General features: G+C 41.8%; 4 protein-coding genes across 6 annotated transcripts; 2 read left to right on the top strand and 2 right to left on the bottom strand.

Annotated features, from left to right (window-relative positions):
- Positions 1-68,202: 68,202 nt before the first annotated feature.
- Positions 68,203-106,526, bottom strand: TMTC3 (transmembrane O-mannosyltransferase targeting cadherins 3). Its single transcript, XM_035127794.3, has 15 exons — positions 106,366-106,526; positions 99,253-99,347; positions 98,085-98,300; positions 96,049-96,267; positions 91,962-92,061; positions 90,479-90,594; positions 87,909-88,081; positions 86,594-86,846; positions 84,659-84,807; positions 78,094-78,214; positions 76,895-77,006; positions 75,173-75,276; positions 74,061-74,230; positions 72,326-72,552; positions 68,203-71,148 (listed from the first exon to the last, which is right to left on the bottom strand). Exons 3-15 carry the CDS (start codon positions 98,271-98,273, stop codon positions 70,307-70,309), a joined length of 2,775 nt encoding a protein of 924 aa, XP_034983685.3. The 5' UTR covers positions 98,274-98,300; positions 99,253-99,347; positions 106,366-106,526; the 3' UTR covers positions 68,203-70,306.
- Positions 106,527-106,953: 427 nt separating this feature from the next.
- Positions 106,954-155,273, top strand: CEP290 (centrosomal protein 290). 3 transcript variants are annotated; one of them, XM_088651824.1, is made up of 56 exons: positions 106,954-107,308; positions 109,401-109,519; positions 109,626-109,703; positions 111,030-111,099; positions 111,606-111,652; positions 113,134-113,277; positions 113,922-113,975; positions 114,796-114,948; positions 115,627-115,809; positions 116,113-116,202; positions 116,281-116,403; positions 118,351-118,474; positions 119,339-119,511; positions 120,078-120,240; positions 121,057-121,157; positions 121,274-121,361; positions 121,928-122,040; positions 122,423-122,983; positions 123,467-123,559; positions 123,907-123,991; positions 124,301-124,443; positions 125,386-125,550; positions 125,943-126,092; positions 126,555-126,670; positions 127,203-127,305; positions 127,671-127,901; positions 128,289-128,462; positions 128,862-128,973; positions 129,564-129,769; positions 130,614-130,765; positions 132,364-132,475; positions 132,604-133,059; positions 133,692-133,856; positions 134,043-134,150; positions 134,234-134,368; positions 135,106-135,375; positions 135,805-135,912; positions 136,766-136,965; positions 138,872-139,085; positions 139,796-139,933; positions 140,937-141,158; positions 141,776-141,892; positions 142,365-142,510; positions 142,885-143,040; positions 144,428-144,551; positions 146,075-146,749; positions 147,838-147,972; positions 148,376-148,462; positions 149,142-149,306; positions 149,590-149,712; positions 150,239-150,411; positions 151,368-151,509; positions 151,912-151,985; positions 152,078-152,181; positions 153,313-153,401; positions 154,588-155,273. In XM_088651824.1, the coding sequence occupies exons 2-56, from the start codon at positions 109,418-109,420 to the stop codon at positions 154,774-154,776; spliced, it is 8,724 nt and encodes a 2,907-aa protein (XP_088507950.1). In that variant the 5' UTR covers positions 106,954-107,308; positions 109,401-109,417; the 3' UTR covers positions 154,777-155,273. The 3 variants fall into 3 exon arrangements, with proteins under 3 accessions (XP_088507950.1, XP_034983153.3, XP_088507949.1); XM_088651823.1 differs by lacking the exons at positions 122,423-122,983; positions 123,467-123,559; positions 146,075-146,749 and adding an exon at positions 107,511-107,592 and having other exon boundaries at positions 107,209-107,308; XM_035127262.3 differs by lacking the exons at positions 122,423-122,983; positions 123,467-123,559; positions 146,075-146,749.
- Positions 155,274-155,536: 263 nt separating this feature from the next.
- Positions 155,537-164,169, bottom strand: RLIG1 (RNA 5'-phosphate and 3'-OH ligase 1). Its single transcript, XM_035127266.3, has 7 exons — positions 163,935-164,169; positions 162,241-162,358; positions 161,336-161,431; positions 158,289-158,405; positions 157,562-157,759; positions 156,932-157,101; positions 155,537-156,324 (listed from the first exon to the last, which is right to left on the bottom strand). Exons 1-7 carry the CDS (start codon positions 164,022-164,024, stop codon positions 156,136-156,138), a joined length of 978 nt encoding a protein of 325 aa, XP_034983157.2. The 5' UTR covers positions 164,025-164,169; the 3' UTR covers positions 155,537-156,135.
- Positions 164,170-166,902: 2,733 nt separating this feature from the next.
- Positions 166,903-187,761, top strand: ZC3H11D (zinc finger CCCH-type containing 11D). Its single transcript, XM_088651822.1, has 12 exons — positions 166,903-166,974; positions 168,826-168,945; positions 170,001-170,124; positions 174,233-174,391; positions 175,350-175,427; positions 175,521-175,634; positions 178,530-178,640; positions 178,767-178,874; positions 183,242-183,349; positions 183,562-183,765; positions 185,406-185,495; positions 186,398-187,761. The coding sequence occupies exons 1-12, from the start codon at positions 166,903-166,905 to the stop codon at positions 186,580-186,582; spliced, it is 1,473 nt and encodes a 490-aa protein (XP_088507948.1). The 3' UTR covers positions 186,583-187,761.
- Positions 187,762-237,793: the final 50,032 nt, after the last annotated feature.

Below are 237,793 nucleotides of genomic sequence, written 5' to 3'. Positions count from 1 at the left end.
TTTGAATGTAAATAACCTCCATTAGCACAAAGTGGAATACCATCCCATCAAAACTAAAGCTGAATAATCATTTTGACAGTGAGTAGCATTTCCTTAGCATTTTATGCTTAAGACGTTTGACTGAGTGGTTTGGGCCATCTCAGTTGAATGTCAAAAAGATGAAATGTCTGGAGACTACTTCACTACTTAGGATTACTATTTGGCAACCTAATCTTGAAAACAGTAATGGGATGGATATCTCCATCTGAGGAAGACCAGTCTTTGGATCCAGTCCAGTTTGTTTATTTGGTACCTAAATTTGGTTGTGGACATAGCTCATTTCCCTTTTATTGTGATATTAAAATGATTCGTTGCCAGATTTTGAATTCTGGAATTGTCAAAGTGGCTACTATTGAGTTTAAGGGCATGACTCCACCAGAAAGGTAAAATTGGTGTCTTTGTGCCAGAATTGGGATCCAGCCCGGTCGCAGCCAGGACTCTGGGCAACAAGGCAAATAGTTCAGAGCAGCCACATTATCTGATTTTTATTTTCTTTTAGTAATGAGTTAACTGTTCTTCATGGGAAGTAGGGCATGACTGTCTAGCTTTCATGAGTCACAGAGCTCTGTTTTAGATTCGACAGTGCCAATCACAATGTGTGCTCCCAAGTGTTTCGTGAAGGGATCATTCACAACAGCATGAAGAAGGGGCAAACACTCTTTGAAAGAAATAAAGAGAGGTGGGAAGCTGGCTTAGCACATACTGAAGATCACTTAATGCAGATTAATCACCCCAATACCATTTAATAATTCAGTTATATTCAGAATCTGGATGGGTGAATTTCCTCTGTCTTCTCAAGGCATAGTTAGCAGTAGGCTGAGGATATGAATCAGTACCAGTTTTTGTGTGGGCGGAACCCCAAGGGGTTTTTCTTTTGTGCGTATGAGGTCTTTTGGATTGTTGATCACTGAGTGTAAGGGTAGGATCCACCATTATCATTCAGGGAAAAAAAAACCTTTTTAAACAACCTTTGGGTTGGATCAAGTGATGTCCTTCCACAAACAGAAGGGCTATTCCTAACAACAGCACAAGATCCTTCCATGGGAAAATCCAGTGGTGTGCTTCTGTTGCACAATGTCTCGAGATGTGTTGTGCAAAGTCTGTGCTGAGCAAAGACCTTCTTCCTGTGCAACAGTGTGCAAATCAGTGACACTGCCCATGTTTTCCCCCCAGTGACTTATCTCCAGATCAAAGATTTTCTCGTTGTGTAGTGTATGTAATGCTATTTTGGGGGGGGGAGGGGAGGTTTTGCAGCAAGGGGCCAATACAGTCATGCCTTGGAAGTTGAACGGAGTCTGTTCTGGAAGTCCTTTTGACTTCCAAAATGTTCGAAAATCAAATCACAGCTTCTGTTTGACTGCAGGAATCTCCTGCAGCCAATCAGAAGCTGTGGAAACCCCGTTGGACGTTCGGGTTCCAAATGAATGTTTGCAAACCAGAACAATCACTTCCGGGTTTGTGGAGTTCAGGAGCCAAAACGTCTGAGTTCCAGGGTATTCAGGATCCAATGTATGACTGTATATTCCTCCAAAAGAAAAAAAAGCTGTTTTTAAGAAAATTAATAGATCAATTAAGCCAACATCATTTTATTCCTTCTCGAGCTTGTGAAAGTGCATATAGTGAATTCATGGATAGCTTCTGTGGAAACAGAAAGCAGCTAGCTACATAGGGTAAATTTCAATATGCTATGTTACAAGAGATTTTACTTGAATAACTTAATGGTACTTATTTCACTGCAAACTCATTCTAGATCCATATTTAATACAAATGTGCCATGCTATTTCCTTTCTCTTTTGAATGTGGTTAGACTCTCCAGACGACACACTATTTGATTGTTAAATCAAAATGCTACATTTGTATTATTTCAGCTATTTGGAAAAAGAGTTTGAGAATTACATAATAGTTTCCCCTGTATCACTAGTAATTTCATTCACCTGTATTTTTAAAAGAAGCCATGTAAAAAAATATTATTATTAAATATATTTAAGTCCTAGGAACTCAGAAACTTCAGGCTCCTTCTTATCGGACTGATATATTCCTTTGCTGGCTCGGTCATGGATTGAGATTATGTATATTTTGATGTGTATTTGTAATCTGACTGAAGGTTAATTGACCAAGTTTATAAAATGTAATGTGTATCTTATGTGTCCTCTTAAAAATAGATGTATACCCCTGTCCTTTTTTATATTGGTTGAATCTGAAATTATATACATATGCTTTATTGTTCTAAACAATGAATTTTATGCACTGAGGTTTAATGAGTGCTTTACTTTCATTCACTCCATAAGGAGAGGCTTCCTGGGGAATATCAGAAGTCTTTTAAATATGGCATCCCTTTTCCACCAGCAGCAATATTATATACACTGATAATGTTTAATTGCACAGGGTGCTAACACAATATCACATCCCTAATTGATTCCTTCCATCGTCTGTGGAATTCATGGTATTATTACTGTTATATTCTTAATGAGCTTTGAAAGGTCTCTAGATCTTTAAGGAAATCCTCTTCCCAATGGTCCCGAAGCTGTTTCCTAATATCAGCACATTTGCTATTAGTCAAACCTTTTGCAACAGTCAATGTATGTATTTCTTATTTGTACTGCACTTTGCCAGACGTTTGGAATTGATGCCTTTAAGGACTGGGTGCATGTGACTCAGTTGTAGTTGAATCCAGACAATCATGAAACATTGGTGACAAATGAGACCTTGTGACTTAGAGGGGCTATATTCTAGTGAAACAACTAGCAGCCTTCAGATTTTGACCCTGGAGCCATTGTGCTTGTGGCTAGATTACTATAATGCTCGCCATAGGGACTGTGCCAGCTGTTCAGCTGGCATTGAATTAGTTTCTTATGTGTGCCCATGTTGGAGGAAAAAAAGAAGCCTGTAGGGAGCAAATTCGACAGTCTTACACCTGTGGAACTCAATTTCTTAGATACTTGCCCAAACTTGATAAACCCAATTAGCAAAGGCTTAAGCTTTATCTTAGTGCATGAATATAAGCAAGATGACGGGGTTTTAACATTTGCCACCTCTAGTGATGCTGTTTCTTACAGCATTCTCCCTCTGAAATTTGAAAATGGGAGTGGCTCTTGTGAAGATATGTATGTTGTGATAAGCCAGGCATCCCCAAACTTTGGCCCTCCAGATGTTTTGGACTTCAATTCCCATCTTCCCTGACCACTGGTCCTCTTAGCTAGGGATCATGGGAGTTGTAGGCCAAAACATCTGGAGGGCCGCAGTTTGGGGATGCCTGTGATAAGCAGTTGTGCACTCAACTGCAGCACATGTAGGAGTGTTAATGAGCTACTAGCTACTACCACCAGTCACTAGCAGAGGAGGGGGAGACCTGGTTTTTGCCAATGCCTCACAGCAAACAGAGGTGATGGCCATTGCACCTGGTAAGGAGAAAGAAAAAACCATTACTGGTGGGCATTGTTTCTGACTGGTGAAATCTTCAGTGGGTGCAGAACACTGGATGTTTCTATACCACGCCTTGCAGCACTGCACGAAGTTGGGCTGCCCTGCTCCCTTGCTTGGAGCAAATTGCTTCAGAGGTGAAAATTGCATGAACCGTCTAGATCAGGCATGTCAAACCTGCGGCCCTCCAGATGTTTTGGACTACAATTCCCATCTTCCCCAACCACTGGTCCTGCTAGCTAGGGATCATGGGAGTTGTAGGCCAAAACATCTGGAGGGCCGCAGCTTTGACATGCCTGGTCTAGATGGTCAAAGAATGCCAAGATGATGTGCTTAGTCACCAGGAGATCAGACTTCATCTTCAACAGATTCACTCCATGGCTCGCAAAAAAAAACCCCAACCCAACCCAAAACAGATTTACTCCATAGCGCACATCACAGCCCGTGAATTCATTCCAGAGAAAGAAGGCAGCACATCTGGACAACGTCTTTTTAGATGTTACATGGAGCATCACAAGTCATGCTGTGTTGAGTGAGGAACATGGTTTCCTGTAACCGCAGTGATGCTGCAATCCAGTCACACTTTCCAGAGGGGCAGTGCCAAATCCGCAACCCTTCTGAACACAGCAGCCAAGGCAGAAGGACAGCAGCCTAGAGCTGGTTCAGTGATCAGCCCTGATGGCAGTGAGGCGAGCCTGGGTTCAATAGATCCCCAGCTGCATCAGCCCCCTCAAACTTCTGGTAAGCTCTGCTCAGGGCCATTGTGCTGGCTGCTGTGGGCGGGTGTCCTCCCCACTGGCGGAGGAAGGTGGGTGCAGGGGGGGCACCGCTCCAGGTGTCATTCCTGAGCAGGGGTGACATTCAGTGCTCCACCCACCCGCAACTCGGACTCCCACGCCTACTGCGAACCGTTGGGGGAAGGGGAGAGCTGCTGCGCCACTTTGCCAGTTCCTTCCTCTCCCCTTCCCGCTCACCTGCCTCCTTCCTGTCCTCTCCCCTGCCTGCCTGCCTCCTCCAGTAGGCCAGTAGGCACAGGAGTCATGGGGGGCGGGCGGTGCACTGTTCCCCCGTGCTCCCAGCTGGAGGAGGCAGGCAGACAGGGAAGCGGACAGGAAGGAGACAGGTGAGCAGGAAGGGGAGAGGAAGGAAGTGGGATCAGGAGTGCGCCCCCGTGCCCCACGGGAATGCGCTGCCCTGGGCAGCATGGGCATATGCTCCACCACTGGTCCTCCATGGATGTTCTCACATGGGCAGTGACAGGTTGGCTTAGCTGGGAGAGCTTAGCTATGAGAGAACCGCTTGCAAGACAAGGGGGGTTGGGTTGTTCTGCCCATCAATGACTCCACAGGGAATGTGACACAAAATGCCCCAGTTGCTCCTGGACATGATCTTCTGGGGAAAGCAGGTATGAATACACCATAATAGTTCACAGGTCATTACATAGCCTACAAGCCTCTTGCTCCAATTTTACAAGCGAATGAGCTTCTGAAAATTAGATGGGAGGCTGACAGGCCAGTTTTCTAGGCCCCCTTGTCCAGAGTGATAGAAACCAAAATGTCCCCACAGTTAATATGAATGCTAATATTTTCACCTATAACGCTGACTCTTGGCTGCTGCAGAACTCCATAGCTGTATGCCTCTTCCTACTGCTACATCAGTTTACATTAGACGAAAAATCCAACCCAGTGACGCATATGTAATTCTAGCTGACATGTTAACATGGAGTGTTTCCATATGAGCTATCAAAAGCCATTTTTACAGGATGTTTGGGAAACCTGGGGACATTATCTTGTTTTACTGGGGCAAGCAGGTTCAGTAGTTCAAGTTCTACTATAGCTTAAGAAGTTGGAACTCTCCGTCTACTTCTACCATCAATTATTTACAAACTAATGGTTGAAATTCTTCTAAGGATCAGAATAAATTATAAAGGAACTGAAATGTGTACGCACACAAACACACACAGTCATGTACTAATATGGGTGGGTTTTTTTTACATTTTTTTAAAAAAACAGAATGTTTGCACTGGCCTGGGTCCAAAAGTCCCCTGCCTCATTTCCACATACAAATGGAACTTGGCTAATTTTATTTTGCTCCTAACTGTGTTCAATTGTGTCGCTTGAAGGACTTTCCAAGAGATTCCACATGGAAGAGACGCCTGATTCCTGATTCCTCAGATTCCAGACAGTGGCCAGTGTTGGCTCCATCATTTGGAGTCCCTTTGATAAGAGGTCATTAACTTCATACCTACTTCTTCTCTGGTCAAGCCTGGCATGCCCTCCAAGTGTCCCAATTTTCCAGGAACCGTCCAGGAATTACAGAAGCTATTGGCGGCGGCAGCAGCAGCAGCACCAGTGGGGGAAATGGGGACATTCTGGGATCAAATCTGAAGCTGGGACAGCTTTCATAATTCTGGGACTGTTCCTGGAAAATCTGGACACTTGGAGGGTATGCAATACTGAGCTAGATAGAAAGCTTCCTATGTTCCTTTCTGTTTATCTAAAATGCTTGAATAGAAAATAGCTTAGGCGGAGGGGAGCTTTAATGGTAACTGGTCCAAAATGTCAAATACTTACAAACAAAAGGATAGGCTATATTATTGTCAATCTAGGCACCGCAAAATGTTGGCAGGTATTGATTCAGCTTCTAGTTTCTAAATTGCTATTACTCCACCCACTTTAAGGGTCTTTTTAAATTCTTTTTAGTTCATCTTCAACAACTTGGGCATAATACAGGACTGACTCTATAAACAAGTATGGCCCTTTTGACCTCCAGCCCCTTCTGGTAAATTCCATGGAAAAAGAATAGAAACTCAGAGTACAGATTCATTTTTTCTAGACGTATGTGACATTTTGGGCTTCTGTCCAGGCCTGAACACAGGGGCAGTTTTCTGTCTCTTTTGGCAAAATGAGAGGTTTTCTTGAACTTGTGGAAAAAAAGATTCTTTGGAGACTACAAGTGCCTCTTTGTTTGTAAGCTATTGTGCCATGGTGAATGAAGTGTAATAGTAAAATAGGCCCAATTAAAGAAGCTGAAAGGCAGAATGTGTGGCTTGTATCAGTTTTAAGTGACCAAAGAGCACAAATGCCAAACGGCCTGCATGTTAGACATTCCTCCTCCTCCTAGCTTTCATTTTCCTTGTTGAGTATTATGACAATTCATCTGTCTTGCCCATGGAACTGAATGTCTTTTAACATTTATCCTTTCAGGACTACCAACAGAGGATGAGCCATATGTTTATTAATGGAAAACATGTGGTTTTATTTCTCTCTCTCTCTCCTAACAATTAAAAGGAAAAGGCAATTAATGTGTGTAGAAGCTAGCCTACTGCACAGAAGTAAAAAATCCAGTTTCTTGCTTTGCTCACCTTTGCCTCTGGCCCACCCACCAGTGACATGTGCTTCCCCTCAGAAAGTTGCCCAGAAGAGGGCATGACCTTCCTACTGAAAAATATTTCCCATTTCCAAGGTATTTTTGTGTCTTCTGCAACTTGATCATTGGGCAGTTACCTCTTTTACTGCTACCTGCTGGATGCTTGCCACAAACACACAAGGAAGCCTCATTTCCCTGACCCAGAATAAGTGAGAACTGTGCAGTAATAAGTGAGGACTGTGCACTATTGCATACTGCAATAAATATCTGCAGTATGCAAACAGTTCAGACCAGGGCGGTCTAACATGCATGTGGCCCTCTATGCCTTTTTTGGTGGCCCTCAGCAACATTTTACACCTTATGAGCCCTCACACTGTCTTCCCAAAGCCAAGTAAGGAGGTGCTGGGCTTTGAGAGAAAGGCATGAGGGCTCTGACAGGGTGCCAGAGTCCTCCTGGCTCTTTCCCAGTGCCTTGTTAGTGCTTTCCCAGTTTTTGGAAGGAGGGGGGGAGGGCTCTAGGCAGGCGCGTAGCAAGGGAGGGGCGACGAGGGTGGGCCGCCCCTAGCTCCACTCTGGCAGGGGCAGCGCCCCCGGCCCCTGGCCCGCCCCACGCCTCCTCCGCCTGAGCAGGAAGAAGCGGAGCACGCTACGGAGCGGATTGCCAGGCAGGAAACCGCCGCCCAGCAACCTACTCTGAAGCAGAGCACCGGCCAAACTCTGCTAGCAGAGCCTGCTACGGAGCGGGTAGATCAGAGCAGCAGCGCCGGTGCATCCTAGCTCGTCCTGGTGCGCGCATCGTCAGGATGCATGCGTGCTGCGGAGCGACACCTCCACCCCCAGGGGGTGCTGCCCCCGGTAGCCAAGCGGTACCGTTCGCCACTGGCTCTAGGAACCTATCAGAACTCTGCACCTCCTTCCCAAAGCCTGGCACCTCACTTAGCTGGCTTTGGGTAGGCTGCCCACACACACACACACACACACACACATCATGACAAGGCAGAGTGTGGCCCATGGGTTTCATGTTGAAGTACTCTTGTGGCCCACTTGGTATAAAAAGTTTGACCCCCTTTGGTCCAGACTATGGGTTGCATACAATGCAAGCCCTACTCATAGTAGATCCATTGAAATCATTGGACATGACTAACAACAATTTTATTATTTATATTCCGCCCATCTGACTGGGTTGCCCCTGCCATTCTGGGCAGCTCCCAACAAAATATTAAAAACACAATAAAACATCGAACATTTCAGAAAGTAAAAACCAGGACACCCCAAAGGTTTTGAGCTGTTTTTTTTAGGAAGACCCCAAAGTCGAACTTTTGTTTGTTTGAGGAAACCACTGAAACTGCTGAACTTTTTTAGGAAACTCCCAAAGTTGAGCTTTTCTTTTTACAGAAACACCAAAAAACAAACAAACAAATACCATGCAATTTTGCAATTGACTTACAAATGCGCCACATTTCGGAAATCCCCCCCAGACGTCAATTCCGCTCTAACAGAGCTGCCTTCAGATGTCTTCTAAAAGTCAAATAGTTGTTTGATAGGAGGGCATTCCACAGGGCAGGCGCCACCACCAGGAAGACTATCTTCCCGACAAACCTAGCCCCAGATCTATTCTGAGTAGGACTTAGGTGGGTAGAACCCTTTCATCTATACCACTATCATGACAACTGTCTTTTGAACATTGACATTGAAGAAACATCATAAAAAGTGAGTAATGAGTGGTTTACTTTTGCTGCATGCAAGAAAGAGATACCAAGAGATTGTAATCACTGAAGTACAGCTGTGTTTTTAATAACAAAAATAGGCAAGCAACTAGTAAGGAAGGAAAACCATATCGGCCAAATAAATAAATTCCATTAAAGTGTCAAAGCAGTTTTTTTAAAAAAGTGCTTCTTCAGCAACAAATCCAATCACCTAATTATTTTCTAATAAACTTAATGCATGCATTTGCATATGTTCCAAAGGGAAGGATAAGAAATCAGATTTTTATTCTGAGTCTTCCACAGAAAGGCTAACAGAACAAATCTAGCTACTTCTATTGCGTTCAAGGGCCCATTCTGGGATAAAGAAAATACTCTGCACTAGCACTGTTCAGAAGAGGGAAACAAGTCAGTAAAGTTATTGTTTGTTACAGATTTTAAAAAGAAAACATTTGAACAAAAGAAGGGTCTTGATGTTGAGCTTTGCTTGATCTGGATATACCATGCACATCAAGTGCATTAACAAGGTTAGTAGCTCTCAGTTAAGAGGAACCTCCTGATTAGTCAGTCCCAGAATTCGTCCCCTTGAAAAGTACATTGGGGGGGTGCACCAACCACAAGATTTGGTTTGGTGCTTCAGAACACAGCCTGCTTTTGGTCCAAAGCACTTTGGAAGCAGCCTGATTTGGTTCACATTCAAATCCCAAGTGAGATTAATAAAAAATTGTGTCTTCCCCATTCACTGGCCACGGGAAAATGTGAAAACAGAACACACACACCCTTTTGACAGAATTAGATGGCATTTTGAAACACAGTAATCCCTTCTGGGTAGAGGAACTACTGTACAGTATTCTGGGACTGCCAAATTATAAATGGTTGTGATTCTTTTCCCAAAATTATTTTTGAAAACTCTTTTTTATTGATTGGTAGAATTCAGAGAAATTGACATAGTTGTTAACATCTTTGAAGGGTGTGTGTGCATGGCTCCTACCAAATTTCAGAAGCTGCAGTATTGGGCTTTTTTGGGTGGTTAAATAGGGTTGCCATATGTCCGGAATTTCGTGGACACACACCCAGAATACTGATGGAAAACGGTAAAATGTCTGGGAAACTCTGACCAAATGGCAGCCCATACTCCACAATTTTGACAAAAAAAGCTTGGCAACTTTTCTGCTGGGTTCTTACTATTTGAAATATGGCAACCCCAGGTTAAAGAAAGATTCATTCATAGATTCTCCCCTTTGAGAACAGAATACAATCGAGAAATGACCTTGGATAAGAAACTTGCCAAATTACAGAGAAATCAGCCCATAGTGCTTTGGGTGGTTTGCATTAAATTTGATTTGTGGTGGGGACGACAACTAAAATGGACTCGCTTCCCTTCTGATGGTTTTGTGACAATGTTGTTACAAAGATGGGATTCATCGTAGGGGTGCCCCTATGAAAATAACCTGCAAAAATTGTGTTTTTCTTTGACCATAGGGTGCTAACATATTGCTCAACATTTGTTTTTAGTTTAAATGGGTGGGGATAAGAGGAAGGGGTATGGTTTGAGGTGGAAGAGGAGAGGCCAAGGGCCCATTGATACCCTGTGCCCCAGAAATCTGAAGCTGTGCCTGGACCAGGGAGTTAAAAGGAATGCAAAACAAAACAAAATTGCATTGGGGGGGGTTCTGTTCAAATGTCACAAAAAGTCACAGAAACTAGGTACAAAATCCTTCCTAGTTCAAAATATCCCCTAGCAATGTGTTTAGGATTGCATCCTTGGCTTCATTTGGTTTGATGGCATGCATTCAAACAATTAATTAAGAGATTTTTAGGGCTTATTAAAGAAAGAAAGAAACCCACAAAAAACAAATAGTCCTGCCAAACACCACAATCGACATCTCATAGAATTAAGCTTAAGGAAGTTGAGTTTGGAATGCTGCTAGTTGGCCATGATCCTGATAATACTCCTGTGAGCGATAATTATTGTACAGTAGTACTTTTTTCTTAATCATCATCATATATCAACAAATATGGGTTTGCTAATTAAAATGGGGGGTAGTTTACCTCCACAGCTTAAACGAATGCAAAGCAGTGCTCTGAGATTTGAGAATTAAAGAGGAATTAATTCATGGAAAGAGAAGGAAATAGCAATGAGTCTGAGATCTGTGGAATGGCAGAACCGTGACAGAGCATATTTTCCTTCTGGAGAAGGGGTTGGGATGGTCAATCCCAGAATTACTGGCAGGAAAATGACAGTATTAGTACTGTATTTGCCTTTCCATTATTCCCACCACGTAGAGTGTCCTCTACAACAAGGGTGGAGAAAGACTTCTGGCGTTATTGATATTGCTGGACTACAACTCTCATCATTCATGACCATTAGCAAAAATAGATATGAGTCTGAACATGTATTTAAAGCAACACATTGTTTCGACCAACTAAAGTCACAAAGAATGACAGCATTATGAATTTAAAAGAAAACAGTGGCTTAGGGCTCATCAACATACCCATTTGCCCCACCACTTTCCCCTGGGGAATCCCAATCTTTAGCGATTGATTGGAACAAATGGCAGTTGGGTTTTCTATGGATTTGGAGGGGGCAAGTGGCAGGGCAAAGGCAAATCCCCTCGAATCCATACGTTCTAGGCATGGGACAAGCAGAGGTGTGAACAAGCCCTTAGCCTAGTGTGACAGCTGCTCAACCTCTGTTATGCAAATGACACAAACTCCTTCATTTATTTTTCATTTAGTGGCTACCAGGTTTCCAGTTCTATGTGTTGCAGAAGCTGTTATATGTGTTGCAGTCAGCTCTTCAGAGGACAGAGGGATATAGGCAAACTATGTACCATATATATGGTAGTGTTTCTTTCGCACTCAGAAGCCTACATTTTAAATTTTCTGTGCTTGCTGTGATAACAAACCTTTTGAAAAGAACTCAGGAATGATACAGACAAGCACAGCCTAATAAAAATCCTAGCTTTGACAGCCAACAAGGACAGTTGCAAAGCTTCATTCTACAAACACTTAGAATCTGGATCTGGCCTTTAGGAACCAAACTGACTCTCTTGGCTGAGAATCTGGTGGTGCATATTCACCTTCTGCTGTTAACTGTAATAGAACATCAAAAGGTAAGCCAACAAGCATCTAGATGGGCATCCATGTGTAACCTGTTTGGACAATTGCTGCAAGGCGTGCCTACTTTCTTTTATATTTGTAGCTGTACTTTTAATCTGTTTATTATCTCCCTCGAATCATTTTATTGATGTTTGAATTGTATATTTCTCTTCCCTGCCTAGAAAAAATGGTTCCCAAACATTTCCCTCGTGGCCCATTTGAAAACTGCTGATGTTCTTTAAAAGGGACCCCTGACCATTAGGTCCAGTCGTGACCGACTCTGCGCTTGCGATGCTCATCTCGCTCTATAGGCCAAGGGAGCTAGTGTACAGCTTCCAGGTCATGTGGCCAGCATAACAAAGCCACTTCTGGCGAACCAGAGCAGCGCACGGAAACACCGTTTACCTTCCCGCTTGGAGTGGTACCTATTTGTCTACTTGCACTTTGATGTGCTTTCGAACTTAGAACACATAATGATTTTTCTGCCTGTTGTTGCAAATGTAATGTGCTATGGTAGGTGCCATGTAGTTTTTATTGTCTTTTATTGCTTCTTTTATTTCTTATTTTATATTTTATTGTATTGCCATTTGAATTCTATGGAATGCCAATTGTAAGGCAATACAATATTAAAAATAAAAGAAACAATAGAAAGACAATAAAAATAAATATGAATATTTAATGTGAACATGCTGTGAACCAGAATTTGGATACCCTTGCTCTGTACTGTAAGGTGAACCATAGGTTCTCTAAATAAATAAGCAAGCAAGGGATTCCTCTCCTACTTTTGCATCCAGTTCCTTTTCTGTTAAGTCAGAATGATTTGGTTGTCAATTGTTCTTTTATTCTTTGTAAAGGACCTCGTTCAGCCCCATGTGCACCCTGCCAATCAGCTCAGCCCTCCAGAGCTGATTGGCAGGGTGCACATGGGGCTGAACGAGGCAGTGGAGGAAGAGGGAGTTTCATTGCTTGCATGGAAATCCCTTGCTTCAACAGAGCTACAATGTTGGATATGGTTCGTTTTTGTCATTAACATTTTTAGGTCCTTTACAAAGAATAACAGAAAAGGATCTGGACAGTCACCACTGGACACGGCTCAATGTTGGATATGGTTCATTTTTCTCATTTAACATTTTAATTGTTTTATTTAAAACATGTGCACCAATCCTATGTGCTCCTGTTTTAAATAAAACAATTAAAATACCCCTTTAGATACTAGACATTAAAAGCATTGAGCCGTGTCCAGTGGTGACTGTCCACTGATGAAATTTAAAACAAAATAACACTGCATTTGGTCACTAGAAATCTGCTTTGAAGAAAAAAAGACTGGCTTTTCTAAAAGTCTATTAGGTCCGGATATAGAGGTTGGTAGTCGACTAAGTTTTTCTCAGAGCAGAACCACTGAAATGAATGGACCTAATTTAGTCATGTTCATTAATCTAAATGGATGTAACTCTGAGGAAAACGTAGTTGAAAATGGCCAGGAATATTTGGTTCAGGGTGGATTATGAAATTCACCATGTCCTTGCCCACTAATATGGACCTTGTGGCGTTTGAGGAGTGAAAGAACACCAACCTCATAAAGAGCTGAAATTTTCTATAAAAGGAAAGGAAGCTTTTGTTTATTTGCTTTTTAGTCTGCCTGGCAGTACAATGGTGGGAGATGATTTGTTACAACTTTTTCCCACAGACCAATCCCTGGGAGTACACTTCTATTAAAAATGTGTTCTTGTGGTTCTGCAAAAATAGTATCTTGTGCATTCTTTTCCATTTAAAATAATTAGACTGGAGGCCTTCCAGCAAGTCCCCTCCCCCCTTTCTTCATTTAATCTATTCTCACTTTGTTACATCCTGCTGTAACAGATGGTTTTAGGATACTAGCTTGAAGAGAAGGGGGGGAACTATTCTGCAAGTCCCCTAGCATGTCCTTTATTTTGAAAATAAAAACATTGGTCTCAAGAGACAACGCGATATATTCAATGACGATTAGGTTTTGGACATAGCCTTAGAGATGAAGGGTTTTCTTTTCTTCTCCTATGAAGTATTGCAGCTCAGTACAAAATGCCCTCCCTTCACCTATCATGTTTAATCTAATGCACAAAAAGTTGGGAAATATTTATACAGCTTCCCATGCCATCCATCAGCCAACTGGCACTAAGTGTATACAGTCCATGGAGCAAGCTGCAAAGAGCGCGAGGCCTTACTAAATCCCAGAGGCACTGATGTTGATGCCTCGAGATTCTGTAAATGGTCTCCTTAAAGCCACAAAGCTGTTGTTCCTTCTGCTCCTCTTGCACGATATAAGCAAGTTGACAGAATTTAAGAAGGTGGTGGCAGAGCGGGGTGGGATAGTCACAGAGAAGGTCAGGTCATTTTATCCAAAGCTACTTTCCTCAGGGTAACATTTTCAATTCTTTAGGCTAGTCATGTTAGAAAGTGAGGGCAGTTTTCCTGCCATTTCTGCTGCATAGCAGGAACATTGGCTTGCAGGCAACAAATCTGAATCAGGTCCCTTATCTGGGTAATGGACTGACTTATGATCTAGCGGATTCATGCCCAGCCCTCTCCAACCATAATGCTCCATTTTGAGGCAACACACTGGGCCGAAACCCTCAGAAACACAGCTGCCAGTGGTGTTCAGTTGGTCATGCATTAAAGTATCAGCAGCCTCCATATTGGCAAATGCTTCCCATGCTAGCAGTTATTCACACAATTATTTGCAAAATGATTATACATTATTTATCAATCTCAGGAGAAAAGGACAAAAGCTTACACAATGCTACAGAGACTTGTGAACTACCCAAGCTAAAATGAACTTATAACATCTGATTTCACTAGGTTTTTCCGAGTTCTTAACTCAGTCTTTTGTTTTCTTTATCTTTTTAGGTAAGTTCATGAGGATTCAGACAAAAGGTGAGTTTGACGTTGTTAGAGGCATGCCAATGAAGTTGTAGACAGGGTGCCGGCGTTTCGCCCTGGCAGTCCAAGCTATTAAGAGGCCGTTGTTCAACCCGTTTACTGGGGCTTGCAGATGGCACACTCCCAAGATAATTTTTCGGGCTTCTTCAGTAGTCTAATCTTGAAGCATTGATACGTATATTGATATTCAATATCACTGAAGACACAATTTCTTGGCTTAAGCTTAAGAGACTGATTTGCTTAGCTGGCAGAGCAGAGGTCAGGGGATGGGGACACTTGCAAAAACTTACCCCCTCCTTCCCATCAGCAAGTATCAGGAGGTTTGGAGTGTCCTTAGCATTTTCAAGAACAGGGAGGGAAATTGCCACAAGTTCTTAAGGAATTATGGCTCTCTTCTGAACAGTTCCACCCTGAACAAGCTGAGCGTACTGTCTCAGAAACCACAGACTGAAAGGTATACATTTTAAACCAGGGGGAAATGAGCCTGGTTTTTCTCCAAAACATAACTGGATTGAACCAAGACTCCTTCGTGATTCTAGATTAATTAAGCAAATACTGCCTAACACTTATGCATCTGACTAGAAGGTAGCAAGAGTCTGTTCACAGATAAATAATCACAACTATAAGTAATTAATGTTGCAGTGCCAGCTAGTATTTAAATCAGGTTTATGGATTTCATGTAAACTGCAGAGGAATCAAGGCAATAAAATCCAATTCCACTAGAGTAATCATCAATAACCAGTAAAACACTTTCTTTTTTACTTTAAAAAATGTCTTTTTTCCACCCCTTGTTTTTTGTAATGTAAAGATTGGTAAAGAGGTCTGGGGAACTGCAAAACATGTGCACTATTTTCTGACATTTTCATTGCATTTAATAAAGGTGTGGTGTGTATATAGATGAGTCAGAAAGACAGATTTCATCCAGACTTCTTTGGACATGTTCAAAAAATTTACAAGAAATCCAGATACCGGTATACTGTATATTGAAATCATCTGGAGAATCAGATGCTACTTCTCTCAGACATGTTGTGTTACTCTTGCCAAAATTGTCACATGAAACTTGTAGCATGTAACAGTGTCCATTTCAGCTCAGGGCGACTGTGGCCTTTTCTATCCCTGCCTCAAGAAAACATCTCAATGGTAAGGGATTACAGGAAATATAAGGGATCATCCAAACCTCCACTTGTGCTATGCCTTGAAAGTACAGTACAGGACAGAATGGTTTTCACTTGACCTGAACTTTCTAGGCATGGGTCTGAGTGGTTTCCCCTTGCCCCAGGCCTTTTCCAAGGGAAAACCTGCTCTTTATTGATAAATCAGAACAAATGGTAATTCAGAAGGGGGGGGGACCCAAATTGCTGTTTGCTCTGATTGAGTGTTAAAGAGTGTTTTCTTTCCCTCAGATACATGGGGAAGTGTGGATAAGTCCCAAGTGAGGATAAATTTAGGTCAATGGTGCTCAAAGCTACTGGAGATTCCTGCCCCCCCCCATGGTTAATTGGTTAATTGGCTTCTTCCAGCAAAGAAGGTAAGTGCAGCTTCCCCAACAAATCTGATTACAGCAAGGAGCTTATGGGAACAAAGCCACTTCCAATGTAGTTGGAAGTGTAAAAGTTACAGTTTTTGTGTGGAACTGTTAATGAGATTACTTCTGGTACTGCATAAGGAGTTGGAGAGCGGGGTGCTGCTTTGGAAACTATGGAGTCATTTGAATTCCGCATGAATTGTTTGGGCACCCACAAAGCTTGCAATTCTTTGCATACTCCAAAGAAGGTGGAAACCACACGGCATGTCATTTTAAAATTTAGCTTCAGAACTACAGATTTTGCAGTGTAAATAAACTTCAGTGGGACAGGGATGAATACTTCTTCCAGTTGAGAAGAAACAGGCAGGAGGAAAGCGTCAACAGCTAGCGAAGAAAAACTTATTTGGGGATTCCTTTGGCTGGTTTCCTTGACTGAGCTCCGGCTCAGATTAATAATGGCAGACATGTTAGCTGGGCTGTGTTGTGCATCTGCCAAGCCAGCATGGTATATTCTCAGAACCAAGGGCACCTTACAGTATAAATAAATGGGCTCTGAAAGCATACTTGTGCGGGGAAGGACGAGGTGCTCAGCAACTATAAAACAGATTTCCATGGAAATCAAAATAGCTCTGCCACTTTGCACCAGGAGAGACTCTTTGCCACATTCTGCCAAGTGTGCAAGCACCAGACACTCTTTGAAGAAACACAGGCTAGAGGCAACCCCCAGAAAATCCATTATCTTCATTAAATGAACTCTGGCACATGGAGACAAAGCCCTTAAAAAAAAAACAGAATATTTAAATGCAGAATCTTTATTTTAAATCCCACCTGAGACTTAAGAGAATCATCACAATCACTCACCAAAAGGGCTATGAGCAATGCTAAATGGAGAACAGTGATTTCCCAGACACTGCTATGTAGGCCACATTCCATCAACCCAATTTCTGTGACTTCATCCCTACCTATACCAGGTGGGAAGCAAGCAGCGCTGGCCCAGAATATTTTGCTGTTTGTGGCCAAAGAAAAACAGGCAGCAAACGGAAGCAAACCAGGCAGGCAGTTGAATTTTACTTTACCCTAAGGTAGAGAAGGGACGTGGGTGGCGCTGTGGTCTAAACCACTGATCCTCTTGGGTGTGCCAATCGGAAGGTCGGAGGTTCGAATCCCTGCAATGGACATTAACATGGTCTTGGCACACGAGAGGGCCATTTACACTGACATGACATTGGCATGATGCAGCATACACACTCCGCCTTGAAATCACACTTGAAGGACATTTTTCCTCTCGGAGAATTCTGGGCACTGCAGTTTATCCCTCACAGAGTTCCCAGCAGCCCTTGGGTGCTTCAAATGTGATTTCAAGGCAGAGTGTGTACACAGTCTTAGTATAACTTATACTCCCTCATCCTCCACAAAACAAAGGAGAAAACAAAGGTAACACAAGAGACAAAGAACAGAGCACCTTTACCAAGCACACCGCCAGCATTTGTGGTAAGACTGCCAATGCTCCCACCAACCATGGAGTTATGTCAACAGTTGCCAGGTGCAGATGGAGCCAATCCTCATTCAGTGATGGGACAATCCCTTCCTCCACATGCCACTCTATGCTGTCAGACACAAAAGTCACAAAATGTGAGACTGAACCTCCACAGCATAAGCCAGTGAGGCACAGCCAGTAACAATTCAGCAACTGTGAGCCAGGGTCCTACTCGCGAGTAGGAGATCCTAACACCAGTATCCTGGCATGTACACCGGGCAATGAATCCCTTTTGTACTACAGTCATACCTCGGTTTAAGTACGCCTCGGTTTGAGTATTTTCAGTTTAAGTACTCTGCGGACCTGTCTGGAATGGATTAATCCACTTTCCATTACTTTCAATGGGAAAGTTCGCTTCAGGTTAAGTACGCTTCAATTTAAGTACTCCATGGACCGTCTGGAATGGATTAATCCACTTTCCATTACTTTCAATGGGAAAGTTCGCTTCAGGTTAAGTACGCTTCAGGTTAAGTACAGACTTCCAGAACCAATTGTGTTTGTAAACCGAGGTACCACTGTACTCACAGACAGAAACTGTCCATTGATGGTGATGATTAAAGAACCAAAGTTCCCCATTCATCAAAACTGGAGTGTACAATGCATTCTCAGTAGGGTTAGCGTTCCAGTTTTCTGTATAACATTTTAGTCTTGACATTAATAATAAAAAAGAATACATTCCTCTCTCCAATCCCTGAATCAAACAACAAAAATAGAGAATGAAAAGGGGCATTGGAAACCAAGGAAGGAAGGAAGGAAGGAAGGAAGGAAGGAAGGAAGGAAGGAAGGAAGGAAGGAAAGCTAAGGAGGCTGTTGGAGAAGCCTGAGCATTCCACAAAGTAATACCACTTCCTGGACCTACAAAACAAACCCATTGAAAGCTTACACAAGACTGAACACTGAGACCTAATTGGAAATCCTCTTATGGGTCAAATTATACCAAGAGGTCTTTCCCCCTTTGCATGACAACAAAGAGAAGGAAAGGTCTTGATGAGCATCGAATAGTTGGATGTAGAGTTCCTGCACATACCTCCAGTGGAAGGTTTCTACCCTTAAACTATAGTACTAACAGCTATTAATGGGTTGACCAGCAGTGAAGATGTTTTAAGTGTGAAGCTTTACTGTGGCTGAGCTCGTGAGCTTATGGATGCCTTGAGTAAGTTATGATTTGCAAGGTGAGAAATGCATCTGCATGTTTTCACGCTGGTATGCATACCTAACAAGAGTACCTCATTGTCTGATATAAACCAAGCTAATCAAATACAAATTAGAACTTTCTAGCTGCCTGCATAGTCAGTGTGTGCCAAGGAAAATGGAAATAGCTGGAGTCAAGGTGCTTAGATGGAGACTGAAGAGCTCCTTGGAAACACCCCAGGCTTCAGAAGAAAAACATTCCAATCCAGCAATCAATTATTAAGGAAGGAACTCCTGATCCCAGCTGCAAAAGCCTCGTGTGGGTGATAATGTTCAGAGTGCCAATCAAATGTCTCGCCTACTCCTCCTAAGTTCTTGTAAAGTCAGCAAATTGGTGAGAAATGTTAGAGGTTTCCTTAATAGTCATTAATGGCCCATCTTTATTTAAAGCTCACTGCAGAAGATAAAGGAAGCCACATTTAACCCACAGGGTAGAGGCTGAATGGAGGAGGCTGTATAATACGAACTTGAGAAAGAAGTTCTAAGCTTTTTGAGTGGTTCAATGAAATGTTTTTCTTGGGGGGGGGCGCTCCTGAGATGCTGCAGCTGGGAGTGTTGGGGGCTACTGTTGTTTTAAGACTAGCACGCTTTTCTGTGCTTCCTTCTGCAAATTTCCTTACCATTTCTTGCTTGGGGGCAAACAAAAAGATTCCTCATTCTTTTTCAACATAGGGACCCAATCCACATTCATAAAAGCAATGTGCATAAGGGGTTAAGTTTCTGTATTCAATGAGCAGAGCACCCCTGCTATGCAGGAAGTCTGCATGCATAGCTAAGCACATCTGGATCTCTAGACCAGCACAGGAACAATTTTCTACTCTGAAAATAAAAAAAATGTAAAGGAGGATGACATTCTGCAACAGAACATCACATATGCAGCCACATTCAGAGATGCAGCTACTAAACTCTAGAGCAGGGTTCAGCAACCTTTTTCAGCCGTGGGCCGGTCCACTGTCCCTCAGACCATGTGGTGGGCTGGACTATATTGGGGTGGAGGAATGAACAAATCCCTATGCCCCACAAATAACCCAGAGATGCATTTTAAATAAAAGGACACATTCTACTCATGTAAAAACACGCTGATTCCCGGACCATCCACGGGCCGGATTGAGAAGGCCTTTGGGCTGCATCCGGCCCACGGGCCTTAGGTTGCCTACCCCTGCTCTAGAGCATCTTCTCCAAAGGAGGCAGGAACATAAGTGGGGAACTGTTGAGGAACAAAGCCATAAGATTTGATGCATGGGGTGGCACAACATCCAACAGTACCCACAGTCATACTGTATCTCTGCACTTGACAGGTTTGACCACTAGAAGGGAATGTAGCACAGTGACAGCTTTTTGCATGCAGAAGGTCCTAAATTCTATTTTTGTAGTTGTCAGTTAAAATGATCAGGTGATGGGGAACCCCGAGTTCTTGAAGACCTGCTGCTAGCTAGAGTGGAGAATAGATGTGAGCTAGACATTCAAACAATCTGACTTGATATAAAGTACAGTCATACCTTGGTTCTGGAATGTAATCCATTCCAGAAGTCCATTCTACTTCTGAAAACATTCAAAAACCAAGGCTCAGCTTCCAATTGGCAGCAGGAGCTTCCTGCAGCCAACCGGAAGCTGTGGAAGCTGCGTTGGATGTTCGGGTATCAAAGAACATTTGCAAACCAGAACACCCACTTCCGGGTTTGCGGCATTCAGGAGCCAAAACATACAAGTACCAAGGTGTTCAAAAACCAAGGTGCAATTGTAGCTGCCTCTTGTCCCCTGTACATGATAATTTGCACAACAGAGGAAGATTTACAGAGTTCAGTGCATGGGGAGCATCTATTCTTCCTGAACTATTTATTTGCACCAGACATTTATCTTATTCTCTTCCATCCATAGTCCACCTTCTTCACCTAAGGTGACACACATGTAGTCCTTAGGAGGTCTCCAATTCAGAAAGTGACTAGACTCAGATTTGGTTAGCTTCAGCAAGGAGGTGGCACTGTGTGGCTTCAGACCATCTAAAGATTTCACGTCACCTTGCTGCAGGATTGCAGTTAAATTCTGCAGCTTTCTCTCTCTCTCTCTCTACAGTGAAATGAGTTTTCCATAACTTTGAACACATTGCTTCTGGAGCAAGAAATAAGAAGTGCAAATGACACTGCTGAATAATTATATCAGACTATGGAATGATTAACGGAGAGAGAGAAAACAATCACCTGAATAAATACTAAGGGTAATTGCTTCCACTGGGGCTGCAGAGCAGTGAGCCTAATAATCTATATCCATTTTAACAGCCCCCCAGACTGTGGCTAAGTAGATATATAGCATCATACTTGCTTCCTAAGCAACATTTTATTACCTGCTAAGAACTTACAAGCAGTGAAACTGTAAAAGATGGTCACAAGATTTATGTATTTTGTTCTAGTAATAGTCTGGGCATGGTGTAATTTAATCATGAGCTCACAAGGGAAACTAGAGAGCCAAAGCGTATGGACTTGGAGAAAAGAAAACCTGAAAGATGGATGTGAAGAGCTATTAAGCTAACATGCAGGTGATAGAGAGATATAGTCAGCCTCAAAATAACGTGGCCCTGTGGAACTTTCAGATTTATCTGTTCTGTTCTGATGAAGACCCTGCACAATAAATGCTTCAGAACCATTTTGAGGGATGTGGAAAACATAAAGCACAAAAATAAAGATATTTATACAGTGGTACCTCGCTAGACGAACGCCTCGCGGCACGAAAAAATCGCAAGACGACAACGTTTTGCCATTTGTTGGCAGACTCGGAAGACGAAAGTCTTGGCCGCCTCATGCTTCCGCCGCCCTCTCGCCATCGCCCGGAGCCCGGCCGCCTCACGCTTCCACTGCCCGCCATTGCCCGGCTTCCACAGCAGCCGGATACCCCCTCACTCACCTTAAGCCGCCTGCGCGCAAACGGGCTGTCTGTCTGGTTGGCCGTGAGGGTCCGGCTGCTGGGGAAGGAGGGAGGGAGCCCTGGCCCTCCTCCTGCTCCCCCCCCCCGAAAAACTTCCGGCTGTGGGGGGTGAGTCGGCGCCTTTTTTGCGCTCCCCCCATAGGAATGCATGAATTAAATTTCAATGCATTCCTATGGGAAACCACACTTCACAGGACGAAATTATCACAACACGAAACGACCCGTGGAACGAATTAATTTCGTCTTGCGAGGTACCGCTTAAAGGTATACTCCTTGGGTGTATCTATACCACAGACATAACCTGCCCTTCCCCCAGAGAACTATTGGCTGAGTAGGGATCTCTACCAGGGAACTATCAGCAGTATCAGCAAGTGACAATCCCCTTTTGGTCAAAACCAGGGGTGAATAACAATGTTCAGTCCCAGAGCTGCATTCCAGGGTTCGCCTGCCAGTGCTAGGAGAGTCTAGAGCTCTAAAGTCAAAAGTAGGTGGGATAATAAATGCTCCAGGTGCTTATTGTAGATGGTTTCATATTTCAGCATGGAAGAGAGGGAACACAAGATAGAACTGAAAGGAAAGGAAACATAACACGGCAAACAAATTATGGAATATGAATATCCCTCCAAACTGTAATTCACCTATACCAGTTATTACATGCAACTTCAAGGTGCAGTTCATCTGGCTGTGAGGACTCTGCCAATGCTATATCAGCAACTCCTAAGGCTAGTAATGATACCATCCAAAAAATTCCCGTAACAATAATGCTGCTGGGAGGAAAAAAAAAAAACACACACACACACACACACACACACACCAATAATTATTTTTATTAGTTTTCAATTATGGTCCAATAGTAGCCTCATTATAACAATGCCAAATTATAATACAAATACAATTGTATTGTATTATAAATTGGGGAGAGAACATAATAAGCTGGACTGAACAATTTCTTGCAAAATATCTGACCAGTAGATACGAGGAAGGCACAATAATATTCTGCAAAATTTTGAACAGCTAACTTACATAACAAAATGGAATTGAAAGCACACATTGTCTTAGAGAAACTCCATGCTTTCGGCTTGTGTTTCAATAATGTTGTATATGGTGTGTTACAGTAGTGCTTCCCAGGGTGGATTTGATTTAAATCAAATTGATTTAAATCATGATTTAAATCACTAGTCAGTAAGGCTTGATTTAAATCATAGTTTTCTGCATAAAGACTAATTCTTGCTGGTATAACTTTAATATGCTAGTGGATGAAGATTTATAGAATAACAACTTTTCATATTAGTTTTTTTTATCCCCAGTTTAATAGGTTAATCATTCATATTTGGACAACTTTTCTGTTGTACTTAGGAAGGAGAAAAATAATCATTACCTTAATAATTACAATTTAAATACCAGTAGATTTATTCAACTGAAACAATAACATTACAGCATATGTTATTTGCTTAAACAAACATCCATGTTTGTTAACTAATTTGGCTAAACAAAAACAATATATATATATATATTTTAAGAAACTTAGACTGTCAGCCCAGCCTACACATGAAAAACTTAAATACTGTCCACTCCAAACAATCAGAAAAATATTGTTTCTATTCACTGAACTTCTTGAAACTTAGCACTGAAGGGGTTGATTCTGTATTCATAGGTTTGTAGAACAATAGGGTTAAGGTCTTTTTCTCAACTCTGTTCATGTGATCTCTGCTGAGTCAAATTCAGTTTTGAGAACTGCAAAAGTAAACCAAGCATCTGTGATAATATCTTGTAGGCAGAGAAACTGCCCAATAATCTTACAAAAACCTCTGGAAGAGCATGACACTGTGAATGGATTAATGCAATTTATTTACCAAAAAAATTAAACATATACAACCTTATTCTACATAATTAAAAAACTAATCTTTATTTCATGATGGAATAACCTTTGGATGGTAATATATTTTCCTCAAAAAGCATTTTATTTTTAAAAAAACTGATTTTAATTTTAAAAAAAATCTGATTTAAATAAAAAAAAATCCGATTTTTAATTTATTTATTTTTTAAAAAAATCATTGATTTTTATCCACCCTGGTGCTTCCTGTGAAGACTTAAAGCATGGGCATCTATCTGTAAACACCACAGTACAGTGGTACCTCTGGTTACAAACTTAATTCGTTCCGGAGAGCCGTTCTTAACCTGAAACCGTACTAAATCTGAGGTATCACTTTACCTCCTGCTGCCGCTGCATGATTTCTGTTCTCATCCTGAGATAAAGTTCTTAACCCGAAGTACTACTTCCAGGTTAGCGGAGTCTGTAACCTGAAGTGTCTGTAACCCAAGGTGTCTATAACCCAAGGTACCACTGTACACACATCTGGGCCAGGACCGTAGAAAGGGGTGGGGGTGGGGTATGGGGCACCCCGGGTGTCATCCTGAAGGGGGTGACATTCAGCACACTCCCCCTCCGGCGACTCGCCCAAGCCCAGTGAGCGGCAAGTGGCGAAACTGAGGCTCTCTGTAGGGGAGGATCACGGCACCGCATTGAGATTGGCCCCCAGGGAGGATCACACAGCTGTGCTGATTGGCCCTGTGGGCAGATTGCCCCGCCCTTTGGTCAGATTGTCCCCACCCCCGTGGGTGGATCGTCCCCAGCCCAGGTGCACAGCATGTGTGCTACTTCAGGTCCCAGAGCACCCAGCTCCGCCCCTGATCTGAGCACCCAAGGTTGGTTATGTTTTTGCTGCAGTAAATGCTGGTGTACCAGTAATGTGTACACACAGGAAACAGATTGCTCTGTAAAGTGTGAATCTGCTGTCAGAAGACTCAGAATGCCAGATAACTGGACTGCTGAAATACTAAGCTGGTTAGCATCTGAGAAAACCAGACATCTGTTACATTGGCTTAAAGACTGAATCTTGTTAACAATCTGGAAACAGAACTAAATTCACTTAGAAATGACGGAAGGAATTGTTTACCTTGATAAGGCATTGGGTTGGAACCTTAATTGAGTGAGTACCTGTGACAAATTGAAGCACTTTTAAAATGTTTATTTCTGCCCGGCTGGCAAAGAGTTAACCCACCTCCAGCCTGACTGGCATAGAACTCTGATGGGGGCGGGACTGTGCCCGGTTTTGAAAGGAGGGAGTGTCGGTTTTGGTCAGTTAGGAGGGAGAGGGAGGAAGGTGTGGTGTGATGTTATGTGGTGGCTTATATGAAGACAGTTAAGAGGCTAGGAAAACTTAAAGTTAAATGTTTGACTGAGTTTATTTTGTACAACTGGAACAAAGCTAATTAATAAATGACACGTTAAAGAATCACTTATGTTTTTAACACAATAAAACTTCATCTCTGTTTTTGCCAACAAGAGGTCCGTTTGTATTTTTCCAGCGAGGTACCAGGACTCACAGCCGTGGTGACTCAAGAGAGGGCCAAACTCACCTCAGGCAGGGAGGTGGTGGTTTGTGTCCTGAAGTTACACGGAGGAGGCTTAGAAGGGTAACCTGAGGTGCCAAGAAGTTGCCAGAGTGCCTAGGGCAAACTTCTACAGTGGGGGAATCCAACTGAGGGAGACCCTTTACAGGAGGCAAGAGGTTATTCCTGGGAGACAGCCTAGAGTTTCTTAAGGTACCAGGCCACGTAGGCTGGAAGGCTCTCCTTACTTAGAAACCCATTAGGAAAAGGGGTTTATTTTTGAGGCGGCAGGAGAAGAGGGTGGGTGTTTTCCCCTCTGGATTCCTGTGTCGCAGTGATAGTAAGGTAGAGTGGGACCCGGGTCGTCACATTTTTGGTGGCAGCGTCGTGATCGAAATTCAAAGCTCACACGCCTAGTTTGGTTTGAGTCTGTCAGGATTTTCCTGTGAGGAAAATGACTCATGTAAGAAAACCCAGAGAGGCAAAAGGAGATGAAAGAACGGAAGGGGCTGAGGGAAGCCCAGGTTCTGAGGTAGAAGTTATGAAACTACGAATTGAGATGGCCCGAATTGAAAGCGAGAGGGAAAAAGCCAGAATTGAAGCTGAGGAGAGAATGCAGTCCGAGAGGTTAAGGGTTCAATTAGAACAGGACAGAATGAAGCTTGAAGAGATACGTTTGCGATCAGAATTAACTAGTAGCCCAGTTAATAATGATAGTATCGCAATTAATTTAAAAAGGTTCCCCAAATTTGGAAAGGACGATAATGTCGAATTGTTTCTATTTACCTTCGAACGCGTTTGTGTGGAATTTCAAATACCTGAGGAGAACTGGATGCTTTATTTAAGACCTCAAATTTGTGGGATACTAAGCGAAATTTATGCTGACCTGAGGGAAGAAGAGCTGTCAAATTACCAAGTATTTAAGCAAAGGGTCAGGGTTCGATGTGGACTCACGGCTGAACAAAGCAGAAAGGCTTTTCGTGAGGCAAAAAAGGAACATAAAGAGACTTATGCCCAACTAGCTAGCCGCTTAGATAAATTACTTGACAGATGGATTCAAGGGAGTGGAGTGAAGGACTTTGATGAGTTAAAACAATTAATTTGTTTAGAACAATTTTTTAAGCAAATCCCTAGCAATTTACGTTGGTTCTTGAGGGATAAAAAACTGAAAACTGTGGCACGGGTTGCCGAGGTCTTAGACGAACTACAAGGAGATTTCAATGAAATAGCATTCCCAAAACACTCACAGAAGGGTAATCCATGGAGAAACAGAGAAAATAAAGACAGGCAAGAAAATTTTCCTGTCAGGGAATCAGTTTCTGACAAGACAGGGTCTAAGAAAATCACTTGTTTTTTCTGTAATCGTGAGGGCCATGTACGTGCCAGGTGCCCCCTGCTGGTTAAGTCGCAAACTACACCTACTGCAGCTAAACAAGTAAAACTGGTAATGCAGTCACAGGAAAATAGCTCGCCTCAGACAGAAGGCTCAGAGAAAGCAGACAGTTCAGCTGAGACTACTTCTAAGGTCTTACAGGTCTGGAGGGCTGAGCAGGAGTGCAACCAAGATTACATGGAGCCAATTGAATTAAATGGTCAGTCTTGTTTAGGTTTGAGGGACACAGGAGCAGAAGTCTCACTTGTTAAATCACAATTTGTTCCAAAGGAGCAGTACCTCAAGGGTCAGTCCTATAGTTTAAAAGGCATATGGGGCCCACATTTTGAAGTACCATTAGCTGAAGTGGATATTACCTACAAAGGATTTTGTGGCAAATGGAGAGTAGGAATCCTAAATGAATTGGAGGTACCCTTTTTAATAGGGAATGACCTAGCTAGTCAGAAGCACCGTATTCAAGTGATAACTAGGTCTCAGTCTCAAGTCACTGAGAGTAATCCTCCTGCAGTTATAGAGACACCCATAGAGCCTGGTGAGGATGAAGGGCTGATTAGCGTGCCAGTGGTCCAGGAGCACGGTGCCCAATTCTTGAGTGATCAAAAAGAGGATGAAACTATAAAAGAGCTGTGGGGTAAAGCACAAAGTCCTACTGCAGAAGTAACTGTGGAGAACCCCTGCTTATTTACCACCATTGAGGGAAGACTGTATAGAATTTCTAGGAGGAGGAAAACTGCTGCTGTTTGGGAAAGGAAGAAACAGTTAGTGTTGCCAAGAGCTTACCGGTTGCAAGTGCTACAAATGGCACACGACGCACCCTCAGCAGCACATCTAGGCATTAGGAAGACTAGTGATAGAATCCAAGCAAGATTTTACTGGCCTGGGATGGGCAAAGACATCAAAGAGTATTGCAAGTCCTGTGTGATCTGCCAAAAAGCAGGCAAAAGAGCGGACAAAACGCGAGGCTTGTTACAGTCTATTCCCGTAATTACTGAGCCCTTTTCCAGAGTAGGAGTGGACATCCTCGGGCCTATCTCCAGAGTTACAAAAAGGGGGAATAAATTTATTTTATGCCTCGTAGATTATGCTACGCGCTATCCAGAAGCAATACCTCTAAAGGACATTGACTCAAAGACTGTAGCAAAAGCCCTCATGTCGGTATTCTTAAGGCTGGGATTCCCCAAAGAAATTATAACAGATTTAGGGACATCCTTCACGTCCAAGACCATGGAAGAGCTTTTAACTCTTTGTGGGATTAAGCATGTTAAAACTACGGCTTATCATCCACAGTCGAATGGCTTGACGGAGAAATTTAATTCGACCCTGAGCCGGATGCTAAAAACCTATTCCATCAATCATCCTAACGACTGGGATGAGAGGCTGCAACACTTCCTATTTGGTTATCGCGAAGTGCCGCAGGAGAGCACAGGGTTCAGTCCTTTTGAACTCCTATTTGGACGACAGCCACGAGGACCCCTAGACTTGATGAAAGCAGCGTGGTCAGGGGAGGAGCAGATCGACAGCCCTGATGTTGTGACGTATCTACAGGAACTGCAGAGCGACCTTCAAGAGCTACGGGAGCAAGCTGCTCACAACTTGCAGCAGGCACAGCGTCGACAGAAGCAGTGGTATGATGCACACGCAAGAGACAGATCTTTCCAGCCCGGTGACAGTGTGCTCGTGTTAAGAACAAGACGTCGAAAGAAGTTGGAGATGTCGTGGGACGGTCCCTTCAAAGTGGTCGAGAGGATTTCTGCGGTGAACTATTTGGTAGAGTTAGATGGGGAAGGGAACCGATGTAAGAATTTTCATGTAAATTTACTTAAGCCTTATTTTGACAGAAATAAGTTGGTGTTGCAAGTAAAGGGGAAGGTGACCCAAGGAATTCATTTAACTGGATGGGGAGAGCTAAGTAAGGGCACAACTCTAGCAGAGGTGTCATTCGATGAAAGTCTGACCCCAGAGCAAAAGGAGCAGTTAAAATTAGTCCTTGCTCAGTTTGCTCAGATCTTCTCAAACATCCCAGGGAGGACCAGCCTAGCAACTCATAAAATAGATACGGGGGAAGCAAGACCCATAGCTACCCCTCCTTACAGAGTGACGGGGGAGCACGCCGACTTGGTCTCTTCAGAGATCAGGGAGATGCTTGCACTGGGATTGATTGAGCCCTCTTACAGCCCCTGGTCATCGCCCCTGCTCTTGGTCAGGAAGCCAGACAATACCTTTCGTCCCTGTGTAGACTTCAGAAAGTTGAACCAGGTGACCGTGCCGGACATTTACCCCATGCCACGGGTGGACGACTTGGTTGAGACCATAGGAAAAGCGAATTATATATCTACACTTGACTTAACAAAAGGGTACTGGCAAGTGGAAATGGATCCCTTAGACAAGCCCAAAACCGCTTTCATCACTAGAGATGGGTTGTTTGAATTTAAAGTGTTGCCTTTTGGGTTAAAGAACGCGGCAGCCACGTTCCAGCGACTCATCGATAGGATGCTAAGGGGTCTGAAAACGTTCGCCCTTGCGTACATTGACGACATAGCGGTATTTAGCCCATCGTGGAGAGATCACTTACAACACCTAAGTGTGGTCTTCCAGAGGATAAAAGCGGCAGGTTTAACAGTAAAAGCGGCTAAGTGTCAGATGGGGAAAAGACAGGTAAAATACTTAGGCCATGTTCTCGGAGGGGGAGTGATCAGGCCAGATACTAACAAAGTGGAAGCCATCAGAAGCTGGCCGGCTCCCAAAACTAAGAAGCAGGTGCGTGCCTTTATAGGAGCTATAGGTTATTATAGGCGTTTTATCCCCCAGTTCAGCACTCACGCGGCTGTGTTGAGTGACTGTACGAAGAAAAGCCGCCCGGACAAAATTATCTGGACATCACAGTGTCAACAAGCTTTTGAACTTTTAAAGGCTGCTCTGATGACAGAGCCCATTTTAAAAGCACCTGATTTCTTTTGCCCTTTTAATTTAATGACGGACGCTTCAGGTGTTGGTTTAGGTGCAGTGCTGGCACAGGAGGGAGAAGGAGGTTTTTTACACCCAGTGTTATATATCAGCCGGAAGCTGTTAGAGAGGGAAAAGCACCTCTCTACCATAGAACTCGAATGCCTAGCGATTTTGTGGTCCGTAGGTAAACTGAAGCCTTACCTGTGGGGCCGAAAGTTTACCCTATATACCGATCACTCACCACTGAAATGGTTAAACCAAATGAAGGGTAACAACAGTAAGTTAGTCAGGTGGAGCATGCAGTTACAGGATTACACTTTTGATGTCAAACACATAAGTGGGAAGGAAAACATCATAGCGGACGCCTTATCCAGGTATTTTTGAGAGGTATAGGATGTTGCAAATTATTATATGAAACGGTAATAACCCTAGCAGAACATTTGTGCTTAGGCGTTATAATCTGACACATGCCAAACAGGGTTTATCTGTGTACAAGTTTATGAGATGTTAATTTAGTTGACTTTGTAATATGAATGTTATAGAATGCATTGAAGTATTTTGGACCCCAAGCCCATTGCTTTGGCATTGCTCTAGTTAATTAAGAGCAAGCCGACGCAATGTCTTTGTGGTGGGGGAGATATGTGACAAATTGAAGCACTTTTAAAATGTTTATTTCTGCCCGGCTGGCAAAGAGTTAACCCACCTCCAGCCTGACTGGCATAGAACTCTGATGGGGGCGGGACTGTGCCCGGTTTTGAAAGGAGGGAGTGTCGGTTTTGGTCAGTTAGGAGGGAGAGGGAGGAAGGTGTGGTGTGATGTTATGTGGTGGCTTATATGAAGACAGTTAAGAGGCTAGGAAAACTTAAAGTTAAATGTTTGACTGAGTTTATTTTGTACAACTGGAACAAAGCTAATTAATAAATGACACGTTAAAGAATCACTTATGTTTTTAACACAATAAAACTTCATCTCTGTTTTTGCCAACAAGAGGTCCGTTTGTATTTTTCCAGCGAGGTACCAGGACTCACAGCCGTGGTGACTCAAGAGAGGGCCAAACTCACCTCAGGCAGGGAGGTGGTGGTTTGTGTCCTGAAGTTACACGGAGGAGGCTTAGAAGGGTAACCTGAGGTGCCAAGAAGTTGCCAGAGTGCCTAGGGCAAACTTCTACAGTGGGGGAATCCAACTGAGGGAGACCCTTTACAGGAGGCAAGAGGTTATTCCTGGGAGACAGCCTAGAGTTTCTTAAGGTACCAGGCCACGTAGGCTGGAAGGCTCTCCTTACTTAGAAACCCATTAGGAAAAGGGGTTTATTTTTGAGGCGGCAGGAGAAGAGGGTGGGTGTTTTCCCCTCTGGATTCCTGTGTCGCAGTGATAGTAAGGTAGAGTGGGACCCGGGTCGTCACAGTACCCCATTAAAGGGGTCTAGGAGGGGTGATTCTGTCTGGGAACCCAGGCGGGGGCTGATGGGCAAAACACCTCTCCCAATGTTGACCCTGGGCAGGGTCGTGTCACCTGGTTCATGTCAGGGGTGACTCTCCACTTCAGGACCAATCTCAATGCCTTTATCGACCAACAGGTGGTCTGCATGATATTAAATGCATACCCATTGCCTTGGCCTCACCTACTGACATCTGTAATCAATAAACTTGTGGCCTGTTTTAACCCAAGTACCAATCTTCTGGGTTTATTTATATCGCCTGTCCCAACCCATGTCGTGGCTATCATGCTCCTGCGGTGGCAAATGGTAGAAGGAATTGAACTTGAAAACACATCTTCAGAAGGCTCAAAATGCTTCTTCTGATAGAATCAGAGAATTGTAAAGTTGGAAGAGACCCCAAGGTTCATATCTTTTGCCTAACGTGGGGCTCAAACACATAACCCTGATATGAAGAGCGTCAGGTTCTATCAACCTATCCCATCAGGACTTTTATCTAGTATGGAAGCCTCCACATTCAGCCAGAGCTGGCTATGCTACAGTAGCTCAGCCCATTCTATGGACTCAGCTAGACTGGTAAAGAAAAAGTTATTTATATGCATTGTATATGCGATATAACATTGTGCCACCAGATGGCAATGTGGAGTCCTGTTTTTCTCTACCTGTTTTCCCTGTTTAAATTTACAGCGCTCTATATATATTCCTGCCAATCTAGCAGTTCGAAAGCATGTCAAAGTGCAAGTAATAAATAGGTACCACTACAGCAGGAAGGTAAACGGCGTTTCCGTGTGCTGCGCTGGTTCTCCAGAAGCGGCTTTGTCATGCTGGCCACATGACCTGGAAGCTGTACGCCGGCTCCCTTGGCCAATAACGCGAGATGATCACCGCAACCCCAGAGTCGGTCACGACTGGACCTAATGGTCAGGGGTTCCTTTACCTTTATATATATCATCCCTCATTCTTCTTGATTCTTGATCAGGGTGCTGCAAAGGTGCTTTCTGACTCACTATTTTCAGGTGGGATTCATTCACATCCTGGCAAATTCAGGTTGCACAATCATAGTGGATTTGGAACACTTGTGCAAGAAACCTGCTTCCACTCAAAACCAAACTTTTTAAGAAAAGGAAAGCAATGTTGAAATGTCCCGGAAAGCGGGGGAAGGCATTTCCTTGATGCAATGCTATCTAATTCATAAGAACCCTCAGTAAAGAACCAGTGTAAATAACCACTACAAATCAGAGTGAATGCTCAATGAACAGGTTTTCTGGAAGTAACCGTGTTGGAACTTTGTTTCTTCCATCCTAACTCTAGAAAGTTTTCCCTCTCTGGTACCTTCCTCTCTGGCACACTGTCTCAAGTTGAACGCAGTGGGACTTACATTTCAGAAAGCATGCACAGGACAAAGTTATAAGTTTGCAGTTACTAACAGGTGGAGGGCCTCAAGCTTTTGTATGCAAGATTGTGATCCCTGTTTACATAGTCTGAGATAAATATTCTGGAAAGCAAAAGAGGAGAGAGAAGTTTAAAATTGTACTTAGGAAGGGGACTGTATGCCTAAAAGACCATTAGCCACTGAGTGCAAGGCTCAGTGCGGCAATAAATCATTTCATTTTCTATTATTCATAACTTTAGCATCCTGTATGCATCTGAATAAGCATGCAAGCATATTTCAGCATAAAGACTGCTTGGTGAGCCAATCATTTGGAAAGCAACTTTTTTAGATTATGAGCAACTCGGCAAGGCATCACTTTTTAAAGATTATTTTAATGACACCTAAGCCAATAATTAAAGAGAAAATCCTCAATTTTACATTTCAAAGAAGCTAAATCTGTTTCAGGCCCCCAAAATGGAATCAGGTAGAACAAAAAAGGGGGGTGGTATTAAGTGTTATTTCAGATACTTTCTCATAGAAGGGTGCCATACCTCAGTGCCCCCAAAGGAGCCAATAAGGTGTTATTTTTAGGAAACCTCAAGGGCAGGCAGAAACAGGCTTGCTGCTTTGTTTGACTGAAACCTCACAATAACCTGTAACACTAAGCTCTTGGACACTAAGCATTGTCAAGTTGACATTTCCAGCTTACTATGAAAGAAAAGGAAAGGTTCCCAGATATTTAAAGGATCTCACTGGTTTGATTTGGATACTATCCAGTGAAAGTTTATGGGCATGATACCAACATGCAAAACTGATTATTTGTGATCTGTTGATTTTAAGTTTACATTAGTCCTCTTCACAGTCTTTGGGCCTCTAAGGTAAATGTCTCTTGGCTTAAAGAGGAGAGGACCCCAAGCCCCTCTGCTTGCAGGCTCCACTTTCACAAATCTTTGAGAGGAAACGTATGAATATCATATTGTCAACATACATGAGAAAGAGATCTGTATTCCAAATTTTCAGGGGACCAAATCTTTCATGTTACAACCATTTCAGTATGCCATTCACATAGAGCTTGAATAGTAAGGAAGTTATGAACTCAAAGATCCCTTTACAGGTAGGTAGCCGTGTTGGTCTGAGTTGAAACAAAATAAAAAAATTCCTTCAGTAGCACCTTAAAGACCAACTAAGTTTTTATTTTGGTATTAGCTTTCGTGTGCATGCACACTTCTTCAGATACACTGCCTGCCTTTCTTCTCACAAGAGTCTGATAGGACATCACCCGTATTCAAATTAGTAAAAGTAAATATCTATCCCAGCCTTGACCAACGTGGTGTACCTTCCAGATGGGAGTTGTATTCCAAAACATCTGGAGGACACTGGACTGGCCAAGGCTGATCTGTCCTAATCAATAAAATTAATTCCCCTTAATCATAAGGCCAACCTAATGATAAAGCTATGAATCCAACACACACACATTTCAACATTGAACATTTGAGTACATAAAAATGGAGGAAGACTGTTATAAGGCTGATCCTTAACTGTGATGGGGTTACCGTAGATATATCTGTGTTTGTTCTTAAGTGCTGTGGGTAGTTGGGATCAAAGTCACCTGTTGGGATGCGGGTGGCGCTGTGATCTAAACCACTGTGCCTCTTGGGCTGGCAGCTCAAAAGGTTGGTGGTTCAAATCCCCGCAATGGGGCAAGCTCCTGTTGCCTTGTCCCAGCTCCTGCCAACCTAGCAGTTCAAAAGCATGCCAGTGCAAGTAGATAAATAGGTACCGCTACAGTGGAAAGGTAGACGGCATTTCCGTGCACTCTGGTTTCTGTCACGGTGTTCCGTTGTGCCAGAAGCAGTTTAGTCATGCTGGCCACATGACCTGGAAAGCGGTCTGTGGACAAATGCCAGCTCCCTTGGCCTGAAAGTGAGATGAGCACCGCAATCCATAGTCACCTTGGACTGCACTTAACCGTCCAGGGGTTCTTTACCTTTACCTTTTACCACCTGTAAAGCAAAAGTATACAGACAAATAATAGTTTTGTTGGCTAAAACACAGAGGAATTATTTCAGAAGAACAACTCTTAATTGTACAAGCATTTCTTTTTCATATTTGTGGTCTTTCTGACAAGTTGAGACTCTTTCCAGAATTATATGCTTTGTTAGCCAAAGCTCCTTTTTACAATTCTGGTTAATCTCAAGCCAAACACAGCTACTTCCCCATACAAATGCTTTAAAAGTACCTTTAATTTATGACTACTTAGAGACTCTAGGTTTTAAGGGATTTATGAACATATGAATAAAAAGTACTCTGTCATACATGTGGATCAAAAATTCTTTTCCTAGCGGGATGTAAAGCAAGGCACATTGCCAAGTGAGTACACAGACTCTCAACGAATCCTGCAGAATTCTGAATGATGTACAAAGGATTAAATAACGTAACATTCAATGCTGGAACAATGACGCTCCAGGTTTAAGTGCTCAGTTTCTGTGACTAATGGGTACAAAACTTACACTGATCCAATGTTTACCTCAATCTCAGCGTAATTGCAAGTATTTCTGCTGCTATTGAAGGTTCCATGACGTGCACTAAAGTAGCATGGCTGCCAAGAGATCACATCAGGTATACCAGAGAATTTTTTAGGTTGTTTTCAGCAATGATATATTTGAATTATAGTGAACATACCCATCATTCAAAATTCAGACATCTCCAAATTTTGCAATGCAATTCTCCAGCCAAGTATTGTGTTCCAAAATGCATGGCCTAGGGGAAAGTATGTATAATAATGTATACATTAGTGAAAATAACATGCAACACTGTGTTATATTAGTCCATGTCAGTGGAGCACGTATAAGTATGTATAAGTGCACATCATGCCCTGCCCTATTCTGCCCTTGTTTTGCCCTCTTCTGGGTCAAAAAGGACCCACGTGTCAGCAATCGCATGTCAACTGGATATGCTTAAAATGGTTGTCACTTGTAGTAGGAAGCAAGACCAGAATGGCATCCTGTTAAGATCATTTGACTGTTCTGTTGAGAAGGCGGGCTCAAATTAGTGTAAATGCTCCATATGACCAGTTTATTGATCATTCATCCTGATTTGCTCGCACAAAGCTTACATGGAGGTTAGAATATGTGTGCACCCCCCCTTTTTTTGAGCAACAGTTCTGATCTGTTTGAGGGATGGCTATACAACCCACGGACATTCATACTGAGTTGCCTACAGAGTGTTTATATGTCTTCCCATTAGTAATTCATTAATTCCACACTTTTCAGTGCATTTCTTTGCCCTTACTGCAAAAAAATCTCTCCCCCCTCCCCAAGTAGATTTGTTGCACTAAGGTGACAAGAGTGCTTTGATCTGCTTTGACTGCACAAACCCCATTTCCGATATGTGCTTAAATTACTCCCACAAAACAGTAACAGTCTGGAGGCCCCTACACACATCTGTCTTTACCCCTAGAAAGCAATAGTGTCATCTAGCTTTAAGGAAGCAAAGCTGCTCTTATTCATGACAGTGCACATTCGGGTCACAGCTAATCCATCAATGTTTAAAAATACTAAAGAACCCAACTTGCATGTTTTCTACTATTTGGTTTTCTCACCTTAAAGAAATCCTTTAGGTTTTCATTCTGATTTTATGCTGGTTCTGCCATTCTAAAATAAATCTTGTTGTTGTTGTTGTTGTTGTTGTTGTTGTTGTTGTTGTTGTTATCAGTGTCCCTTTTATTCTGGGAGCCTTCAGGAGGAAGGGGTGGGTGGTTAAATTCCTTTAAAAAAAGAAAATATCTACAGATAGTGCAGCCTTTAAGAGAGAGTTGTAACTTTACGAAGGCCTCCCTGTCTATTTGGCAGTGGGAAATGGTTTCCTAGGAAACATGAGATAAAAACAAGCAAACAAACAACAGCGGTTCCAAATTTGTAATGTGGGACATTTGCAACAAGCTCTGGTCATTCTTCAGCTTCCTTCATCTGTCAAAGGACTTTGTTGCTGTCCATCCCCCTCATTTAGCAGTGCTGGCAAGGAACTGGAAGAACCAAGGTGTTTGTGCTTCTTCTCCAGCTCCTGAAAATTAAAGGATGATTACTTGTGTTCCCCTCAATGAACAGCTAAAGAAAAAAGCCTATATACCTCTTAGGCATGAGGAATAGATTTTAGTGATCATTAAGGTGATCCTTATTCATCACATTCAGTCACATTTTCAGCCTCTCCCGCCCACCCTGCTGTCTCTTTTGCTCGGCTTCTCCCATCTCCTCACCCAACCATAGAGCCTGCTCAGGTAAAACTAGCAAGCTCTAACTTACAGTTAACAGAATACAACTATAGGCTAATGTGTCTCTTTGTCAATCAGCACTTTTCTATGGGAATGTGTGCATCAGTGTTTTCATGTAAATGCTCGATTGCAATAGTGTTATGAATGAGCTGGTTTTCAATCACTGGGTTAAACTTGACACTCCATGAGCCTTCCCAAGCACATCTGATTTATTTTTATGATACAGAACCTTTAATGGTGCCTGAAATATTGCTTCACAGCACAACCCTACACATGTTTACTCCAAAGTAAGCCTTGCTGCCTTTTATTGGGACCTACTCCCTAGTACCGGTATGTGTAGTGCTGAACTATCTTGAACAGACATCCCGAAACTGCAGCCCTCCAGATGTTTTGGCCTACAACTCCCATGATCCCTAGCTAACAGTACCAGTAGTCGGGGAAGATGGGAATTGTAGTCCAAAACATCTGGAGGGCCGAAGTTTGGGGATGCCTGATGTTGAAGCTCAAATAAAAAGAAGGTTTATCCTAATTTGCAAAGAACTTCATTACCTTCAATTTTAAAAATGGAATGAATTGCTTTGTATTGTGGAGGGCCTTGAGAACCAAATCAATAACTTAAGCCCTTTCAGTTTTTGTTTTTGTTTTTTTGCTAAAAGCAGAGAACCAACTCAGAAACTTTTCTTCTGCATCGGCTTGCACCCAACGGTGCTGTGGCACAAGCGGAAAAGAATTTGGCTTGTGCAAAACCACCAGTTTGGGTTGATACCTGCTATAGCTTTCTGTGTGAGCATATTGGCCATGTATACTGTCTCTAAACTGAATGGCAGGAGAGGGTGAAGAAAGAGCTATGAGTGGAGGGGGGTTCCCATCCTCTGGACCTCCTGGAGAACTCAAGAAACCTACTGCGTCTGGAACTGGGTGCGGAGAGCACAGCTGAGTGGGATACAGCTACGGGCTAGCTGAGGGAATAGCATCCACCTTGGGCCTGCCCACAAAAAGCAAGTCTAGAGTGAAAGACTGGGGTGATGTCTGCTGTTTTCAGAACCATTCTAAGTTGTGAGACTTTTGTAGATGAGCTGAGAGGGATGGTGTATCAGAAGAAAAATGAATTGGTAATTGATTAGATAGATAGATATAGATTAGATATAGATATAGATATATATTAGTAACTTTGTATTGATGTACGGTAATTTTTTAAAGTTGTTCGTTGCTGCTGCAGTTTTTTGGACACCACTCAGACATATTTTAAATATGCTAAGTGGTGTGTAAATTAAATAATCAATCACTCTCCAGGACTGGAGACAGGATCTACTTGAATTAGGGGCTTCTGCCTTCAAAACATATGTTCTCCCACAGACCTATAGTCCTCTTCTTTAGCAGTTGAACCTCCTACTGAATCCAAGCTGAAGCTAAGGAGCCACTTCTGTCACCATTGTCAGAACTAATTACCCAGAGTCTTTCAACCTAGAAATGTAGCACCGGCTCATAAAATGATTACACAGAAAAATCCTGGCACCCAGTTTAATGCTAAGGCTGCATTTTGTGCTGTGGGCCACAGGTAACTGTAAGGTTACATATAGCCACCTAGAAAGCAAAATGGAGTCTGAATGTGAGATTAGAACTCAAATCATATTGAAACAATAACTGTGAAGCTATTCAACTTTGTTGGCAAAGTTGAATAAAATGCCATTTATTTAATGAATCTCGCTCACAAAGAAAATCCACAGGTGTTTAAGAGTTCTTTGTTCTCACATGTGAAAGGAGAGGCTAAGGGACACTTACCTTTGAGAGTGAATATTGCTGAATTCTAAGAAGTGTGGTGATTTATGAAAGCCAGCAGTTCTTCACCTGTATCCAAAAGAAATGAGGAAGAGCAATAGATCATTCTGCAGTAACATTTAAATTAAATGTAAAACCTGTGAGTTTTGAAAGATCCCATGATAAAAGACAGGGCTCTCTGAGGAATTGGAACCACAGCTTGAAACAACAATGTTAATAAATCTAGACTCTGTTGTAATGGAGAGCACAAAAGGGACATGGTTCTGGCAAAATGATGAGATAATAAGATAAAGCTCATAAGATGAGCGCTGTTGAATCACACCAAAGGTCCACCTAGTCCAGGATCCTGCTTCACAGAGGTGCTCACCAGAGGCCTCCATAAAGACCCCTACCATCGTTTCCCACTACCACCACTGCTCAGAAACCATTAGTATTTAGTAGCACACTGATGATTTGATGTAGGCAAATTTGTGCAACATCTTTTAAAGCCAGAGGCTATGTCCACACCCTGTGGCACTAAATGTCTTCAATGAACTATAAATAATGACTTCCTTTTATATTTCAGGTAAGGTAGACTCCTCAACATCTCTATGGGAAGGGATCATCTCATTCAGATAGGTCATGGAGCTGTAATCCTCGAAACGCCTCAGTGAGGCCCATGGTAAGAAGCCATTGTCCATACAGTAGTACCTTGGTTCTCAAACTTAATCCATTCTGGGAGTATGTTCAACTCCCGAAACCATTCGAAACCAAGGTGCGGCTTCCAATTGGCTGCAGGAACTTCCTGCACTCAAGCGGAAGCAGCGTTGGACGTTCGGCTTCTGAAAAACGTTTGCAAACCAGAACACTTACTTCAAGGTTTGCGGCTTTTGGGAGCCAATTTGTTTGACAACTAAGCCATTCGAGAACCAAGTACCACTGTATTAACTTTGCATGGTGAAATCCTTGATATTTGTGGGGTTTCTTGTACTTTTCACTTATATTCCCGTTGCATGGGGAATAATGGGAGGATGACAAAAATTGACTTTATGGGCCGTTATGGTCTCTAAGCACCTGGAATCAGCACCACTGATTATGCAAATGTCCAAAGACTTTAACACCCATAATACACTTAGACATGCTTTTGATAAACACCAACTTTGCCTAGATGCCTGTTCAAATGTTAGGATAGCTTATATCACTCTGTATGCAAACTAAGATGGATGAATTGATGTTTATTGTGTTATTAATTAGCTGGTGGTTGTGGGTTTTCCTCCTGTGTTTTTATTATTCTTTCTTTCTTTCTTCACCACCCCACTTTGGGTTTTTTTCCTGTATCATCAAAAACTTTGTATTAAAAACAGTTTTAAAAAGAACCAATTCCTTTGGCCTGTCTGCTGATAGTCTTTTTCAGAGTGACCCCAAGAAGCAGAAGCAACAAATTAGTCTCTTTGTGAAAGCCCACAACATGTTCCTATTTGAGGAAAGGTACAATAACTAAGAGGACCAGTGCCACGCCACCACTGGGAGGGCATCAAATTTCCAAGAGAAGATGTATAAGTGATATTCTCTCCCTCTGGTCCATCTGAAATATCATCATTCACAACTAGTTGGCAGGTCACATTAAACTATGGCTTACTGGACCTCAGCTTCAACTTGTGGTTGGTGAAGAGAGAATTTACCAGGAAGGGGCAAAGCAGCTGTGAGCTCCTCTCTGGGAGTTCACGTTTGCACAGTCCAGTCCGGGTAAATCACAGTTTGGCTTATCATGACTCATGAACCAGGCCATTGTAATCCCACATGATAAGGAACATTGAGAAAGTAACATATTTTGCTCATTTCAGTAATGCAGTTACTTAACATAATACTAGGGGAGGAGGAAATATATATTTTTTGCATTTTTTGCATTTTTTGCATTCAGTTTAATTTTATATTTTGCATTCAGTTTAATTTTATGTTTTGCTTTAGTGCCAGTTTCCCTTGCATTTCTTTCCCAGCAGCAAATTGGATTATAAACTCGAATGTGTTGGCTCTGTCTTCAGTCAGTCGCAATTATTTTCCACTCTTCATCTTCTTCTTCCTTATCGATGGTAGGTATCTCTTCTCACAAACAGCTGAAGCAGACTGTCCTGTCACAATCAATTCCTGAGATGGCTTCCCATTATTGAAGCAAAGCTGTTTCCATTATCTTCCCTAGTCTTCCCTGTTCTACGTTACTTAGTCTTTACTTACTATTTTCTTGTAAGAGGGAAATTGCTCATAGTGCACCTCAGAAACAACTGTGATTGATAGGAAATCTATCTGTCCGAAATGCCAGCCAGAAATACTGATTGCTGTTGGGAACATAACACTAATGCTGTATAATAGAGCAAAGAATTATCTGGTTTTTAGCACCACAAGGGACTAAAAAACTTCCTACTAGTGGTAACATCCATTAACATTTTGCTGCTGCCCCTCCATGGTGGACAGATACATATATAACTGTTATGGTCCAAACTGGAGTCATTGGGCCTCGATCCTAGGTTACTTTACCTGATTAAAAAGCTTTACACAAATAACACCTGTCGTATAAGAATAATCCCAGGGGACGAGGTGTCAGACCCTGTTGTTATAAATCGAGGTGTGAAACAGAGCTGTGTACTTGCTCCCTCTCTTTTTAAACTCTTCTTAAATGACCTTGCCCCATTATTAAAACTGGTGGATGCTCACAGCCCAAAACTCAATGCATCAAAAAATTCCCATTCTCCTATATGCAGATGATATGATTCTGCTCTCATGGACAAGAATTGACTTAAAGCATTTGCCTAATGCCTGCATCGACTGTCTAGAATGAAAATGAGCATGAACTTCGATAAAAGCAAAATAATGGTTTTGGGGAACTCTTGTAAGAGTTATAAGTTGGGTTTTTGGTGGCAAACACATCCAGCAGGTATGCGAATTCAACTATTTGGGGATCACTTTCCATCACAGGCTCCGGTGGTCTTCACACTGCGCAGTGGCGGTAAACGCCAGCAAGCTGTCTATGCAGGCCATAATGTGCTTCTTTGTAACAAGAGGTAACCAACACATCCCTTCTGCCCTTAAGGTTTTTAATGCCAAAGTTAGAGCTCAACTACTCTATGGAATTCCAATCTGGATGTTAGGGTTCACCCAGTCAGTGGAACGAGTGGAACGAGTGCAGGCAGCCTTTCTATTTAAGATTTTCACTGTCCCAGGACAACATAAGCTAGAGACAGTTGCCTGGACGAATTTTCTTTTATGCTAGCTAAACATTTGCTTTTCGGCAGACACTACTTTACTTAGTGAAGTTCTGTCCGACTCCTTCCCTTCCCCAGGGCTACAACTGTTTTGCACAAAGATACGACAACTTGGGCTTTCAGAGGATCTCATGGGTGCTGTGGCTTTTCCAATCGCCAAGGCCATGTTAAAAACTAGGCTGTGGGACATAGAGCGCCAGGAGCTAATTTCAGCTGCAGAAAAACCCATGTTCCCTTCTTGATTTTTGACTCTCTTGGGCGCAAGAATTTAACCTCAATTATCTACAATTTTTGTTTAACCCGCAAGAAAGAAGGGCTTTCTCACTGGCTAAGTTCAATTCTAATCCTTCTAACCTCACGGGTATGGCAGAAGGAGATAGGATCTGCCCATGTGATGACCACCTGGTGGAAACTCTAGCTCACATGGTCCTTAAATGTAAAATGTATGATGATCTCTGCCAACAATTCCTAGACCAACTATGTATCCCAATATGGAAACCAAAGACAGCGGTCATGCGCTTCCTATTACAGGGGAGAGACCAGGAGCTCACCAAGATAGTAGCTAAGTTCCTCTATTTGATTTTTTGCCACCACAGTACATTACAGGACCCTGACCTTGCTGGAGACCCACAGAGGTGAAATAGATTGCTTGCCTCTTCTTCCCTTCAGGGGCGTAGCGAGGTGCCGCGACACCCGGGGCGTGCTAGGTAGAGGGGGATCGCGCCCCCCACGACTTCTAAATGGAGCCTAAATGGAGCATCCAGGCTCCAGATAGATAGCCCACAGGCACGGCGCGCCCACCGCACCAGTGGGCTATCTGCCTGGAGCCTGGGCGCTTCATTTAGGCTCTGTTTTGAAGTCACGGGGGGGGGTGATCCCCTCTACATTGTATGCATGCGCAGCATCCCGCTGCACATGCGTGCTAGGTAGAGGGGGATCACGCCCTCGCGACTTCTAAATGGAGTGTTCAGGCTCAGGCACCCATCGCAGGGCGGGGGCGTGGCCCGGAATGCCACCCCCCTTCCAGCAGGCACCTGTGTGGTGCCCAATCGCTTGACCGCGCCTGCATCTTTTTCCCCCTTTTGTTTCCCGAGGCTGCCTTGCAGAGGCAGGGGGCAGGGGCGCGGCCCCGAGTGACACCCCATCCAGGGCGGTGCCCGGGGCGGAGTGCCCCCCGCCCCCGCTTGCTCCGCCCCGCTTCCCTTTGGCAAGTGACTGTACTGTTGAAATGGCGACGAGGTTGCACTGGCCTATTTATTTTGAATGTTTGTATGTGATGCCAATAAAGGTTTGATGATGATGACTTAACAAATCACTAAAATGATGATATTTTCATTGGAAAGAATGTCAATAATTACTTCAAAAAAGAATGAAGTCAGCTAGATGAGCAAATTGGAAGGCAGCTTATTTGTCTCCCCCTTTCCCCCCTTTCTACACGGAGGATCTTTCATTTAGGCTCCGATCCTAACCTCGCTTACCTGGGAGTAAGCCCCAATGAATTCAATAGGACTTCCTTCTGGGTACCTACCATTAAGATTGCACTGTAAATTATTTGCTGATCAGCCAAATGGCTTGCTGTAAATGAAGACAGAAAGAATTGTAAGAGATTAGTGGATTTATGAGATATGGAGCATCATCAAGATAACTTAACTGACATTTTATAAGAATCCAGATGGGCTGGAAATCTTCTGAAAATTCTCACATGAGGTGGGAATCTTAATTTAGGAGGTTGTCAGACTTAAGAGAGTGTACTAGACTCCAGAACACATCCTCCTAGAAGTCAGGAGCTTATTAAAGGCTAATTCCTCTTCAGGGAGAAGTAGGGTCAAGGAAAGGAGTCAAAAACCCAAACCCACTTGCCACTCTCATGCCCATTTATTAAAGAACATATTACAGCATTGAATAAACCTGTGGCTCTACTGATTCATAAATAAGAGTTCATAAGAGTGTTCAGTGTTCTCTCGCTTTGCTGGTTGTAACAACTTACATAAAACCCTTCACCATATTTGTACCAATAGAAACAGTGTATTTACTAAGATAGAGGCATATCTATACAAGGTTTCTCTCAAGAGATGGTTCAGTGCTATTTAAATCTGTGTTGTTACAGCTCTCTTCACTGCTGAGCTGCTAATAATCCAGGACAGTCAACAAACTCTTTCAGGAGGAGCTAATAGTTGGAAGATTTCCCTACCCCTCATCAATCTATCTGCAAGAGGTGGAATCTGTGGCCACAATGTGCTGCTGAGGTATGCATGTAGCAAAGGAAAGAGTTTGCGCTTTTAAATCTGGGGAGAGAGAGCCAAAAGTTTAGCCAGAGCTTTAGCTAAAGTGGGGGTGCTATAACGGTGAGCTCCCATTGCTCTGTTCCAGCTCCTGCCAACCTAGCATTTTGAAACCACGCCAGTGCAAGGAGATAAATAGGTACCGCTGCAGTGGGAAGGTAAACGGCGTTTCCGTCATGGTGTTCCGTTGCCCCAGAAGTGGTTTAGTCATGCTGGCCACCCAGAAAGCTGTCTGTGGACAAATGCTGGCTCCCTAGTAAGATGAGCGCCGCAACCCCATAGTCACCTTTGACTGGACTTAACCGTCCAGGGGTCCTTTACCTTTTTTTTTTAACCTTCTCTGGAATTGTTTGAGTCAAGCTGAACAGATACACTGCCTGCTATAGGACTGCCATCATTTGCGTGTCCACCTGTAAATCAAGCAAATATTGGCAAATAGTACAAAGGCAGTAAAAAAAATTCCAGGGAGTTCTCTGTCATCCAAAGGAAATAAAATCCTTGTGTTGCTTAACTTTTCCCCAGTAGGGGACTACTTTAATGTAGAGATGGCATTATAGTGTTTAGAATTGTATTAAAAGCAATTAACAATAAGCTCCCTAAAATCTGCAAGAAGGAACAGAAAACATAAAAGCGTTAAGGGAGCCTAATTCCATAAGCTTTCTTTTATGAGTAATGTGAAGGTCAAGCAATATTTCAAGGATTTCAAAGAGGTATCACTGGGATTTGGACTTGTTTGAAAGGAAGTCTTGAATCCTAAAATACTGTGTCCCCATAAAACAGAGGAACAAACTGCGTGTGAAAGGATCTAAACAGTCCTGCATGGAGAGATGCTTGCCAAGTTCTCCGTCACGTGCCCACCAGATGCAGCACTTCATTTCAAAACATATTTGCATTTTGTGTGCCTGTGTAAACAAAGGTTGACAAACTGCACAGTAAGTGCAAAATTCAAGGGATGTGCAAAATTCAAGGGATGTATGTGTTTCGGTTCTCATAATTGTTTCAGAAAGTGTGAATTCAATAGGTTCGGTTTCAAAGGAGACCTGAATTGAATTTCTCTCCAATCCCAACCCACAGATTTGTTTCATTTCTGAGCCTCAAGCAGACATAGACCACGTTTTCAAACTACTCCCTGTAGGTTTAGTTGCCAGAAGTCCTTGTGCCCCCTACTTTCCTTCCCCCTTCCCCAAACCTTCTCCCTTTAGACTTGACCATAGTCCTTTTGCTTAATTTCCAGCCAATATCTAGGCTGATGATAGCCGGAAATAAGTTACAAAGATGAGTCATGGTCCAGCTGAAGACAACCTTCCTGTCCCTTTCCCATGGGTTTCTGAACTCATTTGGGGACAGGGTTCATGCGACTTTAATAGTTGCCTTAAAGACAGAACTGTAACATCTGTAGCTCACCCAACCCCACCATAGCCTTGCAAGTAATCATCAGCAATGAGTTTTGTGGGAAACGATCTACGTAGTGTGGTATAGAGATTTTGGGAGCAATCCTGGTGTGATATCACATTTTATGACAATGCTGCACAGCACATACTGGTGTGTCTTGGGGTAACAGCATCATAGCCTGTGGAAGTACATTTCAGAATCCAAGTGATTTGGCTACATTTTGGTCTTATGCCATGATTTTTAAGTATTACACAAGTCTTTCTCCCTATGATTCATTACTCCACAGGAACGATATAGTTCTAAACACTTCAGCTTTACTGGTCAAGCTAGAATAAGGTTACCAGATTTTCCCCCCAAAAAAAAATAGAAAAAAGTTCCCCCAGTTGACACGCCGGGCATCCCTGGTTCCCCCTCGGCAGTGGCAGTGGCAGCGGCAGTCTCAGCAGCCCGGAGCCAGCCTGATAGTGCAGTTGGCTCTTGCTGGCTTCAAGAGCTGCTCACTGCCATGGCGCCTGCCTTTTTGCCTCACCGGAAGTCCCCATATGATGTGTCTTGTGCCATTGAACCAATCACGCAACATTCATTCCCTACTAATAAACCTACAACACTTAAAATATAAATCTGGGGACATTAAATGAAATCTGGGGACATTCCGGGGACAAATTTTGTCCAGGGACAGATTTGTGAATCCAGGGGCTGTCCCCGGGAAATGGGGACATCTGGTAACCTTCAGCTAGATGTAACATTAAATGACTCCTTCATGGCATGCACATTGATTTGTTTTTTTAAAAATGCAAATAGCAGTCACTGTGGATTGGGCTGATGATTACCAGGATCACAGTAGGTGGGGAAAGGGAGTTTAGCCATGTCCTTTCCTGCAAGTTGCTAAAGTTTCTGTTTGCATTAGGAGGAAAGCTCGTTCTGTGCATAGGAGCTATGAGGCTTCACCCACAGAGACTTGCGAATCCACTTGGTTTTTAGAATGATTTGGGGATGCCTTGGGAATTTGGGGTTATCACTACCTTGGAGAACCCAATGCCTTTCTTCTTGAGGCTTTCTTCTTAAGCATGAGGGATGAGTACACCTGCAGGTCACATCCTGATCTATGTATGCTCAGCCACACATACGAATACTGGAGGGATGCTCTGTGAGTGCAGCTCAATGCAGTTGCACACAACAGAATGCATGGAAGGAGCATGGCTGAACAGGACTAAGCTTTGGACATGACCACACACATATGGCTTCTCTGTTGACAAGAAAACAAAGGCAGCCACATTCACACCGCTTAAAGCACTACGATCCCATTTTGAACAGACAGTACTTTCCCCAAAGAATCCTGGGAACTGTACTTTGTTAAAGGTGCTGAGAAGTTTTAGGAGATCCCTCACACAGCTGCAATTCTCAGAGTGGTTTAAGAATCAATTACTCTTCATGGGGAACTCTGGGAATTTTAGCTCTGTGGGGGAAATTGGGGCTTCTTCACAACTCTCAGCACCTTTAACTAAGTACAGCTCCAATAATTCTTTGGGAGAAATGATGCTGCCTGCTCAAAATGGGATCATAGTGCTTTAATATATGGTGTGAATGTGGCTGATGCCTTTTGGGCTTGAACACAGGAGCTCCAAGATATAAAGTTGCAAGAGAGCTAGCCAGAGCATACACTGAGTTTAAATTAGGGGACATCCTAAAGTCTATGATGGCAAAAATCTATTTTTCTCTGGCACCATAGCATCTGATCAATATCCTCTTGTTGAGTTCTGCCAAATAGGAAAGGGTTTATTACATTCAGTTTTCCCGAAGGGTAAATAATTACCAATGGACTGCTGTGCCCAGCTTCCTAGATATTTTACAGATACAATTGTTCCTATTTCTCCCAACTCAGATTCTGGCATTTTTGCAGGACCAGGTGTGATTGTATTTGAAGTTTCTGCTTGTGCCATTTTGTTGGGCAAGATGGGGGTAAGATTTTTGGAAATTGTAAAAATGGTAGCCGACTTGCCCTTGATCATCATGGCTTGTAAAAACCAACCAGTTTTTGCTGAGTTCCTTTTTGACAGCTTTTAAATGGGAGTTTAGGGGACCAAGTAAAAGTAGCTGTAATTCTCTGATATAAACAATTCTAGACTGGTATCTAATTTTGTAGCTGCATAATGGAGTGGGCTGTTTGGGACTACTCCAGGTTCTCTTGGAGAATAAGGATTTTTCTGGACTCATACGAACCACAGCAGGATTCAGAACAGACAATGCTTTATCTTTTAGCAAGTATCTAAAAGCATGGCTGTTTTGGAGCACATTTTTGGTGGTCTGACATAAGATGAGATCATGGTATTAGTTAATTGTTGCTGGTTAGTTATTCATATGCCCTGTAGCATTTTATTGATAGGTCTTTGTTTTTCATTATGATTGCTTTTTCTGATTTTATTGTTGTTTTAAGATCATTAGCTGTTCATGCTTCAGTTGTTGTTCCCAACAGAGAATCATAGGATAGAATTAAGCAGTGATGTAATGCTTAGATTCACAGTTAAACTGAAAACAAAGAGGGGAGTGGGAGGATGGAAATCTTTGGACATGGACCTAGAGACCTTGGATCAAATCCCAACTCAGCCATGAAGCTAATTTGGTGACTTTGGGCCAGTCACCATTTTTTCAACCCAGTCTACCCCTCAAAACTGCTGTGAGGATAAAACAGAGGGGGCATGTACGTGATTTTGAACTCCTTTGTGAGATTAAAAAAAAAGTTATTTAAATAGTGAGTTTACCTGAGAAGACTCTTGCATAATTCTTTATGGCCTTTTTTATTTCTCCCTGTGGGGGAAAGAAAAACCTGTAGTGCTTCCTTTTTCCGTATTAAAATAATGCTGTTCAACCTTTTCTTGATGAAATGTCTATGAAATCACAGTATAGTAAATAAATGATTTCCCCACACTTCTTAAACAGAAGCTTCCTTCATTATTCATCTGTTCTTTTTACAAAAGAAATGAATTATTGACTGTGTTTACTTACTTTAACATAACATTGAAATGAAGGGTCTGCCAAAGATTTGACCTTTCAGAATGCGACATGGTCTGTTAAAAACTATAGAACTGTCTCCATAGTTTTATCTTAGGGCAGGGTTGTGAAGGTGCCAGATTCATCTTCTCACTACTACGATATGGGGCTGTCACATGACAATGTACGTTTTTGGCTTGGTTAAAAGTATAAATACTAGATATGGTATAATTAAAAAGGGGGAATTCCCTGGATGCCCAGATCTGGGTTTGGGGCAAATAATATTTGGTGAGAGAGTCCCAGGAGAGATTTAAAATCACAAAACATTCAGCTAAGCAAAGCATGGAAATATTAAGCTGCTAGGCCTTTAAAATACCCCCTACTAAGTTGCTTCCAAAGTTCCCCACTTCCCTTAGCATAGAAAGAGACTACATATTTAGTAAGTTAAAAATGTTTTACTCTTCAACTCTTCAAAGGTCAGATTCATGTGCTTTTCCATACAGCAGCAAGAAAAGATAGGCAGTATAATTTAGGTTCTGAAATGGTAAATGTTTCTAACTTTTTTGTATAGAAACACGAAAAAGCCACAAAATCTAAGATTGGAGCATCCCGCTTAAACCTCTTTACTGATATGGTTCACATGGTAGAAGAAAGAGAACAAAGAGTTGGGTAACCCTTCTTCCCAAGATGAGGGGGTGTGGCCTAGTTAAACCAGGGGGGGTAGCTTACACTATGCTCTTAACCCCTTCATGCATTCATTAAACATGTTGGTTATATGAAGCTGATGTTTTAGGACTCTCATAATCGCTGACCAGGGGGTCACATATTTTCCACTGTTTTTGTAGAATTTTTCACACACAGGAGGAAGGAGAAGTCAGGTAGACCATGGCAGGTCAACAGAGATGGATGGATGGATGGATGGATGGATGGATGGATGGATGGATGGATGGGATATTAGGCAGTCCGTTTCAGTCTTCAAATATGAAAACAAAATGTTCCTATCATCATGAACTAGTTTGTATAAAACCTGCATTTTTTTTTTTTTGAGCTTGTGCCAATTTGCACATTTTACAGAGTTCTGTGTAACTTTCATAAAATGAAACGTAGCCTCTGGAAGCTGAAATTGGGAGGGGGGGAAAGTGGGTGGTGAACAAATGCCTACTTTTCCCTCCAGCTGTTTCTCAAACACACCCTCCTCAAACTGGTTTGCTCCCTACAGGGGAGGGACTTTGTTGTGGATTGCAGATTTTCATTAAAATAAGAAACTTGGTAAAAGGTCCCCATAAATTATGTGTATTGGCTCTTACACACACACACACAAATAGATGAATGATGGCAGTGCAACTGTGTTATTAATTGCTTTCAATAGCTGTGGACTGTATGAATAGTTTACTTGCTCTTCCATTGTGGTGGTTGGCAAAAGTTACCATCATTCTTGCTTTTCCTTGTATACTGCTATTAGTAACATCCTGGAGTTCTATAACTTCCTCAATTACTGTAATGGCTTACTGGTGCATTGCAACATTGCATTGCAACATTGCATTGCAACACTGACTGTATTGCCTTGATGCTAGAGAAGCACTGGCAAAAAGGGGCTTTCCCACTGCTCCTTACCCTGTTAGCCCCATGGCTTCTCCTGACCAACAGGAATGGGATAAAAAGTGGTGCAGGAGGTTGAGCAGGCACTAGAAGCTAACCGAAGACTGAGCAAAGAACACTTTCCATGAGCAGAAACTCTGCTCACAAAAGGTGCCCCTGCCCAGATTTTCAAGAGTCCATTCCAAGTCTTCCTGAGCTGGGAGCTGGAGGCACTGTTATATAGTGGTTCCACTCCTTCCTCCTGGTTGTGTTCAGAAAGTGGTGGTGGGGGATGAGTGTCCAGACCCCTGGGCTCTCACTTGTGGGGTGCCTCAGGGTTCTGTCCTCTCCCCCATGCTTTTTAACATGAAGCCAGTGGGAGAGAGATCATCAGGGGTTTTTGGCTGGGTGTTTATCAGTATGCAGATGATACCCAGCTCTACCTCTCTTTTAAATCGGAATCAGTGAAGACAGTGAAGGTCCTGTGTGAGTGTCTGGAGGCAGTTGGAGGATGGATGGCAGCTAACGGATTGAGGTTGACTCCTGACAAGACAGAAGTACTGTTTTGGGGAGACGGGGCGGGTGGGTGTGGAGGACTCCCTGGTCCTGAATGGGGTAACTGTGCCTCTGAAGGACCAGGTGCGCAGCCTGGGAGAGATTTTGGACTTGCAGCTGTCCATGGAGGTGCAGGTCAATTCTGTGTCCAGGGCAGCTGTCTACCAGCTCCATCTGGTACGCAGGCTGAGACCCTACCTGCCCGTGGACTGTCTTGCCAGAGTGGTGCATGCTCTGGTTATCTCCCACTTGGACTACTGCAATGCGCTCTACGTGAGGCTACCTTTGAAGGTGACCCAGAAACTACAACTAGTAGTTGCTGAGACCACATAACACTGGTCCTGAAAGACCTACATTGGCTCCCAGTACGTTTCCGGGCACAATTCAAAGTGTTGGTACTGACCTTTAAAGCCCTAAACGGCCTCGGCCCAGTATACCTGAAGGAGAATTCCCCCCCCCCCCGCCATCATTCTGCCCCCACACTGAGGTCCAGCGCGGAGGGCTTTCTGGCAGTTCCCAGATGGGCAGGGTGTAAATAATAAATTGTTGTTGTTGTTTCAGCAAGGTTTATGCCTGGATCCTGGTCACAGAAGGTGCCTCTGGTTTTAGCCTCCTCCTGCACAGTATAGTTTAGGAGAGGCTTTTTGAGGGACTTGGGAAGCTGTTGCCTTCCTCCACCACCACCACCCTTCTGCTGATCCTTCCCTAGATCTAAGCCATAATCAAGGCTTACTGAAAACAAGTTCAGAAAATGATGGAGGTGACTCCTTTAGAGTCATTGCCTCTTGTATGCAATGTCGTGGACAGTTTGCACATAATCAGATTCTGTGTACATCATGAAAAGTGAAATGACTATATGGTCTGTATGGACAATGAAAAAGTCAGATCAATGGAAATGGAGAGTGGCAGCATCTAAATCAGACAATGAAACATTGACTTCCTGAGAACCTGAGCACATACTCAACATTGGCTTCAATGAAAACACAGAGCAGGGGTCCCCAAACTAAGGCCCGGGGGCCAGATGCGGCCCAATCGCCTTCTAAATCTGGCCCGCGGATGGCCCGGGAATCAGCATGTTTTTACATGAGTAGAATGTGTTCTTTTATTTAAAATGCATCTCTGGGTTATTTGTGGGGCCTGCCTGGTGTTTTTACATGAGTAGAATATGTGCTTTTATTTAAAATGCATCTCTGGGTTATTTGTGGGGCATAGGAATGCGTTCATATATTTTTTCAAAATATAGTCCGGCCCCCCACAAGGTCTGAGGGACACTGGACCGGCCTCCTGCTGAAAAAGTTTGCTGACCCCTGACACAGAGAGTTCCCTTGTCTCTTCTACAAAGCAAATTCCCCTTTTGTTCCCATTTCATGAATCCGTCTAGTCTAGGTACTAGGTTCATCCTTTTGAGGAACTTGTCTGAATGGCCCTGTCCTCAGATGTAAGGAGAGTGAGGACTAGAAATAGAGTCAACTCAGTTAAGGCTCCCTCTCCTTGGAATTCTCTCCTCAAGCACCATTCTTTTTCTTTTTCTTCTTTTCGCCCAACCTAAAGGGCCTATTTAATTTAAAGTTTATTAGGTTCATGTGATTTGTTTAAAAATGAAGTATAAAAAGGAAAGAAAAATGCCACATTGTCATATGCTAACAGTCTAGTCTTTGCTCTATTTAGTAGTCACAATAAATCAGGAGTAGTCAATGAGTAGTTTGTTTCACCAAAATTCAAGTAAACATTCAAGACCAGCTTTGTACAAAGTTATTGAATATCCAGCTTCTTTTGCTTATGCGGATGTAATGGGTAAGTTAGCTGCGTCAGGTTGTCATACATTCAGGGAAAAAGTGTTGGCCTTCTATAGAAAGTAATATTGGAAGATGTACTGTTTTATTATATTCTCTATTTTATTGTATTTTCATGTTTTGTTGAACACCACCAACATATGAGGAGGACAGTTCTGTTCAGTGTGTATCTGTGTTCACATTGCCTTAGCTCTGCACTTGATCCAGTGTAAAATGGTATGCTGTTCCAACTTTTATTACCATTTTTAAGTGCAAAAAAACCCCATGGCTTTTAAAAGCTAGCTAGCTAGTTAGCAAGCAAAGAAATCAAAGACCAATGTGGATTCCTGTTGCCTGCTCCTTAATATCTACATGTCCAAGCAGGCATGGACAATCGTGTGTATCTTTTTGGAGTGGGTGTAACTTTTGGGACTGTGGTTTAACTGATAAACTCCTGAAGCTGTCAATATTAACATTCCCTTTATTGAGAACTCACACAACTAACATAAACCTTCCTGGTTTTAAAAGCAGAAGCTGCTGATATATATTTCTAACCAATATTTTCTAGAAGTAGGAGTACTAATCGTGCTGCTGCCAAAATAGAACACTGTGCAATACTTTAATCTTGCAAACTAAAAAACAACAACAAATAGGGTTGCAAAATCCTTTACCGTGTGAAATGCAATTGTTATAACTTCACAAGTAACAGTACGCTGCTGCTCACTCCTATTAATCACAGCACATACCATTTTGACTGTGATTGGCATCTGAAAAAACAATGAGCAGGTTTTACTTTTCACCTTGTGAGAAATGCTGTGTTTGCTTTCTGCTTGAATTAGGTTTGCTCCTGTGCCATTCCATAACAAAGGTGTTTACGGTGATAATTTTCCCCACTGGTTGCCCCACCTCTTCCTTTCATTTCTAGCCCTGCTTTCAGTGCTTACTACACCACTATCACATGCATCCATATGATGATACCTTTCCAGGTATATAGCCTGCTTCTTTCCCCTCTGTTATTCTCTGTTAAATCTGTACAGCTGGAGAAGGAGGCACAGACTGAAGCAGGAGGAGCCATTGTGGTACCCTACAAATTTTTGGACTGCAGCTCCCATCATCCTTGACTATTAACCATGTTGTCTGAGGCTGATGGGAGTTGTAGTCCAAAATAAATGGAGGACACCGCATTGGTAAAACCTGGGATCAAGAGGACAAACTGTAACTCCATGAAGCACAACCCACTTGCAAAAATTCAATTCCATACACCCAATATGAAGTAACACAAAGGACCAGAATTTTATAAGGACACTGAATTTGTAAAGCAACGGAGTGTGTTCATTTTATTTTTTAAAAAATGTCATGACTGCATGGAGTTCTGTTTTTTAAAGAGTCTTCACACAATTCTAGGAAGTTTATCCATTTTTGAAAGATAATGCAGTAGTTAGTAAAAAGCTGGCCAGGAGTTGGTGAAGAGCCTGCCAAGTTTCTAAAGAAAACTTTCAAATAATATCCTAGCTTATCAACCCAGTTCTGTGTCTTGCATGGAATTCTACAACCCCCCATCGTTGCAGCAATAAACATCTACTTCTGAAAGCTACTGTGATACACACTTCTTTGACTTCTCAGACACACAGTTTCTAGCATGATCAATTAACCGTGAAAGCACTTGAGAACCAGATCAGGTGGCTTGTGAAGGATTTGTGAATCTGATGTCTGCCTCTTTAAAAAGCTCTCCTTTCTGGCCCAATGACTTCAAATCTCCAATACAGGGAGGCTGTCTTCTCACATCTCACAGGCACAGAAACCTGGAAATCCACCCCCTCCATTATCACCTTTGCCCCCCCTTCTTCTTCCTTCCTGGGCTGAAAAGGTATTAATTACTTGTCTCCTTCTGTATGTGTGCTTAAACATCTGCTTACACAACAGGATACTTCCCTTGCCATGGCCACCATTTGGGACACAGACCAGCTCATCCTCCTCCCCAAGCTCGGTGGTGGCAGTGCTGGCAGGGGAAATAGCAATGTCCCTAGAAAATTGGGGCACATGGAGGATATGCCATGCATTTCAGTTTCAAAGTTTCCTTTGTAGTCCTATGAATTATTTTTGTTCTCTTTCTTAAGTCCAGTATGAAATTCTTCATTGGCTTCCTCCCTCTTATTACATGCATGTGTTTAACCAACACAAACACAGGAGCCAGATGGTTCAACTAAGTTCTTTTCCATGGAATTTTTTTTCTTACATTAGAGAAACCACCTTAATTAATAAACAAAGCATGACTTTGGCCAGAAGATAATGATTTTAGGATCATAATGCTTGCTCCAAGCTAAATTCTGTCAGCAGCTGGGCAACTGTTTCGTCTTCGCCATAAGGCCTCAGTTGCCCTTTCTCAGGACTCCTCCTGATGCCCACTTCTCTCCGATTTGTGCACAAAGATACTACCGTAAATGTTGTCACTCAGGGATCTGGGCGTTGGTGCCAACACTACACTGATGACAGCTCTTCATATGGCTCCTCCTCATCCTGGAGAGTAGTGACAAGTGGGGTGCTACAGGGTTCTGTCTTGGGCCCAGTCTTATTCAACATCTTTATCAATGACTTGGATGATGGGCTTGAGGGCATCCTGAGCAAGTTTGCAGATGACACCAATGTCATACCCCAGAGGACAGAATCACACTTCAAAATGACCTTAACAGATTAGACAACTGGGCCAAAGCAAACAAGATGAATTTTAACAAGGAGAAATGTAAGGTACTATACTTGGGCAAAAAAAATGAAAGGCACAAATACAGGATGGGAGACACCTGGCTTGAGAGCAGTACGTGTGAAAAGGATCTAGGCGTCTTGGTAGACCACAAACTTGACATGAGTCAGCAGTGTGATGCAGCAGCCAATGCAATTCTGGGCTGCATCAATAGGAGTATAGCATCTAGATCTAGGGAAGTAATAGTACCACTGTATTCTGCTCTGGTCAGATTTCACCTGGAGTACTGTGTCCAGTTCTGGGCACCACAGTTCAAGAAGGATACTGACAAGCTGGGACGTGTCCAGAAGAGGGCAACCAAAATGGTCAAAGGCCTGGAAACGATGCCCTATGAGGAACGGCTTAGGGAGCCGGGTATGTTTAGCCTGGAGAAGAGAAGGTTAAGGGGTGATATGATAGCCATGTTCAAATATATGAAAGGATGTCATATGGAGGAGGGAGAAAGATTGTTTTCTGCTGCTCCAGAGAAGCGGACACGGAGCAATGGATTCAAACTTCAAGAAAGAAGATTCCACCTAAACATTAGGAAGAACTTCCTGACAGTAAGAGCTGTTCGGCAGTGGAATTTGCTACCAAGGAGTGTGGTGGAGTCTCCTTCTTTGGAGGTCTTTAAGCAGAGGCTTGACAGGCATATGTCAAGAATGCTTTGATGGTGTTTCCTGCTTGGCAGGGGGTTGGACTGGATGGCCCTTGTGGTCTCTTCCAACTCTATGATTCTATGATTCTATATGAGATGCAACCAGAACTGTCTGTTCTTGTACCACTATGCTGCACTTACATAATGTTAGAGTCTGGCGTAAGGACGTGGGTGGTGCTGTGGTCCAAACCACTAAGCCTCGTGGGCTTGCCAATCAGAAGGTCGGTGGTTTGAATCCCCACAACGGAGTGAGCTCCCGTCACTCTGTCCCAGCTCCTACCAACCTAGAAGTTTGAAAGCAAGTAAATAAATAGGTACCAACATTTCCATGTGGTCTGGTTTCTGTCACGGTGTTCTGTTGCACCAGAAGTGGTTTAGTCATGCTGGCCAGATGACCCAGAAAGCTGTCTTTGGACAAAGGTCGGCTCTCTTGGCCTGAAAGCGAGATGAGCATCGCGCCCCATAGTCGCCTTTGACTGGACTTAACCGTCCAGGGGTCCTTTACCTTTTAACCTTAGAGTCTGGCCTTAATGGACTTTTACTGCCACCCTTATAAGATGATGCTTCAAAATGTGGCAAGCCAATCCTGCTGAGTTTGAGGGCTCTCCTGTTCATTCTGATGAGCAGGATTTAGATGTCTGCCCTCAAAGTCATTTCTGACCATGGTCCACGTGTAGATTTCAAAAGTGCCTTTCTTAAACACACACACACACACACACACACACACACACACACACACACACACACAATGTAACCAGAGACCCAATCTTTTGGAAGAAGAAAGCTACACATTTAGTTATGAAAAATAAACAAAAGTGCATTTCCCTCCAAATCCTTACATGTTTTGGACGATTTCCCCTTGCCTTGTGAGTATTTTGGCAGGGAAAGCTGCACTCACCTACATAAGCAACATCCCTAGTGACGTGATGAAGCTGTTACAGGTCTTCTTACCATTTCAGATCTGAGGCAGAGGATTGATTATTCCAGGGCTGTCTTAAGCATATATGGCTCCGTGGTGCAAAGATCCCTTCAGCGCCCCCCCATCCCGTTTCCCAGAGTTGTCAACCTTTTCCCAAGCCTCTGTGGGCATCGCTCTCCCCCCACGGAGGCTTGGGAGGCAAGCTGCACGGCCGCCAGCCATATGGTTGATGGGGCACAGCTGGCGAGCGTGCAGGGAAAGGGGAGGCCACAGGCAAAACTGCGCAGCTCCTCCACTCGCTGGGGTGCCCCTGAGAGGCCAGCGCCCTGGCACAACGCACCACTAAGCCCAATTGGAAAGATGGCTCTCGATTATTCCCCACCCACTTCTCCCAAAAATCTCTCCCCCCCCCCATGGAAGCTTCTCTACACATGCAAAACTACCATGAAGATTCTAGCATGACTTTCTCTTGCCAGTTTTGAAAGGTCAGGGATTCTCTTCCTCCTTGGAACTGAGCGAGCTGAAAATCCAGTGCCAAATAAAGGTCACACGATGTCACTTGCTGCCTTCTTCTCTACATTAATTGACAGGTTCAAAAATACAAAATCGAGAAAGTGTAGTGTTGGTTTTTGAAAAAGACACACACAGTAATGAGTAACGTTTGTGCTGAGATTTTATGGGTAGCTTCAGAAGTTTCTTCATGCAAGAAAAGCTTGTGACTAATATTTTTAAAATAAAAATAAAAGATGTTTATAATAAATAATACTATTTTATAATAAATAAACAAATAAAATCTAAAACAAAGAAATAAAAACTGATGCCATGATCCCCAAAATTTGTGCTGTGCCTTTCTCAACAGACAAATCAATACTTTGCTAAAATTAGCAGTGCAAGAGCTGATGGCGCAAATGTTATGGCCATGGTACATTATCTTTAATAGCCTCGAGAACTCTAACTGACCTTTTTATTTCAGCAGCCAGCCTATACCTTCTCATCTGAGAAACCAACTCTCAGATTCACTAACTCTCCTCATTTCATTTGAACATTGGCATCACATGTGACAGACATCACAATTACATAATGTCTTATGTCTGCCAGAGCCATAAATTGAAACCATTGCCACGATAACCAAAGAGCTGTTTTTTGAGTGGAGGGTTCAGACATGTATTTAGTACAAGTTGTGTCATTCTTACTGATTTGCAGCAGCACATTACAACAAGTTGTCCTTTAATAAAGTTGGGATAGATAGTAAAATAGATTATGCAGATACTCTATCATGCCCCCTGCAGTATGTCGGAGGTAGGAACTGCCTCCCATGTTTTATTACGCTGCCGTTTCTACAGTGACATACGCCGGGTTTTCATTTCTCCTGTTAGGCAAAATTTCTCAAATGAGTCCGCATCCCAATGCCTAAAATTCCTTGTAGAAGATAAGGACCCTGAGATTACGATAAAAGTAGCCAAATTTTGTGCGACCGCCATAAAACTCAGGGAACAAGCGGTGTCACCACAATGATCAAGGCCCCCCAACGGCAATTTTAGGCTATATTTTAGCGACCCAGTTTTAATTTACATATTCTAAATACAGTAATATATACATGTGTACCGTCCCTGCCGTGTAAATTTTAATGCTACACCATTGAGTTTTATGATTTTTGATTCTGTATGTGAGCTGGTCTGTGACCGCAAATAAAATTGAATTGAATTGAATACTCTATAGAATCATAGAATCATAGAGTTGGAAGAGACCACGAGGGCCATCCAGTCCAACACCCTGCCAAGCAGGAAACACCATCAAAGCATTCTTGACATATGTCTGTCAAGCCTCTGCTTAAAGACCTCCAAAGAAGGAGACTCTACCACACTTCTTGGCAGCAAATTCCACTGTCGAACAGCTCTTACTGTCAGGAAGTTCTTCCTAATGTTTAGGTGGAATCTTCTTTCTTGTAGTTTGAATCCATTGCTCCATGTCCGCTTCTCTGGAGCAGCAGAAAACAACCTTTCACCCTCCTCTATATGGCTATCATATCACCCCTTAACCTTCTCTTCTCCAGGCTAAACATACCCAGCTCCCTAAGCCGTTCCTCATAAGGCATTGTTTCCAGGCCTTTGACCATTTTGGTTGCCCTCCTCTGGACACGTTCCAGCTTGTCAATATCCTTCTTGAACTGTGGTGCCCAGAACTGGACACAGTACTCCAGGTGAGGTCTGACCAGAGCAGAATACAGTGGTACTATTACTTCCCTTGATCTAGATGCTATACTCATATTGATGCAGCCCAGAATTGCATTGGCTTTTTTAGCTGCTGCATCACACTGTTGACTCATGTCAAGTTTGTGGTCTACCAGGACTCCTAGATCCTTTTCACATGTACTGCTCTCAAGCCAGGTGTCTCCCATCCTGTATTTGTGCCTTTCATTTTTTTGCCCAAGTGTAGTACCTTACATTTCTCCTTGTTAAAATTCATCTTGTTTGCTTTGGCCCAGTTGTCTAATCTATTAAGGTCATTTTGAAGTGTGATTCTGTCCTCTGGGGTATGACATTGGTGTCATCTGCAAACTTGCTCAGGATGCCCTCAAGCCCATCATCCAAGTCATTGATAAAGATGTTGAATAAGACTGGGCCCAAGACAGAACCCTGTGGCACCCCACTAGTCACTACTCTCCAGAATGAAGAGGAGCCATTGATGAGCACCCTTTGGGTTCAGTCAGTCAGCCAGTTACAAATCCACTGAATGGTAGCATTGTCTAGCCCGCATTTTACCAGCTTCTTTACAAGAATATCATGGGGCACCTTGTCAAAGGCCTTGCTGAAATCAAGATAGGCTATATCCACAGCATCCCTTCATCTACCAGGCTTGTAATTCTGTCAAAAAAATGAGATCAGATTAGTCTGACATAACTTATTTTTCAGAAACCCATGCTGACTTTTAGTGATCACAGCATTCCTTTCTAGGTGCTCACAGACCGTTTGCTTAATGATCTGCTCTACAATCTTTTCTGGTATTGATGTCAGGCTGACTGGGCGGTAATTGTTGACTCTATCATGTGGGGAGTGTCATGCAAATTCATTTTCAAAGAACTACACCCCCAGTGACCTTCCTAATAGGTGGTTAACACAAGATGCACACCTAGCATTAGAAAAACCTGTCCTTGGAGATCCTAGACCAGGTATCTCCAAACTTCGGCCCTCCAGATGTTTTGGACTACAATTCCCATCTTCCCCAACCACTAGTCCTGTTAGCTAGGGATCATGGGAGTTGTAGGCCAAAACATCTGGAGGGCCGCAGTTTGGGGATGCCTGTCCTAGACAGAAGAAATGAATAACCGGAGGGAAAGGGACAGCATAGTTAATCCTTTCCAAAAAGCAGATCTACAAGATAGCTCAGTCAGTAGAGCCTCAGACTCTTAATCTTAGGATTGTATGTTCGAGCCCCCATTGGGTGAAAGATTTCTGCATTACAGGGTTTTTGACTGGAATAGATGACCCCCATTGTCCCTTCCAACTCTATGATTCTACTTCCATTTTACAGGTTACTAGAGGTCATTAGGAGGCACATGCTTCCTCTGATGCTTTTCACAATCTCCTCAGAAGAACCCAGGCCTTCCCATCACCCACCGCAACAGAAAAGAATGCAAGAAAACTTTCTGCCAGGCTGAAGTTCACAAAGTATTTGTGCCAATGTTGTACAGTTTTATTTCCAATCTAATTAGGATTTATTTTGCTACACCTTTAGAAGGGGCATCTGGATTTTTTGAAATGTGTATGTGCACACGTGTCTGTCTGTCTCTCTCTGTGTGTGTGTGTATGTATGTATGTGTACACACACACTTTCCTAACACTGATGTGGCATCCAGTCCAGCGAATGACAGTGGCTATTAGTTTTCTCCTCCTCGGTCTCCGTGTTGACCTTGCAGAACTCAGTAGGAAGGAATTGTTTGGCTCTGCCCGTCATTTGCCCAGGCTCCGCCTACTGTTGGCATCCCTGCCTCCCACCCCGCCAGACCCGATGGTCACCAACTGCTGCTGGGCAGACTTTTAAGACAATTCATCTGACATGCACTGCTCCAATAAGGCCATTTTTACAGCTCTGTTGTCCCTACATGTGTGATTCCAGTGTATGCCAGAATCTTTTAAGGCATTCCAAGTGAAAAGATCAGAAAAAAAGCAAATCTATTCAGCAAAGCTTAACAGTTTTGCTAGAAGGAATAATGAATGATATCTAAAAATTATTAGTTGATCAAGGATCTAAGCCAAAGTTTTTAAGGTTCTGTAATCTATGCAGAATATAGATTGGCAGCATTTTCCTATGCCTGCCTGCTCAGAAGTGAGTCATATTGAATTCAAGGATTGCAGCCTTATCTTAACAAGCTGTGACCTCGATGAACAACAGACTCCTGCATTTCACTTCCAAATCAACCAGCCACAATACTTAAAGACAGCTACTCTGTTGAAGTAAACGGCACTAAATCAGCTGAAGTCAAAGTGCTCCCGTTTAAATGGATTTGTACATGCAGACCTCATCTCTCTAAAATGAGGTAACAGTAGTAAATTATATTGTCCCTGCTCCTCTTTCCCAGATCAAGTAGAAATGACATTGAATAGTCTGAACAAACTCAATTTTCTTCACAAAGAATGGAATAAATCAGAGAAAATGATCCACAGCAACTGTTCAGCTTAGGCAGAGCACTGCATGCTATATTCATGAACTAGCTCTCTATCCTTAGATGGTACTGAGAAAGAGGGTCTGCTGTGGTTAAATGGTTCCAGCATCTGATGCAGAGCTGGATTTACGTATAAGCTAAACAAACTATAGCTTAGGGCCCCACTCTCTTGAGGGCCTCCAAAAAAATTAAAGGAAAAAAACACCTGGATGTACATTTCCAAAATAGAAGATAAAAAACAAATAAATTAAAACCTACATACAGCAACAGTGTTTGTGTGCTGTGTAGGCTCCTATGATGTAAGTAATGGGCCCCCGCCTGCTAGCCTGCTCCCTAAAATATCCCTATCACTAATTATATACTTCTTCTTAATTGTATTTCAGTTCAACAATTACTTTGATAAAATACATATTTTGTTATGTGCAAATGGCTTTAGATACCTATTAGGTCCATAAATGACCATCATATATCCAACACAAAAAACAGCGACAATTTGTTGTTGACAAAGGACAGCTGGATATATAAAGGACCCCATTACCTTCAGTAGCCTAGGGCCTCATCAAACCTAAATACGGACCTGATCTGATGTACAGTATATGAGCTACACTCATATCAAACATATCAAATGCATGGAGTGAACGCAAGCATTATCCACTCCTCCATTGTACCCAGCAGAGCAGAGATTGCAAAAACCAATCCTTTGAGTGGCTACATAGTAAACTGGATTAACTCTCATAGCCGAATGATGTCATTGCTTCCTGACATTGTTACTTGTTACAGTGCTTTTACATCATTTTATTGTGTGTTGTTATTGTTTCCAGGGTGTCTGCATTGTTTTTAATAGCTTTGATGTTAGAACAACGTTGTATTTACTTATTTATACCCTGCACGTCCTGTCCCTGCAGTGGAATCTAAGGCAACCTAAATTCTCAGTTGAAAGATCTATCTTTCCTTAAGGCAGCACTTCATTTTCATAACAGCCCACAGTCCTTTGTTGATGGGAAAGTGCTATTCCATCGCTTGCAAAAATGAAATGAAAAATAAAATGGCGTCAACACATAAAGAAGGATCTTGCCTAGATCCTTGCCTAGTTGTTGACATTTACAAGGAGATGTTCACTCCTACATCTATCCGTAACAATATACAAGAGGATCACACCTAAGAACTTTTCAGAATTTGCACATTTTCAAACTTGGAGGCTAAACCAGGCATCCCCAAACTGCGGCCCTCCAGATGTTTTGGCCTACAACTCCCATGATCCCTAGCTAACAGGACCAGTGGTCAGGGATGATGGGAATTGTAGTCCAAAACATCTGGAGGGCCGAAGTTTGGGGGTGCCTGGGCTAAACACTTGCTTGGGAAATAAGAGTAAAAGCTGAAGGAGCTGTCCAGGCGGCAGATGATATGCAAAGCTACAACCTGCATATATACAGTGAATCCACAGGTATGTAAAATAAATACTGCCCTGTACATTGAATTTTGCATTCCATTCCACCTCTGCTTAACAACCTCCAATGAAGGAGAGTCCCCTACATTCTGAGGGAGTCTGTTTCACGACTGAACTGCTCTTACCATCAGAAAGTTCTCCTGAATCCTGGGTGGGACTGGATGAGGGTTATCTTTTTGGGAAACACACAAAACAAAGACTGGGAAGGCTGTCCCCAAGTAAACCACAATTCAAGCCAGCAGCTCCAGTTCCAGTAAGTAGAGTTATGCATCCCGGTAGCTTAAATTTTATGCCATTGCTATCACACTAATAAAACTGAATTTTAAGAGCCGCCTCATCTGGTAGCAATTTAGTCTGGCAGGTAGTAACAAACTATCCATTAGCACATTTAGACTTGGCTGCTGCTACGTTGCATTTAGGAGTCTGTCATCGCCATTCCCCCTTGGATTGGGTTTTATTAATGTTGAAGTGAGAAAAAACACCATTCAGTCCAGCGTATAAGTCACCCAAACTGTGAAACAGTGGTCTCATCACCTCTCAGAATGAGACATCTGCAATACATTTGCACAATTAGCAAACACCTGCCATGCAGTGGTAGAAAGCATGGGGGGGGGAATAGTGAGAAGAGCTGACAGCAGTTAATGTAATAACAGACCCAAAGTGTCCACCAGGTCCTCAGTGACACTTTTGTCAGTGCCATGAGCATCCATTTCTATGGCATTTGGAATGGAGATGAAACCATCCCTGGGACACACAATACCTAGGTGAGATGGTTGTTGACAGCTTCTCAGGAGCTGACAGACTTGTTGAAATTTCTGTTTGGGGAAAGATGGAGCAGAGTGAGACCAGTGGACATTTCCAGGTCTGGTGCCTGAATTTGGGCTGCCAATGGAATCTTAAAGTGCAATCCTATACATATCTACTCAGGAGTAAATCCCATGAAATTCAATGGGACTTAGTCTCAGCTCAATGTGTGTATAAGATTTCAGCCAGGTGGCACTCCAGCTATCGTAAATTTTGGATGGCAACTCTCATTGTCCCAGACCATTGGCTGGGCTGGATGGAGCTGAGGAAAGTTGCTATAGTCTCCTGGGTGTATTCCAGGAAAATATATTCCTGTTTATGCTTATCCGTGTTTCTCCGAAAATAAGACACCGTCTTATATTTATTTTTCCTCAACCCCCCCCCCCCCACTATGGCTTATTTTCAGGGGATGTCTTATTTTTTCCCTCCTCCTACTGCCGCGGACGGCATTGCTGCTGCGCCTATCACCAAGTGTTATTTTCGGGGTATGGCTTATATTTCTTGAATGCTTAAAAATCCTGCTACGGCTTATTTTATGGCTACATCTTATTTTCGGAGAAACAGGGTAGATGGGGATGCTAAAAACATGACCCTTTACACATGCCATAGAAACAGCACCTGTGTGTTCTCTCTCTCTCTCTCTCACACACACACATTCACTTTTTTCCAGGAATTATTATACTATTTGCATTGCATCGATGTTGCATTGTTGGTGAGGTCATAAACCAAACAACGCTTAATCATTTTTATCTATCAGTTCTTTGACATGCAGTAATTTACAGTGAAGCACACCACTGCCTTAACTATACATGGTTTCCCCCTATCTCAATTAATTTTGTACCTTTTAGAGAATAAGTTCCTGCTTCCTCCAGTCACTCACAACCCTGCAGTTCTGCACATACTATATTCAGACCTCTGCTGACTGCTAATGAGGGGGTACACGCTTTTAAACAATTGTAGAGAAGTCATTAAATGCTTTAGAATTGGCACAAAATGGGTGCTGGTTTCTGAGCTGATACACAGGGATACACCCACACACCAGAAGCTGCTACACTGCACAGAAAAACCAACTTCAATTGTGTGTGTGTGTGTATTTATTTCAGCTTCATTGCTCTCCCACATCTATTTTGAGGGGAAAATGCATTCATTTCTAGCAACAAATAATACTGATAAGAACTGCGCTTTCACTCACTGTAGATTTTATATTTAAGCATTTCATTGCTGCCTTGACAAATGCTATTGTTAAGAAAAGCTATGGCATCAAAACTACACTGCAGTTACCAATAATTAAAACAAAACAAAACAAAGGTGAGAATGCTCTTAAAATATTTAGAAACCAAAAGTCACACATACAGTATGCTACTTCCTAGAATTGTGATCCTTTCCTCCCCAAAATCTCCCCTATTGTGCACATGAATGAACTACAAATATAGGTACCCTGGTCATCACAGCTTAAAATACACCAGCTCTTCATAAGTTGATGGGCACAAAAGCGAAATTCTGCGTAGATGCAAGCTGCACTGTGTCTGTTATTATGGTTCAATGTTCACAGTTCCCTTTCATCCAACAACACAGTGTCTACGCCTGGGTTCACAGCTACCTGCGGAGGCATAATCGTACATATGCCTAAAGTATGTTCTCTAGCTCACTGTCCATCTATCCTCCCAGAACACAGGTGGAACTAAATTTCAGCTAATGCAGGGAAGTTTAGCCTTACCAAGCAATCATATGCATATCTAGTCAGAAATAAGCCTGTCTGAGTTCAGCTGGACTAGCTTCCAGGTATATCAAGGCAGTCAGTGTGATACATTTTTAAAAACATAAGTTTATAAAAGCATACAATGGAAGGCCAGCGAAAGTGAAAAGATTCCATGAGCTAACTGGAATTAGATTTTCCCTGACACAGTGACAACTATAACTACAAAGCAGTGTACTGATAAGTTGAAATGAATTTGCGTCGTTTGACGAGCTTTGTTGATGCTTTGCCATGATCTTTTCCCTGTTCTAATATAGCCTTTTGTTCCAAGGAAAGCCTTGTTGAACATTCAAAAATAGACCTCTTGAGAATGCAGTAAGAAAACACATAAGCCTATAAGAGGAAAATGGCAGGTCTTGCAATCCACCCTCTAGACAGGCATCCCCAAACTTCGGCCCTCCAGATGTTTTGGACTACAATTCCCATAATCCCTGAGCACTGGTCCTGTTAGCTAGGGATCATGGGAGTTGTAGGTCAAAACATCTGGAGGGCCGAAGTTTGGGGATGCCTGCTCTAGCATGTGCCACGAAGGTTATAGAGTGGCAGCAAGCTGTTGCAAGACAGATTGTTGCTGCACTCAGGTACAGTATTGAAACAAGATTTCACCAGTGTAATTCAAACAATTTATTTGAATTTTATGTGGTGTGATATTTTGGTTAATGTTGGACTGGGAACCGGGGTCAAATTCTCATGCAGGCATGGAGCCTGCAGGGTGGCCTTCAGCCAGTCAGAGTCTTTTAACTTAACATAATTCACTGGATTGTTGTGAGGATGAATCGAGTAGGTGGGAAAGACTCATGTGTGTCCCTTGAAGCTAGCATTCTAATCAAACCAATAATGGATGGCATGCTGTTGACCACTGTAAAAACCAAGATGACATAAGCGATGTTCAAATATTTGCAGGAGCACACAAAAGGTTAATCTGGGGGTGGTGAAGAGGAGCAAATAAAAGCCATGCCCCTAGCATCCTGATGCCTAGGCCGCTCTTCAGATCTTTGTACAATTACTACCAAGGTCTGGACATGATTTTTAAGGGTGCTCAGTTTAGAAATTCCCATGATTCAAAACTCTGATAAGTCAGATTTTCTGCTTGTGGGCAGGTTTTTAAGCAGGTTCGATTAAACACAGTTTAAAACCCAGTCTATACTTTTGTGCTAATCATGCAAAGATTGTAAGAGCAGCCCTGGGATTCTGGGGGGTGGAACTTGCTTGTACGCATGCCCTTTCTTCACCTGCAGCTAAACCTTCAAAATGTGGGCCTGAATACAGCTATAGTTAAGCTATTAATAACAGAGGTTTTCACTGATCCTTGGTCTGATCATTCATAAAAGTTGTAGAGTTTTGATTGCACAGTTCCTCTTGAAATTTGCTACGTTGGGCAGGTGAGTAAAAAGCAAGAGAACGAAAATGTGTTCATAAAGGAAAGGAAACTTTGGGGTTAAGCTATCCATTGAAAAAGGGACCTTTGAAGGTACAGTGATTCAGATCAGAGTTTGATAATTTTTTAAGCCAAACTGAAGACTATCAAGACTGAAGTTGAAACTTTCTTTAAACACACACACACACACACACAGAGTGAGTTTGGAAGACTCATTGCCTACCTAATCCCAGAGGTGCTGAAGGTTGTTGAAGATGAATAAGGCACTCCCCCCCCCAATATATTTGCAATGCCGAATAACACGGGCATTGCATACAATTATTGGGTTGATACCTGACTGGCGGTCCATCTGCTTGACACATTTAAAGCGGTATCATATTACTTTAAACAGACATGGTTTCCCCCAAAGAATCTTGGCACAGTCATTTGTTAAGGATACTGAAAACTGAGGAGACCCCTGTTCTCCTCACAGAGCTACAGTTCTCAAAGTGGTTTAGCAGCAATACCTCTTCCCCAGAAACTCAGGGAATTGTAGCTCTGTGCATCAAAGGCCTATCATGTGATAAGTCATATGAGATTTGCCTAAGCCAGGGATGTTGCTGCGTTCCAACTCCCAGCCAGTGCGGCCAAAGATGACCACGGGCTCCCCACATCCATAGGCATTGCCCAGATCCTTTTGAGATGGTATTTTTTACCTTCTCTGGCTGTGTGGACAAAGTTTTCTAAGCAGAGATGCTCCAAATACTAAAGCCAGGTGGAGTGGTCACTTGACCATACAAGGCTTCACTTCACTAAACTTTGCTTCCAAGAATGAACTGTTGGTATGGTGTTTTCTTCTTCTTTGGTGATCCCTCGTAGCTGAGTAAGGTTGTCTTCCATAAACACGGTTTTAACAGTGAGTCCGTAAGTGACTGTGGAGGCCAATTCTGGATCGACACATCCTTCCACAGTGGGGACATTGGTTTCTGGGCGGGAGTTGATCACAGTGAGTGTATGCCAAGCATGCCTTCCTCTTAGTACATTTCTCCCTTGCATCCTGAGTTTGAGTGTCTTCAAAGCTCATTACATCTTTGGTAAAGACTGTTCTCCAATTAGAGCGCTCGCAGGCCAGTGTTTCCCAGTTGTCGGTGTTTATTCTATAGCTGTGGTTGAAGCAGTGTATATGGTATATACACAGCTTCAACCACAGCTTTCTGAAAGTATGTATCAGTTGAACTATATTTTGAATAAATGAAAGCCCAGCCTCCAGATGCCTAAACCATCTCTTGCTTACTTTGAATGAAAAGTCACTGACACATGGAATCCTGGTAATCTTAACCAGGGTTTAAGAAATACATGTATTATTGTTGTGTTTTGTGGTCATACTTTAGACGTGAATGGTAGCATTTGCCCTTTGTTCTTATTCCTTCCAAAGCATAGGATTTTTTGTTGCACTTGCAGGAACTTGAGATGCCGTTTGTGATATGGTAAAAGTTGAAATCCTTTTTTTGGTGTGCACAAGCTGTCTGGTCTTGTGGCTGCCCTTTTTCCAAAAAACTAACTAACAAACAAAAACCACCCTGAGTGTTCAAGAGCTTAAACTAAGCACTAAATTAATTCCAAGGTATTTCATGTGATAAATTTAAATACAAGATGAAAAATGATTGCTTGTGTCAATTACTCTTGACTTCCCAGTGTTGAACATACTGAAGAGCTCACACTAAAACAAAACAAAAATCAGTATATATGTATTTTTAGGCAATCCAACAATATATTTAGATTGGGGGGTGGGAATGCATAGCCAATATAAAATGCAGAAGTTATCAAATCCATGTTTCACATAAGGAATTGGGTTAACTCATTTTAGAAAAAACAATGTTGTTAGTGGAAACCATTTGAAAACTTAGCAGACTGAATAAATATTTAATTAAAAGCCCTAGGACTTTTGTCATGAAAAGTGAAACATTTAGTGTGCTAGCAATTAAACCAGAAGTCAGCCTTTCAAGGTTGGAAACAATGAAGAATCTGGAGATTACACATCATTTCCAAACGGAATATACATTGTGTGATCATCACAGTTTGCTTTATGGACACATGATGATCCACACACGTTGAATGCTCTCTCCTACCGGGAAGTCCTTTTACTGCACAGCCTTCCCTAGTCTGGTACTTCCAAATGTTTTCAACTACAGCTCCCATCTGCCTCTGTCAGCATGACCAATGGCCAGGGATTATGGGAGCTGTAGTATAAAATCACCTGTAGGGCATTAGGTTGGGGAAGGCTGATCAGGTGGTCCTCCAGTGTCCTGGGAAGTGGTTTTCTCCAGCCTGCCCTACAGCTGTTAGGGGCTGGTTGAGACCTGTTGCATGCAAATGATGTGCTCTGCCACTGAGCTACGGATCTTCCCAATTAAGTCCAGTGGGGCTTATTCTCAAGGAAGTGAGCGCAGGGTTGCAACCTTAATCACCGCAGAACAGCCCTGAACAGCAGACAGACAAGCACTGGTTTATGTCAAAAAGTTAAAGCACATTTACAGTGACTGCAAAATAATAATAATAATAATAATAATAATAAGTAGTGATGTTTTGCCATCCATAAAATTTAGGGAGTCAATTTGTGAGAAACTTAAAAGCACAGGATGCCCCGCAAATATTGCTTAATTGAAAAGCAAAGGGGGGGGGAAGAAAACCCACAAAAATTTCCACACTGGATTCGCACAAAGTGATTCCCTACAGCATGCCAGGGGGCTGTTCAGAAACAATCACATTTGTTTCTAAAATGTAAGAGCACCATAGGATTGCAATAAATAGCATAAGACGCAGGGAATTTCAATAAGCTTGAATAATATTCAGTGGAGCCACTCAGCTGGGAGTAAGGCAGACTGGGAAGGCAAGCAAGTTTCAGCAATCTCCCCTCCCAGTGCAAACCCCAGTGGGTGACACAAGGGTAGGGCTTTAGGGGGAAGGGAAACAGTTAAAAATTGCTTCTCTATCTGCTCCACTGATGAAACCCTTATCGTCAACTGAGTGACACTGTTGAATACAATCCTCTGTGGGGTTTTTGCAGGGATGTCCCCCCCCCGGCTTTGGGGACCACTGCACCTTTAATATGATCTGTGCAAGACTGAAAAAAACTACAAAATGCATGCATGCACATACATAATATGAGTGGTATTTCCTAGTTAACCTTCAACACATTCTGGAATGCCTGTAATTCCAGGGTGTATGTAGAAATGGACTGTATGGTGCATAACTTAATACCTATAAAAATCACCAATGACTTGATGAATAAACCCAAGCAAAGAAAGTTATCCAAACGAAAGCTGCGTTCCTAAATCATTCGCACCAGTGAATTTCCCTTACAGTCAGCCTGGAAGCCATCATACCTGAGGTACCCCTGTTAAAAAATTGCCTTCTAGCACTTGACAGTTCTTTAGAGGACACGAAGAACTGACGATTCCTGATTGCCTGGACCTAAGCAGGTTTACTCTGAAGCAAGCACCACTGGAGTTCAGCAGGGCTTGCTTCCTGTGAGTCGGCCTGCCGGTTCTCAACAGCAGCATTAGAACTGTAGGTGCTGTACCTGGAAAATCCTCATGCTGTCAGCTATGTTCAAAACCCTAAACCAAAAACATTAGCTTAAAATCCATTATTTTTATGACGCATTCTTTCTTTGTGTAGTAGGAGCAGCCTTCTCCTGCTTTTCTTTTTTAAAAGGTGATATGGTTTCAGTATTCTTTCCAAATTCAAAAGCTGCCTAGTAGTCATACCGACTGAACATAAGACGCTCACGCGCACAGAACCTCGGAAGTAGGTGCAAAGAACCTCCGGCACCGGAGGGATTCCCAAGAAATTATTCGCCATTTAATATACGCTCAATCTCTTCTAGTCTCTTCAGAGCGGCAACCCTTTTCTTCTCAATGTCTTTGATTTCTTTTGTAGACTTCTTTTTTGTCTCTTTGTCTGTGGTGTTCTTCTCCCCTTGTTTCTTGGGCTTCGCCTGCCCTTTGTTGCTGTCACTGTTTGTGGTCCGAGAACTCCTCTGTTCATTTTTGGCCGCTTTCAAGTTCTCATTTTTTGCCCCTTTCAAGTCTTCAGGTGGAGCTTTCCCTCCCTCCGAGGCTGCCGTCTTTTCCACGGGAATGGTAGCTGCTTCTCCCGTACCGAGCAAAGCAATTTTACTTCGGACTATGCTCAAGTGACGCTGGATGTATTCCTCATGCGGCGCTAAGGCCAGAGTCTCCACCAGACAGTTCTCCGCTTTGATCAAGTCCCGCTCCTCAAAATAAACCACGCAAAGGTTGTGTTTCCCTTGTACGTTGTTAGGGTCCATTTTCAGAATCTTCTCAAAGCACTCCTTAGCTCCCCGTATGTCTTTCTTTTGGTTCATCAAAATGTCTCCCTTCAGGATCAAACCTTTGGTATGATCAGGGTAATAGCTCAGCAGCTCTTCCAGAACCGGCAAAGCTTTCAACTCCTTTGCAGTCTGGGAATAAAGCAGGGCCAAATTGAACAGAGCGCTTCGGAAGCCCGGCTGCAACTTTATGGCTTTTTTCATCCAGGTTTCTGCCTCTACGTCCTTTTTGTCATCCATTGCAAGCATGCCCAAGTTGAAATAGCCATTGGCATCGTGAGGCTCTTCTTTCACATAATTTAGAAGTCTTTTCTTAGCTTCCGGCCTAAGTCTAGCATCACCTAAAGCAAAATGGGAGGGGAAAGTATTATGAAATTGTCTTTTTGCTGCACAGCTGTGACAACACAGAGCATGAATATATTCTAAACTAAAGTGATCACTGCGTAGTTTTAGCTGCATGCTGTGCATGCCCCGTTTTCTCCTAATAATAATAATAATAATAATAATGGAGGAAGGAGAGACAGAGCATCAGTGAACGACTGACAGCAACTGACTTTGAATGCGAAAGGAGCACATCGCAGCACACCAGACCCATAAAATTGGACCTGAAGAGGAAGTGATTTCTACAAGGTCACTACTGACAGGAGAGATGTGAATGCCATGAATACAGAATTCCGAGGGGTTCAGTAACTAGAAAATGGCAGTCAAACACAGCACATGGTATCCATGGGTGCCCTATGATGAGAAGAGTCTGAGATTTTGTTCTGGAGGAATAAAAGACTGACCAGAACCCCTCAGTCAATAATAAGAGGGTTTAGGGGGGCTATGGGCATATTGAGGCTAAAGGGGGAAAAAACCATGCTGTAGGCAAGGCCATGATCACATTAGTGTTAAATCTAAACTGGAATAGTACTCAGGATTTACTTAACCATGCAAGGGTGTTGCAGGCTGAAAAGAATGAGAATTCAATGTTGTCTCCTCCATGGATGGAAAGGATTTTTTTGGCAACTCCTGCTTCTGCTCAGCCCAATCTGTTGTGGATGGTCCCAGCACCCTCTGGAGCAGGTTTAGGGAGGGAATGGGGTGGGGATGAGGAGAAATCTTGTCTAAAAAATATCATCTTACACCCTCCTTCACCAACTGATGTTCTCTATTAGCGGAGGATTAGTACATTGCCAACTATACTAATTGTACCATTTGTTGCTGTACTTTTAGGTGGAGATAAAGCACTGTCCTGTTCATGCACCTTTAAAAGGTGTTCAGTGACTGTTTTGTACTCATGTGCTCTGTGTCAAGCTAAGGTGGAATCTACACACATATTTTAAAAAAGCTGTGGAAATGTTTTTTGTTTTTTTTAAAAAAGGTTTTGAAAAATATATTGAATTTGCCATAGCTCGCCATCGCCATCTAGAGTCACATTTGCATATTTGCCACTGCATAGCTGAGTCCTAAGAAACATAACGCAGCCCTTGATTTGCACATTATACATTTGTGAGTTTTAAGTGAACACACACATACCGGATTCTTGCATTAGCAGTGCAGAATTAAATAGTGCTAGTTTATGACTAGGATTCAGTTCCAATGCCCTGTTGAAGTTCTTCAGAGCTTCCGTCGGATCTTTCAGTTCAATGTAAACAATTGCCAAGTTATACCACAGGTCTGCATTGCTCCTATCCAGTTCGAGGGCTCGAAGGTATGCTTCCTTGGCTTGCAGAGGTTTGTTCATTTTCAGTAGCAGTTCGCCCCTGTTGAGGAATCGAACAGTTTCGATTCTGACGTCTTTTGAATACAAAGTAAGACACAGAGCTTCCAGAGTGCGAGACTAACTGGATAGCCCCACATCTTCAGGTTCTTTAGAAGAACAAGATCTCGAGTTTAAAAGGGGGGCTTTGTTACTTGAGATCAACATGGACCAAGTTATAGAATAGATTTACACATCCCTAAAAGAAATGAACAACATGAGCATTGGCTGGCTTTCCCAACCAGGTGCCCTCTAGATGTTTTGAACCTCAACCCCAGGCAGCATGGCCAGTGGATCAGGAGTGGTGGACACCAGGTTGGACATGGCTGATCTATGGGCTTGCCCACTCTTGCAGTTACACCCTTCAAGAGTCAATTTTGGAGGCAGAGAATCCCTGCAGATGTTCTCTGGATTCTACTACCGGTATGTCTGACCACTAGGGCTGATGGGAGTTCAACCACATCTGGAAGAGCACAGGTTCCCCACCTCTGTCCTATTTTGCTCATGATGCATTTAGTCAGCTTTTTAAGTGTCAAAAGGTTCTGTTCTTATTTCTTAATAGCATTCTGGAAGCAGAAGGAATGCCCAGCCTGGCCTTTTCAAGAGTGCATTCCAAGCCCATGAACTCCTTTGTTTTATTATTATCTGAAGTGTGCACAGGATGAAGAGCTACAACCAGATGCAAAAGGAGGACCCATCCAGCTTGGCTGGCTGCAGCAGTACATTCCTTGCTCATTCTAAATAGTTCCTCTGTGATTATCCAAGCAGTCACAGGGCTGGAGTTAGACCCAGTGTACAGGGGAAAGCCCTTGAGACTGGACATATATTCTTTCCCAGATCATCTCAAAAAATAAGTTGTAGTGTTATGACAAGTCTACACCAAGAACTTTAAACATGTCTCTGCCCAGAATCTAACGCTAAATATGGACGGATAATGGTGCGCTGCTCTGGCTGTGTAGAAGGGTATTTCCTGCAGAGGAGGAGATACATCTGTAGGGAATTCTAACTATGCATCTTTGTTGATGTTGAATCATAAGGTCAAAACTTTTTGTTTTAACTGACCGGTGTAATCTAATTCTTTTCCTTTGAAACTTAAGGAAATGTGAAATGTTTTCCTATTCCAATAACTTTGAACCTGAACCTTTCACACCTATGCATCTTCCCAAAGCTGATTGTTACAGGAGGCAGTCAGTGGAAATGGGGACCAGGTTTCTGGGAAGCTGAGAGAGAGCAAAAAACTGTGTGAAGGACAACATTATTATTATGCAGTAGGGCAGCCATTGCTAGGTGGGGATGATGCAAGCTATAGTCCAAAACAGCTGGAGGGCACCAGTTTGGCAAAGGCTACAGTAGGTTAAGAGGCACTTTCTTCCGATCGTGGCCCAAGGTTATAAAGAGATAGGCCTCTTGCCCATCTGTCTTAAAGCAATATACCTTGCCCCCCTATTCACAGCACACTGTTTTGCTTACATTAATGAATGCCTGGAAATACCTCAAAACATAAATAAATACCTGCTTATGTACGCCTGCTTGAAGTCCGGCCTCATGCTAATGGCTTGGCGATACAACTGGTCTGCTTCTTCAAGGCGAGACTCGTTCGCTCGAATCAGGTTTGCAAGATTGATGTAAACATTCAGGTGGTTAGGAGCGACTCGGGCAGCGTATTTTTTACCTGGAATAATCTGATAGCAGAAGAAACTGTTCTTAGGCCTGGAGGGCATTAAACTGAGCTGAATGACAAGATCTTAGTTGGTCTCTAAGGTGCTACTGGACAATTTTTTAAAATTTATTTTGACAAAATCAGCGACAGTGTCCACACATATCTTTAAACCATAGTTAGGTTTATCTATAGTTTAAGGGTTGAAGGACACAACATGCTGGTGCACAGCTATTTCTTTCTGCTACATGGCTTGGCTTAGCACCTGAACCAAAGTTCATAGTTCATTTCCCTTGACAAATTAGGAGCAGCAAGCCAAAAACAAAACCTTGGTTACAGCTCTTTTTTTTTTGAGAGAGAGAAACCACAAAGCTGGCTTTGTGTCTAACACTAAGCAAAATAATAATTTAAGCTTCAGCAGCAGGGACTACGATTTTCAACCTGTGCACTAGTATGCTTGCCCATTCGCCTTTCAGCTATGGTTAATCTTAACTATGGTTTAAAGTGACCTGCAAACCAGGGCTATGAAGTAAAAACAGCAGATTTATATATATCTTTTAAAAACTGCTTAAAGAAAGATATATTTCAAAATATTGTTATTTTCAAAGAAAGAGCTACTTCCATTTGCACCAAAAGTAAACATGTCATTGCAGAGCCATGCATCATTGTAATTTTTTTAAAGGAATGCAGAAATGCCACTACCACCACTCGGGCAGGCTTTCAAAGATTTGCTGCTCCGCACTGTACAAAAGCGACTGAAATTCTGGATCTTGATGAATCGTGCCAATAAATGAACAGTCCCCTTTGACCACAATTTTATATGTTTTTCCAAGATAACGGAAAGGTTAAGTCAGGATGCTGTAATCCACACAAATAATTAATGAAAAGGAAGAAGAAACTCTGTTGCTTTTAAAATAATATTCTGGATCTACTGAAAGTGCATTTGAAGAACTGTTGTCCTACTTACTTGTGGCATCAATGATTTTGCAATCAAGTAAGATTCTTCAGCTTCTTTGGTTCTGTTTAAGTTTTTATAAGTCCTTCCTACATTCATGTGGGCACCAATATCATCTTCACATGTAAAGAAACAAATATTCATATTTCTTTTTTTAAATAAAAATTTAAACTTTATTTCTTATTAAAACATTCACAAATCATAATAAATAAACATAATCACAAATCATAAACCATTATTACACATTCATAAATCCTAAGAAACAAACATTCATAAATCATAATAGACCTAGTAAATCATAATGAACATAGCAAATCATGATAAACCAACTCATAATAAATAATAAACCCCCCCACACACTTACATACCAAAACCAACAAAACATAAGAAAGAAAAAAAGAATACAAAAAAGATTAATAAAAATACAACATAGCAACAAGAGAGAAAAATAATAAGAAGAAAAACAAAAAGAAACTTCCCATCATTTCAATATTGCTTCCCTAAGTTAATATATTATATTATTATTATTATGCTTAGACTGAGATTCACAAGAATTTAATTGTAATTGTAATTGTAAATTGTAATGATAAACTGCAGAGAATGCATCGAGGAAGAAGCACAAATATTCATATTTCTTTCCCCCTAAAAACATTTGCCTTGGGAATGTTAAATGGCATCCGAAGATATATTAAACAGGCACAAGTTTTATTCAGAATACAACACCTATGGCAAGTATGGTTGAATACAATTGCCTGGTTCTCATACAACATAAAGCCATTGTTTGCTAAAAACAAAAACAAAAAACCTTGACTTGTTTGATTGTCCAAATCCAGCCCAGTGGCTTAAATATGTTTGCTACCAAAAACCCAAACTCTGAAGACCTAGTTTCCTATTAGCCCCCAAACCTTAGTTTGTTTTAACTACGTTTTGGTGGAATTTGCAACGCTGGCAACCTTCCTTAACCATAGTTTGTTTGGTCATCCCCACTCTAGACACTCACCAGCTATGAAGGCACAAGACAAAAATAGCTGGAAAACGAACCAAACTTAGCAGAAACAAGGCATGGTGTGATTGTCCTCTCTGGGACAACATGTGGCTAATATTGTTTTACAATACAGTTTAGCAATACCGTGTTTCTCCAAAAAAATAAGCCATACCCCGAAAATAAGCCATACCCCGAAAATAAGTCATAGTGGTAGGCAGTTTAACCTTGTAGGTTAAACTGTACCATACTTAATTAAAAAAAATAAGACATCCCCTGAAAATAAGCCACCGTGTGTGTTTTTTTTGTGGAAAAATAAATATAAGACAGTGTCTTATTTTTGGAGAAACACGGTAGCTAGGTGAAACAGAGGAAACCCCTTTCAATACCTTTTTGAAATATTGCTATTGTTGAACTGAGGATACAAAATAAGCTAGCCAGCCATACACCCTCATAAATAATACAGACCCCCTATGACGTCACAGTATTAAGCAGTCTGCAATTATGCAAAGACAGAGTAGAATCATAGAATCATAGAGTTGGAAGAGACCACAAGGGCCATCCAGTCCAACCCCCTGCCAAGCAGGAAACACCATCAAAGCATTCTTGACATATGGCTGTCAAGCCTCTGCTTAAAGACCTCCAAAGAAGGAGACTCCACCACACTCCTTGGTAGCAAATTCCACTGCCGAACAGCTCTTACTGTCTTTATTTCCTGCCCAGTCCCTCCAGAAAATTGTTTCCAAACTCACCAGGTTGCACTTGGGTGGCTTGTATGAAGAATCTCAACGCCCTTTCAAAATTCTTTTCATTTTCCAAAGCGTGGCCCACATTATTCCAGAGTTTAGCATTGTTCTTATTTACCTGACCACAGAGATACAAACTTAAGTGCATCCAACACAGGCATGTGCCATACAAATTTAAGTAATGCAATTTTATTGATTTGTGAAAGCATTAGCCTATCTGGCAAACCCCTTGGACTGGGTGGAGGGGAACTGGATAACACCTATATCCAACAAAATAATTGCCCTCGTGGAATGACTTCTCCAAGCACAAGGGCACTTTACCTCCCCCCCCCATGCCATCGCCCCACCCCCAATCTGCTCTGGAGTTACAACACTCTGGAGTAGATTTGGGGGGTACGGCAGGTGGTGTGCAAGGAAGCGAAGAAAAGAGGGGGGTAGTTCTGCTACACTTGTGGAAGTCGTTTGGCACACACTATGATGTAGGGTTGTATTCAACTAAATACCTGTCTGTGTAGGACTGTCTATCATACATGGGAGTTCCATGTTTGCACTGTAACTTCAAAGGACTTTTGAAACAGAGCTAATCAAGGCAGAGAGAAAAAAATCTACAGAACTCATAATAGAAAAATGATTTTTTAAACTCCTGGTGGATTGCAGCAATGCACACACATATTCCCTAGGGGCTTTGTGCAGAAAATGCCTGTACCAGTCCGTTAAATCTAAAACAGGGGCAGGCACAGCCACGCTTCCCTGTAATATCCAGGTATCCTTTCCCCCTAAATGTATTTCATGTGCACTTGGGAAATCTGACTCCTCTATCTTTCTTCCTATAGAGACTCCATTGAGATTTAAACTGAAACTTGTGTTTTTCCCAATAGCTTTACTTATCAAACAACAGATATATCCAACACAACCCCCATTAGAAGTTCAGATTTCAATTCAACACTATAGTAAGGGGCTATATTGAGGAACCTTTTCCAGGTTCTGAATGTACTATATGTACGAAGCCATGATACAATTTTATTTTTTGACGTGTACTTTTAGTTATGAAGCTCAAAGTTTCACATTTGAAGAAAAGGGCCCCAAGAGAATTTGGTCATCCTTGGCGCCACTGTACAGAACTCACTCAACAGGTTTTTTTTTAGGGATCTGAAGTTCTTTTCTATGATGAGAAGTAAGAGAAAGTTGGAATCGTAATATTTTACCTTCAAGGCAGACATGAACAGTGTATATTCCGATTCCCAGTCCCAGTTCCTGTGCAAGGTTTTTAAGGCATGGATAAACAGCACCAGAGAGAGGCAAACCCAGGATAGCTTTCTTAGGACACTGTTTGGGAAGAAAAAAGCGGGAGGAGCAAGTTTTAAAAATACATTTAATTCTATTACTATCACTGGATGATAGACACCCCAACAGTGCAAGCAAATACCCATATGAACCCACCTTACTTTCTTGGCCACACCCCCCCCCACTCCCATCAGAGTCATGCATTTACACCACCTTCTCACACTTAGTTCCCCACTAGAGTACAGGGCCTGCCGCATGGAGCTGCTCACATAGTTTCAAACAGCTTGGAAACAAAGCAAAGTAAAGTATGGATGTCAAGGTGCCCAAAATGCTCTGAACCTGCAGCTGATTTTTATCCACCCTTTGAACTGGGGATTAAGACTTTTCAGAAGTCATTTCTGCTCTTAATGCTATAATGGGTTATATCCTTTCATTCAATTCTCCGAGGATTTTGTTAGGATGCTTGGAAGGCTCTCTGTGTTGAGAGAATTGTGAACTGGCTTGACGTCTATGAACTGTGGCTGTCATCTTAACTCCCCATAAATGGTAGGACTCTAATCCACCAACTGCCAAATAATGGCTTTCAAAGATTTGGAATCTAGCTGTAATGGCCAAATTAATGAAGATGTCCGCCTACATGACAAATAAACAGCAATCTGAAACATTTGACCAGATTTGTGTAAAGAAATGTTAATGGCTTTGGACATTTAATACCAATAAGGTATTTCTGCTGCTTTTGTAAAAGTTATTCCCTGTCTAGTTTCTTATTGATATTATTCTCCAGATTTAAAAATACCAGCACAAATGACGTGCTTCATGCAGGGCCGTCTTAAGTATATCGGGCGCCGTGGTGCGATGATCCCTCCAGCGCCGCTCGCGCTCCGCTGGGCAGGGCCAGGCGCAGCGGGCAGCCGGAGGGCGCGGTGTGACAGGTAGGGACGCTGCCAGCTGTGCTCCGCCTCCGCCTGCTCGGCCAAAGCGGCGGAGCGGGGCTGCAGTCCAGGGAGCCCTAGCTGCCGCCCCGACAGAAGGTTTGCCCTGTTCCTCTTCCCTGCCACCCCTCGGCGGAGGCAGCTCTGCCGCTGCTGCTGGGAAAGGACTGGCGGCCTGGCGCATTGCACCACCCAGCCTTGCCTTAGGGCCGGCCCTGGCTTTATGGACAGATATCAATAATTCTGCTGTTCATGTCATTCCATAAATTCTGGGGTTTTATAGTCCTCATCCAAGAGGTAATCTAAATTATTCACAGACAAGACATTAATAGGGGGTAAGCAGCAGAAGCGAGCATAAGCAGCAGGAGAGACGGCAGACAAAAATTAGGCAGCAGCAGCAGCAGAGCAGGGAGGATAAGGTTAGTTCATGAAAGGAAGTCAGAGAAACAGCACAAATGTGAAGATGCAAAAGGCAAAGCAAAAGGAAACAGACCATATATAACCTTCATCTGAATGGAGGGAATCAGAACAGGGGAAATAACAAGTGATATATAATTTAAATAATGAGTAATAAAGTACCACTGAAAATTCAAATGTGACATTAATGGGGGGCCTCTCTTAATTTTAAGGTAGTGACCACTCCCCACCCACTGCAACCTTAACATTTGCTCCAGAGAGTCTGCAACAGATTTGAGAGAGGGCATGGGGGGGGGCGGACAAAGGGCAACTACACATGGGGCAATGGGGCATTGGATGTCACCCTAAGTACTGAAACTTCCAGGCTGATCCTTGTCAATAGATAATGATCACCTTACTTTTAATATCAAAGGACAGAGAGCTTGAGCAATGTTGAGGAAACACTGAATAATGCACCAAGACGTTGGAGAAGCACAACATGTACAGAGTGGTTCTCAAACGTAGATTACAACTATCATATTCCACCATCTACCATACTGTTTGTGTACTGAGACAATAACCGGTTAAGCGACAGGCTGGTGGCACAATTCACACGGGGCTGGAATCAGAACAACGCTTGGTGAAAACCGCATTACTGTGCATTACTGTGATTCAGAATTCTTGCCATGTATTGATTCACTGTGGTTGTGATCCCATCAGAAGCGTGCATTGCAATTTACATTCCTCTGTTCATATACATGTCAAGGCTGCTGATGGATCTATGGTATCTTCTGCACTCATGGGGGAAAATGAAATAAATTACCAAAATGATGTGCTATTTTACATCTTGCTAAGCTCTTAAGACGGATTCAAATGATTAAGGCTAAAGAGCATGTTTGGTATTCACAGATATTACTCTGGATCTATATATAGCCCCTGATATTATGAAAATGTACTTATGAAAAGGAACTTTAATTACGTAATAAACTGCATCTCGTTTCATAATAATAATAAAAATCTGCTGGGGGGAAAATTCAGTAACTGATAGTATCTCCCCTTCCAGTAAAGTCAAGCTGGAACAGATTCTCCTTAGATACACCTAATTTACATTTTCTTTGTTCTCATTCTTAAAAAGAGAGAGCAATGTAAGAGAAAAACAAAATTAATCATTTGTTTCTTTGATATAAAAAGATCTGAGACTAATTATTAGGATTAGCGTGGCTAGAGGTGTAATTAGTAAGCTGTAACAAATAACTTCATACCAAGTGCAATGTTGGAAAGCAATTATGGCTCTTTCAAAGAGATGTTGAAAACATATCTGACTCTTGGTTTGAGAACACAAAGCGTGATCTAGAGATCTCTCTCTGTGTGCGCATCTGAGGTGTAGATATAGATCTTCTGCACATGCTTTCCCATTTGTGTCAATGGAGGTATTGTGTATGCACACACATTCTCATTGCGTATGAAGGCTAAGGCCCTTTCTTCGTCCTATATAGGAAAACAGGCAGGGCAGCAGGGCCGGCTCTAGGGCTGGGCTGGGTGGCGCAATGCGCCAGGGCGCCAAGCTCCGGAGGGTGCCTGGTTGGGAGTCCGGGCTGAGCTGGAGCTGTCCGGGACTCCAGAGAAGAGCTGAGACTCGGAGCTGAACAGAGCTCGGAAAGAGCCCTGCAGTGCCTGAAGCTGCCACTGGGGGCGCAGGGAGTCCTCAGCTGCTTGGGCAGCATGGAGGGAAGGGGCGGAGTCCAGCTCAGGGGCAGGAGATTCTTTCTCTACTTCCTGCTCTCCCGCTGTGCCGGCATTGTCTTTTGGCGGCATCAGTGGACAGCCTGGGGGGGCGCAGCGCACGCCTCCAGCACCGCCTCAACTCCCTCAAGGCTCTCGCCGCCTGCCTGGACCACCACAAAGTAAAAATTATAAGTCTATCTCTCAGGACTGAAGCAGGGAGCCGTTGGGCGGGAGGGCGCTGTGGGCAGCTGCCTGGCTGGCTTGGTGGGAGTTCAGACCAGGCTGTGGTGGTGGGTTTGCCCTGGGTCTCCTCCTAGAGCCCCTCGTTGCCGTTTTGTGCACTATAGTTTAGTATAGATAAGAGCTGGGGCAGGGAGAGAATGATCCGATTAACACACTTGGTGGCCTTAGGCAGCTGCGGGCGAGAGGTGGCGGCTGCCGCTCCAGGATGCATGGGGATGTTGTCCGGTGCTGCTCTGAGCACTGAGGGTGGCAAGGTTTAATGGAGCGGCGGCAGCAGCAGCAATGCCAGGAGCCCCGCTCTCTCGTTGCTTTTGTTCCCAAAGCTGTTCCCTTGCGGAGCTGCATGCTTGCCGCACATTTTCTTTCTCTCTCTCTCTCTCACTCACTCCCCTCTCACAGCCCCCACCTTTCTCACACTGGCGGAAATGACGAGAGCTCAGAGCCGAAAGTATCTGAAGTCAAGAGGCCCCCTGAGCGCCCTGGGGAGGGGGCTGCATGTGGGACTTGCAAGCGGGGATTCGAGCACCTAGAGAGCTGCCCTCCTATAGAGTCCAAGGGAGTGAAGGGGGGAGGAGCACGCAAAGACTCTCTGCTCCGAAGCAGCACGAGGCCTCGGCGGTAGGTGCAGCACCTGCCTGGCTGCGTTCGGTGGAGCGAGGCGCCTGCTTATCCCTCCAGCGTTTCCTGACTTTAAAGCTCTTCCCTGGGGGACGGAGGAGGGAATTACCATGAGGTTATGATGCATACATTACTGAAGGGGAGGAAATCCAGCAGGGTGGGGGTGGCTGATCGGATTAGGTATCAGCCCTGTACTCACGCAATAAACAGGCAACAAAAACATCTTGCTTATGTTTCCTGTTTTCTTTTCCCAAGCAGAGATAATATGCAAGTGTGGTGTCAGCCCCCTAAAAAAAGGTCAAGAACTCTGAGAAAAATGGGGGGGGCGCGCCGGAGGGATCTTCGCACCACGGTGCCAGATATGCTTAAGACGGCCCTGCAGGGCAGGGTGACCATGTGGCTCAGTTCAGGATAGGAATATTGAGAGGACAGGGATGTTGCAAGGATCCAAGAAGGGTTCCTTGCCTACTGGAATCCTTGGAATAAGGTTCAAAGCAAGAATGGTCCTGTTTGTAGGGAAAGTGCCCTTGCAATGCGCAAACTGGTGGACCCTGTTTCCCTACCATGGATGGGACTACCATAATCTATAATGCTACAGTTGCCCAACACAAATTAGGGTAAATACAGTCCTTGCTGATCCTCACTGCCCCTATGACAACCTCAAGCTTCCAAAGGAAGTCACCTATGTCCTGCTGGTGTCCTGATTGTGTGTGGGTCATACAATATGGTCCCCCTCCCCACAACAATGCTATTGCCGTCTATCAGGAAGAATCATACCCCAATACCAGGAAAAATATACAAAAGATGCACAGGTTTTGGGGTTGATCAATCATAATAGAGATTGATACGAGGTGACCATACCACACTCACTTGCTCTTGCCCGTACATGTCTCCCTGTCTCTCACAGACCACACTCATAGACACCGTTTCTCACACACCATTTATGCCTTTTCCTCTCTCACACGCCACACCTCCCTCCCACAAAGACCACACAGGCACTTCTCCCTCGCCGTCTCTACCAAAGGGAACCTCTTTCAGTCTCATCCCACCCACAATAACCAAGCCTCTACTTCTTCCCCATTTAGAAAAACTCCTCTATGGACAAAGGAAGTGCCAGCCATTAATACACAAGGGCCACGAACCTGGTGCCTGTGGGCAATGGGTTAGTGATCCCTAAACTATAATGTCTACTGGTAGGATGTATTATAGGAAATTACGCTTTCAGACAAGTATGGATTTTAAATCATGCCTCACGAAGCTGTACAGTTAAACTACAATTGAGACGACTCCCCGATCTGCTTTCCCTTCCTTGTTCCAACTTAGGGAAAAGCAGGAGTTCAGTTTTCAAATTGAAAACACAACCATTTTATAATAGCCACATGATGTTTCAATTATAAGAAGGGCTCGATCAAATATAAAAAAGATCTTTTATCATATTTAGTGGAAAATTATATGAAGCAAACACAAATATGTAATAGCTATGGGAACCGAGGGAAAGAGAAAAAGGGGGGATTTTACTCACTGTATAGGATGTACTCAAGATTGTTTTCAACAAATATTTATTAGGTAACATAATGGGGTTAACTTTGCTACTGTACTCGGGGAGAACTGCTGTGGTAGACATAAAAGAGGTTAAATGTTTTGAAATCTTTTGCAGTACATTCCAGCAATGAGTAACTTTTCGTTTCAGAAGGGTATTTACCATTTTATACAGCCTTGCATTTAAGCACTTGCCTGGTAGTCAAAGTGACTGGATGTAGGCAAGCACATTACAGGAGGAATAGAGTGAATGGCCAGGGAAGCAAAGCCCTCTCCATGCCAACCATTAAAAAAAATGTAGTGCGCTGCTGCAAAAGGGATGGAGCTGCCTGTCTTTCCTCCATCAATCCCAAGGCTAGTGAACATTTTCTGCAGGCTAGTAACTTCTGTAGGCTTGTTTATAAGACTGATTTAACAGGGCAATCCTCAGCGCCACTGAGTTCATGTGGACATGCTTCTAGGTAAGTGTATAGGACTGCTGCCTAAAAGAGTGTTTTAAGGTTGCAATCTTGTGCACACTTTCCGGGGAGTAAGCCTCATTGAAAGCAATGGTGGGTAGGCAGACATAGGTGCCCATTGCAAGTTACTAAATAGCTACTTTCAAAATATTTTTACAATTTAAGCAAGGCAATTTCATGCTATGCACACTGCATACAACTGAGAGAGACTTTAAAAAAATGGTATTATTTTGCACTTTGTTGATTTTGTTCAAGCCACATTTTTAGAAAGAGCAGATTATAAATTCTTAAATAATAATTATTATTATTGTTGTTGGAGCTTTATCCTCATATTGAAGGACAGAGTAGCCGTTGTCACATTTCTCATGGGATATCCACAAAAATGGCCTCCTGGCCAAATGGAATGACACATAAGGGCGCATTACCCATGACTTTGCTAATCATGTTAATGGAAAAAGATGGTAAAGCGAGTTAAGAGCTTGAGCCACAGAGACAGCTGCCATGCATGCAACGCCACAACATTAAATTGCCCTGTGAACCCCATTCTCACCCACAAGCAGTAACTTTTAACCTACCTGTTGCTCGAGAGCTTTTTCCACCCATGGGCTACTAGCATGCAGAATCCCATGCTGGGAACATACAACACTCGCTCTGCTACTACGAAGCCAACAGGAAAAAAAAGGTTGGAGGCTGGGATGAATGGCAACACTATTAAACAAAGTGCCTAAAAAAAAAAGCAAAAGGAAAAAAGACACACAAACACTAGCTGGAATTGCAAATTGTGCATATATTCATATAATGTATCATTTACTACATTTATTTACCACCACCTTTCTTCTTGGGCACTCTGACATTCATAATAAAGTAACAATAATTTTGAAGTGCAAACTGCATTCCTTCAGTTCTACCGAAACCATGACCAACAGCACACTTTATCAAATCTGTAGGACAAGTGAGCTGTAAAATGAACAGAAGAAAAATCTTGTTGTGGCTTCAGCTGATCCAGATTGCAAGACATGCCTACTCAAGAGTCCTGAATCGCCCTGGGGACTGCTCCTATATTGAATTTTTGTTTGAATTCTCACACCATTTCTGTAGCAGGGATGGCTGTTAACAAGTAATAGAGCAGCTGCCAGCATCCTTGCTGTTCACAAATTTTGATTCATCCCTAGAATGAGCGTGTGGGGGAGAGGGGAAAAAATATTCCTGTCCTAATGTTCACACTGTTCCTAGTGCTACTGGCATGATGTCGTTGTAACCTGACAAAAAACTTTGCTGCCAACACGGCCCACATTGTGTGAACACATTACCAAGGGGGGTGGGGAGGGAGGGATACATTACAAGGAGCGATAAGAGTAGAGGGGGAAATCGGCAGTCACTGCAAAGCAGACAGTGCAAAGTTAAGAGATACACTGAAAAATGGGGCAAATGAATGGCAAACTACTGACAAATAATAATAATTAATAATAATAATAATAATAATAATAATAATAATAATAATAATAATATTTTATTTATACCCCGCCCATCTGGCTGGGTTTCCCTAGCCACTCTGGGTGGCTTCCAACCGAATATTAAAAACAGTACAGCATCAAACATTAAAAACATCCCTAAACAGGGCCGCCTTCAGTTGTCTTCTAAAAGTAAAATAGTTGCTTATTGCCTTGACATCTGCTGGGTGGGCGTTCTACAGGGCGGGTGCCACTACTGAGAAGGCACTACATACCATGCAACCTTAAACTATAGCTATACAATGTACCAATTGGATGGTTACCAATAACATTCTTAGGAGCACTGATCTAACTCGGCTTAATATGTTGTCATGCTAAATAATAGAAAGCCATGTTAGGACCTACTAGGTGGTGGTAACAAATATATAAAAGAGAGTTAATTTAAGGGGTTAATTTAGGGGCTCTGTTCCTGGCTCTCGCGTTTGTCAGCGGACCACATGTAAGTCCATTCTACCCTTTCCCGGGTCCAAAAGGACCCACGTGTCAGCGAATGAACGCAAAATGGTCTAACAGAGGAAGCAAAGTAGTGGAGGTGAATGAGCACATAAGTAGCAAGGATCAATTAATATGAAGCAGGGGAATCTGGCAGTGCAAGTCCCTGGTGCATGGCCCCTAAAAGGTGTATGAATACAGCTCATACCCAAAGGCTCTAAAAGGAAGGAAATGGATTTCCCAGTTAACCAGTTTAAGCAGCACTTTAAGGAGTCATTCTAACAACACTAATGCATCTTCATTTTCAGGCACTCAGGGCCCTTTGATGCGTCTAGTGTTAGACTTAAAGAGCTTCTCAGAATCAGATTCATGAAGAAACCTGCAAAAAAGTTTCCTTTATAATCCAAATATGAATATTTTCAGGTACAGTGGCAGGAGACAGGCACCAGAACTCTGGAGCAGGAGAAGGGTTGTCTGAAAGAACAGCCAAGTTGATTTTCTCCTGTGAATTCTGGCCATGGACCGTTCTTCCATTTCAATTCTAGATCACAGTGAGACAGCACTTACCATCAACACAGTCTTGGAAGAATCTCCAGCATAGCGGAGGCTGAAGACGAGCAATGTTCCCAAAAAGCAGAAGAAGGCGATGGTGGCAACATTTCTGATGTCTAGAAGAGATTCTACCAACGGTATGGTGCCCATCGTCCAATCGCAACACAATTCCGAGGGATTAAGCAGCAGCCAGGCATTCACGGGAAGGAGGTAGTTGAAAGTCAGCTGCCTTGCAGGAGATGGACTGACAGCAGCTGGGTTATCAAACCTAGTTCAAAGCAACAACAAAGGTTCTGTTTTAAACCCTTCTGGGTAACAGGAGATCCCAAGACACTGCAAAGGACAGCGGATTCTGAACTTAAATCGTAGCAATTTGCTGTAAGAAAAGTTGGAGTGATGAGAAAAATCTTGAAATCTCCAACTCCATAATTGTTCAAGCTTTGCTAAGGTTAACAAATATAAGCCATGAGGCGTAACAGTTAAGTCAATCTGACAGCATATATTCTTTCTCACCGCTGCTCAGCGGCCAGAATGGATTAAGGAGAACTTTGGAATGTACTGATGTCCACAAGTGACTCATGCAAGAGTACATTTGGCCTGCAAAGGGGGGGGGGGCTACGTGTGCCTTCTGATTTCTAACACCCTGTGTGAAAGTCCCTTTGCCTTCAAGTCTTTGCAATGACCTAATAACGAGTCACAAGTAGAGGTCAAGTTGAGGCCTGAACCTGAACCTGTGATTATTAATCTCTACTATGAGATCTCTTCATATTATAACTATGGTTAGCAAGAACAAGTAAAGATTAGCCAGTATGGAAAGCTGTGGTTAATCTAAAATGTACACAAAACCTTTCATATCCTTCCTTGTGGCTTTGCCAGAGGAGGGGGTTCGTTCAAGCCCAAGACTTGCCTCAGGCTCATTGTGTAACACTAAATTGTGATTTAGTGTTACAGCCAAACCAGCACCAAAATTATAGTTTCTAAGCCATGGTTAAAAGAGAGGCTCACTGCACATGATGACTATGTTCTGTCAGCTGCTGGGAATCACAAGTGGGGAGACGGGCTGTTGCACAGAGGTCTTGGTGGGCATTTGGTTGGCCACTGTGAGAACAAGATGCCGGACAAGATGGGCCATTGGCCTGATCCAGCAGGCTCTGCATATCTTCTTCTTAAGGACATGAATTAGGGACATATCTTAGTTTTCAGAGAAATCAAACAATATAAAAGAATATCAGCTCTGCAATAAATCCAAGTGGATACCTGGTGAAAACCTACTCATCACCAAGTTGTAACATTTCATAATTATATGTTGGGTGTGTGTGTTGTTTTTTACCTTGTAAACACTGGCAGCTGCGACTGAATGACCTGGACTCTGATCACAACAAGAAGCAGAGTACTGAACATCAGAACTATCAGCTTCAACAGCATTTGGAGCATACAGTAAGGAATGCTGCCTTTGCCTCGGAGAATCTGTAACACCGTATCCCAAAGAATAGGCCAGGTATACTGAAAGGGGGGGGAGAGAGAGAAAAAGAAAAAGCTTAGTTTTCAAGCAAAGTAAACCTTTCAGTGCCATTCACTGCCGTGAACCAACATCAACAATGAATACAGTTACGGTTAGTTAAATTGATAGAGCCTTGCAAGAGTGAAGTGGCTCAATGGATGCTGTTAATGGTTTGCTGCTGCTGTATTTTTTACGGATTCCAGCTGCTGGAAGCTTTTGTGGTGGCTCTGTTCAGCCAAAGCAGCCACTGCAAAGACTCCATTAGCTGCTGGGCCATGCAGTGCCTCTGATTCCATGTACTTCGGAGGTTTGCCAGGCTGGGTTGCTTTCTCTGGGGAGTCATGGCGTGGCAGTGTGGTACACAGGAATGACCCATCCCATTTCGCAGCCCCTGCTTTACTTACTGAGGTTTTGCAGCTGTGGCAGATTCTGGTGAGATCTCCTGGGAACCCGCCACCCGGCAACCCCAATGGTGGCAGGGCACCCATGGGAGTGCTGCTGCCCCACACGATTCTGCCACCCAAAGCGGCTGCTTCAGTGTGCCTCATGGGCTGCTGGTGTGGACTGCACACCTAGTCATCACCAAAGCATTAAGGATTCTCTCCCCCGCCCACACTTGTTGGATCTCAGACAAAAGATCTTTCTGAAAATAAAGGCCTAACTATTTTGCTTTAAGGGAGAAAGATGGCTATCCACTGACCCATCCATCCGCCTGCCTATCTATCTATATATCACGGATGGTCAACCTATGGTCCTGTCCTGGCCATGAGTAGTAAGAAAAACACACAACCCAAAATCCAATTTGTGACAGTCCCCTGCCCCACAATGCTTATCGCCAGAAGTTGCAAAATATCTAAGAATGCAGATATAATATGTACGCACATTATGAACAACTTCAGAGAACCTTTCCAGTGAAGAAGAGAATAAGGTGGGCGAACGTGAGGATAGCATGTTTTCCAAGTTAATTTTAAGGACTGGGTGGGGGGAGGAAACCTATTTCTCTCACTCTAAACACCGCAATTATAACTGAGCCTAGGGCTTGCCGCTCAGAAGGTCGCCGGTTCGAATCCCTGCGACGGGGTGAGCTCCCATTGCTCGGTCCCTGCTCCTGCCAACCTAGCAGTTCGAACACACGTCAAAGTGCAAGTAGATAAATAGGTACTGCTACAGCGGGAAGGTAAACAGCGTTTCCATGTGCTGCTCTGGTTCGCCAGAAGCGGCTTAGTCATGCTGGCCACATGACCTGGAAACTGTATGCTGGCTCCCTCGGCCTATAGAGCAAGATGAGTGCCACAACCCCAGAGTCGTCCGCGACTGGACCTAATGGTCGGGGGTCCCTTTACCTTTACCTTAAACCTTGATTAAAAAGTCTTAAAGTTCACCAAATTAAAAAGTCGGCCTGTTTTAAATTGAAAACATTTCTATTGGTGTTTTGTTGGGTGCTTGCATGCATTTGGCTCCCCCATCCCATCTTTTATACCGTAAGCTGCATACATTTATGAAGGGCGATTATTTGATTACTTATTCCCCTATTGGCTCAGATGCGGATCTCTAGAAACATGAAAGAGTCTGCACTCCCCTCCCCAGTTGCCCCACCCTTCTCAGAGGAGCCAGAAGAAAAGCCAGGATTTTGTAACAGAGTGGAATGATGCTAAGGAAGTTCTGTTCAACTGGCTAAATGGGAGGGATGCTTTCAAAGCATCCCTAGATGGTGATTCATCTTGAATTGCTTGGTAGACAAGTGAAAGAGGATACTGAGAGACATTTAATGAACAGGAAAATTAGTCAAAGTCTTAATAAAGAAAGACACTGAAGAACGGTTATATGTAAATCACATGATCTGAGGAGCCAAAAGATTTTGATTGGCTCAGGATGATGGGCTGCATTTATTAAGCTTGCTTAGTTTGATCAGTGAATAGAAATCATGTGTGGAAACTGGGAATGTATAAAAGCCCATTTCTTTGGATGTGGTTCTTTTACAGCCTCCTCATTTTTGAGGCTGTCCCTATGCACATTTGTATTTCAATAAAGGCCTATTTTTTCCACTTGAAGCCTGCTTCCTTTTTATTTTCGGTTTCTGGGAGGGTAACCTCCAGCCTAGGAACCCCTTTTAAATTTCTCCAACATTGTGAGCCAACCAGCCTGGAATGTTTTCAGTCAGTCTGTTCTGGCACAGCAAGACTGACTAGATTATCTTGAGGTCATTTTTAGTTCTATGCTGCCACAAACCTTTTTGAGGGGTGCAAGCCACCCACCCAAGCATGACAAAATAAAATAGGTGGTCACATGAGCACAGCGTATTATCACAAAACTAGCAAATGTGCCCAAGAAAAACTATTTAAACTGCACAATTCTTGGGTTAACCATAGGCTTAGAATGAGATTGCATGAGTTCCTTACCCCTTGAGCTATAAATACTTCATAGACACAACAGATTCCCACCACTGTTATTCCTTGTTCCTTACATAATGTTGCCACAGCCACCAGAAACACAGTCACTGCAATAGGAGTCCACACTGCAATGCAAAAGAGACAAACGGTTAGCCTGCAAAAAATCTAGGGAAAGAAAAAGGTGTCATTTGCAACTGCTGAGAGCATGACTAGCAATACTTTATGAATTGGGAGCTATCATCAATTTCCTCATTCTTTTGTAGACTAACTGAGGTGGGCAAGCCAATCATGCTGGGTTAAGCAAAGCACATTCCTACTGCTAGTACAGTGGTGCCTTGGTTCTCAAATGTAATCTGTTCTGAAAATTCATTCCAAAACCAAAGCGTTCCAAAACCAAGGCACGCTTTCCCATAGAAAGTAATGCAAAATGGATGAATCCGTTCCAGACTTTTAAGAACAACCCCTAAATCAGCAATTCAATATGAATTTTACTACCTAACGAGACCATTGATCCATAAAATGAAAGCAATAAACAATGTACTGCAGTTCCACAATCAATCAATCAGTAGCTGAACTGGGTTTCACAAAACTGGGTTCCACACAGTCACAAAAACAAAAAGAGCCACAAAAACAAAAATGCAAAATAAATAGCAAAAACAGACAGACCTCAGCATAACACTCAAAACAGAAGCATGGCACTCAAATTGTCAGCGTAATGCTCAAATCGGTGCATGTTCAGCTTCTGAAAAAAGTTCGCAAACCGGAACACTTACTTCCAGGTTTGCAGTGTTCCAAGTTGTTTGACTACCAATGTGTTTGAGAACCAAGGTACCACTGTACCAAAAGCTAACAATAATGTAGCATTCTCACCTACTGACACAGACTTAGAAAGCAATCCTCGTATATGCTGCCTGTTTTTGAAGTTTTTAGAAGTGGCAAGTAGGGCTATATGTTCCTTTAAAAATGAACCTAAAAGGGTTAACAAGCACATTCAGATGGAATAGAACTCATCCTAGGAGCTCCTCCCCCCCCCCTGCAGCATCTCCAGGCAGGGCTGAGAGAGACTCCCATTTAAAACCCTGAAAAGCCACTTCCAAGCAGCACAGGCAATGCTGAACTGGTTGGACCAATGGTCTGACTCCTATGTTCCAATGGATAACCAATGGAAGCTTCCTATGTTCCTAATGATGCTTGAGGCCAAACAGGGTTTGAATTAGGAGTAAAAACAATCAGAATGCATTGATTTAAGAAGAGTGCCTCTTACTCACACTCACTAATTCCTACCAGTAGAGTACTATACTGGTATACCACTGGTAGTAAGAACTACTACTACTACTAGGACTGCACTATTAGTACTCCACATTTTCCAGAAGAAAAGGGAGCACCAGAGACCAACACAAAGGGCAGTTTAGATACCTTTCTTTTGTGGACTACACTCTTAGAGGTCATTGTGTCTTAAAGAAACACTACATGACCCAAAGCATATATTTACCAATCGTGTTTTCTGGACCTCTGGACCTGGTATATGACAAAAAAGCAGCTAGGAAGAAGATGGAGGAGAGAAGCTCTGCTCTGCCCACTACACCAGTTACCTAAACAGAAGAGGAAGAGAGTGATCATTAGGTAAACAAAATTAGGATGTAAAGACCGGAGATAAACCATCTATGCAAGCGATGAACAAAGACTACAGGTTAAATGCAATCCTTAGGGGCACCTGTACCAAAAGTAAACTAAATAAAAAAGCAAAGACAAGTGGAGTGAGCTTCTACTACTTTAGTGGCAGATGATGTCAAGTATAGCATTATTGTGCCCTCATGTGGCTGATAAATGGAAGTACTCAAATCCTAATTAGGATTGCTCTAGTTACAGGTAGGTAGCTGTGTTGGTCTGACGTAGTCGAAACAAACAAACAAAAAAAATCATTCCAGCAGCACGTTAGAGACCAACTAAGTTTGTCATTGGTATGAGCTTTCATGTGCATGCACACGAACGCTCATATCAATGACAAACTTAGTTGGTCTCTAACGTGCTGCTGGAAGGATTTTTTATTTTTGTTTTGTTTGGATTGCTCTGTTATTTATGTACATAACGTGGTGAGAAAGCATGCCTAACCAATGACATTTTTGTTGGATGCATTTATAGCCTCACCATGTGCAACATGCGCAAGTGCTTGCTCAAAAGTCATGCATGCACCAATTTCCAGAGGGCACAGCCTTTCCCAGGGTGCCCTCCAAGGGTTACAAGACCACCACTGTTCCCGAACATGGGTCACGGTGGTTGGTGTCGAACAAAGTTGTTGCCCCAAATATCTGGTGGGCACCAGATTGGGAAGACTGGCCTTTGCCATAATAAATGTACTGTTCATTTTTTGAGGCTTTTAGTAGCTTATAAAAGCACCACAGAGCAATATAGAACATATTCAGTTAGAGGAACCATCTCCCAGGAGTTGAGTGCTTGGAGCTTGACTGTAATAAACCTTCAATGTTGTTTATTTCTACAACTGATCAGCCATGTTTAGAACCTGCATTTCAAATCCACGGTTAAACTTCCACACTAGTGATGCTCAAAGTGATGGTACACAGGCTGGTGCTGGTCTGCGAGTCATTGGCTGCTTGTCCTCAGTGACTCTATCACCCCATCTGTGAACTACCCTGAGACCCCCGGGTATAGGGCAGTATATAAATTCATAAACAAACAAACAAACAACAACAACACAGCCCAGGTTGGACAGGATGCTTCATGGACCAAATATGGTACAGGTCCCTGGCAAATGGCGGGTGGGGCAGGGACTGCCAGTCCCTGAGATCAGATAACTTGAGAAGCACTGCTCTACACTGCTTTATCAGTAAACTAGTGTATTTCAGCCCGTTTAATAACGGGCGCTAGAACATCCTGGAGTTCGGAGAGGCGCTTGTGCAGCGCTTCTCCGAACCCTGGGACCTGTCCTTGCTGTCGGCGGCAGGGGGACAGGAACGGAGGAGGAGAAAGCGCTGCGTTCTCCTCCTCCGTTCCTCTCCCACAGCCGCCGACAGGAAGAAGACATCCCAGGGTTCGGAGAAGCGCTTGCGCAGCGCTTCTCCGAACCCTGGGACCTGTCCTTGCTGTCGGCGGCAGGGGGACAGGAACGGAGGAGGAGAAAGCGCTGCGTTCTCCTCCTCCGTTCCTCTCCCGCAGCTGCCGACAGGAAGACATCCCAGGGTTCGGAGAAGCGCTTGCGCAGCGCTTCTCCGAACCCTGGGACCTGTCCTTGCTGTCGGCGGCAGGGGGACAGGAACGGAGGAGGAGAAAGCGCTGCGTTCTCCTCCTCCGTTCCTCTCCCGCAGCTGCCGACAGGAAGACATCCCAGGGTTCGGAGAAGCGCTTGCGCAGCGCTTCTCCGAACCCTGGGACCTGTCCTTGCTGTCGGCGGCAGGGGGACAGGAACGGAGGAGGAGAAAGCGCTGCGTTCTCCTCCTCCGTTCCTCTCCCGCAGCCGCCGACAGGAAGAAGACATCCCAGGGTTCGGAGAAGCGCTTGCGCAGCGCTTCTCCGAACCCTGGGACCTGTCCTTGCTGTCGGCGGCAGGGGGACAGGAACGGAGGAGGAGAAAGCGCTGCGTTCTCCTCCTCCGTTCCTCTCCCGCAGCTGCCGACAGGAAGACATCCCAGGGTTCGGAGAAGCGCTTGCGCAGCGCTTCTCCGAACCCTGGGACCTGTCCTTGCTGTCGGCGGCAGGGGGACAGGAACGGAGGAGGAGAAAGCGCTGCGTTCTCCTCCTCCGTTCCTCTCCCGCAGCTGCCGACAGGAAGACATCCCAGGGTTTGGAGAAGCGCTTGCGCAGCGCTTCTCCGAACCCTGGGACCTGTCCTTGCTGTTGGCGGCAGGGGGACAGAAACGGAGGAGGAGAAAGCGCTGTGTTCTCCTCCTCCGTTCCTCTCCCGCAGCCGCCGACAGGAAGCAGACATCCCAGGGTTCGGAGAAGCGCTTGTGCAGCGCTTCTCTGAACCCTGGGACCCGTCCTTGCTGTCGGCGGCAGGGGGACAGGAACGGAGGAGCGCTTTCTCCTTCCTTCCTCTCCCCCAGCCGCCGACAGGAAGGACGCGCGCACTCTCCCCCCCCGCCTCCTCCAACCGCCGCTCCTCACGGGCCAGGGAGGGTTGTGAGGAGGCCTTCGCCGGCCTCCACCCTCGCTTCCCTGACGTGCCCTGCAGTGAGGCGGTGTCCGGCGGGAGCGGCGGTTGGAGGAGGCAGAGGGGGGGGGAGAGTGCGCGCGGGCAGTCTCTGCTGTCCAATCCCTGTGTCTCTGGGGTACATGCGCAGTACCTCAGGGACACACGGGACAACTGGACGCAGGCACATCTTGGACATTATTATATAGGATTCTGCTTCATCAGTAAATTCACTGCTTTATCAGTAAATTCAGAAGCTTCAATTGGTGCAGAAGGCAGCTGCCTGTAGGAAACAAGCGATGGGAGCACGTAATACCCTTTGCATTGGTTTGTTTCCTGGTCTAATTCAAAGTGCCGCTTGCTACCTTTGAAGCACTAAACCGGATGATGAAAGCCGACTAGAATTCAGCACCCAGCATCCCTGAGCACTGGACTTGCTGGTTGGGGATTATGAGAGCTGGAGTTCACAACATCTGGAGGGCATGATACAAAAGCTACAATATTAATGGCACTCACAGACAAAGCGTATCTTTTGAAAAGGGACTCAAGGAGCAGTGAGGCTTATGAAACTGCCCAAACTGGACAGTGCAACAGGAAGAAAAGAAACTGCCTTATATGTAGTCAGACCCTATGGTTCAGTACAGTGGTACCTCCGGTTGCGCACAGGAACTGTGCCGGAGCTCCGGTTGGATCCCAAGGAATTCGCAACTGGAGGAGTCTGTTCTGCACAAGCTTGCAGCGCAGTAGAGAGCTTCTGTGCACGTGGCGTGCGTAACCCGAAGGATACGCAACCAGAGGTGTGCGTATCCAGAGGTACCACTGTATAGTCAACATTGGCTGTGACCCTCCAGGGTTACAAAGAGGGGACCTTCGCCAGTCTAGAGAAATCAGGGGCTGAACCTGGGATGTTTTGAATGCAAAGGATGAGCTATACCACTGAGCTTCAGCCCTTGCCTTAACAGGGATGGAAAGAAACAGAGAGAGAATATTAACATATTAATCTAGGCCATCATCCAAAGGATATGTTCATGCAAATGAACTATGTAGCTACGGTAGCAGAATTCTCTTTGTAGTTAACCCTGATACAATTCCCACAGCCAACAAGGTAAGCTCATTTTAAAGACAAGTGACAGCTTACTTCAATGCCTGTCATTGAATGCCACAGAGAAGATGACAAAAATGCTCCAGTTGTACTCTTAGAATTTTTTTTTATCGTGCCAAACCAACTTCTTGAGATTGTTGGAATTTGAAAGTTGACAAATTCAACACATCACGGTCTGACTCAATACAAGGCCACTTTCTATGTTCCTATTCTCCTTCCCAAGACAGATACAAGACTGTCATTGCTGAAATTTGAGTCCCTTCTTCCATATGTCATTAAGAGAACTGTTCTTTAACAAGAACTCCACAGAGCCATTTCAGGCTTACTTACCGCTTCGGTATGTATTGGATGCACTGCAAACAGTAAGGAAGCAACCAAACTGCTCCTGTTGTCCAAGAAAAGCTTACAGACCTTGAGGAAGACGATACAAACAACTGCATGGAAGATGACGTTCAGGAAGTGGTAAGAGACAGCATTTAACTCGCTGAACAGGTAGTTCAAACGGAATGTGAGCACAGTGAACGGCCTGTATGACTTGTGACTTCGCTCCTAAAAAACAAAAACACACAGACCCACATGTAGATCGAACTGTGTGGGGGGGGGGATATATCCATCTTTGGGGAGAAACAGCTTAACTGGAGCATAAAATCAGAAGCCTAAAAGCAAGACACATAGTTGAGTCTTCCCAAGAAGGCAGACACCGTAAAAGCAAACCTCCCAACATTCAGAAAGATATTGCTCAGATGCAGGCTTCACAAATATGGTCACTAGTAGCAAGAAACCCTACCTTAAGCAATACAGTCGTACCTCGGCTCCCAAACCACTTGGGAGTCGAATGTTCCGGCTACCAAACACCGCAAACGTGGAAGTGAGTGTTCCGGTTTTCAAACATTCTTTTGGAAGCTGAATGTCCAGCAGGGCTCCCACTGCTTCCAATTGGCTGCAGGAGCTTCCTGCAGCCAATCAGAAGCCGCTCTTTGGTTTTCGAACATCTCGGAAGTCGAACAGACTTCCAGAATGGATTCTGTTTGACTTCCAAGGTACGACTGTACACACAAATCCCTGCCCCTGAGACTGCTGGGCACTGTACAGAATTCATAAGAAAGCCTCATACTCTACATTTAAAAAGCTCAGCACAATGTGAGACCTTCCCTGTGCTCTCCCAAGTCTGCTGGCTTGAGGGACTCGAGGGAAGCTTGGGAAGTTCCTTGATGTCCTTCTGAGCTTTGGATGCATTCATCCCAATTCTGCCTGTTCAGCCCAGTAGTATATAAAAAGAACCTGTCCCAACCCCCACCCACAAGCTTATGTACTTTGATTATTTGTTTATTGCAAAGCTTGCAGTTTTGCAGATGGGGCTCAGTGTCTAGATCATACAAGCGGAGCCCTGCAACAAACTGCTGCAGATTGGAGAGCTTCTGTTCGGGGTTCGAGACACTCTTTTCCTTCTCTGTCTGTGCCTTTTTATATCTTTGTTCCTCTTCCTCTTAGTGGCCCCATTCCATTCCACTTCTCACCTGCTTTACAATCCCTCACCCAACCCAATCAAGACAGCAATCCATGGCCATTGAATCCTTACTGGTGGTTTTGGGTTTTTTAACAGACATTTTTGGTGCTCCTGCAAACCTCATGGTTACCTTGCTCTGCCAATACCTCCCATCTTTTTTTTAAGGGTGCTGTTATTTTGGCAACTTTTGTACAAGCTCATGAAGTCATGAACTGGATATAGAGAAAACAATATTGCTCTTCTCTTGGTACCACAGCTTGAATTATGTTCAGTGTCCCTGTATTCCTTTGTGTTTGGATGATCAAGATTGTGAACATATAAATTATAAAATAAAGTTTGTGGAAGGTACTGTATAATACTAATTTTTCAGCTTTTCATAAAATCTCATCAAGAACTTTAAAGTTTGGGTGTTGCGAGCCACTGGCCTACTTCAGACAATTATAGATCGGCTTAATAAGCCATTATATGAACAAGCCTTTTGAACAAAGCCCCTTCACTCCACCCTTTGCAGGAGCAACATCTAAACCAAGAAATTTCTAACAAACCATCATTTCCCAATACTGGTTTCTGAACAAGCCAAGATCTCAAACTAGTTCAAACTATGAAATGCCCTGGTTCGTTTCAAGTGTGGTAACCCTACTTTCTCAGTATGAGTGGAATGGGAAATCATGGTTAGAGATTTCCTGACCTAACTGAGGCTTGCAAAATGGGAGGGAAGGGGATGCAGACACAGACAAAAAGCCCTCAATCAAAAACCAGTCTAAGCCATTATATGATTGTCCGAATGTGGCCCATGTTTCGGCTCAGCAACACACTCTAAAAATGCTGTCAATGTTTCTACAGGATGATAATCAGTTACCTCAGACATAGGAGTCCCCCAGAAGTCATTCAGGAAGAGATTTTTTAAAGGAGTAGAAGGATGCAAATCTTTGTTGTCCAAAATGGCTGAAACGTCGTCAAAAACAAAGCCACAAAACAGGCTGTTCCAATAGCAAGCTGCCACCACTCCAACTATTAGTGCAATTTCCTTTAGGTTAACATAAGCCATCTTCTCTGGAGCTCTCAAAAATTATACCTGTGGAAGATTCAAACATGTCTTAACTATCTTTTCCCTCCATAAAAATTGGCATTTGCAAATCAAAATGGCTGATTTAACTAGCACAGCCTTTGCCAACCTGATACCCCCAGAGTGTTTAAATCCAAGCCATATATTTCAGTGTTCTCGCCTACTGGTATTTTGCCAGTGCTGTCAAATGAATGGTACAAAGGAGAAACCTACAAACCTGAATCCTGAGATAACAAGAGGAATCAGGGTAGGAGTGTTCATCCCCGTTTAGGTGGCATGGGGATAAGATTTTAGTCTGCAATCCCATACCTGGGAGTCAGCCTACTGAACACAAATGATGATTCCTTATGAGAATACATGCTTAAGACTGAGCTGCTAGATTCAGTTTATAGGAATCATATAAGTATAAAATTGAAGGGATCCTGAGGGTCATCTAGTCCAATCCCCTGCAATGCAGGGATATTTTCCCCAACATGGGGCTTGAACCCACGACCCTGGGATTAAGAGTCTCGTGCTCCACCAACTGAAGTATCCCAGCAGTAAATAATTACTCCTAGCTCACAGCCCTACAGTTTCACAGCTCTGTCACTTAACCACTGTAACAGTGCTGGTCTCCAAAACCAAATTTATGGAAAATTCAAACTACTCTTTCACTAGTTGTTGCTTGTCAAGGTATCAGGTCATTTCCCACCCCACTCAGTGAGATCAACCACATTATAAAAAACAATATGGGAATTAGTTGCAGACACTGGCTTCTATTAACAACCTGGGGTTCACATTCTGATCTCAGGAACAAAGAGATATGCCCCCGGATAACACAAAGAATGCATGCTGCTAAAAATAATGATCAGTTATGCTCTTTATATTAGATTTTATTTTGGGTGTGCGTGTAATAATTTAAAGCAGTGTGAACCTGATCACCAGTGTCTGCTGAACATCTTTAATAAAATCTTTGACTTACGTTTCAAGCACAGTATCTCTTCATTTATGCATTCTCTTCTTTAAAAATCTGTTTTGAAGTCACTGTGACCAGCACTGGATTTTTATGGATCTTTACTAGAAAAACAGAGAATAATAATTATTATTATTAGCAAGAGAGTTAGCATTTTGCTAAAGAACAGTGATTTCCCCATACAATTACAAAGCCCTCACACCCAAACAGTTGAAAGCTGGCAAAATACATATTTTAAAATACTGCAAGGTGTAATAAACAGGATCATATACAAATAATCATATATACAGGAAATAATTTAGGAAACCACTCTTTAAATTACTTCCCAAAGCCATCTTCTGTTTCAATGCCTAATTAGGGCTTTCCAACTGGCAAAGGGAACCCTATTAGTTTATATCTATTTTATAATTGATTTTACCTTTTTATAATTGATTTTACTATTCTATAACTGAATTTATAGATGTAACTGACCTCTAATACATTAGAACTGGCATACTATTGTAGCATGCTGCATGGCTATTTAGTCCTACAGGTACAGTTTAGGTGGAGTGGGGGGGATTTTTTGGCAATTTCCCCTCCCTACATCCCTTAAATCTGCTCCAGAGGATTGGGAGAGTTTCCAAGGGGCTGCAAGGGGCAGAGGAAGTTGCTTGCCTTCCTCTTCTGCTCACAAAAGCTTTAAAATCCGTCTTGAAAGTGTATGAAGAATGCTCAGACGAAGGATCATAAACTCAGAAGTTTAGCCCATGCTTCACCCACAGAAAATTCAATTTAATTTATCTTTGACTAGGAGAAACGGGTCAAGTATTAGAAAAGTGAACAATACTGTATACCTATACTGCTTTAATGTTGCACAAGGCTCACATTTTCTTTGTGCATCTTTTTTTGGGGGGGGAGGGGGCGCAGAGTCAAAAATACACAGCATTCATAAAGATCTCTCTGCAAGAGCTCTTTGCCATTCACCTCACTGATCACAGCCAGATGCTTATATGCACACAGGGCAATCTAAAGCACCAATATGAATATGAGAGTCTCTCTGCTTGTGCAATGTTCTGCTTGCATATTTGTGTTCTTCAGAACTTCAGGTGAAGTATTCATTTCCAGTATAATACGCATTTATGGTATGGAATCAAAAATTGTGATGTGGGGTGGAAATTTTCTAGTGCTTTGCTTTTCCATGGAAATCTGTCCATTTTTTGAGTTCATTAGTAATCATGCCAATTGCAAATACAGTATTAGGCAAGCTTGGCAGCAACCATTTTTAGCTTAATTGACTAAATATAAGTAAAATAAACATGTTATACTAGATTACAGTGGTGTCTCGCAAGACGAAATTAATTTGTTCTGCGAGTCATTTTGTATTGCGAAAATTTCATCTTGCGGTTTTCCAATGTAAACAAAGCAAAGCATAAAAAAAAGGTAAAAAATTCGTCTTGCAAAGCACGGCCATAGAAAACTTAGTCTTGCGAGTCAACAAAAAGATCGCAAAACGCTTTCGTCTTGCGTGTTTTTCGTTGCGTGAGGCATTCGTCTTGCGAGGTACCATTGTATTCTCTAAGGCATTACAGTGGTACCTCGGTTTAAGTACACAATTGGTTCCGGAAGTCTGCACTTAACCTGAAGCGAACTTTCCCATTGAATGTAATGGAAAGTGGATTAATCCGTTCCAGACGGGTCCGCGGAGTACTTAAACTGAAAGTACTCAAACCAAAGCGTACTTAAACCAAGGTATGACTGTATAGATTTTTCCATGTAAATTGCTTCAATTTACTTAGGAATGTTTTCTATTCCAACATTATCCAGAAAATACACATCCCTAACATTCTATGGCAGAGAATGAAAACATGCTTAGTAAGTTTCTCTCTCTCTCTCTCTCTCTCTCTCTCTCTCTCTCTCACACACACACACACACACACACACACACATTTGGTGTGATGCATAGGTGAGAAATCAGAAGACAGTGAATTCTGGGAATTAGAAAATAAAAACAACCAAACATCAGAAAGTTCACAAGCTGTCAATTAAGATCTCCAGAAACACACTACAGAGGAGAAAAAGAAAAGATAAAAACCAAAAGAGAGAACTCTGTCTCCTTTTCTTCCTACTGCTATTTAGAGAGCAATTAAACAGAGACCTGCCTGCCATAATGTACACAGAAGGAATGCAATTTTTATGTCAGGGAAGATGTCGCTAGGATATAGGCGCCCAGTGGGAAAAAGGCAGGTTTCTAATAGAAACTAACAGGCATATTTAGGAGTCAGAATCTACATTGAAAATGGATCATTTCTAAAGAGCTAGATGTGGATAGATCAGGTACCCCCAAACTTTGGCCCTCCAGATGTTTTGGACTACAATTCCCATCTTCCCTGACCACTGGTCCTGTTAGCTAGGGATCATGGGAGTTGTAGGCCAAAACATCTGGAGGGCCGCAGTTTGGGGATGCCTGGGCTACATTCTCCCCATTATTCTTTTTTTTTAAAGCAACAACAACCAAAAATCTTATTAACGTTGGTATATGTGGTTCTCCTGATTTAATCCCAGCAACAACCCTGTGAGGTAGGTTAGGCTGAGAAGCAATGATTGTCCCAAGATGAGCTTCATGGCTGAGTGGGCATTTGAACCCTGGTCCCTCAAGGTCCTAGTTCCACACTTTAACCACGAGAGAAAACCATGTGGCATCCTCAACTAGAGAAGCTACGCAGACTGCTCTTGAGAAGACCACCTTTTGACCTGCCCTCACGGACCAGGTTCTCACTATAGCAGGGATGGGGAATCTGTGGGCTCCTATGGTTGATGGTCTATAGCTCCTACCACCCCAGATCGTTGGACATGCTGGATGGAATGGTGTGAGTTGGGAGTACAACAACATTGGGAAGACCACAGGTTCCCCATTGCTGTCCAAGAGACTGGGCAGGCAGCTGAGACCTCATATGACCCATATGACTATTAATATCAATCCAGCACCTTCACTGTATTCTTACTGGCACCTGCTAGAAACATTCTTGTTCAGATAAGCCTACCCAGATATTTCAAAAGCTGGTGCGAGTTTTAATTTGTTCTGTTTTTGTTTTCACTTCTTGCATGTTTGAAACTATTGCTGTATTTTTTTTTTTAGTGATAATATCATTGTTGTAGCTTTTTTTGGAAACCACTTCGAGTTCTTTTCTAGGATCATATATATAAATTATATGAAATAAATAAATAGCTGACAAGGGAATACTCTGGAAACACAGAATGTTGTATTTCCCTGGAATTTCTTAAGTATATCTGGATTAGCTAGTAAATTTACCTTTAGCCTACTGCAGAGAAACTGGAACAGACAAGAATTTCCCATGCATCAAGGAAGCAAGGGAATCTTTTATTTACATCTTCAGCATCTTCCCATCTTGCAAACCCAGCTACAAACGATTTCACAATTCGTCTCAAATGGAGAGGAATTATGCAAGAGCAGGCAACTGGAATTATACCACTAGTCTTGCCTTTTTTCAGGCCTCAAGGATCATGTTCGCTACTGAAAATATTGTTTGCCTGCAAAGGTGATGGAATTTTTGGGAGCCTCCCCTTCAGTAAAGGGTTTGACCACCGTTACACAAAACTAATTTAAGACTTATGATCACTTAAAGAGTTGCTTGTAAAAAACATCCGCTGGAATTTTTCTTTGTAGTGTCTGCAGATCTTGCATGTAGCTCAACAGGTGTATCAAACGTAGCATGTTGAGAATATTAGAAAGAGTTGCCAGGCCTGCACTGGCCCTTTGGACAGTACAAAGACGGCAGTGCTTCAATTCTTTCTAACATCCAAGGTAAGGATCTCCCCAAATGGAAGGGATCATGACTAACTATGAGAAATAAAATGTGTTGGGAAAAATGAGTCATGGGTCTGGCTCATCCCTCTGTAGATTCACTCAGACAGCTCATGAACCATGGATTACATTTCAAATGACAATGCTGAGCACCAATGCCCTATGGGAGAACAGAAGTGTCTGGACATAATGTTCCACAAAACTAGATAGTATAACTACGGTAAAACCTTGAATAGATCATATAGGGCAACTCAATGATGTAAATCTTCCTGAATTCACTCACTGTGAACAGAAAGACGTGTGCTACAAACTGTTTTGAGGAAGAAGCCTATTGTGCACTTGCCTTTTAAAATGTGAATGGTGAAAGGTTGATTTCTTCAAAATGTGGTAGTCAGACTTTTCCCTGCAACCCAACAACAGGAGCACAGGACTTCAACCTTGCTTCAATTTCACTGATCACTTGGTTTCCAGGCTCCATTTCCAGTACAGTACTTGCCTTTCAAAGCCCTAAACCAGGCACCCCCAAACTCCGGCCCTCCAGATATTTTGGACTACAATTCCCATCATCCCTGACCACTGGTCCTCTTAGCTAGGGATCATGGGAGTTGTAGGCAAAAACATCTGGAGGGCCGCAATTTGGGGATGCCTGCCCTAAACAGTCTTGAACCTTGCTACCTTAAGAAGGGTCTGTCCCAGAGCTGCTGTTCTCTATGCCAACATCTTGGGTGGTTATGTGAACAAGCATGAGAAACAGAGCCTTCTTGGCAGTAGTGCTTGGACTATGGAGTACCTTCCTGGTGTCTTTTTATATGGAAACAAAACATGTTTTGTCTTAGCAGGTTTTAACTGTATAATTTCTGCTGCTGGTTCTTATTTTTGATTGTTGCTTTTTGACTGGATTGCTTTAAGTTTATACTTTGCATAAAGGCAAAAAACTGGTAGATCTAGAATGCTGACCTTTCTGATGGTCATCTGATCAATATAGGAAGATGAAGTGCGGAATTGTAATATGAATCCATTCTTCACACCTGGTTGAACATAGTTACCCAAATCCAGAGGTTCACACACCTAGAAACTTATACAGTACTAGTTTGAACTGTGGGCAAGCTTGTTTTCTCCTGCTCCAGAGGATAGGAACTGAACCAATGGCTTCAAGTTACAAGAAAGAAGATTCCAACTAAATATCAGGAAGAACTTTTTGACGGTTACCGCTGTTCAACAGTGGAGCAGGCTCTCCTGGGAGCTCTCCTTCCTTGGAAGTTTTTAAGAAGAGACTGGATGGCCATTTGCCATGGATGCTTTAGTTGAGATTCCTGCATTGCAGGGGGTTGGACTAGATGACCCTCAGCTTCCCTTGCAACTGTACAATTCTATGGTGCTTTCATTTTTTAAATTCAAACAAGCAACACGGGAAGTGACCTAAACCTGAGACAGCCCATTGGGTCCCTTGCTCAATACTGTCGACAGTGCACTACTGACAACTCCTTTCAAGGATTTCAGGCATGGGGCATTCCCAATCAAACCTTCTGCATGCAAAGTACTGCACTACAACCCTTCCCAAAATCTTCAAAAGGAGTTTGTGATATGGTGTGGAAATCTGTTGTTTGGAAGAGAAAAAATTACAAGTCCCACAGGACAATCAGAAGTCTTTGGGCTCACACAGAATTGATAGAAAAGCTATTGGACTGGGGCTTGAATCACCACATCCAGTTATACAGTATATTTAAAACATCTTTGTCAAACTGGAGTAGAGTCAATTTCTACTTTTCCACCAAACATTTGGCATTTTGCATTGCACTAATTGCTTTAAAATGTTTGTTTGTAAGGTATGCAAGCTTCTCTCCGATAATAAAAAGAGCAATAATGCACTTATAAGAGAGCTATGATATTTTTATTGGTTCTTAAAGAGAGAGTCTGGGAAGTGACAAGCTGATAATATCAAGAATATTCACATGTGTAACAGATTATTGCTTTTCAGGCTTATGCTAACAAAAAAAGGACACATGAATAATGAAAGAAGACAATTAGAATGCCTTTGGTTCAGTATCGCTGAGCATCCCAATTACTGTACTGTTCTTCACTCAAGCTGCTCAAGGCTGCTTATGATAAGAGGTCAAATAAAATAAAGCAACATTGCGGATGGGGATAATCAGTCGGAACCACATTTTGCCTTAAAGTTTCAGGCTCCCCCCCCCCCCCAGCTCATTGTCTGTAAATGGTGAATAGATACAGTACAGATACAGTCACAAACAAACATTAAACCTTGCTAATAAATTATCTATGCAGAACGAAAGAGATACCCGAGGTTATATATAATGACTGTGTATGTGCTCGGGTATATATTTCCTCTACCCTCTTCCTGTTCCAAAATGAGTTTTGTTGCAGCCTGATCTCCAAAGCATTCCTTAACAAATGTTATAGCATGTTGTAGAATATCAACAAAGCATAACAGCAGTCACTTTACTCTGCATTGCTACTATCCACTTGATGAAATCAACATCGTAACGGAAAACTCCACACGTTACAGTATTTGTAAGGTTTGCTCATAACTTGTTACACAGTAACTGGAATCTCCACAGTATAAATACAGAAAAAGTAAGAGAAAGTAGCGTTTAAGCCCTGTGTAACCAATCGTATCACTCAGTTGGAACTACCGGTAATGTGTAGCCATTTAACTTCGTTGTGGTTTCAGGGTGTAATCCTAAACTCACTTACTTCCAGAGTAGATCCTATGGAATGCACAAGCACTTGTTTCCGAGTGATTGTGCTGGGCCTACGGTGCACTAAGCAGCCGGGTAACGCTTAGGTTTTCCCGTGGGGCATGTGCAACTATTTTCTTGCGGCCACTATTTTCTCTACAGAGATCACTTTCCTCTCTGCCCCAACCCCCCATCACGCCCATGAGATACACGAAGAAATCCACGACTTAACTCGGGGGTCTTCACAAGCGTCACGTGTGAACACTCACGCTATACACTGCAAGCCTTTCCTTCGGACGACCGTATCTTAGCAGCACATCCTCCCGCCTTAAGGGAGACCGCGAGCTGCTGAATTGCACGCGAGGTCCAGCGCGCAATTCCAAAAGCAAATGCGAATCATCCCTAGATCGGGCTGAATCCTGTACCTGGCATGGAAACTGCAGAGCTCTCCTCGAGAGTCGCGCAAGAAACCGCACCGGGCAGAGCCAGGCACACCCGCCTCTTCCCCTCCGTCCCTCTCCCGTCCCCGTCGCGTGGGGACCAGAGAGCCAGTCGCTCTCTTCTCTCAGAACCCCGACCCGAGACTCTCCCCGCAGTTCTTGGCTGCGCGCGATCCTGTACCTGGGTCCGCCTGCGATGCACACGCTCTCCGCCATGTCTCGCTCCGCTGGTGCTTCAGCCGCACCTCCCTGGGAAAAGCGAACCCGGGGCGAGCTATCGGAGCCTCCCTCCCGCAAGTGCGCACGCGCGGACACTTCCCCCTGTCACCTACGGAGCTCGGCAAAGGATGCTGGGAAGCCCGACTCCCTCCCCCGGCATTCCAAGCAGCGGATACTCCGCCCACTTCTGCCTCTTGGTCGGCGCGGAGCAGCCTGGGATATGTGGTCCTCCCCGTGGCTCCCTCCCTTTCCCTTCTTTAACTTAAGATTCCTTCGGCGGTATCTTTTCCCTGCTGAAGGCTGCGGCATGCCGTGAACAAGCACGCAGCAGGCACGCTCACTCGGGAAAGCGCGCCTGCCCTTGTTCAGTGGGAAGTCAGCCTCAGCGCGCGCCACACCGCGGCTGTTCCCTTTCGGTCCTTTCCCCTCAAGGCATGCCGGGACTTGTGGTCTTCGGCTGGGGCATGATGGGGATTGTAGTCCCGCGGGAGTTTTGACTCGGCTCTCGCTCCAGTTAAGAAGATCCGGGTTCTTCCGGCTGAGGGCGAGCAGTGTTTGAGGGCGTCGCCTAGCAGCAGCGGCGGCCTCCTTCGCCTCCGCCTCCTCGGTGGACGACTTGAGGAAACCAGCGAGCCAGAAGGAGGGGAGGGAGGTTCTCGTGAACAAATAAACGCGGATTAACGTCGCCTGCATCTGGCGGGCGGGCGAGGCGGGGCTCCGGAAGGGGGACTAGCGGCCACTAGGCTGCTCTCCTCGCTGCCCGTTTTGCTCCGAGAGTGGAGAGGCGTTTCCTTGCCTGGGGAAAGAAATGGCTGCAATCCTAGACCCGCTTTCTCTGGAGTAAACCTACTGGATCACTACGAAGCGCGCAGGAGAGATTGCGTGGAGGAGCCTCAGCATTTTAGGTACCGGGTAAAAAGGATCATAGCTCCGCTTCTTTTCCCAGCTGACCCAGTTCGGAGGGTCTAAAGGCGCTTTCGAAAGGTTTATGGCGAAGGCCTGTGTGTGTGTTTAAACTCCTTTTAGAGAGTCTAGTAGTAGACATTGAAAGACCACATAATCTATTAATCTCTCTCTCCCCCCCCCCGCTCCCCCGTGGACAAATAGAGGTTTAGGATGTACAGTTCTCGCTTGTAAATGTGTGCACTTAACGACCGTGGGGGCTGTGGACTTGAGCTCACTGCATCAGGTAAGGACATAAAAACTCACCTGGCCCACAATCTTGTTCTCACGGGGGATAACCAGGTGTTTGTGGGGATCCCAGCAACTGGTTCTGCTGCCTCCAACTGTTAGCAGCAGAGCAGAGCAACCATCCTGACTAGTAACAAACAATGGTTTTTCTCCATCATGAATTTGTCCAGTGCTCCTTTAAAGCCATCCAAGCTGGTAACCATCACCAGTCTCCTGTGGGAGCAAGTTCGATGGTTTAAAATGTTATCCTCACTTGACGGATATGCTACGTTGGATGAGGGATGGAAGTGGCGTTTGGAAACCTCACAACTACTGTATGAAAAACAAAAGACACTGTCTGTACTTTAGGGTTTTCTTAGAAGTGACCCCAAAGTTGTGGAATTCAATCCCATGTGAGATCAACAAAGCCAGGGGTCTGCAACCTTTAAGACAAAAAGAGCCACTTGGACCCGTTTCCGAAGAAAAAAAATAAACTGGGAGCCGCAAAACAGGGACGTAATTAGAAATCAGAGGGCCCCATGGCAAAATTTGCTATGCCCAATAATCAATGCCCCAAAATGCCATAGAAAATTAATCAGGGCCCCAGTGTGCCATAAATCATAATCAGTGCCTGATGAAAATAATAATTAATAATGAGGGCCCAATGTCATCCTCGTTATTATAAAAATAACTTTGAGTTTGGGCTGCCTTGATTACTGGGAACATAGCTGCCAAGTTCTCCCTTTTTTTAAGGGAAATTCCCTTATGCTGAATAGGCTTCCTCGTGAGAAAAGGGAAAACTTGGCAGCTATGACTGGGAATGGGCACCAGCAACCACTGCCTTATGAGTTTGGGCTGCCTTGATTACTGGGAATGGGCAAAACTCTGACTCCCTTATTAGGACACCTGTATGGTTTCATGTGTGTTGCTCCCATCAAGTGAACTTATAAAATTTCCTCATATTGAATCAACCCATTGATTAATACATCTACCTCAATCTCCTGACCAGGCCGGCAGGAGGCCACAGGCAGGCTGCAGGCAGCAGCAGCAGCAGCAGCAGCAAACACGTGCTCTGAGCCCGCAAGCCTTTTCTGCTGCTGGGCGGGAAGAAGCGCACCCGTTTTAAAAAATAAATAACTCCGCCCCCGCCCCCCCGTGAGCCTATTGGCTGCAGAAATGCGGCAGGGAGGGGCTGATGCAGGGAGGGGGCCGATCACGCTCCCCGGGCTGCTAACATCACCTTGTGTCCTTTTTGCACAGCGCACGCGCACAGCAGAGTTGTGGACTCCGGCGGGCGCCATGCGGGGCGCACAGCGCGCCGCCGCAGCTGTGTGCTCCGGCAGCGGTGGGCACTGCGTGAGTGTCTGGCGGGCGTGACATGTGCCGCCACATGGCTCAGGCGGCGCATGGCTCGGACGCCTCCTCCCCTCGTATCCGCTCCGGAGCCACAGCAAAGGTGTAAAAGAGCCACATGCGGCTCCGGAGCCGCAGGTTGCAGACCCCTGAACAAAGCCATGCACATACATCGTTAGAGTTGTTCTTTCCCTCTCTTGTATGACACGAGTAGCCCCTCCTATAAGTGAGGGCCCCTCCTGAACTACTCCTGGTACAGTTAGAGATGTTAAAAATAGAAGTGATGCTGAAGCACTTGAGCACACAAGCAATGATATTTTGATTCTAATAATGACCTGTTTTGTGCTTCTGTTTATATCATGAACATAACGTCTAGTAAATTTTTGCTTCCTTTGTAAATCACTCAAGAAGGGAATGACTACCTTTGTGGATATTTTCATGTCTTCTCAAAATACCTTTTCTTTTTGTACAAAGATAAATGAACATTCAAGATGGCACCCATTTTAGAATGGAAGAAGGTTATGAGAGTAGATCCTGATTCTTTACCTCGTCAAGAGGAGCTAGCAGATACTTTGCTGGAGATGTTGGCTAAGGTATTTTGAACAGTGAAATGAACATTTTATGTGAAGAAACTAAATGGATATAATGCTTAATATTAAACTGTTTAATAGTAATAAAGTATTTTGCTTTTATCTTTAGGTTGATGGAAGCGCTCTGAAGGATGAGAACCCTGAACGTTTAATTCAGCTTTTTAAAATTTCTCAGTCACTAATGAGGGTCAGTACTGATGCGTCCTAATTACTCCTAAGAAGCAAATTGTGCACGAGCATGAGCTTTCCATTCCAGGCTAGGCAGCAATGCAGAGTCTATTTCCTCCATCCTAGGGCAAACTCTCTGTTTGCAGTCTTTCCCCTCCAGCCAAGTCAGCAGGTGCCCCCAACAGTAGTAAGTGCAGTTGCTCCTGTCAGGGGCGTGGCAAAAGTCCATCTTGTTGTGGAAAGTCAGTCTTTTTCACTTAATCTATGATGGAAGTTCTGATGTTTGTGTCACAGGCTAATTACTGTTTTTTTTTACAGGGATAAATTAGAACTTTGAGGTGAAACATGTCATTTTAGCCTGCCCATCTACAGTTCCTTTGGTTGATAAATGCAGTTAGGAAAAATGTGACAGAAATGCTTTTTCATAGTTAATGCAGTAGTGCAACCCTCTTGAATGCTAGTGACAGTGCCCTGGGTAATTTGAGTTTTGTCCTGGTCTACAGGAAGGTGTACACCCGTTGAAAGATTCCCAGTCCTTAGTCTGAATAACCCTGTTAGGAAACAGTCTAATTTCCCTGGAGTTTTTCTTCTGGGTCTTAAAGTTTTCTACCCACTTCCTATGTCAAGTATGAAAAAGTTTCTTGGTTACTGATGCATAGTATAAGGGTAAAGGTAAAGGGACCCCTGACCATTAGGTCCAGTCGTGACCGACTCTGGGGTTGCGCGCTCATCTCGCATTATTGGCCGAGGGAGCCGGCGTATAGCTTCCAGGTCATGTGGCCCGCATGACAAAGCCGCTTCTGGCAAACCAGAGCAGCACATGGAAACGCCGTTTACCTTCCCGCTGTAGCGGTTCCTATTTATCTACTTGCATTTTGACGTGCTTTCGAACTGCTAGGTTGGCAGGAGCTGGGACCAAGCAACGGGAGCTCACCCCGTCACAGGGATTCGAACCTCCGACCTTCTGATCAGCAAGCCCTAGGCTCAGTGGTTTAACCACAGCGCCACCTGGGTCCGATGCATAGTATAGAGGTTGCTTATTTTTTATTTATTTTTAGCTAAGGGTCGCATGGATCCATTCCCAACCCCCCAGGACATGGTGGGCATGGTCATTATTCAAAAGGGCCCATTTGGAAATAGCTGGATGAATAGCTCCCCGTTGCTTGATTTATATGATCTGCTGAAATTTATAATGGATGCATTCCTCCAAACTCAAACCTCTGCTTGCTTATATTGTGTTTACTTGTGTGTAGCAACATGCATCTTATTTTAGTCTACATAATCTTGTAGCTTCATATGTAATTATTTGTTCTGGGCACTTGTCTTACTCCTATTTTTGTTGTAGATGAAAAATCAAGAAGTAGAACTGGCATTGGAAGAAGTTGAGAAAGCTGGGGAGGAGCAAGCCAAATTTGGTATCATCAGTTTTTGTGGATAAGTAACACACACATGTACACTTGTCTATTTCCAATTATCAGCAGGGTCAATAGATGATGATGGAAACTTCCATTAGATATTAAAACATATTTAAGTTCCTGAGTTCAGTGTCTTGAACTTTATTACGCCTGGCTCCTCTGATTCGTCCTGTCCCCATTTCCCCCCCTTTTTGCTCATTTCCTCTTTTTGTATTCTTTCTGTGAAGTATAAGTTACACTAGTCATTATATTATTTATATTGACAGTCCATCAAAATGTGATTTGCCATTTCTCCTCTATTGCTTGTTTTAAAAACTATGTAAAGAGTATTTTTTTATTTAAAAAAGTATTGCAATATAGCTTCAATTTTGTTGGTACTAAAAGTTGATTCAAATAAGTCACTCATTGTAATGTTAGTAGAGGATGACACCAAGCTTATTGCAGATTTCATTTGGAGGCTTACGGAAATATATTTTGGTAATTTTGTGTCTTGTTTATTCTAACAGAAAATCAGTTAAAAACTAAAGTGATGAAATTGGAAAAGGAGTTAGAGGTATGTCAAAATGTAAAGTTGCATTTTATGCTGCAGTATTTATTCTGTTCTTGGTGGTACTAGTTGATGTACTGTATAGCATTATTAAGTTATTCTTTTTTTATGGGCATTGGCAAAGCAATCCTAATGAGAGGCAGGGCAGTGGTGGAGTGGAACAGCAAGTCCACCACTACATTCCAAGTACTGCTGGCTCATTCTGGCCAGGGCAGAAGGAGTGGAAAAGAGCACATTTTCTGCTGTGCCAGCTTGAGTCTGGCACTGTTGATGGGTTCAATAATTGACACCTTTACGAAACCCAAACCTCACTGTGGAACATCCCAGCTTCATGCTTTGCCTGAGGAAAGTTTAGCTTTCCTTCTGTGCAGTCTCCCCCTGGAGGATGGTAGAGAGGAAACTACATATAATCCTAACCCCTTCCAATTGTAAACATTGGAGAGGAGAATAGGATTGCATTTCTAGTCTTTATTTTTAACATTTTATTTTATTTGATTAAACATAACCAGAAGATTTGGGGACATAACTATAATTGTAAGTGTGTAATTCAGCCTTTTAAAGTTAGATACTTTTAAACCCTGTCCTGCAATTTCAATGGGCAAATGAAATAAGCAGGACTTAAATTTGCTGGACTATAAAGAAGGCTGATCACCGAAGAATTGATGCTTTTGAATTATGGTGCTGGAGGAGACTCTTGAGAGTCCCATGGACTGCAAGAAGATCAAACCTATCCATTCTTAAGGAAATCAGCCCTGAGTGCTCACTGGAAGGAGAGATCCTGAAGCTGAGCCTCCAATACTTTGGCCACCTCATGAGAAGAGAAGACTCCCTGGAAAAGACCCTGATGTTGGGAAAGAATGAGGGCACAAGGAGAAGGGGACGGCAGAGGATGAGATGGTTGGACAGTGTTCTTGAAGCTACCAACATGAGTCTGACCAAACTGCGGGAGGCAGTGGAAGACAGGAGTGCCTGGCGTGCTCTGGTCCATGGGTTCACGAAGAGTCAGACACGACTAAACAGCTAAACAACAACAAATTTGCTTAACAGTAGGAAGGTCAGACCCTTATTGGTTGAAATCACAGCTATATTGATCACAGGTTTCATTTGTAGCATAGCGCCTTTAGAATGTAGCAAAGACAAGTTCCTACTGCACACTATGACAAACTCACTTTTAGATTTTCGTTCATTTATTAAATATAGTGGGGATGTAAAACAGCTAAAAATATATAATTGTGCATAGTTAGTCCTGTAAGGCATACCTTTATTTTAAACCATTTGAATTTTTGAAGCTGAAATATGTTGCAGTACAAATGCTAGATTAAAGTCAGGTGTCACCTGACTTTCCCCAACTTGTTCAGAATGAATGAATGCAAAATGTTTTTTGTGTGTGTGTGTATTGAAATTTTGATTAAAACAGTTCTGTACTGTCCTGCTTACCTTAACAGGAAACACATTCATAGCTTGTTATATTTTAATGGTGTTTTAAGGTAGCACATCGATCTACTGGTGGTCGTGATACTCGTTTTTTGCGTGATGAGATCCGTCAGCTGGAAAGACAGATGGAACAAAAAGACAGAGAGTTGGCAGACATGGAGAAAGAGCTGGAGAAAGAAAAGAAAGTCAATGAACAGGTATGCAGTATATTAAGTAGACATCTGTAAAACTGTGAAAAATAATATAAAATTGAAGACTTGTATTGAATAATAGCAATAGAAATAAAAAAGTTAATGATGTATGCATTTGCATGAAATAGAGCTCGTATATACCCTATGAGGTGGGGAATTTAGAAATATAATGCAGTGCAGTCCTGTACAGTTTTAGGAGGGGCAAAGGGATGAAATATTTTGTGCTCTTCAATCCCCTGCCCCTCCCCAGTGGCAGCAGTACAGAGGGATCTTGGGATTGGACCAAGCTGTGAGGGGAGAGGGATTGGCAATATGGTGGGGTTGGGGGTTGGCAGGTAGACAGAGATCAGTTGAATGGGTTTAAGGAGCTGTGAGGGGATGCGGGCTTTGGGTGAGTTGTAAAGGAAGTGGACTGGCAATAGCGTTGAAGGGTTTGTTGGGGGTAGTTGGTAGGAAGGATTGATGAGAAATGGGAGCAGGAGCTGCCCTCCTCCCGTGTGTGTTTGTGTGTATCTATTTACCTATCTATCAATGCTTATATAATACAATATTTACTATTCATGTACTCCAGGAGTGTCAATACTTTTGAAAAATATGCCTTTATTGTGAACTTGATACATTTTCCTAGCTAACTAATTTTGTTGTTTTAGCTTGCTCTTCGAAATGAGGATGCAGAAAATGAAAACAGCAAGTTGAGGAGGGAGGTTAGTGAAGAACTTTGGAATCAATGGCTGTATGATTGTTTGATTGACCTTTCCTCCCATGCATGCAGCTCTCCCTCCCTCCTCTGGTTTAAAATAGTACTGTATTGTAAATAATTTAGAGTGAGACTCTGTTGCAGGGTGGCAAGGATCTGGACATTACATATTTTGAACTTGTCTTTTTTGTCTGCTAGGTCGCTGCTTTTTCACATCAGTTTCCTTGCCTTCAGAGTTACTAAGGAATATTTTCTGTTTCATAGGTATTCTTTATAACCTGCTTGCTTTCTTTGTCTTACTGTCACAACTGTTTTATCAGGCACCATACTTCTAACTTGCTGTCTATCATCTCTTATCTCTGGCTTGTATCCAAGTCCTAAATATATTTTTTAAAGTTAGGCCCATTAATTTGGAATTATTTAAATCACTGCTATGGGTGAATTCTGATAAATTAAAGACCTCTCACTTTAACATATTAGCCACTGCCAACATAAGTCTCATAGCATTACACTGTTAATTTGCTTTTTTGATGTTTCATAGCCAATTATGAACAGCTCTCTTTTTACTTTTGAGCTTTCCTAAGTTATATGTTAATTAGCCTTGATTTTCTTTCTTATTCTGCTCTATTTCCTTTGAAGAAAAAGCGAAGAAAAAAGAAAGTGAGTATTCAGCTTAATAGTTTGTAGGATTGCTTGATATATTTGTGTGTGATATTGTAGTTGGCTTCAGATACTCTAGATCACACATTGACTTGTGACATTTATTGGCACACTGCAAATGCTTGATTTGTAGAATTTTCCCAATTGCTCCTGTTTGTCTTATGCAGAATGAACAACTTCGTCAGGATGTGATTGACTATCAGAGACAGATCGATACACAAAAAGAAACGCTTCTTTCACGAAGAGGAGAAGAATCAGATTACAGGTCACAGCTATCAAAGAAGAACTTTGAGCTTGTCCAGTATCTAGATGAAATTCAGGTAAACTTGTCTTGTCTTTATTTTCAGAATTTTGAACCTGATATAAATCTTCAAACTATATTATTCTATGTAGTGGGCTTCTGAGTCTTTCTTGTCCCAAGGGTACTTAGTTAGGAATTTGGGTTATTGTGATGAGTACTTCACCTTTCAATAACTAGAGAAGTTTGTTACAGTGGTGTTTTAATTTACAGTATTTTTATCCTGATTTTCTACAGTAATGACCCAAACAGCATACAAATATAAGTGTAATAAAAATTATTGAAATTGTTTTTGCTGTATATTGATACAACCAGCAGCATGAAAATAGCAGGAGATAATTTAAAACATCAGCATTCAGTGAATTTTGTATCTTCTGCTGATATGAAGATGGCATAGCTCCAATTTTTCTAGATGGGGTGTTAATGTGACACCTAGGATATGGCTCTTAAGATCACTATTGATTATGAATGTTGCAGATGGCTTTGTTTTAGGCTTTGGGGCTAAGAGGTAAGTGAGTAATATCTTTCAGTGGATTCAACAGTGGTTGTCAGTTGTGGTGGTCTAGTGGTAAAAATTAATCCTACTTTACTTGGATCCAGGGTTGGCTCTATCAGTCCTTTTTGGAGTTTGCCAGAGCTGGCTTTTTTTCAATTTTGAAATGGGTTTCTCATTATAAATATATTACTTTTAAATTCGTAGAATTTGACTGAAGCTAATGAAAAATTAGAGGCTCAGAATCAGGAAATGAGGAAGAATCTAGAAGAATCGGTGCAAGAAATGGAAAAGATGACTGATGAGTACAATAAAATGAAGCTTATCGTGCAGCAATCTGACATTGTTATGGACCAACTAAGAAAGGAAAAGGAACAGTATAAGTTTCAGGTAAAATGCAAACCTACCTTCTTTCCAGAATCAGATTAGTAAAGATACTGTACAACTATAAAAGGCCTTAAAATTGGAATACAAAGGACCAAAACAGAAAGATCAAATCAGAAAGATGACACATCCTGCGTGACCACTGAGTGATGACAAATTGATCATTAAATAAGTATTTGATCCAGTAAGTAAAATGAGTAAAAACTGGTTTCCCTGATTCCTGTTGTTAATGCATCTGGAGTAATACACTCATAGCTTGTATTTTCATACGTCATATTTCATGCATCATATATCAATGGTATCTTACAGGTGCATGAGTTAATGGAGCAACTTAAAGCAAAGAATGAAGAAGAGGACCCTCTCATGGCAGCTGTGAATGAAAAAGTGGAAGAATGGAAGGTATTGCATATCTTATTTCAGCTACCTTTTAAGATTTATGTTTTAAGATTTTCGACCTCACCATATTCTACTTTGCAGGGAATCTTGGCTTCTAAAGATGAAGAAATCATTGAGTATCAACAAATGATGTTAACTCTGAGAGAGAAGCTGAAAATGGCCCACCTTGATGCTGACAAGAGCAGTGTTATGGCCCTCCAGCAGGTAGTTTTCTGTCCAGTAAGAAGAAACCAAACAAATATTTGTGTTAAACAAACATCTGAAATCAATGCACGAGTATAGAGGACAACACAATGAACAGAACAGTTTATATGTCCCTGTTTTGGAGGGGAAATATTACAGATTTTACCATCAATATATATGCTTTCAGTGTACAATGTAATCTTAATAATACTGTACTAATAATAATTTTATTATTTTTACCCTGCTGATAGGTGGCTCACAGCACATATCAGAACATACTAAAACATCTAACTTTAAAAACTTCCCGATTCACGGCTGCCTTTATATGTCTTCTAAAAGTCTTAGAGTTGTTCATTTTCTTGCCATCTGAAGAGAGGGTGTTCCACAGGGAGGGCACCACAACAAGAAGGCTCTCTGCCTGGTTCCCTGTAACCTTGCTTCTCACAGTGAGGGAGCCAGCAGAAGACCCTCAGAGACACCTCAGTGTCTGGGCAGAACAATGGGGGTGGAGACGCTCTTTCAGGTGTACTGGGCCAAGGCCATTTAGGGCTTTAAAGGTCAGCACCAATACTTTGAATTGTGCTCAGAAACTTACTGGGAGCCAATGTAGGTCTTTCAAGACCGGTGTTATGTGGTCTCGGTGGCTGCTCCCAGTCATCAGTCTAGCTGCCGCATTCTGGATTAGTTGTAGTTTCCGGGTCACCTTCAAAGGTAGCCCCACATAGAGTGCATTGCAGTAGTCCAAGCGAGAGATAACCAGAGCATGCACCACTCTGGCGAGACAGTCTGCGGGCAGGTAGGGTTTCAGCCTGCGTACCAGATGGAGCTGATAAACAGCTGCCCTGGACACAGAATTGACCTGCGCCTCCATGGTCAGCCGTGAGTCCAAAATGACTCCCCGGCTGCACACCTGGTCCCTTCAGGGGCACAGTTACTCCATTCAGGACCAGGGAGTCCTCCACACCTGCCTGGCTCCTGTCCCCCCAAAACAGTACTTCTTTCTTGTCAGGATTCAACCTCAATCTGTTAGCCACCATCCATCCTCCAAACACCTCTAGACACTCGTACAGGACCTGCACCGCCTTCACTTGTTCAGACTGGTTCCTACTTATGGAGTAGGTTCACTTCTCCGCGTGTTAGGATTTTAATAGGTGTTGTAGACCAGAAATGTATACCTGTTAAAACAGTGCTGTATTTTCTAATGAGCTGCATGTATTAAAACTGAACCATATATATATATCTTTCCTGTATGAACTATACCTTCTTTCACATGTTTACATTTTATTATGTTATAATCTTATATTATACCCAACTATGTCACACACCGAATAGATACACTGAAACCAAGGAATTTAAATTAACTCAAGATGATTGATTTCAATGGATCCACTCCAAGTATAACTAATGGTCTTCCGACACTAAACATTTAGCTCTGAAGTTGAGGGTCACTATTCAGCAATGGGGTGGTGGTCCTATTTGAAAGCATGCCAACTTCTTTGCCTGTTCCTACCTTGGGGCCTTCAACAGTGAACGGCAACCTCTGTTTACGTTTTGCTTGTCCTTTCTCCAAAAGCGCAGAGTGAGGGGGTTGGTAACACTTCTCCCTTCCCCCAAAATCTGTGGACCCCTGGCAAACTATCATGCTGTTATTTTAATGTGGAAACATCACATGCATGCACTGTGCACCCATAGTAACTAACATGTGGCTCTTTGGCATATGTTACCCTAGAGTAAATTATGAAAAAAACCCTTTAAAAAGTTACTCATTTTTTTATGATGCAGGATGTGCATTTTATTTTTACCTCTCTGCTTTTATTTTTGCTGCTTTTGCCTTTGCTTGTCGTTCTTCTAGATAATATCCGAACTCTATGTTGTAAGTACGCCTGTTTTTCTTTTAACATTGATCTTTTGTTTGTTAATGGCTTACTATCAGTGCTATTAATTAGGTACCAAATTATATTTTTGCAGGGTGTGCAAGAAAGAGACAGTCAGATCAAACTACTCACGGAACAGGTTGAACAGTATACAAAAGAGATGGAAAAGAATGCAATGATTATTGAGGACATGAAAAGAGAACTTCAAAGGGAAAAAAGTAACTTGTTTATGTGTTTTGTGTAACTTTAGCAATATGTTTTGATTAGATTTGAAACTGGTTTTATAACCTGGTTAAGACTCAAGTTTGGTTAGTGTTAACTATGATTATTGTCTGTGCTGAACCCATTCATCATGATTAATACTGTGGATTTTGTGCATGAGACAAGAAAGCACATATTCCTGTTGATCACTACTGAGTGGGAGGATTATGTCTGCATGGTCTCATAATGATATGTTTCAACCAGTCAGAGGGCCACATCCAGAAAAGGCCAGTCCTCTGCAGGCCACTTCCACAAGTGGGCCAAACCACCCACCAGTCAATCACCTGAGTTAATATGACATCAGGTGATTAAAACTTCAAGCCATGGCTGTGAAGGAACATTCTTCCTTTCCTGGTAGCTGAAACTTTCCCCATGTCTGCATCAGAAGATGATTGGGATGGAAGAGGTAGGTATTAGTTATTCCAAATGTCCTGCTGGATCTAATTAAGCCTAGAGGTTCCCCACCAATGGCCTGAACCTTTTATGGATATTTCATTTCCTGTTGTATGTCTTATGGTGCATTTATGAATATAAACCATTCTTCCTGAGGTCTCACATGTTCCACAGGCAGGTTTATCTTTATAACTGTAGATGTTCAACCTTCCTTTGGAGAAAACCTCACCCAGTTTTGGTCCTGCTTATTGCATGGAAGCAAATTCCTGCTTTTGTATGCAACACTGAATATTTAATGCTCTCCCCTTCCTGGATTAGATATATATGATGGGAAGGAGGTTTGATTAATTGTTACTCGCTATGAGTTTCTCTCTTAATTTTCATTCGCTGTCACCAATTTTCTATGGACGTCTGTTGTATCTTTTTAGGTCTGCCATCTTCTGTTCAACAGGGCCATATTGGGGACATCCAAGGGAAATTACATATGTTGGAGCAGAAAACCAAAGAAGCTGAAATGGTAGCAGAACTTGCAGAAGCTGATGCAAGGGAGAAGGACAAAGAACTTATTGACACTCTGAAACGAATGAGAGATTATGAATCGGTATGTAGTTTGATTTGACACAATACTCTAAAAGGGTACGGAGAAGACAAGTAGCAGATTTGTTAATTAGGTCACACGTACTTTTAAGTCCCCGAGGTGATGAAAGAGTCTGTCCTGGAGTCCTTTTCTTTATTTATAATTTCTGTCCATGCCAGATCTGCCCCTTCCCTTGATGAATATATAAAATTAGCCAAAGTTGTTAGACAGTGAATAGGTCGATGTCTTGTGATCATGACAGCAGAACCACAGAAAAGATGGAAATAAATGAAGTTTAATTATGCATATATATCAGGCCAGTGGCCCATCTAGTCCAGCCTCCTGTTCTCATAGTGCCAACCAGATGCCTGTGGGAAGCTTGTAAGCAGGATCTGAGCACAGCAACCCCCTTCCCTCTTGTGGTTTCCAGCAGCTGGTATTCAAAAGCCTCCAGCAGTAGAGGTAGAACATATCTATCATGGTTTGTAGTCTTTGATAGCCTTATCTTCTGTGAATTTGTGTTAATATATTTCTTGGTTAATCCATTTGATTAATGCACTCCTTAGTTTATCTGCTTTTCCTTTTCTAAGGGAATTTATGGCCTGGAAGATGCTGTTGCTGAAATAAAAGTTTTGAAAAAGCAAATTAAAATAAGGGATCATGAAATTGAAACATTAATTAAAGATGTTAACAAACTTGAACTTAAAATCAATGATTTTCTTGATGAAAATGAAGACCTCCGTGGACGACTGGGTATGTATCATGTTAACTCTTTAATTTAATTGTACAGTGGCCCTTAGATAACCTTCCTATGGCCAGGGGGACTGCGAACTGAAGGCATTTGATCCTCTTGTGCTGCTCCATCCTTTTCCATTTTCCCCTTAATTATTTTATTCTCACTGGAAACGGTGGAAGTGAAATAAATGGGACTGAACTACCCCTGTTCCAGGGCTATCATACTCTCTGGTTTAGGAACATGGTGGGACACTGGAAAGGTGTTGGTATGCCCCAGCAAACCCGTATTTTTAGACACTGAAGCTCCAGTGTTAGGACAAGGACTGCAGAAATTTTTGTGGCAGTGCGGAAGGACCATCTGACATCATGTAATCATAAGGTTGGGTCCTCTCTCTCCCACTTCCCTCAGAGCAAGAGCTTATTATGACCCCTGTGCCAAAAGTGGAAAGTACAAATAATTACAGAAGAAGTAGTCCCTCACTGCCATACCAGGGACAGTGTGAGAAATGTTTCACTAGGATTTGAGAGTTGGTTTTTTTGCCATTGTTAGGAAGCATCTAGAACTGTCACCTACCTAGTGCATGTTCATAAGTGAATATGAGACTGCAGTTAGAGAATTCTAGAGCATATTGCTGCCTTTAATGAACAAGCTGAAAGCAATGGCTGAGGTCTGCTCCTAGTGTGGCTGGCTAAATGAGGATCTTAGCAAAAATATCCAACTAAGTGATATGTAGGAGGACAATTCGCTCCCTAACCTATATCCCTCAGGCCATCATCCTTGACTGGAATTCTTCTAATTGAATATACAAATTTCTGCAATTTATTACATTTCAGGTCTTGATCCCAAGACAATGATTGATTTAACGGAATTTAGAAATAGCAAAGCACTGAAACAGCAGCAGTACAAGGCTGAAAACCAAATCCTGCTGAAAGAGGCAAGTGATAAATGGACACAGTCATGATTTCCTTGTCTAAGCATCTAAGCTGATTCATCTTCATACCGTTTCAATAAGATTGAAATAATAATACTAGGCATTTGAATACATTACAGATTGAAAGACTAGAAGAAGAGAGAGTTGCCCTGAAACAACATATTCGTAAACTGGCTCAGGAGAAAGGAAGAAGAGCTGCAACATTGGGTAGGCTGTCTCTGAAGTTACTTTGTGCCATGCAGCAAACAATAGATGATTCCAGAAGAACATCTTCGTTTATCTCTTGGAACAGTCTGAATAATGAATTTTTGGTACCGCTGAGGCAACGAATTAAACAATCCTTCTGAAATCCATTGAACTCTTATTGGGAATCTAGTGTGGTCTTTGGTTTCTATGACAGTCCTAAACAGATGATTATAGCATTTGCCTTTGAATATATATCTGGAGGGATATATATTCCCTAGGTAATCTGATCTGCTAAATTGTTGTTTCACTTAAGCAATATCTACCTCCTGTGAGATCTTGGCATCTGGGCTGGCCAGTTCCTATCTGTGTTCTATCTAGCCCCCTTAATCCCTTCCTAAATCAGGTTGGATGTGTGAGGACCAATGTTTTTGTGGTGCAGGCTCCTCAGAGATAATGAGAGATCTTTCTTTTAACTTACAGAGTTTTTTCACATGACTTGCTTTTGAGACTTTTTATCATTACTACTGAGGTCAACCTTGCATTGTTTTTAATTTTAAAGTACTGCTTGTAAACTTTGTTCTGTTTAGGATTGGATACAGATGACCTACAGCTGATTGATACCTTTACTGAAGATCTGAAGATGAGAAGGAGTAAATTTGAGTTTATGAGTACAGTTAATGTTGATGAAGTTAAAGAAAGGGTAATGGCTTAAGTTTTATTCATTGTAAATTCCACTTTGACTGATTTCTTAAATTGGAATATCATTGGAGTATCTTTTTTTATATAAAGCATTGTATACAAAAAAATCTGTATTGAAGTTATTTAATGTGTCGCCATCTTGTTAATTGCTTTCATGTATAATGAATGCTAATCCTTATTCTGTAAATAGCAGTTAGTGTATTACAGAAAGAAAAGCATGGCTTCTCCTAAAACAATACTCTTTCCCCTCAGAGTTGTGGGAGGCAACAGAGGAAAAAAGTAAAACTTTGAGGAATGGATTGAGAAGATCTGGAACGTGCTAAAAGTTCATTTCTCTGAAAAAGTGAAAGCATATCTTCTTTTCTTTTCAGTTGAGTTTTCAGCTTGATTCAGAGATACAAGTGAATGATAACTATGATGGCTCCGAGTCTTTTACAGTAGAGGAACTTTACAGTTCTGTAAAGCAGCAATCTAAAGAAATGCTAGGGACAGCTTTATGTCCGGTCAGTTACAGTGAATCGAAAGAACTGAGAGCAGACTGTCCACTATCATTTTCTGCTGTGCAAGGGAAAGAAAGGGCTAGTAAAAGACGACAAAGACAGGAAAGGCAGATGAAGAGAACTGAAGCATCTCGTGTTCGGACCCTGTCACTGGATTTCCAGGAAGGGCTGCCTCTTTCTCTGCTTGGAAAGCCAGTGTCCTCCTATGTAGTGCAGGAGGTCCTGTTGCGAGATGAGAAGGACAATTCTGAAATAAAATTGTTGGATTTAAGAACTGATATGAGAGAGATGGGGAAAGACCAGATCTATTTTCCAGAATCATGGCCAGTAGAACACGTGGATGAAGGACTTGATTGTGGCCTGCGAATGAATGCATATCAGATAGATCGAGTTGAGAGTCTTATAAGGCAGTTGAGGAGTGAATTAATGTTCCTTAGGTCAGAGGTGAGACATCTTCATATGTGCTTAAATTTGTGCCTTCTATAATTGATTTGTTTTGTTTTGTTTATGAATCGCTTCATTTGAAACATCTTGAAGCGATTACCAAGTAAAACAATTTCATATTTAAAACTAATCCACTGCAATACAGATACAGATAAATGTGCCACATTTGCAAACATATATGTTTTCTTGATTAAAGGCACAGAAACTGGGACTTCAGAAACTGGAACTAATTATTTGTCACTGTCTGATGTTAAGATTGGCTGTACTCGCACATAAAAGTGCTTGAGAATGGTGGTATCATTGCATCATTATAAAAAAGATCATCCCAGTAAAATGGCAGTGACTGTGTTATTGATAGATACATTGTTGTGATTCATTATGAAAGGCAACTACAAATAGTTAAAACTGAATTGTGAGGCTTATAGAATGTAAAAGTCTTTAGGAGTTGAAATTCAAATGCATTAATAATTACTTGTTCTCTAGAACGAGCAGATATTGAAAGACTTGTTCGCCAAGAATACGCTGAATAAAAGTGCAGAGCTAGAGCTTGACAGACACAGGAGCCAGGAGTTTGAGGTAGTTCAGGGTTTCCCCCTGAGATAAAGTCATGATAGTCCATATTAAGAGACTAATAAGTATTTTGCTAATAACTTAGTATTCTTTGACTGAATATACTGTCATGCAAATTGTAGTGTTCCCTTTTCACAAAAACATTCTTCTTATTATTCTTTCATTACAAAAACATTATTGCTGTTTTGTTTGAAATACATTAAATGTAATATGCTGTCATACATTGTTCAAAATGCAGATTAGATATGATGTTTTATCTCATTTAACATTTTTTTCAACAATTCAGATTAAAAAATGAGCCTTTTTAAAGTTCTGGAAACCCATTTTTATGGTAATTCTGTTTTTATTGGCAGAATAACTACCTTACCAAAGAATTAAATGAACGTGACAGGGACTTGGAACAAAACAGGGCTGTGATAGCCAAGTTTCAATTGAAATGTAAGCATAATTTTTAATTTACCTATACAATAAGAGTGCTAAAGCAATGGTTAATGAATCAGGCAAAAATACATCATCTTGTTGTTTTGTTTTATAAATCTTGCAAACCTTGGATTTAAAAAATCCAAATTTGAAATTATTTTTTGAATGAATCATTTTGAGTAACAACTCTTGCTAAAATTCATTAATATCTCCTCTTGGAAGTGTGGATACCATAACTAGAAACCCAGCTGAAATACATATGAGCTTGCAATTGTCTATTGTAAAGTGTGTGGAAGTGAACTATATGTACCGGTAATGTAATTGCAGTAAAAGAATTGGTACAAGAAAATAAGCACCTTGAAGAAGGCATGAAAGAAATCCTACAAGCTATAAAGGACATGCAGAAAGATCCAGGTGTGAAAGGTGGAGAAACTGCTGTAATCATTCCTAGTCTGGAACGATTAGTAAATGTAAGTCTGTCTTTCATTACTTACTTAGCTTAGCTGAATCTGTTTAGCTGAAAGCGTTAAAGGGATTTCATGATTGGTTGCCGTATGTACATAATGACACTGGTATGAGACGATAAAGGAAATTGGGTTTTGGAGGGGAAAGTTTATGCTTACCAAATACTTTGAACGGGTTGTAGAATTTTTTTTAAAAAATAAGGGCAGCAAAAATATAGTTCAGGTGCTTGCAAACTCGTGTTAAAATTCTAAGGATTTTGCTTCCTGCCTACATAATTGCCATCTGGAGAGGCTGTTCTCTCCAACTATGACATGGTCCGCACTGGAAGGCATGGGGTATCTCTCTTGAGCCTTTCTCACCCCTCTTCAGCAAATGGTCACAGGGCCATGACCTAGTGTGAAGAGCCAATCTGCGTTGGTTTTCTCCCTTTGACAGGCAAGGTGGAAGAAAGGAAAGACTGAATGGATGGGCGTTGGGATTTGTAGCTTGGACTGTTGCTATAGTCTGCCCTCGGGGAATCTGCTTTGCATAGTAGTCAAGCTGCTGTAGTGCATCGGCTGTGCAACTTGAATCTTGTCTGTCCTGTGTACTAAAATGCTATATAAATCATGTGGTAATGGAATTAACTGTTGCAGAAAAGGTCCGCCCTCCCCATACATTCGCCATATGTAGAATCACACTTTTGCAATATTCCCTTCCAATGCGGTTTTATTCCTCATGCAAATAGCATGTTTTACTCTTTAAATGGCCAGATTTACTGTTTGGCTTTATATAATTTTAATTGAACTTGGCGTGCATTTGTTAACAGAGGAATCTAGGCAACTGGCAGAGTGCATGCTATGCAGGGAAAAATTACCAGACTTGTATCTCCATGTAGGGCTAGGAGAAGAGAGTTTAACTTCATGGAAAGCACTTATTTTCTTTTATGGTGAATCAATTGTTGGCAGGCAATTGAATTAAAGAATACAGAAGGAAGCTTCGATGCTAGCATACATTTAAAGACTCAAGTTGACCAACTAACAGGACGAAATGAAGAATTAAGGAAGGAACTGAGGGAAGCACAAAAAGAAGCAGTGAATTTTTCCAATCAGCTTTCAAAAGCAAATGCCAAGGTATGCAGGCTATCAGCCTTCAAAAGTAGCCTAGGGAGCAACACAAAGTGAAGTACACATGGGTTTCTATCCACAGCTCCTCATATGTGTCATGCAAGATTTGATTAATAGACAAAGGTGAAAGAGTGCTGTTTAGTGTGAGAGATTATGGGTGCATACTGTGACCCTGATAGTGATGCTGTAACTTCTGCACACCCAAACAGCTGCTCATCTGACCATCACTGAAAGCAGCTTTTTAAAAATTGTGGCGCTTCAGAAACATTTTTATTTGGTGTACGTTTTCTGGCTAGTAATGACAATATTTTGCAATACATGTAAATGATATGCTTAAAGTATTTAAACTTTTTCCAGTGATTCTTTGCGCCCTATTGTTGCTTGCTTATATGTTTCAGGTTGCCTGTTTAGAAAATGAGATCCATTTGCTGCGGCAATCAGTAGATGCCGGTATGGTGTTCAAAGCAGTAAATCTTCCGGAAGGAATGGCTCCATCTAGTGTAAACATAATTAATTCACAGAATGAATATTTAATATACCTTTTACAGGTAAATACTTTAAAACTGACTAGTGAGTGTATCTAACATGTTCACCTCTGTCCATTCTCTTTCTCTTTCTCTTTCTTTCTCTCATATGCATGCATATGAATGTATATTCCATGGTGGTTTGAAAGACATGCAGTATTTTAATGAAAAACAGAGCATTATATATTCAGAGTTTCTTATTCATGTCAGTTCAGTATCTCATCGATGGTTTTTAAAGTAATAGTGAAAGGAGCAAAGTCCTGTTCACAGATCTTTTATATAACCTTGATATTATCATTTTAGATGAAAACTGATATTACATCTTGAATTGCAACTTTTTCCATAGACAAATATATGTGATGCGGTCAGTCTTTGTAGAATATTTTAATTCAGAAAGCGTATAGGAAGGCACTCCATGCTGTATAACATTAACATTAGAATTGAAGCTGAGATATGTCATACAATTAATTTTATGTGTATCATTAGGAACTGGAAAATAAAGAGCAGCTGCTGAAGAAATTAGAAGAAGCGCTAGAAGATTATAAAAGGAAAGTTGCAGTTGCCCGACACCAGCAAGGCTTGCTGTATAAAGAATATCAAAGGTATAATTGTTGCTCCTGAGGATGATATCTTGGTATAGTATCCAAAGAAGGTGAATTACAATAAATAAGGTATATAGGTGAATTACAATGAAACCATAAAATCAAACACTATAGTTAAGATAGTGTATTTTTATCTTTTTTGGAACGAAACTAGTATTTTCCCCCCTAGAAAACAGTTATGGTGCAGCAAAATAATGTTATTTTAAAAAAATAAATTAGTACTTAATAAAAATAATGTTTATTAATACAGTTTATTTATTCATAATAAATAAAAATTAAAAGGGTTTCAAATACCCTTAATAATTCTGGTGCCAAATATCAGCACTAGTACATAATGCAGCCATTCTCTGCAATGATGGAAGTGTTAACTTGCTCTTTCCACAATCTGTTTCCCCTCCATTGGCAGCTTGTAAGTCTTTTGATCTGAACTTTCAGACTTCAGATTTTACCTAGCACAATATGACATAATAGTTGCAATAATGTGTTTTACAAAAAGGAAAAGAAGCTCTAAACATTCATTTACTTATTTTAGTGAAAGGGAACACTGGCATACTGCTGGTGAAAAAATACAAGAAGAAAAGAAAAGATTGGAACATCAAAAGGAGCAAGATGATGTAAAAATAAAAGAATATTACGTAAGTAGAGATCCTATATTGATGGGCTTGTGTGCCAAGAATGACAAGTTCCACATGAGACTTTCCCACCTCCTTCCTGCTATGAGCCCTTTTATCACCTGAAAAGCTGTTTCTAAAGGCTGGATTATTTTTTAAAAATAATGTGGGGTCTGGCAAGGTTTTTGAGGGGAGATTTGCAGCGATTTCTCTCATGCCAAGGTCTCATCTCATGCAATTCTCAGGAGTGGCTTTTCCAGGAGTGCATAGGACTGAGAGGAGGGGGAGAAGATGCCTGTTATGCACCAATGTATCTGCTTCTGTTTAGCTAGATCAAAGCCACTGACTGATTAAAATACGTGCCAGTCACATTTTTAATCTTCCCACAGAATTTATTAGATGCACTTGAAAAGGATAGCGATGACTTTAAAAGGCTATTTGCGGACTACAGTAGAAAAATAACTGTTCTGAGGGTAAATGAAAGGTCACTGGCAAGGCAGTACACAACCGTACTTGAAATGGAGAAGCATCTCCGGAAAGAGAATGAGAAGATGAAGGCCGAGTTAATAGCTGTGGAGACTGCAGTTGGAGAAAAGATCGGCCGTTTGCAAAGGTTCAAGGTATGTATTATATATCATGCCAGCTCTACTCACATGGCGATTGTGTGCAAGACACTTTTGTATGCAAAGCAGCAGTGAGGTTGTGCTTCCTGAACCATTTCCAGCATCACATCCTCAGGCATGGGTCATATTCCTACTCAAATCAGGTTTCCTGATTGTGTGGAGCCTCAACACTTCTCTTTTTCAATAGGATTTACCATGTACTCCTTCCAAGTGTCTCTGCAAAATCCAAGCTGTTTTTGCACTTTTCAATATACGCCACAGCTATTCTCACAGTACAGTTTGGCTTCTATATTCCTAGTGACCTGCTGCGGTATTTTTGAATGCACTTTCAGCATTCCTCCTTTTTCGAATGCCATATAGACTGTTTCTTCTTTCTTTGTTCAGGAAATGGCAACCTTCAAGATCGCAGCATTGCAGAAAGCGTTGGATGATTGTGTACCTCTGAATGATCTGGAAATGGCTAATAAACAATATAACGAATTAACGGCTAAATACAGGGATATGCTACAAAAAGATAACTTGCTTGTTCAAAGAACAACTAACTTGGAGCACTTAGAGGTAATACTACCGGTACCATGCTACTTTGAGATAACTTTAGATTGAGTATCTACATTTCTCCACCTCATTTTTATGCTGGTGGTGCAGGTCCAGCAGGATTTGAAAGGAAAACAATATTTTTATTGTCCTCCCTAAATACTATTGCAGACCGCTAGTGCTTTAACTATAGAAACAGAGAGGGGAGGATATACTTAGGTGTGATCTTCTTAGTGCTCTCTTGTAAAAGCTACTTACACTTTAACTTAGGAGAAAGCACTGTATGGATGGGTCCCTTTTCATTGGTGTCTAACGTTCTCTCTCTGCTTGCACAAAGCAATCTTTTTGTTTTGTTTTTAAACCATTACTATATTTTGTCTTTAAATTGTTTTTGGTGTGCTACATCTTGCCCATACCATATAGCGTGAAAATGCATCCCTGAAAGAACAGATTGAGTCTTTTAACAAGGAGCTGGAAATTACAAAAGAGAAACTTCATACAATTGAACAAGCTTGGGAACAAACAGCAAAATTGGGTGAGTGCATTGTATATTATGATTATTTTATTGCAATGAGATGATACATATTTTCTCTGTAAACCTAGTATTTTAAAATGTTGAGTTGAACAACATTTTGAAACACAAGGAAGCCTTATTCTTAAAGAATCCAAACATTCAATTGAAAGCTTGTTAGTATTCTTAAATAGTATTCACACAAGCCTAGAAATTTTTTAAGGGAAGAATAAAAGGGAAAATGATGTTGATCTCAATATATTCCCAAAGGCATCTGTGATCATTAATACAACTTACCTGTTATTAGAGTGTTTTACTTGCAAAGACAACCCTTGTAGTCTATCAGAAGTGAGATATCCTGTCAAGATTCTGCCAAAGTCTGAAAATATCAACCCAGTTCCTTTGATGAAAAAGGGAAGTAATAATACCTAAACAAGGTAAAGGGCACTTACAAATAATACTCCAGCTCTGAACTATGCAAAAGAAGATGCTTTAAATATTTTGAAAAAGTTGAAGATTTCTGCCTCTATTCCATACTGCAGATTTTATATTGTTTTCTTTTAAAAATGTGTCTGTCACTAAAAATTTCCCTTTATATTATTGTCAATTTGTAGGAGGAGACAGTGCTACAGATAAGGCCACAAAAGCCATAACAAACAGTGAGATTGTTTCTATTTCTAAGAAAATTACTATGCTGGAAATGAAAGAACTAAATGAAAGGCAAAGGGCAGAGCACTCTCAGCGAATGTATGAACACTTACGGAACACATTAAAACAAGTGGAAGAACGTAATTTTGAACTGGAAACAAAGTTTGCTGAGGTTGGCTGCTGAGCTGTGGTTACATAGTTTGCTTAAAGTGTTGGAAAATGTATTAGCATACTGTTCTCTTTAACATTTAGTATTTAGCATACTGTTCTCCTATCATTCCCTCCCCCCCACCAAGTTTCTTGGAGCTAGACGCATTTAGAGATTTTGCTCTGTTTGAGAGACGCTACTGAGTAAGGTGGAAAGTGTACATATAAGGTTGACAAATTCCTAACACCTGGAATAAATGGCTTTATGACCAAGCCAAACATCACATTAAACTATCGTTAGAAATAAACTGTGGATCAGGCATCCCCAAACTGCGGCCCTCCAGATGTTTTGGCCTACAACTCCCATGATCCCTAGCTAACAGGACCAGTGGTCAGGGAAGATGGGAATTGTAGTCCAAAACATCTGGAGGGCCGAAGTTTGGGGATGCCTGCTGTGGATTAATGTGGATATACTGGATGTTGGTGTAGTCTGCTGAAAGGCTCTCATTCCATTTCTCTCCCCCAATTAATTCTTGAGGCACATCAACTAAGAAGTGGTGTTTTTTGGCAAGTTTGTCACAAGCTGAATCCACAGTGTATGATGGTCTGTAGTTCGTGTTTGTAAGGCTCCTGTATCTTGAAGTAGTCAGAGTAGTCAGAGCAGGTGGAAATTCAGCCCAGGAAAGACATGCTGGTGTCCTACATTACAGCCAGCTGTGATTGCCACGAGTCCTTGTAATCCTGTCAAAGCGTGCCACAAACACCTGATGATGCATGTTGGCTACCCATGTACTAACAGGTTGTTGTTGTTGTGGACTGAATGTAGCGTTCAGATTCTGAATATATTTACCAAACCTGCCATGTCTTAGCTTACAAAGATCAACCTTGAAGCACAGAAAGTGGAACAGTCTTTGCGAGATGAACTGTCAAGCAGTGTGAGTAAAGCAGTCAGCGAGGCAGATAGATGTCGAATTATGGACCTGGAGAAAAGTGAAACTGAGCTCAAGATTGAAGTATCAAAGTAAGTTTAAAGGTTCTTGCATTACTCTGATTTCGGCCCTGCCTAGAAGAGGTGTGTGTGTGTATGGGAAGAATACTTCCAATTTTATTTGAATTTCCCTCTAGAACTGCCCCCCTCTGCCTTTATATGCACACACATGTCATGGGAGCCTTTTAAAGGGAAAATTGTGGGGAAAGACACTGGTTTTTCACTTTAAAAATCAACCGTTCCTCATCCAGGAGCTGCTTTATGACCTGGGGGAAGCTTAAGGAGTAATTGGGAGGTCTTTGGGGAAGATTTACAAAGGAAATGTTGAAATTGTTCACACATGCTGCTCTTTGGAGTCTAGTTTTGTTTAATTAAAAGTTTATCGGTCATTTTTTTCAGGCAGCTTTATGATAAAATAATCAAAGGAGTAAACATACATGCATCATTTTATTTGTATTCTGCCTTTCCATATTTAAAACCATGCTCACAGTGGCTTACGGCGTGAAAATATTTACATCATTACAAATTAACAAAGGTAGAAATAAACAACAATTAAAACACATCAGAAAGTACAGAAGTACACAACCAAATTGGAAATATCCACACTAATCATAAGTTACAAAAATAAAGATAGAAAAACAATATCACAACCTAAGAGTCTGTTCAATAGCCTCAACTTTTGTAGCTGAAGTCCGAGGTGGGAAAAGGCCTGCAATGCTGAGTGTGCAGGTATAAAATATATAATAAATATATAAAAGCATTACAAAAAAAATTATACAGCAGCAACTGAAACCTATACAATTCCGCAGAATAGAATCTATAAAAAAAAACCTGCATGTGTTTATCATAGTGGCCTGGATTGCACGTAATGTGAAATCATGGTTTAGTGCTGTATGGATGAAGCTCAACGAGCCCAAATGAAGTGCCTGGCTTAAATGAGCCCTGCTTCGCCTTTGTATTCAGAAGACCTCTGCTAAGTTATAGTTTCAATTTTACAGAATCTTGGCTTGGCGTTATGCACAAACCAAGGATCAAACAATGGTTTCACAAGCCAGCAGTAGAACCTAGGGTTTGAAAACGGTTTCTTAGGAAATGTACCTGGTTGAAATGTAAACCTAAGAGTATATAAAAGGGAAACTAAACTCTGAAGATGTCCTTTCCCCAGACCTTGTAGAAGAATGAGGGGGAGTGTTGGGAGCCAGATCCTTTGCTCAGGCTTGCTGTAGCTTGTCCGCATAGCTTTAAACCATGTTGCATGTGAATGCAACCAGTATGTGGTAGGCTATAACTTAATGTAAACAGCTCATTTATAGCATCAAAACTCAGTAGTGTTGTGTGACACAGCTATTCCATGTGGCACTGCATATGGACCTAGTGATAGTGCTGTTGCGACAATGTTCCAGGTTTTAACCACATTCTCAACCTGTAAACAGTCTTCAGGCATCGAAAATCAAGCAGCTTTTTTATCTGCTAGACATTTTAATCTGCTAGCCTTAAATGTGCAGCAGTTCCATTCAACATATATCCTTTCAGTACTGTTTTTATTATTTGCATATTGGGGGAAAAGGAAAAAGGGAATACTGTTACCCTTGCAGTATTTTTTGGTAAATCGGTTTCACTTGTCTTGCTAGGCTAAAAGAGCTGTCTGATATTGCCAAGATGCAAGTTGATGCTTTGGAGAATCGCCAGCAATCCAGAGAGAAAGAAGTGGAATCGCTCAGAATGCAAATTTTGGATTATCAGGTATGGGCTGTCTCTGCTTAGAAACATAACCATTCACTCCTATGACACAGACAATAAGCCCAATACTATGTAAATGCTTGGTGAATGCATTTGATTATATATATATATTTATCTTATTTGCCATTTAGGCACAATCAGATGAAAAAACACTTGTTGCAAAATTACATCAACATATCGTGGCCCTTCAGGTTAGTGAAGCCACTGCTGTGGCCAAGTTAGAGGCTGTCGTGTCAAAACTTCAGAAGATGGAGGTGGCTAATATGCGCCTAGAGCAGAAACTGGATGATAAAGAGCAAGCCTTGTACTATACTCGACTCGAGGGGAGGAATAGAGCTAAGCATCTCCGCCAGACTGTACAGTCACTGCGACGACAATTCAGTGGTGCTTTGCCCCTGGCTCAGCAGGAGAAGTTCTCCAAAACTATGATTCAGCTTCAGAATGACAAACTTAAGACTATGGATGAGGTCCAGCTTGCTCAGCAGGAGCGCCGAAACGCAGAGAATAGGGCACTAGAATTGGAGATGAAATTAAAAGGATTAGAAGAACTAATAGCCACATTGAAAGATACAAGAGGAGCACAGAAGGTTTGTGATATAACAACTTTAAATATATATTTGAGAATTGACTCTCAGTTCAGACAGTTTTGGGGTTTATTTGATTTGATTTTTCACTTTTATTGCCTTGATTAGCCAAGAGGTAAAAGCAGTGTCTGCCTTTAATTGTTCTTGTGTTGGATTGATTGGCATTCTGTCAATTGACGGAATGTCAATTTCCACTCTAAAAATGTCAGTCACCCCCCATTTGAATGTGTGTTGTATTCCATTAGTGCTTCATCGCTCAGATTCTTTTGTATTCATATTTAATCATGCACACATTCCTCATTTTGTTAATCTGGGCCAAAATGCAAAGAATTCATGAGATGCTTGCTTGTGCCTCCACCCATGCCATAGCTGCCAAGTTATCCCTTTTTTACAGGGATTTTCCCTTATGCTGAATAGGCTTCCTCGCGAGAAAAGGGAAAACTTGGCAGCTATGACCCATGCACCAAGGATTCCACATGGTTATGTATTTTTTCCTTTCAACCAAATTCTCCTGATTTTTGAGAGAAACTCCACAATGAGCTAGTTCATCTTTTTTTTCTGCAGTAGTTTGGCACTATTTGGAATCAGCTTGGTCCTTAAATTGTTGTCAGATTTGGTCATTTGTGTATTGTCAGGTAATTGAGTGGCATATGAAAATTGAGGAGCTTCGTCTTCAGGAGCTTAAACTGAACCGCGAATTAGCCAAAAAAGGGGAAGAGATTAAATATTTGAACAATATCCTTTCTGAATACGAACGTACCATTAATAACCTGGAAGAAGAAATTGTACAGCAGAGCAAGGTACAGAAAAGCATGTGGTGTTGCACTATTGGGTTTTTTTAAAAATTAATATAACTTTAGAAATTCTGCAGAGAAAACATGCAGTTTTGCTGCATGTTTCGTGAAAAACGTTCCTGTATCTAGCATAAATTTGTGCTGCTCTCAGTGGCTGTGTACAGTTCTTATTAAACCCCTTAAATCTTCTAGTTCCATGAGGAGCGGCAGTTGGCCTGGGAACAAAGAGAAGTAGAATTAGAACGTCAGCTTGACACTTATGACCGTCAGCAGAAGGACATAATTAGAACCGCTCAGAAGGTACCTGATTTCATACTGATAAGTCTTTGTATTGACTGTAGTAATGGGAAGGAAAACTATCCTTTCTGATTCCTTCTCTGCAGTTTGATGAAGCTACAGGATCAGTTCCAGACTCTAGCTTGCCCCTTGCACATCAGCTTGAGCAAGCTCTAAGGAAAATACGAGAACATGTCCGAACTATCCTGGAAGTGCAAGCCACCTGCAGATCCTTAGAAGAGGTGATTTGATTGTTCAGATAATTGAATCATATGCATTTAGTCATTTATAGAGTAGAGATTTTGCCTCCGGCAGAGGAGGGTATCTTTAGTTGCATTGCTCCTTCCTCTCACTCCAGAAGGCAGCACGGCTGTTCAATTTTTAAAATCTTTTTTAAAAAACCTTTTTATTTATTTATTAAATTTATACGCTACCTTTCACCCAAGGATCTCACAGTGATTCACAATGTAAAAATATAAGATGACAACATAAAATTCATACAGTAATAGAACAAAACCAACAAAAATCTGAATAATTTCTTCCACAAACACATTTAAAAGGCCACAGAATGTTACTCAGCCAAAGGCCTGGTTGTAGAGAAACATTTTGGCCTGGCACCTAAAGATATGTAATGAAGGCGCCAGGCTATCAGGTTGGGCTTTGACTCCACCTGGTGGTCAAAGGCAGGAACAATGTCTTGGGAAGGGGGTAGCTCCCAGAATGCATTTCAGTTGCTCCTTCCTTTGATTAAAAGCAGCTATGCTGTGATGTTCTTTGCTGGTTGTCTAGTTCTCTTGACCTAAAAGAGTGTGTGTGTGTGTATGCAGCTATGTCTATTCAGGTCCTGCCCCCGACACTTGTTTTTCACAGTTCCCCATTTGCCTTTATTTCCCCACTCTTTTCTCCATGATTAAAAAGAAGAAGAAATCCTCTCAAATATTTTTGTCGTTTTTGGTAACAGAGGTTTATTTTAATACAGAAAGTGAAAGAAAAAGAAGCTGCTTTGTGGAAAGCGGAGCAAAGTATCTTATCCAGAGACAGGGTCATAAATGAACTGAGACTTCGATTGCCAGCATCATCAGAGAGAGAGAAATTAATAGCAGAGCTTGGACCAAAAGAAGAGGACTCTGCTGCCTCTGCTCGTGCTCTGAAAATTGCACACCAGACAATTGCAAATATGCAAGCAAGATTAAATCAAAAAGAGGAAGTGTTGAAAAAGTACCAACACCTTTTGGCCAAAGCAAGAGAGGTATTTACAATACAAAATGCATGAGCTGTTATTGTAAACAGCCCTGGAAATTTTGAATTGAAGAGCTTTGTCGAATTTTTTAAATAAATAAATGCAATGCTGGGTTACACAGGGCCATTTGAACTGGGCAGTGATGGCACAGAGGTGCCATTTGTGTGAATTGGTGTTTCCAACACGATTTTAATTACTTGGGACTGCAATATTTTGAGTGCCATTCATGGGGGAAAGTCCTGAATATGTAGCATAAGGAAGTAAAAGAAGTTATAAGTGACTTCTGTGTTTGGAAAACCTGAAGAGTATTGCCTTTTGTAGTGGACATCCTTTTCAGTCTCTTTTGCATTTAGCGTGATAAGATTAACTGTATTTGAAATTTTTGTAGAATAGAATGGACACAGAAACAAATATATATATATATTTTGCACTATTTAGGAACAAGAGGAAATTGCAAAGAAACATGAAGACGATCTCAGAGTGCTACATCAAAAGTTAGATTTACATGCTGACAGTTCTTTTAACAAATTCAAGCAAACTGCATTAGTAAGTATAAGTTTTTGTTCATGATTTATGCATTTGAGAATTTGGGGAATAAAGAGAAGATGGCGACAGAATTGAAATATGGTGATTTCTTATCCTTTTTGGCTTGGATCCAGCAAACTTCAAATGTATGGTAATTTGTGGAAGCTGTCTTTTTACAGCTGCCCACCCCACTGTCAAAACACTGGTCCCATGCGTTGGAGACAACCTTGGGAATTATGTTCAGGGTTTTTTTTAATAAAAAAAAGAGAGGAATGCATATGGAGTGGGAAATCAACGCAAATCACTGTCCCACCCATTGAGTGAGCTGAATCACTCACATCAAGAGCCCTTGGGATCCAGCCATTGAGTTCCATCAGGCTTCCACTGATTTTCTGCAGCCTTTGGAGCACCATTAGTGACGAGTTGACATACGAAGCTCTTAACGATCTGGGCCCAAAATTTGCAGTGATGACTTCATATCCTGTGACCGTGGCCCAATGTTTAAACCAACAAAGGTGCCTTTCTGATGATATAATCAGTGCCATAGTGTACTGCATTCCTGATGATAGAAAAATAATAAAACACACACTGGTAATAAAAAAGATCTCTGAAAACAATTTTTAGGAATTTTTGTAAAACATTATTTTTAGGCAAGCTATTGATAGGGCTTCACAGCATGTGAATGAAAAACATGGTTATATTGCAATAATTTGCCAGTTAAATGAGAAAATAAGGACAAATGAGCCCATACCTCAACTTAGCTAAGGTGCAAATATATCATGCATCTTAGCTTATGCATTACATATGAGTTAAACAGAAATATCAAACAAACAATGGAATATTTGTTCATTAGATAACCTGTTTTGTTCCACAGGAGTTGGTGAAAAAGCCATCTTTAGCTGTCCCAGCAAATAAACATTTAATTCGTCTGGCAGAGATGGAGCAAACTGTAGCAGAACAGGACAATTCCCTTGCATCCCTTCTGAACAAATTAAAGAAAACATCGTCCGAATTGCAGAAGCAAAAGCAGATTACTTTGGCAAAAATTAAGGAATTTGATAACATCAGGGTCCAGTAAGTGTAGATTAGAATTATACTTCATTCTGTAAATGATCTGCTGAGATCTTGAGAGTCTTCATGTTTCATTAATCTTTAGAAAACCTTGGCTAAAATATATACATAATCGTAGAAATAAACATTCAGCTTAAACATAGAGCTCATTATCATTATATAAAAATAATGGGTTATTTTTGTTTTAAGGAGTACTTCATTGGTGCCAGGCAAAAATGTTCCTTTTTAACCAGGCCTTTGGTTGACCTGATCAACATCCCATACCCTTTTAAAATGTGGCTTTTTGGCAGGGAGGGGGTGTATTGTTGGGTTATTGCTTTTATTTTTATTTTATATACTGCGATCTTTTTATGTGAACCTCCCTGAGACCTCCAGGTATAGGGCAGTATATAAATACAAGAAATAAAATAATAATAATACATATATTTTAAAGGTATATTGAAAAGATCCGTTAATTGGGCAGTATCCAACTAACAGTTCTTCTTGCACAAGCCCTTTTGGCTGAACTATGGGGCTTCCTCTCCCACCAGGCCCCCCAACCTGCTCTGGGGGAACGCCAGAACATATTTATGGACCGCATGGGGAGAGTAGAGGGAGAATAAATTTCATTGCTTGGGCTAGTGGATCTGCTTCATTGGATACCACCCTTTGGTTTTTATAGGATTTCGTTAAAAGAATAAAATTGGTTGTAGTCCATAGCCTGTAGTCCTATTTAGTTCAGCTTCATATGTAGACAGTATCCTTCCCTCCATAATTAACCTTCCTGCCACTGGGGTTGTTATATAGTGTCTTTTTTCCAAATTAGATTTAGGTATACATGACTGGATTGTAACTGCTTGCCCTCAAATTACTGGAAGATTTAGTCAGTTGGGATCCATTCACTGGTCTGTGCAGTCTATGCATCACAGAATCAGTGTATAGAATAGAATAGAATAGAATAGAATAGAATAGAATAGAATAGAATAGAATAGAATAATAATTTATTGGCCAAGTACTACCAGTAATATACAGTACTTGGAATTTTGTTTCGGCTACATTGCAATGTAGAAGTACTTTATACAAAGTGTGCAGAACACTATTTCAAGATCACCAGTGGAGTGACTTCAGAACAGGTTGAGGTGGTTGTAGGTGCCTCTGGTGCCAACTGAATGGCACTAGTTGATAATGCTTGACTTTCGAACCTGCTATAAAACTGATTCAGGTTGTTTGCCAATTTTTTTGACTCTCTGAAGCAGAAGAATATGTTCTCTTATTTTCAGCAATGTTCTGTAAATTCTTCCAAAGAGTAGCCGAGTCCCTGTTGAGAATTGACTCTGAATCATAGGTTCGTTTTGCCACTTTAATCTCTTAAAAATTTAAACAGTTGGGTGGGGAACCCATGGCCTTCTAGATGTTGCTGGACAACAGTTCTCATTCTCCTTGGCTATTGACTTCGCTGTATGGGACTGATGGAAACGGAGTCCCACAAGATCTGAATGGCCACAGTTTCCTCATTTCTGAGTCACATGCGTTAGATTCAGCTTTGATAAACCCCCATTCAAACATGAAACTTTACGAGCAGACATCTGGCAGAGCTCCCAGGATTTTTATGTAGTGGGTGGTGGCATGGACTACCCTGATAATTCTCCTCCCAAGCATATGTTTTGAACAGTAGATTTTTGAGCCACAAGGTAAAATAAAGTGAGGACATTTGTTTGTTAATGAGCTATGAAGAAAATAAATGAGAGAACACAGCTGACTTTGCTTATCACAAAGACAGTTTGACAGTGTTTTGCTCCTCTAGGCTGCTGTTGGGAATAATGTATAATTATAATCGAAACGATGCAATACTTCAGCCTAGTTAGTCCACCTGGAACTCGCTCAATTATGCCAATGGATGTCATTATTATTTATTATTTTGCTCTGCTAGGCTTGAAGAGAAGCATGCAGCTGAAGTGAAAAAATTGAAAGATGAAGTGGATGAGCTAAGGAGTTTGTTGTCACAGATGGAGAAAGAATTACTGAATGCAAAACTGGAGCTGGAGGCCCAAAGAGAAGCAAATAATAGAGCTCCAACAACTACAATGAAAAATCTAGTGGAACGGCTGAAGAATCAGCTAGCCTTAAAAGAGAAACAGCAGAAGGTAAGCATGGAAACTAGTAATTGTGTGTAAACCAGCTCATTTTCTCTAACAAATCAGAATTATTTCAATTTTTATTGTGAGTCCCTCTCTGCAGGGACCTACTCATTTTTCTTACATACAGTGTCTAGTATATTTTAGACACTTTTGTGAAATAGTAACAATAAAGAATTAATTGGGGGAACATTGGCTTGAATTCTATAACTTTTTGAATGTCGTGGGCTCAACTTCTGTCCAAACACTTAACCAATTGCTGGAAAGCACAGGAGGCGAGAATGCTCTTGTGCTCAAATCCTGCTTGTGGATTTCCCACTGTGAGAAGAAGATGCTGAACAATTATTATTATTATTAGTAGTAGTAGTAGTATCTGCCTGGGTTACCCCAACTAGATGGGCCATTGGTCTCTAAACCAGCATGGCTCTTCTTATTGCCTTATGTTAACTGCCACCAGAAATTATGGCAATATATTAAGCAGAGAGCTTGTTGAATATTAGGCTACTGTTAACCTTTTCCCACTTTGTGTCATAGACATAGATCTTATTCCTGTCTTTTATCCCTGTTGGGTGTTTTTTTTTGTAATTGCTTGCTTTCTTCAGCTGTCCAACAAAGCACATAGGCATATGACTGCAAAATTTTGACCTAGATGTTATAAGTATTTGTGTTTATTTTTTCCATCAAATTTATCATTTTTAAGATTGATAAATATTTTTCAGGCTTTGAGTAAAGCACTTCTGGAGCTCCGAGCAGAAATGACAGCTGCTGCAGAACAACAGATTATTTCTGTAGCATCACAAAAAGAGGCACACATGAATGTTCAGCAGATCGTTGACAAACAAACAAAGGAACTGAGGGTGAGCAAGAAGTGAAGTCTTACTTATATTGGCCTGATGTGAAAGCAGAACACCAGAGGGGATGGATGTCACTGTGAGCATGACAGACACCAATACGCTGCTGTATCCTCCAGTCCTCAAATAGCAGTTTTGAGAGTTAAAAGCCCCATGATGCATTTTCCCAGACACTGCTACTTAGCAGTCTCTGTTAATTTTATCACATTGTCTGTGGGCCTCCTGCACAAATTTGAATGAAACGGTGTTCCGTATTACTGTGATCAAGGTACACTTATAATGTGTCTGTAATCGTAGTCTGTTCCACAAAAAAACAGACTTGTGCTTCCTTGAAACCTGGCACATGGATTGCAAGATGTATGGGATACTACCCATGGTTTTGCATGGTTTCTTCCCTAGAAGAACAATAAATTGATACATCATAATACTTTATTGGTGTTTAGAAAAATTGGCTGAATTTAGGCTTGCATTTCAGCAATTACTATGTGGTAATAGGGCTGCTATGTGGTAAACCATGTCCTTTTGCCTACATATATTTCTGGATTGTATCTCTAGCATTTCCACTAAAATTATTTCAGTTAGTAACTTTCCAAGAGACAGGTGCTGCCTGTAAGTATTGATCAAACTGGGCTTGATGCACCAACGGCCCCAGCTTTTGATGTTGAATCCAGCAGCATAGAGTCTTAATGCAACTGAGTATTTGGTGTGGTTAAGAAAAAAAAGATCTCTCCTTTTAGCTTTTTTTTTTGTCACAAATGTACACAGTCAGGGTTTTTAGAACTGTGTTTTTAGTAGGTGATATCTAAAATTAGTCACACTCAGAGTAGACAAATAGAGATCATTTGACTTGTATGTTGTTTTCAGTGGATCTGTTCTGGGTTTAATTGACCATGATATCACCCAATATTAGCAAAGATGTTTATTGTCTGACATGACATGCATTGTCATTTGTTTCTTTGTTCATTTTGTTGGCAGTCCTGAAATAATATATCAAAAAATATTTTCTTAGATTCAGTTAGAAGATTTAAATGACCAACTTTCAAAATTTAAAGATGCTCTCAAGCTAAGCAAAAATAAAGAGAATTCATTACTAGATGAGGTGGATGGTTTAAATCACGAGCTTCAGAAAAAAGTTAAAGCCCACACTAAATTTCTAAGGGAGAAAGAAGAGATAGAAAAAGAAAATGAAGAACTGAAAAAGCGGATTAAAAGGCTAACCAATGCAATTCAGGTAAATATATTTTGAACTATAAAACAAAGAGCATTGTTTTTGTAGTATACAAATAAATTGCATATTTCTCACTGGTTGGCGGGTTTTGCACTGCAGCAAATCATCTGAACGTTGTTTCAGTTCAAATTGAGAATTTTGTATACTGTGTAAATATTTATGTGAGTTTGCAATATATATATAAATGAATTGAATAAATAAAAACCTGACAACTATGATTAAGGGCAAATCAGCCAACTTATCTATGTATCTGTGCTTGTGGCTTATTTAAATTTTAATTATAATCTTATTTATATACTTGAAGCGTTAAACTTGGTTATTTGAATGAAGAATATTTGCATGTGTAGAATGCTTGCATTTTCCCTTAATGTGTGTGTGTGTGTGTGTGTGTGTGTGTGTGTGTGTGTAATAAATATAATCATTTCTTAGAGCCAGTGCTTCGCTAATTAAGAGCATAATCCAGAAAAGGCAGCCGCTGTGTACATATTTTGCATTCATTTCAATGGGGTTTGCATATCGCATCTGGTTGTGCTGTGGTAATACCTGCTAAAATGCTCCCAATGTCCACAGTCATGATGCATGGCAATTAAAGTTAGTTTAAAATTTCACCATTTTTTCAGGGAAAAGCTGATGACCAAAGCCTGATAGAGGAACTTCAAAGAAAAATTAAGAAGCTGGAAAGTGAACTAGGAAAGAAGAGTGATGAATCAGAAATGAAAACCCCAAGAGAGGACAAGGTATGAGAGATGCATGACTAAAATAAATTTAGCTTAGATCATTTCACTGTCATGTTTGTTTGTTTTGTGTTATAATGACTCCTTTGTTTTGTTATGAATGAAATACTTTGTGGGCAGGGTTGGGGTAGTGGTGGTTAAAGTTTGGTTTTAGATCATTGTTAAAGTTAGGTTGTATGTGTGATGTGTTTTATACTGTTTTGATGCTGCAAGGCTTCTTGGGTAAGCTGTGCCCCAAAAGGCAGAACGCAAATGAATGAATGAATGAATGAATGGTCAGATAGTAGTGTGATTTAGTCCTGTCTGTCCAAAAAGGGTTCTCTATTCCACAGTGAAGAGGATAGAAAAAAACAGCACATCAAACATTTATGTGTGCATTTATTAAAGAAAAATAAGCAGGCTTGAATGTGGATGTTTTTACTCCTTAGCAATAAAATCGGAGAACTTTACATTTTTGTTTTTGATCACTTTGCAGAGCTCTAAGGAAGAATTAATTAGATGGGAGGAAAGTAAGAAATGGCAGGCGAAAATGGAAGGAATGAGGAACAAACTGAAAGAAAAGGAGAAGGAAGTAGAGTCCTTAGCCAAACAGTTAAACACAGTAAAGGAACTTTTTTCAAAGTAAGCTTACTTTAATTAACAAAACTCACAGCAATATGACATACCACTATTTATTGATCAAGGACATGGTGCTATAGTAATGCATGGTATGTCTATAAGGCTGCAGATAGCACTTTCTCAAATGTAGTCCACTGGCACAGTTTTCTAGATCTCCCAATTGTAGGTACTCCTGGAAAGAACTTCCCTCATAATATTAAATACAACTAGGGCTGCAATCCTGTACACATTTCCTGAGAGGGAATCTCATTCAAATCATTGTGAATGATTTCTGAGTGGGCATGCATCAGATTAAGCAGACCAATTGATATTCAAATGTTATTTTGTATGGAAGCAAATGTACCATTATATTAATGAAAATCCATTAAATATTACAGGGCGGATAAAGAAAAAATTTCTTTGCAGAAGAAACTCAAGAGCTGTGGTGTTACTGTTGATCAGGTTGTAGGAGTACGAGCCTCTGAATCAGAGAGAGAGCTGGAAGAGCTACGAAAACGAAATATAGATTTGGAGAATGAGATTGTTCACCTAAAGTAAGAAATACTACAAAAAAGTGAAATTAAGAGTGCTCTGTTTTTTGTGGTCTTTTCCAAATAGGCACTTTTGATTTATTATATTAAGTACATTTCAAGAGAGCACTGTTCCTGCAAGCTGAACTTTTTAACCATTTTGAAGAATTAATACAAGCATGGCATTTAAAAATTACATTAGTTAGTTTTAATGTACACACAGTGCTAGATACTTGTTTGTTTTAACCATGGTTTTGTTCAAGAAGCAGACAGGCAAACAAGCCACAGCTTATTTTTCTAAAGCTTAGTTTGCTTTCCACTTGTTCTTACCTCATGACTGTAGCTTGGTGAGGGGTTGGGGTGAGTTGGCTCAACAAACCATGGTTAAGCACAGCTTTGGGGTTTGGGCGTTACTCCAAATCATTGTAACCCAATAACCAATTGTGGCTTCACAATATGGTTTGTTGGCAGAAACAAATATGGGTAAAGTAGTAAGCTGGGTTCTGATTTTCAGAAAAAACCATTCTCTTGCTAAACAGCTATGGGTTAGCTTTACAGTATGTACAAATTGGGACGCAGGTGGCGCTGTGGACTAAACCACAGAGCCTAGGGCTTGCCGATCAGAAGGTCGGCGGTTCAAATCCCTGCGAGGGGGGGAGCTGCCGTTGTTCAGTCCCAGCTCCTGCCAACCTAGCAGTTTGAAAGCACGTCAAAGTGCAAGTAGATAAATAGGTACCGCTCCAAGCGGGAAGGTAAACGGCGTTTCCGTGTGCTCCTCTGGGTCGCCAGAAGCAGCTTTGTCATGCTGGCCACATGACCTGGAAGCTGTACGCCGGCTCCCTCAGCCAATAATGCGAGATGAGCGCCACAACCCCAGAGTTGGTCACGACTGGACCTAATGGTCAGGGGTCCCTTTACCTTTACCTATGTACAAATTAGGCTACTCTTGATATTTTAGAAAGGAGTGCTGCTTTTCACAAACATATATTTCTTAAAAGAGGATTCAAGTTTTCTATGGCACCCTCTTATTAACAAGTTCAGTGCAGAAATATATATTTTTAGGAGTTCTGTCAAAATTATTAATCGTGGTTAATTGAAAATGGAAGTGAAACCTTCTGATCAATTGCTCATGGTCATGTTGGGGGAGCAGAGGGAAATGGGTAGTTTACAAGCCCAAGAGTTATGCATGTAAAACTAAAGCATACTTTAGCATTGCATCTGAACCAGATCAATATGTGTGTGGATAAATGTATTTTATGTAATGGTGTAGGATACCATGCGGATTATAGGAAAGCTGGTGCATATCTAATGCTTCTCATCCTTACCCATGTTTAAATAGAACAATTATAAAAATGTAAATTGTATGTCAAGTCATGCACTGGTTCTGCAATCTCACATGCTTTTTATGCAGGACACAGTATGCTGTCCCTCGAGATTCTGTTGTAGAAGATTTACACTTAAAAAACAGATACCTACAAGAAAAGCTTCTTGTATTGGAGAAACAGCTTTCCAGAGACACTTTTTCAAGACCTTCGGTAGGCTAATCTATTATTATTACTACTTGAATTGTGTGTGTGTGTGTGTGTGTGTGTGTGTATACATTCAACTTGTAGCCTTCATTGTGTAAGCTGTCTTGTTTCTGTTCTTTATCTCAGCTGATGAGAATTTTAATGCCTGTGCAAGTGCTGCAGAAACCGGGTCCTTAAAGCTTTGTAATTCTGAACACCAGTGGGTCTGTAACTGGTTGTTTTGTAATGATAGCATTGTGCTGAACATTAGGAGAATCTTCAGTTTTTATATTGCACGGATTGAAGTGAGAAGATTGAAGCATCAATGCCTGTCTTGAGGGGTAATGAGAAAGCATAGAAGGTCCTGTAATGTGGGAAGAATTACTGCCTGAGCAGGCTTAGATAAAGGGGGGAGTTTCAGTTCCATCTCCACTAGAGAGAGACACTGAACTTAGTAATATCTGAATACCCCCACCTAAAGGTATGAAGTTAGTGGAAGTGAAAAATGCAAATTCAGAGTAAGGCACTTTTTAGAAAAAGGATATAAAATCAGTGCCATGTATCCTTATGTAATGATGCAAGCACATCTTGTGCAGTTTTAACCTTGCTATTTCACGAACTAGAAAAAGTCACTAAATGATCAGCGGTTGGACCCAGCTTTCATCTTAAGAAGGGTTAAAATGTTTGGGGCTTTTAAGTTCCAAAAAGAAGGCTAAAGAGAGCATGATACTGATTTATAAAACTTGTTAACATTATGGAGAAAATTATGAAAATTTTATCTTCCTTCATAATGGTATAATTGAGGGTTGCACAGTTAAATTGCTGATGTGGCAGTGTATTCAAGAAAGACAAAAGAAAATACTTCTTCTGACAACTTGTGGTCTGCTTATACGGTAGTAGTCATAACTGCAATACAGTGATACAGTGGAACCTCGGTTTACGAACGCCGTGGACCCATCTGGAATGGATTAATTCACTTTCCATTACTTTCAATGGGAAAGTTCGCTTCAGTTTATGAACAGACTTCTGGAACCAATTGTGTTCATAAACCGAGGTACCACTGTAATTGCTAGCTTGGATGACTTGAAAAATAATTAGACTAATTCAAAGGTCTGTTTAGTGGCTCTTTTGTTATGACTAAATGGAACCTTCAGTCTTCAGAGGCAGTCTGCATCAGAGTACTAGATGTGGGGACAAACAGTGAAGTACCTACCAGGAGCATCTGACTGGTTAAAAACAGAATGTTGAACTAGATGGGCCACAAAGTTCTGTTAGATTTAAGGACAGGAAAAGAAATTCCCTTTTTTATTTGAATATGGCAGCTTAGTTTAGAGACAAGTAGGAGCAGAGGATGAATTAAACTTTAGAGAATTGAAACCCGATAAAATTGATGTCCTGTACGAGTCCACATCATCCTGATTTGCATCTTGTTTCTTGTTGCAGCTAAGCTATATTCAGATTAAGTTACATTAATGTGAATAGGTGCCATCCTTCCTTTACTATCTACTACTTTTCTTTCAATGCAACATTACGTTTTTCTTCTGTATCAGAGTTCTCCATGTGAGACAGCTGCATTGGCTAATACTTCTCTTACTACTAACAAATTCACTAAGCACAAACATCTGAAATACCTGCCTAAGAGGACTCTGTTAGGCAACACCAAGTCAAGACACCAAGCTTTTGATGATATGACTAACACAGATGACAACGGGGACAATGAGGGGACACATATTACAAATGAATCCCATCAGGCTGCCAAAGGTGTTGCTGTCAATGGAATTCCAGAACAGCACTTTGAAAATGGGGGAAATCGAGTGGATTTAGAGGCAGCATCAGAAGATAAAAAGAGCAACTCTCCAAAAACGAGTTCCATTGAAGAGAATTCAGAACAGAAAAATGCTTCTGCTGAAGAAGAGAAAATTGACCAAGAATGTGAAATAACCAAAGAGGAAACAGAAGAAACCTGCAAACATTCTGGTGGCAGTGGTGGTGGTGAAGATGAAGGTGATGAAGATGAACAAGAAAAAGCAACGGGGCATGAATCTTGTCCTGATGGAAAGAGCTCCATTCAGCCTAACTCGGAGGAAGCTGCTAATCAGCACAATGATTCTGATACAGAAGTTGAAAGAAATAATGATGAGATCATGGTCGAAGATGCCTACGAGAGCCATCAAACTGAGCAAGAGAGGGCTGACCTGATTCCAGAGTTTTGTGAAGCTCCTCAGGTTTGCCAAAAACAAGAACTCCCTGCTTTCCCCCTTTACCAATCCTTTGTGTAGCTGATCCTGCGTGAAGTACGTCATGTAGTGTGACCAGAAGCCCCATCATTTCCAAGTTTAACCTATAGCACCATCATAGTAACTCTCCACACCTGAGGCTTTTTGCTCTAGAATACAAGTGCATAGGATGAAATAGGCTACCATAACATCCAGGATGGTGAATGAAATGTAAAAAATTGTTTTTTGTAGTGGTGGTACTAAAATATGAGCTTGTACTTCTAAAACAGAAACATTCCAACATATATCCTGAACATTGTTTATGGTTCATTGTGAATGTGTCTTGTTGCTGTTGCTTGTTCAAGGCCCATATGTTCAGTCATAGAATTGCAGTGTTGGAAAAGGGGCCCGTCATGTGATTGGTCACTGGAGGGATATCTAGCCTTGATATCTCTGCTGCATCCCTGCATACCTGGCCTTACCACCTTCCATGTGTTCCGTGTACACCCAAATAGGGCTTGAATGTATTTGCTATTTGTGCATATAATACTACAAGTAGATATTTGCCACCATGAGCAGCATATTAGCATACAGTTCTGTGCATAGTGGCTAGCTGTACAAAGTAGATATTTTCATAACAGAACCATGGCAGGTGTTGTAGTGAGTTGAGTTCAAATCAAATATTACTGTTAAATTCTGGTTGAATTCAGTGGAGCAGTACTCATGGAATTATCGAGTGAATAGGACCCAGGATTCACTACTATAATGCATCTTGTGTATGTGGCAGCTGGTGTTCAAAATATAACTTTTAAGTCTGCTCACTGGGACTGTTCTTGGAATTGGCTTCTAGTCCATTTCAAAGCACAATTCAGACTGCTAGTACCTTTAAAGCCTTAGCAGTGAGCAACGTTTGTTTTTGACAAGTGTTGTATCAGATGCCATATAACAGTGACCAACCCAAAGACAAAAATGTTATGGATAAACTGTACAGGTATTTACCAGAATGTAATAATTGCATTGCTATTTGTCAAGTGAAACAATGCAAATATTCAGCATTTTGATACAGTACTAATCTTTCTCCTTTTCTGCTTGCTAAGACATCAGGATTAGGATCAGATGATCAATATCAAAAAGAACAAGAGCTTCAAAAGGAGAACCTAATGCTATCATCTGAAAATATGGAATTACGATTCCAGCTGGAACAGGCCAACAAAGACTTGCCAAGATTAAAGGTATATTTTTTACATGCAATGTGTTGACTGGTGCCATGGAATGCCAATGTATACTTTGGGGTTCATGAGTCCTTTCATTATGAATCATTTATATGATAAGTCACATGTATAACCAGGGCCGTCTCAAGCTGGCCGGGCGCCCTGGCGCGGAGATCGCTCTGGGGCCCCCGCCCTAGTGGGCGGGTGCAGCGCGCAGCACGGCTTTGCCGCGCAGCGTCCTCCTGCCGGCCCGGCGCCCTGGCGCCCCGCGCCACCGAGACTACCCCTAGAGCCGGGCCTGTGTATAACCTTCATTTACCCCAAACAGAAAAATTCATCAGATAATAATAGTTCTGATCAAGTAAACTGCATAATTTTTAGAGTATAGTTTTCAGCTGGGTAAAACAATTTTTATTCTCTTTAGAACCAAGTAGCTGATTTAAAGGAAATGTGTGAGCTCCTGAAACGAGAGAAGGCAGAAGCTGAGCGGAAGCTAGGCAATGTCAGAGGGGTATGTATTAAACATTGTGGAGCTTGAATTTTAAGAACAAGAGTAAACCAAATATTTTGTTTATTATGTTTAGTTTATAAATTTAGTTTATATTTTGTTTTATATATAATAAGTATGATTTAGGAATATTTTTCCTAAATCATACTTATTTTACAGCTATTAGTTATCCACACAAAAAACAATATGAAATGTTTAACTTTGGGAGTCGCATACACCTCTGCTTCAAAGAACACGGAGTCCCAGGATTAAAGTCAGTTATCTCAGAGAACAAAATGCCACTCTGGCAACTGAAAGGGAAATTTCTATGTGAGTAAAAAGGGAATCCTGTTATCTGCTCTTTTCTGGGCATGTGACTCTGGTTGGGAGAGTTTCAGGGCTAGAACTTTTGAGCCAAGCGCTGAGGAGTTGTCTTGATTGCATTAAGATTATATGGAACATTTGGCTTTTACATGACCAAGTTTATTATCCATAGATAGATAGATAGATAGATAGATAGATAGATAGATAGATAGATAGAGGTGATCCCACAAAAACACCATTCCGGCTTGCCAACCTTTGATAACTAATGTTTCAGAAAAAGTTAAAGATTCTGTGAGAACTAAATGAAAATGAACTGGTGCTGTCTGGTAACTCTGGAGTTCTTTGACATGAAAATGACAAATATTTCTTTGTTGTATAGTCCGGAAGAAGTGGGAAAACTATTCCAGAATTAGAGAAAACAATTGGTTTGATGAAAAGGGTTGTGGAGAGAGTTCAGAGAGAAAACGAAGAGCTTAAGAAAGCACCTGGAGTAGTCTCCAATGAAAAACTGGCCAGCCTTGAACAAGAAAATGAATGTTTAAAGGTAACATATTCCCTGTTGAAAGCCGTATGATTTTGTTCATTAATATAAAAATTAAATGTATGGTATATAAGATCCATGTCAGTATTTTCAATGTACACATGGAAAGCTCAGTGTAGGATTCTATTTTAAACTTACTCGTGATTTTTAAAGAATTACACACAGCTGTCTATAAATTGGTGTGAGTTTTTTCCTATACTTAAATGGGCACAGTGCTTTTTTCCAGATTGTAGCAGTATCAACATGACAGATAACCAATACTTTTTTATTTTATTTCTGAATTAAGTCTGAAATGGAAAAACTAAAAGTTCACCTTGGAGGTGAATTGAGTATGCGCTATGAACTGAAAACTAAAGGCACAGAAAAGATAATTGCTGAAAATGAGAGAATCCGGAAGGAGCTGAAAAAGGTACATCTGTGAAAACGTTGATATCATGAAGTATTCTTATTATCATTCAGTTCTCTCAAAACGCAAAGGCCTTCTAGCTTAGAATATCTAATGTAGCTTCTTTAAAATTCCTTGTTACAATGGATCTTTTGGGACATAAAAACCCTGGCAAGTTAAAGCATAGTATATAGCAAGTAGGAATTAACACTCTCCTTTCGCCCTTCCCTTTCATAACAGCTTCCACACTTCTGTTTTATTCAGAGCAGGGTTCTTCATTACATCTGAAATAAGCTAATATGTTTTTGTATTTACTAATCATGAATGAAAGATGGTTTTTGAGATCTAGGTTTATAAGCACGTATTAAAATAGTTTCTCATTTCAGATATAATGAAAAACTCTAGTTTGAACTGAACGTTGCTTAAGCTGACATAAGGTGTGGTGGGGTATAGAGGAGGCGTACCCTGTCTTGAAACATTCCATCTGAACCAGTTCAATGCATGCAATATCTTGGGTGTTTTGGTTTTTTTTTTTTTTGTTGGTCAATAGGAAGCAGAGAATTCAGAGAAACTGCGAATTGCAAAGAATAATCTTGAGATAATAAATGAGAAATTAACTGCAGAACTGGAAGAGACCATAAGGAAGTTAAGCTTGGCAGAAAGCAGAAACCTGCAGCTTGAGGGAGCTGATGGCAAGGGTGGGAAATCCATTGTGATAACAAGGTAAGAACTGGAAGAATAATTGGATAGCTTTACTTGTCTATTTTCCTCATTATTGCCAATAAACAAGACTTATTTTCAGAAGTAATAATAATAAAAAAACATTGTACATATCCAGTATATGATCCTGAGTCATGTATACAGTATACTTATTTAGTCAGCCATACATAATCGAGTTAGGAAAGTGTATAAAATGCTGTTTGGGAAAGTTGCTTACTGTTGTTAGACTACTGTGAATAATATAGTGTGCAATAGGAGTGAGTTGATTTCAGGTTGCTTTTATTTTTATTAGAGTCTACACATTTGTTAAGAGGACATACTTTGAGACTTCTTGATAGTTAAATTATCCTTAATTTGCACTCCAGTTAAGGAATATAATAAACACCTTGGCTATATCAAAACAGGCTCTGCCTAGTCCAGGATACTTTGCAAGATTCCCAGCAACTAACAGGCATCAAGTGGTCCATAGAAAATGGTGTACACATGAATACTCACCCTCATGAGATTTCTTCTCATATTGTATGTATTTTCTTTGAACTTTGAGCAACAATGTTGGAAAGAGAGAAAGTATCCTTTTTTAAAAAAAAAACAACCCACCACAACCCATTTGATAAAGCATCATACTGGTTTCATATTTACTGAAGAGAAATGGCTAAAAAATTGCCCATCCTCCTTATTTATATCTTCTCACACTTGTGAATTTCATCAGTTGGATGTTTCTGCTTTGTATATTAAAGGAAAAATAAATGAAAGTTGTGCAAGTTCCTTAATGCAAAATTCATAGTGTGTGGTGCCTTAATATAATTTGTAGATCAGCAGGTCTTGACATATAAAACATCTATCCCATACTGTTTTGTAAAATGATCCCTCTTTGCTGCACTCCCTTGATATAGCAGCTTAAGGTTTTATCCTAACGTCTAGAAATAATGTTTTGAACAGATCTTAATTTTCTCTTTCAGAATGTATGAAAATAAGATGAAAGAAATGGAAGCTGATATTGCCAAAAAAACTCAAGCCATTAGCGATCTTAAACAGGCATTACGAAAATCCACAGAGAGTGAAGAAAAAAATGAAAAATATATTGAAATCTTAAAAGAAAAGGTAAACATGATTCTGGGTGTAATTTGCCATCTTTACTTTATATCTTATTTGCAAAGTTTTAATGCACAATCTACCTTTTGTTTAGGATGCTCTACTTTCCTCTCCGCTACACATCTAGAGGAAAGGCCTTGCATTTGGAATAGCACCGTCTGTGTCACATCTTCAGGCTTTATAGTTTTATTTTCAGCAGGCTTTTTAATTCATTACTTTTTAGATTTTTCTTTCCTTTGGAGTCAGGCATGCACTATCTGTTCTTGTCCACACGCCACACCCCAACCCCACACAGCACAGGAGCTGAACTTTGTGTTCTGGGTTCTTTGCTCTGCTACAGACAATCTGGCAAAGACCTAGAAATTTCTAATGTTAAATTTAAAGTATTTTTTTCTTTTCTTCTATGTAAAGATTGAACTTCTCAAACACTTTCCTGAGGGTGCCAAAACAGAGCAAGGGCTTGCCAAAGAACTTCAGATTCTCAGGTAAAGCGAAGAAAAGCTTGTTTCTTCTACAGATCTACATGGGGAAATGTTGAGGACTATCTAGATCTTTGTCCTGTTTTATGCGGTTGCAGATTAACCAACGATCGTTTGGAAAAGGAAAAAGCAGAGTTAGCTTACCAGGTGGAGAGTTCTCGAAAACAGACTGAAGTTAAGGAAGATGGTGGCTTTGCAGCTGGTAACATTTAAAATACTACAGATCAAACCTATCAAAGACTTAAATATAAAGAAGCTTTAGCAGAACTTCACTCACACAAAAGGGCTGTCTAGCCTTCTGAAAAGCTACTTCTGAGAATCAGGGACATATTGGAACAATGTGGAATGAAGTGTGGAAGGCTAAAAGAGGGAGGAAATAAGCAAAAGTGCCTTCCACTCAACCAAGGGAAGGTTTAGGACTTTTGACTAATAGGTCTTTGAATGTGAAGTAAATTACAGTAAGCAGTATCTAAGTTTTTGCAGAACCAGAATATCTACTTTTTGTCACAAAGCAACTCATGTGAAGCTCTCCAAAACCTGGGGCTCCCTGGTTTTATTTAATGATAAAACTCATCTTGAATTGTCATGTAAGGACCTTATTTACTCACCTGCCTCTACCAATGAAATGACTTCATTTACTCCATTTGTATTGGAAACTCTACATTTATTGAGGAAAATCCCATTAGATTTAGAATATTACGTTTCAGGAAAATTAGAACAGAACACTGGAAAGTAGTGGTAGTTTTTATTGTACTCTGATGTTATACAGCTATTGCACATAAGGCTGTTAACTGGCATCTGAAACCTCTGAGTATTATCTACATGTATGAAATAAAGTAGGCCAAACTGCCTGTGGTACAAGCCTAGTAAACACATGTGCAATTAGTCTATTTGTCTGAAGATGCCTACTTTAACAATATGCTTATGTAAATAATGTAAAGGTGACTCCCTGTTTACATGGGGGTTCCATTCTGGGGGCCCCCATGCACACACAAAGTCAGGTAAAATTGAAGCACTCTGGAGAGGAGTCCTCAACCAAGGCCTGCTGTCCCTTACGCTCACAGGAGTTAGAGGGGTGGCATAGCAGGCACAGCTGACATGTATGGGACAGCAGAACTTGGCTAACCAGATGCTCCCCATTTCTGGATACCACTTCCAGGTGCCTTGCACCGCATTCAAATCAAAGGTGTGTAAATGGGGAGCTGCCTGTAAATGTTTGCAGTAAATTATTAACTTTGTAGCAGTAGAGAACAGACTTTCTAGCTCATTTGTAACTTTTGAGGAATCTTCATCACACACATACTTATGGAAAATCTTCCATTTGAATCCCTAGGGAAAGATGGAAACTATAAACTACTGGCAGAGATAACAAGCCTCAAGACACAGTTGAAAACCTCTGATTTAGAACAGCAGCGACTTCATGTAAGTGTTGTAAATACTGTATTCCAATTACTTCCAGATAAGTATCTGTTTATTGAGAAGATTTTCAGAATGTGTTTTAGCTATCATTACCCACAATTTGAGGCAAGCTATTAACAGTCATTCCTTGCTAGATATTTCACCCGCCACTCACAGGTTACCTCTTTCCTATCAAGCTTTTCAAGACAGGTGAAATTTCCCCATATTGTAGATTCCCAAAGATAAGATACTAAATAGTGTAGGCACAAGCCAGCAGCACTAGAGATTTTTAATCTACTTCTGTGGAAAAAATAGTGAAACTGTCCCAAGTGCAAAGTTTTGGGGTTTTGAGAGTAGATCTAGCAAGAAGAAAGACCATGAAGTTCTAGCAAGCAGAGAAAATGGCAGAGCAAACCCAGAGCTTGTCTATACCAGCGTTTCTCAACCACTGTTCCGCGGCACACTAGTGTGCCGCGAGACGCTGGCTGGTGTGCCGCGACGTGCGGCGACGAGAAGGGTGATTTGCATTGTCACATGCCTGGCGGCCGCCAATAAACAACACTGACCCACCGGAAAGCAATATTTCTCCTCCTCTTTCCCAAAGCTCAGTGCAAACGAGCCTGGCAGCCGCCAATACACAGCACTGACCCGCCGGAAAGCAATATTTGGCAAGTGTTTCTTACAGTCATAATTATAATATAGGGCGGCACAGAGTTAAATTTTTTAACTTTTTTAATGGTGGTGTGCCTTGTGATTTTTTTCACAGAACAAGTGTGCCGTGGCCCAAAAAAGGTTGAGAAACACTGGTCTATACTATAGGAGCTAAGGCAAGGCTCTCTCCAACAGATACATTTCTGTATTTCTACAGTCCTACCTAGCAAAGTGAAGAGAAACAACCCACCTGAAGATTCAGTCCTCTACTACAATGAAAAGTTGTATCCATGTTATAAAACTCGGAGCATGAGCTAGCCAGACTTCTGGGTCCCATTGATTTTAGTGGGCAAAGAGCTACATTCTTACATCCCCACTAGAATCCCTGGGATTTGAAAGTATTTAACTTTGGCTGGATTGTGCCCATTATGTTTATGGCCTACATTTTACATCAAAGCCCCAAGTGAAAGATGAAACAATGCACATGTATCTCAGATGAAATTGTTAGGATTTAATGTGTAAGGATTTATTGTGTGAAATTTTTGCTGTTCCTCATTAGGAAGAAGTCAGAAAGCTGAAAAATGAACTGGACCACTTTGATCCATCCTTTTTTGAAGAAATTGAGGATCTAAAATACAACTATAATGAAGAAGTTAAAAAAAATATTCTCTTGGAAGAGAAATTGAAAACACTTTCTGAACAATTTGATGTTCAGGTAGATATTCCAGCCAAGGTTTCTATTGATTAAATGAAAAGGTACAGAATGTTTTTGAAGAAGACCTGAGACTTGGCACAGGAAAGAAACAAGAACATTCTTATATCAGGGGTCAAACAAGCTTTTTTGTACTTTCTCAGAAATGTCAGTAGCAAGCAGCCTGGGTTTGCTATGTGACTCTTTAGTACACAATGTGTTTCAGCTCTTGCCAAAGCAAGCATCTCCATGAGCTACTGCTTGTTTTCACTTCTGCAAACACAGAAGCAAAAGTAAGGAATAAAGGTATAGTACTATTATACTGTTGTTTTTTGTGCTAATTTATTATATAGTCAGTATTATATTTTTATAGATCTTACATTGATGTGCTCGCAGAGAAGGGATAAAACTCAATGCAGTTTAGAAATTATTTTTCTACATTTGTTCATTACTAGTGTATTATTCAAACAGTTTAATGCTTATTTACCCTAAAACTGACAGTCTAGAAATATGGGCTTTATCTAATAAAATATATACAAACTTGCTAAACAAAAGTTTACTTCTCATTTTTTGCGTTCCATTAGTATGACTGAATTTTAGTTTCATTTCAGAAGCGACTTTACGTAAAGCTGCCCTGACATTATTTAAGAAAACAATGTAGTATTGTAATATATGCATTTCAAAAGAAATGTATCTTTTTAATTTAAACATTTTAAAACTCATAAGATACATATGTTGTTCCTTTGAAAATATATGGAAGCAACGAAATCACTACATTTATGTATGTTTGAAGAAACAGCAATAAATTAGCACACAATAACTCTTCAGAATTGATTTAATGCACACAAGTATTTTTTGCTAGAATATTTGTAGCAGAGTATAAAATATAAACAGAAAGCTACCCTGAGGCTACTCAATTGACCCTAAGTTAGTGAAGAATAATGTTCTACTCAAAAGTTCTGTTAAAAGCATTCTGTTAAAAAAAAAACCTTTATGGAATTTTTTCTTTCACTTTATAGTTTGATCTGTTGCAAAATTTAAATATGCTTTTCAGTTATACGTTGCTATAAGAAATTCATTCATACAAACTAGTCATTACCACAACTGAATGTACAAACTATACAATAATTAAAAACAAAAAGCAGGACATTTCAGGTACATAACCATCACTTCAATAAAGTTATGTTTCCCACAGAATAAAAATAAATGCTCGAAAGTTTATAGATTTTTATTTGTGGCTTCTCTGCTACATAAGCAGCAGTATTTGTTATATATACATGTACACATCAAGCCATGTGTCACCTAAATACTATTTACATTGCATTTCAACAATGGAAACCTTTTGACATCCCCTATCTAAGGAATGAACAATCACACAGATGGCTACTTTTTTTTTAATAAAAATATATATTTTGGTCACAGATTACTTACTATATCTCTGAGACTGTTGAATCTTTGTCCCCCCAACTTTGAAAAATAATGGAAAAGTGTCTTTGGCTCAAAATTATAGTCGTATTTGGCACCACTAAAGGTGATAACAACTGGCTGAGAAATCAAATGAGGGTCCACAATTGGCCAGCACAAGCCAAGATGATGCCGATGGAGCTATGAAGAGAAGAAAAACAATTACATTACTAACTACACCAAGTACCAGATCAGTCTGAAACAATTGTCTGAACAATTGTCTGAAACAATTTAAAAACTCAATCACTGAGACATGTTCTTAAATTCTTGATGATAGAAGCCTTCATCCTTTCCAACTTGTGTTTGAAAGTTACTCCATTCTTCTCTCCCACATTACATTACAAGCATAAAATAGAAGATACAAATTGCACCAAATCAAAACTGACATCTGGAAATGACTCTGGAGGCTTTATTTTAGAAGAAAGCCATGAGAATGAAAAATTAACAGCCAAATAGATTGAATGATGAGCAAACACCAAGATATAATATGGATTCACTTGTGTATATTTGCATGTTCTATGCAACTTTTTCTGTAAGCATTGGTATGTTGAAATGCATTCATGTATAATGTGAAAGTGCTTCTAGGGAATTAAATGTTCTAGATAACATAATTTTGTGTTTTTTACTAAGCTTTCAATCGCAGCTGAAAATCCATTTTCTTCTTTGCTCAATTTTTTAAAAATAAACTTGGCGGCATGTTGAGGCTACAATCAAGATGTTGGTTATTCAATAAACATTTCAGAATTACCTTAATTAAGTTTCCATCAGCACAATGCCATACAATTCCTTCGATTTTCCCTTCTTTGCTTCCATCAAACCAAGACAATATGTCATCATGATTCAGTGGAGGGGCATTTTTTATTTGAAATGTTCCATGTGGTATGAGAAAGTGGATAGGATGTTTCTTGTCTCCTAAGCCTATTTAAAAGATTATTAAACAAATACAATCAACTTTTTTATTGTATTACAGAAGTTCCCAAGTCCCACCTTTATTTCCTAATTGTCAACAATGCTCCCTTAGCCAACTCTCTTAGGCTTTTGCTTTTATAGCTCCATGCTACTTGCAGACGTTTTCCAAATATTTTGTTTCTAGAGTCTGAGCAATTCAGCTAAAGACAGACAGGAACCCTTCTGTTTGCTGCAGCTCAGCCGACCACTGTCCTAGGCTTTATCGATATTTTGCTTTAATTTGTTATTTGTTTAGTTGTAAACACTTCAAGCAAGCTGCATCTTAATATGTTTGTTTGCCAAAGGTTTTGCTGTGTATTGTAATTCTTAAAAGATTGTGTTTGCAATTATGGTACACAGTGTTTATTACCAGTGCCTGATATAAAGCTCTCAGAAAAATATCTTGTGGATGAATTTAAGATATGCTTACCATATGGATTTGCATTAATGCTCGTTCCAATAAGCTCCAGAGTTTGTTCTGAGAGATCTGATAAGGGCACTAGACTAATTTCCAGAAGACCAGGTTCCTCAGTGTGATTCTTCAGAATGAGCGCTAGTTCAAATTCATAGTCAACAACAGAGGCATGCCAACAATATTGTTTGCTGTTTTGTTCCACTGGCACCCAGCCTGTAAAAAACCAAAACAATATTTCCCTCCTATTTAGGTTGGCTCCATTGTTTATAAAAATATTACAGGTGATATGAACATTAATATTGCTCATATATGAAAAACCAATGATTAAAAAATAATCACTAAACACGCACTGAGGTCTTGCATATATCCAAATTTATTTTGCTCACTAGGGAATGCCTCCAACAATTCTGTCTCTATATTGCACTTCAGTGTGTTCTGGAGAATCCATGATATTTCAGCCTTAGTCCCCCAATAATATTGTGAAGGCAAACAAGATATATAAAGCTATCTGGCTATACAAGGACTAATTCACCATGCAAATAAGACTTTTGACATGGTACTTCCCAACTTACTTGTTTACAATATTTATAGGCCACCCTAGAACAAATTTATCTGGCTGGCTTGTTTTCCGGTTATAATTGTTGGCTGAGTAAATTAATAAATTATTACCTAAAGTATTCAAGTTCTCTAAAGGACTAAAGTTATGAACAGATTTTTCTAGTGTTAAGCTATGTTTTTCTACCTGGAATATGTCCATTTTCATCAGGAAAAGGTTTTCCATTGCAGTACTCTATTTCCTTTGTTGGAATCCAGCATTCAGGGACAGGCTTGAAGTCGTCTTCAATATTCCAAGTAAATCCTGGAAGCAAGAATATGAAATACACTTGTTAACTATCTTCCGAAGAAGTATTAACACAATTCATCCTAAGACAGACAAAACTGGCAATAGCAATTGATTACATGGATTTTATAAATTTAAGTAGTATGGACTGCTCTGTTAAGAGAATTATCAAGGGTATTAAAATGCTGATTCTGCATTTGTAGGTATAATTATTTTTCTTATACCCCACCCATCTGACTGGCGTGCCCCAATCACACTGGATGGCTTCCAAAAAAAAAAGGAAGGAAAAACAGCAGCAGCAACATCAAACATTAGAAGCTTCCCCAAACAGGGCTGCCTTCAGATGTCTACGAAAAATTATACAGTTGTTTAACGCTTTGACATCTGGCAGGAGGGCACTGTACACGTCAGGTGTGACTACCGAAAAGACCACCTGTGTGGTTCCTTGTTGAAGGCCCTCAGAACTGACCTCCATGTCCGGGCTGAACAATGCTCCTTCAGTTATACAGAGCTGAAGTCTTGTAGGGCTTTAAATATCAACACCAACACTGAATTGTGCTTAGAAACGTACTGGGAGCTAATGTAGGTCTTTTAGGACTGGCATTATGTGGTCCTGGCGGCCGCTCCCAGTCACCAGTCTAGCTGCCGCATTCTGGATTAATTGTAGTTTCCAAGTCACCTTTTAAAGGCAGCCCCACACATTTAGAAGCATTTACTTTTTGAACCTTCCCAGGTGGTGCTGTGGTTAAACCACTGAGCCTAGGGCTTGCTGATCAGAAGGTCGGCGGTTCAAATCCCTGTGACGGGGTGAGCTCCCGTTGCTTGGTCCCAGCTCCTGCCAACCTAGCAGTTCGAAAGCACGTCAAAGTGCAAGTAGATAAATAGGAACCGCTACAGCGGGAAGGTAAACGGCGTTTCCATGTGCTGCTCTGGTTTGCCAGAAGCGGCTTTGTCATGCTGGCCACATGACCTGGAAGCTATACGCCGGCTCCCTCGGCCAATAATGCGAGATGAGCGCGCAACCCCAGAGTCGGTCACGACTGGACCTAATGGTCAGGGGTCCCTTTACCTTTACATTCCTCCTAAAAATGTTGATATTCCAGTCAACAAGGAGAAAGGAGCACGTGAACCTGGTGACAAATCAACAGAGACTTGAGGAAATGGAATAACACCAACTTCACCCTCTCAAACAAAATAGCCATGTTCAAAATGATCACCCTCCCAAAACTAATCTATTCATTCCAAATCTGGATTACCCCAGCCCAACTCCAGAAGTGGCAGAAAAAACTACACTCGTTTATTTTCTCATACAAAAAGCCAAGAGTAAGCCCCAAATACCTGTGCCTCCCCACCTAAGAAGGAGGATGGGGAATCCCCAACATACTGTAGAATCGTATTACATCACCAACCAAGTATGCCACATAATCCAGTATATTCTAGAAGACGAGACAAAACAATGGGTCTACTTGGAGAGAGACACCATCAAAAGCATCCCCACAACAGCATACCCATTTCTCCAAAACAAACTAAAGAAAATCCCCACAACACTGAACAGTCCATGCTTAAAGCATGGAGTGGAAAAGTAGGCAAACTATCCCCATCCCCACTACCCCCCCCGGCCTATCACCCACTATTCCAACACATAGCACAAAACCTCCAGATAAAAACCAGGCTAGCCAAAGGCCTACACTGTCTAAAAGACTTCTACAACAACAGCAAACCCATACCAACACAAGAAATACAGGACAAACTAGGGGACACCCAAATACCTTGGCCAACACATCATCAACTACATGCCTTCTTAAACAATCCAACAGTAGAATCAGCAGCCACTAGGCCCCTTGACCACCTTCAGAAACCTCCTGACAGCAGAGGGGCACAGTAAAAGGATGGTATCCACAATATATAAAATATTGCTCCAAAATCCCACAACCTCCCTTGATGCAATCAAAGAACAATGGGAGCATGACATAGGCTATGAAATAAACCCTGCACACTGCTCTAGAAGTCTACACCTAGTAGTCTACACCTCCTAAGTCCATATCAGCCAAAAGAAGAGAACTCACTCTGAAACTCATCTACAGGTGGTACTTAACACCACGGAAACTGGCACGGATATGCCCAGAAACCTCACCAAGATGTTAGAGAGGCTGCACCTCCACGGGCACATACCTCCAGATGTGGTGGGAATGCCCTAAAATCCAACCCTTCTGGACAGCAGTCCTACAAGAGATATGCAAACTAACTAAACAGGTATTAGAACTCACCCAGAATTGGCCCTACTGAACATCTTCCAAGATCATAATGACCACTTACATTATATAGAGATTATAACCCACCTACTCTCAGCAGTCCGAAGCCTCATAGCCAGAAACTGGAGGGAATATTCAGGAGTAAACATGAACCAATGGTATCAAATTGTATGGGAAACGGCCTTGCTAGAAAAGCTAGCCAATAAATTGAAACTGACACAGGGACAAATAGAAGAGGACGCCTTCACCCCAATATGGCTCCCCTTTATCAGCCCAACACAGACAACATACGAATCAATCTGGTTTACCTGACCCAATAAGCCCCCCCTTCACAAATGCAAACAAACCCCACTGCAGCCAACCACAGTCAACCAGCCACAACCTGCCCCCCCCCCAAATACATCTCTCTACCAAGGAAATGTAATAAACGAATAGAAAGAAAACCTACCCAGTTGACGCTGACACAAAACCCCACACGTACAATATACAAAATAATACAAGCCTCATCACCCCACTCCCCCTCTTCTTCCCCAACCTTACACTAATGTCTCACAACAAATGTAACTGATTTGTAAGAAAGACAGTACAACCAAAAGAGATAGGACATGTACTTTTGTAAACCAATAAAATCTTTAAAATAAACAAATAAGCTCTTGGTTACCAAAAAAATAAAATAAAATAAAAATAGCCACCTACCTTTTGAGTCGCCTGCTGAGTGCACAAAACGTTTAAACCTTTTCTCAGCTTGCTTGTTTGGTTTTCTATCCAATCGGGCCCAAAGGTATGGCTGCCCTATAGTGAACAAAATGACATCAAAATTTATGGAGTTCCTTACAACAAACAAACAAACAAACAAACAAAAATCTAGACAACTCCTTTCAACGAGTACTGAATTTTGCTTTTAACTCTGGCATGGAGCAGCTGCTCCTATAAGCTTGTCTTGGAAGCATAGCTGTCAACCCCGGGATTTGAAGATAAGGAATCCTATGGGGCTGTCAACTCCCGGATATAAAAGTAAGGGCACTGAATAAGGGAATTTCCCGCAAAAAAAGGGAAAGTTGACAGCACTGCTTGGAAGTAAACCCACAAAAGTTACGAATCTACACAAATTTCTGCTGGCCTGCTAGAGGGATAGTAGCCTAGAGGAAGGAAACTTACAAAAGCATCTAGAGAAAGTATGGGGGCCCGATGCCTGCAAGTGAGAGTCACGTGCAGGGGGGAGAAGAGAGCAAACAGTCCCTTTTGCCAATCAATATGTGGTGAGGAAGGCCTTGCTCACTCAATTGGGGGGACGGACCCTACAGAGAAATGGAAGGAGGCGACTAAGCCAGTTGCCCAAGGTCTGGCTTGCCCAAGGTGGTTATCACTGACATCAGGCTATCACTTTTCTTATCAGTGAAGAAAGTGTGGGCTGATGTACTCATCTCCATCACCCTGGGCACATGAAAGAGGCTGCCCTACCTACACTTCAGCCTCTGACCATCAACAGGAGCCCAACACTTCCCATAGCCATGAATTCAGTATGGATAAAGCCCATATTTTGAATTATGTACAGCATATTTTCACTATAAAAAGGACTAAACAGAGTTCTTTCACATTACCTTTGTGCGTAGTTATGTAGCAGCAAGTTCCATCCACCTTTTCAGTTGGGATCGCACTGTATATATCTGCATCTAATGCCTTTGGATTAATAGTTTCGGTGGCCAGCACTTTAAAAGGCTAAGGAGAAAATAGGTGTCAAAGTATTTTGGAAGTATAACTTTTTTCAAGGCAGGAATTAGCTCCCCCACCCCTGCCCCCAAACCCAACAACCTTCATTCTTAATAGCATTGATTCCATGACACTGTACAGCAATCATTTCTATGTTGTAAACCGTCCTATGATCTTTGGATGAAGAGCAGTACTGTATATAAATTTCATAAGTAATAGATAACAATATCAATTCACAGGATGAAACATACTCTGTTTCCTATTGAATTTCAAAGTCATTTTGAGAGGGTTCTCCATTTTGAAGGAATCAAGCCTAGGGTTACAGAATCTTAAAAGCTACTATATCCATGGCAACAAAGATTCCATGCATCATTTATCATGGGAACAACAGTTGCTCTCAAGGCTTCAGTTTGAAATTAGAAGCCGCATCACCAACAAAATAATGGTAAGTAGCTATGTTTATTCCTTTGAAATCATAGGGATAATCTCATTAAAAGATGGCTACACTATGAAAATCCAACTTGTAATGTAACCTTTTCCTCCATCAAACTTAAGCATAGAAAGAGTGAGATGTATTCTGATGGTTTCCAGTTACTGCTGTTTCTTAGCATCTGAATACAGAAAAGTTATTAAGGAACTCGCTCAGTGCCTCCAGATGTTTTGGCCTACAACTCCCATGATCCCTAGCTAACAGGACCAGTGGTCGGGGAAGATGGGAATTGTAGTCCAAAACATCTGGAGGGCCGAAGTTTGGGGATGCCTGGTTCAGACTAAATGCGAAAATATACCCGAGAGGGAAAAGTGGGGCGGGATCTTCACCTTCACAAGTATTCAGCCCACTCCAGCTACTGATGGCACTTGGGTAATCAATGTAAGTGACAAACTGAGAGCGCTTACTTGAGCAGCAGGTGCAGAAATAAAATCAGATACACCTGTTGTGTTTAATGAGACTCACATATTCCAAGGGAGGGGTGGTGATGGTGGTGTTGATCATGTGTGCAGGCCAAGAAAGACTGTATGGGAATTTATGAAAGAGGAGATGCAAGGTGTGTGGGGGGGGGGTGGATTGGGGGGGGCGCTAAGCCGAGCTAAGTCTTGGCCCAAATATTATGCCCACGAAACTAATGACCCACCCTAGCAAGGGCCAGGAAGCTGAGAAAGGTGCCCCCAAACGCCCTCAAAACATCCAGGGCCATTTGGCTCCTGCCGACATTCCTACAAGGAAAGGTGCATGCAGGTAAAGTGCCCTTGCATGCAAAGCACAGGCTGCAGGGTATTTAATGTAGGCTGCAGGGTATTTAATGTTGTTGTTGTTGTTGTTGTTGTTGTTGTTGTTGTTGTTGTTGTTGTTGTTGTTGTTGTTGTTGTTGTTGTTGTTGTTGTTACTCTCGCCTCACGTGGGATGCAAACACGAAGCGAGGCGATGGAGAAGGCAGGCGGGGGGAATAAGCGCCTGCCTTTCCCAGCTGCCGACCCTCCTCCCCTCGCTGGCTTCTTCTTCCCCGCCGCGGACTGCCTCCTCCAGCCTCTCCGCCGCCTTTCCCCCGGCGGGCCCGGGGCTCGCTCTGCCTTCCCCGCCGCATACCTGGCGCTCCCTCTTGGCCGAGGGCTCCTCCTTCACCTGGGTCACGAACAGGCAGGCCACCTTCTGCTGCACCGAGCCCAGGCGGCTCATGGTCCCTCCAGCGCCAACGCCGGTGATGAGCAGCAGGCCTAGAGGCTGCCTCCCCCGGCGGCGACCGGGGCAGCAGGCGTAGCGAGGCCTGGCTGAATGGGGTGCCGGGAAATGAAGTCCGGGAGGGAAGCTGAGGGACTCGTTCTCGCGTGACGTCAGCACAGAGGGGCTGGCCGGGCCGCTCGCTCGTCCCTAATAAAGAGAAAGCGCCTCTTTTGCATATGCCAGACTTGAAGAGTTAAGAAATGATTATGCTTGGAAAGTAAGACAGTACATCTCCCCCTAGCGGGGAAAAGTATGAGCAAAGTGACCTGCGTGGCTTTTCAGTCAACAACAGCCACGCAGGTGCTCCCTGTTGATGGCCAACTTTTCCCACTTTGTTTGTTAGCATTTATACTCCGCCTTTCACCCCCGACGGGACTCAAGGCGGCTGGCAGCGAAAAAGAGGAACGGCTGAAAAGAAAAAAAGAAGCGATTGAACGCTGATAGAATTAAAACTGTGCACATATATACTTTAAAAATGGATTTGGACAGTGCCTTCAGATAGAGGACTGTCTTTGAACAGTGTTTCAAATAGAGGGCCGTCTTTGGAGGGCACTGGCAACACACACGTTTTAGATATTTATATATTGCTTAACTACCAAAGTGGTGTGTGGTTATTCAGGAAGGAAATACCGTTTAAAATATACATCTCTGGTGTTTATACCATTTTACAGGCTAAATCCATGCACTCACTGAATGTTTATCCCTGCAGCTGCTGCTTGGTAATGTAGTTACATCTAAACGGGCTATTTAGTTCATTTTCTATAGCATGTGTCCAGCGGCGGTTAGCTTCCGTAACTCTGAAAAAGTTTCTGTGTTGCATAGATGAGTCTTCAGGTGATTTCCCTTTGTGTGGGGAAGTGATGGCTAGTCTTTAAAATCTGAATGTAAGGGGTGTAGAGAAATGTATGTTCACAAGTTACTAAATATTCTATTAGATATGCAGCCTGCTCACATAGCTGCCACGTTTTCCCTTTTCTCGCGAGGAAGCCTATTCAGCATAAGGGAAAATCCCTTTAAAAAAGGGATAACTTGGCAGCTATGCCTGCTCAACAGAAGTCTCTTTGCCTCTTTCTTACTGTACGAGCTGTCGTAAAAAATAAGTGTGCCCTTTCTCCAAGCATTAGACTGAATTAGAACAATGTTACTAAAGCACTTTTGGCTTCAATTACAGTACATAAAATTAAGTGGGAGGAAGCCCCAATGAAAACAATGGAACCTCCTTCTGACTATGGAATTCTAGGCTTTCAGTGTTATTATCAGTGTTATTGTGACACTAGCCACATACAGTATATGAATATATTTTAAAATAATACCAAATCAGCTTGTTTCTTCATTCAGGTGACTTATTCATGATTTCATTTATAGAAGGAACACCAGTTGCCACTGAACTGCAAGAGCCACTAGGGTAAACATGCTTTATAAGGTTGCATAAGCAGTCTGAATAGCTGTGTAGATGGTATTGTTTTATGCTTTCCCAAGCTTTAATAGCAAGAACTTCAGGACCAGCCTTTTACATTAACCTTTTCTCATTGTTTCTTCTTATATTCTGCTTATTTAAAACTTATTTCTAAACTCATTGTGTGCTCTTTGGTGTGACTAGCTCAGTTTTTAAGGCAGAAAACAAGTCCTGTATAAAATGTAAATAGACTATGTTTATTAAACATGTACACTGGTCTCCAACAATGGTTATCTTAAAAAAAAATCACAAAAATATTAATTGTAAATATAACTAAATGTATTGCAACAATTTTTTTTACAAGGATTAAAACAACCATTCTCCAATTTGAAATCAACTCCCTTAAAAAGTTTTTGAACTAAAACCCTTTCCATAGATAAAGCCAGGCTCAAGGCAGCTTACAACTTGAAAAGATTTGCATAATTACAAGCATAATAGCAGTAATAAACAATAACTAAATGAATTAAAAAGTGCACAACCAAATCGAACAGTTTGCATATAAAACCATAATAAAATCTAAAAATAAAAATACACTGCCCTCCCAGGCCAGGTGGGAAAAGGTCAGCAACGCCTTCCAGGACATTAATCCAATCTAGATATTGCAAAGCATAGTTCACAAAGGCTGCATCATCAAAGGAGATTGCAGCTGGTGTACCGGGTGAAGCTAGGAGTTACTCCTGATCACAACCACCACCTGATAGTCTATGAATAAGGCCAGATGCAGAAGTCATAGCCTGCAAACTTGTTCTTTCAGGAGGGGTCAGACTGAGAATCCATATTGAGTAGACCATTCATTCATTCATTCTTTCATTCCTTCCACAATCCAGAGTCCTGCTAACCACCTTAATCCATATCTTTCCTAGATTATTGACCTTCATCCAGCATGTTACTGATTTTGTGTCATGATTCAGGGATTCCACTTCTTCACTAATATTTGAGGAATATTATTATGCAATATTAATGACACTGAACTCCAAATCTTCCAATAATTCCAATAATTTTATCATTTAATGACAAACGGAACTCTGTGGGACTGGAGAAGATAATTTAAAGGAGACAAAACAGGAATCCCTCCCTCCAGAAATGTACAGAATCACTCCCAGGTAACTTCAGTTTGTAGGGTAGATATGCCAGTCAGCAGCAATCAATGATCAAAATATCTTTAAAAACCAAGGCTTTGGCAGGCAGGCAATTATTGAAGAGGGCAGGAGCCGATGCCCTCACTTGCTTTCACTCCCATCCTTGTGCTTCTTCTCTTAATTATATAAGTTACAGATGTTCTTCTCTTAATTGAATTCTACTGACTTGGTAAGGTACGACGAGATGAAAAGGCTACACAAAAATCACTGTTTCCTTCCTCTTTTAAACACAGGGGCGATGAAAATAAGCGAGCACTCCCAGTTTGAGGGGTCGTATGGTGGCCTTTGTGATGATGTCATAAGAACCAAGGTAACAATGAGAGAAATTCTGGAAGTTTGAATTTGCGCACTGTCTAGCAACCACTCTCAATCTGTGAGCACTTCAACAAACCTGGAGAAGGTACCGTCCGTTTTACAATTAGTATAAGTAACCCTTTGAATAAAACTATCAACTGGAGGTCTCCCTTTAAGAGGAAATAGAACTTAGATCCCGAATACAGCTGTATTCAGAACAAAAGGGAATGTTCTTTCCTTACACGTTGATAGTTCTTACATTTGCATTGAGACCTTTCTAAAGGCAGTGGAGTAGAAGCACAAGAGGTGGCAATGGCAGAAGTTGGGGATGACTGCTATTTCTATTTTCATTCAACCTGTATAAAGGTAAATACTGCACAATTTATAATAGCTTGCATCTATTGTGTTGTTATGTGCCCTCCACTTTTCCAAGCAGTGAGATGTTTCAGGGATGGTGCTGAAGGGTTCAGAGAGCAATTCTGTGTGTTTGTGTGTGGAAGTAAGCTCCATTCCCAGGTACCTCCAGTAGAAAACTGGAGTCTCGTTCCCTTTCAATAAGAAAGAACACTGGAGACTTCAGTTGTCTTTGTAATAGTATGATGGTGATGATGATTGCATAGCAAAAGTAAACATGCATTCCCACTATGGGCAAAAGAGGCCCTAGAGAGCACAAATACTTCATTTTGTTTAATTCCACCTTGAAATTCTCAGGTCTTGGTTGATCTACCTCTTTGTGTTTCTACCATTTAAAAAACTGCAGATTACTTTTGCTCTTTCTCTCCCCTTGTCCTCAGCGGAAGGAATGTTCATTTGTCTTTTTCATTGAAACCCACAATAATTATGGAAAGTGCAAACTACTTTTTGCTGCTCCTCTGCTCTCCCCATTCAGCAGTAGTGTTCACCTTCCCCAAGTTCAAATGGGCATCCCATTTAGAAGAGGGCCTGCAGCCTCTCCCTAATGACTTTTCTTCCATTACAAATATGGCTTAAAACAGTGGTGGATCACAAGGCTTCCCCAGTAGGAGATAACAATAGATTAACAAAAAAAATCCAGAACATACAAGGCTATGTGTAGTTAGCTGTTTATCGGTTATAAAGATCTTTTCCCATTAGCAATGAATGAGTTGTGTGACTAAGTATATATAGATATACATCTTCCCAAGTTGGACCATCATTGTCCCTCAAAACAAAACAATTTTTAGCTAATAATCCTTTCAGGCTCCCATCTTTCTACTTCCACATCACTTGCAAACACTAGTGAGAAATTCCTTCAGTTACAGACAGTCCCTACACCTCACCAGTTTTCAAATAGCAATGTGCTTCACCGCCATGGTCATTTTGATATACTACACCTACAAAGCTCCTTCAATATGTTGTATGTGCTTCCATATTGGTTTCCGGCCCATACTGTCTGTGCATAATGTCTAGGTTCAAACTGTTGATCTGTATTCATTGTCCTAAGGCAGGGGTGGAACTGGACCTTTCTGGTGGTCTGTATCATTATCTCCTTCACACACACAGTGGCCTTGTTTGTGCAGTGGCCTCCCAAGGGAGGCTTGCTTGACACCACATCTGATGTATCTCTAGTGAGGCAAAAAGTGCTTTTCATTTGTTCAGGCCTTCTAGCATGTCACATAATCTGATATAATCCAATCTTATTTGATATTTTATTAGTTCAGCTTGGTTTTTATTGCGCTGCTGCCTTTCTGCCGTTTCTGCTGTTCCCTGACTAGGATTTTATTGTATTTTTAATTGTTTGTTTGTGATCCACGCTAGTGTTTTTGGTAACTGAAGGGCAGCCTAAAGAACACTTAAAGAAATGCTGCCTGGCCGAATTTTCCAACCTCTCTCTCTCTCCTCTATTCAGGGATCAAAGTGCCGATTCCGTCACTGTGAAAAAGCCATTGGCAGTGACACCGTGTGCTCATTATGGAGAGAGGGGAGATGTTCCCATCAACTTTGCAAATTTAGACATATGGAAATACAGGTAGAAATGGCAAGTGCTTTGAAGTGTTCTCTTGTGAAGAGATCTATTATAAGCATTTATTGGCTGTCTCTCACCTCTGCTGCTGCAGATGTGACATCTTAAGTTTCACAGTTAAGATACATGGTGTTCTTGTGACGCCCAGATATCCGCTTTGGAAATAGTCAAACATCATTTTATCACCTAAAGATAGAACTGGTTCACACCTTCTACCCCACTTGAAAAGCTTAACGAATTCACTGAATTTTAAGGATCCCTTCATCTGTACTTCATTTCAGCTTTATGTTCCCATAACACTCTTCTTTGCACTGCGAGAATAGAATGTTTTTATACTGCAGTTGAGTATAGAGGAGAAAAATGAGCTCCCTTTAGTCAAATCTTGAGTCTTTTTAAATTTAGTGGCAACATGTTTTGGCGCTTCAAGTCAATTAAAAGGAAGATGGACGGGAACATCCTCTCTGATACCACATATGAGCTGGAACCCAAGAAAATGGGCAGAAGGGAAATATTTATTTCACTTTATTGTTTATTTATTAGGTGTATATTCCACCGTTCATCAAAAGGTCTCAGGTTGATTCACAAGATAAAGCCACTAGCAGTGCTCTGCAAAAGTAGAAGAGCTCATGATAATACTATGTTATAATGCAAATGCTCAAGAGCTCATACTCTACACAAGTACAATAACTTTGGATTCAGTTTTACTTTCCTCACACAACTGCTGTGATTGGGAGCGTACCTTTAGATTCAACAGAAAATGTGTAATGTATAAAGAACTAGAAGCCTGATTCTCTTTTGATAGCTGATTGGGTAGGAAAATCATAGGAAAATGAGCCAAATCATTTTCAATAAGATCACATTCTCACACATCTTTTATTGATGTCTCTGCAAGTCTCCGTTGCAAAATATAAGGGACAGAGCCTGCTTTGACTTTGCAGCAATTTCTCAGCCATTGCTCTTCACTGTCTAGTTTTATTAATTCCAGCATTCCATCCATGACCCACTTTACTGTTTTGCAATCATTAAATATGGAACCAACTTTTTTTCCCCTTTTTCCATAGCAAAAATACAACAGCATTTCATGTTTCTGGGAGACACAGCCATTGGGCTGTGTGAGAATCAGTTGTGTCTTTCATCACCGGAAACCTCGTAACATAAATGGACTTTTTTTGCCACCTAGTAATGGTGAGTACAAATGTTTTTTTCCCATATTCTGAATACTGAAATATGTTCTAGAGTCTAGTCTTAAAATATTAAGGACACCATTGTAGAAGGACACTGTCTTTTACACACTGAAATACTCTGGGCTGTAGCCTAACTGATCAGAATAAGATTAAAAAATTCCTTCAGTAGCACCTTAAAGACCAACTAAGTTTTTATTTTGGTATGAGCTTTCGTGTGCATGCACACTTCATCAGATACACTGAAACAGAAGTAACCAGACCCTTATGTATATACAGAGGGTGGGGGTGGGGTGATGGGAATGGGTGATGGGCTGATAGGAGTGGTAAACCTGTTGATGACTGTTAACAACTGTTAATGACTGCAATTGGTCTTGCGGGGAGGGGGAACAAGGGCTGAGGTGCTAAGAAAAGCTTGATCATGTATAATGAGATAAGAATCCTATGTCTCTGTTCATTCCAGGTGGCTCCATGGTTTTAAGCTTGCCAATGAGTTGCAATTCAGCAACTTCTCTTTCCAGTCTGTTTCTGAAATTTTTCTGTAATAAAACAGCTGTTTTGAGGTCTTGTATAGAATGTCCTGGGAGATTGAAGTGTTCTCCTACTGGTTTCTCTGTCTTGTGATTCCTGATGTCAGATTTATGTCCATTTATCCTTTGGCGTAGGGTTTGGCCTGTTTGTCCAATATAGAGAGCTGAAGGGCACTGTTGGCATTTGATGAGAATAAGGTCAGTGTTTCCAAGATTAACATTCTTGAAGAACGCAGTGGTAAAAAATTCCCTGGATTTGGAATACCTAACTACCAGCCAGTTGCTTATCTCCCTTTCCTGAGCAAGGTTCTGGAGAGAGTGGTGGCAGACCAGATCCAGGCACTTTTGGAAAAAACTAATCCGGTTTTGGTGCAGAAACTGCTTAGTATGGCCCTATATGATGACCTCTATCAAGAGAGAGACAAGGGAAAGATGTCCATGTTAATTCTTCTCGAACTCTCAGTGGCTATTGATACCATTGACCATGTATCCTTCTGGAGCAGTTGTCTGAACTAGAGATGTGTGACACCACTTTGTCGTGGTTCCAGTCCTACTTGGATGGTCGTTCCCAGAGGGTGTTGCTTGGGGAATGTTTTTCAGCCCCGTGGAACCTTCAATGTGGGGTTCTGCAGGGCTCAATACTAACCCCCCATTGTTTAACATCTACATGAAATCATTGGGTGTGTTTATCCGGAGGTTTGAAGTACGTTGTCAACAGTATGCTGGTGACAACTCTACTTCTCCTTTACATCTGCAGGCATGGCAGTGGAAGTGTTGGACCAGTGTCTTGCCTCAGTAATGGACTGGATGAGAGCCAAAAAACTGAAACTCAATCCAAATAAGACGGAGGCACTGTTAGTGGGTAGTTCCCTAGAACAGATGGGTGGGATGTTGCCTGCTTTTGATGGGGTTACACTTCTCTGAAGGAGCAGGTGTGTAGCTTGGGGTTACTCCTGGATCCTTTGCTCTCACTCAAGGTTCAGGTGGCCTCAGTGGCCCAGAGTGCCTTCCATCAGCTTCGGCTGGTAGCCCAGCTATCCCCCTATCTGGACAGGGATAGCCTAACTACTGTTGTCTATGCTCTGGTAACCTCAAGGTTAGATTACTGCAATGTGTTATACATAGGGCTACCTCTGAAGAGGGTTTGGAAAGTGCAGAATTCAGCTGCCAGGGTGCTCACCGGAGCAAGTCGGTTTGAGCATATTACACCGATCCTGTTCAGATTCCACTGACTACCAATTAGTCTCCAGGGCCAATTAAAAGTGCTAGTTTTGACCTATAAAGCCTTAAACAGTTCAGGACTGCAATACCTCAAGGACCACCTCTTCCCATATGAACCTAACCAGTCCCTGAGATCATCTTCTGAGGCCCTTCTTCATTTGCCGCCTCCTCGAGAGGTCCAGAGGGTGGCAACACGAGAACAGGCCTTCTCTGCAGTGTCCCCACCCCCGGGGGGCGTTATTGGGTTCTTTTTATTTTGATTATGTATGTTGTGGTTTTATATTTTGATTTCATTCTGTGAACCGCCCTGAGCCCTCTGGGTATAGGGCGGTATATAAATTCAATAAATAATAATAAAGGCGGAATTGGGAAACTAGAAAGTATGCTTTGAGGTCAAGACTAATACATAGTTATTAATTACCAGTCCATATGTAAGACTAGCATCCTTTTCTAATGAAACTAGAAGCATGTTTCTGGAATGTATGATCCCTAAATTCCCATCTCTTAAAATACTGTTCAGCACTTTAAGATTTACCAGGATTCCTCTTAATATGTGGCATTGATGCACTGAATGATAGACATCTGAAGGCAGCCCTGTTTAGGGAAGCTTTTAATGTTTAATAGATTATTGTATTTTAATACTTCTGTTGGAAGCCGCCCAGAGTGGCTGGGGAAACCCCAGCCAGATGGGCAGGGTATAAATAATAATAATAATAATAATAATAATAATAATAATAATAATAATAATTCTAGACATGTAGAATGTCTAGAATTCAAGACAAATGGGGCAACATATTAATGGCCCATCCATATAGATAAGAACAGGGCAGACACCAGGGTGAGTGGACCCTCAGCATAATGTCACCAATACCACCACCAAACATGGACTTGAGTTGCCCCCCCACCCCAAAAATGCCATTCCTCTGTCTTTACTGCCCTGCCTTGCCTTGCCATCCCCACAGTAATACAGGTGCTGGACCTGACAACCAGATACTGCATTAAGGGGGAGAAACCATGGTGGCCACCAGCCAGCCTATTACAGCAGCAGCATGGATAATCCTGGAAGGAGGGGGAGAGGTGGCTGGCAGTTGCAGTGCTGCCAGGGTCTGTATCTGTGCTACTGAGGAATTCAAGTGCAATATTTAACATACTGCATAACTTCAGGGTCTTCTGTTTATATATATATATATATATATGTTTTAAAGTGTAAGTGTACATATTCCATCGAAGAATGAACGTTACATTTTATATTCAAACACAAGAATATGGTTCCTATTTAATATCTTTGTATATGGAACACATGTGTCAAACATTGTATTATAATGAGCAGGGGTGGGGTGGGGAGAATCAGCTTGGACATGACAGGGAAAGATCCACAGATTGAATTCTGTCATGTATCTTTCTTGCAAAATACATGGGCATTTCCATTCCACTCTTGATGGATTCCACATGCATTTCCTGCTCAGAAGAAATATATTTCCTCTGAACTAACTCTGATTGGAGAGGAAACGGGTGGAATAAAAGCCCCTTCCCCAAGCTATAATTATGGCAGAGGGCATAGAATTGTTTATACCAGGGTTTCCCAACCTTGGGTCTCCAGCTGTTTTTGGACTACGACTCCCACCGTCCCTAGCTATCAGGACCAGTGGTCAGGGATGATGGGAACTGTACTCCAAAAAAAACATCTGGAGACCCAAGTTTCGGAAACTCTGCCGTAGCAAAGGAAATGATTAACATGAGTGTGGTGGCGCCATTGTTGTATTCATTTGAAGGCACACTCTTAAGCCCAGGCCCACCTCATGTCAACAGAGGTAAGTTGATATGGCCAGCTGTGAGATTATGGTTTTGTGCCTGCTGTGTTGCAAAGGTTGCATATTTGTATTTAAGGTTTCAGTTGTGATATATGCTTTCACTGGTGTTTTGATTGTACTGGGGTCTTATGCTCTGGGATCATGAATGATGAAGGGTGGTCTTGAAATCGAAATAAATAAATAAATATCTAATCAGAAGTAGGGAGCCCAACTGAATTTGATGGAGCTTGTTTCCAAGTAAGTGTGCATAGGGTTGCAACCTTAATCAGTTAATAGGCTGCAATCCTCTGCACACTTGCATAGGAGTGAACTCTACAGAACAGAATGGTGGGCATATGAAGCAATGCTCTGTGTGGGATTCATACAATTGATCAACTGTGATTTAGTTAGTTAGTTAGTTGATGGCCCAAGTTGTAATATGTATCTGCTCCATATGTGTCTAAGAACAAAACCCAACCACTGCCTTGGCTTTTATGAGTGAGTTAAGTATGATGAGGACTTCAAAGTTTTACTCAAAGTTTTATACTGAAATTTAGGTTCCTTCCTATAGATTCTACATTGCAAAGGGAAGTTCAGGAAGGGATTTTACCTCCTGCCCAAAATCAAGATTCCACAAAAGGTCAAGAAAACACATTAAGACCTATCCATCCTCCACTGATTATTACCATCAATCTTGAGGACGAGGACGAAGAAGAACAGGAGGAGAAATGTAAATACCGTACTTTGCCAGACATTTTTGTGTGCTTGTTCAATGTTTCTAGCAATTTGAATCTACCTAGAAAAAATTTACAAAATAGGTTCTCATATAACATTATATTAAAGGGGTTTTTAAAAAGCGTTTTTGTGATAACTGTACAGTGGAACCTCAGTTTACGAATTTTCGGTTTACGAACGCCGTGGACCCATCTGGAACGGATTAATTCACTTTCCATTACTTTCAATGGGAAAGTTCGCTTCAGTTTATGAACGCTTCAGTTTATGAACAGACTTCCGGAACCGATTACACCCATGCTTCGGGTTAAGTACGCTTCAGTTTGAGTACTCCGCGGACCCGTCTGGAACGGATTAATCTACTTTCCATTACTTTTAATGGGAAAGTTCGCTTCAGTTTATGAACGCTTCAGTTTAAGTACTCCGCAGACTGTCTGGAACAGATTAATCCACTTTCCATTACTTTCAATGGGAAAGTTCGCTTCAGTTTATGGACGCTTCAGTTTATGAACAGACTTCCGGAACCAATTGTGTTCATAAACCGAGGTACCACTGTAATAGTGTTTAAAAGCTCCCATCCCAAGCAATGTGACTTCAATCTTTTAACAAATACAAAGTAAAAATGTTTTAGACTTTACCTACCCGAAGTGTTAATATATTTCATAAATGACCAACCCTGTTTGATAATAGAAGTTGGCCTATTGCGTTTAATATTATTCCTAAAATAAATTACAGCTGAATTGAGGATTCAAACTTTTATTAATAAAAAATAGAATGTTAAGCAATAATATTATTTTATCCAGAATATTAAAAAAAATTCTCCAGAATACACCCCAGTTGAAGAATCCCACCAGTAAAAATTTATATTGCAATTTGTACTATGAATGCAATTGCAGTTTAGAAGATATCTAGCAAGGTCTTTGCTTAGTAAGCTCTTTGAAATGCGTTCCCTACAGATGCATCTTATTTATTGTCTAAGACACCAGAAGACATAGAAGAAGAAAAGGCAATAAAGGAAATGTGTTATAAATCTGGTAAGAATGTTATTTCTGATTCTGTTATCTCACTTTTCAGCTGATATCACTCTGGTAATTGCCCCCCATTTTCTCTTCCTTGGGGTGAAACAGGAGAATACTACAGAATTCAGACTTCTCAGGAAAACCACTTAACAAAAAACATACCTTTGGTGCTGGAGAACGAGCTCTTGAAAACCATGGAAACTGGCAGAGATTTACAAGAAGGCAAGGACCTGAGCAATATAACTTTTATTTTATTTTTCATATAGGAGAACAAGCCTTGCTGAAGCAGAGCCAGCATGGGTTCTGCAAGGGCAAGTCCTGTCTTACTAACTTATTAGAGATCTCTGAGAGTGTCAACAAACATATACCAGTAGCTAGTGGTGATCTGGTTGACTTTCAAAAGGTTTTGATTTGGACTTTCAAAAGGTTTTGATAAGGTACCTCATCAAAGCCTCCTGAGGAAGCTTGGCAGTCATGGAATAAGAGGAGAGGTCCTCTTGTGGATCAGAAATTGGTTTAGTAGCAGGAAGCAGACAGTAGGAATAAATAGACAGTTCTCCCAAAGGAGGACTGTAGGAAGTGGTGTGTGCCCCGAGAAGTCCTGTGGATGGCACCCAGCTTTTTCACTCTATACCATCAAGAGGCAATTCAGGTGCTGAACTGGTGCTTGGAGCCAGCTGGAAGTGAGCCAGTAAACTGAGTTGAATCCAGATAAGGCAGAGGTTCTATGTGTCCTGAGTTTTCAGGTCCAGGAGTTGTGGTGATATATGTGCTGAAGTCTTGTTATTTTAAAAGCAAGACGCTAATATAAGTGGCTCATTGATATTGTCTTAAATATTTGAAGCTGTTTGATTAATGTGAGGGTAAACTATCAGAATCTGCTACTATAATTTCAAAATCAACTGAATTAAGTAAAGCAAGCAAGCAAACTCTGAACATTGATACAAATGCCCCCAAGAGCTGTCCATCTACTTTCGTTGTTACTATTTTTCACTGTACTTATTCAAATTTAATCAACTGTTTTTTATTGAGTTGTAAACCACCCTGGAATGTTTTCAACAAAATAAATAAAAACAAACAATACTGGTCATGTAAAGGAAATTAACAAAGTGAGAAAAATGTATATTTTTATATGATTTCTTTTTATTAGAGATGGAAGTCATTGCTCACTGTAAATGGGCAATTTTTTTCTGCCATTAGTGACCCCAGGGTTTTCCCCAGTAGGTTTTTTAAAGGAGCAGTCAGGAAAAAAGAACCTGTAATATCTCACATAATCCATGTTTAAAATAAGAGAACTCGGGAATAATAATATTTAGGAAGTGCTGATGAGAAACAGTGATTTGGACAAAAAAGAAGAAATAATTAAATTGGCCCAGTCAATTTAGGGAGAACCTATTTAGTGGAAGGCTCAATTTAGTTTCACTGATTTATTTTGCTGATTCATCAGTATGTTGACTTCAGAGTAGACCTCACTGAATGTAAAGAGGCACCACACTGTGACTTTATATTTTGAACAAGCCTTTAATAACTGTAAACCAAAAAGCCTGCTTCAGCCACTATTCTTTCTTTGAAGGAGTGTTTAACAGTGACCCTCTCAAAAAAGCTACTTGAGGAATAATCTGTTTTGATTTGTTAAAACGTGTTTTTCTGTCAACTGCTGTGCATCACCTGTTGCCACATTTGCTTGGGATAGATCTCTCTAAACACATCTGCAGACTACTTGGGGAATAACAAAATATAGTGGTACCTCTGGTTACGAACGCTTCTGGTTATGAACGCTTCAGGTTACGAGCTCCGCTAATCCGGAAGTAGCTGCTCCTGGTTGCAAACTTTGCCCCAGGTTGCGAGCGGAAATCGGTACCAGAGGCGCGTATGCAGCAGGAGACCCCATTAGCAAAAGCGCGCCTCAGGAATAAGAGCGGTTTCAGCTTTAAGGACGGACCTCCGGAATGAATTAAGTTAGTAACCAGAGGTACTACTGTAGCGATTTAGTGACTTCAGACAGGGATGGCTGGGAGACCAAGAAGGAGAGATCTAAGTATGGTGGCACAGTAAACTTTGGCTTCTAAGGAACTGGAAGAGAGAGAGATTTGTTACCATGTATGTCTCTAAACATGTCCACAGATGTGATTCTAAGGAAGAGGAGAAGAGAAGGGATGAATCTGCAGAAAAGGAGAAATGGTCTTTTGACACACACATACTCAGAAAAGTTGAATTGGAACACCTTGGCACCATAGTTGACTAGGAATTCCATGTAGGCGATTGAATGGGTTGCTAGAAGGTGAGATGGATTGCCCTGCTCATCTTCCACCAACCCATATACTAGAAGATCTTTAAAATAAAATAGCTTGCTAATATGCCTGTATTTATGTAAGGGGAAGAGAGTATAGGGACCCTCTTCCCCTCATTAGAAGCAGCTCCTCCCCGAGCAGCTGGAGTCCAGTCAGGAAGTGGAGAGAGAGGGACAGGGCTCTGGCAGCATGGGAGAGCCCCTACGACACAGGAGGGAGGAAGAGAGGGGGGGAAAGGGGGGAGAAGGAAAACATGGAGCGCAGACCCTTTCCCCCCTCCGGTTCCGGAATTACGCAGGAAAAGGAGGGGAAAGAGATTTGCTGTCCCGAGGCTCTTATGCTGGAGGATGTCCAGGGGCGGTCCAGTGCTGGATTCTGCGTCGGACTGAGCACACATGTTGTACATACCCAGCTCACTGTAAATAGCATGCACTAAATAAAAAGTGCTGAAAGACAAGCATGCGGAGCGTCGTTACTCTAGAGTAGCCGCAACAACCCCCTGACAATTTCCATGCTAGCCCAGCATCTAAATGGAGTCTAGGTATTTTTAGAGAAAAATATGTGCAGGATGATAACTTTGGTGTCTTATTTATTAGCATTATTTATCTTCCAAGTGCTCAAAACACTTTACAGATGTCATCTCAGCAATCCTTATAATATTCTTATTAGATTCTTATAATATTATGATTCCCATTTTGCAGATGGGAAAGCTGAAGTTAATAGAATAGCAGTTTGACTAATGCTATGGTAATACCTATGCCATGGACATTTCCCACTATTAAAATAAGTTTAGTAAATTCAATTATTCTGTCTCTTGCCCTTTTAGGTGATGGCGTTGCAGTTTCATCAAAGTTTAATATTGCAGAAAGGCAAACGGAGATAACGGCATCATTAGATTGTAGCTCTCGATCTGATCTTAGTGCCTTTGAAAATGGAGGTAATTACTTCAAATGTACATTGACTATTTTTAAATTCTTATGATTTACATGACTATCAAATGACAATGGAAACTAAAATACAAATACAAGTTCTGTGATTTATTTATGTTTGTCTCTCTTTGTAGGAGGTGATTGCTATTTGCCACAAAGAAATATATTTGTTGCAGGGATACAAAGCAAAGCATTCAGTGGAGAAAAAGAATTTGCCATGCTGAAGTGTTCGAACATTAAAGGTATTCAGAGCTCATGTCTCGTCTTTTGGGGGAAGGGGGGGGGAATTATGAAGATATATGTTTCTTCCTTTCTGCAGTTTGAAAATGCATCTGCACAAGCTGCCTGTGTGATTTTTCTATAATTTGTGCCAGGGAATTCAACTGTACTGGTGGTTAATTTCATTTTCTTATCAGAGTTAACACTTGCTTCATTCCCCACCCCACCCCCTGCTACAGCTCATTCTGTCTATTCTCTTTGGTGCCAACACAAGCTTGTTACGGAGTTTAGCTTTGGCAGGATCATCCAATTAATTACTGTGATCATTTCTACTGTCCTATGATGCAGTGAACCATTGCAACTTCCCAAGAGTCTAAAGGGGGACCGTGCTGAGAAGTATTAGATAGCAGGCTCAGTTTCATGACACATTTAAATGTGTGAAATAATCAGCTGGACTTTTCACATAACACCAATTATCACAGCCACCAAAGATGCTTCTGTGTTAACCTGGATATAGCCTTGTTTGACAGCATGATACTCCCTCAAATTCAGACATTCTGGAGATGGGGGAAGCTCGGGGGGGGGGGGTCTTTTATGGGGGAGAGGGAGGTGGCCAGGCAAGATCAGGGGGATCCCCTTTATTGAACAGTCCCCCATTCCCTTGCCCTGTCCCTCCCTGCCCAATGTTCACCAATGCTGTGTGTGTGTGTGTGTCTGTGTGTGCGCACTAGGTAAGCAGAGACTGCCGTCCCTCCTTATTACGGTATGCCAGTCACTTCTCACTCACTTGGATGCAACAGGTAAAAACAGGCAACAATACCAAATGGTTGCAGCAGCAGAATCAGGGCACCAGTGATGCATTACCTCAGGCATCCCCAAACTGCGGCCCTCCAGATGTTATGGCCTGCAACTCCCACGATCCCTAGCTAAACAGGACAAGTGATCAGGGCAGATGGGAATTGTAGTCCAAAACATCTGGAGGGCGGAAGTTTGGGGATGCCTGCATTACCTGGTAGGGCAGGAGCTTCAACAGATACCCTGGGCTGCCCACCTCTGATGCCCCTGGCTGCCATTGAAAGAGCACCATCAACGATCCATTATTGATCTCCCCAACAGGCATCTAGTTGCATAAAATGCCAACCGCCTCATTTTAATACATGCAATTATTCTTTGTGTCCCCTCTCTGTAGGGGTGGTCAGCTCCTTTCAGCTGCTTCAGTCGAGCTGCATCCCGTAATAATGCACTGGGACGGTGGCGGGGAAAATCTGTATTTTGTTGCATCTGTGCACTGGTTTACATAGATTGAATAGCAGGTAAATGGGGGAACAGCTCAGGTGTTAGGTTTGCTACACACACTATAATTTATAGACGGTGAGGGGAGAGACTCCATCAGGCAAGGCCTCCTTCCACCTACTTTGCTCCAACTTGTAGTCTCTGCTTCTCAATTTCTATTGTATTATTTTATGTACTTTGGCTTGCCATTGTTTTATTGATTATAGTTTAGAAATTATTTATTGTAACTGTTAAGGGTGGATTTCTGTTTAACTTTTATATGCTGATATTACTCTTTTATACTACACTATTCTAATGATTGTTGAATGTTACTTCTTTGATGTAGGTTGCTTATTTTAAAGTTAGGTTTTACCATCACATTTTTGTCTTGCATTAGATTGTTATAAGATGTACATTTTTTTTTGTTTCTTCAGCTTGTAAACTGCCTTGAGTATTGTAAGATAGAAAGACGGTCAGGGCCGGCTCTAGGTAGACCGCCGATGGCGCAGGGCACCACGGCGCCGGCCCGCCAGGAGGGCGCCGCGAGCTGCGCCCGCCCGCTGGCCGGCCGGTCCGCCGGTTCGACGCCCAGCTGCGCCTGTGGCAGCCGCGCTGCGCCCGCCCACCCACCGCGCTGGGAAACGGGGCGGGGGGGGGCGGAGGGATCCGTCGCTCCATGGCGCCAGGGGCGCTTAAGACGGCCCTGAAGACGGTATACAAATTGAATATGATGATGTTGATGATACTGCACAAAAAGGCCAGTTTATGCTGGATTAAAGACTGGCTTACTTTAGAAAATCAGGAACTCCTGGAGATAGAGGGATTCAGAAACATCAAAGAGTGGCATGCCTACCTTTTATTGGAAAAGAAAGGGAATCAAAAAGAGTTTTCAGATCACGTAATTAAAAAATCATTGTATCAAATCTGGAATGAATTTAAGGGGTGGGTGGAACCTCAAAGCGCTTGGTGGGCGTCCCCGGTGGAGATGATGGCAGTGGGGAATTGTACAAAGATAGGGAAATGGCCAACCTACCGGGAGCTGTTAATAAGAGAAAATGACCAATGGATTCTAAAATCATATGAGGAGATCAAATAATAATCATAATAATAATTTATTATTTATACCCCGCCCATCTGGCTGGGTTTCCCCAGCCACTCTGGGCGGCTTCCAACAGAAAAATAAAACACAATAATCTATTAAACATTAAAAGCCTCCCTGAACAGGGATGCCTTCAGATGTCTTCTAAAAGTCTGGTAGTTGTTTTCCTCTTTGACATCTGTTGGGAGGGAGTTCCACAGGGCAGGTGCCACCACTGAGAAGGCCCTCTGCCTAGTTCCCTGCAACTTGGCTTCTCGCAACGAGGGGACCGCCAGAAGGCCCTCGGTGCTGGACCTCAGTGTCCTCAAAGGGTATTGTTTAAGCTGGCTACATTATGGGCAGATCCAAAGCATTTTTAAAATACATTAAGAGATTGGCTTCCCAGCAAAGGAGTCTAAATTACAAGAATTGATAATAGAAAATGATTTTAAAAAACCATTGGGGAAGATGTATAAATTCTTATTAGAGCTGGAATGAAAAGACGAATTAACTAAAAATGTCATGATAAAATGGGCCACAGATATTGGGAAAACGATCTCAATAAACCAATGGGAGAAATTGTGGAAAGTGGATTCGAATTTTACAGCTTGTATGGCAATAAGAGAAAACATACTAAAAATGTTCCACAGATGGTATGTAACACCGGAAAAAATAGCAAAATTTTATAAATTAGGTGAAGGAAAATGCTGGAAATGCCAAAAGAAAATTGGAAGCTTTTACCATTGCTGATGGACATGCCCAAAGGTAGCTGATTTCTGGAACAAAATATATGATGAAATGAAAAAAAATGTTGAAATGTACATTTGAAAAAAGCCCTGAAATATTTTTGTTGAGTCTAATCCCCCCAAATATACCAAAAAACAGAGTGAATATTTTATTATATGCATGTGCAGCAGCCAGGATCCAAATTGCAACGAAATGGAAAGGAGATTCGTTACCAACGGTTCAAGAGTGGCAGGAAAGATTAATAGAATATTTGAAGATGGCGAAACTAATGGCTATAATAATAAATGTACCCAGGCAAAAAATTATGGATGAATGGAAATATGTGCAAGATTATTTGGAGAAAGAAAATCTAGTAATTTAGTGATGTGCTTAGAATAATAGCTAGGTAAAGGTAAAGAGACCCCTGACCATTAGGTCCAGTCGTGACCGACTCTGGGGTTGCGCGCTCATCTCGCATTAGTGGCTGAGGGAGCCGGCGTATAGCTTCCAGGTCATGTGGCCAGCATGACAAAGCCGCTTCTGGCGAACCAGAGCAGCACATGGAAACGCCATTTACCTTCTCGCTGTAGCAGTTCCTATTTATCTACTTGCATTTTGACATGCTTTCGAACTGCTAGGTTGGCAGGAGCTGGGACCAAGCAACGGGAGCTCACCCCGTCACAGGGATTCGAACCGCCGACCTTCTGATCAGCAAGCCCTAGGCTCAGTGGTTTAACCCACAGCGCCACCTGGGTCCCTTCAGAATAATAGCTATAAGAGGAGAAATTGGTATTATACATTTAATAATGGTAAGATTTATATTTGGGTAAAGTAGGAGAAACAGCAAGGGGAAAAGACTTCACATAGGGAAGCGTGTTGTAAATAATAGGAAGTAATTTTTTCTTTTCTTTTTTCTTTTTCCCTCTCTTTAATTTTTCCTTTTTTTCCTGAGTATATGAATTTTTGTGTTTATGTATGAATGCGTTCTCTTTTTATATATTTTCTTTGACCTTTTATTGCATTTTTGAATCTTGTATTTTAAAATTTTTCTGAATAAAGAATTTAATTTTTTTTTAAAGATACTGCACAAAAAATGGGAGGAGAATGGGAGGATTGTTGAAACCATACTTATGCATGCAAGGCTATCTGCAGGTCATTCTTGGATCACATGCCAAGTCATGAATACAGCAAGGGTGGCCTTTTCCATGCCCCCCCCCTTACTGGATCCTCACATGAAAGCACCCTGGGAATCCTCCTCCTTTCTCAGTGCCCTAGAACTGAGAGGCAAAATCCTGTTGTTCTTCTTCTCTTTAGCTACAAGTCACTCTGAAAGCATAAAGAAGCATCATTTTAAAGGAGTGAAGAAAAAGAAATGGATTTCCGAGGAACCCAAAAACCTTCATCTCCCGTTGACAGCAAAAGGTATTTCGAGAAACCGTTTTTAGTAGGTTGAAAAAGTCACACGGGGAATTGACTCATTTGGTCCTAGTTCAACATCAGAGGCGATCTATTAAAAGGGGCGAGCTCAGTATTTGTATTGCATGTCCCCATCCATTGCCCCACATGTTGAGCAGCACTCAGTAGCTTCTTACAAGTCTGGGGGAAAATATTGATTATCGTATTATTTCTTGCAGCAATGCATACTTCAAACCCTAAAGGTAAAGGGTATTGCCAACAAAATGATCAAAGCAAGAATGCTGAGAATGCTTCTTATGTTCCTTCTCAGAGAGCCAGCGGGAGAAGTATTTCCTTGAGTTCTCCAGCAGCTGCAAGGTCACCTAATCTGACCTATGGTAAAGTTGGTGCAACCAAAGAATCCAAGATGAATTTGGCTGCAGGTCAGCACATAGTCTCATAGACCCTTCCTTCTGGCATGGAGGTTTGCCTGCATTATTCATACTGTGGTCTGTTATACCAAATTTGGATTACACATAAGATTGTCTTGCAGAGAGAGCTTTTACAGTTGTGGTGCCCTGAATATAGAATGCTTTTCCTCAGCAGGTTCACCTCTTGGCCAACATTGCTTTCATGTACAATAAGCCTGCAGCTTGAGCACATTTAACTTGTGTGCATTCAGGATAAATAGGAGGCAGAACGTGGGTTGGCATCCAGGGGGGAAAGAGTTTTGCAGTCCCACCTGCCCTTGCACCCAGTTGTGTTTTGATTAGTTTTAGGCATGATCTCTGGAACATAACCCCCACATAAATTGAGGGCTTACTATACTGTTTATTGTTGACTGTTCGTCTATCAATCAGTCTCATCTATTATTTGTTATATATAAGTACTTGATTTTTTTTAAAAAAAACCATCTAAACTGTTTGTAATTTCTCTGTCTGGTCAATAGCTATTTCTGGAAAAAATAATATTTGTAATTTATGTTTATTACAAGGTAAAAGCACAGCCACAAGATTTTGCTGCAATTTGGTGGGGTTTTATTCAGTTCAGATACAAATAGAGATGATTTGTTGTCAGATGTGGCAAGAATGGTTGGATGGTCTAATTCTTCTCCTTTTGTCTTTATCCTTCTTAATGTTTATTTTGCTTGTTTGTTTTCTTATAAATTTGTCCCAACTCTGCCAATTTTGTTATGACAATGTCATAAAAATCAGACGAGTTCCTCTAGTTTAAATTTTGTCTTAAAATATTGTGAGCTCTATATGCTCAAAAAAATGGTTAATCCTCTGTATGGTTTGATATTTTGTCATTTTGCAATAGTTCTTCTTGTTTTGTTATATTAAACCTCAGCAAAAAAAGAAAAAAAGAAATGAGTGCGAGTTTTGGGTATCATCTGAATTACCTCAACCCAAAGTTTCACATGGATGTTAAATAGCGTGAGAAATAAAATGGAACTTCGTAGTATCTTTGGAGTCTTCGTAGTATCTTTGGAGTTTGAACCTATCAGTTCTTTTCCAGGCAGGTGATCCAGAAGTATATCATGGTCATTGCTATTAAGCACTATTGCTAGGACCTGGACAATCAACAGCCATCTTGCTCCTGTCTATTTGGAAGTCAACCACCAGGACAATTAAACAGTTCCAGTCCAAAATGAATATTTGAACAGGTCTAAATAATTGGTTTCATTCAAGGATACTTGGAGTCCTAATAGCACTTCTGTAAGATTAGTGAATTTGGCAGATGAGTTGTTGGATTAATTAAAGGTTTGAGAAGTCGCAAACAGCCAAGGGAATCATACTTTATTTTAAGGAAGTATTTACTGGTCCTGCCACCCAGTGAATCACACTGGTTCTGACTGTTCTAAGCAGCCAGCCAAGTTGGGCATATGTAGTAGGCTTTCCCTCTCCCAAAACCTAGTTCATGTTCCCAGATTGAAAATGGAATGCATTCTCCCTTGGGGTTAATACGTTTTTCGAAGTGATCTATGATTTATGTGATCTCTCTCTCTCTCTGTAACTAGATTGGCAGAATATGATTATAATTATCGCTGAAAATGTAAATCAAACTGTATTTTTCTTTACAGAGAGGTGCACTTCAGCATATAATATACCAGCTTGGCGAAAAAGAAGCCCACATACTAAAGTATATACTAAAGCGGAAAAAATGCATTCAGGTATTTATAATGCCAATATGAGCGTATTTGCTAAAAATGAAAGAAAATTAGAATATGGGGGACATTTCTAAAGAGGTAGTATCTTATTATGTAGATAATTTTATCTTTGTGTATTGCTAGTGGATAGGAGGTGAGAACTCATGAAATTTGTTTAGTTTTGGAGCCTATGCACTTTTGCCCCAGAGACACCTGGGATAAGAAGGAAGAATGTTGACATCTGAGATTTGTTCTTTAAACTTGTGTTTATTTAGACAAACTGACTAAGGACATCCATTACTGCTTTTCTCAGTTGTTAGTCTCAAGTAGTAACTGGGCTTGGATCCAGATGACAGTTTTCTCTCTCTAGTTGAGTGATGGCAGCATGGGTTGTTATCCCACCCATTTCTGTCCTTTACTAGATAATATTGATCTCAGAAATATGAAGTTTATATGGTGTTTTTTTCTGTGAAAGATCCCTCAGAGCTCCTGGTACTGTAGTTATGAAGCCCCCCCCTTTTTTATCCCACTGACCTCCATTCCCAGCATAGTCCCCTTCCCCTGTTTTGGGCTTCTTGGAAACTTCACCTGTGCCTTCTAGAATAGTATCCTGAGTTTCCTTGCTGTCCTTTCACAGCAAGGAAACTTTTCACACACAAAAAATGTTTTGCACACATTTCCACTGACTGTGCCACCATCATGGCTCCCAGTCTAGCATATAGTCTGCTAGTAGGAAACTATAAGGAGATATATGGGGACTGAAGTTGGGCTGGGAGGGGATCTGATAAGCTGAACCAACATACCAGAACCACAAGGGGAGGGGGAGGTGTGATAATGTCCTGAGTAACAGAGGGTACAGATGACATGTGGCAATCAGATATGCAAAATGATAACTTGCGTCAATCTGTACTTTTGCCTAAAACCAGCCCAGGGTTGCCAATGTGGTGCCAGATGTTGTGGACTACATCTCTCATCTTCCCTTACCCCAATGGCCATGCTGACTGGAGTGGATGGGAGTTGGAATCAACAACAGCTGGGTGGTACCAGGCTGGCTATCCCTGCTCTATCTAGAAGGTGGTCTGAAAATGGAACAGTCCTGCCCATGTATTAACATCTCGAGATGAGGCTCTTCTTCATGTGTGTTTGTTGGGTAAACTTTGCTATGTGTCAATGAGGAATAAAAACCTTCTTTGTGGTGTCTCTATCTGTGGAATTCCTTTCTTAAGGGAATATGGCTGGTGCCAATGTTACAATCATGTTACAGCCATTTCAGTGCCAGGACATTTATTTGTCCAGCTTTATTTCTTTTTTCTTTTTGGTTTGAAGTTTAGTTCCCTCTCTGCCTGATTTTAGTTTGTTTTTATTTATTATAATAATGTATTATATGTAACTGTATTATACTAATTTTTTTGGTACTTAGTAACTTTTGGAAGGAATTGAAAAACATTCCTGTTCATTTGACAGCTGTAAGATGCTGTTACTGGCAGTGTTGAAATTATTAGCTGTAAGGATATGTGACTTTTATTTTGATTTGAATTGCATTGTTTTGAATTGTTTTGAATTGCATTGTTATGAATTCTGCTTGGGGGAACTTGTTCTTGAAGTTCTTTTTCAATGAGGTCTGCTCCCAAGTATTATCTGGTTTTATCTTACTTTCTTACATTTATATCCCATCTTCCTTCCGTCAAGGAATCCAAGGAGATGTACACATGGTTCCCAGGAATTGACCCATCCAGGCACCAACCAGACCCAGATGATGTTTAGCTTTTGTAAAGTAATAACCTCAAGTGCCTTCAAGCCATGCCCTAGGACAGAAGAAGTATACCCAAGACTGTTGTCCAGGGTGCTGATAGATGGACTTTTAAACTCTGGCAACTATATTTAGATTATTTCCATTCTTTATTTTATTGAGGCTCCTTCTCATGTCAGTTATAGTCCCAGTTCCATATATTATTATAGTCAGTGGTTTACAGCATCTCTGTTGAGGAACACTTTGATTCTGTAAACTTCACATTTTGGGTGCCTGTGTTTTCAAATTGTGTGTGTGTATCTTAATTTCAGAGCCCAGAAGAAATGGAAGCAGATAAAGTGGAAGCAGATTTGAAGGAGAGGGAAGGGCAAAAAAGAAGTGAAATTCTGTTCTTACTACCATCATAAGAGAAACAAAAGTGAAAATTCAAATGATACGGTTATCCAGGAATTAAACTGCAGATGCAAAGGTGACCAAAATTTAACACTCAAAAAGCAGGAAGTACAGAGAGGCTAAAACATACGTATTAAAAATATGTAAACAAGGCATATCTTTCTGAATGAGTTATTTTGCAACTGAAGTTTAAATATTGTTTGACAGTTTTACAGCTTTAAAGAATAGAGGTTTCCATGTCCCTTCCCCACCCCCTCCAGAATACAGCACCAGCAGGATTTTAGAGATGGTAGTACTGATCATATGGTAAATTTTGACAGACAAATCTCATTTCCCCTTTTCTATAATGCTAAAATAGCAATGTTGTGATTCATCAATGAATGCACAAGCTGTTGTTTTTCTGTGATCTAGGCATGATTCAGCACGACTAATCCTAACAATGCTTATTCAATGGTTTTCTGAACAATACAGACAATAACTGTCTGAAATTCTGAGGATAAGAGGGGCTCATTAAATGCAAGCATTGTAAGAGTTCAATTAATGCAATCATTTTTACTTACCGTAGTAGTCAAGCTACCCAAATTTGACATTTGGGCAAGAATGAATAAAGGAAACATTATCTTCTAAAGTATCTGAGTCCAATTATTGTGTTGGACTTCCACCAAGTTTCAGTAATATTTGCCCAGCTGATTCTCTAGTCAAGAGAGAGGAGGCTAGATTGGAAAATGATAAAGTCTTAACTTTCCTAAATTCAGAGGTTTTTTGTTTTGTTTTTTTGGCCTTTAGATATCTCAAGCAAAATGTGCACAAAGGACTTTAAAGGAGCGGTTTATATATCTAGTTTGCATGTGGTTTTGGATTTCTGCAATTGGCGATGGCTGAATTCTTGTGAATGGTTGCAACTTATTCCCATTTTTTTGGTCTCCAGATTTTCCACATCTCCTTTTAAAGCTTTGTTGCTTCCTGACCTTTTCAGAAAATAATGCTGCAGTCCTACATGAGCAGAAAGATAGTGCAAAGTAGCACCCAGTTTAACTTGTCTTTCCCTGCTACATTGCTTCTGCATTGTAAGTCAGGAATAGGATCATGGCACTAATCTCAAATTCTGTTCCCTTTACTGTCACTGGAAACTTAAACCTGCTGTCTTGTGTGGACTTATTAGGTGTGCCCGTTCTTACAGGCACATCCTTATGGCTATATTTTTTCAGAATCCTTCTGAACACTTTGCATTCTAACTTACCTTGTACTCCCAATCAGAAGGAGAAGCAAGACAAGCACAGAAGAGGCACAGAATATATGTCAGCTTTGAGGCCCATAGAAAAATGTTAAAAAAATAAGGAGATGCAGTATGTTGCTGAAACTGTTACCCCCCCCCCCCTCCTAATTGGATGCTGTACATTTGAATTTCTAGGCCACATAACCCTATAGCTATGTTTCACATCTTGACAGCCCAAAGCAATTTAAATTTTTAATTCCAAAAGGCCTCATGCGTAATTCTTGTTAACTGGCTTGGACGGGGGCAGATAGTCACAGGGTTTTTTCAGGCAGAAGTGTTCATTTTTTGCAATTACTACCTGCTCAGCAATTTTGTAATTCAGTGTAAGAAATATTGCATTGTGATAATGTGCAATATTAAGGTTTCATGTTTGCAAATGTTGGCGTGATGGCCAGGACATATTATTCACTCTAAAGGTTAAGCACCCTTAAGAGTAGGATGAGTTCCCTTCCCATTGCCAAAGAAGTTTAGTTTGTGGAATGAAAAGCAAGAGGGAGGGTATTACCCTGGCCTGCTCACAGCTAGGCTATTTTTCTATAGGACTATTCAGCACCAACCAGGAGGTTCTCAAGCTAGGCTTTTTTTTTTTGATGGAAATAAAGCAAACATTTTGACCCTTGGTAAACAAAAGACAAATGAGTTATGAAATGTATGTGCATAGCATCGTAAATTAACCCTGGGAAAGAGCCTGGCCTGCTTTTATGCTCAATAGCAGTCTGGGTAAATCAGTAGGCGAAAACTCTTTCATAGCATGGGAACAACATTGTCACCTGCTGAAATATGCAGGCAAAGTTTTGCTTGAACATGGACCTGCAGCGACTGGTTCAAGACCTCTTCCTTCTCCACAGACCCTCTTGGGTGTTAAGATCTGCAGGGGGAGCCCTCTTGGTAGTTATTTCTAAATAGAGGTACCTCTTTACCTTGGCCGTTGACACCTGAGGTGTGTGTGTTCAGGTCCCACCCTATTCCGGAGTCTGTACCCTGCTTTAAATCCTGAGTTTTAAATTGTTGTAAGCTGTCCTGAGACTTGCTGGTGAATTGTGGGTAGTCAACATCATCATTGCCATCATTTATGCTTATTGTTATGCGTTTGGGAAGGAAGAAGTAGGCTTCTAACACCTGAAACGCATTGTTATGCGTTTGGGAAGGAAGAAGTAGGCTTCTAACACCTGAATCCAGCAAGTTTTAAAATATAAATCTGGCTAGCTCCCTGTGTGACCCAGGTGATGGACGATTAGGAGAACAGAGGAAAGGGGGCTCTGTGTGAGATGGCCAATGAGTGGGCCCCCTCTCAACTCAGAGATAGTTAGAAGGACAAGTCTGAGTTTAGAGTTGAAAGCGGCAGTGATGTGACCTGGAAGCGAAGCAGCAAGCTGGAGAGAGAGAGAGAGTCAGAGCGACATTTGAGAGCAGTGTCTGAGTCCTGTTTGAATCCAAGGCTGTGCAGCTATTGGGGAAACAAGACCCTTTTGGGGTGTTAATTCTGCGAACCCCTCATTTCCAAAAGGAAACACTGACCTCGAGTAAGGACCTGATACCCCTGGAATCTTGCACTACTCAAAGATTGGGGTTGTGTGCAACAATATACATCTGCACATACACAGTTTATGCACGAATGCACTCTCTTTTGGGTTCCTTTTGGTCATATGTAAGCCTTTTCACAAGTCCATAGGGAAAATTGTTCAGATGACATGTGCAATCTGTGTCTGCTTCTGAAATGTGTGCACAGCCCCAGTTTGAATTTTCGTTTGCCCGTTAAGAGGAAAACAGTGCCAGCTGTTTGTGAGAGTGACTGGTGATGGTTCCTGTAGTGCCCAGAGCTATTCTAAGAAGCTCCTACACAAATGTGAAATTGCCTTCCCCTGAGACTCAGGGCTGCTTCACACATGGTCACATTTCTACATAGCAGGAATGGAATGTGACAATTTCTGTTTGGGGATTTTGTCATGGATGAAGGAAGCTGAGGAAATTTCAAAACTCTTAAAACTTAAAAGAGAGAGAGAGTAAATGCCAATGTTTCACTGATGAGAGTCAGCACAGTGGATAATAGTGTATTATCCCCTCAAACCCAATGATAGTGGTGAAGAGGAAGTTTTAATTTTACAAGGATGGTGCATTAAAAACAAAAGCAACATGAATGAATTTTGTTCTCAAAAGCAATTGGAGGGGGGGGAGGAATGCAAATGGTTATGGAACAGTAACCACTAGAGGGCAATATTAGCACATATATGGAACTTTGTCGTCTAACCATCCCATCACGGTATTTAGGCAATAAAGAGTTGTAGACCCGATTATCATCTACAAAGAGGTTTGTACGGAGATCTCATCTGCTATGTTGGGGTGCCTTTTGAAAAGTATGTTTTAAAAGATTTTATTCTAGCAGAGGGGGGAACAGAAGAGAGAAACTGGAAGACAAGAAGAAGCAGTAAAGTTGGGATAAGGCAACAGGTAAACACCTGGTTAGACCTGTCCTGTGTATTACATTGAGAAAGATTGCGAGGCAGTGGCCTCCTGAACATACAAAAGCAAATCTAATATGGGGTGGGAGCACATTCCTTCTATGTGGAAGTTCTCAGGTTTATTAATATTCTCTTAAAGGGGACCTGGAAACAGGTGAAGTGAAAGAGCTGCTATCAACCAGAGAAGGCAAAACAGCCTGACTAGTTATAATGCAGCTTGTGATAACCCAGGAATCATATATACCATTTAAGGTTTTAAGTAATTAACACCATAGGCATTTCCACCTATGGAAATTGTTAAATGTTTCCTCCCTGCCTAGAGTTCCGTGGGCCCTGATGCATTCGTAGGGATTCTTGCACGAGCTGGCTCTCCACTTCAATAGATGGGGCAGTTCTGTGTACATAGCAGGGAGACGCCTTTCACTGAAGTCGGTGAGAAAACTCTTGTCACACATCATCGCCTGTATCACTGCACATGAAAATGCCAGTAGACTGAGGCATTTGTATATGCCAGTAGTCCATGGTATTTGCTAGGGGTGTGCATCAGGCTCTGAGTATACCCTGTATACCCTGAATTATGATGTGAACCAAGGTGAGAACCATGGCAGGTGTCATTCTGATATTTGGCAGTTTCCATTCCCTCAGCAGGTTGACCATGCCTGAAAATTGGCACAATGCTGGCAGAAAATAAATACCTACAGGCTTTCCCCCTTTGTTTCTTTCTTTTAAATCAAAATTTAAAAGGTGCCCTGTATAATCCTGCCCTTCTACAATTTGGCAAAGTTAATCTACTCTGGAAAGGTTGCCATGCATGCAGATTTCATCCATTTTGGTGAAAAGGGAGGGAAAATTATAGCCAATTTTAGATTGCCCATTATAGTAAATGGGAGTGGCTCCCAAACAGCTCAGGCTACTTCCCAAAGCTACAAACACAACAACAACAACAACAACAACAACAACAATTTATTATTTATACCAGGGCCGTCTTAAGCCCATCCAGCGCCCTGGCGCCAGGTCCCTCCAGCGCCCCCCTCCAGAGCCTCTCCAAGGGCCCGGGAGTGCCAAGCGGACCGTGGCAGCAGCGGGAGGCCACCTCCGAGGACTCCGTGCTGCGCCTCCTTCTCGTTTCCCAAGCGCTGGGTTCCGCTCAGTCAAGCTTCGCCACCAGCGTGCGCACCGCGGGACCAGCAAGAGCTGCTTGGGTGCTGTGCGTGTGCTGGTGGCAAAGCTCGACTGAGCGCAACTCAGTGCTGGGGAAACGAGAAGGAGGCGCAGCACGGAGTTCTCGGAGAAGGAGCGCAGTCCTGGCCAGATCGCCGGAGCCCTGCGCTCACTTGGCGCCCTTCCAGCGCCCTTCCAGCGCCCTCCAGCACCCGGCGCCATGGTTCTCCACGCCACTAGCCTCTATGGCTAGGACGGGCTTGATTTATACCCCGCCCATCTGGCTGGGTTTCCTCAGCCACTTTGGGCGGCTTCCAACAGAAAAATAAAATAAAATTTTAAACATTAAAAGCTTCCCTAAACAAGGCTGCCTTCAGATGTCTTCTAAAAATCTGGTAGCTGTTTTTCTCTTTGACATCTGATGAGAGGGTGTTCCACAGGGCGGGTGCCACTACCAAGAAGGCCCTCTGCCTGGTTCCCTGCAACTTGGCTTCTCGCAACGGAGGAACCACCAGAAGGCCCTCGGTGCTGAACCTCAGTGTCCGGGCAGAACGACGGGGGTGGAGACGCTCCTTCAGGTATACTGGACTGAGGCCATTTAGGGCTTTAAAGGTCAGCACCAACACTTTGAACTGTGCTCAGAAACTACAAGTTGTTTTAAAACAACTTACAATTGCAGAAATAAGGTGGGTCCCAAAAATATCCACCTCAAGTCTCTAAAGCCATGGCAAAGAGATGTGTCATCAGCAATTGTGAGAAGCTGTATAATGAAGGACCTCCGTGGGGAATTCTACAACTTTGGGGCCACCACAGATATTTCCCTCTCCAGGACCAGTACTCTCCCCGCCACTCCAAGCTTCTAAGGGTGGAGGAACTACCTAGGGTCCCCCCCCCCGCCAATCTTGGCACCCGAGATAATCTGTAGGGAAGGAGGAGGTCTTTCAAGTACTTGGGACCTCAGTTGTTTAGGGCTCGAAACACTAATGTGATAACCTTGAATTTGGGCCTGGTAAGGAACTTTGGGGCTGGTGTGCTCCCGTAGCATCTACTACATCTCATATTGCCTGGAGAACAGCAATGCATTCAGGACTCTTCCTTCACAAAAGACTTGTCACCAGTGTTAAAAACAATAAATCTGTATTGGAAAAGCTGTGACTGTAGCTAAATATGGAACTCAGTGCTAGGTGTGATCAATAACTATTGGGAAGTGGCACTTTGTGTCAAGGTGCCGACACCTTTATCTCCACGTTGCAGCAAGAGCATGTTCCACAGAGGAGTAACGGCAAGAAATCCCCCTCCGATAAGGTTATGGCAATGTTTCAAGTCTAAAAGCTAGCAGATGTTTAATATTTCTTTCCTTGAGGCCACAGCTACCCTGCTGTTTTGATTTAGCATGTTAGAAAAGCTCTCAGCATGGCCCGAGCTGAAACTGTGGCAGAATATACATCTTCAAAAGTTCAACTCATCTTTGTTCTTGTGTCTCCTTTGCCCTTGGTCGCGGTGCACGGTTTTGAAGCAGTGCTCCTCAGTGAATCTCAGAGGCTTTTCCCAGACTTTTTCCAATATAGTTGGGGGGGGGGAGAGGCAAGGCTAGGAAGATCCCTTTTAATTTATCAACAACAAACTTTAACCTGAAACGTGCTCATTGTCATTAGCCTAATGGCAACTTCTCTCCTGCGATGAAGAAAAGCTTGGAGAGTGAATGGGTGGTTTTTTATTAGGACTGTGTCATGGAAGGAAAAAGTTAAACCTCTTCTGTGTACATGCTTTAGTCCCAGTTCTGCTCCACCCTATGTAGGTGCTATTAAACCACATACAGAGAGATGTGAAATACATGCATTTTTCAAATTTCCTCTAGTTTGTGCTTTACTTAGAATTTAGACTAGACTGTGTAGACATTATTGGCTTAAAATTCAGCTAGATCAACCCTGCTAGCCTGCATTTCAAATTGCATTTGCATGTTGTACACATCATAGAATCGCAGACTTTGAAGGGACCATGAGGGTCATCTAGCCAACCCCCCAATGCTGTTGTGAACTGCCTTGAGATCTCCGGATGAAAGGTGGTATAGAAATTTAATTAATTGATTATGATGAAGAAGATGATAAATGCAGGAATCTCAACTAAAGCATTTCTCCAACTTCTGCTTAAAATCTACAATGAATGAGAGTCTACCATCTTCTGAGGGAGTTCATTCCACTCTTGCTGTCAAAGTTCTTCCTGATTTTTAGTTGGAATCTCCTTTCTTGTAACTTGAAGTTTGGGTCCTACCCTCCAGAGCAGGAGGAACAAGCTTGCTCCATCTTCCATGTGACAGCCCTTAAGATATTTGAAGATGGCTATCATATCTCCTCTCAGTCTTCTCTTTTCCAGTCTAAACATACCAACTACCTCAACTGTTCCTCATAAGGCTTGGTTTCCAGACCCTTGATCATTGTAGTTGCTTTCCTTTGCACACATTCTAGCTTGTCAATATCCTTTTTAAATTGTGATGCCCAGAACGGGATACAATATTCCAGGTGTGGTCTGGACAAGGCAGAATAGAGAGGTACTGTGACTTCCCTTGATTGGGACACTTCTGTTGATGCAGCCTAGAATAGCATTAGCTTTTTTGCTGCTTCATCACACTGTTGACTCATGTTAAGCCTGTGGTCTACTAAGACCCCATGATCCTTTTCACATGTACTACTGGGAATCCAGGTGTCGCCTATTTTACATTTGTGCAGCTGGTTTGTCCTGCCTAAGTGTAGAACTTTACTTTTGTCTTTATTGAGTTTCATTCTAGTACCGGTAGTTTGGGCCCTGTTCTCCAATCTGTTAAGGTCATCTTGAATCCTCATTCTATCTTCTGCGACATTAGCTACCTGCCCAGTTTGGTGTCATCTGCAAATTTGATGAGCATCCCCTCAATTCCTCCAGCCAAGTTGTTTATAAAGACATTGAACAACAATGGTCCCTGCGACACCACACTTTTTACTTTTTTCCAGGATTTGGCCAGTCGAACAGCTACAAATCCACCTAACAGTTACCTTGTCCAGCCCACATTTTACAAGTTTCTCTGCAAAAATATACAGTGGAACCTCGGTTTATGAACACCTCGGTTTACGAATTTTCAGTTTACGAACGCCGTGGACCCATCTGGAACGGATTACTTCACTTTCCATTACTTTCAATGGGAAAGTTCGCTTCAGTTTATGAACGCTTCAGTTTATGAACAGACTTCCGGAACCAATTACACCCATGCTTCGAGTTAAGTACGCTTCAGGTTGAGTACTCCGCGGACCCGTCTGGAACGGATTAATCCACTTTCCATTACTTTCAATGGGAAAGTTCGCTTCAGTTTATGAACGCTTCAGTTTAAGTACTCCGCGGACCGTCTGGAACAGATTAATCCACTTTTCATTACTTTCAATGGGAAAGTTCGCTTCAGTTTATGAACAGACTTCCGGAACCAATTGTGTTCATAAACCGAGGTACCACTTTGTCAAAACCTTACTGAACTCAAGATACACTATATCCCCTGCATTCCCTTGATCCACTAAGCTTGCAACTCTACTAAAGAAGAAAAAGATAAATGAGAATTGTCTAATCACTAAGGCTGTATGTGTTTCAAAGTTGTGGTTTTTGGCTACAGAGGGTGTCACAGATGTCTTCATACGGCTACCATTTTCAAGTTAGATCAAAGCTGATTTGGAGTGCGGGAAATGCAGGAACTACATAGTTAACATTGTGAATATATGGCACACCAGTAGTGGGAGAGCACTAGAGGCAGAGTACCGTAAATGGGAATGTGTAACCAGCCAGGGTTGCTACATCTTATCTGTTAGGGAATTCTGTGTCTCTTGGAAACCTGAATGCTCCAAAAACTAACAGTAGCTGGTCTGATGTAAGATACTGTATCAATATTATCTAGTTTGTAACCTTAATTAAGGCACTGAGTCAGGCCAGCGATCTATATAGCTCAGTACAACCAGAACTGACTGACTCACATTTAGAGTAATCAAGCCAATGTTTTCCAACTCTGCTACACAAGGGGAATGTTTGGACTTAAGTGTTCATGCTTAGAACAAAATAGCTGCATGGTATCTGCTTCCCTGAACTACCACTAGATGAAAGCATGCCCTAGTACAGTACAGCAAAAGGGGAAACACCCCAGGACCCTTGTGAGATTTAAACAATGGCATACAGCTTTCTGGCTGGAATTAGACACACTAGCATTGCCCCACAAGGTAAAGTGCCTTCTGTCTACCACACCAACTATTTCAGCAAACAAAGCAGCAGGAAATACCACAAATTTTGACTGCAGTGTTATCGCTGACTTCAGAGACAGCTAGTGATGAAATGCAAATACACAGATTTGACATTTGCTGCACATGAAACCCTTAACTGTAAATAAATGCATCACTCGAATGGGGAGCCAACAGCTTTGGGGAGAGTGGGTGGGCAAAAGCAGGTACCACAATGTGAAATGGGTTTGGAGATGTAGCAATTCTGTTTGGGGGTTTCTAACCCTAAAACAGCTTCCCGCAACCTGGTCCCTTCCAGGTACATTGAACTACAACTCTCCTCGGCCCCAACCAGAATGGATGAATGGAAATAATTCATACAATAAGGTGTAAGACACTAAGATGAAACATGCCTGTAGGCTAAAAGAGGTTCCCCAGGACACCTGATATAGTCAACGCAACACCACCATGTTGTAATTTTGCTGTTGCAATAACTCCTTAAAACTGCCCTTTAAGATGGCATATACACCCATCGATAGGGGCCTCTTTATGTATGACTGTTGGAAGTCTGTTTCCTTTTTACAAGCCGGTTTCAGATTTTTGACATCAACTTGTCGGGGGGTGGGAACTTGTCTACATTATTCTGTATTAATGGCACCATCACTTTTTATTTTGATGTGCATCCACTTTAGACCTGATGTTAATACAGAATAACTATTTCCCTAAATGCATGCAATTTTTTGATGTCTAATGGCTACTGAAATTATGATTTAAATCCTTAGAAATGACCTCATTATTCAACAGTGGCAGCTTCTGAATACTCAAGGCTAGACAGAGTTTGTGTTGCATTTTGAAAAGTCTAGCTACTTAATGCTTTTTTTAAGTGATTGCAGAAACTTGAGACACTTGTTTCTTTTAAAATTTTGCCTTCTGTGCATTTAAATATATATAATTTTTTTCATTTTAGAGAAGTTATATGAAGTAATGTATATAAAATATATCCCATTTTGCTGTCCTCCACGCTGCCACTAAAGCAGTATGGTTTCATTTAAAGTGCAATGCTATCCATGCATATTTGGAAGTAAATCTCTCTGCTTTTTATGAGGCTCAGTCCAAGCAAGTGTGAGCCATTCAAAGAGGGCAGGGGAGGGAGAATCACAGGTGAACAACTCCCATATCCAAAGCCCTGCCAGACTTGTCAGCTAGTATCTTCTTCTCAAGATTTTTGCCTCACATTGGTCCCAAGAGGAGGAAAAATCAGTGCCCCACTCCTGGGCTGGCATACTTTTATGGGGGCACATTGGGGGAATAGGAGGGCTTTAGATTTAGCAGAGCCAAACATTTCACCGACCCACCACAATGCACCCCCATAATGCTTCATTTTTGCTTTCTTCACTGTCAAGAGCACCAAGAGCTGCTCTACCACTGACCTCCCTGTCTGCCCAGAGGGAGATCCTAATATCCTGTGGCTTTTGGGGTGTTGGTCTGGAAAACAAGACCTTAGGATTGTGTCCTTATAGAACTTACAATTAAAAAAAATAGAAGACACCCTTTTCTTTTTTACTGGCAACTTAAATTATCCAGATTTAATTCAGGTGATGAATGTTCAGGTATGCTGTTTGCAAAAAAGATTGTTGGGTGTGTATATCTGCTGCTCCAACTTTAAGCCGTGCTCTTTGGTGCTAATGTGTCTGCTGGTGGTGTTTATGCCTGAGACATGGAGCTCACTCCATCAGGGCTCTTTGGAGGTCCAAACAGGCCATGCCTGGGATGACCTAATTGGGTTAGGGGTGGGATAGAAATAAAAAAGGCATTTGCATGTTCTGGAGATCTCATTGCTGATACACACAACCCATGAGAACCCCTCTGACCAACCTGAATAGAAGTCGGGAAATACAACTTGGATGACAACTTCATCCAAATCATCTCAAATCTCTACTATGATATACTGCCTACAGGCAATGTGAACGTTTATGGAGTCAAGATGGTAGGATGCAGTTAAAATGACAAATCACTGCTCCTTGACACCTAGTTCCACAATGGCTAAAGCCCTGAACAGGAGCTGGGGAAACTTGTCACAATAACGTAATGCAATTTCCATTGACATTTTTTTCCCCTCATGAAGAACAACAAAAGCAGGATGAAATGATGTAAAAGACACTGCTATAGAATTTAGGCCTCCTGACTTCTCTTTCAGAGAATGGTCATATTGTGAGATATCATGCTGATTTTACACAATATTGTTCTTAACCTTTGCAATGATTATAGCATTAGGATAAATTCTGCCGCTTTTACCCAGACTCCAGAAACCATTATGTACAAAGCTATACATTTATGAGATTACTAGTGCCATAAGATCGAGGCCTGGTTCCAGAGGCCAAGAAGGTGAAAGACTATAGATTGTGAGATGAAATGGCTTTACAAAAGACAATCTCAAAAAGGTTAACTGTACTGAATGTTGAATTTTCCGTTTTCCAGGTATCATGAATTTGTGACCCTCCAGATGTTGTTGTACTCCTGTTTCTCACAACCCTAGCCAGCATAGCCAATTGTCAGGACTGCTGGAGCTGAGGTCCATCAACATCTGGTAGACCACAGATTACCCATCCTGTTATATTATTAAGTCTCATTTCTCAGTGGTTCCTGCCTTCGTTATGGAAGCCCTTTAAACATGTCTTAAAATTCATCTGTTCTGAATTACCCCTTCTTAAAATTGCTGTTAAATTCCTGCTTTTTTTAAAAAAATAATCTGAATAAAGTTATTTTATACGAATCTGTCAAAAGGTTTCTGGCTAGGTTTTAAAGTCAGTATTTTTGGAGCTCTTTGGTGATTTTAACTTATGTTATACTGTATTGGGGTGAGGCAGAGCCAGGCCCAAAACGGCAGCCTAAAAATGCTGATATATAAAAAATATATATGAGTAAAGTTAGTCCCTAAACCCCCCCCCCCAATTCTACTGTTGCATACCACCCAACTGTCCCGTTTTGAGCGAGACATACCAGATTATCAGATGCCGACCTGGCTTCTTTCTCCAATCTTGGATGTCCTGATTTCACTCCTTCCTCTTCCTCCTCTGCACTTCCAGAAACTGGTGCTGTGATTTTGTCACTTCCAGAAGTACATCAGAGGCCATGGTGGAAGTGCAGGCAGTGGTGAATGGGGGGCCGGACAGAGAGGTGGTGCAGGTGTGTGTGTGTGTCCCGATTTACCCTCCTGAAATGTGAGAAGATATGTTGCTGTTGGTCCATTTATTAGACAGTTTTCTGCAGGAGTCCCTTGTACCCCGTTCTTTGAACTAGTAAATAAAACAGGATCCTCGAATAGCTCTCCCTGTGTGCCTCTAATAGATATATGTTACCCACCCTGCTTGCAGAAGGAATGCTGTGACACTTCAGAATGATCAAACGGTACCTTCAAAGCCTCTCACCTGATGTGTTACTTGTTTTCCAGAGATTAATAGGAAGGGATACATATGGGACATATAGGGATGACATTAATTTCCATTATGCATGGTTCTTGCTTTTATGTATAATGCATATCGTCACCAAAAAAGAATAAAAGTTACATTTTTCAATATTAGTAAGACTCCTGGAGAACCTGGTTGTTGTACACACTTCTACTTTCAGTTGGAGGTGAATTCTTACTTCGTAATATATTCAGAAGATGCTCCTGAGAATTAATATTAAGCATTTCTCCTACATTTCCTTTCCTTTCCTTTCCTCATTGCACTTTCCATCTGACATTGTGGCAATTGTTTTTAGTATGCTCTGCATCATCTTTTGTTCCTGAAGGGGGTTTAAAAAATGGAGAGAGTTTTACTTATTTGTGAAATGTGGGGTATTACAAGTCTTTGAATTTGCATTATTATATAAGAAAGAGGGAGTGTAGTTTTTCCCCTCATGGACATTTCCCTTTCAGGCTCATTTTATCCTTTTTACAAAACAGAAAACTTCTTGCCACTACTTCCCCCCCCCTTTTGCACCCAAAAGCAACTATTTTCAGATTGACCTATCAGGGACATAGGTAATTGCCTCAGGGACAGATGCTGATAGTTCTTTAATTGCTCTGTGATCCTGATGTGCAAACTCGAAGGCTATACAAGTATTCAGAGGAATCCAGTCTAAGAGCCCCCTTTAGCCTACCCATGCCTTCATTCCCAAAGAACTGGCAGACTATGGGTTTCCTTGAGCTTGTCTATCAGGGATTCCCAGTGCTGCTGCACTGCCTCCTGTCAGTTTGCCTACCTGCCTGAAGAAACATCAAGGAGACCTATTCACCTGCTCAGCAATAGCTGGGAGTAGCCCAGGCAGCATTCTCCAAACCAATGCATTCTTCTCTCACCACTGTTGCTGCATCCCGACTAAATGATGCAAGCAAATAGGATGACATTGTCCTCCCACCTTATATACCCAGTTGTGCACACATGGGCACATCCACACAACACAAGACTGCCACATTTCTACAAGGCAGTAATATGGGGAGGCAGTGGGGAGGGAATGCTATATGATGGGGGCAGGTGTAACACATTCAGAGGCTTTGGTGGGAGAAATTGTGGTCACAAAAATGCCTACAGTACAAATATGTTGAACAGCTCATAAGAAGTGATACATACTAGACCAGGCATCTCCAAACTGCGGCCCTCCTGATGTTTTGGCCTACAACTCCCATGATCCCTAGCTAACAGGACCAGTGGTCGGGGAAGATGGGAATTGTAGTCCAAAACATCTGGAGGGCCGAAGTTTGGGGATGCCTGCACTAGACGCTCTTCTTATCCCCCCCCTTTTAAACCAACAAACATAAGTCATAATACAAATGGATAAATATTTTCCCCCAAACCGCTCCTGCAAAAGCTATGGCAGAAAAGCACATCTCACAAGTCAACCGCTCTGGGGTTACTTAACACACATTTAATCAGTTTAAAATAATTATTTTTCATGCCAAATCTGGCATGGGCCATGCTTAGGTTTACCTCTCCTATACTGCCAAGTTTCAAACCAGCCCATTGAATAATTTTTAATTATCCTGCCCCTCCATTTTCTCACCATAATGGCAGAATGTAATTCAGCTGATTCATGCATAAGGATTCACGCACAACTGTGGCCCTGTAATTTTAAGCTATATTGTTTGCCTGTTTGCAGCACTTAAAAAGGTATGCAATTTTAACACAAGCCAGGACAATAAAGAAAAAAAACTTTCAATATTTTTAAAAGGAACTGTCCGGGTTCAAAGAGCTGATGCAAAGCTCACCTGGAATATTCTGTAAAATCAAAGTAACCAACCAGGCAGCATTCTGATTAAGGAGCAAAAAGCTGGATAGAGACAAGATCGAATCATAAACTTTAATCAAGGAACTAGGACACAGAGAGATAATCAAGGGGGCAGATAGTTATGACAATAACAAAAGAAGTCCCTCTAAAGATTTCTTCAAGAGATTTTTTTAAAAAAAGATATCAATAAATGAACATTAATCTTGCCTTTAATTAAGAGCAGCCTCTTGATTGCCTTACATAATTGTGAAATTGCTCACAGGGGTAAAGAAATATCCCCTCCCCACCCCGGTCTATCTTAAACATGCCTTTGAGGAGGGCGGAGGGAAGAGTGTGCACTTTGAAGTCCAAAAGTTCTAAGCATCTTGTCAACAACATCTTGCAGGGAGAACTCCCCGCTGCCATATTAGTGACACTAATTCCCTCTGAGCTGCTCTGCAGAGAGATGAAAAGCAGAGAGAAAAGGGTAAACAACACAGAGCACATGGGAATTGGAGCACAGAAAGTTGCACAAAAGAAGAGTGCAAGATGAAGAATGGGAACTCGGAGGAATGAGCTGTCTGAAATATTCTTCGTCTCTCAGCTTCTTGTTGCAGAAGAAATGTGTGGCTTGCAATTAGAAAACGCAAAGCATCTTCCCCCACCTACAGGGCATCTTGCTGAACTACTTTGCCTGCCTAACGATATGAAAAATGCATGTTTCATTAACTCTAATTTGAAAATGTAGTGGAAAATTAGTCCAGAGCAGTGTTTTGATCCACAAACACAAAATATCTTCCCTAATAATTCCTGTTACATATTCAGCAGCTTCAAGTTTCTACTTTATTGCTGATTTATGGAAATACGGGATATTTTTTAGCCAACATGCACATACAAAATAGAGAATAGTTGCACAGAAATACCACCAGAATGTCTCCCAGGCCCCTATATCTGTATATCTTACTGCATAGGTGATCATTCAGTCATATAAACTTGTACCTACAGATAGCATAGGACAAACACAGATGAACGAAGCCCTGGGTCTGTCAAAATGGGGCTTAAAGTAAAACCCTATTCATGTTTAATATTTATTTATTACACTTATACAGCAACCAGCATTTCAACCCTGCAGCAAATGCAAGAATGTTGAAACAATACATTAAAACATAATTTCTAAAAAAATAATAATAATTACACCCACCAAAACAATTTAAAATGCTTACCCAGAAGTGAGTTTAGTAGGGTTTATTCCATGTCGGTACCAGCTTGTGTGATGCTGACATGGATGCACAAATCTATCTGTTTTGATGTTTTTCATTTTATCCTTTCCCCCCACTTTTCTGTATCAGTTTACAGGTTGTTTGTTTGTTTGTTTGTTTGTTTCAAAGTCCTCATGGAAATTTTGACAGCATTTTGGCATTTTTTCTTGATGTGCACATTATTTGCAAACTACTTTCCATTACTTTCTGCATTTTTGTTGTTTTCCTCCTCTAATATAAGCATTTCTATCCACACTTTCCCTTAATATATGCATTTATGTATGCACTCTTTTGCTCTGTGAAATTCGGAGAAGTGAGGCTTTTGAAGGAGAGCTGTGTTTTGCTTAGCATATTATTTGGGAAGTGTAAATTAAGTCTTTTTCTTTGGCGATCACTCGTAGCCGAGTAAGATTGTCTTCCATGAACATGGTGTTAACAGTGAGTCTGTAAGTGACTGTGGAGGCCAATTCTGGATCCACACGTCCTTCCACAATGGGGACATACGTTTCTGGGCAGGAGTTGACCACAGTGAGGGTTTTCCAAATGTGCCTTCCTCTTAGCATGCTTCTCCCTTTCGTCCTGAGTTCGAGCGTCTTCAAAGTCTATGAGACCTATGTTCTCCTATTGGAGCGGTTGCAGGTCAGTGTTTCCCAGTTGTCGGTGTTTATACCACAGTTTTTAAAGATCTGCCTTGAGAGAGTATTTAAACCTCTTTTGCTGACAGGGTAAATTAAGTAGGCTTACATCAAAAGGTGAATCAAACTAAATTTCTTCCCTACTTTGCGCCCACCTTCATGTTCAACTTGGACTATTACAAGAACTTAAACTATGGCCACATTTGCAACAATCATGTAAGGCACTGTTATATCACTTTAAACAGCCATTGCTTCCTTCAAAGTATCCGTGGAACTGTAGTTTGCAAAGGATAGTTGATGTGAAACCAATTACTCTCTTACAAAACTACAATCTCCAGAATTCCCCGAGGAGAGGGATTCATTGTTAAACCACTTTGGGAATTGTAACTCTGTGAGGGGAATAGGGGGCTCCTGAACAAACTACAGTTCCAGGATTCCTTGTGGGAAACCATGAGAGTGCTTTAAATATATATTTAAAACCGTATTAGTGCCTTAAATATATGGTGCAGGTGTGACCTATACACCAGATCTAACAAAGATGGGGAAGCTGTGCTCCCCCAGCTGTTGTTGAGGCTCTGAGCAGCCATGCCACAGTCCAACAATGTCTGGAAAGCCATTTGCGATTTATAGCAACTTCTTTTTCATGGTCAAATGGGGATTTGCATTGCATGCCAGCGATAATTCAAAGAAAGAACCACAGTTTAGTTGGATGAATTTTGAATCACGCAGCTTCTTAACTTGCTTCTGTGCCCCACACAGTTTGAAGCCTGTGTGGTGTGTGCTAATTTTGATTTGTAAAGTAATTATTAAAAGTCTTTGATATTTATAAGTGAGCCACAACTTTCCTGCCAATTAATTATTGATTCCCCCAATGAGTCAGCCCCAACAGTCTCAAATACATATTTAATATTTTCCTGCTGCAAATAAAAATTATTTCTTTTAACTTATTATTATACTGCATTAGGCCTTAGTGACTTTTATGTTGGGAGTGCTTTGAATTTTAATTTAGATTCTATTTTCTATGCCTTGTTTGTGCAAATGCTTTAAAATCTATTGTCTCACCAATGAGTGATCCAGCAGTAACCCAAATACTGGTGGAACACTAGACATTGGTCATTGGACTAGTCAGACGAGAGGTCTCTGTGGTTTAGCACATACTTTGGTCTTTCATAGCTGATTTTTGTTTAACAAATAACTGGTGCAGGTTGGTTATTCACAGTTTGGGTAATAATAATAATAATAATTTATTATTTATACCCCACCCATCTGGCTGGGTTCCCCCAGCCACTCTGGGCGGCTTCCAACAAAACATTAAAATACAGAAATCCATCAAACATTAAAAGCTTCCCTAAACAGGGCTGCCTTGAGATGCCTTCTAAAGGTCTGGTAATTGTTGTTCTCTTTGACCTCTGGTGGGAGGGCATTCCACAGGGTGGGTGCCACTACCGAGAAGGCCATCTGCCTGGTTCCCTGTAACTTGGCTTCTCGTAGTGAGGGAACCGCCAGAAGGCCCTCAGCGCTAGACCTCAGTGTCCGGGCAGAATGATGGGGGTGGAGATGCTCCTTCAGGTATACTGGACCAAGGCCATTTAGGGCTTTAAAGGTCAGCACCAACACTTTGAATTGTGTTCGGAAACGTACTGGGAGCCAATGTAGGTCTTTCAGGACCGGTGTTATGTGGTCTCAGCGGCTGCTCCCAGTCACCAGTCTAGCTGCCACATTCTGGATTAGTTGTAGTTTCTGGGTCACCTTCAAAGGTAGCCCCACATGGAGAGCATTGCAGTAGTCCAAGCGAGAGATAACTAGTCCCAAAAATATGACAACCATCCTTAGGGTTCATCCACACTATTTGCTAACAAACAAACAAACAAACAAACATCCAAACCCAACTTCCAAGGGTTGACCAGTGTGACAAAGATCCAGTTTGGCCCATTGAGAATTTTGTGAAATCGGTGTCAGATTCATAGTGCATTGAAGGCAGGTAGGAAGGTAGTGGAGTGGCTATTCAAGCCACAAAATGGCCCCTTGAGTCTTTGACTCTGGCAACAGCTTTGCAATAAGTCCGCTTACCTTATTTGGTAAGTGGCACTGCGGCTGGCCCCTGGCCCTCGTGTGACCTGGCTGAGGGTCACAGACTGGCGCTCTCCCCACCTCCATTTCCCCATGCCATTGGTGCTGGGCAGTGCCCCACTCAAAGGGCAGGCCTCGCTGTCCAATCAGCGCTGACAGATGTGTCCGCAGGGAATTTCAACTCCAGCCAGGGCCAGCCCTACGGCCAGGCTGGGTGGCCAGGGGGGGGCGCCGCGGAGTTCCACCCGCCTGCGCAGCTCCGCCCGCCCGCCGCGCTGGAAAACGGGGCAGGGCGGGGGGCACCGGAGGGATCCATCGCACCAGGGTGCCAAATATACTTAAGACGGCCCTGACTCCAGCATTGCAAGAGGCTGCCCTATCACACTCTTTGCTGGATCTCCCACCTACCTCACCCTCTTTTTTCTGCTTTGATGTGTACGGCTTTGCTGTGGACTAAGGATGGTTGTCATATTGTTAGGACCAGGCAGAAATTTTTCCACTTGGCAAATTGGCTCCACCATTTGGTTTTCTCTGCCTCATATCAATCGTCACAACTTTGTGAGGTTAGGCATTGGGTAAGCCTTTGTTTGGATGGAGGGGAGGTTGTAGCCTCCACCTGCCCCTCCTTATTAAGGGTATCTTGTTAAAGGGTCCGGGGCTGTGGATTCTGTCCAATGCCTGGACGTGGGATAGGGCCACACCACCAGCCCAACAGGGACCTCTCGGGGTGCCCCTTTTTATGTAAGTCATAGGGCTTGCCTTATTGGTGGTTTACCCTTAGTTGCACTCCCAGCAAACAGGCAGGAGTCGGGATATAGTCTGACTTCACTATGGCCTAGGACCCTCATACTTACGGGACCGTCTCTCCCGGTATGCCCTGCGGAGGACCTTAAGGTCTATAAATAGTAACACCTTAGAGGTCCTGGGCCCGAAGGAAATCAGATTAGCCTCAACTAGAACCAGGGCCTTCTCAACACTGGCCCCGACCTGGTGGAACACTCTGTCTCCTGAGACCAGGGCCCTGTGGGACCTGATTTCTTTCCGCAGGGCCTGTAAGACAGAGTTGTTCCACCTGGCATTTGGCCTGGAGCCAACCTGATCCCCTCACCCATTTCCCCTTTCTTTTTCCCTTTTGTATGAGGCTGCATTTTTAATTTTTAATTTCTAATCTTTAAATTTTAATTTTAATGTATTTAGTCTTCTTGTTGAATTGTATTTTAACTAGTTGTTTTATATTTGGTGTTAGCCACTCTGAGCCCGGCCTTGGCTGGGGAGGGTGGGGTATAAATAAATTATTATTATTATTATTATTATTATTATTATTATTATTATTATTATTATTGCCTAAGCCAAAATGCTCACCTCTGTAACCAATAAATCTGTGGCCTATTTGAACCCATAAATCAAAATCCTCTTGTTCATGTGCTTTATTTATCCACTAGGGGACCGCCTTGGCACACAAGCATCCCTCCCAGAGGTGCAGCAGGTCAGAACACACCATTTTAAACAGAATTATATAGGGCACACTTTCAGGATCCGGCAGGATAAAAGACTTCTTACTTTAAACTGCTGGGGAGAGAAAGAAGTCACATATGTTATTTTAACAAGGCAGGAAAAGAAAATGGCAATGAATCACAATCAAACCAATCCTGGGTCTAGGGGTTGAGACTTAGATGGGGATTTGGTCAATTAACCGACCCATTTCACCGGATTTTTGTAGTCCTTGGGGGTCTATTATCTGTTTTGCATGTTATTTGGGGATAAGTTGTGTTTGTTGCAGAGAGTGGAAGAGTAGGGATATTTACTGTTTTTCGTGCCCTGAATGCAGTCATATTTTTTGTTTCTACTAACAGTGAAAGAACAAATACACTGATGAATCTGAAAATGGGGCAATGCAGTTCTCATAGGCAAGAAAGAACACAGCAATATTTTATGTTGTTAGTTTATATTTATGGCTACTATTCTCAAGACCATAGCAGCTTCTCCATCATTTGAAGTTAGGCTTTGTCATTTTAGAGGACAACAGAATACATTTTAAAAAGAAATTTATAGTATAAATCAGCCCCAACCATCATATCTCAATTGATTGTATCAGCTATCAATACCACATTGGTTTATTTATCAATCATAATGTTTGTGTAATCAGACTTAGGGCAATACTTAACTGGGGAGTACATTTGAGACCAGCATTTAAAACAAAGAACGAGATAGACAGCCATTTTTAACACTCGTTATTTGTAAGCACTCTGAAAACATACTCAAATAAAAACTTAAGCAACAAAAATAAATAAATAAATAAACTCCCAGCCTACTTTCAGAAAATGCTCCTGTCCCCCCCCCCCAAAGCAATAATGTTTACCAATAAAAGAAATCAGCTTTGGAACTGTGAATAGAGAAAACGACAGGCAAAGATGTAATCAGAAAAAAGCTGTAATAAAATATATCAAAACCTAGTCATCCAGGTATTGCCTTCACACAGAATCGTAATTAATTCATGCTCTGTCTCCACTGTGGGCAGGAGAAAGCACATAAACAAGAATGTTTGTTTTCCACCTTCCAGACATTTCCCCTGCCAAATTCTAAATGAAATGAAATCAAAGCAGTTCTGCAAAATTTGATTACGATGAAACTTTGAACACTACAACCATTAAGCATATGTTTCCTAAATTAAAAAACTGAGTCATTGGCAAGCTCTGTTGACATGGTCAGCAAACTAGCCAATAAAACAGTGCCTAATTGTTGGGAAGCTATTCTAAGGAAAATCATGGCACCCCGACCACTTTTATGCACAGCGCTTGAAGAAAAAGAAAATTAGAAACGTCTGATGGGGCACCTAGAAGGCAAACAGCATTGCCAAGAAAAGTTTTGATAATCAGACACTATTGATAATGGTCACATCGTCACATATGACATGAGCAACTCTTTGATGGTGGAGCTTCCAGGGGCTTTGAACACCTTGACACACCACAATCTTCCTTGAGCTTGGAAAGATCTGTTTTCCGTGGGTGGCATTTCTAGGTCGAATCAAGGAGTTGGTTGTACTAGGAGATGAGGTCCTAGGAGAACAAGTTAGGAAGTGAGAGAAGTCAGAGGCAGGCAAGTAGAAATTAGTCTCAAAGTTCCAAGTCAGAGCCAAGGTTGTGACCTCGGGGAGGATGTGTTTGTAGGACCTATCCAAGGTCATGTAGCCTGACCACACCTGGTACCCTGCTGTACCAGCTCCAGCTGAGTCGGTGCCCTCCCCAAAACCTCTTCCTGTGCTGTGGGCTCCCTCTTGAAGTCAGGACAGGATAACCTGTATCTCAGGGACCCACCATTCTGTGGAAAATGATGTTAACCATTTTCATCTAGACACCAAAGGTCCTATATTTTATCTGTTTTGTGCTAGTGGATAGTAAAGTAAAAAAGGCACTTCTGTGAAATACCACTCACTCTCAGTCCATGATCTAAGCACTTTCTTATATAGACTTGTGGGGTCATAGAATCATAGAGATGGAAGGGACCCCAAACGTCATCTAGTCCAAACTGCTCCAATGCAGGGATCTCAGCTAAAGCATCCATGATATATGGCCACCTAACCTCTGCTTTAAAACCTACAAGGAAGGAGAGTCCACAGCCTCCCAAGGGAGTCTGCTCCACTGTTGAAGAGTTCTTACTGTCAGAAAGTTTTCCTGATGTTTAGTTGAAATCTCCCTCCTAGTAACTTGAATCCACTGGTTTGGGTCCTACCTCTGGAGCAGAAGAAAACAAGCTTGCTCCCTCTTCCATGTGACAGCCCTTGAGACATTTGAAGATGGCTATCATATCTCCCCTCAGTCTCCTCTTTTCCAAGCTAAACATACCCAGCTCCTTCAATAGTTCCTCATAAGGCTTGGTTTCCAGACCCTTGATCATCTTGGTTGCCCTGCATGATATAGTGTCTCCTGTCTTGGCTGCAGGTGGGAGCCCAAAGTGCAAGAGGAGGTTCTGGGGAGGGGCTTGACTTTCAAGTAAGTGTGCATATGATTGTGAATAAGAGACACAAACTCTTCACATTTCTTTTCAACCACCCACTTTAATCATTTCTTTCCTCTGGATCACCATCTTCCATAAGCTTTTGAAAGATGAACACATGAACCGAATATTGGGATAGAGAAGTTGTTGGCATCCAGATGCTACTGGACTCCAGTCATGCTGGCTGGGGCTGATGGAAGTTGGAGTCCAACCAGATGTGGAGGACCACAGCTTCCCCAGCTTTGTACTAAGGCAGGCATCCCCAAACTTCGGCCCTCCAGATGTTTTGGGCTACAATTCCCATCTTCCCTGACCACTGGTCCTGTTAGCTAGGGATCATGGGAGTTGTAGGCCAAAACATTTGGAGGATGTTTGGGGATGCCTGTACTAAGGCATATGTGTCCTTTGACCATTTTATTTCACCCTATCTTGACATGGAATGATGCAGTCTTCATAGTGTGCGTGGCTGGTGTCTTTAAGAGACACGCTTGGTCTGTAACAGAAACTACATCCACTCTCTTGAAACCTTAGTCTTACCTATGTAGCTGCTATGTTGAGTTATTGATCTGTTCTTCCCTAATAAGTACAACTGTTGAAGTTTTCTTGACTCCTGTTGCTTTCTGATATTAGGGCAGACCCATTTCGTGGTTTCTTCACACAGTGAGTAACCTTCCCAAACCAACAGGATAATACAGTCTTTGTTTGAAAGAATCTCACATTGTACTATAAGGAGAATGTAACTTTGAAAACATTTCATTATTCACTTTTCAATTACCTGTTTAAAAAGAACTTGCATGTCCTTGTTCTTGGATCCCAGATGTGAGACATACGTAAGATGTGTTTTAATTTCATGAAGGCTGCAATTTCATCAGTACAGAAATAAAACACTGAAGATGGGATCATACACGATGCACCCTTGGGTAAGAAATGTGAAAAACATCATTCCTTTTTCAGTGTTACATGGTTTTTTTAAAAAATCACTGTCAATGCCTTATTTTTAAGGTTCTGCTAGTCTTTGCTTATGGCTTTGACATTTCTTTGTTATTGGATTGTAATAGCTTTTAAAAATTGCATGGATACTGCCGAATATGCAGTCAGTAAAACCGAGAATAGAAAATTGAGAACCAGACAAATGTCAAGAAACTAAAATAAGGTTCAACAAGAATTTGCTATAGTTAGCCCCCAAATCCTACCTCAAAAGGCATTATTAACAAAATTCCCTTTGTGAGGTAAGATTGTTGAGTTTAAAAGAAGCATTGCATTTGACTTGCCTAATCAAGGAAGAGAGATGAAAGTATTTTGAGCTATCACATTAAACACACAATGATAGCTGCTTCTTTAGCCTCTTCTCAAAACAGTTTTGTTATACCCTTTACGTCTGCTGTATCACGAGCATATAAGGAGTTCATGAAGTCAAAGAGAAGAGAAAAAAACTCTTGGTGAATGGGATTTTCTGAATAATGTTGATGGGCTCAGATTGTCTTTTTGATGATCGGTGAGGGTGACCACTTTGGTTGATTTGATTGACATCCTATGTCCTTTTAAAATGTGGGGTTTGGGGGGGGAGGGGGTGGTAGTTATTGGGTTGTTGTTGCTTTTATTTTGATTGTATCTTTTGTGGTTTGATTTTATTCTGTGAACTTCCCCTGAAACCTTTGGGTATAGGGCGGTATATAAATTCAATTCAATTCTATTATTATTATTATTTACATAGCAAACATTCCAACAGAATGTTGGACTAGATAATCCAGTAGACTCTTCCTATGTTCTTATGATGGTCCTTTGAGGTAAGAGCACACTCCAGTTAGAGAAGGCCCAGATCACTCCTTCACCTGAATCCTACTCTCTCTCCATTCCAATGTCACCACCATTCCAACATCAGTCATGTAAATTTGTAAGGATAACATAAAGCAGACAAAAAGACATATTGGCCTTAGTGCAAGGATGAGGAACTTCTCATCCTCCAAATGTGGTTGGACTCCAAATCGTATCAGTCCCACTCAGCATGCCCAATGGTCAGGGATGATGGGATCTGTAGTCCCATCCCAGCAGCACAAGGTGTCACCTTATTTCTTAAGCCTGGAATGTTATCATATTCATTTGGAAACTCAGGAAGAATCATTTCCATATTTAGGATCAAAGTGTAAATCTTTCAAAGCAACCCAGCAGCTACTGTCTCTAGCAAACTGTATGAAAATGTTACCGTGAAAGGTTTTATATGCCATTTAAAATATCCGGGTTATTAATCATTCCACTAATGGGTAAGTTGGAATAATTGAGGGTGAACTGTACTAATGCGTCTGTAATTTTTTGGTACGAGTGACAAGTCTGGCTGGAGTATCTCATGCTAAGTGTAGTTTTTGAAGAGTTGGGGAGCTTTGCCAAAAACACATTAAAGAGGGAAAGGTATGATATTTCCTGAGTATCAACTCTTTTACAGGAGCAAGTTGTATGCTAATGTATTAAATGCGTAGTTCTGGCTTCCTTTCTTAGCTGATTAAATGGATCTTAACAATTGTACCCTACAAGAATCAGAAAGGATAATGAAGAACTTAAGCATGGTGCCAGATCTGATATGATAAAGGCAAATCCCATGTATTTATTTGCTTGTTGTTTTATAGATTAAGGATCGAAAGACTATCATATATGCTTGGGGTAAAATGAAATGCTTAGAAATGTTTAGAATATCACTAAATATATTGCTACTTACACATTTATTGCATCTCTAATATTGTCTGTAAATACAAACATTAGAAAGCTATCTGACATGAGTGCAAAATGATCAAGGAAGAGAATCTACAGTTGTCAGCTTCTGAGTACAGTTATGTTCCTCAATTTCCTCATAGTTTTCCCCATCCATCTGAAAATTCAGCCTAGAGTAATAAACCATGGAAGAGGAGCTGTCTCAGGTAAAATGTGAAGCTGAAAGCTTCTGAAATATGAAGAGAATTCTGGAAAAGAGTTGTATAGCTCAAGCTTCAGCAGAAAATTTAAAAAAGGAAGTGAGGAGGACTTGCGTTCCTTCTTAATCTTTTACCAAGTTTGCAGTGGTTCATGAAGTCTAATACTGTTCTCTGTCCTTGAACTGGAATGCCACCTATACAAGAAACCATTTAAATGGGATGTTAAGTGTCTTATTTACAGGACTTTAAACAGACAAATCTGTTAGGATTTTATGACTGAAATTTAAAACTTGTAGTTCTAGACCAGGAGTAGACAACATGATGCTCTCCAGCTATTGTTGGACTAAAACTCTCATCAGCCCCAGCAAACACAACCAGTGGTTAGGGATGATGGGAGCTGAAGTCCAGCAACAAGATCTGAAGCATCTTTCCAGTTCTGTATGTCTACCTACCTACCTATTGTACGATATCCATTATACTACCTTTTCTCAAACTCCCTCTGGATGTCATGTTATCCTCCCAACTATTTTGTGAGATAAATTAAGGATGAGAAACAGTGAGTGGCCCAAGTTCTCCCAGTGAGCATTATCAGGGGAAGAAAAGGCTAAGGCATAAACTGTACACAAATCTGGAGTGGAGTCCCTAAGATGGTTGGATGGTGTCTTGTATGCCTCCTTCCAGCAACTACTACTGTAGCCCAGCTGGTGCCAAGCATATTGCTCTGCCTTCTTTAGGACCAAATCTGGGAGGCCGAGAGGAGGATCTTGTCATCTGGGCAGCCCATACAAAACTGAGGCTTGGGCCCCAGAGAGGTCACTTCTCTGCTGCTAACAAAGCAAAAACAAGGCATGAGACAGAAGTTACAGCAGGTCTCTGCAGTCACAACAGGTGCTATGATTCTCCAGTAGTTTGACTTCAACCTTGGAGGCACACTCCATTGTATCTTGAGACAGACAATTGCCAACAACAACAAACATGATTTTTTTCTTCTCATGAGCTGTAAATTTCCCCAAAGATGCAGCCAACTTTTTGGAATAGTCATTCATCCCCACGCAGAACACCCACTCCTATGACTTTCATTCCCCTCTTCCTTTCACAGAAACAATCATTCTTCTCATTGCCAGGCATCAACCTTTCTGGAGAGTATGACTAATCCCACCACTTTCTTCCCCAAACAGTTCAGTGAAATGGTTATCCTTATTCTGAGTTGTTGATCTCGATCATATTTTGCTTTTCTGTGACTGATGAGTCTCTGATGAATCCAGTGGCACCAGGTGGGTTAACCCTTGTCACCGAGGTTAGACTCGTCGGATCTGCTTTACTTTCCCTTTTCAGTAAGATGGAGAAATCTCATCAGCTTCCCTGCAGTCATGGAGAATCAGAAAACAAAAGGACAGAGCAATAGGGTGCAAAAACAGCACACCTGAAGCAGTGTGGAGCCTAATAGATGGAGCGGCAAGGTCAAAAGGAAGCAGGGAAGGCCACTCTTCTGTATGCCTCTTCAGGAGAGGAGAACTTTTATCTTTAAAAGTGATAAGCACTTCAGAGTGTAGAATGTTTATCTAAACTAATAGCTTGCCTTGGGAATGGAAAGTCTCTCCTCCCCCCTCCTTCCTTCCTGACTGAACTAGCACAGTCATTGTATCTTACAAGGGAAAGATTATAATATCTCAGAACTTGGTGGGCTTTAGCAATGCTTTGTGTTAACGATTGCTAACTGTAAATCAACTTTATAGTTACCTGCAAACGGCAATGCTGTAATGTTTTGTGTGAGAACCACAACAGACAGGAATTAATTCTTTCTTTGTTTTGACTTAAGGGATGATTTTAAAAAGAAGAAGAAAGGATTTGTATTTGCAGCTTAAGCTCCTGCTCCAGTCCCTGCATACAAATATCAATCAGGGACAGCTATAGAATTTCAACAACGAACACCACTCCAGAGTGCCAGCAGAGACCATGCTTGGGAATAAAACACCATGAGCAACAGCTCTGAAGAAGCCTGTGTGAGGTCCAGACTAGCAAAAGCCTTTAAGATTTATTTGGGTTAGGTTTATTAAATTTATGCATTGCTCCCCACAATGTAGCCAAGTAAAAAAATAAATAAAATCACACCAACAGATTAAGAACAGATTTAGCAATGCATTATCATGTCACTGATGCGGCCCAAATGTTCAGGAAAACAAAAATGCATTTGCCAGGCACCAAAATGATGAGAACATTGGTGAGAGATAGCCCTACCTGCAGAGAACATTCCACAAATTGGGGACTTTTAGAGGGAAGACCATTCCCTTCTTCCCACCATCTGGGTCCACCTTGGAGGTGGCATGCAGAGAAGGGCCTCAAATGATGGTCCCAGAGTTCAGGCAGGTTCATATGAGCAGAGCTGCTCCATCAGGTATGGTAATTCTGAGCTGTAAAAGGCTTTAATGGTTAAGACCAGCACTTTGATTTGGGTACAGAAACAAATTACTGGTGATTTATGTGCATGCCTACTTGTTCTAGTTGACAAGTTTAGCAGCTGCATTCTGCATTAGCTGCAGTTTCTGAATCATCTTCAGAGGATGTCTGAAAGCATTGAAAAAGCTGAGTGTGCACATTGAAGCTATTCCATTCCCATATGCTCAAACAGGTACCCTTTCTACCTTAAAGACTCAGAACACAGGCTCATGGCACAAATTTGCACGTACACACATTCCTTGGTCACCCTGGCTGGTAACCTTTGTCAGGAGACTTTTCAGAAGCTCGTGATATCATGGATCATGGCATACTTGGAGTGGCTCCGTGGGGCTGTTCATGGAGATGGTTCAGTCATTCAGAAGCTCCAAGCGGTGCAGGATGCAGTGCCCTGGGTATGGGCAGACACTGCTTGTTGGTGTGCTTTCGAGATCAACTCAAAGTGCTTACATTGACAAGTTTGAGGGACAGCAGTGCATGAGAAGACCTTTGTGTGGTGGTCCTCAGACTGTAGAATCTCCAATCGGTATTTGACCTCATCTGTGCATATATTTTAGGTAAAGAGATGCACCTCTTCCCACAAGTCTTTGGGGTTGAAGCCATTATATGGTTCAGTTGTAGGCCTACTGAGCAGTACTGTATATAACCCACCCCCAGACTACATGGTGATGAGCGAGCTATTAACACCAATAATGTGGAAAGACACATAGAGAGAAGAGTAAGTTAAATAAGTGGCTAGGGTCTCACTGGCATTGTACTTTGCAACATGCCCAGTCACCCCTTAAGCAAATAGAAGGTTTTTAAAAAGTGGGGGTTGCAGGAGATTGCGGCCCAATGTAAAAGACCTGATGCTTGGGGGGGGCACTACCTGGCAACACCTCTATACTCAGACTCAGCCCATTTTTCAGCTCACATTTCAACCTGCCTTTAAGTTGCACAAATGCATCTTTAGAGACAACCCAAAAGTGCTGAATAGTACTGTCTGTGTTACAGCCTGTCCTGGATTGTACCATTTCAGACTGCAGGCGGGTGACATCCAGGCTGAATGCTTTTGCGTTCTATGCACACAGAAAACTAACATGTGAATAAGATAATTTTTGGCTTTTCACATCCCCCTGGCACTTGTGAACAAGTCAAAGCAGTTTGAAAATGGTCTGGGAAAGTCCTATTTGCATGTTGGCATGGAGTTCATAAATACTTAACTCTCATATACACCATACTTTCCAATATTTAAACGCCACAGTATTTACCACTAGGTGTCACCACAGCCATTGGCATAATGGCTTTAAAATAACACACGCTTAAGCTTGTGACTTACCTGGTAGTAAGACTCACTGGATTCAGTGGGGATTAATTTTGAATAGCTATGGCTGGGAATTCTGTATCCGGGTTGTTTCTGAAAGTGTTGGCTATTAACGAAGAGTTCAGAGTTAGGCAAAACTAAAGTCTTGATTTCTACAGAATAAACATGCCTTTTCTTGTCCTGCTTCTCTCCTTATTCTTTGTGTTGTGTCACTTCCTGGTTGAGTCAGTGTTCCCTCAACCTGTGTCTTCCCTCCATGTCACTAACTTTCTCCTCCTGCCTGATCTTCTGACTTTATTGTTACAGGGACCATAGCTAAGTGATGGAGCAGGTGCCTTGTATGCAGAAAATCCTAGACTTGGTCCCTGGTGTCTCAAGTTAAAAGGAGACTAGCTTGAAGATGTCAGAAACAATATCTGCAAAGGAATCTGAGACCCTGGGGAGCGGCTGCCTGTCAGAGTAGGCCATGCCTGGTGAGATAGACCTTCGGGTGGCCAGATTGCCAATGAACTGACAGTGGTATAAGATGATCTGAGGGCTCTTCATCTTCCTTGTTCTCTTCACCTTCTTCATATGTAAAAGATGGAGAACCGCCCCCCTTTTTTTGCTTACAGGTCTGCTTACTCTGCCCAGGTACAGTGGCTTTGCAGGCCAGTGATGTCTCCTCCACCGGATCTGATGCAGGTGAGACTGCCTAGCCAGAGAGAGGAGCTTAACGCTCTCCTCACCGACTGGGAACCGGATCCAAGCCTGTCTGCAGGTTGGCCAATGGCAGGCAGGCTTGGAGGCAGGACTTCCACTGGGAATGAGCCCAATGAAACAGGTAGGCTTCTTTCCGGTCTGCTCCTAGGGTATTTAAGATGGCCTGCCCTGAACCCAGCACCTGGTTTTCCATGTCACATCTCCCACTCACCCAAGCCCTTTTGTTTAAGATGTGTATCGTGCATTTTTGACCTTGCTATGTCATTGTTGGTTGCCATGTTCGGGGCTGGGCAGGGATTTGTCCTCCAGGCAAATTGGCTCCAGCCTGGAGATATTGCCTATCTCAGCAATTTTGGAACTTTAAGCATTGGGTAAACGTTAGTCTTCGATAGAGAGGAGGGCTCTGCCTGCCCCTCCAGTGGTAGGGTATTCTGGTAAAGGGATCTGGGAGGAGTTGCTTGTGTCCAGATGCCCAGGTGGTCAGGGTCCTATAGCACTCCTCAAGACAACAATCCCTGTCGGGGTCCCCCTATTTGAGTACTGCTGGATTTACACTTGGTTTAACTGCTGGCAAGTGGGCTGGAAGTCAATCGTTGCCCAACAAATAATCTTGCAATGTGGTTACAATGCCTGCTGGTGATTTTTATATGTGTATGTTGTTTTATGGCCATTAAATATATTTGCTACTTAAAGGTTCTGAGGTCGGTTGCTACTTTTTAAGTAGGTACTAATCAAAAGGAAGGAAGAGAGGGCATGAATGAACTGAAATTGTTTCAGTTGTCCAGGATTTGAACAGAGTCTACTTGTATTGTTCCTAGCCAGAGCAGCGGTGGAGCTTCATGCTCTGCCACTGGGGGCAGAGAGCAGGCACGCTGCCCCCAGTGATGTGGCGTGCGTTATGGGGGCGGGGCGCGCCGTGCACAGTGAAGTGGTGTGTGTTTTGGGGCACGCCGTGCGCAGTGATGTGGCGGGCAGCGGCAATGGCACCCCTGGGATTGCTTCGCTCGGGGTGCACCGCCCCCACCACCCCTATCTTCCTACGCCCCTGAGCCAGAGGCAATCATTTCAATCAGAGAACAGACCACAAAATTGTTATCTATACTGTGAGGTACATTTTCTGAACTTTGACCAAGCTATATATCAACCACAGTTGATATGTATCTATATGACCTCGTTTGCTCAATACAGAAGTTGAGCAAAAAATGAAGAAACATTATACAGATCAGTTGGCAGGGGTGGGGTGGGGTGGAATCTAGAGTAGATTATAAACTTATTTTTGCTGAAATAACATTGGAGAAATACCTCCTCTCTTATAGCCTGCAATTCATTTCCCAGGAATGTTCACATAGTTTTGTTGTTGCTTCTTAAATCACTGAGCTATATCAAGATAAACAGGTAACATTATTGACATTTTCTATGGGCAGGCTTGCTTCAAATCTGCAGAATTCAGCAGATCATTAATCTTCTTTCACAAACTCCACAAGGCAGGGCCTCTGCAGAGTTTGTTTGTATCTCCAGAGATGTTGAGAGTGCCAGTTGTGACTCTGTAATTAAGGCTGACTTCCATTTTGCATTTCAGCAAGGCATATTATCACCTCTTAACAATGAAACAGAAATTCCTCACCAACAGGTAATAGATCTATCCTAGGGTAACAAGCTTTCTGTGTATGTGTGATAAATTTGAATGAAGTTATTAAAGATGCTGGAATTCCAGTGTCTATTGATACTATTCCCCCCCCCCCCCAATATCTCAGAATATAGGTCCAGAGATTGTAAACAAATCTCCCTCCTGCATTTTCAGAGCCCAGGGTGAAAATATAGACTATGATTAAACATTATTGTAGAGAAATTGATGTACATTCCTGAGCAGAGTTTATGGAAATCTGTAGAAATCAAGACAAAGATGCATCATTATCAAGATGCCTGATAATGGAGCAGCAAACTCTTAAAGCATCCTGTGGACAAAATCAACTGACATTTTGCTAGAGTGGAAAATCTGTGGCATCTGGCACAACATAATCATTGATTCTCTGTGAGAGGTCCAGGAGCAATGCTAAAGGGTTTAGTTTTCTTTAGAAGAGAATGTACTGGAGACTCAAGGTGGCTTTGCAATGTTTGCTTTACTTATAAATATACAAACAGAGAATGGTGGAAACAAATAAGTTCCTAAGGAAAACTGCCAATTCTACAGCAGAGCTCTGAAGAGCTAACCACATCTTTACCCTATTTCTAGCTAACACCAAGATATGTACAAGTGTTTTGCACAAGCTCTTTTTGTAGTGTGGTGCCATTAGACCAGAAAGTCACTAATTCACCAGGAAACTTTGTTACCAACTTTGGAACAAACCAGGATCTTACGTGCTTAGGATCGTGACTTGTTATGGACTTATTAACTACTTTGCTTAGCTGGAGATTTCCAGGTAGGAATTGGAGAAGAGATTTGATTTTGTGTGCATCTTAATGAGGAATTGCTAATTTTCACTTCTCAAACAAATACAGTCTGAAACAAAGCTATCCTTTGAAATTCACACTTTGCTGAATTGGTTCTCCCACCAACTAATGTGTGTAAAATGCATATATTAGTGAAGATAACATTTGGATTGCATTAAATTAAAAAACTGCATATAAAATATGTTTATTTGGAGAATAAACAGCGGAGGAGGAGGAAGGAGCAGTCTGAAAGGGCTGCTTTTGGGCTGCTCGTTCCTCCTTCGCTGCCTTTGCCACTGTCAGCTCCTGTGCCTGCTCTTGCGACTGGCAGAGGCGGCAGCGGACGGACCAGCGGCAAGAAAGAAGCCCTTTCAGGCTGCTCCTTCCTCCTCCGTTGCCTTTACCACTGTCGGCGGTGGGGGAGGAGGAATGTGCTGAAAAAGGCGGCTTATACTCGAGTATATACGGTAACTAAATGTGCTTGCAAAGAGCTCGTGCATATATTACTTATTGAACCAATATATGATTATCTGTACTGGACCAGGTAACTGTATCTGTGAAGTAACCAGATTTCTATTTAATGAAGTAGATAAATTCCTTGATGTGAAACATTGACAAGATCTCATTTGTTTCTGAAGGAAGTAAGTTATTATTGAGGATGTTCAACCATTATTGACATGATGTTTTTCAGAGGAAGAAAAATAGCTTGTGGCCACAACACTAATGGACAAATATAGCAACCGCAGGAGGCCTTATTTTTTTGTACTTGTTCTTTGCAATGTAGGAAACTATTTTCCAGAATGGCTCTTTAAGCTCTGCAGGAGAACACTTTACAGAGAGAGGAGGTCTTTGAAATATTGCTTGGAGGGACTTCTGGTTTGACAGAGGATAGGTTTTCTCTAGGCCTCTGACTGAAGTTCTATGACTTACCTCCAAGAGCCATGTATGGTTTTGATGCCAAAAAGGGCTACAGTTTCACAATGAATTCTTATCAAGTCATAGAGAATGAGAGGCTAAACAGTGTCCATCAATACCACAAAGAAACGTGCTTCATTTTTAAAATGAATTTGGAGAGCATTAAGAGTTTGACAATGCAAGTGGCACAACACATATAATCCTGGTGCAAAATAACAGAATGTATTATCTCAACACTGATCCTATGTTTGCTTGCTGGAAATAATGAACAGGAATGAATCCTGTGCACACCAATACATCTACTGTAGAGATGGAAATAGGTATTTGCCTAGCAATGTTCAATCATCCCTTGACTGGAGGGAAAACTCTCCAAACAAATACCCTTGACCATTTTGCTTTAGTTGCCTGCTTTGACCTCCCACAAAATTGTTTTCCCACCTCTACTTTTATATAACATAAAAGCCTTACTGTATCATGTCAAATGCCCAGAAGGCTGAAAAAGGCTCTGTATCCTTTCTTTAAGCCTTCCTTAGCTAAATGAGGCAATTGCCACATAATAGATAACATCTCCAGTGCATGAAGAAGGTCCCAAGTTCAGTCCCCATTGTCTCTAGGTAGGGCTGGGAGACTCCCACCTAAAGCCCCAGAGAGTCACCACCAGTTACCACAGAGATTACTGAGCTAGATGGGCCAGTGGTTTGATGCAGTATAAGGCAGCTTCCTGTGTTCCTATGTTTACTAGCTGTCTTCGGTTGTCAGGGAGTTCTTAGGCCCTTACATTGACGCAAAAGTTTCAAATCCAGAGGCAGTTTAGAATGTGAAGGGGAAAAGATGCTTGTCATAGGAATCAAGTCACACAGCCACAAAAATGAGGAGGGACAATTCTAAAAAGCTCTCTCTCTCTCCCACAGGGGCACGATCATGCTCCATTTCCCAAGCCAAGTCCAAGGAGTAGGAGGCAAAATCTTGTAGCTGCCACCATCCTTAAGCACATGCTGCCTGTCTATCAGAGAACAAACAACAAGGACAAGAGCAATGGCGTGCCTGCAGTATTCCCAAGCCCTGAACATGACATGCTGTAGACAGTCATTGGTGGTTGCTTTACAGTGACTTTGTCTGTATATATTTATCAGTTATCTCTAACTTTGCACTGTTTTTTCCCAGGCTGACATTCTTACATGTTAATTTCCTTTTAAAGAAATGGAAACCCCAAGAGCAATTTAACGTGAAGGACGTTGATCTTAAACATTTGTGTCTCACTTAATTCTATTTTCCAACTATTATTTTTTGTTCACGTCAAGGCCTTGCGGGGGACAGGGGGGAAGAGGAGAGAAAAAGCTATTTTAGAAACATTCTGACAGTCTTAATCGATACAGTGCAAATGGAACGGCCATAATGGGCTGTTCAGTCAAGAAAGTGTCCATCAGATCACATCACATTTAACACGACACAGAGCTAACATTGTTAGTGTGTGTGCATGTGTGAGAGCTTGAGAGCATTCTCCTGTCACTCAGTCATCACAGTAACCTGCTACCTCTCATTATATATGGAGAGCTTAATGGAACACACATCGTGGGAAACCAGCTGATAGCACAACACTCTGCCACAAGGGATATATAAAAATTGAGACCTGAGTTTACTCTATTGCTATTATCCTGGTAAGCAATCTGAAAGCTGCTAGAGCAGCATGATTAGAGGCTGTGGAGCAATGGCTACACCTTGCCAGCATTTCTTGAGGGACACAGAGGAGGAAATGATTTTTTTTTATTTTATGAGTCTACTCTTTCAGCTGACTTTGGTGAAAATGACAGACCCATAAAGGGACTGCATACCTACCCAAACCCCCAACTTTAAATGCATATACAGTGGTACCTCGACTTATGAACGACTCGACAACCTAATTTTTCGACTTACGAATGGGGCAAATGGCCACACGCTTACAAATTTCTCGACATCCAAACGGAAACCGTGGTGGTTTTAGATAGGGTTTTTTCAACTTATGTATTTTTAGATGGGGTTGCTTCGACTTACGAATTTTTCTGTTTCCAATGCATTCCTATGGGAAATCGCATTTCCAATGGCGCTTTTCGACTTACGAATTTTTCGACCTATGAAGGTGCCTTCGGAACGGATTAAATTTGTAAGTCGAGGCACCGACTTACAGTGGTACCTCGCAAGACGAAATTAATTCATGTCACGAGTTGCTTCGTCTTGCGATAATTTCGTCTTGCGAAGCGCAGTTTGCCGCAACAAAACAAAACCACCAAAAAAATTCATCTTGCGAAGCACGGCCATAGAAAACTTTATCTTGCGAGTCACCAAAAACATCGCAAAACGCTTTCATCTTGTGAGTTTTTCGTTGCGCGAGGCATTCGTCTTGCAAGGTACCACTGTATACCATACATTTAAAGCTCATGACTTTCCCCAAAGAATGTGGGGAAGTGTAAAGGGTGTTGGGAATTGTAGCTCTGTAAGGGGTAAACTACAGTTCTCAGGTTTCTTTGTGGGGAAGCCATCTGCTTTCAGTGTGCATGATGTGGCTAAAGGTTTTTAAGAACACCACAGTTTACAACCAGCACCATCATTTCTTGCTTGGTTGGAACTTGGAGAATACTCAAGTTTATATTCACAGATAGTTGGTCTATTGAAACGAGTAGTGTCATCTGATCAGCAAATGACACTGAAGGATTGACCTGTCCTTCCCCCTAGCAACGAGGCACCAATAAAGCCCTGAGCAGAAGAATGAGAATTAGGCACCAGCAACATATGAAAGAGGAGAAAGTATTGTAGTGGCAGATTTAACATCCAGGCTCCAAGTGTTGCTCATGCATTGTGAATGGAGCCTTCATTTATATAAGCTGTAGGCACAGAAATTTGCACAGATCATACAGAAAAGACCTGTACCTACAAAGGCTCAAGAGTGTCAGCTTTGGGGAGAGCCTATTGCAAAATCCCATTCCCACCTCCATCAATTCTAGCTACTGCACATGCCTTTAATGCTCCTTCCTCCACACTTGAACTCAGCACTGCTAAACCATAGGAGACCTGAAGGGCTATATATACTTGCCGAAATGAAATAGTAGTTTTTGTGAAAAGCAAAGCAAAGCAAAAGCAAATAAAGTCTTTAACTGTTGACCATTTCTCCCATTTATTATCCCTGATCATCCAAGTGAAATTTTGCTTATTTAGTTCCCCCTTCCTATAGTTCCATAATAAGGGCTTGAGGCTGATAACATTGGCCCAGATCCAGATTTCAAATATATGATACATGCAGTGGGAAAGCGCATTCATGCCAGGACTTTATTTCTCCTTCAGATGGAGCAATATGCCTGCAACATAACAAGGAAAACAATGCACCCAAGTCCAGCTGCATGCACAATGATGACCAACATGTGCTTAGCCCCCCCCCCCTTTTTAGCCCCTGGTCCATATGATAGGAAAGTAAATATGCAAAAATAATAGGAACGCAAATTATTTTCAACAGAGGATCCTTTAAAGGAAAAGCAGAGCACACAGGATCCAGCCAGTCCAAACAAGAAAGTTCAGTGGCCTTTTGGATAAATTATTGCTATGAGGTCAGTTAATGTGGTCACTTTTTCCTCTATATTACACACTTCCAGCACCTGCAGAGATAAGTTTACATTTGGAATATCGCCTGTGAACCAGATACAAGCACTACCTCCTGTGATTATGACAGCAGAAGAATGTGGCCCCATGATTGTGGACATTGCTGGTGAGAAGAACCAAGTATCACATTCATCTCATTCAGGAACTCTAATACTCAGTCAGGGCAGGAACACAACAAGAGTAATCAAGTCCTCAGTCTTTTCTCGAGGCAGGGTCATCTCCATTTTCCTTCCACTGCAGCTCAAACCATCTAGTTCAAACAAATGAGCTATAATGGACCCCGTGTACTACATCTTCAGAACACATCCCTGTAGGTCACCAAACAGGACAGTTGTCCAACATGCTGCAGGTATATTTTGGGTATAGAAAAATACGGAAGCTGAGATTTCAGAAAATGGTGCCTGAGAGGCTCTATGTATGCATCAGTAGGTGTCACTGAAACCAGGTGAAGGGTTGCAACTATTTGGAGTAGCAGCTGCCGTGGGCATTGCTGAAAAGATGTGGTGAATCTCTTCCTTTACAATTTTTCTCTTACATTTCATCTTTACATTGTGTGTTGATCAGACAGACAGCTGGTCTTGCTGTGATTGTTCCTGCTGCTGCTTCATCAGTTGGTGGTCCCCGAAGTAGACTATATAGCAGCAGGAAACTTTCCTAGCTTAATACTATTTTAAGTTTCTGTTAAGCATTCTAGCAGACATCGTGTTTCTAAAATAGGTTGCTCTCCTGAGTACTATAATGACATTAGCACCTTCTTTTGCAGTCTTTTGTCTGCTCAGAATTATTTGAAAATGAATGTGTTTTAAATTGGAAAGCATTTGAATGATTTTAAAATGAAAAGCACTGTTTCATGATTTCAGTAAATTCTGTTCCAAATTTCAGCAAGAGCCAGCAACCTTCCCATAGTAGATGCTGTATGAAACATTTGAAGCACTAATTCTGCTTTAAGTGGAAAGATTTCCAGCTGGTATATAGTTGTCATTTGACAGCAGGAGTCTTGAATTCACACCAGTAGCTGCTTGCATCGTTTGGAGTGGACCAGAGATTCCAGAATCTTAATTGGTTGCTTCACTTCATAGCCTTCCATTCCTCGCCATGGGTGGCTGAGAAGTTGTGCACTGAATAGAGCAGCCTTCACCAACTTGGTGCCCGCCTGGTCTTTTAGGCTCAACTTCCACCAGCCCTAGTCAGACTTCCCCAAATGTAAGTCAGAAAAGTCAGAGATCTTGCAGACTTGCATATGAGACATTTTGTAGGTAACATTAGCAGCAGCTCAGCATTTTGCTACATTTCCACCTGTTGCAGATCAGGCACATATTAATGACTCTTCCTTTTCAACAAGACTTTCTGGTTGGAGGTTTTTATCCGGGTATCTCCAGACTGTTGCTATTTTCTGAGTGGGATTCGGGCACATACTAGCAAATTTAGGCTTCTCTACTATAGATGTCTTGTGCAGCATGCCTTCTTCCCCAAAACAGAAGGAAAGTGTTGGAAAATTGCCCTTTCTTGCAATATCACATTCCCCACAAACAAAACAGAATGAACGTCCAATAAACAGCTAGCACCATCTGGTCAGGCTGTACCCACACTGGATTTGAAATCGATTTTCAATATATAAAACTGGCCTTTAGAAGGTTTTCCAGAACATAATGTGGCCCTTGGGCTGTAGCAGAAGGAATCCAGGTAGCCAGCCACTCTCTCTGGTGTCTGAGTGCTGGCATGTTCTTCTGGGACAGGATGCCGGTCAGTGATCTGGCAATCTTCTCCATAGCTGCTAAGTTTTCCCTTTTCTCGCGAGGAAGCCTATTCAGCATAAGGGAAAATCCCTTAAAAAAAGGGATAACTTGGCAGCTATGGAACTTCTCCTACTTCCTCGCTTGAGTAAGAGAAAGTATTGCTGCTCTTAGTAGTAATTAAGGCAGAAATAGTAGCAGTGGGATATTCTTCAGAGGGAAGGGGAGAAGGAGATTCCAGGTAGTCTTTCTCTCTCTGATTGGAAACTGTAGCATTGGGAAAGCAATACCCCATTAATGCTCTTAATCAGGCAACCCCAAACTTTGGCCCTCCAGATGTTTTGGACTACAATTCCCATCATCCCTGACCACTGGTCCTCTTAGCTAGGGATCATGGGAGTTGTAGGCCAAAACATCTGGAGGACCGCAATTTGGGGATGCCTGCTCTAAATAGCAAATGGCTCTGTTTGGTGAGGCTACTGGTGCCCTGTCCCCATTTTCCCATGCAAACCTTCCGTCAGGAGAATGGAGGTGAATGTGTGGAGCAAAGAACAGAGGATCCTTTCACAATTTTGGAGAAATGAGCCAGTCAACATATCAAGAAGGCATAAAGCTCACATAACCCCTAATGCACAACAACAACAACAACAACAACAACAACATATTCATACCATGCCCATCTGGCTGGGTTTCCCCAGCCACTCTACTCTGGGTGGCTTCCAACAGAATTATTAAAATACAATAATCCATTAAACATTTAAAGCTTCCCTAAACAGGGCTGCCTATAGTGGGGTTGATGGGACTTGAGAGTCCAAGAATTGAAGCTCTATAGCTGAACAGTCAGGAAATGTATTCCTATGTAATCTGGTTCAGATTTACCCAGAGCCAGTTCAACTATCTTTCCATCACTTGAGCACTGTGTTTCCTGTTTGTCTGTTTAAATGTATTTTGCAATGTTGGTTCCAGCAGTCCCTTGCTTTCTGGTAAGCATATGCTGGACTTAAGGGGAGAAAACTTTACTAAGTGCAAAGAGTAGTGAGAGATGCATTATGGCTGTAAAAACATAAGGTGAACCTTCTGGGTCAGGCCAATGGCTCATCCTGTCCAGCATCCTGTTCTTGCAGTGGCTGACCTGCAAGAAGCTCACAAGCTGGTCATGAGTGAACAGCATGAAACTCCTCCCAACTCAGTGGCCATCACATTGACACAATTGACACAGAGTGTACTTGAAATCATAAATAATCTCTTTCTCCCTTTTCTTAGGCTCTCGAACGATTTCTGTTGTATTTTCACATAGGTATTCTATTCATTCATTCAAAACATGGTTCTTGCCTGTTCTTCATCTCAGAGTGGGTTGCAAAAATGTGATGCATAATGAAACAGCAGAGTAATGAATCAACACACAATGACCAATAAACCATTGATAGGCAGTGGAACTTAACTACCCAGGAGGCTCATCCAAAAGGCTGGGTGAATAGAGTGTCTTGCATAGTGGGGTGGTGGGGGGTAGGGATATTTACCTTCAGCAGCCCACCATTCTGCAGAAGGCTAAGGTCGTTTTTTTTTTGTCTCTTCAATGAATTTTCACTAGCTTTCTCAATTGGCTGCAAAACTGATTAGCAGTAGGTACTGCTGTTAAACTCAGTCATTCATGACTTCACCAGATGGGTTTGCTTCCAGGCCAGTGACCATAGCTGCCAAGTTATCCCTTTTTTTAAGGGATTTTCCCTTATGCTGAATAGGCTTCCTCGCGAGAAAAGGGAAAACTTGGCAGCTATGCCAATGACAGCTCTTTGCATTGTTTTTCTTCTTTCTTGGAGCAAGCACCAGTGCAATTAAAAAAAACCAAAAACATAATAAAACTGCTCATCTATAAGCAAATGCCTGTCTGCTTATTCTGCGCCCTTGCTGCAGAGGGGGCGCAGAATAGTGTATAAAGTACTTGAATCACAATAAACATGCATTCAGTTATCTATCATACATGTTTTCCCCTGGGGAAAAAAAAACATTCTTATGTTCCTGCTTTCTAAAATTAGATTGTATCCTTGTTTAAGGTTACCAATAGAAAGAGAGTATTTGCATAATCACAACAGAGGACACCCATCTGCATATGTTAATGTTTATGCAAATTTATAAATAATTACTATAATTTAAATATAAATTAAATGCATCCTGCCGTAGAGGGAGAGGCACCAGGTCACCACCTTGATCTGCTGACCAGGTACTGTTCATGGTTGATAGCCAATTTCAATGTCCCTGATTATCCTTTTTCCTCTTCCTTAGCTTTTAACCACACTTGGATGGCATGCTTTCACAACAGTGTGAAGTAGGACACATGGCTGTCCTGTCATTCCTGCTTGCCAACTGTTTTGTCCTTTACAGGTTTGCTTTGTAGTTCAGTAGGGCATGCTGATGTTGTGTTCTAACAAAGTTTCATGCTTGTGAGGTGCTGCTCATCTAGGCCTTGAGAAGACTGGCCTTTGATGTGAGTCCAGCAGCAGCAGGGAGATCAAGTGTTCAAACAGCTAAGAGTGGGTGAAGCCGGGAGGAACACCTAAACCAGGAACAGGGAACCTGTGGCCCCCTAGATGTGGTTGGGCTCCAACTGCCTTAAGTCTCAGCCAACGTAGCCATGGATGATGGCAGCTGTGGCCCAGTGATATCAGGGTCCACAGTCCTGACCTAAACAGGGTACCAGGTCTAGTAGGTGTCCAAAGCCTCAGTCCCAGTTTAGCTTTTAAAAAATCAGAATCGGCATCTTCTGTATCCTCTCCCAGATGGGTGCGAGGAGCCTTAGGTGAGTGGAGAAGTGATGGAGTTGAGGGAATCTAGTTGGTTCTTTGAGAAGTTTGAACCCACAGGATGAGACAGGCATGAAATCCTTTTTCATCAGACAGCTAGCAGCACCTTCTTCCCCTGGCTGTCCTCCTGACCCAGCTCCACAAAAGCCTCATCTGCATCAGAAATACTCTCCAAGGCAGTTTTAAGCCTGAGACATGATGACTGAGCTTGCCCTAAAAACCTATTTGTTCTAATTCTCTTTTAATTGCATGCAAGCCACAGGGGGATTTCAGCAGATCATCATTAGATGACTGCAGATGAATTAGAGAAGTGGGAAACATTGGACAGAGACGGATGGAAAAAAAGTGTAGACAATATCCCCCAAGGATGGGGCTCCTCTGTTAAAAACACAACAAAACCTGCTTGATAAAGGCAACATTTATTAGGGAGATGCCTCTTGTTTAATTGCATTCGTTCCTAGGAATTCTGGGGACTGCTGGCATCTTCCCCTTAGTTATTTGCTAGTGGGGTTTTGTGACATATTTCTATGGCTACATCTTATTGCTGTCTTCTACTCCCAGCTGTGAACTGAGGTCAGCATTTCCCTGCTGGTACTCCATAATTAACTATTTCTCCAAACTCAGTTGTTATGGTGATGCAATTGGGGTAAATATATTTGTATCTTTCTTCCTGAGATCTTTCTTCCTATATATTTACAAATGTATTGCACAAACATATTAGATAATCATCAATGTTTTTTTAAAAAAGTACTATATTTATGAATGGAATTTAAAAAAGAACTCTAATTGTCTTTGGGTCATACAATTTTATTAGAAGAAACCCTGGGACCATTTCTGTTTTGTGTGTGTGTGTATATATATATATATATATATATATATATATATATATATATTGACACATTCTTATTTATTTGGGAAAAAAGCTAATTATAATGTGCATTGTGCATAACTGCAGTTTTAATTATTTGTCACATTGACCTTTCCAGAGCGATGTGCAATGTGAACAATTCATTAGAATATAAAAGGAATATCCATGCTCAGGAGAATGCTAGCCTTGAATGAAAAGAAAAAAAGATACTGCAAACTTAGAACTAGATTTTAGTTATACAGACACCGTTGAATGTGCCCCATCTATTCCAGTTTAATGCAATGTTTCCCAATAAAAAAAAAATAACAGTAGAAAATATCAACCATGTATGCAAAGCCAGTATAATAAGGAAAACATAATATATGGTTGGATGCTATTATAAAATATATTATTCTGGAACAGTATGAAAGCCCACACAATTATGTGCATGTTGTCTATTTCTCCTTCTTCTGATATGTGCCAAGTTGGTCAAATAGTAGCATTCCAAACTACTGTGAGATTCCAAAACTACTGGATCTGAGGCTTGCTTCCAATAAGCAGGTATACACAGTGGCGGAGCTTCATGCTCCAGCACCGGGGGGTGGAGAGCAGGTGGGGGTGGGGCTGACGCGCGTCCTGGGGATGTGGTGTGCTGCCTGCGGGGGCAGGGTGCCCAGCACAGGCGGGGGGGACAGCCGTGCTGGCACCCTGCCGGGATCGCGCTGCCGGGGGCGGTGCGCTCCCCCCGCACTCCTCTTCCTCTGCCAGTGGGTATACATGAAAGCAGTATTGGTGATTTAATCCACAGTCACTTTTAGATCGATGACATTTACCAGGCCTTGAGTAATCATCTTTTTGGGCCTCTTGGTAGGATGCAACCCTTCATCTCATTCATTAGGTTGCAATGCTATACACACTTGGGAGTCAACGAAGTCACACAAATACCAAAAGAGTACTTAATGGTTTTCAAAAACAAAGAAAATATAAGTTATGTTATTTTGGTTTGTGGCTTTGCCTTTTAAAATAAATAGTAAAGACTGAGGTAATCCCCCATCCCACCCCTAATTTTGCTGTCAGAACTAAGTACTGAATTCTGTGCTCGGAAGACTTGGTGAATACAGATGGTCCTGTTACTAATCTAATCAGAAATGGACTTGCTTGGTTCTCCTGTGTTACTGCAAATAACTCCACCTCTTTATGCTCATGGTCTGTGCTGATGGAAAGGTTGTCTATAAGATATCAATGCCACCTGCTGAAAAGAGCAATTACAGAGCTGGCTTGCATGTTTTTGCCTAATGGCATGCTATTTATTTGATAAACAGCAGAGGATTTGCAGTCACCAGCCGGGCCAGTGCACCAGGTAAGTCAATGAAATTTATCACCTTTGGGTGTTTTATGTGCCTCAGACAACTCTGCGTTGCAGTTCTCTATCTTTATTGGATCTCCTGGTGCTTACAGTGAAGATCCAAGATAGCAACAAAATAAATAACAGCTTTTACTTGAGTGTCTTGTAAAAGGTGATCTCTTTCTTTTTGTATATAGCTTGCTGCTGCAGATGTTTACAAGGGGAAACTTTCACTAGTTTTTCTCCTGGGTAAGGCAGGTGGCATTTGAGGTGTTTAATGGGAATAATGACCTGGATGAGATTTGCGACATCGTAGGCCATGTGTCAGGTACTTGACTTAAGGGAGAGAGACTGAGGTGTACGGATACATCATATTGCACAAGAGAGTTGTTAGCATTATCTCACAAAAACGAAAGGCTCCAAAGAGTAATTATCCACTCCAGCTCTGGCAGAGGCAATAGGATCATTTAGGAAATTAATTTCCATATTTTCAGGAAGCATCACATTAACATGTTTGAGCAACAGACAAAGCAGAGCACATTAAGGGTGCTACTCTCACCTCCTGCTTTCAGTGCGGCTTATCTCATTTTTCACCTTAAACAGAGAAAAATTCTAAACTTAAAAACTGATGCTCAAGGCAGGAGCTATTTTCTTTGTGTGACTTGGTGAGCACATTTCCACCTGGAAAGCCTGCAAGGCTTCCATCTGCATTTATATTGGATTGGATCTAGCCTTTGCTGCCATTGGTGGGAGCATCCTCTCAGCAGGGTGGGGGCAACTTTTGCTAATTTCACTCTACCCCTTCAGCCCCCAGCAGTACCTGCCACACTGGAGATGGACAACATCCTGGAACAGTGTGAAAGGTGGTCTGCAGGGGTAGGTAGGTAGAAATCCTACTCCACCAGTGGGTTCCTTCCATTAGCGCAAAAGCCTTCCATAGACACTAGAACAGGCACCCCCAAACTTTGGCCCTCTAGATGTTTTGGACTACAATTCCCATCATCCCTGACCACTGGTCCTCTTAGCTAGGGATCATGGGAGTTGTAGGCCAAAACATCTGGAGGGCCGAGTTTGCCTATGCCTACACTAGAAGTTTTTCTGATCATGGAAGGCAAGTCTGGATTCAATGCATTGATGTGATGGATCCAGCATTGTTGATTAAGACTCAAGTAGCACCTGTGGTGAAGAATGCCTTTTTGCAGTGTGCGCTGGTTCAACAGTTATGGCTGTTCCTTTATAGAAATAGCCTGGCCACAATGGCCCGTGCTCTGGGTTTTTGTAATGTGTTTATTATACATGGGTCTGCCCTTGATGATGATTTGGAAGCTTCCTTTCAAATGGTCTGTCTGTCTCTCAATCAGTGTCAGGAACTGGCAGGATGACGGGGAGGAGGAAGAAGAGGAAGATGATCCCAGCGAGGGGTGTAGGCAGGACTGGGACACACTGGGGCAAGCAGGGGATGGGGAAGGAAGTACTCACAGGGTGATGGAGGATGGAGGGGAGATGGGGGCCAGTGTGCAGGAACCAGAGCAGCAGGACCCATTGTTGGAGCCTGAGGGCCCCTTGTATCCATGAATGGCAGCCTCTGACATGTAGGAAACAGTGGGAATGGTGCTCTGGGAGGCTGAGGCAGTCAAGGGCCCATAGCCCAGCTCACTAGCTGTCCAGGTGGGACTTGCTAGCTCTGGGAGGAGGTGTGTGGTTCCTCAGCTGGAGCACATGCCTCATCAAGCCCAGATTCTGCTATCAGCATGCAAATTACAAAAGCTAAACTGTTGTGTTTGCTCCATTGACCATGTTGATGGACCTTGACATGGATGCTCCTGGACCTCTACAGGATTGACTCCGGACTATATCCTGACTGCTGGACTTCAGACTTGGATCGACTCTGGACTGAGTTTCCTGATCTTTGGACTTTGCTTATGTGGCTTAGCCCTCGGACTTTGAACTTTGGACTTGTCATACTGACTTGCTGCCAGGTAGGCCAAGGGTTCAAAACAATCAGCCATCAATCTATACTTTCTCACTCCGATGTACACCAATTTTAATTTGCAACAAGTTTTTTCCTGTTTTTGATGTTATATTGCAAATGATAGTGCATAGTTTTATATCTTATTTTGTAAAGCTGCTAAAAACTGGTTTGGGTGAAAATAATACCAGAGGTCGTAGTTTAACAAGGATAACCTTTCAAAAGAATTCTGGCAGTGTTTTAATTTCTCATGGTGAGAACTCTGGTGCCCCCTTGAAAAAAGAATGGGATTTTATAGTATCAGAACATGTCAGATTAGAGCTAAAGCATATTTAGATGCTGAGAATATAAAATTTAAATAGTCTGAAATAGCGAGGTCACGTTCTGGCTTTAATTGCCTATTTTATAAACAATATTGTTGCATAATCCCAATTTTACTAAGTGATGAGAAATTAAAAACATATGATGCCTATCCATAGCTGCCAAGTTATCCCTTTTTTACAGGGATTTTCCCTTATGCTGAATAGGCTTCCTCGCGAGAAAAGCGAAAACCTGGCAGCTATGTGCCTATCTGCGGTACTCCACCATCAATTTTGGGATATATTAGCTCAGGCACTTGGTAGAGTAGGAGGCAACATCCCCAGAGCACTAAAACTATTAATCTTTGATGGTCTTATTTTCAATATATTAATCTAAAGCACCCAGAACACTCTGACCTACATTAGAAAATCCTTACGTGTAGAAGCATAACACTGAATTTTGCTCCTTCACGAACCACATTATAAAGATTTGCTAATATAGGTCAATGTGTTCTGGCTGTTATAGATTTATATATGGAGAACAATACCATCACAGACTCAAAAGTTTTGCAGCTCTGGGGAGGCTGCTTCCAGTCGAGGACATTTGTGCATCATTGCTGTCTGGGTGCAAATCACTGACGACTCAAGCAATTAGTATGTTGCCATCATAATTGGTCCCTGAATCTGATGCCATTGATTGATTTCAAAGTGAATCATTGAAAAACAAAGATAGTATCGAATAAATATTTTTAAATGCAAATCTTTCCTTGTGTTCTGCTTTTGAAAGTTTGATTTATTTAACCTTTGTTTTGAGAAAATTGCTTTGATTTCCACATTTTCCAGGTGATGGACTTTGGGGAGGCGGGCCATGTTTTACTGTCAGGCTGCATTAGTCACACTACATTATGTTGTTGCTTGCTCTAAATTAAGTAACAAAACGTGACTATTAATGCTGGGATGTGCAAAAGTATCTCCAGCTTGGGACTATAAAGACTCAGTTTCCTGAAAACAGCTGCCTTTATAGCTTTTTAATGCCATTTTTATGCAAGAAACTGATAGAATTTTGCTAACTAAGCAGCTTCATGGATGATATCTCTGAGTATATTAAGAAAATGCATGCAATATTCTTATTTACATTCCCTCTTACATGCTTTTTCAAGTTTCTTTCTTCACTTGGGCAGCAAATATTGATGGTAGAAAAACACGAAGGATGTCACATTTATCTTATGGAAACATTCACTTTATCTTAGAGGTAGCATACAATTATTCCAGGGCCATTGAGCATTTTCCATCCCATAAATGATGCAAACCTGTGAATGGCTATTCTACAAAATGGTTAAGTAGAGTTGGTGGGTGTGGGAGGGCAACCCAAATAGCTATTTTGCAGCAGTTTCAGAAATGTCCTTGACATAATATGTTGAGAATAGATTTCAAAGCATTACAACTCTCAACTTTTTTCCTGGAGCTGCAATCTCAAACACTTGCAAGAGCATTCAACTACCTCCAAAACTCCACTCCTAATAAATGTACATTGACATTGTCATAGAAAACTTTTGGAAAGTATATAATTCTCAATCAAGCAATAATGGGGAAGGTTTGCCTTATGTTAGTTAAGAGGCTCTTTTGGTGGCAATGGAATGATAGAAATGCCCTCAAGAAATGCCATCCTGTGCACAATGATGACACTTAAATACTATTGACTTCAGCTGAATTTAAACAGTCTAACTATATACAGGATTTCATCCAAGATCTTCCTACACCACTGGAAACGGGAAGCCTACCACTTATTTTGGATAAGTTCATCCAACTGATTTAATGATATCAATTTAGTAAGATAGTGCTTTCCATGCAATTCTTTCTCACCACTAGTGAGCATTAGGTCAAAAGCCCTTGCATGAATATATTAACTGGCCATGTTAGTTGGCCATCCCACTATATATCCTCTATATATCAATCAAAAGTTTATTGCATTAGCCATATAGCCATAGCACATATAAAAGATCAAACAGGCAACTGTCACACAACAACATAGAATACAACAAATACAACTATAGCATTAAATATAAAATCCAGCTGAGTGTAGCTGGTAAGGTAAAAGACAAAGCAAGGCGTGTCGACTGTGAGTTTTGGCCTACAAATCCCATGATCCCCAGCTAAGAGGACCAGTGGTCGGGGAAGATGGGATTTGTAGTGCAAAACATCTGGAGGGCCGAAGTCTGGGGATGCCTGGTCTATATCCTCTATATAAAGGATATATACAAATCAAAGAATGTGGTCAAACCCTTCACTTCCCCTAATAGCAACTTCAGGTGGTATAGGATGACACCTTTGTTGTATCAAACAACACTTCCCACAAGCTTGGAGTGTTAAAGAAAATAATATGCATGTTACTAGGTTAACAAAATGGAGTATTTTTTGACGTTGACAAATGTTTTGGCTTCTGCCTTCACGATCTGCTCTGATAAAAATGAAATTATGCTCTTTCCAACCTGGCATTTATAGAGTTTTGATGATTGACTGTTTGGAAGGGCTTGCCTCCAAGACTGACGTTATGCAGTGTTAAAGTGTCTAGCACAGGCATAGACAAACTCGGCCCTCCAGATGTTTTGGGACTACAACTCCCGTCATCCCTAACTAACAGGACCAGTGGTCAGGGATGATGGGAATTGTAGTCCCAAAACATCTGGAGGGCCGAGTTTGCCTATGCCTGGTCTAGCACAGGCATCCCTACACTTCGGCCCTCCAGATGTTTTGAACTACAAATCCCATCTTCCCCGACCACTGGTCCTCTTAGCCAGGGATCATGGGAGTTGTAGGCCAAAACATCTGGAGGGCCGCAGTTTGGGGATGCCTGGTCTAGCATATACATCCAAAAGTTCCCTCTTTTTGCCAACATTGTTGATATCAGTTGAGAAATGAGAAGAAAGTATTAGCATGCTTGGGGGAATCCTGAGGTATGAGGAAATAGATGGGGGGGGTGTAGAGAGAGAACAACCCAATGAGGAAATTGTGTCAGCTGGAGAAAGTGGAGGTGGGTAGGGAAGTAAGTGGGAAAGCATATGGCTTGCTAGCTAGAACCCTGAAAAGGACCGTTCCTGTTAGATCAGACATGGTACAATGTATTATCATATCTCTTTATCGATCTATGCATGCAAGTTTGCAGCACCCCATTCCACTCCACCAGCTCCATCGTCCACCAGTGGCAAGTTCAGCACTCCAGTCTAGGAATCTGTAGACAACAGGCTTGGTACTAAGTGATGTTGTCTTTGTCCATGGAGTTTTCTTGGCAGGGATACTGGAGTGGCTTGCCAGTTCCTGCTCCAGATTTCCCTTCTTAAGGAAATCAGCCCTGAATACTCACTGGAAGGACAGATCCTGAAGCTGAGGCTCCAATACTTTGGCCACCTCATGAGAAGAGAAGACTCCCTGGAAAAGACCCTGATGTTGGGAAAGATGGAGGGCACAAGGAGAAGGGGACGGCAGAGGACGAGATGGTTGGACAGTGTTCTCGAAGCTACCAGCATGAGTCTGACCAAACTGTGGGAGGCAGTGGAAAACAGGAGTGCCTGGCGTGCTCTGGTCCATGGCGTCATGAAGAGTTGGACACGACTAAACAACAACAACAACAACAACTCAGTGATGTCACAACTGAATGGCTGCCATTAACATTGCTGTGGTGAAAGCAAAGGCTACTCTCCCCCTTTGAGTCTGACACAGGATGGAGTGTACTCCTTACCCATAGCATCTCCAGAGCTCTCTGTGTTAGGTAAGAAGGGTTTGCATATCTACCTACATGCACAATGGTGGGCATTCTGCTAGGTGCCAATGACTTGGACATTTCAAGCCTTGTCTTTTTACAAAACATCCACTCTACCCAGAACTGCCCATATCTGTACCCATCCCACATTCTTCCTGTCTCTGCTAAATTATGCACCTCTCTCATCAGTTGGTTCTTCTTAAAAGTTTTCCCTATGCAAACATGGATGAATGCAGGGAAATTATATTTGTACATTCAGTCCATTGTGTTCTATATAATGTCAGTCATTATTCTATCTGACATGGATTGCAGACTGATGTGCTTAAAATTAATGAACCATTTGTTCTCACACTGTGAAAAATAAAAATGAAGAACTCCCCCAATCACTGCTATGAATTATGAAGACAAATGAATACAGATCAATTTTATTTTGGGAGGACAGTGCTACGATTCGCACTCCCCTTCAAGAGACGGCAAAGATTTTATTTGTATGAGAGAGTTGTAATGACTGAATGATAAATGCAACATAAATTAGAAGTATATGGTGTGGTTTTTCGGCAAGGCAAGAATGAAGTGCAAGGCATTCAGTGCTGATCTGCCACGCTTCCCATTGCAACTAATTGTGTAACTGAGTGCAAAGGGTATAGCTCAGTGAGTTCATTGATAAAGTGCTTGATATACCAGAAGGTCTAAGATTCAATGCCTGGGATTGATTATTTGATTTCTATACCACTTAATAGGGACAGAGGTGGTGCTGTGGGTTAAACC

Source organism: Zootoca vivipara, chromosome 9, assembly GCF_965207765.1.
Source record: "Zootoca vivipara chromosome 9, rZooViv2.hap1.1, whole genome shotgun sequence".
Lineage (NCBI taxonomy): Eukaryota > Metazoa > Chordata > Lepidosauria > Squamata > Lacertidae > Zootoca > Zootoca vivipara.
Note: the sequence above shows the minus strand (reverse complement) of the source record. Positions and strands in the feature narration are given on the sequence as shown.

Excerpts from the sequence above, each read along its gene's own strand:
- TMTC3 (XM_035127794.3), bottom strand. The coding sequence starts at position 98,273 with ATGGCTTATGTTAACCTAAAGGAAATTGCACTAATAGTTGGAGTGGTG. Across the intron at positions 78,215-84,658 it reads AAAAAGCTCTCGAGCAACAG|TGTCCTAAGAAAGCTATCCT; the intron begins GTAGGTTAAAAG and ends CTTCCCAAACAG. Across the intron at positions 72,553-74,060 it reads AAGCAGGCGTACATAAGCAG|GGGCGAACTGCTACTGAAAA; the intron begins GTATTTATTTAT and ends ATTCCTCAACAG.
- CEP290 (XM_088651824.1), top strand. The coding sequence starts at position 109,418 with ATGGCACCCATTTTAGAATGGAAGAAGGTTATGAGAGTAGATCCTGAT. Across the intron at positions 128,974-129,563 it reads GGAACAAACAGCAAAATTGG|GAGGAGACAGTGCTACAGAT; the intron begins GTGAGTGCATTG and ends GTCAATTTGTAG. Across the intron at positions 132,476-132,603 it reads TGCAAATTTTGGATTATCAG|GCACAATCAGATGAAAAAAC; the intron begins GTATGGGCTGTC and ends TTTGCCATTTAG.
- RLIG1 (XM_035127266.3), bottom strand. The coding sequence starts at position 164,024 with ATGAGCCGCCTGGGCTCGGTGCAGCAGAAGGTGGCCTGCCTGTTCGTG. Across the intron at positions 162,359-163,934 it reads CGGCCAAGAGGGAGCGCCAG|CCTTTTAAAGTGCTGGCCAC; the intron begins GTATGCGGCGGG and ends TTTTCTCCTTAG. Across the intron at positions 157,102-157,561 it reads CATTAATGCAAATCCATATG|GCTTAGGAGACAAGAAACAT; the intron begins GTAAGCATATCT and ends TCTTTTAAATAG.
- ZC3H11D (XM_088651822.1), top strand. The coding sequence starts at position 166,903 with ATGAAAATAAGCGAGCACTCCCAGTTTGAGGGGTCGTATGGTGGCCTT. Across the intron at positions 170,125-174,232 it reads TTTTTTGCCACCTAGTAATG|ATTCTACATTGCAAAGGGAA; the intron begins GTGAGTACAAAT and ends TCCTTCCTATAG. Across the intron at positions 175,428-175,520 it reads GGAAATGTGTTATAAATCTG|GAGAATACTACAGAATTCAG; the intron begins GTAAGAATGTTA and ends GGGGTGAAACAG.